The following is a 288,358-nucleotide window of genomic DNA, read 5'->3' as shown; positions in this document are numbered from 1 at the left end:
TTGTCATACATAGAGCTCACCCCAACAGCCAGGATTCCTTGCTGGGGCCAGAGGATGGGATCTCTTCACGTGCACAGTGCCATCCTAAATCCTTTAGCATACACCATATCAGACGCAGACAAAGTCCAGCAGCCTTCCTCTGCTGGGCCTATTGTCATCTGGCTTTTCAAGGCTTAAGACCATTGATCTCTAAGCAAGGTATGGAGCCTAGACAGCTGGGACAGCTGCACTTTCCATGCCCAAGGGGACCTGGCCATTGTCCAGCACCCTGAATTGTTCCATTCTCTGGAGCCTCCTTGACTGATAGGGGAGCTGCATGTCTTTCCTGCTCCAGGGGGTGGGCTGACGCTGTGGGTCCTGGTTATGTCGTCAGGGATCTTCAAAACAATGCAGAGATGGTCTCTGGGTCTACTTGCAGCTGCTCACGCATATGAAACACAGACACCATGAGGCTAACATCAAGTCTTGCCCAAGACAGATGGGGTCTGGGCCCAGCCAATATGTCAGGCTTCGGTTCAGAAGTGCATGGAGACTTCCCTCCCTTTCTAGTTCAAAATGGAAGACCGAAGAGGAGCCAAGAGGAGGTCGTAGGTTTTCTCCAGGAGGGTTAGAGCTGTGCATAAGAACTAAGCTAAGATTGGTTGAATGGGTGCTCCACATATGGAAACGATCCAAAGTAGAGAGGCTCGGCTTGTAGTCGTGACCAAGTGCTGGGCCTCTCCAACTGGTGGGCTATCTGAGAGCCTCTAAAGACAGTAAGCTAAGCATGCAACACAGTCTGGTAATCAGCATGCAATACCACACAGGGTGGTATTCAATAGTAATCCCCAGGCAGACACTGTAGTTAAGGACCCCTCATTTTACAGAGTAGAAGGAAAAGCAGAGAGGGAGGGCGTTTGTTCCTGTGATACCTTCTCCCCTGAGACGCCAGGGCTGCTTGTCCTCGATTTGCTCCCACCAGCTACACTTGATTGTATGTGTTTCTATGGACCCTGAAGACCACGAGGTGGTTCTGAGTCTCAGCCACACCTACAATTGAAAGAGCTGCTAAGTCTTCAGTGTGATTAGTGACTCCCCAGGGAAATACAAGAAAAGGATCAAGATCATGATCTGCGGAGAGAGGTTGATGCCCAAGCCCAGTCTGCAAGATTGCCCTGCATTCGGTTGGATACATTCCAGAGATCCTGAGGGACCCAGAAGGGAGTCAGAGGGGACTGTCTGGATGATCACCCAAGTGTGTGACCTGAAGGACATCAATTCCCACCATGTTCTGTGTGAACAAGAGAGGGAACACAGCAGTGCAGAGAGGAGAGCCCTCCCCGGTGGCAGACATTTGGCCTTCTGCAAACATCAGTGTGTATACCATACCAACTAGTCGTAAGCTGAGGTGCCAGGTCATATAACCTATGACCCTACTCTAGTGTATTGGGTTCCCGTATAGGGAAAATTGAGCCTGTGTAAAGGTGATTTGACTGAGAGTTCTTCAGAATTGGTATATTCCCTTCTTTATTCTCAAAGTGCAGTTTTCAGAGCAGGACGTTGAGCTGAGACACCAGGAGGCATAGAGGGCTGGAGGTAACTACCATGTCCCCTGCTCTCTTGCTTCCCCTGCTGCTTGGAGTCACCATTTCACCTTCCAGTTGTCAGGTGAGAGGAATTATTTTTGGTTTACAGTTGTCCTGCCTGCCTGCCTGCCCAGCTTGGTTACAGCGTATTGATTTTGGTTTTTTTTTTTTTTTAAAATCTACTGAAGGCGGTTTGGTGGCTTCGTGTCCCAGTTCAGTCTATGGAATATTTTAGCCCTGTTCTTTCCCATAGCGGTTGGCCTGGGGGACAGTCGGAGACCTTGACACTTGAGATCAGCTTGGAATATGAATTCCAAGCCCACGCGATCATTTTCTATAAGGCCCTCAGAGTCTTGGCTGCACCCCCGGGGGCTTGTGCAGAACCTGTGGGTCTCTTTCTCAATTTGGGACAGACAGGTGGGGACCCAGCCCAGGGGCCTTGGGGAAAACAGGGGAGTACATAAAAATTAGCCCTTGTACTGGAGCCCCAAGTGTGGCCCAGTCCCTCTGGGAATCGAATCTAGCAAGGGAGAGCTGGAAAGCCCACGGAGGTGATCAAGAACTAGGGGACTTCCTAGGAGACATGCATCCTCATGGAATGGGAGTAGGTGAGTGATAGGTGACAAATGGAGGATGAACAGGTGACAGGAAGAGCAGTACAGGGCTAGGAGCTGAAAAAGTTGTGGTCCTCAGGCCCCACAGCCTACTGCCTCTAACCCACTTCAGAATGTATTGTAGTAGAGGCAGGGCAGCCTCTGGCCTCAGCTCCGCCCACCGAGAGCCTTCTGGGAATGGCAACACAACAAACACTCTGTTGCCCTGCAGTGGTTCCGCTGCTGTGTTAGGCTCTGATGTGCCTACCCTGATCAGCTCCAAGGTTTCCCAGAATCCAGAGCCACAGCACATACCCCTGAGATAGTGGCCTGCCCGTCTGCCGCATGGGGCGAGACGCAGGCCTAGTTGGCACAGGCTGGAGCAAAATACAGGTCGATTGATCAGAGTGACTCTCATGTAAGTTCTGGATTGGACAAAGGCCCCGACTTGACCAGGAAGTGTCAAAGGTGCTAACAGGCAAACATAAAGGCTTGATATTCATTTGTTTTTGAGAAATGCAATTTGCAATTTTATGTTATCAATACTCACTCCCCAAAAAAGTAACAATAACTCGGCCTCGAGTGCTGGTTTTGGTTTTGGTGCCTGGAATAGGTCCCAGGTGGATCTCTTGTTAATTCTAAGTGCTTGGTAAGCAGTGGGCACCTTCAATCAATTCACAGCCCAGGAGAGAAAGCCAGGGCAGCTCTGTAATGAACGCTTCTTCCCAAGCATAGCTGGCGGTAAGCTATAAGCAATGTGTAAAAAGTCCTCAAACTTCTTGACTTTTAGGCTGAAAAGTAATATTTTGTCTTTTGCGTATTGTCAACAAACAGATTTGCAACCACTAGCCACACTATGCACACATTTTCGCAAATGATGCAAATGATCATAATCAGAAGTTAATGTGTCAAACTAGATGTTTTCCACTTTTGTTTCCTTAGTTTTAAAGCTCAGGCGCTCACGGGTTTATTAATCACTTTAGAACTGCTTCTCAGCATCTTTGAACTTCTGGCCTTCTTATGGGCCCTCCAGGTGTGTACAAGAAAATGCCCAAGAGCTCTAGAAATTCTAGATGGCAGGAAGGCCACTCATGCCAGGCTGAAGGAGGAGGTAGTCAGCGGTTATCAAATCACTACAGGTGTCACTGTTCACACAGTCTTCCAGCGCCTTGCCCTGGGGGATGGCACTGGCTTTCTAAAACCACAGCATGGCTGGCCGAAGAGGAACAGGCTATGAGAGCTGCCTATATCCTGGCCCCAGTCCACAGACGAGACACAACCTCACATAGCTGTCATGACAGCTTCTGCTGTGGCTGGTGTCCATGGCCACTGCTTCACTGCTCTCAGTCACCAGAGTGTAGGAACCATCATTGCTGGAGCCTTCTAGCAAACCTGAGGGTGTGTGTAACTTCATTCTCAAGGGCTGACCACCCCTGTCACCCAGCCAAGCTCTCACCTGAGCAATGAGTAGTGGGTTATGAGGGCACCTTGCTTTATATGTGACATTGCAAGGGCTCTTCTCTCACTCCATTATCCATTATCTTAGGTGGCACATCAGCCTAATGGCCAGGTAATTCCAGCTCCAGTGTTCAGCTCGAGTTCTCATTTGTGCGTTGTAATGCTGCTCAGCTTTGTCTGAATCATGTGGGCTCCTGGCTGCGGGCTGTCAGGTTAGGCAGGTATAGACGAAAACCTTTGAAGGGCCACTGGACATCATGAACACACTGTTGCCATGGATCTGGCCTTCTTGTGGGATACAAGAACAGCATCTAGAAAGTAAGCCCCGCCTGAGGCTTTACCCAGGAGCATCTAAACCAGGAATAAGACGGTTCTCATTCTTTTAGCCCTCCTCTGGGACAGAAGGCTGGGAATGCGACGGGGAACAACAGGTTCAGTCTGACCATATCAACTGAGAGCAATCCCAGCAACTCACCTTACAAGATGCCCAAGGAAGCGCCAAGATTGGAAATCTGGTGGCCAATTACAGAGTTATGATGCTCTGTTCTGTGCCAGGCCCTGGGATCTGCTCAGTTCAACCACCCATCCTCTGCCTAAACACTCATCACCCAACCACCCGGCTCTACCATCCTGCCATGCAAGCCGACGCCCATCAGCATAAGAGAGCGAGACAAAAATAAGCCACTCAGTCCAGTCCTTCCCTCCTGGGAGTTCTCATCTTTGGGTTTAGATGACAAAACGTAACCCTGCCCATCCTGGGTCCAACCTCCAGTTCCTTACCCAGTCAGTCTCTTGTCTGCCCGCTCAGTACGTCATACATGTTACATACATGTTACCGTAGAGCAGACACTATTCCAAGTCCTGGGGACCAGCCGTGTTACTGCAACAGCACCTCACTTACAAAGTAGACATGCCATAGAGGGCAGCCTGTGCGTAGACAGCCCAGGAGCTGAGGAGTGAACTAAGCTGAGGAGTAGAGCTGGCAGGGAGTCAGATCTCAGTATGAACTCTAGACACCAGAGCAAGATCCTAGGCAGGCTAGGTCGTGAGCATGGAGAGGTGTGTCTGGAGCCTGAGAGCAAGGTATTGACTCCCTGGGCGAGTGGGGAAAGCGGCATCAACAAGGGACTATGGTCTGAAGATGGACTGAATCCGGGGGTAACTGGATCTGTTCTCTGCGCATCCTAATAGGAGGTCCAAAAGGGGCAGCTGAAGGGTGTCTAGTCAAGGGTTTCCAAGGCTTAAGTGGTTGGAAGAGGAGCTTCCAGGGACCATGATTAAAGGGTAGGTTTGGAAGATAAAAGTGTTTCTACAGTAGCCTTGTGTACAGTTTTAGTGGTGACTTCTGAAGTTACATCTTAAAGGGTTGTTATTTTTTTTTTCCTGAATGAGGTCATAGGGTGGGTTCTAGGGTACACTAAGGAGGATTGCATAAGGTAAAACCATGGATCACAAAGATTGTGCAAGGGTTAACATATGGCTTTTTGTTGCGTTTCTTTGAGCCAGGGTCTCATGCATCCCAAACTGGACCTAAATTTGTTACACAGCCAAAGCTTGCTTTGAATTCCTCCTCACCTCCCATATTGCAGCCATGCAGCACCACACTGGCCACGATAATATTTTTATTTTCCTGTAAACAGTTTATAATCTAATTTGTGAGATTCTCAGGCTTTTATCTAGGAAAGGGATTAGAGTCACGTGTGCTTAGGCATTAAAGGTGGTTCACTGTCATTTAAAAAGTTTTTAAAAAATATTTCGCTATAAAAAAATACTGAATATATGCAAATTTTTAATTGTGATGGAATTCTTGACTCTCACTTGGCGGGAGGTTTGATAATACTCTGGAATGAGAAAGAACCCTCTTCCCATCCTATGTCCCCTTAATTTTCTGTCTTTCTTTACTGCCCCAATTTACTTAGATGCCATGGTGTTCTACCCGCGGATTCCAGGTTCTCAATGGAGAGGGGCCTTGCTGAGTGTATATAACGGGGTGGGGGTCGGGGGCTGTGCAGTGTACCCTGTAACTAGCGAAACCAACCGGCTGCTGAAGTGGCCAAGGCGGGAGAAGCAGGTCCCACTTAACGGGTAGAGTCGACAGCCGCATGCCTGGCCGCCGGGAAGAAAACAACTGCCAGTGGGCTAGGTGCCACTCGACCTTGGGGAGGAGCGACCCAGAGGACCTCGAATCCACAGGTCTTAGCTGGTGGCTGAGGAGCCCGCAGCATCCAGAGAGCCAGGACTTCTAGGCTGGGGCCCAACCAAGTAGGTGGGCGTGAGCAGCACAGGCGCGAGACCTTCTAACGCAGCAGACTGTTTGCATTCACGTGCGCAGCGGGGGCGGGAAGGCCCCGCCCTGGCGCGGGAGGGGGCAGCGGGATTAAAGGCCACCCGGGCAGGCCTGGGGACCTGACTGCTGCCAGCTCCGGGATAGCGCAGAGGGCTGTGACGAAGAGCGCAGCAGGTACCACGGTATGCGTGTCGGCTCCTGGAGCTGAGCAGCAGCGATGTGGCACCCGGCTCTGGGACCAGGGTGGAAGCCGCTGCTGGCGCTGGCGCTGGCGCTGACCAGCCTGCGAGGCGTGAGGGGCATTGAGGAGGAACCGAACAGTGGTGGGAGCTTCCAGATAGTCACCTTCAAATGGCACCACGTCCAGGATCCATACATCATCGCACTCTGGATCCTCGTGGCCAGCTTGGCCAAAATCGGTAAGCGGCACGGGATTTGTGGATCATGGCATCCTATGACTGAGTCTTAGCCATGCCCTTAGAGTCTACACCACCTGCCTTTGCCCTTGCATTTTCTATCCCCTTCTGGGAAAAAGGCACATTCAGCGAGAGTGCGGTGCACTGCTGGTTGGAGAGGTGCACCAGCTAATCCAGCGCTCCCAAATCCTTGTCTAGATACCACCCTACTTGTTACCATGGGACTTGGTATTGCACTGAGAGAACTGACTTGAACGTGGCGCTGGAGTGAACTCTGGGTCCAGAGCAGTTTAAATAAATAAATAAATAAGTAAATAAATAAATAGTAGTTATGATTAATTCAGGGAAACTCATGACCCCTTGTCTGGAGGGGAGGATGATTCCCCTCTCTCAGCTGGCTCAGTGAAATTGGGAAGTGGGATTGAAGGTGCTCCTGACAAGGTGAGAGGAAGGTCAGACCTCTTAAAAAAATCCTCAAAGCTTTGGTGATCTTCGTGGAAGTGGTGAGGATGTGGTCCCTGTGGAATCCGTTAGACCCTTATTTGAGGAGAGCAAGAACAGATACAGAGATTCCTAGCCTGCCAGTTTCTTTTAAGGTTATGGAATAGAAGAGGCCTTCCGAGACCCCGGACGGGGAGGAGAGCTTCAGAGAGAACATTTACAGAGCTCAGAGTGACTGGTTAATGAAGACTTAAAAAAAAAACAAATTATTTCTTGCTGCCTCCTCTTCCCATTCATTTAGCCTGTGGATCTGGCACTGGGCTCTCCTTGCACATGCTGTCTGACTGGGTTTTTCAGTAAGGTTTGTGCTGTGTGTTGCTGTGACTGGACAGTACTGACTTCTTCACACAGAGTGTTCAGAAAGGGCCAGGGAGGTTCCCAGGCCACCCTTTCACCAATCTCATCTGCTTCTCCACGGACTGCAGCATTCTAGTACATGAAGTGAGTGTGAGCCTCCTGTGTTATCTGCGAGCTTCTCTCTGTACCTTTGGACTACATATTTGGAGTTTAGTATCACAGCTTAGCAAGAGCCAGGTCTATCTGCAAGGCTCAGTGCTGGGCCAGCACACTGACTAAGGGGCGGCAGCCTGATCCCGGAGGGTTACATTTCTGCAGGCCTCCAGGGGCCATGAACTTGCCCAAGAACGGCTGGCCACCAGTGTCAGCAGCAACTCTCTGGACAGGCGGCTCTGCAGAAGAACCTCTCTGTCTTAAATGTTTTAGTGGGCCCAGGTGTTCCCTATCATTCAATTCAACTCCACTTCCAACTTCGAGAAATTATGGAGATGATCCTCCCCAGGTGCTTTCTCCACCAACATCCTTCCCTGCTTAAACCTATAGGGGTTGGGCCTTGGTGGTCCACTCCATGCACCGTATTCATGTTACCAGCATGTTCAGCTAAGAGCCTGGCACTGGGGTCCTTTACCCAGGAGGTTCCTCAAGTATGTCTGCTCCAGGCATCACAGCAGACACCTCCCTGCCTTTCAGACTCCATCTGTCCACAAGACCCTCTCCTCTAAGGACCAATGTTGCTGCCCCTCAATTCCATTCCTTTCAGCTGCAACAAAGCTTCACTGGTATTCGCTCCCTAGGCATATTTACTCTAATCAGACCTCACCGGGAACCTGCTATCTTCCCTGAAGACTTAATATAGAAATAGAAAGGGGGAGAAGCAATCTGCAGGTTCAGCTCTACCCTGCCTGGCTGTAAGAACCACCCTTGGTGGCAGGCTCTGGTACCCAGCCCTTACCTTACAGCTCTTCCCTCAGCTGTGAACTCTGGATTTGTTCAGATCCCTGATGACCTTGATCTGTTCTTTAGAAGCCTCTCAGACTCCCTCCCTGCACAATCAGCCTTATATGGCCCAACACAGACTCTCATGAATAGCTCTGTGGTCACGTAGGTGCTACCTGTGCGAACTTGGGGAGTGTAGCTGACACCTCCACAGCTCCCACTCTCACTTGTTAAGCCCCACATACTTTAAAAATGTTCAGGACTGTCCACGATACTTCATCCTCAAGTTGTGCAGGAACTGCCTTCCGGGAGAGGATGGGGAGGCCTTAGGCTGATGGGATTCATGTTTTCTTTTGATTACTTTTAACTCCCAGCCCAGCCTTATGGTTAGGAAATCATACTTCTGTTAGCCAGTTTTGACCCAGCTGAGAAATAAGACATCGACCCTGGAACACAGATAGTGTGATTATTGGAGTTGGGGACTGAGGAAGGCTAAGGGCAAGGATGTCAAGGCCAGGGTGCCTGTCTACAGGATAAAGGTGGTAGGCTGGAAAGGTCTGATGTGGTGGAAGGGCAGGGTCCACTCTAGGTAGATGGGGTGCTCTCTTCTCTGACCACACACTCACAATTGGGAGTCCCTAGCCTGCAGCCACAGTGTTGGGATGCAAGGCTTGAGTAGGTACTAGGCTACGAGGGCCTATATCGGCGCCCAGGCAGCACTAAGGATCCACCTACGTCCACCTAAGGTGAATCCGGACAGCTTCAGGAACATACAGCAGGAAGTTGCAGGGGATAGGGGAAAGCAGGGGCATGGGATGCCAGGGGAGTTGGTGGAGTCGTTGAAGGGAGACTAGAAGAGGCCAGGGGGAGGGGGAGGAGAGGCAAGAGGAGCTTATGGAAAGTCCAAAGAGAGAATGAAAAGAGACGGGGAGAGCCAAGGCGATGCTAGGGGAAGACTAAACCAATTTACCTGCAGGCTGTAGAGGACTTTGGTCCTTGCTGAAGTTGCGTAGACGGTGGGCCTCAGTCACGACTGACCTCTCAGAGCACTACTTTGGTTGCAAGACAGAGTGTAAGACCAGAGAGGCTGTGGGGAGAACGATCAGAGCCTCTGGGCTTCGGGGAGGTGAGGAGGTTGCCCAGACTTACCAGGAGGAAGAGTCCATGCACAACAAGGTTAACAGCAACAGCTTTTGCGTCCTTGTATTGTGCTGGGAGCCTCTAGCACGGATCCCATTTCACAGTTACTGAGCCTCAGAGGCACAGGACCCAAACCTTCCGTCTAAAGTCAGAGAGGGAACCAGGGGTAGATGAAGGAGACTGGGAGGGTAGGGGAGGAAAATATCATTATAGGGGACAAAAATGACATCCTCCAGGCCCTCCAGAGGTGCGCAGTGAAGGGGAGTCTGAAGGATCCGCTAGGAGGCCCTGGAGCTGTAAAGTCTTATTTTTGGGAGCTGCCCCTGGACGGTTGCTCTAACTGTAAATCCAGGCAGCGTTTGAAGCATCCTGAGGGAAGAGAGCAAAGGCTAGGTAGTGCTGTGGCGGTGCAGGGATGAGCCCTGCCTCCCTGCCTCCCTGCCTCCCTGCCTCCCTGCCTCCCTGCCTCCCTGCCTCCCTGCCTCCCTGCCTCCCTGCCTCCCTGCCTCCCTGCCTCCCTGCCTCCCTGCCTCCCTGCCTCCCTGCCTCCCTGCCTCCCTGCCTCCCTGCCTCCCTGCCTCCCTGCCGGTTTGCACAGGTGACTCGCCCACCCCTTTCCTCCTGCTGCTTCCCAGAGAGAGCTGTTAGGCCTTCTAGGACTGTTGTCCTGGACAGCTTCACTGTGAAGCACGAGCCCTCTAAAAACTGCTCACCATAACAAGCCAGGCTTGTTACAGTGCACCTCCAAGTCCTGATATCCTAACCATTCAGGTGACTTCATGCCACGCCATGGCTGTGGGACTCTGACCTCTCCTTAGAAGCCGCCAGGTGCTGGGACTCCCTTTTGGTTTCTTTGGGAACACATGTCTGAGTTTGGGGGGGAGTTAAAGTTAGGGTTCCCATGGACCTGTGTGTCCTGAGTCTCCCCCTTGGGTCCTCTGTGTGTTTGAATGACCCTGGCAAGGTTAGTGTCAGCTCAGCTGTTCTTTCTCCACTCAGCCCCACGGTTTGGAGCTTCCCTTAGAGAAAAGCGCTTTACCTTCTCTGTTGTAGGGCATTGCTGTCCCTGGGGCCACTGTGCCATAGCTGAGCTCAGGGCACCATGTTTTTGGGAACTGCATGTCAGTGCTGAGGCCGAACAACATCCCACATGCCCTTCCAAAGCTGAGGTGGGTGTGGCTTCTTTGGTCAATGTGGGCAGCCGGGAGTCCCTGTCCACTCTCCCAGGTACCTCCCTACTGTGGAGGGCTAAGCTGGCCCAACCGCCAGCCTGAGCTACCCCCTACCATGCTGTCCCTTATGCCCCCTAACCTCCCCGCTTCTCAGCTCCTTTCTCTTTCTGCTCTTCTCAAGGCTTTACATTCCTTGGGCCTGTAGTCAGGAGTATGGATGGGCAAATGCTGGTGAGTTTAGTTCTCTAGCTCTTCCTACCTTGGCCCTGCCTTGAGGAGTCATGGACTTGGGGTCAGTGGCCAGTACAGTGGAGTGTCATTAGTGAGGGACAAGAAGGACTAAGGGGAGGGCTGTCAGTGAGTGTGTCATGGCTCTGAGCTGGGTGACAGCTGAGTTCCAGCTAAATCCTTTTCCAATTCCAGCTGGAGCTTGGGCTCCTCCTTCCTTATCCCCAGCCTTCTTCTTTCACACCCAGCGTCCTCCTACCTCACCTTTTCCCAGCTTAGAAATTGCGAGGCTACCCCAGCCCTTCCCTAACTCCAAGCTCTTTTGACTCAAGCAAGTGTGCAGTTCTGTTCTTACTGAGTCTCTGGTGGCTGGCCGGTCTGTACCTACCAAGGCTTCTGTAGGGAGTGAATGCATGTGAGGTTGGGTGTGAATAGCTGGTTGGATACACAGATATGTACACGAATGGACGATTAAATGTCATTCTGTAAACCCAGTGGCTTCCTACCTTAAGCTCCAAGCACTGCTTTGATCAAGGAAGAGATTCCTAAGTCCTTAGTCAAATTCTTCCCCAAACTGCCACCCAGTTTCCTGTGCATGGCATCTGTGGTGACAACACATTTTCAGGTGTGGCAGGCAAAAGGTGCTCCCATAAGCTTAGAGCGCTGTGGGTGTGACATCTGAGTGTCAGCCTGGCATCTGGACAGGTGAAGTCTTGTCAGGCTTGTGAACACTGGCCTTTGCTTCAAGCTGGCTGCTCTTATTGTCACTGAATGCCATTTCTCTAAGAAGGATCTTTTATCTGAAGGAGAGCTCTCAGAGTGCTGGCTACAGGGGACAGAGTTCAGACTGAGGGGCTGGAGGGTTGCTTGGAATGCTGACAGTGTTACTCATCTTGGACCCGGTAAGGAGAGCCTTAGTTAGAGTAAAGGGATTGGACACTGGCTTAGGCCCTAGAGACCCTAGAAGTGGGGACAGATGGGGGTAAATTCTGGCAATATCTGAACCAAGATCACTGGGGCTGCATCATTGGTTAGAGAGGACAAGTTCAGGAACGGATGGAGGCTCATTGTTGGGTAAATGGTGCGGACTTTGTCTGGGGCCTCGTGAAGAACACTCAGCCCCTGGGAAGGAGATAGGTAGGAGCCCCTGCTAGGCTCTCGTCCCTAAACATTCTATATCTTGAAGGCCTTGTGGGGTGCCATCAGTTCAGCTCCAGGAGCTATCCCTAGATAAAGATGAAACCAGCATCATTTTTCATGTCAGATTGTCAAGCTCTCCCTGAAGAGGGAAGTTTCCAGTGAGGTGGAGCAGTCCGTTCCTCTCTCCCCTCCAGGGCAAGTCAGGAAACCCGCTGGATTTACCACCTGCTGAGTCGATGTGCCAAAGTCCAGTTAGATTTGAGTTCCCTGCCCGGAGTTTCCCAAGCAAAATGGGAAACTTAAAAGGCCGGTTTTTATGGACTTTTCGAAGAAATGGAGTTGCTGAGGGCTTTGTTCTTAGATTCGAACCAGGTTCATTCAGGTGATATGGGCCCCTAGTGACTCTTCTACTGTTCTGAGGTTGCTTTGTGTCCCTTAGCCTTGAGCACACAGAACTTAGCATTAGCTAAGCCTTTCTTCTAAGTCACTTCTGGGCCTCCTAAGCCTCCAGCTTAGTTGAAGCTGTCCAAAAGACAGTTGCCTGAGGAGATACGGTGAAGTGAGCACAATTGCTCCTTTGAAAGTAAGGGACCTGGAGCCAGGGGAGCCCTAACTGCGGGGTGGACGCAATGTGTGTAGCCTTTTTCTCAAGGAAAGGTAGAAAAAGCTAGCAGTAGATGTGGAGGAGCCAATGAAATGTGAATCTAGGAGTCCAGAGCTCTCTTAGGAAGTGTGCCTGTGTGTGCAAATAGCACAGACTCATTAATGATTATGCTGGAGCATGTGGGTGCACACACACCTGTGCGTGCGGCACTCGTGTGAATGTAAACATGGTGATTTTGCATGTGCACACTCAGACTGCTCGTGCTCTTGTTCTCACACCTAGACTCTGCTGGAGAGGTGTGTAAGCGAGCTTTGCCCAGGTAGTGATATCTCTCTCGGCCCCATCTTTTCATCTCATCTAGGAGACCAGTAGTTTCCCCCATCGAGGTCGGTTCATGGAGATGACTCCAACCTCTAAAATTAGAAATCCTGAGAGAAATACTGGCCTGGGAGAAAGGTTCCAGGACTTCAGGGAGGGGCATATGAAGATGGACGGCATATTCTCCAAGGAGGGGCATTCCAGGGCTCCTAGAAACCCACACATCAATGAAGTGCCTCCCACAACTGGGCTTGGAGACTCCTGGTTCCTACCTGTATATGTCCCAGCATCCGAAAAGCACTCATGGCAGCCTGGAACAGGGACAAGCTCCTAATTCCTCAGTGTATCAAGCTCTTCACAGGATATGAGCCAGAATCTGCATCTCTCTATGGAGAGGTGTTAAGAAATGGGTGCAGCAGATGAGTTACTTACAAGGTATCTAGTGTCTGAGAGGGTTACAGTACATAATGGCAGACAACAGACAAAAAATTCGATGAAAGTCCACATAGATGGAAACACCATCCCAAGCTGGACATTATGTATGTAAGCATGTATGCATGCTAAGGAGTATTTATTGTAGGAAACAATTCTTTCTTCCACTATGTGGGTCCTGGGAAATGAACTTAAGCCATTAAGCTTGGCACCAAGCACTTTTACTTGCTCACCAGCCTGAGTTTTAAAAGGACTGATCACCTGAGTTTGTGTGGAGTGAGGAGGTTCCTACATGGTGGAAGAAAGAAATGATTCCTGAAAGTTTTCTTCAGACCTCTATGTGCACGCCCTAGTATGCACGCCGGCACGCACGCCGGCACGCACGCCGGCACGCACGCAGGCACGCACGCAGGCACGCACGCCGGCACGCACGCACGCACAGAGGGGGTATTTAAATTGAAGCAACTTTCTCATAATTGCTGTCAGGGTCCCATGCTATTGGACTGGGTTATAAACAGCCAAACATAGTTTTGTGGCTTTCACAGACCACCCTGCAGGCAAAAGGCCATTTGTTCTCCGAGCCTTCCTCTGGTAGAACACCAGGGGCTAGTCGTCTTCCCAGTGAGCACCCGAGACAGTGAATGACCCCAGTGCCCTCCGCACCAGCGCAATTTGGGATATACTGTGCTGTCAGGAATAGGCTAGGCTCAAGGCCCATCTGTTCTCTGTGAATACCCACATTTACCCTCAGTCCTCAAAGAACTTGCAGTCCAGCCCCGCGGCCTTTGCATTCCTGAGGGCTGTGCTCTACAGATGTAGCTTTTTTGTTCTTCTTTTTTGGTTGCAGGGGAAACCTGAGCACCAACACCTTTTCCACTGTTACTTTCCAGTGAAAAGTAAGATTTTTATTTGTTCTAATTTTATTAAAGTCTGAAACTATTAGTATGGTGGGGACCACTGTAAATAGCTGGGGTGGCATGGAGTCACAACCCTGTGTTCACACCTAGGTGAAGAGCAGGGCATTTAGCCCACATGCTCTCTGAAGTGCTCCGTCCTAATCTGACCTATTACAGCCCGTGTTATTTGGAGTCACCCGGCATGACTTCCGTGAGGGTAAAGTTTTAGATTTGGAGAATAAACGGTGTGCTGGTACAACTGATCCTACCCTCGTCCAAGCTGCCTCCTCCTCTGGTGGCTAGTTAATTTTAACTAAAAGTATTCTTTGTCAATCACAACAAGTCGATGTCTATTATTAACTTAAGGTGCTAACAGATGCACAACATGCATCCGCCATTGTCATATGTATTTTACCAACCTTCAATCCCATGTTGACCCCATCTACTCACACCCTCCCTCCCCAGCCCCCGACAACCATCCATCTTTTTTACTGTCTCTGTAGTTTTGTCTTTTCCAGGTAGTCTGTGATGTTTTTAGACTGGCACTCAATATCAATAAGGTTACTCCTCTCTAACAGTTTAATCATGCAATTATTCTATTATATGGATATACTCAATTTATTCATTTACCCATTGGAGAACATGTTCAAACTTTGGACAATTTTAAATAAAGGTAACATAAATGTATCTGTGTGCAAGTTTCTGTGTGGACATAGTTTTCAAGTTCTTTGGACATGGTTATAAAAGCAGATGCTATGAATATATCTTAGTGTTGGAAGAAACAGCCAACTACTTTTCCAAGTGGCTTCACCATTTTGTGCTATCGCCCCAACTCCGTGCTGACATTGAGTGGACAGTGAGCTGGACTGTTGCAATTCTGGTTGGTATGCAATGGACCCTTATGTTGAAACTTGCAGTTCTCCCCTGGTACCAAGCAATGTGAAAGATCTTTTATTTTTCCTTTCTGTACAGAATTTTTTTCTTATTTTTTTGACAATCTCATACACGTCTATAGTGTATCTTGATTGTATTCAACTTGAATCGTCCCTCCCATTCGCCCACACTGCTCTAAAACCTCCCTTTCCACCTTTATTTCCTTTTAAAAAATAAGATCCAGATAGTGCTGCCTGCAAGCTCGTGGTAGAACATCCATGAGATCCTGGCCAGTTGACTGGTGGCCAAACACTTGAAGAAACATGCCTTCTTTTCCCCCAGCGGCCACCAATTGCCAGTTGGTCCTCAGTTAGTAGATGGGTCCTCAGGAGCCCCTGTCCCCTTCAGTTGGAATGCTGATAGGTTTTCCTTGTGCAGGTCTTACACAGGCGATCACAGCTGTCCTCAGTTCCTGAGTGTGGTAGTCATGTCCGGAAGCCAGTGTTACACCGTACCCCTTCTCTCATCCCTCCAGACCGTCCATCTTTTTTTCTCCTCATTCCAGGAGAAATATCTCCTCATATGCTTTCATTGACATTTGTGCGTATCTGATAAAGTTTATGATTTGACAGCTGACTCGCTTTTAATTGAGTTCTTTGTTTTCGAATCAATTTTAAAGAGTTCTTTTTGTACTTCAGAGAGAAGCCGTTATCATATGTGTGTTTTACAGTTATTTTCTTCCAGTCTGCTAACTTTTTATAGCATCTTTCTCAGGACAAAAGTATTTCCTTTTAGCTGGAAGCTGTGCTACATGACTGTAATCCTAGCACTTGGGTGCCTGAAGCAAGAAGGTGATGAGGTTGAGGCCAGCCTGAGCTACAGGTCGTGAGACCCTGTCTCTTTAAAACAAGAGATTTTAATTCTCTGAGTTTCAGATAACTTACCCACTCCCAATTGCCCTCTCTCTTTTTTTTTTTTTTTTTCAGAGCTGGGGACCGAACCCAGGGCCTTGCGCCTGCTAGGCAGGCGCTCTACCACTGAGCTAAATCCCCAACCCCATTGCCCTCTCTTTTATTCCCCACCCACCCCCAAGCTTCTGCTAATCTTCCCCTTCTTACTGACCTTCCTTCCGCATCATAAAAATGTTCTAGAATCTGTATGTGTTGCTTCTCACATTGTTGTTACAAAATACCTCAAAACAAAACCAAAAACAACTTGAAGAAGGGTTTGTTCTGGTTCACAGTTTGAAGGTGCACTCGACCACAGTAGGCAAGGCATGGCAATGGCTGTGTGAGGCAGCGGGCCCCACTGCGTCCTCAGTTGGGAAGCTCAGCCCACTTTCTTCAACCCTTGGAGGTGGTGCTGCACACATCTGGGGTGGGTCTTTCTACCATGGCTAAACCTCTCTAGAAAGACCCTCCCAGACATACAGAGTGGGAGAGGGAGAGGGAGAGGGAGACACACACAGAGAGACAGAGAGAGAGAGACAGAGAGAGAGACAGAGACAGAGAGAGACAGAGACAGAGAGAGACAGAGAGAGACAGAGAGAGAGACAGAGAGAGAGACAGAGAGAGAGACAGAGAGAGAGAGACAGAGAGAGAGAGACAGAGAGAGACAGAGAGAGAGAAACAGAGAGAGACAGAAACAGAGACAGAGAGAGAGAGAGACAGAGAGAGAGAGACAGAGAGAGAGAGACAGAGAGAGAGAGACAGAGAGAGAGACAGAGAGAGAGACAGAGAGAGAGACAGAGAGAGAGACAGAGACAGAGAGACAGAGACAGAGAGAGACAGAGAGAGAGAGACAGAGAGAGAGAGACAGAGACAGACAGAGAGACAGAGACAGAGAGAGACAGAAACAGAGACAGAGAGAGAGAGACAGAGAGACAGAGAAAGAGAGAGAGAGAGAGAGAGAGAGAGAGAGAGAGAGAGAGAGAGAGAGGTTTGCCTCCTCAGTAATTCTAAACTCCATTAAGGTGGCCATCAAGATTGAGCATCACAGCACATGTTAGAGAAGCACATGCTGTGCTCATCTCCCTCTGTCTGGCTTATTTTGTTTGACCCGAGGATTTCTGCTTCTATCTCTGTTTTTTCCAAGTGATGTAATTTTGTGCTTAATGAACGAAACTTCATTTGCTTATACACCACAGTTTTTGTAACTGCCTAGTTTACATTCCCACTGGTATATAAGATATACTGGTGTATAAGGGTTTCTCCTTCCCCCATGTTCTGCAGTGTTCGTTGCTTCTTTTCTTGATTACCATACCGACAGGAATGTCAGTGTGGTTCAGTTGTGCTTATGTGATGAGTGAGGAGGCTGAACATTATTCAGGTGTCAATATTTATTGCCCATGTGTACCACTTTCCTTCTGGCGTTTAATTTTTATATATTCTAGATAATAATTTTTTTGTCAGATGAACAGCTACAGACTGTCTCCAAAGATTTTAATTAATAAATTTGGGGGCGGTGCTGAGGGATTGCACTCAAGGTTTTATGCATGCTAAGCAAGTGTTTCTTCAATGACTGACATCCTTAGCTTTCCAAAGTTTTAAATTTAATAAAGTCCAACTTACCCATTTTTTTATTTTATGTTTCATACTTCAGGTATTCTATCTAAAGATTCATTATTAAACCTGAAATAATCTAGACTTTTCCCCGTGTTATATTCTTTTTAGAAGTTGTTTTTACTTTTATGTCTTTAGTCCATTTAGCTAGTTGTTTTGTGGGATTTTTTTTAAAGGTTGTAGGATCTGTGTCTAGATTCATACTTTAGCATCTATATGTCCAATTATTTTAGTACTATTTGTTGGAAAATAATCTGTCTCTGTTGGACCTCTATGCTTCTCTGCTCATGCTGTATTTTCAGGCCTCTCTCTCTCACTCATTGGCAGTGATCTGTGTGCTGTCCGAGCGCTGGGCAGTTCCAAAAGCCCAACTGCACCACAGAGCATCTATTCCTCGGCTTCTGCCTCTCCAAATGAAGTGTAGACCAGGATGCTTGCATCCACAGTCAAGTGGGGAGAACCAACATTTTGACAAGACTCAGACTTATCATCCATAAACATGGAGAATCCTAATTTATTGTTATGTGATTCCTTCCTTTAAAGTTTATGGCCTTTATAATGCATATCTTGTCACTTTGGGGGAGGGTGATTTGTGCAACAGTTTTGTGCTAAGGTTTATAGAAGATGTTTTCAATTTCAAGTGCTACAGCTCTTTTGCTGGCGTGTAGTGAGCTTTGCGTGTGAGTGTTGCGGTCTGTAACCTTGCCGCAGTCACTCATCAGTGCCAGACATCTTGTGGGTCTTTTTCCTTTTTTGGACCTTCTACATTGACAATCATGTCATCCGTGACTGACTCTCTTGATATCAACAAACAAGGCTGTGAGACTTGGCTGTGGCCTGTGACTCTGCTGTGTGTTAGGTGATTTCATTTATTGTGGCCAAAGCACCACACGTGAATAAGTGAATGAATGAAATTCCTTTCTGGGAAGAAATTTTGATGTGAGTCCATGAGATTAGAAGTTCCAGAGTTATGAGAAGAGAATCTGGCCGAGAAATACATCAGATCTGGGGTGACAGGTGACAGTCACAGATGTACAACACAGATACAGGATGGTGGGAACCGTAGGTGGTAGTTACCAGAGGAGGGGCATGCTCTACATATGGAACCTCTTGTATACCTCTTCCCCGTGGGGCCTTCTGTACTCTGCTCTACATGTTTGCTCTGCTTGCCTTGTGTCTTTCTGGGTCCCATCAGAAAGCTGATCCTTCAACTCATAGCTGCTTGGGTCTTCATTGTGCTGCATGTGTCCTCAGTGTAGGAGAGGGCCCAGAGTCACTGAGTAAACACACTGCATTCTGCAAACTTTCTTCAGCTAGCACAGGGCGGCCAGCCCAGCAGTTATATTATCTTTCTCTCTTTTGGTTGTCAGCACTGAGACTCCAGCAGTTCTAGGACTGTTTGGAAAGAGGCAGTCTCGGCCACTATTTCCTTGTCCCTACTGACCAAGATGACTAAGTAAGCTCAGAGGACAGAGTGTCATGTTCAACTGTCCTCCTATCTAGGTTGATTTTGGAATATTGTCCTGCTGCCCAACTCATACTGTGCTCTTGGGTCTGCTGTCTGCCATGACATTCCAGGGTTGTAATTACTGTAACTGCAAAATTCTCCACAGCACCATGTGACATAAACAATTGCTTCTCCACTGCCCATGTAGTTTTCTGTTTTGCCTGAAGTTATTAGAGCACTTTTTTGTTATTGATACAATTTTATTTGTGTGTGTGTGTGTGTGTGTGTGTGTGTGTGTGTGTGTATTGTAGAAATTTTTAACACCAACCCACGGTTTCTACCCTACCTTGACCATTCAATTCCTGCGTAAAAGACACACAACCTTTATTATTTACAATAAGCCTTAATCAGCAGCAGAGTTGGGCACATATCTACCCTCTATGCTATCTACCTTCCTATCGATAACCCTGAGTTATTACTTACTGTATTTCATTGGGGTTACTCAACTCCAATTGGCCAGTACTCAGGGCCACATTTTCATGACTCACCGAACCCATGGTAGCTTCTCCCTTGTCCTTCAACTCTTCACTCTTTGTCATTCTCCTCCAATCCAAAGCCTAGGAATCCTTAACCCTGCCTATGTCTTCTCTCCCTAGCTGTCGGCATCTTTATTGACCAATCAAAAATAACTTGGGAGCAAGGTCACACAGTGTCATTTGGGACTATGCAGACTCTCTCATGTCTGGGACAACCGGATCTTGGGTTCCCAATATTAGCGTTAGAATACAAGCAGCATCAAGCCAACCCACTACACGTGTGCAAGCTCATGTGCTCAGGCCATAGTATGTGTATGGTGACCAGAGGACCACGTTCAGGAGTTCGTATTCTTCTGCCATGTGGGTCCCAAGTATCAAATCAGGTCACTTGGCTTTGTGGCACGTGCTCTTGCCTGCTGATCATCTTGCCAGTGCTTTTTGGCATCCTTTTCTGGTGCTCATCAAGGAACTTTTGCTTAAGCCGTATGCTGCTGTGTTGTTTGAGGTCTGAGGTTCTCTTGTTTTCTTCTTGAGGGATTCAGAGTCTCCTTGTCCAGCTTCGCCCGATCCCCTGACGCAGTCTCTGTTGGTTTGGGCTATCTTTGCATCCTCTGCTTCTGTCCTGTGGTTCCTCTCATTAAAGCATTTTCTTCAGAAGCTTTCCCTTAGCCTTCTGAGGGTCGGGACCACAGTGCCAGGGTTAGGGAGGAACCCGGTGGTCATTGATGTGTTATGACTTGGTCACTCTGGGGACAGGGGTAGGATGTAAGTTTTTTTGTGTCTAGAGTTTGAGATATTGGCTTCTTTCATGGTTAATTTCTGATCTTGGAAGCCATTTTCAGCCATCTTTGTACAGGGATTCCTCCCCATAATATAGGACCAATTCTGTTTAAAACCATATCTTCACAACAGGTCTATTTCCCCATGACTCATCTGTTTCCTGCCATTCAGTCTAGAAGCATGGCTCGTCAACATACGTATTTTATTTCTTCTATTTTCTGACAGAATTTCATCTTTCAGCTCTTCTGCTAATTTTTGAAATTACTGTTCTTGTGCTGTTAACTTTTTTTTTAAAAAGACTTATTTATTTTGTATACATGAGTATACTGTAGCTGGTCTTCAGACACACCAGAAGAGGGCATCAGACCCCATTACAGATGGATGTGAGCCACCATGTGGATGCTGGGAATTGAACTCAGGACCTCTGGAAGAGCAGTCAGTGCTCTTTACCGCTGAGCCATCTTCCTTTCCAGCCGGCTGTTAACATCTAAGAGGTCTCTTTCCCCTTTTCCTATTTATCTTCCTTCTCTTTCTTTTTCTTTGATGATCCTTCTGCCTGCTTTCCCACCACATGCTGGGATTACAGACCTGTACCCCCACACCCACCCCAAGAAGTGCTGAGTCCCTGCGTAAACCTCCTTTTTGAGGGCACACTTCTTTCCTCAGAGTACTAGTGTCTGACGTTTCCTACAAGCCTAGCCTCTTACTGGCTGAGTATGCATCTCTTGCTGTTCTCTGAGATCCTCAGCTAGTTCTTGAACTGAGCCATGTTCTGGGGATACAAAACCTCGTTGGAACCTGGGACAGGAGTACTGTGGTATCTGTGGAGAGATAGGAATCCTAGGGTCTCTAGTTCCCTGCTTCTTTTTGGCTCACACTTTGGAGATAAAGACAATACAGAAGCCCTCTGCCCGTTTGTTTCTTTGGGATCGAGAATAAAGCAATGCGTCTGCTCCCTGGGGATCCGGTTTTCATCTTCACAACATCCAGAAGGGATGAGATTGTCATCACACACCAGGAAATGAAGACTAAAGATAAAACTGCCTGGTTAGAAAGTGAACCAACGAGTCCTGGGAACAGAGAGCCCTCGGGTGTGCAGGAACCATGCCCTCCTGGCTCCACAGATAGAGGCTGTTTGTACCTTGCGGGGGCACCTTGCCCCAGGGAGGTAGGTGTTGGTGGGGGCCCTCGGGGCCCTTCTGGGCTCTGAACCATCTGCCTCAGAGGAGCAAGTAGCTGAAGGATGGGCTGTTGGCACGAGGCCTGGCACGAACCCATCGCATTTTCACATACCAATGCCCTGTGTCTCCAAACCCTGCCTTCACTGAGGGCCCGTGCTTCTGGGACACTTTTTATGGCTTTTTTTTTTAATCTTTGGAGTTCCAACTTATCATCTGCCTGTGATATATGGACGACAAAGCTCACTAGTCCTGATGAACTCCTGCTTTGTGTCCAGGAAGTAAATGGTGACAAAGTCCTGGCTTTGGAGAAAAGTTGGGAGCTCTCAGGTGGTAGTAACCATGTGAGTGGGCACAGGCCCAATGAACAGGAGCCTTGGGACACTGCCATACAGTTTATCTGCACAAAAGAAGTCCTCGGAGAAAATGCCTTGTTGGAATTTTTCACACGAAGGTATGAAGGTGGGCAAGATTAAGCAGAATTACACTCGTAAACTCTTTGGAGTTCTTGGAGCATCCACCTGTTCCATGCCCTGTCCTATGTGAGAACCTTTGCTTTAGTGAATTTTACATCAATTTGACCTTTTGACCTTTAGGCCACTGCTCCTCTTAGCAGTAGTTTCCTGTGATGCTGTTCTTCAAGTTCAAAGCCATGAAAAGGAGGTAGCCCTGGCTTGTCTGGCCTCTGGCATTTTTCATGCTTTGGGGAAGCCCTGGGTGGTGACAGACCACCTGTTGTTGGCTCTGATGTGAACTTTGCTCCCCCAATCCTCATGTATAATGGCTGCAGCCATCATATCTGGGCCCAGTTACCTCGTCTCTGTGCCACTGTCCACAGCTACCCCCTGGTACTGCCGAATATTGACGTGTTCTGCCCATTGCTTACCCATAATTTACAGCCTGCAATGGGATTCCCTTTTAAACTTGAAGGCCCTGGACTGAGTGTCACGCTATAAAAGGACCTTGAATTACATTCTCTATCCAAGATCCCTACCAGGCACCCTGTCAGTCAGTTCTGCCCTTAGGGAGCTGATGGTCAGATAACCCAGAGTTTGTCTGGTTCTGGGACAGGTGGGACAGGTTTGGAGATCAGGGTGAAAAGAAGGTTAGGGACCTCTCTGAGGGGCCTGCTCTAGGCTTAAGAGACATGGGAAAAAGTCATTCTGGCCATGTCTTGTTTCATGGCTAGGAGATGACTGATTCTTCCCCTTGCCTTCCTGTCTCTACATTTAAAATCTGTAACCTGGTCAGCACTAAGGATTGGAGTCCAGGTGCCTGCGGCCCCCGAAAAACCTGCTTCAGAAAGCCAGGCTTGCTCAGAGTTCCTACTTGGGAGCCTGGAATTCCTTCAGTGCCCTCTCAGCCCATCATGATAAATACCAGGGATCTCCTGGGGGACTATGGCCTCAGGGAGGGCCTGTTACAGTGTGAATGAGGACAGAGACTGCAGTTGTGGAGGCCACAGGGAGCCTCTGCAAGTGCCTACTCTGTGGGTGCATAGCACAGTGAAGCTACATTAAGAGGCTACAGCCCCACTTTTCTACAATAGACTCCCTAGTGGTCCACAGGCTAGTCCACCCTAGTCCAGCTCCTTAGGTCCTCCCTGATAACCATTTGCTCAAGTGTTGGAAGAGAAACCAAGACAGTAGAAAGATATTTCCTGGGTGTTGCCTCTGCCCTCAGATGACACCTGTGTGCCTATCACTATCCCTGCCAGCCCTAAGCCTTCCTGAAATACCCACTGTTCAGGGTATAAAAAAATATTTCTGCAGTATCATGGAGATATGGGTGCACCTTGTGTGAAGGCTGATCGTGTCAGAGGTCTGGCCACTGCAGGATGTGCTGGCAATGACCTTCCCTTCAAGTAGCAAGGGGACTTTGTCCTGCTCATCTGCAGCCTTGACACAGCTCTACGTGGTTGTTGATAAACCAAAGGGAAAACAGAATTGCTGAGCATTTGAGATCAGGTAGGATACCAATCATGCATCTGCTGCAAAAGCATGATTTTAACAGTGTGGTCCTGAGGACATATGAAACATTTAACAGAGTCAGGCTCTAGGCCCCTGTCAGAACACCAGCCCCTGAGGACAGATGGTCTGTGAGACAAGAGAGGCCAAGCATTGACAGACTTACAACAAACCCTTTCCTGTCCTTTGATAGGGAAAAACAGTTATTCATATTGAAGACTTTTCTCAGTTTTGTTTTTTAACTATTTGAATTTAATGATGCTATAGGGTGTAATTTTTAAAAACTTACTGCTGGAAGTTGGCAGAATTTCTGAACTCTGTAAGTGTGTCTCCCACCTAGTGGAGTCATTTTCTGCTCCTATATTCTTCAAAACTCTCTGGTTGATTACTTTCCCCCTCATTTTAGAGCCCCGACTACACACATACATTGAAGTTTTGTTTTTTTTTTTTTTTAGCATCTTCCTCACTTTAAAAAGTTGGATTTTCTCTTTGTGCCTCGGATTGTGCATTTCTCCTGGTGCTAACTCTTGTGCGTGTCTCTGCTGTGAAGTCAGTCTAAATTTTTACTTCAGATGTTGCGTTCCTCAACTCCAGAATTTCCATTTGAATTTTTTGTTTGTTTGTTTTGTAAGGCAGGGTTTTTCTGTGTAACCTTGGCTGTCCTAGAACTTGATCTGTCAACCAGACTTGATTGCCTCCACCTCCCGAATGCTGGGATTAAAGGTGTATGCCACCACTGCCTGTTTTTGATAACATATTTTATGGGTCAAGGAACTGTGGCCCATGGACCAGACACCTGTTTATTTATATAAAGTTTTATTAGGACAAATCTTCGCAGCCTTTGACGTTTTGTTTCTGTATTCTGTATTCAGTGTTTTGCAGAGCTAATCAACTGTATATCCCATAAATCTTGTGGTATTACTATACTTTCAGAGAAAAACTGCTAACCTATGTCTTAGTCCAATTCCTAGACTGGTCATCTTTTTCAATTAACAATTATATTTTCTTGTAGTTTTAGCAGCTATGTTAAAGTATTTATTTGATAGTTCCAGCATTTTGATCTGTATCATTTTGTGGTCCTCATCAGTTGTTCTGTGATTGGTCCTACTTTCCTACTTCTTCATTTCTAGTGATTTTGAACTGCGTTGAAGACATTGTGATTTATATCCTGCAGAAACTGTGTGCTACTATGTTCCTCTAGAGATAACTGATTTCTGAGGTGATGGTCTTACTAGGCAATTGACCTTTGTGTGGACTGAAACTCCAAGTACTCTCTGTTCCTATCATGACAGGCATTTATTCTGTTCTTTTAGCTCTAGTTGACAGCACGGGACCCACCGTACTCCTGTGTGATTCACAGGAAATTACAGGAACTGGCTGAAGGTTAACATTTCTCACAGAGAATATGGGGATCCCATCTCTGGCTCTTTCCTAACTGAGATTTGCTGCTTTCTGTTTAGTAGCTGCTTGGATCTCTGTTTCCTGCTTTCTAGCCAGTGGCCCAAAGGTCTTTGGTGGGTTTGTTTGACTGCTCATAGCTAGGACCTGTGCTTAGGATTGAGGATGGTGGAGAAGTCTCCAGGCTGTTCCCTTCTTAAGTTTGAATAACCCCCCAGTTTTAGTCAGTTTTTTGCATATTCCACTCAGAGTTTGTAACTGTTACTTGTGGGTGAATTGAAAACTGTTTCAATACCCAATCATTAGATCTGATTATTCAAATCCTTCTCTCAAGTTTCAAGTTACAGTCAATTGTGAAATCATAAAAAAAGACCTGGAAGCTTATACTTTGTTAGTGATGAACTTCAGGGGTAGCATGACGTCGAAGCAGGCACACATTTGTGCCTAATACCACCAGAAACAACTGCCACATGGTAGGTGCCTGCCATGTTGGGGCAATGGAGTGAGCACGGAAAGCAGGTCATCAAGGAGCTGCACTCCAGCCTATCTGAGCAACTGTCCACAAAAATATTAGTATGAGTAGATGTGAAACAGAGCTGTATGGTAATGAGGGTATCAAATAAGCCAAAAGAGTAACTTACGTAGTTGGTAGCCAATGAGAAACCACAAACACATGAAAGGCTCTGAAGCCATCCCTCGGTCTAAGGAGACCTGGGTGTTTATAAATGAACAATGTTTCCTTGGCATTTGTAAGCAGCAGAGTTAGTCTCAAGAATGTTGTTTCCCAAGTTATTCAGTCCCCAAGAAGCCCTGGCTCATAGAGGGGCTCCCTGCTTACAACAGGAGAAACCAGGTCCACCTTGACCAGTGTGAATTTCCAAGTGCTTGCCTAGTGGGATGTAGGGAGGAGAAAGAATTGGTTAGACTCTAGGTAGACTATAAATATCTTTACCTCTTGCCCTGGATCTATACCTGACATACTTACTCAAATTTCTGCAAAGTGCCCAGTGGGCACAGCTAAGAACAGAAGTAATATTGAGGTCACAACAATAGAGTCTTCCGTGTGTAAGCGAGGTTGCTGGGCTGGACACTGGCTCTACAGGCTTGAGGATCTTTTTGTGCCCACAAGTGTCTGATATGTGAGTGTGCTTATGCCATCTATATGTTTGTCTCTGCGTGTCCATATGACCACAAGAAACTGCACATGCATGTGTGAGCTCATGTCTGGCCCTGACCTGCTCTGCTGCACACAGAGGGGGACTGTGTATCAGGCGTTTCCTTTCTTTCCTCTGGGCAGGTTTTCGCTGCTCGGTCCAGTTGCTCTGTTAGGCAGAGTTTAATTCTCCAAGGCTTGTACCTGTTAAAGTAAAACCAAGGGATTTACTGTGCTGCTGCATTTGCAAGGACTCAGCTAAATCTGCCTGTCACCTTGAAAGATCCTTGGCAGTGGGGCTGACTGTGGGCCTGGCCAAGGCCTGTCCCCAGATGCATTCCCATGGTATGAAGGGGTCAGGGTCAGCTGGTGTCTGCCTGGGAAGTGTCCGCCCTTTCTGGTGCCTAGTCCCAAAGTGTCTGCTTATGGACGCTTGGACCTTTTACTTCAGTCGGAGAGTTTGTAATTATAACTAAAGCATTTGCTGTCTGTTGTCACCATCAGATGGTTGTACCATTTTGTGCTTAATTAGCCTTGACTGTGAGCCTCGGCAATAAGTTACCTGTGGGCTTGGCTGTCCTATCACACATGCCCTCTAGAGTATCCTCAACTGACACAGAGGATCAGGGCCCTCCTCTGTCCACACTGGTTTCCTAGTTCCTAGAATATTTGATTTGTTCTCTAAAGAGACCCTCTCCCTGTTTTCTGCTGTTATTGGCTCTCGTTTCCATGAAGTTTGCCTTGGTTTTGGCTTTGGAAGTTACAGGACTAAGCCAAACCCCAGCAGAACACGTTTTAATAGATTCTGGAGCATTGTCTGCCCCGGGACAGTATGTGCAGCAAGGAGTTTGTTCTCTCAGACACTCTGCTGCTGTTCTGGTCAGCTTCCCATCATTATAACAAATGCCTGAGATGATCAACTTACAAGGATAAAAAAAAAAAAACTTATTTACGTTTGTGGCTTTGGAGGTTCCAGATCATGGCAACACATTATGACAGGATCATGTGGTCAAGCAAAACCCCTAACCTCATGGCTAGGGGCATGAAGAAACAAAGGAGGGGCTAGAGAAATGGCTTAGGGGTGAGCAGTACTTCTGCTCTTTTAGAGGACTCAAATTCCATTTCCAGCTCCCACATCAGGTGGCTTGCCAAGTCCTGTAACGTCAGTTCCAGGGCATCTGGTACCTTCTAGCCTCTATGGGTTAAAACACATGCAGGTGTACACATGCACCTAAAATATTACATCTTTAAAAAGAAAGAAAAACGCTAAGGAGAGAAGGATGGCATAAACTCCCCCAAGGCCAGATAATCTAACCATCTAGGACTCTCCCTACCTCTACCTTCTACAGCAGCACCACCCTGGGAGCCAGGCTTTCATGTTACAGCCTTTGGGGATGTTTAGGAGGTAAATCCCAGTGCAGCTTTTGTCGCCTATCAGCCACACTTTCCCTAACAGACTAGTGGGTCTGAGAATTTCAGTGTGGAAGGCCACAATACAGGTCTGCTCATGTCACAGCCACCCAGCTCCTGTCCTCTGCAGGTGTGTGGGCTGGGAGTCATCAGTCCACCGTGGGGAAGAAATTCTCCTTCTGTGCTCCACCAACATCTCCATGTCCCCAAGGCTGGGCTTCAGGCAACTTAAGAACCAGTCACACATAGATGAAGACCATTGTGGGGAGCCACTGACACCTCCTCCTTAGACTCTACCAGGTCCTCCTGCCTGGCTGCCTCAAGCCACGATGTGGGGGCAGCATCAGATGGGAGGGGTGTACCCGATGGTGGATGGACAGAAGGTACAGGAAGGAAGAAAGGCCTGGTGCACAGTGTACATTTCACCACAGTAACCACAAGCTATATTGCCATCCCTAAAGCAGAAAAAGCACAGCAGAAGTCACTTAGCACCTTGGAAGAAGCTGGCCCAGACTCACCATAACTCATGCCTGGGCCATTCCTGTGCGTGAGTGTCTCCTGACACATATCAGACCTGTGTGGCCAACTTCAGGTCTTCACCCTTCCAGCAGCAGGAAGCAGGGACTACTTGCTGTAGGACCGCTCTACAGCAGCTGGCGCACTGCTTTATGGAATGCCCATTATGCTCTAATTGTTGAGCTACTAACAAATTGCTACTTAAAGCCAATTGAACCTCTAGCTTAAGTAGCTAATTACAATGCAGATTGCTGCTCAGGGGTTAGTCATAGGGACACACAAGAGCCAGCGTAGACTAACTAGGCTGCTCTAGGCTGTGCCAAGTGGGCCCTGTGAACCCCAATCCAACAGGTGCTCCCTCATTGAGTGAGAATGATCCAAGCCTATAAGAAATGGTCGATTGCCAACCCAGAGACACTGAGGCTCAGGACCAGGTCTCTCTGTGGTTTCTCCCTATGGTCATAGCAAAACTCCCAGCTACCAAAGACTGGGGAGTAGGGGAGGCATCCAGCCCAGAAGAACACTCAGGCCCTAAAAGAGGTAACTGAGGTCACTGGGAAAGCTGTTCAAGTCAGGCAGTAACACAGTGCACAGAGATTGCTCAAGGGCAACTAGTGACACCATGAACCAGAAAAGGGTCCAGACCCAGGAGAGATGAACAAAGCTCCAGATTCACAAGAGGTACAGGGGCAGAGTGCAGATTACAAAGTCTAGGGTTCATTGAGATGTGGTAACCTGGACAGGATTTTCAGAGCTTTGAAAATGGTGCATGAGCTCTCCAACATCAGCACTGAGAAATAAATAAGAACAGCAAGAAGCTGTGAGAGCTTCCTACAAGAGGGAAGGCTTGAGACTTAACAATGAGAGTAAGATGATCAGAGGGAGAAGCGTACAGAGGAAACCTAGGATAGGCCAAGTATGGTGCCTGCTGCTCCATTTCAGACCATTTGCAGAAACACTGCGAGTATCTCCACTATACCAGGCCATGGGGAACTTTAGCATGCAGAATCAGCCACCTGCGTGGGAGTTTAGGAAGCCCCCCCCCCCGGAAATAGAAGGAACAAAAAGCACAGGAATTCACGGGACATTCGTGTTAGTATCTGTCCTCAGGTCATTTTAAGGATGAAATGTGCCTTTTACAGCAAACTTGTGGTATTAAAAATAAAATAATCACAGCAGGCTTGCCTGAGCCCTTCCTGAAGCACAAGGGGCAATGTCCGCTCAATATTCTGGGAATAGATTACCCAGAACATATCAAGACAAGCCTTGGTAGGACCAGGACTCATAAGGCCTACATTGGCATGCTGTGGCCAATCAAGGATGGCTGTGGGCAGTCAAAGAATGAATCAGAACTTTATAGCTCAGTTTATGACAAGGATTAACACCCCAGTGGTGAAGCTATCGAATTCTGTAAATGGCATCTCACAGACAAGATCAGAAGTACTGTAAGAATGAAAAGATGGCCAGCACCCACAAACAGTAAGAAGAAAGTGGGGATCAGTCCTCTGTGAGATATTAGACTATGAGGTGTGCAGGGGGCAGCGACACTTTTCCAGGGGACACTTCAGACCTAAGAATATGTAGTCCTTCACTCTTCTGGCTTCTTCATGTGTGGAGTGTATGTTCAAGGTTGGTCCTATTACAAAGATGACAAAGGACAGAGGCAGTCTTCATCCTGTCCACACCACACAGAGAGAATATTCTGAGAAAATGAAGAGGTCATTTTCCTGGGGTTTTCAGGGTCTGCTTCTGAGGAAGAGCAGCTGATTGGAAGCTAGCCTGTTTACCATGAATGTAGAGTCCAGTTGTTGAGATCTTATAGTCACCAACAACCACACAGAAGGGATTAGCTGATAGTGTCTAAAGGGCAGACTTGCCTTGTTGTTCCAGAGATAAGAATGGTTCTTGTACCTTCCCTAGTCTTGACTGTCAAAGGGAACTCCACGGAGATGAGGTATTTTGGTCTCTGCTATAGAGAAAGGGTGTAGGAAAAGACCAAAGTCCTGAGCAAAAAGCAACCTCACAGCTTGGGTGTGGTCAAAGCTCAGAGGTTTTTCTGGTCCTTTTTCATGGCTCTTCAAAGCAACCCACACTCCAGAGACCCAAAGGGCACAGGGCACCAGCTTTCAGACTGAGACTCTGCACAGGGCATGGCATAAATGAACCCCCCCCCAAATGGAGTCATCTCAGGGTGTGGAGAAAGGCCAGATATGCACATGGACTCTGTGGCTGCCACATAGCTTCTGGGAACCTGGCACATGGGTCTTGTGGGACTGGAGGATAGAGACAAGGTAAGGCATGGCTCCTATCCTTTAGAAAGAAGCTGAATCACAAACAGAACACATATAGGTGCTACAGTCATGGAACAATTGCTGTAAATCTTTGGGGACTCAAGGGCTTCAGACGTTTCTGAACACAGTGTTTGTAGTCGAACTCAATTGTTTATAGTCATTGGGAAGAGTGGGAAGTGGGAATCTTCTCTTGACTCAGGGAAGTGGGATGCCAAGGCTTGGATTCCTAGACTTCCTGTGGCATAACAGCCCTCCCAGGGTCCACAAGAACTCAGCACAAGTCCCTTGGGTCTAAAAATGCAGAGCCCTAGGATTGTTTAGAATCTGTTGAGTCTGGGGTCTTAAGTTGGGTGCCAACTTGACATTCTGTGATTCTTGGACTGCCCGTGCCCGTGGCCATAAGGTTCAGGGCAAGGATGCAAGTTTTCTGGGTGCAGCCGGTAATGCCATACATAATTGTCCTCAGCTCCCTTTGGGTAACCAATATTTAGTATCTTCTCATCCACATCATGGTCTCTCCTGGAGTAGAGACAGCATCTATGAGAAAAATGTATTGTAAACCCCATCAACACCAAACCTTCCAGATATTTTCTGGTGGCCCTGGTACAAATAACCCTGTGCAGGGCCTTGAGGAGTCAAGAAAGTATCCTTGGCAACCCTCTTTCAGCCGCTTCCCTCATTCTGAATTGGTACCTTCTCTTACAAACTTATCCCAGCCACCCAGGATGGCCTGGAAATTATGTCACGTTTGTGGTCTTGCTAGGCCTTCAGTATTACAGGGTGAGCCTCACAGCTAACTGTACCTTCGGTCAGTGGAAACCCTCAGAGGAAAGAAGAGAAACTCGATTCAAGTTGGTATGGTGTGCTGGGATGGGGAAGTCATCTGTGGGGCACAGGCAGGCAGTCCCTCCAATCCTCAGAGCATAACCCATCTCTCTGTGCCAACTAAACCCTTCCTGGAGCTCAGAGTCAACAGGGACTATGGGCAGTGACAAATGACGTGACAAAGTCTCTCTTATGCTGATGATTTCTGGTGAAATCCTGGAAGGTTGACAACTGTGAGATGCCAATCTGATCTGACACTTGCTTCTCTCCAGGCTTGCAAAGGGCCTAGGCACCATTTGTATGCAGCCCAGGACCATCATGGTTAAAAGGACAGTGGCAATCTCCACCCCTTGGGTGGAGGAGCCCACCTAATCCCTAAACCCCTGCAATTACCTGTGGAGAAACCAGCCAGGGAGCCCTGTCAAGGCGATCCAGTTCAGAAGGGTGGGTCCAAAAGCATCCTGCAGGCTCCAGTATCATTAGCCCCACCAGGAAATGCTGTTTCTGAGATCATACTTCTGTGGATTACCACCACCCTGGCCTGAGAGGGATCTTGGATGTTTGTTGGTGGGGGTATGCAGGGTGGGGAGAACGCACACCTCATTTTTTAAATTTCAGAGATGTCATCAATGTTGAATGAATTTGATTGTACAAAACATCGCTTAAGCCAAAGAAGGTAGCCCAGTCTGTCAGCATTCCAATCGTGTTAAAATCAGGCTCAGCATAGGAATTCTGATCACCTTTCTTTTGAGCCCAACTCAGACACAATATCCATGGCTGTTCTCTGTAGGGCAGAGCTGAGCACCTGTCAAGGTCCTAGCAGAGTTGGTGGTGGCTGAGGAGACTGAGGAACCTGAGGGGCTTCAGGAGGTGGTCAAAGGTTTCCTGCAAGCTTGACTATCAGGAAGCCAACTAGTTTCTGCCTGGGTTTCTAGAGACTTTGCTGGAATAGCAGCTTCTCCTAGATGGCTGGGACCCCAAAGGGGTCATGGGGAAATACAAGGAGCATGGGTGTCCTAAAGCTAACTGCAGTGGAACAGACCAGGAACTGCCAGGACAAATTGGAGGGCATCCACCTGTGGGGGGGGTATGTCCCAACTTAGGCCACTTCCTCTCAATTGCTATGTAACCTCCACTTGTGGAGTCATCATAGGGTGAGAGATTCTGTCATCCAGTGCCTATACTTTATCACCCTGTGTGAACACAGAGATTCCATAAGGTAGCGACACTGGCTTGGTGTGGCTGAGTTCTATCCAGCTTTTGGCCCTGGCTCTGTCTCTGTGTCCCAGCTTTGGGTGGGAACCACTCATTTCTAGAGGGACCTGGTCACTATCAACATTGCTCTCGTCTACCATTCACTGTGGGTGGCTGGGGAAACAGAAAGATCATTACCCCAGGTATCTAGGTAGAGGTCTGTCTAGTGCAATGGATCTCAACCTTCCTAATGCTGAGGCCCTTTAATACTGTTCCTCATGTTGTGGTGGCCCCCAACCACCACAAAAAAAGTATTTTTGTTATTACTTCATAACTCTAATTCTGCTTCTATGAACATATGTTTTTGATAGTCTTTTGGGGATTGCAACCCACAGATTGACAATTGCTGATAGCAACGTCTACAATGGGGGTCTTCAGAACCCCAGATGGAAACTAGTTGGCTTCCTGATATTCAAGTTTGCAGGAAACCAGTGACCACCTGGATCTCATGGGGGGGGGTGGGTTCTTGTTGGGGGTGGTCCTGACCCCCTGATTCTCCCTATTCCTCTGGTGGACCTTGTCTCTAGATTTTTTTTTTTTTGACATTGTGTTCCCTTATGGGCCCTGATCTCCCTGATCCTCTTTCCTTCCCACAGTCTTCCATCTGTCCCACAAGGTCACCAGTGTTGTCCCGGAGAGTGCTCTGCTCATCGTTCTGGGCCTGGTGCTGGGCGGCATCGTCTGGGCAGCTGACCACATCGCCTCCTTCACACTCACACCCACACTCTTCTTCTTCTACCTGCTGCCCCCTATTGTGTTGGATGCTGGGTACTTCATGCCCAATCGACTCTTCTTTGGCAACCTGGGCACCATCCTGCTATATGCTGTCATTGGCACTATATGGAACGCAGCTACCACAGGATTGTCCCTCTATGGTGTCTTCCTCAGTGGCCTGATGGGTAAGTCAAAGCATTGTCCTCTGGGTGAGTTCAAGTCACATTGTTTAGCCAAAGTAATGGGCTAAACAAGGCCATGGGCAATGTCTCTGTGGACTACTTAAGAGCCTGCTATGTGTAAAAAGTTTCAGTCTTTAATTAGCTTCCTTGGGACATCTGTAAGCTAAGGCTTTTGTGTCATGTTCAGAACAGATTTGTGGCCACAGAGACCAGAAGGGCACTTGTTCTAACACTTATCATAGTTGCCAGAGTGGTGTTCAACCCCCATGGAAGAAGGAGACAAAAGCTGAATGCTCTTAGCCTCGTGAGTGAATTACAGACTTGAGCACCTCAAAGTCTTGAGTAGTTTGGTGCTGTTTCTGCTCAGATACAATAGCAATTACTTCAGTTAACCTTGGTTCCCTCCCAGGAACACCTAAGCCTTTGGTCTTAGTTAGGGTTTCAATTGCTGTGAAGAGACACCATGACCAAGGCAACTCCTAGTGAGAAACACTTAATTGAGGCTCGTTTACAGTTTCAGAAGTTCAGCTCTTTATCATCTTGGTGGGAAACATGGCAGCATCTAGGCAGACACAGTACTGGAAGAGCTTCGAGTTCTACATCTCGATCAGATGGTAGCCAGGAGGAGGCTGTCTTCCACACTAGGCAAAGCTTGAGCACCAGGAGCGCTCAGAGTCCACCTACACAATGACACACTTTCTCCAACAAGACCACACCTCCTAATAGTGCTACTCTTAACCAGGGCTTATATGGTGCGGCAGTGTAGTGTGTGGTCCATTTCTAAATGGAGACTTCAGAGAGCTCTGGTACTGGCTGGAGGCAGCAGAGTTTAGTAATCACATGGGGTTCAAGACCACCCTGTCCAGTGCCCTCTACTGCCTGGGGCACTTTGGTTTCCTGAGGCTCTTACTTTCTAAAGCTCATTCCTTGGCTTTAAGCACTACCGCAGCTTAAAAAAAAAAAAAAGCACCACATGGAGGAACTGTAATCTTACATATTCTGGGGCATCTAGCTGTGAACTTCAGCCTCTGAGATGCTCTTTGTCACTGGGTAGCCCCGGGAAGAGTTGTGCCTAGCATTTATTCCTGATGCCTCTGATCTTCCAATGACCTGGGAGATGTGGGATTTGGAGGGAAGGAGCCAGGTGGCTACCCCATGTCCCACAGTCTACATCTCCTGCAGGCGAACTGAAGATCGGCCTCCTGGATTTCCTGCTATTTGGCAGCCTCATTGCAGCTGTGGACCCGGTGGCTGTGCTGGCTGTGTTTGAGGAAGTCCATGTCAATGAAGTCCTGTTCATCATTGTTTTTGGGGAGTCACTGCTTAATGACGCGGTGACTGTGGTGAGTGATGCTGGGGTCCCTGGAGTAGCTGCAGAACATTTCACTTGCATGGAGGCTCTAGGATACCTTGCCAAATGGTCATTACCAATGTGCCTCAGACACATAAGCTAGAAAGAGGGCCATTATCTGTACATGGCTCCCTTTTAAGCCATGTTTGTAAGCTAAGATGTCCAACTCCTGCAGGGTATGTCTACCACCTGTTCCTTTTTATTGGTGCAGCAGCCTTGGGGAATGACTTGGGGGTTGGGAGATACAGGCTTTGACCTTCTTCTGCCTCCCTAACTCAGCTTCATCCAATTTCTCTCATTTACAATCTTAGGCCCATTCTTTACCCGCTTTGGCAGTAATGCTGCTCTGCTGAAATCTCATATCCACATCCCTCAGAGCTAGGGTTTATAATTTTGAACCCACCCTTGATATTACCCACTATTTCCTAAGAAACACACAGACGAAGAAGCAAACAATGAAGTCTTACAGCAATTGCATTAATCTGCTGGGCCCACTAGAACAAATACTACAGAAGCCTGTGGCTTTTTTTTTTTATTAACTTGAGTATTTCTTATATACATTTCGAGTGTTATTCCCTTTCCCGGTTTCCGGGCAAACATCCCCCTCCCCCCTCCCCTTCCTCATGGGTGTTCCCCTCCTCACCCTCCCCCCCTTGCCGCCCTCCCCCCAACAGTCTAGTTCACTGGGGGTTCAGTCTTAGCAGGACCCAGGGCTTCCCCTTCCACTGGTGCTCTTACTAGGATATTCATTGCTACCTATGAGGTCAGAGTCCAGGGTCAGTCCATGTATAGTCTTTGGGTAGTGGCTTAGTCCCTGGAAGCTCTGGTTGCTTGACATTGTTGTTCATAAGGGGTCTCGAGCCCCTTCAAGCTCTTCCAGTCCTTTCTCTGATTCCTTCAATGGGGGTTCTGTTCTCAGTTCAGTGGTTTGCTGCTGGCATTCGCCTCTGTATTTGCTGTATTCTGGCTGTGTCTCTCAGGAGAGATCTACATCCGGCTCCTGTCGGCCTGCACTTCTTTGCTTCATCCATCTTGTCTAATTGGGTGGCTGTATATGTATGGGCCACATGTGGGGCAGGCTCTGAATGGGTGTTCCTTCAGTCTCTGTTTTAATCAGAAGCCTGTGGCTTAAACGATGAGAGTTTACTGTCTCAATGCTGAAGGCTGGAGGCTAAGAGCTAAGCATGGTGGCTGGCTCTGGAGGCCCTTCTCCTCAACCCACAGATGCTATCTTCCCCCTGGGTGCTCACATGGTCATCTGTGTGCCTATGACCTGCCCTTTTCTTATACATTGTTATGCACATCCTATTGATCACATTTAACTTTAGCTACTCTTTGAAGACGTCCTACCAAACAGCTTTGTTCTGGGGTCTTTTGGTCGGGACTCACCATGTCAGTGAAGGGAACACACTCAGCGTCTCCCTGATGGCTTCTCTGACCCACACAGTGGAGTAGGCGTAAGGTCTCCACAAAGATGAGGTTGCCTTCGTCCTGGCAGAGAGAAGCAGGTACAGGAAACATGAGCACTACTGACGCTTTAGTGCAGCCCTGTGGAAATTTCGAAACCTGTCCCCACATGGACTACACGTCGGTGGGAGGAGATGAGGATTAGCTGGTAAGAATGGGCCCCGAGCACTCAGCTGACACCCGAGGAAGTGTGTTTGGTTTCTTCTGCCCTCTGAAACTGCCTGTGGTTCTGAAGAAATTCCCCAAGTCTTATGCTCCCTTGAAGTGTAGTAGAACCACAGGGTGCCTTGTATCAGATTTCTGTGTGTACGAGACCCTTTGGGCCCATTTGAGACCTAGTCTGAAACTCAGAAAGTAGCCCTCAGCCTTCCTGAGCCACTGTAGACCTGACGACTTCCCTGTGTGTAGTTTGGTGAGCTTCCTGTGGACCAAGGGTTCCCTCATGCCCTCATGGTTTATGCCTTTCCCACTTCCTTCCTCATAATGAAGTACGACCCTCCAGGGGCCTTGACGAGGGCTCAGTGCTTAGTGACAGTCCTAACCCGTCTGCACAGCTGCCTCAATGTTTCTTGAACATGTCTACAAGAACACAGAACAAGACTCAGAGATTGTACGTGTTTCCCTGGTTCTGGGACACTCACTTGTCTGCTATTTCTACGGATCCTTTCCTGTTGACGATTGCTAACTTGTGCTCACTTTTTAAGTGTTTTTAACTGCTTCAGGTGTCAACTCTGGGGCCCGAACCTAGAAAAGAGGGGATCTGGACAGAGAGTGGTCAGTGTGGATACAGAGCTGACCAGATATGTTCCTGTCTTCTGTACCCTTAGGTCTTGTACAATGTGTTTGAGTCTTTCGTGACGCTGGGTGGTGATGCAGTGACTGGCGTGGACTGTGTGAAAGGCATAGGTATGTACAGGGGGTGTTCCTGCCTGGCCTGTCTTAGATCTAGTAGTCAAAGAGCACAGACACTTGTCTCATCTCTGGAATGGAGTCCCTAGGGTCCCTCCTATACTGGGGTCTCCAGCCTATGCTCAGGTTACTTACCATGCTGAGTTCTTTTCCCAGAACAGCACAGGAATACTGTGATCAGGCCCTGGGTGATCCTGTGTATTCTCCTGGGAAGGGATATGGACAAACAACCCAAGTCTCCCTAGGCAAGGCCAGATGGACAGTGTATAAGGACATAGGGTTCAGACCTTGCTACTGACCCAGCCCTGCAGGGACGTCAAGTCAGTGCCTCCTACCATGGGGACCTGTCTCCTGCATACCATGCTTCTGTCCTCTACCTCCTGCACTACACTTGGAGACCAGACACTCTATCCATAGAGAACCAAGTTGCCTCACTTCCTAAACTTTCAGCATTGCTATGAGCAGTTGCAGGAGCCTTCTGTGAGGAATGAGTAGCCAACCTGGTCAGCCTCACTCACATCACCAGCCACAAAGGACCGTTCATTCCTTTCTCTCACAGTGTCCTTCTTCGTGGTGAGCCTGGGGGGCACTCTGGTGGGTGTCATCTTCGCCTTCCTGCTGTCCTTGGTGACTCGTTTCACCAAGCATGTGCGTATCATCGAGCCTGGCTTCGTCTTTGTCATTTCCTACCTGTCCTATCTGACCTCCGAGATGCTGTCCTTGTCAGCCATCCTGGCGTAAGTCCCCCTCAAGAGACAACCCTCTGCTCTTGGCTGGGCTGGGTAGGTGGCTTTCTAAATGGTGATGTGTCAGACGTCCCCTGCATTCAAAGCCTGGCAGAAGGTGCCACTGTGTGCAAAGGGTATCTTGGGCTCTTTGCCATCATTCCTGGTGAAGGGGCTGTCAGGATGAGCCTGGTCAATGCCTGCTGTCTCCTCCTTGGAGCACAAATTTCAAGCCATTTTGTAGCTGCCACCTCCATGGCTTTCATAGTTGTTTAGAAATTCATTGACAGAGGCAAAGAAGTCAATCTATTTTTTTTTTAATTTTAAGAAGTTAATAAGTCTTCAGAATTACTCTAGGCTAGATAGGTGCCTACTGAGAAGACATAGTAAGTGTGCGATATGGCTTATGTTTGAAGAATGATCTGTCCAGAAACCCTATCCCAGCCTCTGCTGGCATGCTACCTCCCACTCAGGCTGGAGCCTCCTGACACCAAAGTTGGCCCCAAGCTTCTTCAATGGCTATTATCATTACCTGGTCACCAACTAGCTACCAACAGGCCCTCATGGCTGCGTGTGAAGGCCGTTCCCTTCTCAAAACTCCATATCTAGTCTTGGAGTATGGAAGGAGCTGGGTAGGTCCAGCTCAGGGTATTAATCCTTTGGAAGAACGGGGTCCATACAACATAGGACTGGCCATTGTAGATTACAGCTGCTGGGATGTAGAGGCCTGCAATGCCACCAGAGAGACTGGAGATGGCGGGAGCTGGGTCTGGAAAGATCTGGTCTGTAGGATCAGCCTGCTTGAATTGAGGCAGGGAAACCTCACACTGCTCTTCCCCCAGCATCACCTTTTGTGGCATCTGCTGTCAGAAGTACGTGAAGGCCAACATCTCAGAGCAGTCGGCCACCACCGTGCGCTACACTATGAAGATGCTGGCAAGTGGAGCAGAGACCATTATCTTCATGTTCCTGGGCATCTCGGCTGTGGACCCCGTCATCTGGACATGGAACACAGCTTTTGTGTTGCTGACACTGGTCTTCATTTCTGTATACCGAGCCATTGGTAAGGGCTAGGAGCGCTCATGGTAGTGTCTAGACTCCCTTAGTTTAGATCACAGATTTGCCCCCCGCCCAGGGTGGCTCAGTAATAAATCCAACCACTGATCTCCATAAAGGCTAAGATGTTTCCAGGAGAAGCATGGGGATCACGGCGGCACCAAGAGGCCAAGGAATGGGAACTGGGAGCTGGGGTGAGAGCAACATTATTGCCTCATCCTACAGAGGGCCTGACTAATAGTATCCTTGGGATAAAGCCACTGTCCATCCTTCGCAGTCAGCGAGGGACAGAGGGGCAAAAGGTTTTAGGGAATCCTGAGGGGTGGCCTTGAGGGGAAGCAGCCACGGAGCTGAGTGACCCCTTGCTACAGGTGTTGTTCTGCAGACCTGGATCCTGAATCGCTACCGCATGGTGCAGCTAGAGACCATTGACCAGGTGGTCATGTCCTACGGTGGCCTGCGTGGGGCAGTGGCCTATGCCTTGGTGGTACTTCTGGATGAGAAAAAAGTCAAGGAGAAAAACCTGTTTGTCAGCACCACTCTCATTGTGGTCTTCTTCACAGTCATCTTTCAGGTGTGGCTCCGCTTGCCCGGGGCCCTGCCTTGGGGTGTCCAAACTTTGATCCCACCTAAGAGCAGCTGGTGCCACAGGGCTCAACCTTGTAGGCTGATTGTTTCCAGATTCCACGCTTTAATTGGTTTTTGTAATTTTAGTAATTAGGAGCATTTTGTAGGTTTTCATGTGGCCCCACAGGGGACATAGCACAATTTGTCAAGTACCACTTCCTGGCTAGGACTGATGAGAGCAGACCTAGTTATGTCTGCAATGCTGATTGATTGGGCCCTTTGCATCTGGCTGGACAAAGTGACCACTGGAAGTTCTTATGTCCATTAGACATCCACAGCACAGGGACTTTGGGGCAGTGCCAATGGATTCCTGGGTCCTTGGACTGTGTACAGTGGGAGAAGAGATCTAGTGTCTGTCTGGTTTCGGGCACAGAGGACCCTGGGGGATGCAGGGGTTGGTGATCCTGCCTGGCACCAGAATTAGTGAGGCTGTCTTTCAGGGCCTGACCATTAAGCCCCTGGTGCAGTGGCTGAAGGTGAAGAGGAGCGAGCAGCGTGAGCCGAAGCTCAACGAGAAGCTGCATGGCCGGGTAGGGAGAGGTCTGAGGGCTCAGTCTGGGAAGACATGGTCTGGGAAGACAAGGTCTGGGGTAGGCTGCAGGGGAGGAATGATGGCCTGTTAAGTTTTTTTCCTCTGAAAGGCTTTCGACCACATCCTCTCAGCCATTGAGGACATCTCAGGACAAATTGGACACAATTACCTCAGAGATAAGTAAGTAGCCTAAGTCATAACATCCCCCCTTCTACCCATGACCCCTCAAATATAGAACAATGGGTTCCATAGGTGCAGAGAGGGCCACTAAGAACATTGGAAGCCATAGCAATATGATACTACAGTTCAAGAACCACAAAACACAATTTCTGGAGGACCTCTCCATTTAAAAGATCCAGAGACAAATTGTCTGGGTTCGACACTGCCCCTGAAGTTCTACTGGGGAGAAGGATGAACATATGAACAACATATGGACACTTTGTCATGTTGCATGAACCCCCATTCCCAGGCTTAAATGTACACTACACTTCCAGGTGCAGGCAGTCGAAAAACAAAGTTAATGCTAACAAAGAGGATAGAGCATCCATCAAAACGGGGACCGGAATCTTATTCCCGATGATCTTCCCAGGCATATAGAGAGATGTCCTTTTACTGACCAATTAATGCTAAACTTAAATCACGTAGGAATTAAAAACGAGGAAAATAAATCACTCCCCTGTTTTATTAACAGGTGAAAGGTATGTTAGTATTTAAAATTATCTTGTTTATGAGACAGGAATCACTCATTTGTATTTTACTGTAACATAAAGTGATACTTGCAGTTATATGATGGAAACACTTGTCTCACCCTTGTTAGTATTTGTTTTGAGATAATTACTTGGAGTCCATGTGAAAGCACAGAGTTAACTTGAGCAACACACCCTAGGCAGCATTGTCTTCGAAAGTTGGAAAAATGGCTGCTGCTGTCTCAGTCTTGGCCCTGACCTCTCAGCACTTGGAAAGTCAGATGGCCACTTGGAAACCTGGCCATTTGGTTACTTAAAAAAAAAAAAGGCATATAGTTCCACTGCCAGCCACTGCTAAAAAAAAACAGGAGAAAGCAAAGGATGAGACCTGAGGTGGCATGACAGCCTCTCACTTTAAAACTCACTTTCAGATTGTTACAATAGATAAAATCCAGGAGGGAGAAAAGGATGGTCCATGTTGACTAGCTCTGAAAGGCATTTGCCTGTTCTGACCTCATTCTAATCTATGTGGGGCAGACAGCCCCAGACTCCCAGTGCTGATGTGATCTTTTGTCCCCCAGGTGGTCCAATTTTGATAGGAAGTTCCTCAGCAAAGTCCTCATGAGAAGATCTGCTCAAAAATCTCGAGATCGGATCCTGAATGTTTTCCATGAGCTGAATTTGAAGGATGCCATTAGCTATGTGGCCGAGGTACTAGAATATCCCGTATATCACTCTGCTGAAGTTGAGGGTTGAAGTAAGACAACAGATGCAGTCTAGGGCATAGGGTGAGGGCAGGGATGGGTGACCCTTGTGAGCTATGCTCGAATGGCTCACCACAATGCTCTTGTGAATTGTGGAGTTGTACTCTAGGAACAGCGTATGTCGGAGTTTCCTGCCACTCAAGAATCAGAGGTGTAGGTACAGCAACTAAAACCAAATGCTCCTGATCATGGAGACTGAGCTCTAGAGGAGCATGAATGCCTGCATTTTCCCTAAAAAGAATGACAGGTGTTGGGAAATGGGGGATGGGCCCAGGTCCTCCACCTATTCACACGTGTACAGTGTACTCAGAAATAAGTTGGCAGACGTTTTCTACTGACTCACTTGTACATTCAAAAGACATAGCTGATACATGCACACCCAAATGTATAGTAATGCTCACATTTACATATATGAACACACATATATCCATCTACATGTAAACTAATACATACATATATACATACGTGTGTAGTCATGAACACATGTATGCATAGATACAACATAGACATACATGTTTTACACATTCATATTAAATCCTTCTATAACACACATGTGACTGTCTTGTGGCCAATGCACTCATGACCCATCCACTCCTGTTTGGGCTCCATGGCATCCTTTATTAATAGACATATGTCCCAATTATGCACCACATGACCCAAGGCCATTGCCACTCAGAGACTCTGATAGGGACGAAAACCACCTCCTAACCTTCAAGCTGGGGTGGTATACCCTAGATATTTTTGTGTCCTTTAAGAGATTCTGTTTCTACCTACTGTTTTTTGTTTTTTTCCTGCTCAACTTTTAGCTCTGCTCCTCTCAAGTGAGGCTTTGATAACCTCTACACGGACCTATCCCAGCTCTTACTTTGTCTGTTGGCCCTTGCTGAGCTTCAAAGTGTCTAGGGAGCACTGGACAGGGTCCCAGGAAGACTGATCTTCCTTGGGCTCTACCGCTGCCTGCCAGAGCCCACAGGCCCTTGAGCTTGGTCACAGGATCTTCTGACTTCTACATGGCAGGTGCCACCTAAAGGTCATCCTTGAATGCTAACGAGTCTATGTCCTCCTCATAGGGAGAGCGCCGTGGGTCCCTGGCCTTCATTCGCTCCCCAAGTACGGACAATATGGTCAATGTGGACTTCAGCACACCCCGCCCATCTACAGTGGAGGCATCCGTCTCCTATTTCTTGTATGTGACCAGTTTATAAACTTCCCCGGGAAAGTGTACTCCTTAAAAACCCTTATGACCCCCTAAGCCTCCTATAGGGCCCAAGGCAATTGGGTCAGGAAAGTATAAGTAGACCAGGGTAGGAGAAGGGAACAGAAAGGTGCCAGCATCCCCGTCTGTGAAAGCACTCCTTTATTCAGCAGTCAGCAGGACTGTGTTTGTGAAGCACGGAGATTAGAGAGAAAGAAGAGGGCAGGAAAGGAGAGTGGCAGATGCCTGACCTGGTCCAGCATTTCACACCCTTCAGCCCTGGGCAGCTAATGGTCAGTTTTTATGATGGTGGCTATTCTAGTGCTTAGGAGAGGCTGTGGACCTCAAGACTCACAGTTGGGCTGTAGAGGGTTCAACCTTACACAGAAGTCTAGAAGGTACTCTGGGAGACCATCCAAGCAGTCCTGAGGCCAGAAGGGACTATGAAGTACCTAGGCAGGACTTCCGTGTAGCTATTCCCCTGGGCTCAGTGTTGATCCATGCAGGAGGGAAAATGTCAGTGCTGTATGCCTGGACATGCAGTCCTTGGAACAGAGGCGGAGGAGCATCCGTGACACCGAGGACATGGTCACCCACCACACGTTGCAGCAGTACCTCTACAAGCCTCGGCAGGAGGTGAGTACCATGGGATGAGCCATCCAGAGCCCTCCTATCCCACAGAGTAAGCCTTTGTCATCCCCTCATGAGAGGTGGCTAGTGGAACCCGGCCCCCACACCTACAGCGATGTCTGCCTTCTTCTCAGACAAGGGGCCTGCAGGGATGGGCTACAGATGTTGTGACCTACCTGGGCCATACAGGCCCAGCTGACTGCCAGTTGTTCCCATAGTACAAGCATCTCTACAGTCGGCACGAGCTCACACCCAATGAGGATGAGAAGCAGGACAAGGAGATCTTCCACAGGACCATGCGGAAGCGCCTGGAGTCCTTTAAGTCGGCTAAGCTGGGCATCAACCAGAACAAGAAGGCAGCCAAGCTATATAAGAGGGAGCGCGCACAGAAGCGGGTGAGGGAGGGCGGGGCCAGTGGTGGTAGGGTGGGCTGCTGAGTAGCAGGAAGGGGTCCTGCTGGCCAGGCAAGCTGCCAGGTGAACTGCCCTTCACCAGGGCAGAGGCCAAGTCCCTGCAAGTTAGGGGCCTGGGTCTGGGCGCATCTGTAAGAGCTCATACTTGTCCACAGAGGAATAGCAGCATTCCTAATGGGAAGCTGCCTATGGAGAATCTGGCACACAATTTCACCATCAAGGAGAAAGGTAAGAACTGTTCCTCTGCATGTGCTTGATTCAGGAGGGACTCCTGCCTGTACCTGTGGGCTGTACCCAGGGATTCTGATCTTGGGCCTCCATGCATCCCTTGGCCGGTGGGGGTAGGATACCTCTAGATCAGGCACTCAGTGCCCTTCTCCCACACTCCTGCTGCAGAAGCATGGATGAGCACTCCCACTATGGGGTGGAAAGACATCTCAGCATCTAAGAGTGGTTGCTGCTCTTCCAGAGGACCCAAGTTCAGTTCCCAGCACCCACAAAAGGCAACTTAAGCTACCTGTGACTCCAGTTCGAGGGAATCTAATGCCTTCTTCTGGCCCTCATAGGCACTAAACACGATCATGTGCATGCACCACTCGTGAAAGCACACACACACACACACACACACACCTTTCAAGATAAGTGGTCTTTCTCCATCCATTCCTTTCATTGTAGGCCTTGGGGTCCCAGCCATTCCTATCCAATAGACCTTCCTGAAGACCACATGTGGTTGGGTCACGAAAGGAAGCACTGTAGGAGTGGTTCCGGCCTTCGCATAACTGGCTACAGCCCCTTGGACCCTGGGTTACCCAAGTGCTGAGAAAAACCACCCATGGTGGGGAGGAGTGAGTGGGGGAGAGTGTACTAGCAGCCATCAAGAACTTGAGGCATTCTTACTCAAAAGTATTCTCTTTCCTCTGCTACCTAGATTTGGAACTTTCAGAGCCTGAGGAGGCCACCAACTATGAAGAGATCAGTGGAGGCATTGAATTTCTGGCCAGCGTCACCAAAGATGTAGCCTCTGACTCTGGGGCAGGTGAGATGGGAGAGGCCAGTGGGGGAGATGTCCCTGCTGCATTAAGTGAGTTTGGTCATTGAAGGCTTGGGGAGGCTTAGAATCGGTTTTAGAGGTGTAACCTCCTCCACCTAGATGTCTTCCCAGGGCAGATGGCAAGTATATCTGGAAGAACAGGCCAGTCCTGATGGAAGGGAGGTGTTGAAATTGTCTAGGTTTTTTGGGGTCTCGAATGTGGAGGGAAGATGTGGGATAAGGGTCAGATGTATAAGTCTGACCGTCAAGGTTACCTGAAGGTGGTAGCCGCAAGAGGAATTGACAGTCCCCCAGTACAGAGCCTATTTACCCAGCCTCCTACTGCCCCCAAGAGTGCTTCTTTGAGGTTGACCAGCTGCCCTTTCTCTTAGGAATTGATAATCCTGTGTTCTCCCCTGACGAGGATCTGGACCCAAGCATCCTATCCAGGGTGCCACCCTGGCTGTCCCCTGGGGAGACTGTGGTGCCCTCCCAGAGGGCCCGTGTCCAGATTCCCAACTCTCCCAGCAACTTCCGCCGCCTGACTCCATTCCGCCTCAGCAACAAATCAGTGGATTCCTTCCTGCAGGCTGATGGCCCCGAGGAACAGCTCCAACCCGCTTCCCCTGAGTCCACACACATGTAACTGGTTCCTTCCTCCAATGCCTTCTTTCTTCCCAGCTGTTGCCTTCAGGCCTCTCTACAGTACCTGCACCTTTTCAGACTTTGCAGCAGCTGTCTTCATTCTGTAAACCCTGCCTTGGCCATCTGTCCAGCTGTATATTTCTTGGGAGGACTTCCATTTGAGTCTGCTTCTCTAGCTAATGTGTAGTATCCAGATGGATTTAAGGGCCTGGCATGACGGTGTATGCCTATAACCGCAGTATTTACAGAAGATAGGAAGACTAAGGGTTTGAGGCTAGCCTGAGCAACGTAGAAGTATACCGTGGTCAGGTCTCAGGCCCATTTCAGATGAAAATGAAAGTGGTTTTCTATTTAGTGGACATTTACAGAGTCCTTTAATCAGTCCAGTGTGAAATGAAATGAAGCACGCTCCTTTATAATTGGAGATTCTCGCTAGCCCTGGTCATGCACGCACGCACGCACGCACGCAACACACACACGCAACGCACGCACGCACGCACGCACGCACGCACGCGCCACTGATTCTCTCCTAGGAGTCCAGTTCTGAAATGCTGTAGTAATAACAGGAAACCTGTTTGTCCCAGCGCTCTTCCACCTGCTCTTTGCTTCTGCCTCTGGGCTCGCCTCCACTTCCTCTCTTTCGACAGGGTCTCGCTGTGCAGCCCTGGCTGTTCTGGAACTAGCTCTGAAAACTAGGCTGTCTTGGAACTCAGAAAAATGCCTACCTTTGCCTCCTGAGTACTGGGATTAAAGGCCTGGCCCTTTGAAAGAGCCTTGTGTACCTTGAGGCTTGTGATAGGTTGCAAGGGTAGCGCAGTAGTACCCAGGAGTGGGTGTGCACCCCTTGTAGAGGGAACTGCTATCAATGATAGGGTTTGAAAGTGTCAGAATAGCGGGAGTGATCCAGATCTGCTGGCTGCTCAGTGCACAGCTGCCAAGGAAGGTTCAGAGACACTGGCTGGAACGCCTTGTAACTGCAGTGGTGCATAGCGGAAAATGCCCCATTGTGTATGAAAGGCTAGGGGTCCTTCTGAGGTACCCTTTCTATGGTCAGGCACCTAGTTTGGGGCAAGCCACAGAGGAACAGCAAACTCAGGGGGAAGGGAATCTTGGGCCGAGTACAAGTTTCTGTATGTCAGTGTTGATCTGGACTGGGAGTCATTCACACTCTTTCTTCCCACAGGTGATACAGGCTCTGGCACACCACTTACTGGACGCTTGTCTCGTCAGTCATCTGCTGCTGCCCAGCAGCCATTGCTCCCTGCAGGGCTTGCCCACCCACGTGCCCCAAGCCCCGCCCCACCTGAGCGCACTTCGACTGTCACTTTTGCCTCTGGTGTTCCTGGGACAGAGCCAGAGCACCGGGCCCCACCCAGTGCCCACGCTCGGTCGGCGGCTGCGCGCCGGGTACACAGTAGGCGCTCATTCCAAAAGCCTCGCCCACGCCGACGCCCAGCTCTGCTAAAACTCGCTTCTCTTCCGGGCTCTACAGAACTGCCACTGCACGCTCTGGAGCAAGAAGAGACGCCGCTGTGATCGCTGCCTGGCCGATGGCCCAGCTCCGAGGGTCTCCCTCAGTGGCCCCTCCCCAACCAGCTAGTGTTCTTAGGGTCCAACACACCCTAGGAGTTTTAATGCATAGCCTAGCCCTAGGAAGAATCTTTTAATCCATATGGTGTCCTCAGGATACCACATTGCCACCTGCCGTCTTCTTGCCCTGGTTCAGTTCCTAGGGCTCTGTGGTGCTGCCTCCCCACCCCTACCCAGAGGCGAGCCCTTGTTAGTGTTTGCCACCCTTATTCTGAGAGGAGGAAGATCCCTGAGAGGCCTGTAGCGGACTTAATCACTGCTGGTACAAACAAAGGTCTCAAAAATTGAGATTTGTAGAAGTGGCACCACCCAAATCAACCTCATTCTAAATAGGCAGCAGTTTCTTGTGCGTCCCCAGAATATACACCCCTGTGGCCCTATCTGACCCCTTCCAAGTTAGTTCTCCAGACTGCCCTATCACCTTATGATCAACTGCAGAAATATTTGGCTCTTCTAGCTCAGACTTTCCTGTCCAGCCCCTTCCAGCCTGGGCCTTGCCGTCAAAAACAAGGTGTCTGGCCTGAACTATCCCTAAGTTGGGAACACTGCAGATGGCCAGGCAAGCTGGGTTAGGGGCTAGAAGTGGCCCACTGGAAGCCTTCCTTGGTCAAAATTATAGCCAGCTCTGGCATCTATCAAAGGAGGGCTCTACATCACCCAGGAGTAGAGGAATGCAGGAATCCAGTCTCTGAACATTTTGTCCTGTCCCTAGGTCTTCAGGGCCTCCGCCTTAGAACATTGGCCCTCTGGAGGGGTAAGAGGCTGGGCCCTCAGCCCTTATCAACTTCCTCAGAAGTCCAGTGTTCAAGAGTCACCTGAGCTTTGCTTCCAACTCACTAGAAACTTTGCCTGCACCACAGGGAGATCGAGATGGGGCTAAAGGTGGACTTAATGACTTCCTGGAGACTTCTGAAACAAAGCACTCAGGTCTCTGCTCAGGAAACTAAATACTGTGTCTCAGGAACAAGGTTGACAGTTACCTTCAGAGGAGTCACAGGAAAGTCTGTCAATCTGTATTAATGCTGCAGTTGATTTGTAGACAGGAAGAGAGCTGGGAGGAGTGAAAGCAAAGCAAGTTCGCCCAACATACTGCATTCTGCTTCAGAGTGTCCCCCCCCCCCAACTGAGCCTGCCAGTATGCTGTTGACTGTCTAGTTCACACTCAGCCATCAGATGCTCAGCATCTGGTTTCCACAGCCCTTGAAGCATTTGTCCCTTTCCGAATTGAAGTCCAGCCACTGGACAATGCCAGGGTCAGTAATTTCACCAGACTATTTGGAGCTGCCATTTGGGGTACTTCCAAGGCAGGCTGTGCTTGGCTACTGTACCCGGGGTGTTCTGAGAGGCACCTATCAGCCTCTGCTCTGCAGACAAGTTTCTCAGACCTTTCTGTGCCAGGACACTGCCTTAACACCTCATCCAATCTGCTGGACATGGGGTCCAATTCCCACTGCAGAATTAGAAGCCAAGTGTGACGAGACAGTGCCTCAGCAACTGTCACCTTGCACCAGATACCCAGAGATACCAAAGCTAGCAGCCGGGGGTGATCAATCTGTGGAACCCTTTGACACTCTGTCCATGTTTTAGCTGTGCACAGGCCATGTCCTTTGAGTGTGTGAACTACACCACTGGGCATAGCCATATGGAATCAGTCTTGACAAGAAAGCCTCATTCACAAAACCCCACTTCCTGTACCTAAATGATACATACAGTGGCTACATTTCATAGTTGAGGACCCTCTTGTTCTTGTCATTGTTGTACAATAGAATGTAAAATCCTATGAATGTATTTCCTTAGGAAAACTATTGTAAAAGTTTTTTTTTTATTAGGAGAGAATTTCTATTTATTTAATACTGAACTTTGACCTACTTTGTGGTACTACAAAGTATACAAATTTAGGAAATTTGTATTTCCGCTTCTGTATTTTCTTGAAAATAATTTTATTACAGTGTTCAATATACTATGTATTACTAATCTTTTTATGAAAGGAAATTTAAAGAACTTCATCAAAACCAGAAATATATTTTGAGTGGTTAAAATTGTGTATTAATGTTGTGAACATAATCATAGTTGAACTTTAATTCTGATCTCAGAATAATGTGCCTTAAAATGCCCCCATGTGTTGGGCAGCATCTGTACAAGGAGTCCATTAGCAAAGCTGCAGTGACTACTTGTTTATGCCTATTAAAGACACTTCAAGGCATTTTGGGTGCAAACTTTATTTATGAATGAAAAATCCTATCCAAGATGATTTGAGGAGCAGTTTATCGTGCATTAAAACTAAGGTAAGTAGAGAGTTGTTCCTGAGGCCACCCTATTAGGGATGGGAAGCTGTTGGGACACATCTGTGGAAAGCCCCAGTTTAGCACCTCTTGGATATAAGACAGATCAGATACCTCCCACCATGGCTGTGAGGGTGACTGAGGTGCTACAGATAGCAAAGGCCGAGAGGACGAAGGAACGGCAAGAAAGGGCATGGAGGAGTCTCTGAAGGCTGAGGTCAGGACAGTGCAAGGCAGGGGTGTATGGCACAGCCTGTTAAACATGAGTTCTAGAGGTCCTGCAACACATTTTTTAATTTTCATTTTTAAATTACTTAAAACTGCAAATCAAAGCAGAATCCCCAGACAATGGTTGTTTACATGAGGAATCTCAACCGTTGAGGGTACAGTCATCTCAAAGTAGATATAACGGGTAGAGTAGAACCCAGCATGACTCACAAAGTCTGCTTCATGCCTTATGGGAAGAGGTAAAGTCCAGGAGTCAGGAGAGGAGTCCTTCCAGGCTCTTCTTGGTTTTAAGGGCTGCTGGCATCTCCAAGCATTCCCACGGGACTTCATGTGTGAGTTCCATCACACTTGCAATGATTCTACTTGAAACCAAAGTCTGATTCAGGGTTCTAAGGTTAAGACCTCAATCTTTCCTTTTAGAAGTCACAATTCATTCCACTGCAATAAGAAAGGAAGTGAGCCCGTGTGACTCTGCTTGTTCAGCTTTCCCCGAACTCTGCATTAAAAGACTTTGTTGGTGGCCTGGTTCTGGCAACCTGTACTCAAGTAAGTGTCCAGGCGTCCGTGCTTTCCTTCTTTAGAGGGAGCTCACCTGCCGACCTGAACTGTGCATTAACAGACTAACAGACACGAGGAAGGGATGAAACGGCATCCCGTAGCTGCTTTCCCATCTCACCGGTGATCCAGCATGACCTGAGACATCTACATCCTGGACCCACTAAATAAAGTCACTATGGTGGTTTCAGTAAGAACTGCCCCTCTCGGCTCATACACTTGAATGGTCGTTAGGAGTGGAACTATTGGAAAGGGTTATGGTGCATGGCCTTATTGGAGAACTGAGTCATGAGGTGGGGGTGAGCGCTGAAGTTTCAAAAGCCCATGTCAAGCCCAGAGTCTGTCTGTCTCTCTCTGTGCCTACAGAACAGCTCTTAGCGACTGCTCCAGCATCTGACTGCATGCTGCTATGCTCCCCTCCATTGTGATAATGGACTAAATCTTTAAACTGTAAGCAAGCCCCCAGTTAAATACTTTCTTTTATAGTAGTTGCCTTGGTCATGGTGTCTCATCACAGCAAAAGAATCTGTGACTAAGACAGTCAACAATCAAGGGACTTTGCTGATGTGGAAGACACCTTTTCATGGCTAACAGATCATTTCATGGAATCAATACCTGGTTAATGTTCTCTCTCAAAACGCTTGCCTGTCTGACAAATGGCAGCCATATATCCCTGTGCAGGAAGCAGACACTATAAACTCTGGTCTACGCAGCCACAACCCACATACTGGAATAGCCTAGCCAATCTTATACAATAGTGTCCTCTAAAGAGGTTCTTGGCCACGGTTTCCTTGTATCTCATTGGACACTGTCTACCCACTAAAACATAGCCTAGTACAACCCCTTGACTTCTAACAATTCCTATCCTGTCTCCATGATTCTAATACCCACTGGTCACAGATATGATTTCCTCTGTCTTCTGTTGACCTCTAAGGCCTGAGAGCCAAATGGGCTTAACCACATGGGCATCCAGTGGTCATTTTAATGTCCATCCTACATGCCCAGCAGCAGCAGCCTACAGTGAGAAACCTCAGTGGAGACACAAGCATCTTTTGTCACTACAAGGGTCATTGCTATCTGTCAATACTTCTCAGTGCACATCTAAAGAGCACTGCCTGGATCAAAACAATAGCAGCCAGGTATGTCCTCTAGGAAATTCATGTTTCTTCTGAGTCCCAGAGGAATTTTTACTTAGTTCCATTTAGAAAAGGGGTTATTTGTATTTTTTTAAAATACTTTTAAAGAATGAAATAAAAGCAGAATGTTAACACTGCCATCAAGGGTAGAGAGAAAATATTCTACAGTCTACACATTCGAGGGTGGCCATGTGGTACACAGCCTAGGCAATAGGGTAGCCCCTACCAGGCCCTCCAACCCTGTTTGGTTTAAGGTAGTCCCTGGAGCTTTGGAATAAGAGGACAACCATCTGTGTACAAGGAGAGCTGTGGACATCTAGAATGGCAAAGGTCAGGGCAGATCCTGGCCCCACACAGGTCAGCTGAGACCTGAGGACTGTGGACATGGCTGTATCAACCCGTCAGAACGACCTCGGCTAGGATGAAAAGCTTCCTGACTTTCCTTCCCTAATTAAGTGGCAGAGGTTCAAAGTGTTAATTAAGTGGAGCAAGACTTTAATAGGGAGGAAAAAGTGACGCTCACTAAACACCTTTTTTTCTCACAGTAGAGATGCCACACAAGTCAGGAACGTGTAACTGCCATCACACGGAGCACAAGAGACGGACTTTTGTTTTAATACAGTGACAATAGGAAAGCCACAAAGTAAAGACACACAGGACAGCAGGGAGGACAGGGCTACTTAAGGAGCTTTGCCACGTTCAGACTGGGCACCACAATCTCCTGGAAGATGGGCACATAGTTGGGGCTCGCTTGCATGGGGCCCTGCTCCAGTGTCTCCATGATGGTCTGCTTCATGTCCCGGCTGGCGTCTCCTCGCAGTGCCAGCAGCGCACCAATATGGTCATCTCTGTGGGAGAAAAGCCAGCATGAGCCTCCATCTCCTCAGCTCCCTCAGTCTGCACGGGTGACACTCAGAGGGTGGGACACTGACAGCCACAAAAGACATCTCTTCTTTTACAGAAGAGAGATACCCAATATTTCATCTTATTTTTTCCCTGAAAATTGTAGAAGAACTTCTACAATTCTGTTCGAACTCCTGGTATCAGGAATGCCTAAGCACAGAAGGGTGGCTCTGGAGGGTTTAGGCCTCTTGCTCTTCTAACAGTGGCAGTGAGACAACCGAGTCACTGTCATCTGTAGAGGATGTGGCAGGTTCCCGGAATCGAGGTCACAAAGGCAGGGCCTGGGGTCTGGAGCCAGCACAGCAGGTAGAGGGACATGGACTAGATATCCCTTTCCTCAGTGTGATACTGAGTACACATGTATGTGAGGAAGTCAGCTTCCTACCTTAGATTGTGGGGTTTAGATCGCTCCAGTGGTCACCAATCCTCCCCAACACCACTCGCCTTGTACAGTTAGAGTGGCCGCCTGACCACCACACATTCAGCCAAACACCACTCGCCTGGTACAGTCAGGCCTGCCGCCTGACCACTACACGTTCCGGCAAGCAAGCTTGGCTACAAGGCAGATACACAAACCTCAGCCAGACTCTGCTAACATCAGAGGTAGGGCTGGTGGATGGCTACGCCCGCACCACCATAGCCCTGCCTACTTTTCTCTTCATATCTAGTTGGCATGCACGCTCTGCCTGACTCCTGATACTCACAGCTCATCTGCCTACGGGGATAGGAATGGCCTGTTGTGCTACCTGCTGACAGAGAGATGCTCAGCCTTTACCTGATGTCTGGATATTTGCTGACCAGAGTTGAGACTTCTAGGTAGAGCAGAGACGGGTCCGTGAGCTTAATGACCTCTGCCACTGCAACGATTGTGTCACAGTGTCCATCTGCATCCTCACCAAATCCCTGGAAAACAGCAGCAGGGTGAGGAACAGCCCTCAAATCTATTCCTTGCAGTAGTGACAGTTTTATCTTGACATCTCCAAATCAGCTTTCAGGCTGGGTACTTTGTTCATCTATGTAAACACTCCAAGATTCATTCATCTGGACCTAGATCAGGGGCCAATCTCATGAGGTGATTTGCTTAGTCACTATTTGGTCTCTAGCCAGAGAAACGGCCTGGTGTGAGGAGTGTCTAGCTATAGACACTTAAGTTAAGGATAGGGTATTGGGAGCCAACCAGAATCACTGAGAGCAAACAGATGAGAAGAGAGGAGCAGGAAGAGATAGATTACTCCATGAAGTTACACATGGCTGCTACCAGAAAAGTCTTGAGAGTTGCCTTATCAAAGTGTCAGCCTCTGTAGAAATGCACTTATCAATTGCGAAGCTCGGCAGACTCTGGACGCAGACCCTCTTCTTGATAGAGAGAACTAGCTGGCCACTAGTTCCTGATGTTCCTGGACCCTATCATCTATCTGGTCTAAGCAGTTCAAGCATAGAAACCAACAGCAAGCTACTAGAGAACTCGGTAACCTGATACCCACCATCCCTGTGCTTAGCTCCCTTCAATACTCACAGATGCCAGCTTCCGGAACAGGAAGCGGAGCTGTTCCGCCTCTCTGACCATCTTCTCAGCACCCTCCTTGCGCTCTTCAGCACTCCGAAAGGAAATACGCTTCTGCATGACAGCCCGCAGGTATTCCACCACCACACGCCTGTGTGCCTCAGCTGTCATCCTCTGTGGAAAAAAAATGTCAGTTGCAGATTCCACCTGCTAGCATACTTAGATGTTCTCATCAAACCTGAGAAGGCCTGCAAACTGGCTGGTGTGCGCCCTTCTTACTGCCAACGACGCAGATGGATTTTTTTTCCTGTTGAGACATAGTTGAACTATATAGTTCAAGCTAACCTCAAACTCACAATAATCCTCCTGTCTCCGCCTCTAGAATACTACACCTGGCCATATATTTGGTAGGATTTTAAAGAAGTACATTAATTTAAAGTTTTGGGCTCTCCTGGCTTCACATGGTGACAGGAGTCGTGACAGGCCAGCTGACAGCACAGCATGCACACAGGGGCAAGAAGGGACCCGCACAACCCGGGTAGCCTTGATGCTTATACTCCATCTGAAAATCAGACAGATTTAAGTCTCCTGGAGAGCCTGCTTCTAGCGTCATTTTTCTAGGGCATCAAATTATCTACAGATGAGCTTCAGTCACCCTAGAGAACAAACCCCAGGCCAGCACTTGCTTGATGTGAACCCTAGGCTCAGGGCCAAGTCCTTTAGAGGCTCCAACTCTGCCTGATCCTGAGACTCTCAACCCAATACGAAGTGGAGCTGCAACAAGGACCTGCCTGAGCCTAACGAGTTTTGGTCTCTTGACTGACAGGATGGGTTAGCAGGAGAAGCTTATCTTAGATGGAGCCCAACAGCAGTACCTCATTCATAAGCTGATTAGAGGAAAACCAAACCACTGTTACCACCACCACCACCACCACCACCACCACCACCACCACCACCACCACCACCACCCTGCACCCTCAGCTAACAAAAACCCCAAACCACAGGCTAAATATCTTGGGATCCTCAGGAAAGACTCAACTGAGAAAATACACCTCTGTAGCATTACAACGCAAAGGAAAAGTCTACAACTAACATGGTACAAGTAGTGGAAAGCTGACTTGTTGAAGCGATTAGATTCCCTCTATGGAGGTAAGGGAGTCTTACTGGAGTGATAGTTAATCAGATCCTTTAATTGTACAGCCACTGATGTGATGGCTGGTGCTTCTAGCCTTTGCTTTGGAGTCAGCTCCCTGTGGGTGGGGTGGGCAACCGTCCCTGGTCCAAATGGAAACTCACGCATAACCACAGACCTTGCAGGCACACTATCACAATGGACTCCCACAAGACTCCAAGGAAGGCAAACAGAAACAAAGAAACAAAACAAAACAAAACAAAACAAAACAAAAGTCACTAACTAAATCAAGCTATAAGCAGGCTTAGACTGGAGCTAAGATATGCCTAAAAGTATATATAATTTCTTCCTTCCTTAAGACCCATCATCTACATATGGAATAAAAATCAGAGATCAAAACACAACAGGAGATAAGCTATTAAGACAGCTGACAAGGACAAGCTCTAGCATGGGTAGAAATGAATGGACCCAAACACTATACCATGGCTGTCAGACCCTGCTAAAAACCAATACACAAATCCTTGAAGGAAACAAAGTAAAAATATAAAAAAACTGATAATTTTGAAAAATAAACAACTACAAAATTTAAAAACAACACGTAACTGCTGGAATGTAAACATACAGGCTTAAGACTACTTAAAAAACCTTTTTGTTGATTCCCTGTGAGTTTACATCATGCCCCCCAGTCCCACTCATCTCCCTGCTCCCTGTATCTGCCCTCTGCCCTTGTAACCCACACCCCATAAAATAAAAAACAAAGAATAAGCAAAACAAAACAAGCATAGAAAACATCGCGTCATGGAAGCTCAGTATGTCACAGTGTATCCCACAGTACACCCCCGTCACACCATCAGTACAGGATTCTTACTAGAACTCCTCTCAGTTATTCTGTTGTTGCCCTGTGTCATGGAGATCCTCTTTGGAACAGGACTGGCCCTTTCACAAGCTTTAGCAGTTCAGAGATGAGGTAGATTTCAGGGTGGATATGGATCTGGGTCTGGATGGTAGCTGCATTAGTCAGAGCTTAGCTCTCTCTCCCCCACACCCACATCACCAGGGTGAGTTCTGCAGCTCTCCCAAGTGCCACAGTCACCCCCATATCCAGACCACCTCACCACTTCAAGGCAGACAAGTGGTGGGGCCAGCTCTCCCTTGTTCTCACCCTCACGGTGGCTTACCTGTGCCCTCAACCCCTGTCCACCCAAGGCCAGCTCTGTTGTGCTTCCCAAGCGATATTCAGGACCTGTTCTGCCCTCCTGGGTGCTGCAAGTGTCATGGGGTAGGAGTAAGGGGCATATAGAGGAATTTCAACCCAGCAATATGGCTGCTCTGATCACATCCAAAGACCTTCTAGGTGGAATGCAGATGCGCCCTTAATACATACTTTTAATCCCAAATGATGAAGGGAAAGTTAGTTTGTAGAAGGATGAACCCATGTTTGAAATTGATGGTTTGTGGTTTTTTTTGTTTTTTTTTTGGGGGGGGTGGGGGGAGACAGACAAAGTGACTAATCAGAGAAAGATTTGACAGACTAGGATATGCCCAACTCTAACAAGAACAGAAGAAAAACTTAGGCTTAGCAAGGGTAGTGCAGAGAGGAGGGGGGCAGTTTTACCAAGAGAGTTATACAGAGACAGTTGGCAGAGACAGAACAACAAAGACAGACAGGTCAAGACAGAACAAGACAGAATGAGAAGGAGCCAGAAGATTAGAACAGATTGCCAAAGTCAGTATGAGGCTAAGTAGAGCAATTAAGTCAGAAGCTAAGAAAAGCCAGTTTGAATCAATCAGCTTGGAGATGAGTTTAAGCCAGGACAGCTGAGTTAAACCAGCCAGCCAGAGTTCAGAAAGAACTAGAAAGGGAGCGCATATTCAGCACTAAGTCTCTGAGGCAGGAAAAATCATTAGCATTCTAGGCCTAGATTAGACTATATAGTGGCTAGAAGGTTTCAGGACTAGGCCTAGGTTAGCAGACAGGCAGTAAATCCCTGAGACAACAATTACATCAGGCAAATACAAGATCTTATTACAAGGGGCATCACCTCTGTGACTGTGCCACCTCACGACAGACAAGTGGTGGGGTCAGATGTCCCACACTCTATCACCACCCCCACACCGCAACCTCCACCATGAGGCCCAGCTCCACTGTGATGCCCAGGCAAGGTGCAGGCCTGCTCTCCCAAATGCTTCAGCCAGTAAGAGGTGGGGCCAGCTCTCTAGAGTGTCACACCAGTGAGGGTTGGGGGTAGTTCCGCACAGGCCTTGGATATCTACATGGTTCCAAGTGGCTGCCCAGACCAGGTACCTCTCCATGGTCTCCAGAGGTAATATGAACTACAGACACCAATACTGAGTACCCCTGCTGCTGGCCGCCCAGACAGCCCTCAACAGCAGCACGGGCTGGGACGTCACCATGGCCTTAGGTAGTGGGGCCGGCTGCTCACATTAGGCTATCTCTTTCCACCCTCACACCTCCAGTTCCATCTGTCTTCGTAACACTCTTCACTTCTCTTTTTCTATCTGTCTACCACATACCTGCACACTGTGGTGGCTCCCACTGCTGACTGGCTGGTGGGCCTCTGGATGTCTTTCCCTCCCAAGCCTTATGGCTTGGTCGCAGACCAGGCTCTGAGACACCCCCACCCCGCACCCTGTAGCACGGTTGTGGGTGGAACTCTTAGACTACTTTTGTAGCTGACTTTCAAAATGATTTTCACGATCTTGGATAAGAAATATTCTGTATGATCCCCCTCCAAAAACAGAATTAACTATAAAAAAGGAGTGAAGTTTGACTACATTAAAAAACAATGCTCCTCCAAAGAACGTTCCATCCCAGCCCATCACCTCATCCTCCTTAGATCGCATCAAGGCTGGCGGGACATCATACGCAGAGAACTACTCTGGCACTGAATTGTAGTCCAGTGACTAAACTCCATTTGCTTACCTTTTTGTATGGCTTTTTAATTTTGGCGAAGTCATTGAAGTAGTCTTCTACGGTGACACAGATGATGTCCACAGCATTTGATCCTAACATCCACTTCTTTGTCATTAGCTCATTCAGATGTTGCTGAAAAACACGAGGTGATTATGCAAACCTTTACCTGGTGCCACATCTGGGATCACCCCTACCTCAGGGTGGTCACTCCCTGGTTGTCCTAGTCAGGGGCTCTACTCCTGCACAAACATCATGACCGAGAAGCAAGTTGGTTAATTCAGCTCACACTTCCACATTGCTGTTCAGCACCAAAGGAAGTCAGGACTGGAACTCACACAGGGCAGGAACCTGGAGGCAGGAGCTGATGCAGAGGCCATGGAGGGATGCTGCTTACTGGCTTGCTTCCCCATGGCTTACTCAGCCTGCTTTCTTATAGAACTCAGGACCACCAACCCAAGGATGGCGCCACCCACAATGGGCCCTCCACACTTGATCACTAATTGAGAAAATGCCTTACAGCTGGATCTCATGGAGGCATTTCCTCAGGGAGGCTCCTTTCTCTGTGATAACTCCAGCTTGTGTCAAGTTGACACAATCAGGACAGTGGGGGTCACACAGATTTTCTGATTGTGGCAGTGATATACTCAGGTTAAAAAAAATAAGCTACTTTTGCATAATCTGCAAGTCTGTTCTTTAAATTTAGGAGCTTTATATTACACATACAAGTTTTCTAAAAACCATTACTAACAACAGGTTATCTATATAATATTGGTTTTTACTTTAATAGTAATCTATTATATGAGCATGTCATAATTTACCCACTCAATTCTCTGATAAACATTTATCTATTTTTCACACTTTGTAATTGCAAATAGTGCTATAGTAAATTTGTATTTTGCAAGTGAAATCCCTTTAGGTTGAATTCCTGAGTCAAAAAGCAAGCAAATTAAAACTCTGATAAATATATCTAAGCTTCATTAGAAAAGCTGCAGAATCAGTTCTACCAGAGCAGAGCCAAGCACTGTGCTCTCCCACCAGGGAATATGTGTTTTCAATCCCTGGCACCAGGCTACGCAACAGCTCACACTAAGTATGGATCCATGTTTCTCTACTGGTAATTCTTCTTCTGTGCAGAGGTCATTTGTACTTTTTGTCTATTTTTGTGTAATGTCTTTTTTTTTTTTTAAATAATCACAAAGACAAGTCTCCTCTTTTCTCAAGTGGCGTGTATGTGCCCTACAAAGAGGCCAGAGGATGCAGGAGTCTTGTTCCATCACTTTCCACCTCATTCTCTCTCAATGACATGTCTCTCAGTGAACCTAGAGTTCACCATTTTGGCTACTCTGGCTGTCTAGCAAGCTCCAGTGGTCTTTTCTTTGTTCTCCATAGCTCTGGGGTTACAGGGATTCATGGCTGTACTCACGGGTACTGAGGATCTAAACTTAGTGAAGCATGATTTGAAAAAAAAGAAAGAAGATCCCTTTACAGCAAGACCCACAGACGGTCAGCTTTTTTTTTAACATATGCCAATTCCTGTCAAGGCATTTAACTTTGCTAGTATCTGTGTTCCAACCTGGCCCTATTGTTGATGGTGCACTATGCTTTTGGTATGAATGAAAATTGTTTTGTTAATGATTTTGGGTGTGTTGTATGTTGGAATTTTGCTCTAAGGGAGGCTGATTTATGTGTCCTGTGAGCTCTCAGCTGAGTTTTGCTCTCGGTTTCCACATACTTGACTTATCATGTAACCTGTTACTGTTTGATACCTGATTACTTCCTAAATTTGCCTAGGAAGGCAGTCAGTGGTCCTGATTGTAGCTTAGTGCAGATGTAAGGGAACATCTCAGCTCACATGTATCAGCTACATGAGGCAGGTGACAGTGTAGTCAGAAGAACATGAAACTCCCCAACCCCCTGCCACACCATGGGAGCCCTAGGGGTGGAGCCAAGCTCACCTCTAGATCCAGGAAGACCTCCTCTAGCAGACTGCTGCAGCCTTCCTTAGCAATGGCATCTAGAATCCCATCCATGCTGGGCTGACTCTGACACAGGCTTTCCTCTGTTTCGGGTTTTAGGTATTTTCTTTTCAGACTGATGATGGATTCTCTGCAGGGAAGCAGCAGTAGCTCAGGGGAAGAGCTCTAGGCCTGCCTGCTCTCTGCCCACCCTGCCCCGCACAGCGCTTACTTGAAGCTATGCCTGCCTGCTCTCTGCCCACCCTGCCCCGCACAGCGCTTACTTGAAGGTCTGGCAGTTATTGATGATGGCGACCATGTACTGCACGTAACAGTGTGGGTGCTGCCGGTTTCTCAGGTGCTCCTCTTTGTAAAGCTGGGCTTCCTCTTTGTATCTGAAATTACATTGGGGATCCCAGAGCTGTCTACAGTGCCGGGTAGACATCATGGCTGTCAGGGGCCTCATGGCACCACTTTGGGACCAGAGGAATCTTTAAGCATAAACATTCTTTTGGATAATCATATCAATGGTAGAGGAGAGAGTCAATCATGTTAAATGAATTTTAAAAATAATTTCTGTAGCAGGCTTTGAAATATGGTTTGGTATCCTGACACGAAGATACTGTGAAACGCATGACCGTTACTAGAAAAGTATTTCATGAACCAGGTACCCACAACTCCTATAACAGGACTAGAGAGGTGACTCGGTAGGTGAGGTACTTGCCCAAAGCCTGTCTACCTGAGGTAGATCCCTGAAACTCACATAAAGGTGGAAGGAGAGAACCAACCGCACAAAGTTGTCCTCTGATTTTCTCACATATACCACGGCACAAAACCTTCCACAAAACCCTCATCAGTGTGAGAAACATTACCAGACAACACCTGATAAGATGAAGAAATGAATCAAAAAATAACCAGAGTCTTGAGATATCTGGAAAACAAACACCTAGGGTGCCACTGTGGCATTCTGTATATTTTTTTGACTCATTAACCTCAAACTGTTAACTAGTGGGGAAGATCTACACACTTATTCTGATTTTGCCCATCTGTGGTTCAAGATCAACCAAGGGGGGAAAAAATCCACTTCATAGAAGGCCCCACCTCAAAAATGAAGTGACTGACTTGGAAGTGACGCTGAGAAATGACAGCTTTGGGAGAGCTCAGCAATGACTCCATAAATGGACTGAGGAGCTCAGCTACAATTCTATGGGTGGAATGTGGAGATCAGTTATGGCCCTGGGACTGAGAGGAATCAAATCAGGATCCCTCGGTGGGTAGCAGATGGAACTCTAAGGAAGGGAGGAGCCTGGCTGGCAACTGGGCTGTCAGAGACATGACATCTGACCACGCACACTGAAGACGTGTTGGTGAGTAAAAAGAGACCACGCCGGCTTCTTGAGAGCTTCCTAGTGAAGAGGGAGAGGAGCAGCCTCATGCTCCAGAAGCCTACATACTTAGACCACAGTGACACACAGGCCTGCCAACCTAGTAGTTGAGACGACGAACTTTAATATAAGATGTCAGATACCTACTACATGACTGATATTGTTGTGGTTCTAACAGAGAATCTGGGACTCAGACAGCAACATCTGGGCATCAGAGTGATAGAAGGGAGGCACAGAAGAGAACAGGCATGTGAGGATGGCCTAGAAGACTTGGGCACTATGATGGGAGGACAGAGCTCATGGGATTCTTCTGTCCAGACTTGAACATCGTTATGTGAACAATTCACAGGGAAAGGCCCACTGGAAAACAGTATGTCACATGCCCCATCTGATTAGGATATTTTCATTTTTGCATCTTCTTCTTTTTTAAATATTTTTGCATCTCTGAACAACAAAAGGGGCTAACCTTTGAAAAATGGCATCCTAGAATCAACAGGTTTTATTCTTAATTTTAAAACACATAATTTGTAATTCAGATTACTGGCAAAAATACATACCTACTTAGGAAAGAATTCATTTGCTGAAGACACAAAACTAATACCTTTGTTTTCAAATCTTCACTTATTTGAGCAGCAACTTGAAGATTCTGTTCAAACATCTAAAAATTGAAAAAAGGAGACACAAAAGGAGAACAACAGCATAAAAGAACAGGGCATTAAGAATTGTGAAACAGTATTATAAAAGCATAGAATAATGTTCCCATTAATAAAATTCTACCTGGGACATCCTTCTCCAAGGTCTGCCTGGTTAGTCTGCCTGACTCTTTTTTCTCTCACATTCTCTTCAACCTGCTAGATTTAGTCTGGAGTCCTCATCTAGTGCCCTGGCCTAGTCTGGTCACCCCTGTTGCACCTCAAACAACCTCTAGGCATCTCCCATGATCTACTCTCCCTGCTCTTAACTCACAGGCCCCTACCATACAATATTCAACCTCTCACTGAGCTAGATCTCCTCTCACACCCCAAGCCTGGACCAGAACACACATTCTTTACAGCGGTCCCGTCTCCTTCGTCCACATGCTTTCATTCCTACCAAGCCATTTCCAACCTCCAGATCCAGCCTGCCTATGTATCCTGTTCGCTCTTCTACCCCAACCTGCCCTGTCTCAGCAGACACAGAACTAACAAAAGAAGTCTATATGCCCAGAACTCATCACAAAAATACAAACAATATCTCTTCTCCAAAACCTATCACACCTTATAAAAATGCTTGTCAATAAGAATTGCCTATATGAAAATCAGGAAATAGAATTCAAAAGAACACATAAACTTCATCAAATAACTCAAGGAACTTAAAGAAGACACAAAGAAGCATCTCAATGAAATTACATACAAAAAACTTGTACCTGAATAATGCCCAAGAAAATACAAACATAAGGCTGATGGAAATGCTGGAGACAGCCCAGACTGGAAAAACAGAATTCAGTAAAAATAAAGAAAAAGAAAGAGAAGATCCAACTTACAGAATAAAAAATGAACAGGGAGATAATAGATACTAAAAAAAGTCAGATTATTAAAAGGGAATACTTTAAAAATCTGTACTTCATTAAGATGAAATTAATTTCTAGATTTAGCAAAACCATCAAAATTAAACCAAGATGTCAATAACTCATACCAAATGAGAAAATTGAAATAATAAAGAAATTCTAGGATCAGATGGATTCACAGATGAAGTACACCAGACCAGACTTTCAGTGAATGAAGTTCTACAGTCAATCATTCTTTAAAAATCTGAGGGGGCGGTGAGGAGAGATGGAAGGGGGGAAGGGGGAGGGGGGAGGGGAGGAGAACTTCTATCAAGCTAGTGTCACTCTAAGACTAAGACAGGTAACGACAGCAACAACAACAGCAACAGCAACAACAACAACAACAGCAACAACAGAAACTAAAGCCCAATACGTCTGATGAACACAGATTCAAATAAAATAATTGCAGAGAATACAGATAGAGCAAAAAGATGACCAAGCTAGATTTACCCCTGAAATGCAGGGATATTCAACATACACAGTTCAATAAATTTAAGAAACCACATAAATGGATTTAAAGACAAAAATCACATGCTCATCTCAACAGATCTAGGTGAAGCCTTTGAAGGGTGTGGGTGCAGTGGTGGCATCTACACATTGGCGATAACCAGCACTCTGCTCTGTCTCTGTGTCTGTGTCTCTGCCTGCATCAGGAATGTAAGCCTGTGAGTCAGGACGTAAAGCGCTCAGCTACTGTGCCAGCACCATGATGCTGCCAAGTCCCCGCCACGCTGATGGACCAAACGCACCGAACCTCCGCACTGTAAGCAAGTCCCCAATTAAATGCTTTCTTTAGTAAGAGCTGCCTTTGTCATGGCGTCTTTTCCCAGCAAAAGAGAACAGTGACTAAGAAGTACAGGTAAGTGTAGGCCTCACCCTTCCTTAAGAAAATTTCTCTTTGCTAGAGATGGAGACCATTACAGAAAACTGTAAATAATCAAAACCCAGAGTTGTGGAGCCCAGTCCCAACTGATACATCTACCACAATCACCTGGATCAGGGATCGCTGTGTAGAGAGGGAGGTAAGACTGCAAGAGCCAAAGAGATAGAAGTTTGCTGTGAGACGGTGTCTCCTAGAAATGTCAGAAGTTATACCAGTGAAGTCTCACTAACATGGCTGCCAAAACATACCCTGAACAAGGACAGTACCAACAGACATGCTAACTCGGATGAGAGAAAGCTCACGAGGCCTCAACTCTAGACAAAGAACTAGGGGCAATTATGGAATGCTGAGAGTAGGAGAAAAAGTCTTCCTAGGGAGGAACTACTAGTTATCCAATATGGTGAGCTCTGAAAACATACATCCAAGTAACATTTTGCAGACTAAGCAGGTTGTATTTATGACATAAAACATATATGTATAGCCATACACATAAATGTATATAACACCAATTAATAAAAAAAGAGGCCATGAATTTGAAAGACAATAAGGAGGGTATATGGGACAGTCTGGAAGGAGAAAATGGAAGGAGGAAATGATGCAATTATATTATAATCTCAAAAAAGAAAGTATATAATTAATAAAAAAAATTATCTGGCAGTTGGAATAGTCCAAATTCAAAGACAAAAATAAAAGTATCTGAAAAACAATGGAGTTAAACAATTTTTCCAGTGGGGAAAAAAGCCTAGCACACATTTTACTAATTACCTTCAGTTGGAGTTCTAGCACAGGGAAATATTTACCCTTTCATTATAACCATGCGGTGATAAAGTGACCAGAGGGCTGACAAAGAGGTGGGGCCAGGAGGATGGTTATGTGCACTTATGTGCGAGATTAAACTTAATTATGTGGCACTCTGAAGACAAGTCTTGACCATTTCCCAGCATGGAACGTAAAAGAGCGCAGAACAGGAGCACCAGGTACAACCAATAGAATTAACCTCTAGTGCAGACCCAAAAAGATCTCAAGCGACTCTGGGTAACACTACTTGGTAAGTGTAAGTCTGAGCCTCAGTTTCTTTAGCTCTAGAAAGCAGAGACAGAGGTATCAGGGAAAGCATGTTCTTACATCTACTTTATGAAGTCTAAGATATTGGCTGTCTATGAAGCCAACGGATCCTATTAACCACATGGGCCCCCGGACCTTTAATAGGGCTTATACCTGGAATACAATGGCAGGAAGTGTCGTCTGATAATAGCCGTCCTGGTCTGCTTCCGGCTCCGTCTCTTTGCTCCAGTCTTTCTTGTCTGTCTCCAGTGCTTTCCGAAGCCAGGCAATGATGTTGGACTAGGAGTTTGATATTATGGGAAAGGAAAGAACAAGCTCTGAGTTATACCAACATCCTCTCGGTAGCTCTTGTAAGCTGCACAGACTAGATACAGCTTTGCACAGCAATCCTTGCTTCCAAGCACAGAGCCTGCTAGAGCAGGCTCTTCTCATGCAGTTCACTGGGGTGCAGCGCTCATGCTGGTCTTTTCATATGTGGACCACCAAAACACTAACTATAGATAAAGAGGGAAAGGATCAAGAGGGCTATTGGTGAACATTATGCTGGAGGACAAAACCAGATGTCCAGCATCTGATGGTTAGGCCTAGGACATTAGAGAACAGACTCGTTAGCCCAGTCATCTCAGGCCACAGCAGAACACAGCTCTGCAGACCTCAGGGACTCTCAGAGGGAGCTCAGATGCCATCTTGTTTACTATTCCCTCTTACTGAGGCTGTCTAATGGTTCTGAGTCTCATGTGAGACTGGCCCCTTGGTCCTCAAATTGTCACCCCACCCTGGAACACAGTATGAATTGGTTCATAGCCTTGCCAGGCAAATGGCTGGCAGAGGTTGGCTCCTCCAGCAGAAAAGCTTCGTGTATTTGTGAAATCCATTCATATAAGCTCCAGACCCAGGCCAGAGTCTTACAGAAAGTGGACATGCCCAGACCATTTGAGGGATGGCTAGTCTACTGAGGAGAGCTAGCTCAGGTGTCTCACCACATTACAGACAGACAACCGCCACAGCACGTTCTGGCCCTGCAACCCAATTCTACTCACCGTGAGTGTTGACATGTATGTGTCGAGCAGCTCAGAGACCACGTTTGGTGAGAGGAGCGGTTCCAGGGCATTAACGTCCACCTCTGGGGCCAGCTCCACATTCCCCATCATCTCTGCACTGCAGTGAAAAGCAGGTGTAAGCGGCAAACCACAGCGGACACTCAAACACTCTCAAGGGAGTCTACTGTTCAGCTAGACATGTGAACGCACACCCTAGAGATCTCAGTGCTGACACTTCCACAAAGTCAGGAAGAACAGCAGGGCTCATACATGGAAAACACAGAATGAAAAGTCAAGTCTTTGAGTCACTCCATGATGTCACCATGCAGGCTATACAGTCACTTAGGTAATCTCAATATGGCCTCTTCACATTGTGCCAGATGCACAGGGGGCTTGCACTCAAATGCAGGAAGTAGTCCACAAAGGTCTGTCTGTCTTAACTCGCTGTGCTCTAGAGCTGAGGTCAGGACCATACAAACAGAAATTATCCAATCATCACACTTCATTAAGAAGACAATGGACAAGTACTGTTATTTGGAACACTAAGCACTGTCATGAAAGTAATTCCTACAGGAGGGTGAGACTAAGGCAAGAGATAAATGTTATTGAAGGAGACGTTTGAAAGTAAAGAAAGATAACATTCATTTTACTGTGCAGAGGGCAGGGAAACATGCTAAGTTTCATAGAAAATATATTTGTGCATGCAACTGGGCTCACCAAAGTCTAGGACTCATCACTCAAAACACCTATAGCATTATACTACACACTCAAATATATATTGGAATAGCATTCCTTCTGAGTGAAAAAGAACTTCACAAAAACGGTTATCTGTAACCAAAACCTCAATGCTCTGTGTTTCCAGTGGAAAAATGGCTTACCTTCTCCAGGGCCCAGTGTAGTAAAGCACACATGATCAATGTGAAGAGAACTCTTAAGTGCAAAGACACTTTCAGCATGGCTCAAGAGAAACAAATCTAAGCCAGAGACCTGCCAAGTTCCATGAACACACATCGCAGTCCAGTATACTGATCTGGGTAAGAACCCAGGCTCCAGCTTTGAATCTTTCTCCCCCTGCTGCCAGCCATGAGAAGTAAAAATATCATCCCCTCTGTACCTCAGCCACCAAATGGAGGTGGTCACTGTGTACCACCTGTCTCGTGTACATGTGACTGGGTTCACAACAGTCTAGGACACATGGCATACGATGGTCTAGGCTATACAACATGAAAGGCGACAGAACGGAATAATGGTGGTTATTTGGACCTCATAAAGTGGCAAAGGCATAAATTCCAGCCATACGTATAAATGCTATAAAATAGCAGGGCTGGAGAGATGGCTCAGTGGCTAAGAACACTTGCTGTTCTTCTGATGATCTGAGTTCACTTCTCAGCACCCATGGCAGGCAGCGCACAACCATTTGTAATTCCAGTTTCAGAGAACCCAACAGCTCTGGCGCCTGAAGGCGCCTGCACTCACATACACATAACTGTACGTGGACACATCCATACCTCCATACGATTAAGAGTAATAAATAATAAAGTACACGGGTTTTAAAGATTACCTAGTAATGCTTATCATCCATGCCTACAACTTCATCCTGCTCACAGCTCTCTGTGCTGAGGTATGGAACCGCTCCACTGTAAACGGTCAAACCACACACATACAAAATAATCCTCGCTGTTAAAGTCACGCGCTCTCTCCACGGTGACAAGAAGGTCAAAATAAAGACAGTCAGTATATTATTCATCACTGTTTTCTATTCTTAAAAGTTAAAATTAATAACCACTTTAATTTCCAATAATAATTAGTAACCAATTTAATTTAATCTTAAAGCATCTCATGATAGCCTCCCACTGACATGTTTTTCAAAGTCCACCTTTAACTACTTCATGCAAAAGTGACTCAGTTCCTTCACATAAAACGATGGTCTAGGGGTTGGGGATTTAGCTCAGTGGTAGAGTGCTTGCCTAGGAAGCGCAAGGCCCTGGGTTCGGTCCCCAGCTCCGAAAAAAAAATAGAACCAAAAAAAAAAAAAAACAAAAAACAAAAACCGATGGTCTCACGCAGCAATGCAAACGGAGTAACTGACTTTTCTATACAGTTTACATACTTTCTATATATTCTTGTGGCTACTTCTTTAAGATAGGTCCTGCTATTCTTTTCAGGCTGTGCTCAGACCGTCTTCCTACTCAGGCTCTTGAGTTTGGGAACTACAGTTATGGGCTGCTAAGATGGCGTACAACTGTTTGTACGTGAATGACTAACCATTACAGTGTACTGGTGGGAAAGAAAGCCTGGTGATCTCTTCATCAGCCTGGTGACTCTGAAAAAGTCACTGAATTTCCTAGGGCTATGTGCTCCCAACCTATAAAATGTCCCAAAACTATACTTGTCCCAGGGAGTCACTGTGAAGAATACACGCTGTGAGCACAGAAAATAATCAACACCGGGTCCACAACAGAGAGCTCAAGGGAGACGGGGGAGACCATGGAGGAAAATCGTACCCACGTGACAGGCTAGCTCGGCCTCAAGGATAAGTCACCAACAGGCAGAACAGAAAGACCTTCACAAGCCAGAAAGAGGCTTAAAATGCATGAAACCATTTGTAAACTGTTGGTTAGTGTGCAAAAGCAGAACAAAAGAAGTTTCTAGATAAAAAGACACATAGGCATAAAATCAGTTCTACCTGGTGTAGGTATTTAGGACCCAGGTCAAGAGGCTCACAATCTCGTTGGCCTCAAGGTCCTCTGAGGCGAGGTCCTGCATCCGAATGCTCAAGGCCTGGTGGTACATGCTCAGGAGGTTCTTAAAGATGTCATAGTGAGGAGGGAAGCACTGCACCAGCAGGTTCTTGGCGATGACGAGGTCATCCAGGACGTACTTCCTAATGATCTCCAGGTGGCGCACGAGCCACATCTTGTCAGATTCTCTGGTGTCCGCCTGCGTGCCTTCGATTCTAGTCGTCACAGTTCTGTCCAAGACGGCAAACATTTTTTCCTTCCAGTTTTTGGGCCTTCCAGGAGGAACAAACCCAGTTTGCTTTTTTCGATCAAGTATCCGCCTGTCAATTTTTTCTTCCCTTTCAATGATCCTGACCACGGAGACCAGCAAGGTGGGATCCCGGCGGACAGTGACCAGCGATCTTTGCAGCACCATCCATAGCTGCTTGGCCAGCTCGTCAGAGAGCCCCTGTGTGCTACCGAAGTAGCCATGAATGAGGGTCATGTCCCGTTTGTTCCCACTGTCCATGCGGTACTGCTCACACATTAGCCCATCCCGGGAGCACTCCAGATCCATTAGCTTCCGGTGGGCCTGCAGGAGAGCCCCTTGCTCGATGAGATCTTGGGTCTCCCTCACAATCTCAGGCACTAGAAAAAGGTACAAGTTGACTCAGTGAAAACACAGAGATGACAGCAGGTAAAGCAGGAGGCACCTGGTGTCCATCTTCCTACCTGGACAGCAGCCCTGACAGATCCTAATGATGGTTTTGAACTCTTGAGTCTGTGGAAGACTGGCAATTTTCACAAACTTAGATATAAAAGGCCTGATGGAAATGGAGTAATTATGGTCCATTCAGCTACATATGCTCTGTTTGTCTAAGGCAGTGGACACCATCTTTCCAGAGCTAACGTAGGCTTCAGAAAAAAAACCATGCTTCATGTGTGTTCTGATTATTGACTGCTGCCTCTGTTTTATAGCCACCATTACTGAGGTAAATTCCAGGAAATAAGGAGAATGGCTACCTTCCTTTCTCTGATTTTCTTTCTATCCCTTTGGAAGTCTAACAGATAAGGACATTCAAAAGCACCCATGTGTGTGCATGTATCCCTACGTATGCTTAGGCAGGTTCCAGGACCCAGGCTTAGAATGTTAGAATCAAATGCCTAAAGCAAAACCACAAAGAACACTACGAGCATGCCACACTCAATAAATACTCAAAAATAAATCAGTACGCCTGCTTCAGAAAAGACCTGACGGCAGGTCTACTAGACACAAACGTTAAAACAACCATTTAACTGAAGTGGGCACAAGGGGAATTTGAGCAGGCAGGAGGTGGAACCGAAACTGTTAAGAGAGGCTCTGGCAATTACCAGGAACAGAAGGAAAAAGGCTAAAGAAAGTAGACAGAGCCCAGAAGAACCCATAGACCTGTAAGGCAGGCCAGCATGTATACTGTGGTGGCCTCCAGGGAAGAAGATGGTAGACAGAAGAAGATGTGAACATGTCATCAAGCAAGGCAGTGAACCTGCAAGTCAGGGGCCCACACTAGGTCATGGCGCTGTGACAGCAGTGAGAGAAGACACTTGTATCAGAACAGGTACCCTAAAGAGTGTCACTAGTAAATTTCTTATCAAAAATTTTGGATGCCAGATGTATCTGGCACTAAATACATTGTATTTAATATTAAAAAATATTTTTAGATACACTGAAAGTACTAAAAAAATACTATCAACTAGCAATGGCTTTTCTTCTTTTTTTCTTTCTTCTTTTTTATTATTCTCTGAGACAGGTTCTCAATCTGTAGCCCACACCGAACTCAGACATGCAATAATCTTCCTACCTCAGCCCTCACATGCTGAACTAACAATTGTGAGCCACCGAGCCCCACTGTCACTAAGAATCTTTTATCCAGCAATACTATCGTTCAAAAGTGAGTGAGAAATTAGGATTCCAAAATAAGAGAAAGCTGAAAAACCTTTATAGTTAGACCTGTGTGTAGGACACACTAGAGGGAATCCTGTGGGGAAAAAGAAAAGACATTAGACAGACAGTAACTTGTAAAATGACAATAACTGAGAGTTGCAAAGAAATTCCAGCCAGGAATGGTGACATGCACCCGTAGTTCCAAGCAGTTGTGGTGTAGAGGAAGGAGAATCAAGAACTCAAGTCATATTTAGCTTTATAGCAAGTTCATGACCAGCTGGGGAACATCTCAAAACACAAATAAAATAAAACTCAAATAAAACAAAGTAGGGGTTGGGGATTTAGCTCAGTGGTAGAGCGCTTGCCTAGCGAGTGCAAGGCCCTGGGTTCGGTCCCCAGCCCCGAAAAAAAAGAAAAAAAAAAAATAAAATAAAACAAAGTAGGAAAAACCTCAATAAAAGTAAATACAAGTGCACGTATTTAACCTAATACTTTGTTTTCTATCTGATCTGGAAAACTAATAGAGTATCAGTTTGTTTTTGGACATATAAAAGGTATAAAGGAGAAAGTGAGGTGGAGTGGGATGAAGTTATATAGAAATAAAGTTTTTACAGGTGGGTGAATTTGCGATAGTATAAATTCAATCTGGAGGCAATAACACTACAGTGACTACAAAGAAAATATCTAAATACACAAAACAAAAAGAAAAAATGTAATTTAAGTATTCCATTAGAAAACATAGAAAACTATAGTATGTGATATAAGGGACAAAAAAATCAGTAATTATTTTAACTATAAGCAGTTTAAACTCCCCAATCAAAATAGATGGCAGAAAAAGTATTTTAAAAATGATTTAATCATGGGCTAGAAAGATAACTCCGTGTTTAAGAGCACTTGCTGCTGTTCCAGAGAACCTGGATTCAGTTCCCAGCATCCATCTGTAACCCTCACAACCATCTACAACTCTAGTTCCAAGGGGTCCTGCGCTGTCTCCTGACCTCTCTGAGCACTAATCATGTATACAGTGCATATGTATACATGTAGGAGAACCACATGTATACAACCATACATGTGGTTCATACATGATTCAACCATACATGTCCACAGAAGACTGCCTGTGCAAATGGCAATGGAAAGGGTCAAGAGCACTGTTACACGAGACAAAACAGCTTGACTGAAGGAGGATGTAACAGAGGGGTCTGTTAACAAGATGGTACAGTTATACAGTTACGACAATTATTATCATCGCTGCATCTCAAACAGACTACAAGAACATATGAGGCAAAACCTGACAAAACTGAAGGGAGAGGCACAGCTCTGTACAGATCACGGGAGACGGTGCCTTCTCTCAATGAGGACAAAACAAGCGGAGCGTGTGTGAACAGAGGATCTATGCAATAAAGAAAAAAACAGGGACTCTCAGTCCATATGCAAGGAGACCTGCTGAATTGCCCAGAAGGACAAAAGGCCAGCAGGGGCCCTGGAAGAAACAAAGATTAACCAAGCCATCTGGAAAGACACTCTAACCCGTTGAGCTGCCTGAAGGCTGTGCAACGTGCTCTGAGATTCCAGCTTGTATGAGCAGTCATCCATGCTTTGGTGGACTTTTGTTGATGTAGCTCTCTGAGTCATTTCTGTTCGTGGAAGACCAGATGGGTAAGGGCCGGCATAAAAACACCATCAAAGCCTGGACACTATGGTACCACCAGGACCCAGCTATCCTACCACAGCAAAGATTCTAACACATCTGAATCACTGGGACCCAGCTTTCCTACCACAGCAAAGATTCTAACACATCTGAATCACCGGGACCCAGCTATCCTACCACAGCAAAGATTCTAGCACATCTGAATCACTGGGACCCAGCTATCCTACCACAGCAAAGATTCTAGCACATCTGAATCACTGGGACCCAGCTATCCTACCACAGCAAAGATTCTAGCACATCTGAATCACTGGGACCCAGCTATCCTACCACAGCAAAAATTCTAACACATCTGAATCACTGGGACCCAGCTATCCTACCACAGCAAAGATTCTAGCACATCTGAATCACTGGGACCCAGCTATCCTACCACAGCAAAGATTCTAGCACATCTGAATCACTGGGACCCAGCTATCCTACCACAGCAAAGATTCTAGCACATCTGAATCACTGGGACCCAGCTATCCTACCACAGCAAAAATTCTAACACATCTGAATCACTGGGACCCAGCTATCCTACCACAGCAAAGATTCTAACACATCTGAATCACTGGGACCCAGCTATCCTACCACAGCAAAGATTCTAGCACATCTGAATCACTGGGACCCAGCTATCCTACCACAGCAAAGATTCTAGCACATCTGAATCACTGGGACCCAGCTATCTTACCACAGCAAAGATTCTAACACATCTGAATCACCGGGACCCATCTATCCTACCACAGCAAAGATTCTAGCACATCTGAATCGCAAGAAAATAAACTCAAATCTAATCTTATAAAGGTAGAGGTGGGTGTACCCTCCAGAATGTACTACAGACCTGGGACACGAGTCTCAGGACTCAAAGGGAGGGACCTTAGATGAATGCCCTACAGTGGGGAGGAGGAACCTGAAGAGGCCACCTCCCGTAGACAGACATGGCGCCCAGGCGAGGGACGGGGCTACCCACTCATCTCAACATTTTTGACCCAGAATTGTTCTTGCCTAAAGGAAATGCAGGGACAAACGTAGAGCAGAGACTGAGGGGAAGGCAGTACAGTGACAGGCCCCACTCAGGATCCACCTCATGGGGGACAGCAATGCCTAACACTATTGCTGATGCTATACTGTGCTTACAGACAGGAGCTTAACAAGGCTGTCCCTGAGATACTTACAGTCAACCACTGGACTGAGCTCGAGGACCACTATGGAAGTTAGGAGAAGGACTGAAGGAGCTGAAGGGGATTACAGCCCCACAGGAAGAACCACAGTGTCAACTAACCGGACCCCTCAGAGCTCCACAGAGACCAACAAAAGAGCACACATGGGCTGCTCCTTGGCCCCTGCTACATACCCAGCACAGGACTGCCTTGTCTGGCCTCAGCCGGAGGGGATGCGCTTAGTCCTGTGAAGGACTAATGCCCCAGAGAAGGAGGATGCTAGAGGGGTGAGGTGGGAATGGATGGGTGGGTAAAGGGGAAGTGGAATAGGGTGGGGTGCTTGTGGAGGGGAAACCGGGAAGGGGGATAACATTTGAAATGTAAATAAATAATTAATAAAAAAATAAATTAAAAAAAAAGAAGAAAGTTCTTAAACTAACAACCCAACTTCACAACTTAAGAAGCTGAAAAAAAAGGAGATGGTTAAAGAGGTGGTTCGGTGGTTAACAGAGGGCTGTTCTTACAGAGAACCCAATTCAGTTCCCAGCACCCACGCAGAGGCTCACCACTACCTACAATTCCAGTTACAGGGACTCCAGTGCCCTTTTCTGACTTCTGCAGGCCCTAGGCATGAATATGGCACACATACATACATACATACATACATACATGTAGACAAACACACACATAAAATAAATGAATCTTTAAAAAAAGAGAATAACCAAACCCAAAGCTAAAAGAAAGGAAGTAATAGAGATCAGAATACAGATAAACAACAGAGTATATATAAACCAACAGAGAAACCAATAGAGTCCTTTGAAAAGATTAAGGAAACTGGCAAACCCTTAGCTCAAATGGTCTAAGAGAAGAGATTCTAATTAAAATACAAAAGTAGGAATATTATTACTAATTTTTAAGAAATTGAAAAAGAGACTGAAAAACTACCAGGAAATTTGGCAACCCAGATCAAACAAATTCCTGGAAATAAAACTTACCAGACTGAAAAGCAAAGCAGTGGAAAAGCTGAACAGATCTCTCTGTAAAGAAAAGCCCTAGCCTAGTCACATCACTAATGAATTGGCCAAACACTTAGAGAAGTAGCTCCCATGTTTCTGGAGACTTTTCTAGACACTGAAACGTTCGTGACTAGAGACAGCTGACATCAATGAGCTGTGGAACATTCTGCATTCCATAACGCAGTACCAAAGAGACGGCTCTGGCCAGTCAGCCAGCCCTCCGCCTCTTCTCCTCACAGCCCTACTGTCACACTGCGAGACTCCTGGCCCCTGGCCTGTGCACTTACTTGTCCCAGCTTAAGACCTGTTGTTCTCCAAGACCCTCTGTCTCAGGGCCTGCCCCCCATCCTGCCCATGGAGCTGCCCCTCTAAGGAGCAGGCCCTTCTACCTCCACTCTTGTTCAGTAGACTCCTCGTCACTCATCCACAGCTAACCACACTGGCTCTGCAGTGTCCGTGTGTGCCCTGCCCTGACACAGATCAGCATTCTCTCTGCCTGTCCTTATTTACACCTGCTCAACTGACCCTTCCATTCATGTTCAGAGACGTTACGTGAGCAGGCAGGATCAAGCTTGCTGTGCACTCAAGGAAAAGCCTGAAAAATACATCGCAACGAAATGCTGGTCTGTCTGCACTCATCTCACAGACCAGTGCTTGGAGGAAAGGCAAGCATGTATATGGGAAGGCACCATCATGAGTGTTCTAGAACCACCCAAACCCTCCCCCAGTTCCCCTCTCCTAGCTGCACTCACCAGAGAATATGTTCTTGAGGTTCTCCACAGCTGCAGCCAGCTGGCTGTGCTGCACCACTGCGTCTTTTACGTCCTTGAGACTCTCGATGGTGTTGATGCTCTGCCTCCAGTCCTTGCTCACATCAGCCAGTGACTGCTGGATATCCTTGACATCATTCAGTGCATTGTGCAGTTGGCTTAGGCCTGTGCGGACGCCATCTAGTTGAGACTGGATTGCGGCCTAAAGGAGATACCACGCAGGTAAGCAGAGCCAATGACAGCCATACATGATTTCCTGAGGAATAGTTTTCCAGGGAGGATCACGTTCAGAAAGAAACATTTAAGGGGGACAAACACACCAATTTTAGGGAGAAAAAAAGACAAGAGAATAATTTAATGGCTCGTACAGTAACTTTTTTGTTTTATAATACTGCCTGGGAAGAAAACAATGTTATATTTTAAAGGTAAAACAATATTTAAAAAGATTCATAAGCAGAAAGCAGAGAAAAAGGCAGTTTCGTTCAGGAGATTACAGAAAGGAATAAATTTCAAAAGGAATAGATTAACAAAGGGGAATAAAGATTCGATTATATCCAGCTCCGTGAACCTGCAAACCCTACTTGGATGGGGAGAAAGCAAAGACCAAACAGCCCAAGTGACAAGAAAAATAACCAACAAAATTACAGTAACCAGCAAACTGCTCTCAACACTCAATAAAAAACAATCTTCATTCTCCAAATAAAAGACACAAATTAACAGACTGGACGGGGACACACACACACACACACACACACACACACACACACACCCCAAGATCCAAGTGTCTATTATCTTCAAGAATCACACTTCCTGGGCAAGGATAGTCATAGACTGAGAATGAAGGACAGAAGCTGATTTACTTTAGAACAAAGAAAAGCTGAAAAGAAGGTCCTTAGCTTGACTTAAATAGAGTAAAGTAGACTTCAAACAAAAAATGAGGCCACTATTCTGAGATCTGATTAAGTAGTTTTAAAACCAAAACTAGTCATAAGACATAAGGACCAATCCGTATTATTAATTAAGGAACAATCCATCAAGAAGATATAACAATTGTGAATAAACGTACCAAATAACGGGTCTCATGATTTTATAAAATACTACTAGATACAAAGGGGTAGACAGGCCCTGATAACTTCAATAATCATTTAATTAAAAATCCCACTGTTATCGATAGGTCATCTAGACTAAAAATCAATAAGGAAACCTTATTGTTAAATTTCACCAAAGAGCAAACGGACTTAAAGCTCATCTACACACAGGCAGGCCGAATTCACTGGCACTGCAAATGAATCTGACCTACAAAGCTAGCACTCAGCTTCACAATGGCGCTTTTATAACTTGATGTTTTTATATGACCTTAGTATTTTATGTTGGGCTGCATTCACAGCGTCACGTAATAACAGGTCAGACACACCTGATTTTACAAAGTATTCAAGCCAACATCTGAATAATATACATTTTTCTCATCAAACTATGGAACTTTCTCCAACACAGATCCCTTTTTAGTCCATATAGTAAGTTTGTTTTAACAAATACAAAAAATTCAAATAATTTCTTATATCTTATTAGATCACAATGGAATAAAATAAGCAATCAACAGCAAGACAGATCACAGATAATATAAAAATAATTGGGAGACTAAGTAAAATAACCTCGAACAATCAGTAGGTCATAAAAAAATCAGAGGAGAAATTTAAAAATGCTTTGTAAATGAAAATAAAAGCAGTTTATCAGAACCTTTAGGATACAGCTAAAGCTATCTTAAGAAAAGTTCACAGCTTTAAATGTCTACATGAAAAAAATCAGATATCACAATCTTATTAACTAAGGATCTAATTCAGGATCTTAGAAAAACAAGAACAAGGTAAATTGAAACAGCAAAAAATAATAAAGATTATGATCAGGATGAAATTAATACAATGGAAATTAAAATGGCAATACATAGAGTCAACCAAAGAGTTAGTTCTTTGGAAAAACAAAGAAAGATTGACAAAATAACCCAGATGGGAACAAAGGCCCAAATTAATAAAAATTGGAGACGGCAAGGGGACGGACAATACATACCAAGGAAATCCAAAGGCTCATTAGGGAATAATTTAATGCTATGGTCCCAAACTGCAAGATCTAAGAAATGAATAAATTACTAAATACAGATGACCTACCCAAATTACATCAAGGAACATAAACAAACACGCCTGAAACAAATCACGAGATAGAAGTAGTAGAGAGTGGCCAAACAAGATCTAGACAGATCGATTCCTCATTCAACTCAAGAGCTAATACCAACACTCCTCAAACTATTTCAGAAAGCAGAAAAGAAACCCTACCAAAATCATCCTGTGAAGACACAGCAGTAGTCTAAGGATACAACAACAACAACAAAGAAAACTGCAATAGGGGCTGGGGATTTAGCTCAGTGGTAGAGCGCTTACCTAGGAAGCGCAAGGCCCTGGGTTCGGTCCCCAGCTCCGAAAAAAAGAACCAAAAAAAAAAAAAAAAAAAAAACTGCAATAGACCAACCTTCCTGGTAAACGTAGAGGAAATAAAATTACTAACAAAACACTCATTAAACCCATTGCTTGGATTTAAACGCAGCTCCACATGATAATTCTCGCCCCGGCATCACTGTTGAGCCGAGGGCCCATGGGTAAAGAGCTCACAGGCCTCAGAAGAGAACTTACTATTATTTTGCTAGAGGGACAGTGTTAAAATCGATTCCCACTGACTTTCTTCACACAGTAGATCCACGCATTCCTCCATCCTCACCTGAGCAGCTTTCACTTTCAGAGGATGACGTTTAACGCAGAAACGCACAACTAGCCAAGGTGCCGAGAATAAAAAAGTGTAGAATGCTCAGCCTAAAGGGAACATATCTACTGTATCTAACACCACCGCCTCAAAAAAAGTTCAGTCAGGGACCATTGCGGAAGAGGTGACAGACAGTGTGTAAGGGCCAGAGGCAGTGAATGGTCACACAGACACATCTAGATACAGTAGAGCAGCTGCACATATGAACTCGGTGGCTTTGACAGCATGCACGACACCTGTGCAAGCCCAAACCAGACTGAATTCCAGCATATGGAGGGAGCGGGGTACACAGTCCCATGACTAGCAGTAGAGAGGTTAGCAACTGTTACCTGCTGGGAAAGAAAGCTCAGTTTTCTCTAAGAACCTGACACTTGGTAAGCTGACTACACGCCAGTAGTCATACAGTAGCATACATCTAAGAATGTCTGAGCAGCAGAAACTGGTTTTGGAAGGTTGTTGTTTTTCTTTTTTTAGAAGGACACAACGTTGGTTGGATAGAGAAATGGAAATGGATCTGATAAGAGTCAGAGAGATCAAACTCCATACCACATTGCAGACAACTGAAAACTCTCAAAGAGCTAAGAGATATGTAAAAACAAAGCAGTAAGAAAAAGCAATCCTATAATTGTTATAGAAGCGCAAGACTTCAAAATATATTCAAATCAATTCTAAGCAGGAAAAAGAATATTTTAGGTGTTACATGTCTTGTTCTCAGATTATACTACTAAGCCAAAACACAAAACCAGCATGGTGCTGACACGAAAACTGACCCCCAGACCAATGGAACAGGTTAAAGATCCAGGAAAGAAAGAAAATGCATTACAACTACAACCATCTAGTTTTTGATAAAGGTATCAAAACCATAGTTGGAAAGATACCCTCTTTAAAACAGTGCTGGAGAAACTCAGTATCCACATGCAGAAGAATAAAACTAGATCCCTGTAACTCACTTGCACAAAAATCAATTAAAAAATGGACAAAGACCTTAACGTAAGACCTGAAACGCTACAGGAAAACAGAGAAACAGTGTAAGCTATAAGCATGGGCAAAGAAGACTTGAAAAGAAGTCAAATATGCTCATGAAATAATCGCTAAGAGTTGACAAACAGAACAGCAAGAAATAAAAGCTTCTAAACAGCCAACGATACAACCAAAACAATGGAGAGTCAGCCTGCAAAACAGATTTTTGCCTTCTCTGTATCTAACAGGGAATTAATACCTACCATCCATAAAGAACTCAAAATTTCAACACACACACACACACACACACACACACACACACACACACACACACACTCTCAAATCTCCATTAACAAGCAAACAAATTGAACACACAGCTCTCAAAAGAAGAAATAATGCAAATGGCCAAAAACAAAAAAATAAGACCCATGAAAAATGTTCCACATTATCCTTTAGGAAAATGCAAGTAAAGCTATACTGAGTGTAGGTGTGGTGACACACAACTGTAAAGTCAGCATTCAAGCCCTAAAGCAGAAGAACTACTGTGAATTTGAGGTCAGTTGGGCTACGCAGGAGTACAAAGCCAGCCAGGAAGTGCACAGTGATATCTTGTCTAAAAACATCACACACACACACACACACACACACACACACACACACACACACTCAATCAAACAAGCAGAAATTGATAGATAAAAGTGCATTAATATTCTACCTCACTCCAATCATAATGGCTATCATTAAAAAAGACAAAAACAAAACGTGGGAGCCAGGGGGATGGCTTGGTGATCCAGAGCACTTCCTGCCCTGTAGTTCTGGCTTCAGTCCCCAGCACCCACATGGTGGCTCACAACCATCCCCAACTCCAGTTTCTGGGGGCACCTAATGCCCTCTTCTGACCTCTGTAGACGCCAGATAGGCATATGGTACATGTGCGTACCTGCAGACACAACACTCATATACATAGAATGAAATAAGTGAATCTAAAAAGAAAATTTTTGTTGTTGTTTGTTAAGTAGAACAAATGTCAACAAATGGTAAGAATGATGTGGGGGAGGGGAACCTTCTTTACACACTGTTGGTTAGGCTGTAAACTGGGGTAGCCAATGAAATCAGTATGGAGGTATCTTCAAAACAGAAAACTACCAAACCAACCAGCTTCATCGCCCCCAGGTATATATCCAAGAGTAAGTCACAAGCCAAAGAGGTACTACAAGCACATCTGTGCTTATCGCTGTACTGGTCACAAGAGCCAAGACACAGAACTGCCTAGAAGTCCATCAACAGATGAATGGATAAAGTACACAATAGAATTTTATCCAACTGTGAAGAAAGAGGAAATTAAGTCCTTTGCAGAAAAATAGATGAGAAAAACTAGAGATCATTTTCATTAAATAAGTCAGACTCAGAAAAACAAATCCTGCATGCTTTCTTTCAGAACTGTAGAAACTAGATTTAAGTACACACAGAGAAAAGCACACCATAAAAGCTAAAGGGGGTTATGAGCTGTGAAGAAAAGCGTGAAAAGAGGCTAGAGCAGTGGTTCTCAACCTTATTAATGCTGCAGCCCTTTAATGCAGTTATTCACGGTGTGGTGACCCCAACCATAAAATTATTTTTGTTGCTACTTTGTTTTGTTTGGTAGGTTGGCTGGTTGGTAGGTTTTCGAGACAGAATCTCTTTGTACAGCCTTGGCTGTCCTGGAACTTGCTCTAAAGAACAGGATGGCCTTGAACTTACAGAGATTCACCTGCCTCTGCCTCCCAAGTGCTGGTATTAAAGATGTGCACCACCACCACCCAGCTCCTTGCTACTTCGTAACTGTACTATTGTTATTATTATGAATTGTAATGTAAATATGTGTTTTCTGGTGGTCTTAGGGGACTGACCTCTGTGAAGGGTCACTCGACCCCCAAAGGAATCAGTATCTACAGGTTGAGCACGTCTGATCCAAATGAAAGGAACTAGAGAAAACAGTAAGAGAGAAGACAAAAATACCAGGTTTCCTTTCATCACACACACACACACACACACTCTCTCTCTCTCTCTCTTTATATATATATATATATATATATATATATATATATATATACATATATATATATATATGTATATATATATATAGTCATCTGAGAGGAGAAAACCTCAGTTGAGAAAAATATTCATATAATAGGGCTGGAGGCAAGCAGGGTAGTGGGGAGCAGAAACGTAAGACAAACGACTCTGTACCATCATTTCTATCTTACCTTTAGCCTGGCCTCCACAGAGGCCTTCTTCCGAGCCTCCCTTCTGCGATACTGCTCCACTTTGTCCAGCTGGTCTGGGCGCTGAAGCATCCCAGCCACCCTTTGGACTGCTGTTGCAACAGCCTCCAGGTCTGTCTCCTTCATAGTCGAAAAGCAGGCAGAATCTTTGCACATGTCATACCACAGGTACACTACATACACAAAGGAGAGGGGATGTTAAAATGAAGTGATGACTCCACACGTATGCAAAGGTCATGTGATCACCGTGTAACTAATGGAGAATTTCTATATTTAAATTAGTAAACCAGAAATGAAAGCTGAACTTGGGTCATAAACTCCTTAACAAAACTGCAAATCTTTAGAATTCAATTGCGGGAAGAGTTTACCTTAACAGAGAGATGCATGGATATCTCACAGGTGCAAGACAGTCACACACAGAGAATATTTATATAGGGACTATGTCAAAGGCATCTCCAACACAATTCTTAGCCCTATGAAAGATCAGCTTTTCATTCCTAGAGCTTTCAGCCCATTGCTTCCCATGCCCATGGGGTCGTCACTGGAAGACAGCAACTATTACATACACCTCAGCAGTCCAGTGGGCAAACACGAGTTTTAGGACTCCCTTTCTACTGTTCTGGATACCCAAGATTCCACTTCTTACTTTTTAACACCTCTAAAAACAAAGGGAAGACAGCAAAAGGTACATATTGTCCTTACTTGAGTAGTTTGTTCCCCTTAAGCACAGATGTTCAGATACTAGGTCAATCAGCCTTTAGGCTGAGATCCCATACTATCCTAGTCATGGACCTACACAGGCTAATTGATGACTTATCCAGCAAATGAGGGAATTAATAACATTATTCCCTTTGATTTCAGCTACTCAACATCCACAGATGTGATAAAGGCCAACCTTCTGGAACTCCCTATTCCCATGCAGTTTCAGAAAACCACTAAAATCCACTGTGCGTTTTCAGTCATGTAACTTCTCCCTGTGTATCTCTCTCTTTGCATTTTTCATTCAAATGGAACAGCATTTCGAAAACTACCTCCATCATCTGACTATAAAATTACACATACCCAAAAAGAAAATCTGAGCAGGCCACAGAAACAGGATTCCACAACCACTTCTAACGGGGCTGATTCATTGCAGGCTTTGTTTTTTTGTTTGTTTGTTTTTCTCTTTAGTTATTCTCAGCATTCCCAACATTAAAACTTGTATAATTCTGTTTACAGGGCTAGGTATTAAACTCAATATCCAACCACTCCCGCTGGCAGGTGAAAGGCAATGGCAGTGTTACAAGCCAGATGCAAAAGGAGAGCGGACAAAAAAACAAAAACAAAAACAAAAAAAACAAAAACAAGCAAACAATGCGGGATCGCCACCAAATCTGTATCCAAAGGCAGCTAAAGGACTGTCAGATTTCCGGTCTCAGGGGCAAAAGGGAACTCTGAGGGTAGAAGCAGAAGGGACCAAGGCGGGGATAGGGGGTGGGGACGCACACGGAGGACAAACCCAAACCCGCCCAGGGACCCACAGCAGAGAATGTCGCTTCCCGCCAGAAACGTCGGCCGATGCTGTCCCTCGCCAAGGACAAACCCACTGAGGGGTACACTGTGCCAGAGTTGAGGGCCCAGCGCCCCGCCCACCGCACGGTGACCCAAAGCTGTCAAAGCAGAGCTTCCTCACCATCCGCGCAGCTGCTTCCACCTCCCGGAGCCGGACCGGAAGTGTGCAGCGTGGTCAGTTCCGTTTCCGGCGTCTGGGCGGAAGGACGGGACCTGGGTAACCTGGAAGGCGTTGTGAAGGACGTCTTTCGGTAGATTCTTTGCGAATTTGTCCTGTTCCTGGTGACACAGTCTCAGGATCAAGAATTACGGATTCAGGCCTGGCTCCGCCCTTTCACGTTTGGCCCTCTGTCGCCCCTCTTTTCTTAGTAGCATCTGCCGTACCCACCCTTTTCACCTGCTTAGGTTTGCCCTTGTTCAGCTCCTCCCTGTAGCTACCTTGGTCTCGCCACACTTCTCCGTCTCTTAACTGTGTCTTGTGTTCAAGGTTCCACTACTTATATTTCGTGTATTTATTTCTTCTTGCTGTCTTTGCCCTCATTCCCCAGAGGTTTCTGACTGCTATTAGATTTCGAGTGTTCAGGACAGTGGAGCCACCGAGAGTGGCTGCTGCTGGTAGCTGCTTACACAGCACATAGAAGCTACGAAGAAAACAAAAACAAGGGGCTGGGGATTTAGCTCAGTGGTAGAGCGCTTACCTAGGAAGCGCAAGGCCCTGGGTTCGGTCCCCAGCTCCGAAAAAAAGAACCAAAAAAAAAAAAAAAAAAAAAACCACAAGCCAAAAAAGCAACTGATGGAATTCCTCCAGCCGAAGGAAGCAGTGAAGCATCAGGTCGCCGCGGCACCTAAAACAGCCAGAAACGTGGTTCCCCTACCTCTGCAGACCCACAGACTTTCCTACCCTGGTATGAACTTTTAGTAAATTCTTGGCGGGTTTAGATTCTTCCACTCACCCATCAGGTATGACAACTCTGCCCTGACAGGTCTCCCCACCCCCCTTTTCTGCATACACTTTTGTTAAGTTGTGTGCCTACCCATAACATCACTACAAAGTCTGGATCTCCCAAGTCAGTGGATGATGGGGCAGGTCTTCAGCCAATGAAAGAACAATGTAGGTAACCTGTCATAACCACAATGCAAATTATACGATGAAGTCAGTCTTTTGAAGATGCAGACCTTAGTGTAGGAGTTGCAACTGGGAAAGTGCCCTGGCCACTTAGTTTGAGATAAAACAGGAAGAATTTCAGCATCATGAGTGTTTTAACTGCAAAGTCTGGAGGCACAGCTACCAAGACAAGGCTGCAGTTTTTCTTGGTTACCTTATATCTAACCCTAATCTACTACTCATTATGTAGGGGAGTGTTTAGCCATGGTGTTCCCTAACAGATTCAGTTAACTAGCCTAGTTACGGGTGAACTGCTTCAGGAAAGGGCTCAACTTGTTTCCTTTCAACTAAAAACATAATAATGAATAAATAAAATAAGAATCTTGGGCTTAGGGGTTGGGGATTTAGCTCAGTGGTAGAGCGGTTGCCTAGCAAGCACAAAGCCCTGGGTTCAGTCCTCAGCTCAGAAAAAAAAAATTGGGTTTAGTGTTTGGCAAGCCACAGAGTGACAGAGCTCAGGGAACACTTGGGGGTCATTGTTTGAATATGCTAAGCATACTTTTGAATGTACAGGAGAGTTCATAGGCAGGCATAGGAATAACCAGGACCAAGGTAGGGAAGGAAAAAAATGAAGCAGTGACTAACAGTTCTGCTGCCCTGGGAAGAGTGTCCCCAAAGCCATTTTTACACCCACCCAGAGAAAGGGAGAAGACATGTGTTCCAATGGTGAAGAACAGACAGAGACTCCCTCTAGAAACCCAGATGATCACCTCAGAGCTTCCTTGGTGAATGGGTGGCTTCAGAAACTCAAACAGCAGAAATGATCTATCCTGGAGATGGCTATGCTGGCCCTGGAGTAGAGAAGACTGCCACTTAGGAAGAGTCCTCAACCTGAAGAGTAGTACAAAGGCCTAGCCTTTGGCAAAGAAATTCTAGACGGGCTCCTTTTGGGCCCCCTCAATCTCCGTAGAAGTTGAGCCTTGATGTGGCCCAAACCTGTTCTCGTTCTCAGAGGCCAGACTTCTTGATGAGCTACACAGTAGATGTTATTAAATGTGCACCAAAGATAGAGAGGTGCAGCTTCCAAACAAGTAGAAGGGAGAAAAGGAAGAGAACATGGAGGATTTCAGACAGCAGAGAAAGTGGGGAAGGGGAGACTTGATACTGCAGAATTGAGAACAGAGTGGAAAGTAGAAATATGTGCAAGTAAGTGGATTAAACAAGTTGTAACTGTTGTAAGAAGAAATTTAAAGCATAAGGAAACAAAGGGGTTAGAAGTGGAGGAAGTTTTCTCACAATGGCCAATTAAGCCTGGAAAAAATTGTGGATATTGACATTAGCATCAAATTGCCTAGGATTTGTCAAAAGCTGCAGAGACCTTTGTGAAAATACAAAGCACATAGGGCATAAAGAAAAAGAGCCCAAAATGTGGTATTTATTGCAGGATAAAAATATCCTTGAATGGAAAGATCCCCCTGCCGTGCCTTCCTCACTCTTCACAGGCAGTGTGGGTCTGGGGCGTCCTGGGCACATGAGGGGGTCCTGACCCCCAGTGAGAGCAGAGGACCCAAGCCCAGCTCTTAATTTTAACCTTTCAACTTTTTACATTTATTATCCCCTTCTGCCATCCTAGAATGTGAATCTAAAACATTCTCTGAAGGAAAAGACACACAGTCTCACACGAAATGCATGGAAACATGAGGTTTATTTTACACAGGTTTTGCCAATGCAGTACAAACCACCGCATGAGAAATGCAGTTGTATTCTCTGTTCAAACAGAGCACCAGGAAGAGAGCACGGACAGCTGGGCTGCAGTGTATGCTTAAAGTTCACTGGGTCCAGATCTTGAGGACTTTCCCCAGCAGGAACTGAAACTATAGGGCACTATGTATTTATTCCTCCCCAGCCCATCTCTCATTGTATTTAATCTTGGATAATTTTTAGCCATATAGGTAAAAGCTAGCTATCACAAAAAGCATGAGCCTGGAGTCAGTGCATATGGTGAGATGCTAGAGTAGGGACGACCTCGGTTCCTTCCTGTGCAAGCTGACTGGAGGCTCGTGATGAATGAGCCAAAGTGCAGGTCTGGGAGGTTTGAGCGTCCTTAGACAGAACTGGCACCAGGTACCCAAGCTCGCCGTGTGATGTGGTGCCCCCTCAAATACAAGATCTGCTGAAATGACATCCAAGTGCAGAACTCAGGTCCACAAAGCCTGACCTGCAGGGAAACCCAGGTCCCAGTTGAGCTGCCACATATGGTCAGTCATCCCCGCAGGAGTGCAGATGAGGTCCATCTGAAACGTTCAGAGTACCTGAGCAGACAACATATGGGCTTCACTAGGGGCATAGCCCTTCTTTGATTACATACAAAGAGGATGGAGATCTGGCTAAAATTGATAAATGTGTAGTAATGCACTTTGTTTTATTTTGTTTGAGACAAGGTCTGATATAGGCTTGAATGGTTCATCGTCTGCTTCAGTCTCTTAAGTGCTGAAATGCATGCCACCATGTCTAATTATGTCTCTGAATTCCACCTTCAAGGACCCTTTCCCTAGCTTTCTTTCACTGGCTCCAGGACACTCTGTAAATGTTGTATACATTGCAATGTAACAGTCTGCTGTGTTCTCTGCTCCTTGTAGGGGAAGTGTATAGGACAATGAGTGTTGCTTAGCATGGGAACATAGCTAAGTACTTTCACAGAGAAATACAATGGCAGACACTTGAGTGGTTGAGCATGTCCTTAGAACAGGAAGTGTTGAGGAAAATGCGAATTCTACCTGTTGTTAGTCATTAATACCCATAGGGTATGCTATGCTTAGCAGAAATGTATAAGCTGGGACTGGGGCAGTTTGAGGAGAGGAGGGATACAGGTGGCTGGGCATAGGAGGAAGAGCTGGGACACCATGCTGGCTTCAGGCTTTAGGTAACGGGGAAGCTGGACTGGAGGTATGTGCATGCCTTACATCTGTGACAGCACAGCCCCTATCTTGCCCTTTGAAAGTCCTCTGTGGGCCAAGGGACAGAGAGAGCACAAGGCCCTGGGCTCTCACAGTGAGTATTCTCAGTTCTAGCAGATCTTTAGTTGTGTTTTTGTCCCATGGTGAGTCTTCTTGAAAGCCAGACAGCTCAAAAACTGGGCAGAAGACCTAGTCCGGCCCACCCAACCTGATTCCAATAAGGTGATAGGCATCTCCAGACATCTTCTTTCACTAAGCCAGTGGCCGAGCAATGGTATCCTGGAGTCATGGCTAAGGGAAAGAAAATCTATGCTGAAGAGACTACCTAGTAGAATTAGCCATAGGCCTTTCCAGCAAGCTCCTGCTATTCCTAAGACCTCAGAGGAAGTAGCATCAGAGATGGATGTCATAATTCCCTGAGGAAGACTTTGAACCAAACAGACAAGCAGAGCCTTTTCCTGTTCAGTTGATCCTGTGCTGATGGCACAGGATTTCTGGTCTAAGCCCTCCCTTGGAGCATTCTCTACTGCACCCCCAGCCACAGTCATTTTGCTGTGGTTCCTGATGACTCTTCCTTTCTGTTTATACATGATACCCACATTTCCTACAATCAGAGTGCATTGTCTTTACAATTCCAACAAACACTGGCTGCCTTTTCATCCCTAAGTCTCCCTGGGCTAGGAACGGTTGCCTGGGCAATGTCTCTTCATCAGTATGGCTTCACTCTTTTCTGTGTGCTGTGCTCCTCTGGTTCCTGGCCTAGATACTGTAACCTCTTTATATGATGTACTCAGGGACGCAGGTACATAAACCATGCTCAGTGACCCACAAAAATCTCCATGGTATAGGATATTTCCCTGACTATCATCGTACAAAGTATGGCCTCAGTTTCTGACTAATAGCCTCAGAATTCCTGCTGCACACAGGCAGGAGGTATAGCAAGCTTGGACACCAGAAACACATCACTTTGACCATCAGTCGAGCTCTGCCCAGCATAGAATACTGTTAGCTACTTCCTTAAACATTTTAGCTTCTCAAAGTGAAATGCTGTCCACTTGAGCAGATTGAGGTTTATGCACGAGAATTCTCTGAAGTCCTATGTGATTCAGAATGCTCTGTTGCTAGGCTACACACAGGAAATCTCAGCCTCACTCACTGAGTTCTGTAAAGAGTATCACTATAAGAATATCTGACCATGTTCCATTATCCAAGGACTGAATTTCCAGCAGAGCAGCAACTCTAGGGTAGGAAAATCCCATCAGATCCTTTGGATGGGATCACAGTTATAGAGGCATTCTTAGGGAACATCCTGGGCACAGTCACATGACCAGGAGCAGCCCATGATGGTGAGTCCAGAGGCTCACGCTTAACAATAGGAGCTCTGCAGTCTTGGTCCAAGGAGGGATGCTGACTTTCACTGTGGCTACACATGAAGAGGTGATGAGGAGGCTCTGGACTCAGGCAGGTGCAGTGTGCAGAGTAAAGAGGAGCATGCTCCCTACAGGACCCCACAGTGTCTCTGCTGTGGGGATTAGTCCCCAGCATACCATGCCCACGGTGTGGGGTACAGACCTGCTGCCTATAGTCAGGCTCTGTTTTCAGATGCATCCTGGCAGGGAAACCAACCAGATGTCTTCTGGTCATGTCGCCGGTTCCCAGCCACACACAGCTAGTTGTGCTGGCTTCAACTATATCCTGGGACCCAGATTCGTTCTCCATCTTGATTGGCACTTCCAGTGACAATACTGGATTGCACGGGGTGCCTATGTTCACTGGCAAGCTGGGCAATTTTGCATCCTCTGTAGAAAATCCCCTGGCGGTGAAGCACTGCATTCCAGACAGAGGGATCCTAGAGCCCAGACTTCCCTGGGGGATATGACAGGTGGAAGGATCCACCTGGCCCTGGTGGATATCTGGCAAGGGTCTGTTCATCTGACTGCAGTAGGTACCAGTGGGATGGTCTAGGGACTCCCTGAAAGAAGCCATGTTGCTGGCACTGAACATGCCTTGACTTCCAGGGTAGGGCACACAGGAACCATGGGGCACCAGGCATGTGGATGGCTCACTCTTACTGGGCTGCCGAGTTAGCTTGGTAGTGCCCTCCTGACTTCGCTGCTCTGTGCTCCAGTCCAGGTGCCTCAAGTGTACTGGTGTCTCCAAGCCATAGCTGTACTTGTGCATCTCCCTCTGCCCCCGGGCACCAGGGGATCTCCTTAGTATGTGCTTCTGATCGTCCTCTTCTCTGTCCCTTCAGAGAAAAGACAGCCATTGGACATAGCACAGAAGCCATACTCTTACCCCTTTAGGGGCCCAGCCTCTCTACGAGTGGATGACAACTTAGTATGATACCAGTTAAATCCCAAAGGCAGCTTCAGATCTTCCCAGACCATATTGACCTTTTTAGCCGCCTGTTGTTAGTCCAAGGGACCAGTGAAAAGCCTCGCGTGCTCTATCTTGCTTTCTTTGGCCCCTAGGTCCCCAGGCAGCTGCTCTCCTTGCTCCAGGAAGGCATCTCTGGGCACGGGTGAATGCCGTACACCAGTCATATGATCATGACTAAAATGATACTATATGATATTCTCCAACTAAAAGAACAATCCTATGGTTGACCACAGGATACTTTGTGGCTTCAGGACTAGCACTGGTGTGCTGAGAGATGAGGAGGGGCTACCTAATAGTTTTGTAAAGAAACCCACGGTCAGGATGTGAGAAGGAAGGCAAGTGTCAGGTGGAAGAAGGGCTGTGACCTGAAAGGATTGCTGAGACAAACATGCTCCTCCCTGACTGCTTGCTGCCTAGGCTGAGAGAATGTGTAAGCCATGCCTATCCCATTCTGATATCGACCGTGATTTAGCTGAGAACTGTGCAGTCTGTTACCACTTACCCTGAAGTCCCCTTGGGGTCCAGCAGGTCAGGACCACCCCTGAGGCACAGACATGAAGACCTGGCTAGAGCCCGGGTCCAATGGCTCCTATCTGTTTGTCCCCTGAACAGTGAAATGACATTTTCTCCATTGCTCCTTCCTGTTTGGGTTTAGAGAGGGGAAAGAAGTCACAGTGAGGACTACTGAGCAGGTGTGTTCTCAGCAGTGACCAGGACCAGAGCGACAGCAGCAGACAGTTAAGTCTGTAGCACTCCCTGCTAGTCATGGCATCTCTAGGGAATACACAGAGTCCTGCAGGCATGGGGGGCTCTCCCAGGAAAAAAAGCACTGTGCCATGGAGAAAGGCCGAGAAGATGAAGTTTTAGAAGTACCTGCTAAGTAATTGAGTTTGGGATGCAGTTCTGATTCACACAGACTTGTAACAGCTTTTGCCCTGTGAAGACCAGATAACAGCATTAATGTAGGTTGACAATAAGAGAACGGATGGAGTCAGCGAGACCCCAGACCCCACTGCCCAGACCTCCTGACTTACACTCACACCAATGAGTCTGTCAGGAGAAAGCTGAACAAATGAACTGCTCTTTATTCCTAGGTCACTCTCAAAGGTTAGACAACTGAAGATCACTTGCTCAAAAGAAGATAGAAATTAACTCTTACACCTTTTATCTTTATTTTGCAGAGTTTTTTTTCTTATAGAATTTTTGAGGTCCAATACAAAACTAATTAATTCCTTCAGGAGTTTTATGGCACATAGGTGGCTTTTAGAGATCGAATTTTCCTCCCCTCCAGAAGACCAGAATAAAAATAAAATTGACCCTCGTGATCCCAGGAAGTTATTATCTATACAATCATCACAACAATGAATTCGTGATCACCAAGCCACTACCCCCAGGGTAAGTATGGAGGTGTGGGGTGTGACGAGAGAACGGGCACTTGGAAGCTGCTTTTATTAGAAACTAAGCCCCTCACAAAGTAAGGCCAGGATGGAAGTCTGGTGTCCATACCTTACCTTTGCATCTGAACTTACCTATGTACATAGGTACATGAATCAGTCATGGATCTAGGAAGTGGGAATATCCGTCCTACTGTCTTTGGGTTATTATTGCTGTAATGAAACGCCATGACCAAAAGCAACTTTGGGGGCGGGGGAGGGGGTTATCTCACTGCAGTTCCATGCAACATCATCATCAAAAACAGGGCAGGAACTGAAGCAAGGTAGGAATTTGGAGGCAGGAGCTGATTCAGAGCCCTGGAAGAGTTCTGCTTACTGGCTAACTCATCATGGTTTGCTAAGCCTTTTTCATATACAACTGAAGGACCATCATCCAACGGATGGCAGCACCCACAATGGGCTGTGGCCCCCTCCCCCATCAATCACTAAGAAAAGGCCCAACAGTTGGACCTTATGGAGGCATTTTCTCAGTTGAGGCTTCCTCCTTTTCAGATAACACTACCTGGTGGTTGTCATAAAAATAGTCAGTATACTATCAAATTCCTCTTAAAGGCTTAAAACACAAAAATAAGAACAATGGCAGTGTCTTGCCAGCTCTTTACTGCAGTGTGTTCCGTGTTCTTTTTCTAAATAAAACGGTTTTTAAAGACAGGGTTTTTTTGTGTAGCCCGGGCTGTCCTGGACTCATTCTATAGACCAGGCTAGCCTTGAACTCATAGAAACCCACCTGCCTCTGCCTCCCAAGTGTTAGGATGCATGCACCGCTGCCGCCACCACCTATCTCTGTGTCTTGTTCTTAAAGGTGACTTGAAGTCTCTAGTCATTTCCCCAAACCTGCAGATACCTCAGATTCCAACAACAGGGGGTCCTCGTAAGACAGACTGTCCATGATGGTAGGGCCGAAGCTTGAAGAAATATTAACTCTATCTTGAGATCCAGTTTGTCTTCTCAAGCAATAAGGATTTCTTCAGACCACTTTGCCGAACCAGAACCGACTCAATAGTTAAGCAGATTACCATGCCTTGAGTAGAACTTCTTAATCACACATACCTGTTACCCCTACTCCAGTTCTGCCTCTCTTTAATCCAAAAGCTTATGTACTCGGTCCAAATATGGGCCCTTTCATATCTTCCTGTCTCCTATATACAAGAGCAGTGTCTTCTTCTCTACATTTATCATTATGAGTCTCTTAGATGGACATCTTCGGATGAGTGGTCACATCTGACCTGATAGGGCTACTGGAGTCATAAATTTTGCCATCACATAATATTTAGAATAATTTTAAGTCATCCTGATAAGTCCATTTTGCTTTTTGAAGGAGAAATTTAGGTGACTTGTCTGGTGATGTCCCTCTACTGGGTGCCAGTACTGGGCTTCAAGCTCTATCTGCTGGACTCACCCCAGAGTCCTCTGTGCAGTGTACTTGGGGTCTGTGAGGAGCTGTGAGACTGAGAGAGAGGGGAGCCTGATCTGCTGAGTCTCTGCTGGGAATGCATAATGTACTCTCTGAGAATCCGATTTTCTCCCTGTGTACCTCTGGGCCCTGACAGAACTGTAGCAAGTACTGATTTGGAGATTTGAAATAAATTTTAGCAGGCAGGTAAAAGAATATGGCAGGCCAAAGATACAACTAGGAACACCCAACACAGAATCCCTGTTAAGAAAGCTGTGAGAGGCATAGCTGCTCCTGCCTTGACGATACAACTGCCCCCAGAGTCAGTCCTCAGGGCCCGGCACTGCCATCTCTGCCCTGCAGACGTGCATTGTGCTGTGCTTACTGATGGCAGTTCTGATTTCAGCTCAAAGCACAGGACGTAGAATCCTGAACACCAGGTACTCCATAAGCGTTTCAATATTGTGCACAATACGACACATACGGATAGGGCTGCTGTCTTCAGAAATCCTATAAATCCATCTAGGTATTTCCTTGGAAAGGGAGCAGCCTGCATAACCAATGTGCCCATCATGCCCCCAAGACAGTGAAATGGTACCAGAAATCTCATTTTCCTTCTTGGGATTAAAGGTTGCCCTAGAAGTCTCTTTCCCAGTCCATTTCTGAGCACAGCATCAGTGCTTCCAGGTTCTACAGCTACAAAGGCTGTAACCCTCTGGGACCACCATTTCCTCGTCGGCCTTGTCGCTCCCCACAGTACAGCCTTCGTGCAGCCTAGTTAAAGGCCTTTAAAGGCCATTTCAGAAGGCAGTGCCCGTACTCCAGGCTCTCCTATTCTGACCTGAGGGTGTCCACATCCTGGGACAGTGTCACTAATGAGCCCTCCTGACCCATGGCTCTGTCCTTTCCATGTATCATTGGCTGAAAGGGAGTGGCTCCTGCTAGCTCTGCACCAGACCCTTTTTTAAAAAATCTTTTGTGGCCTCTCTGCTGTAGCCAAGACTGAGTGACCAATCTGTGGTTTAGTCCTAGACCATAGGCCCCCACCCCAGCACTCTTCCAGCAACCAAAGCCAGAGAAGACCACACAGTGCCTCTAAGAGAAGAGCACTGTGGCTCTGGCTAGAAATAGGGTCAGGGTTACAACTGAAACTGCTGGTTCAATTTTCAATAGATGGATAGCCCTTCTCCATTTTCACTGTTTATCCCAAGGCTTGCTGTGTTGACTAATGTAACGTCAGACTGAGACATTGGTATTCACTGGAGAGGGAAGGTGAGCAGCTTGGTTCTGTTTTAGTCACTAAAGGACAAACAAGTGACTGGGAATTAGGGTTTTCTGGCTTTGTTTTGACTACTACTATTATAGTGAACAGGAGAAAACATTGCCTACAATCTGTGTGGGGAATTGTTGCACAGCAGTTTCTTCCTAGATTAAAACCTTCCACCTCAGAGGGAAACTCCTTAAGACATAGGCTGTAAGAAGAATATTTAATGACAGGATTTTTACAGGGGAGGAAAACAAGATGTTCTAAGGGAAGGTAAAACACTTCATACTGTAGGGAAGATAACAAAGACAGGAAGTAAATAACTCAAAATACTTCCAGGAAGACCCTGAAACTGAATAGATTCACTAAGCAACTCCAAAAAGTATACAAGTCAAGCTGCCTAGAAGACCCTCATACAAACAGAGCTGCTTAGAAAAGGATCAGACCAACAGAGCCACTGGGAAAGGCAGCTCTCTAACCCATTGAGCTGCTGTAGAATGCTTCAGATTTCCAGCTTTTGTGAGTTGTCTCTCATGCTGGCGTGGGTTTTAGTGATGCAGCTGCCATTGAGTCATTCTGTTCCCATGAGTAACTCTCACTTATATTCCTGTTAGTAACCCTAAACAAACTCATTGGTCCTCCAAGTTGGACTTTGCGGTCTCCATGCTTTGGTCTGTCATCAGGTCACTGTCTTAGGTGAGTAGACATTTGCTCATGTCTCTCCAGAAATCAAATTCAGAACTGGGGCATTGCTGCCTTCCAATTCCTCCTGACTTCATACTCCCAGATCACCAAATCAGGTAGAACGTAACTTTATATCACGCCCAGAAATGGTCCAGAAAACTAGGTGTGTTTTTTACTTCTGAAAGCTGAGAAAATGTCACAAAGCTGGTGAGACTAGGCCCTAGAAAGTTGGCACAAGTTCCACTATCACCTTAAATGTGCCCTCTAGACATTTACTTGTGCCCAACACCAACAAACTGAGGAGGAGGGAGCCCCTATAGAGGTGACATGCTATTTTGGCCTCTCTCTGGGGGCTGAGCCTGGAGGTTAAGGGCAGCTTTAGAGGGATTGAAGTGTGTGGTGCTACAGTTTACATCAATTTTGAAAAGATATCTTTCCCTAATAGTTGCCAGGTACACTGTGAGGTGGTTTTAAAAATATCAAACTGTATATTTATTATTTACTGGGGGAAAGTGTATAGAAATTACAACACATGGGGCATCTTGCTGTTGTAATTCAATGTTATGATGTGACAATTCATACTCACCTTGAGTCCATCGTGACCACAATGTCTGCCCTGTGCTTTGCCTTCAAGAATGCACTTTTCATTTTCATCTCAGTCACAGAAGGCAGCACTGGCGCCACAATGCAAAACAAGGAGAGCCGAGGAGGCAAGGCTGTTCCTGATGGTGTCTTCTTCTTCTGTCCAAACAGGAATTTTAGTTTTCCTTGGAACTGCATAGTCTGGTGTTTTAAAGAGACAGAAAGACGACATGCTGTTCACAGAGCCGACTCAAGTGTGTGAAGGTAACTTTGTAACAATACCATTAAGCAGGTCTAATCCTAAAACTTTAGGAAACACCATCCCTCTACTATGTAGTGGAGCTCAACTTCCAGGGACCAGCTCTGTCCTAGGGCTACAGTTCCTTTCTTGGTAGTCTTATGACCTTTTACGAATAGCATAATCTCACCATGCACATGTTGACACGCCCATCCTCCCTGTGTCGGTATAGGAGGACAGGAGCTCACATCTACCCAAGTGTTTGCTGGCCTACCCAGCCATCGGCCATTTTCTGCAGGAGTTTCCTGGAACTTAGTCCTGAGAGCGATCAAGCTTTACCTTTACTCTGCAAATCAGCACTCCTCTCCTTTAATAAGAAGACAAGGACGGCTTGATTTTTATTACTCTAGAATATACAGTGTATGTTTAAACGCTGCATAGAGCTTGGGCATTTGTGATAAGATAATAAAATAAAACATATTTTTATATATGGAAGGCTGCTATACCACTGAATTAGTTCCTAAGTTCCTTCAGGATTCTCCTGCCTTCACAACACCTAGCACCATGGACCCATACTCTCTCTATCCTTTCATGCATCCATTTTATCTTCCTCCATCCATCCTCCCTCCTTCCCAGATTTCCAGCTCATCCACTCATCTGTGCCTGAGGATATCTGAAGGGCCCTAGCAGGCCCTGCACAGACGCTATGGTAGGTCTTGCCATTCCCCCTTTTGCCTTTCCCCTTACCCCTTCCCTCTCTCTCTTACAAACCATAGGTTACATCCCTAAAACTAGCCATGAAGGTCTATTATGTTCTTATCCCAGACTCATTCAGTGGGAGAGGGTGGGTCTAGTCCTGCAGTGACTTGAAGTGCCTGGGGTTGGAGTGGGGTGGAGGGGTTGATACACAGGAGGAGCTCCTTCTTGTCAGAGGAGAAGGGGAGGGGAAATGGGGAGAAGAACAATGTGATAGGGTACTGGGAGGAGAGGGGGCCTGATAATGGGGTGTAGAATGAATGAATGAACGAATGAATAAATAAATAAATAAATGAAAAATTACACCTGCAAGGTCATTTGCTGCTGTTTTTCTGCCTAAGTCAGAAAGCATCCACTTTTACTTTTCTTCCCCAATTAATAAAGAATTTCTCTGTAAAAATAGGTGTTTAGATGTTTGGGTGTGCTTTGTGCCTAATCCAGGATCCAGCAGCGAGCCCCTACTGTGCAGGGGTTTCTCCAACACCCATGGGTTGTGGACAAATGAACAGATAATTGCAAGGATACACAGAGTATTAATCGCATACATGGTGTGGGGAAGTTTAGGCAGTGGTGTCCTGGGATACACTTGATACCCTGCTCTAGGGAAAACAGTTCTAGATTGCAGTGTCCGTCAGTTTCTTTGTCAGGTCCTGGGCAGGCGCACCCCTCCCATCACTGCTGGACTTTGGGAAGAAGTGAAAAGAGCCTAGGAAGTGCTGAAATCAACCTAGGATCCATATGGGATAATAGATTTGAATGGTGGGATACAACACCCTTTCTTTTTTAGCTATGATATTTTAATATTACTTAAGAATTTGGGGCTGGAGAGCTGGCTCAGCAGATAAGAGCACTGACTGCTCTTCCAGAGGTCCTGAGTTCAAATCCCAGCAACCACATGGTGGCTCACAACCATCTGGAATGGGATCTGATGCCCTCTTCTGGTGTGTCTGAAGACAGCGACAGTGTACTCATAAATAAAATAAATATTTTTAAAAGAATGTAATACATATATAAAATATATTTTGATGATATCCACCCTGAATACCCTGCTAACTCCCCCACCACCCAATATGTCTTCTTTCCTTTCCTATCCTTTTCATCTTTTAAAAAAACCACTAAGTCCAATTAGTGCTCCCCACAGGCACGTGATATGTACGTAGGTGTGGGATCATCCACTCGAGCATGGGCAACCTACCAGGGACTACACTCCTCTATCAACAAGCCATCAATTTACCAATAGCTCCTCACCAAGGGGTGGGGGCCTCATGAGTCCCTTTCATTCATGTTGGGGTTTTGGCTGGCTTAATTCTCTTTAGGTCTTATTCAGGTAACTTAGGCTACTGAAGACACTTATTTCTGTAGATACTGTTACAACTTTAAAATCAAATTAATTCCTCTGTTTGGTGTTCGTTTCAGTTTTATTCTGTTTATTTCTGCTCTGTTGTACAGTGAAATTCTCTCTTAGGACTTGAACCCATAATAACGACTCCTTCAACACAACTGAACTTTAAAATGCAACATTGGAACAAGAGCCTCTATTACCTACTGATTGCCCAGACAGAAGACTAGTGGTCCAGTTTATAGGATAATAGATAGAGTCATGGGTGGCAATCTTTTGCATGGAGCCCTATGGGAAGGCCAACGTGCAGGGATGGGACATATAAGGCTAGGCCTGGGGCTGAAATCCAGGAAGGATGGTTCGCCACTGTCTCTCCTGTTCTCTTGGGTCTCATGATCTTAATCTGTACTTACTAAGGACCAAGTTTTCATTTTCGTGGCCAACATTAAAGATGTTTATTTATCAATGGCTGAAATGATCAACAGAATACATCAATCATCTACCCTTTCACTGATAAATGGACAAGGAGTAAATATTTCCATAAATTATGAAATGTTACTGCATTCAGTTACTATCATTGGACAAAGTCAACCTAAGGTGAGTGTTAGTCCCAAATCGTCAAAATGACAGTCTGGGCTCTCAGCTCAAGCTGGACTCTGACCAGGTAAACATAAAGATTGCTAGCGATAAACAAAAGTTTACTCTTATCATTTCTAGCTTTATGCTAACTTTGCACACGCTAGAATCATTGGAAAGGAGGGAGCCTCAGTTAGAAAACTCCTACATAAGATGGTCTGCAGGCAGCCTTGGGGCATTCTCTTCATTAATAATTGATGTGGGAGGACTTTGCCCACTGTGTGGGGGCCATCCCTGGGCTGATGGTTCTGGGTTCTATAAGAAAGCAGGATGAGGAAGTCACGTGGGCAAGCCAGTACGCAGCACCTCTCCATGGCCTCTACATCAGTTCCTGCCTCTAGGTCCCTGCCGGTTTCAGTAAGTATGTCCTGTCCTGACGTCCTTCAATGATGGACTAGGATGTGGGAATGTAAGCCAAATAAACCCTTTCATCTGCATCTGGCATGGTCATGGTGCTTCATTATAGCAATAGTAACCCTAGCCAAGGCAGGTTCCTATTAACACAGACCTGTAGTGCACATTGAAGCCCCCAGGCTCCTCTGTCCTACAAACCTCCTCCCCACTACTCTAAACTTCCGGGTTCCTTCCCACTGTGAAGTCATCAAGGTTTTCCCCACCTTTTGCTATTCTCTGACCCCCAAGATATAGCCTGGGCCGTTTGGACTTTTCTTTCCACTCGAGCAGTGATCTTGTTCAGTGGTTTCACTTACGTGAGGAGAGTGGGAACTCAGTTTTGAAAGGTTAAGCAGAAGGGACCAGCTAAAGAAAGCCTCGGTTATGGACGGTGGGCCTAGAATCTGCCATGGGCCACCATGGCAGCTTTCCTCTGGAAGCATGTGTGACAGGCATGTCCAGAGTGGGCCAGAGTGTAGCTGGGAAGGGACATTCTGGTTTTCCTCCTCTGCTCTTCTGAAGGCACTGAGTAGGCGTTATATATGATTAACATTTTTATTAAAAAAAAAACTTGTTTATGAAAAACCCAAACCAACCAACGAACAAGGAAAGGTTAATGAAAATAAGAGGCCCTAGTCTACCAGCTGCTGATTAGAATCCCTTTTCCAGTGAATTATGTGGAAAGAACTGAGAACACTGTGGGTGGAGGAAGGGCAAGTATCCTAAGTTAGTAACAAGGAGAGATCGTCTTTCCTGTATGTGGAATGATCCTTAAAAGTCAGCTTAGGGGTAGTTCACAGAGCCATGGATAAGAGCCAGGTGAAGCTGGTATGAATTAGAAAAACCTCCATGAAGTGTGGTAGGCCAAGAGGGTATACTGAGGTTCCAGGCACACCTCACACAGGCCTCCCAGGCCTCCTCCTCAAGTGTGCAGGAAGCCTGACAGGAATTTGTCATTCCGGTCTTTGGTAGATGGTCTGTAGGGATCTGCAGGTCCTGGGGGTTTTAGGAGCTCTATAGTTCAGGTGAGGGTGATAGCCCCTCCCCTGGAAACTCAGTCCAGTTGGAGGAGCATATGTTGCTCTTGTAGAGGACTTGGGTTCTTGTATGGACTGGATTCCCATTATCCATAGTGGTTCAAAACAGTCTGTAACTCCAATTCCAGGGGATTCAATGCCCTCTTCTGATCTCCATGGGCATGAAGCATGTACATGGTACAAACATATATGCAGGAAAACCACTCTCATATAAAGTAATAAAATATACAAATCTAATAATAAAAAAATAAGGAAAAATTTGTAAAAATGGTGGAAAGCCAAGTGTCTTGGGGGGGAAGGTGGTGCTGAAACCAAAACCTTGGACCCAGCTTTGCCATGGTACACATGTGAAGATCAGAAGACAACCTTCCCAAGTTGGCTCTCCCCTTCCACTACACGGATCCTAAAAGTCAAAGTCGGGTGGTCAGGTTTGATGGCAAGCATGTTTACCCACTGACCAATCTCATCAGCCTTAGCATGTATGTATGTATGTATGTATGTATGTATGTATGTATGTATGTATGTATGTATGTTTATTTAGAGACAGAGTTTCATGTACCCAAGGACGGCCTTGGATAATTGAACTTCTGATCCTCCCACCTCCACCTTCCAAGTGCTGGAATTTTAAGTGTAAGCCACTATATACAGTTTATGTGGTATTGGGGATCAAATCCAGGGTTTTGTACACACTAGGGAAGTACTCTACTAATTTACTATATCTCCAGTCCTAGAAAAGGCTTTTAAAATAAGTTTAAAATAAATGTACAACTGAACTTAAGTTGAAAATTGTGGTTTGCCCTGGAGTTATCTGTATTTTGATGCTAATTCCACTGCCCCAAGGACAGCTGCCTAGTCACTACTCAGGACGCAGATGACTTCACCAGAACCTTCTTCCCATTGAATTTGTAAAATACAGGTGAGGGGCAGGTACAGGACAGAAGGAGGCCTGTTATTGGAGGAGAAGGAAGGAGGGAAGAGGAGGAGACTGGAACGGAAAGGAGGAAGAGAGAGGAGGGAGAGGGAGAGAAGCCGTGGCAGGACAATATGGCGGGTGACGTTAAGATTCCGCTCTGTGTATTTACAGGTTGTTATTAATGTTCTTAAGGGATGGATGTGTACTGGGCTTTGTATGTTTAGGTGGGCAATTATATCTTATCAATTGGGTCAAAGATTATTGTGTTGTGTGTTTTTTTATATGACGGTTTGAGTGTAGAAAAGTGTGCGGCGGCAGGAGACACTGGGCCACCGTGGAGTTGGGGTGTGTTTCCGCCGAGATATCTAGCAGATATCTCGGGGCACTATGGTGCCGGACCTAGTGGGGATAAAAGACAACCATACTTTTTTATTTTTTATATTTTTACAACAACAGAAAATTGTTGTCAATTTCTAAATATTTCGTCTTCTTTTCTTATAACCCTCTAGGCCTTCTCTCATTTCCTCCCCATCTACCTTCCAGTGCTGTCAAGGTCTAGCTCTGCCAATTCACTGGCTTGGTGCCTCTACAGTGTTCTCTCTGTCCCACCCTTTCGTCACCACAGTAGAAAGTATCCCACATGTCCCTGGCATGCACCCACTCACCAGGAAGCCAGAGGTGCTGTCCAGCAGGCAGCGGACACGACAAATGAAGCAGCGTGTCAAGAAGGCCGAGTACTCTGAGGGCAAGCCCTTGCCCCCTTCTTGGGCCCTGAGCAACTTCCCTAGGACGGTATTGTCTGACAAGATAATGCAAATAACGCAAATTAAAACCTAAGAATTGGGTTAGGAAACAAGAGATGGGGGCTATGAAGATAGCAGATACACATATAGGAGAATACTGGCCGCCATGAGGCTTCTACCAAACATGCCACTCCTTCTAGAATGCACGTCTCTCCATGAGTCTCCAAGCCTTTGTCATCCCCATGTCTCCAAGAGACGGTGCTTTGGTGGGTTTTGTTTTCATTGGTGCTGACCAACACTGATTTTTACCACTGCTGCATGTATGACTAAGGGTCAGTTGCTTAGTGTTGTTTGAGCTGAATAAATGATATGATGTGTAGGCACCTTTGACCTAAGGCAAATTATGCTGTTAGATGTTGAAGTTAGGGGGAAATTTTTCTTTGAATTTTTAAAATTTTAGGAAACCATCATCTGAATGAACTCCTGGATGAAGTCCAGAACCCATATGCCCAATCCTCCAAGCCCACTGTAGCCTACTACTTCTGGGCACATTCTATGCATACCTCATCAATTAGCTCTTCATTAGGTATCATGTATCTGTTGGGGCGTGATCTACAGGATTATAGTGCACAAAGGGTAAGAACTAGGTAGAACATTCTGTTTTCCTTTTCCAGTTAACTGTAAATTGGTTCAGAGCTGCTGCCTGGCAGATAAGAGGCTTGAGGGAGTTTTTGAAAAGAGTCAAGATCTTAGGCTCTTAGGCAGTATTGAAAATATCAAATACAGTGGAGCCTGGAAGTCTGGATCTTGCGTATCCCAGAGCCCATGGACCCCAGCCTATGGTGGTGGAACCTATAAGAGGCAGTGAGAGCTGTTAGGGCTATGTCCTTGAGAGGCATTATGGGCTCCTCTTACAATTTAAAGTGATGAGTTCGGGTGTTTACATGACAGTGGGTAAAGTGGTGATTATTAATCCTGACCATCAAACCTCTGGGCAAGTTTGTGAATGAGTTTCTAGACTGGGTTAGCTGTGGTAGGAAGACCCACCTGAAATGTGGCAGCAGCATTCTATGACCTAGGCTAAATGAAAAGGGGCGGCAGCATCCATGTCTGTTTCCTAACCATGCATCTGATGTGACCAGCTGTGTTATGTCCCTGCTGCCATGCCTTCTCTGTAGGGCGGGTTCTGTCTTCCATCACTGTACAGAATAAACCCTCCCTCCCCTGAGCTGCTTTTGTCAAGTATTTTGCTGCAGCATCAGCTAAAGTAACTAATGTGGACCTGATCCTCTTTTTTTCCCTCTCTGAGTGGGATGTCAGATAAGGATCTTACCTCGCCTGACACTTCTACAGTAATGTGCTGCCTTCACTAAATGCCCAAAAGCAAACAATCCACACTTAATGAACTGAAACCTTCCTAAATAACCTTTTTTTTCTTTGCAAACTAAATATCTCAAGTGTCTGTCATAGAAGAGAGCAGAGCAGAGGGGAGCAAGCATGATGACGTAAAGGCCCTCAGAGGCCACACAGAGCTGAAGATGGACCAACTGCTGGCTGGGGGAGTATGGAGAGGCTGGGGAGTATGGAGAAGCTGGGGGAGTATGGAGAAGCTGGGGGAGTATGGAGAAGCTGGGGGAGTATGGAGAGGCTGGGGGAGTATGGAGAAGCTGGGGGAGTATGGAGAACCTGGGGGAGTGTGGAGAGGCTGGGGGAGTATGGAGAACCTGGGGGAGTGTGGAGAGGCTGGGGGAGTGTGGAGAAGCTGGAAGAGTGTGGAGAAGCTGGAGAAGTGTGGAGAAGCTGGGGGAGTGTGGAGAGACTTGGGGAATGTGGAGAAGCTGGAAGAGTGTGGAGAAGCTGGGGGAGTGTGGAGAGGCTGGAGGAGTGTAGAGAGGCTGAGGATGTGGAGAGGCTTGGGAAGTGTAGAGAGGCTGGGGGATGTGGAGAAGAGTGGTCAAGAGACAGCAGAATCCTGAAGGAAATTCCGTGTGGATACAGAGGAAAATGTGGATGCCAATGAAGTTGGCTTACCTGTGTCAGCATGTGGGGACTGCCCGAACACCACCTGAGGAGGGTCCATGGCCCAGTGTAGCTGTCTGCAGAAGTCCTGCCGGTCATCCACATGGATATAGTCATAAATATTTTGATGCATTACATCTGTCTGAAATACAGAAGCAATTGCTTTAGCTCCATCTTGAATTTACACGTTCTGGGGATAATGAACCACTGGATCCCCATATCAATGTGCAAAAGCAAGTGTTGTGTGTAAAGAGAGCGTTGAGAAAAAGACTGAGCTTTCAACAATGGAAGAATGAGCCTCCAAGGTCAGGTCACCCCTGGGCATATTCACTTTGTGGCCCTCATGATCTAGCCTTCATGGTGATATCATTATGTCCTCGGAGCCATGGGGGTGATGAGGCAGAGGAGTTCTCTTTCCTAAATCAACTGTGGTACTTCATGTTGACTGAGTCATATTCTTCAACCTGCCGAGGTCCATGATGCACTAAGACCTACCAGATCATGAGCCTCACTCTGCTACTCTTTCCTCTAACCTCCTTAAAGGACATCAGGTGAAAGGAAGCCAATTTTTCTCAGGCACTGGAGCCCTGTATAGCTATCTGGTGGACAGAGTGGAATCTTTGGCCTGCAAAGGCTGACATTAAGGTTTTTGACAAAGCCAGGAACAGATATCCTATGACCTTGGAGCGGTCTCTTGCCATCATCACTATTCTCACAAGCAAGAATCTGGCTTATTCTTTGCACTGGGAACCCAGCCTACTAAAGTCAAGGCTGGCAGCATCTCTGTAGGCCTGGGTTCTCATAATTGGTCTATTCCTACGTTTCATCCATTTTAGAAAGGATGAGTTTAGATGAATGATTATAATAACCATAATATTCTTTTCTCAGAGAAAGAAACATCCCTTAGAAATCAAACGAAAATGTTATATTTTGGCAATGTAAGTAGCAGTTTCACCCAGAGTTTATGAAATCCTTCATGGTTTCCCCAAATCCTTATCATTGTAACTCTGTGGATAAGCTCTGCGGTGCCCCAGATATTCACTAAGATTCTCCCTGGGAGGTGGCAGAGGGATGTGGCTGAAATGTGCACTGATTCAGTGGCAGGCACCACCAATCTAGAGGGAACGTTTTACAAAGGAAGTTTAGATACAGCCCAGAGAAAAGGCAGAGAATAGGTCAGAAATGGCTGCTGTCTGGTTAATGATTCCCAGGGTCAGGGCTTTAGAGGCAATTGTGTGGCTGAGGTACATGAATCTATCCGTGGCAGAGGTGAACACACCAGCTTATTTGCTTGCCTTTGTTTGTATTAAAGAGAGGTCCTCCATGTGCAGCCCAGGCTGATCTCTAATTCGAGATCCAGCCCCTCCAGTGCTAAGCTTACAGGTTTAGCCATCACTATGCCTGCAACCTGAATGAAGCATTAACACTGAAGCATAGCAGAAGTTGAGAAAGTCCCCATTCGAGGAAGCATGATGCCAGAGCCTCTTTAGTTGCCCCTAAATTACCATTCATGCTACACAAACAGGTTGAATCAGATACCAAAGGAATACTGGATTCTTTGGAAACTCTCTTTCGGCCCAGTTTGTGTGGTAGTATCATCTTTATCTGGTGGCATTTTAAAATGTAGCCTCTTTCCTCCTATCTTTGCCCTGCCATCTCTAGAGATATCTGCCATCCCCACTCCCCACCCTGATATTTACTTTAGGTATGTCACACAGCAGGAGCTACGATGGCTTTTTCTGGCTTGGTTGGCTGCAGGAGTGGATGCTTTCATAGTTCCTGGACACTGGTCTAGAGCGGTGCTGTTTGTGAGTTTGCCTGATTGCACTTTCACACTTGGCCTTCTAGGCCTAATCTCTGAGAAACCTGTTTCTTGTCACGTGGTAATCTCCCTCCTCTCCTGAGAATGTTACTATATTTATACCTGTGGGTCAATGGAGATTCTAGAACTAGAGTGCCAAGGCTCACTAGACGTGTCTCTGCTCCCACTATAGTCACATTAACTTGTAGTTTGATGTCGAGAAGGCTGACATCTTCATGTTTGTAATGAGTTTTCTTTCTGGGTAAGGCTTATCTCACTGTGTATTTAAACCAGTCTTAATTTAATTATATTATTATTATTATTTATTATTATTATTATTATTATTATTATTATTATTATTTTCTCTGTGGATGTTCTGTAAGTCATTGAGTACTTTCATCCTTAGAATGTGGTGGGTTTTGCTTTCTCCATGTGTGGTTTTAATTAGAAGAATCCCTGATCTGGGCACAGTGGATATCAAGGGCTCTCAGAGTGAGGGTGCAAGCAGGTGCTGTAGCATACACATTCTTTTCACATGTTTGTTTGTGTGTGTGTGTGTGTGTGTGTGTGTGTGTGTGGTGGCCCTGAGCTTTGTAGAACCATCAGAGAGTGTAGTATCCACTGTCCGCTGGCCTCCCAAGAGTCTCATCTATCATCTCTGCATACTTTAGTTAGTGAAGGGTGGGGGGTGTGGTGGATCCAGATTGATGTGAGCTGTGGGCCTGCAGTAAACCAGAGCAAAGGTCAGACCAAACAGTGGAAGAATCAGCAAAGCCAGAAGGAAGGCAGAGCAAAGCCATATATTTCTATGACAGCTACAAGACAGCACGGAATATTTTTAGATTGAAAAAATGAATTCCTGTTTCAATAACTAGTGCCATACGTTGTGATGGCCCCTCGTCCTTCAGGGTTTCCTAGCGTGTGCCACAAAGGAGAATCAAGAAGAGTTGGGAAGAAAGATAAGAAGGCATGAAGAGGACATAAAAACTAGAATGCAGTCACCAAGAGAAGCAGTCTTTATTTCAGCTTCAAGACAGCACCACACAGTGTGACACAAAGGCCAGCCTATCTTTTACAATCTGTTTCTGCCATTTTGCCTTCTTGGGAAAGGCATGTGTGCCTCTGCTAGCTGGCCATAGACAGTTGTCCTCACTCAGAGTGTCGTTTACTTGGGGACAGCTGCCACAGGTTACTGTGAGGGAATAGGCACTTTCCAGAATAAATACGCTTCACAGGCCTAAGTTTTATCGCTCTGCTGTTCTGAAGAAGCTGGTAGCATACTCAGGCAGCCTCAGGAAGGGACTGGCTCTTGACTTCTAGAAAGCGTTTAATCCAAGATGCTCCTGAGAGCATTGTAACCTTTTTGTGAAATACTTCGTATATGGTAAAATGTTGAGGTATATTTTTAAAAATAGCTGAACCTTTTAACCCACTCTAGTGCCAGCACCCAGAGGGCCGAATGGTCACTTGAATAATGACATCAACCTACAGTAAAGAATGGAAACGTGTTCTATAATGAAGGGAAAACTCATTTGTACTTTTAACAGTTGAAGGGAGATCACAAAGCTGGTAATTCTTTGCCAGTCTCTAGATGCACATACCGGATAGTCAATTTACAGGTGAGTAGAACGGGAAGAAGTTATGTCTGGAATGTACTAAATATATGGAGTTTAAGGTGTGGAGTTATCAAATGAGGTGGTACTCTAAGTATGAGCAGCTGAGGAGTCTAAATACAAGAAGTCTCAGCCTGTTCAGGGTCACAGTGCTCCACAAAAGTGGACATGCTGTCCTAGGCAAAGCTGTGTTGTGTGACATTAAAAAGCTTGAATGGAACCCAACATTTAATATATATTGAAAATTGGTATATACTTGAAATCGGTGTGTATTTAATATACCAAAGGGATATTTTTGCTTCGTTTACCTGGTGGAAGCCCAGGTAGTCCACAATTGTTGCCGACGCGTAGAAGATCATCCCTTCCGCACTCACCACCAGAGCAAAGCCATTGAGAGACTAAGAGACAAAAACAAGTAAAATCGGATTGGCTCACCCAAAACGAAAAGAACAAATTCTTCTGTATAAATTGCCTACATTCTTCCTGTTTTGTGTGACCTCTAGAAACATTCTCATCAACTTTGTCTCCTTTTTGTAATACGCCCCCATTAACAGGAGACAGAATAAGTTGCCCCTGGTTTGAGAGGCTGCAGACTCAGACCTCTCTCCAGGGGATCTAGAATACACATTTAATGAAATGTAAGCAGCATCAGGATGACGTAACGAGGCATCATTACAAGAGAAAGCAAATTGGGACCGTCCACTTCATTGTCCAGTCTGCTGTACACTATTCTGGTATTTTTTTCAACTTTTCTAAAAGTTTGTGTCCATATTCTCTCCTAATTTTGGTGTCTAGTGGAAAAAACCAATCTGGTCCAGTCCCCATCATCTTGACTTATTTATTTAGGACAAGAGCAAGGTATTCCTTTAAATTCTGGTTTGCTGTAGCAATCATCCAACTTGGGCACATTTGGGGAGATGCAAGGCACAAGAGGCTATGTTTTAACGCATCGATTCAATGGGTTTTACTGTACTCACGTTTTAAATTTTTCTTATATGTTTATGGATGCATAATTCTATCTTACCTTGTTTATCATAGATGAATCTCAGTGATATCCACAGTTGTGGGTTCTTCGGAGCACATGGCTATGTTGTGTTTAAGTTGGGCTGCTTTTGTTTGAAAAGCAAATCTTCTATGTTATGCCATAGTAGTTCTTGGAAATATTACTAACAAAAGTGTCCAATATACCCAGAGTCACATACTGTCACCATCATTGAGTATTCTGTGTGTGTGTCTCATCTATTCACCCTCCCATCTATAATCTATCTACCTATGGACCTATCATCTATTCAACATATCTATCATTTGTTATCTGTCTATTGTAGATCAGTAAGTCTGTTATCTGTATCTACCCATCTACCCATTTACCTCTTCCATTATAAAAAAAAAAAAAAAACCATCATGGAGGCTATCTCATGAGCACCAAGCACACTAAGTAGAATAGTTTATTCAATTTCACCTCCATCCTATCTGTTCCAAAGTGGGCAGTGCAGAATTTGAAGACTAGTTTTGGTCACATAGACATTGTCAATCATAAATGTTTCAGTGTGTGTCTTTGAAACACAGATAATTGGAGGTCATCTCAATGTAACACTTATTTCCTATTTCCTTTAATTCTTTTTTTTTTTTTTTTGGTTCTTTTTTTCGGAGCTGGGGACCGAACCCAGGGCCTTGCGCTTCCTAGGTAAGTGCTCTACCACTGAGCTAAGTCCCCAGCCCCTTTAATTCTTAATATTGTATGTATTCCCCACTTTTTTCAAGTCAAATTGTTAGGTGATAAATTAAATTTTGGTTTCATAGTTTTCATTTCTTTGATTCTTAGCAAGATAAAAAACATTCCATTTTAATTGATAGTTTGGATTGATAATTTGGGTTTCCTCCTTGGCAAATGGCCTATGCATGTCATGTACCAACTTCTCTATGAGTGTTTATACATGTTAATAGATGTGGTGAGCCTCACAGCATGCAATCCCAGGAATCTAAAATGTTTATTATGAAGGAAAGAAGCACACTTCAAAAACTGAAGAGAAGCCAACTGTTTTATGGAAGCAGAAGGAAGAACAAATAAAAGTAAGTGAAATCAGTGAAAACGGCTTATGTCCCTCCTTATTCCTGTATATCTTGTAGGCAGGAAAAACTGTGGATCGAAGGCTTTGTGGCTGGGTTAGTGTCCCCATTCCTTCATTGGAAGTCTTTCCTGCTTATGGGAGGTAGTCATTTCAGGGTCTATATCCCCTACTGCTAGGAGTCTTAACTAGGATCAACTTCATAGATCCCTGGGAGTTTCCATTGTCTAAGGTTTCTAGCTCCTCCCAGAGATGCCCTTCCTCACGATTGCAGTTTTTTCTTCCAGTTGTCTCTCCCTTCATCCTCCCCAAACTTGATACCTCCAGTACCCCTCCATACCCCCTCTCTCACCCAGTTCCCTCTCTCCTCCCATCCCCAGTGTCTATTTTATTTCCCTTTCTCAAGGGAAGGATTCAAACATCCTCCTTTTAGTCCTCCTTGTTCCTTAGCTTTTTAAGTCCGTGGGTGGCAGCATGGTTATCCTGTATTTTATGCATAACAGTCACTGATAAGTGAGCATATTCATATGTTTGTATTTATGAATCTGGGTTACCTCCCTCAGGATGATATCTTCTAGTTCCATCCATTTGCCTTCGAATTCCATGATGTCCTTGTTTCTAATAGCTGAGTGATACTCCATTGTGTAAATGCACCACATTTTCTTTATCCATTCTTCAGTTGAGGGACATCTATGTTATTTCCATTTTCTGGTTATTACAAATAAGGCTGCTATGAACATAGCTGGGTATGTTCCTTGTGGGAGCATGCGCACGAGGGTATATGCCCAGAACTGGTATAGCTGGGTCTTGAAGTAGAACTAGTCCCAGTTTTCTGAGAAACTGACAAATTGATTTCCAAAGTGGTTGTACAAGTTTGCACTCTCAACAACAACGGAGGAGTGGTCCCCTTGTTCCACATCCTTACTACCATGAGCTCTCAATTGAGTTTTTGATCTTACCCATTCTTATAAATGTGCGATAAAACCTCAGAGCTGTTCTCATTTGCATCTCTCTGATGACTGAGAATGTTGAGGATTTCTTGAAGTGTTTCTCGATCATTAGAGATTCCTCTGTTGAGAATTCTCTGTTTACCTCTGTACCCCAAGTTTTAATTGGGTTATTTAGTTTGTTGGTGTCTGACTTCCTGAGTTCTTTATATATTTTGGATATCAGCCGTCTGTCTGATGTGGGGTTGGTGAAGATCTTTTTCCATTCCGTAGGCTGCCATTTTGTCCTCTTTATGGTGTACTTTGCCTTACACAAGCTTTTCAGTTTCATATGGTCTCACTTATTGTTGATCTTACCAAAAAACTGAGGGAATGGCTAACAAAGGACTGGCCTAACTTGAAACCCATGCCATGAGAGAGAGTCTACCCCTTACACTATTAATGATATTCTGCTATACCTGCAGACAGGAGTTTAGCCTAACTGTCATATGAGAGGCTTCACCCAGCAACTAATGGAAACTGATGCAGAGACCCAGAGTCAAACATTAGTCAGAGCTCTGGGAATATTGTGGGGTGGTGGGGGAACGGAGAATGGAAGGAGCCAAAGAGGTGAAGGCCACAAGAAAACCTACAGAAACAATTAACCCATATGGACTTACAGAGACTGAACCACTAACCAGAGAGCATATACAAGACAGACCTAGTCCCCCTACACATATGTAACAGATGTGCAGCTTGGCCTTCATGTGGGACCCCTAACAGTAGAAGCAGGGACTATCTCTGACTCTGTTGCCTGACTTTGGATTCTTTTTCCCTAACTGGGCTGCCTTGTCTAGCTTCAATAGGAGAATATGTACCTACTTCTACTGCAAATTGATATGCAAAGGTGGGTTGATATCTACGAGAGGCCTCCCCTTCCTTGAGGAGAAATGATGGGGGAATGAGTGGAGGTGAGGTGAGAGAGAGAGAGGGAGTGGAAGGAGAGAAGGGAGGGGATTCTTCAGTGGGAATGTAAAGTAAATAAACTAATGTATGAATGAAAATAGATAAAAAGAAAATGGTTGAAAGACAAGAGAGGGAGAGAAGCCATGGCAGGTGACGCTAAGATTCTGCTCTGTGTATTTACAGGTTGTTATTAATGTTCTTAAGGGATGGATGGTACTGGACTTTGTATGTTTAGGTGGGCAATTATTTCTTATCAATTGGGTCAAAGGTTATTGTGTTGTATGTTCTTTCATGTGTAGATTTAAGTGTAATGGAGTGTGGGGCAGGTAGTCTGGGCCGCCATGGAATTGGGATGTGTGCTTCTGGCAAGATATCCAGCAAATATCTAGTGGGGATAAAAGACAAACCTACTTTTTTTTATTTTTTATATTTTTACAACAACAGATGGCAAACCAACCTGTGGGCTAGAATCCACTAGTAAGAATTGAGAGAAAGTTTTATTTTCTAAGAGGAGGCCTGTGCTATGTTAAGTCATGTGATCCCTCAAGCCTGGGGTGGGAGGGTGGGGGGAAGGGAATTTAAACAAAGAAACAGGGAAGTAGCCTGGGCTGGCAGGCTGTAGGTCCCCTGCTGTGTGATAGGTAATGGCAGATCAGAGAGTTACAGATTAAAAGCTGCTTTTTAAAGAAAGTTGTTTAGAAATTCTTTCAGGATACTCATATTCCTTCTAACGTGGGCTCCATGAGAATTTTGGGTTGAAATCCTAGTTAGACAAGCTACTTCTTAGTGACAGGTATTAAAAGGTGATTAAGTTTGTTTTTAGAAAGAAGAGAGTAAAGAGATTACCTGAATCAGGTGGGGATTTTCACTCACAGTTCAGAACTTAGATAAGGAAAAATTAGTCACTAACTCCAAGTAGAGAGTTGTGATATATGTCTGTAACACCAGGCATAGTGAATGCAGACGTATATTATAGAAGTTATTAAGGTTAAATAAAAATCTGTGGCTCCGGGTAGAGAAATTAACAGATGGATATATTTGGGGCTAAAGTCCTGGTTTGATATGTTGCTTATTGATATTGGAATTGATAGAAGGTATTTTGTTTGTTTTATGAATTACCCTGCTAAAGGCCATATGGCTCGTTGATGATGGCTAGGGAGGGTTTGTGGTTATTTTTGATACTTACACAACAGGAAGCTTGGATTCTCTTAACGTGGACTCCATGGGAATTTTGGGTTCATTTCCTGATATCATAGAGTACAAAAGCCTATCAGGCTCATTGTTTAGCTTACTTCCTTTTTAAAAAATGTTTAATCTTCATAATGGGTGTGACTTTGAGTTTTATGGTTATATTATTACTCTGGGAGAGAGTGCAAGATACAAGCTTTTCTGGTTACAGACTAAGGAACACAGTATTTTTGGAAAAAGATTTCGTCTTTGTGGTTTTTTTTTTGTTTTTTTGTTTTTTTTTTAACTTCTAAAAATTATTTTTGATTTTATTAGTTTTATTGTAATTATATGTATGTGTGTGAAGGTGGGTATGTATATGTGTAGTCTAGCGCAGGTACCAGTGGACACCAGAGACATCGGCTCTCCCTGAGGTTGAAGTTACAAGTAATTGTGGTTTAGGGCTGTATTCCGATCCTCTACAAGAGCAGTTACGAGGACATCGTAACTGCTGAGCCATCTCATTCCTTTTCTCAATGCTGGGGATTGGACTCGTGTTCTTCTTACATGGAGACAAATGCTCCACTAAAGGCTCTCCCAGCTTTCCCTTAACTTTAATTCAACCTCTCTAAGCATATAGAATGGAGGTAATCGTGTTCTTAAAACACATATATAAAATCTCCAAGTCCTAAGGATTGTGTATCTATACATACACCATTTGTATCATACACACCTCCATTTACGTGCCATTAAGCACATCTCACACATGTGCAGACACCATGGTCTTGTGCACTCATTACTGCACACACCCACACGTACAGTAGCATAAGTTTGCAAAACCAGAAGGAAATAGGTAGAAAGTGGGATTCTGCGGGCGCGTTTTCACCTACAGCTTTTCAAGGCCCGGGGAAGGCTACCAATGTTAGTTTCTCCTTGGACACCTAGTCACCGCCACCTCACCCTGTGTGCTCCACAGGGCTCCTTGATGATGACACAGACAGAGGGCATCCTTTGAGTCCTGGCCCCCATGACATCCAAAGACAAAGCTGTGGTATCCTTGCCAGTTTCTCCCTGGGATGCCATCCTTAAGGCTGCCAAAGACCAGCTGCCATCTCTGGATTCAGACTCCTCCCTGGTGAGCAAGAAGATATTAACTGTCCAGCCTGGGCAAGGACAGCTTCGGGCACTTCTCTCTACAGACCGCACCTTGGTCTATGGGCTTTGTTCTCACTCATCAGTGTCTGGGATTACTTCTGGGTATCCACTTCCTTCAGGCTTCTCTCTGGGTTTGCCAGAACGCTTGAGTGTGGATATTAGTGCTCTGTATCTCCAAGGCCACTCCTGCTGTGGTCCTGACCCCCAGCTGGGCTCAGTGCCAAAGTCCAGAGTCTTCCCACCCTGCTGTTCCGCTGCTCTCAACTCTGTTGGGTCAGGTCAGAGCCAGCTCCAACCTCTGAGAGTGATCATCATGCCAGAGCCACACAGTATGGCCCAGCAGGGATTCTGCTACTTGAGGTGATCCAGGGGTCACCGACCATTTTTTTTTACACAGGTGAGAGGGATACATGGTGATGCACTGGCCAGAGGCTTAGCACACAGGTTGACATAGGACATTTCAAGTGAAGAGCAAGAGTTCTAGAAGCAAGATGGCTGCTTTGTGCCATGCCTGAGCATTTGCCAAGACGAGCATGGTGTAGCTGAGACTCGGGCACCATCCAGTTCATAGTGAATGAGGCAGAAGAGGTAGACAGTGACAGCGCCACAGTGCTCTAATGCTGCCATTGCCTTGTGAAGTCCCTATGAGGAGGCAGGCCAGTACCCGCTCAGCCTCTCTCCACTAGAGACAGGTGACCAAAGCTCCTGTGTTAAGTGACTAGTCAATATGAAAGTGAGCTGGCCTCCATTCTCAGCTGCCTCTTCACCACCATTGTTCAGGGCTGGCATTAACACAGCATCCGTGGTTTGCAAGGCTTGCATATGGCCTGTGAAAAATGAAGCCCACATCTCACCAACAGGAGGTATGCTGCTTAGGCCTGTTTTCAAATTGGCTGCAGAAAGCAGCACAGGACTAGGCCCTTGGTAGAGAACTGACCTGCTTAGACCTGCTCCTGGGCAGGATGGGCAAAACATGACTGCCATTTCCTCTAAAGTACTCCGGTCTGTCCGCAGTCTGACTGTGAGGAAGAAGAACCCTTCATCTTTCAGCGGAACCAGCCTGTCCTGATTCCAGACCTAACGGAGGAGCTGGCTGAAGACCCTGTTGGTGTCGATGAGTCTGGGACCTGGGTTACTGCAGGGAGGAGTCCTTCACCTGAGGTCTGTGGGACACAGGCCTTGGGAGCCCTTAATAGATCCCACCCGAGGCTTTTATCCTTGGCAACCCCAGCCTGTTAGACCTGATAACACTTCTTGAAGTTGCTGTGGTTAAACATACTTCCCAAAGAAAAGACTCGTCTTTGTGTTTTTAAAAAGTGCAATTAGGCTCTGGAAACTTCACAGAGTCATACTGATCAGATTTGATAGAGGTAGACCACCTGAAAAAATTGATTCAGAAGAATCAAACAAAAAGATATCTCAATTCTAAACTTTTGTCTTGAGAGTTGTGTTTTGCAGTGTGCCTACTTGGATTCCTGATCTCAAGGACTTTCAGCTGGGTCCAGTCAGGACACATCGGCTACAGCATTTGCTTCATTTTTCCCATCCCCTATCCCCAAGGATATCTCAACACCCATGTACAGTTTGAAGAAGCTATGGAGGAGTTGTCACACCAATTCCCTAGACTTTTTGGGGGCTGAAAGTGGTTATTCTAAAGTTGTTTTATGAGGAATTTAAAATTGGTTGTAATTTAACAGGGAGGAATTAGCTAGTTTGAGTTGTACAATCATGATCTCATTTGGTAACTAAGCTAAAATCATATCTTTGCTTTGGTATAGAATTTATTTTTCAAAAAGGTTTAAAAGTACAAGGTTTAGAGTCAGTCCTTTTTTTTTTTATCTTTATTAACTTGAGCATTTCTTATTTACATTTCTATTGTTATTCTCCTTCCCGGTTTCCAGGCCAACATCGCCCTACCCCCCCCTCCCTTCTATATGGGTGTTCCCCTCCCCATCCTCCCCCCATTACCGCCCTCCCCTCAACAATCACGTTCACTGGGGGTTCAGTCTTGGCAGAATCAAGGGCTTCCCTTCCACTGGTGCCCTTACTAGGCTATTCATTGCTACCTATGAGGTTGGAGCCCAGGGTCAGTCCATGTATAGTCTTTGGGTAGTGGCTTAGTCCCTGGAAGCTCTGGTTGCTTGGCATTGTTGTTCATATGGGGTCCTGAGCTCCTTCAAGCTCTTCCAGTCCTTTCTCTGATTCCTTCAACGGGTGTCCCATTCTCAGTTCAGTGGATTGATGCTGGCATTCGCCTCTGTATTTGCTGTATTCTGGCTGTGTCTCTCAGGAGAGATCTACATCCGGTTCCTGTCAGCCTGCACTTCTTTGCTTCATCCATCTTATCTAATTGGGTGGCTGTATATGTATGGGTCACATGTGGGGCAGGCTCTGAATGGGTGTTCCTTCAGTCTCTGTTTTAATCTTTGCCTCTCTCTTCCCTGCCAAGGGTATTCTTGTTCTCCTTTTAAAGAAGGAGTGAAGCATTCACATTTTGATCATCCGTCTTGAGTTTCATGTGTTCTATGCATCTAGGGTAATTCAAGCATTTGGGCTAATAGCCACTTATCAATGAGTGCATACCATGTATGTCTTTCTGTGATTGGGTTACCTCACTCAGGATGATATTTTCCAGTTCCATCCATTTGCCTATGAATTTCATAAAGTCATTGTTTTTGATAGCTGAGTAATATTCCATTGTGTAGATGTACCACATTTTCTGTATCCATTCCTCTGTTGAAGGGCATCTGGGTTCTTTCCAGATTCTGGCTATTATAAATAAGGCTGCTATGAACATGGTGGAGCATGTGTCTTTGTTTTTTTTTTTTTTTTTTTTTTTTTGGTTCTTTTTTTTTTTTTCGGAGCTGGGGACCGAACCCAGGGCCTCGCGATTCCTAGGTAAGGGCTCTACCACTGAGCTAAATCCCCAGCCCCGTGTCTTTGTTATATGTTGGGGCATCTTTTGGGTATATGCCCAAGAGAGGTATAGCTGGATCCTCAGGCAGTTCAATGTCCAATTTTCTGAGGAACCTCCAGACTGATTTCCAGAATGGTTGTACCAGTCTGCAATCCCACCAACAATGGAGGAGTGTTTCTCTTTCTCCACTTCCTCACCAGCATCTGCTGTCACCTGAGTTTTTGATCTTAGCCATTCTCACTGGTGTGAGGTGAAATCTCAGGGTTGTTTTGATTTGCATTTCCCTTATGACTAAAGATGTTGAACATTTCTTTAGGTGTTTCTCAGCCATTCCGTATTCTTCAGCTGTGAATTCTTTGTTCGCTCTGAACCCCATTTTTTAATAGGGTTATTTGTCTCCCTGTGGTCTAACTTCTTGAGTTCTTTGTGTATTTTGGATATAAGCCCTCTATCTTGTAGGATTGGTAAAGATCTTTTCCCAATCTGTTGGTTGCCGTTTTGTCCTAACCACAGTGTCCTTTGCCTTACAGAAGCTTTGTAGTTATATGAGATCCCATTTGTCGATTCTTGATCTTAGAGCATAAGCCATTGGTGTTATGTTCAGGAAATTTTCTCCAGTTCGAGGTGCTTCCCCACTTTTTCTTCTATTAGTTTGAGTGTATCTGGTTTGATGTGGAGGTCCTTCATCCACTTGGACTTAAGCTTTGTACAGGGTGATAAGCATGGATCAATCTGCATTCTTCTACATGTTGACCTCCACTTGAACCAGCACCATTTGCTGAAAATGCTATCTTTTTTCCATTGGATGGTTTTGGCTCCTTTTTCAAAAATCAAGTGACCATAGGTGTGTGGGTTCATTTCTGGGTCTTCAATTCTATTCCACTCTTCTATCTGTCTGTCTCTGTACCAATACCATGCAGTTTTTATCACTATTGCTCTGTAATACTGCTTGAGTTCAGGGATAGTGATTCCCCCAGAAGTCCTTTTATTGTTGAGGGTAATTTTAGCTATCCTGGGTTTTTTGTTATTCTAGATGAATTTGCAAATTGTTCTATCTAAGTCTTTCAAGAATTGGATTGGTATTTTGATGAGGATTGCATTGAATCTGTAGATCGCTTTTGGTAAAATGGCCATTTTTACTATATTAATCCTGCCAATTCATGAGCATGGGAGATCTTTCCATCTTCTGAGATCTTCCATTTCTTTCTTCAGAGCCTTGAAGTTCTTATTGTACAGATCTTTTACTTGCTTGGTTAAGTCACGCCGAGCTATTTTATATTATTTGGGACTATTGTGAAGGGTGTAGTTTCCCTATTTTCTTTCTCGGCTTGTTTCTCTTTTGTGTAGAGGAAGGCTACTGATTTATTTGAGTTAATTTTATACCCAGCCACTTTGCTGAAGTTGTTTATCAGCTTTAGTAGTTCTCTGGTGGAACTTTTGTGATCACTTAAATATACTATCATATCATCTACAAATAGTGATATTTTGACTTCTTCTTTTCCAATCTGTATCCCCTTGATCTCCTTTTGTTGTCTGATTGCTCTGGCTAGAACCTCAAGAACTATATTGACTAAGTAGGGAGAGAGTGGGCAGCCTTGTCTAGTCTCTGATTTTAGTGGGATTGCTTCAAGTTTCTCTCCATTTAGTTTCATGTTAGTGACTGGTTTGATGTATATGGCTTTTACTATGTTTAGGAATAGGCATTGAATTCCTATTCTTTCCAGAACTTTTATCATGAAGGGGTGTTGAATTTTGTCAAATGCTTTCTCAGCATCTAATGAAATGATCATGTGGTTTTGTTCTTTCAGTTTGTTTATATAATGGATCACGTTGATGGTTTTCCGTATATTAAACCACCTCTGCATATCTGGGATGAAGCCTACTTGATCATGGTGGATGATTGTTTTGATCTTTTTTTTTACATTTTTTGAAGACTTTTTTATTTATTATATACAAGTACACTGTAGCTGTCTTCAGACACACCAGAAAAGGGCATCTGATCTCATGACATAAAGTTATAAGCTACCATGTGGTTGCTGGGATTTGAACTCAGGACCTCTGAAAGAGCAGCCAGTGCTCTTAACCGCTGAGCCATCTCTCTAGCCCAGAGCCAGTCCTTTTATTGATGACATTACAAACTTCTGAGTTGCTTACACATGGGAGTTAAGGGCCAAATAGCACATTCATGGCTGACTTTGTGAGAGTACTTTCAAGTTAATATTAAGATATAAAGACAACAGTCCAGATTATCTTATATAGATAGATGGTTTTCACAAATGTCAGAAATCCACAAAATTTGAAATTTAAAGTTATTTATCTTTTGTTGAGACATATCTGCTCCTAACAGTTCCCCTTTGGCAGATTTAATGAAGAATTTAAACATCCCTACCTCCAGGCGAGACAATACTTTGTGGCTAGGCAGCCACTGGACAAAACTGCCTGTTTCATCTGCAGACTATGCTGTCCAGAAAAGGACAAATTATGCAGAATAGTTGACTGATAAGCTCTGCCAAGACAGGGTGATCAGCCCTTCAAAAATCTGCATTTCAAGAGTCTATCAGTTGATTTTGGGCCAGAAGGCTGAAGACTTGTGCTCACAGGTTGCTAATAGAGGACTGTGCTAGTGGAGATTTGTCTCTACAACCTCTCAGTTCTAGAAGTCATGTTAGACTTTCTATGTGTATAGATATTTGGTCATTCAAAGATTTCTGATGTGTTTGAAGACTAGTAGTTTGGTAAACAACCCAAGCTGTTTAGCATTGAGAAGGATAATAAATTTGAAAGGGTGGTTTTTCAGATGGCATACGATGTCAAACCAAGATATAAGTCAGGCATAGAATTATAGTTTTTTAGGATAGATGACAAGGTGCTTTAGGTAATGGACAAAATTGGTGGACTGGGTGTTGAGTGTACCCTATGTTTTATAAATTGTATAATGGCAATAATTGTACTCAATTTATATATAAGTGAAAAGGCCTTTTAACTGGACAAAAAGGGGGAAATGTTGTGGTTTGCCCTGGAGTTATCTGTATTTTGATGCTAATTCCACTGCCCCAAGGACAGCTGCATGGTCAGTACTCAGGACTCAGGTGACTTCACCAGAACCTTCTCCCCACTGAATTTGTAAAATACAGGTGAGGGGCAAGTACAAGATAGAAGAAGGCCTGTCATTGGAGGAGAAGGAAGGATGGGTGGGTGGGAGAGAAGTTTGAAGGAAGAGGAGGAGACTGGAACGGAAAGGAGGAATCGACAGGAGGGAGAGGGAGAGAAGCTGTGGCAGGACAATATGGCAGGTGACGTTTAAGATTCCGCTCTGTGTATTTACAGGTTGCTATTAATGTTCTTAAGGGATGGATGGTACTGGGCTTTGTGTGTTTAGGTGGGCAATTATATCTTATCAATTGAAAAAAAAGAAAATGGTTTATGTCAAATAACAGAGATCACCCACAATATCAAAATTGCATTTTTTTTTTTTACAATTTTTATGTAGAGTGAAAATCCCCAACAAGAATCTTCCAGGAAAATTCAAGTTTTCAACATCAGGGATTTACAAATCTTAGTTTTTAAAGAGATTATAGGTAGATTAAATTATTAAGTGTGACATTAGAAATTTAAAATTGTAAATAAAACAGGTGATATTTTGAAACATATAATTTAACAAAAGTGATTTAAAAAAAACTAACTACCACAATTTGTTTGTCTAATTGTGGTTGATAGGAATGGAACCCAGATCCTTATACATGCCAGGAGTTATCACTACTTAGTTCAATTTCCACTTCTGTTAATAGCGATTAAACAAATTAACTCTGTTTAAGCCCCAGAACCAATCTGAGAGAGCCTGTGTGGTATTTTTTGATAATGAATGATGAAATTCTCTGTTTTGGTTCTGGTTTTATGGTATTATAGTTCTCACTGCATGCCTATTTTCTGTAGCATGAACTTTCTAGCACTGTATAAGTAATCAGTACGGTGGCATGTTTGAAAGTTCACCTGGGAAATGGGTATCTTTTGGAAGCTGAACCTTCCTTAGAGCCTTGGATAGATACTGTGGTGGTTTGAATGTGCTTGGCTCATGGAAAGTGTCATTACTAGGGTGTTTGGCATTATTGGAGGAGGTGTGGTTTTGTTAAAGAAAGTGTGTCACTATGGGGGTGGGTTTTGAGGTCTCTATGATCAAGCTCCACCCAGTACAGGAAGGGAGTCTCTGCCTGGCTGCCTGCATAAGAGAGTCTCCTTCTGGCTGCCTTCCAAGCCGATTAAGATATAGAACTCTCAGCTCCTCCAGCACCAAGTCTGCCTGCACAATGCCATGATGATAATGGACTGAGCTGTAACTGTTAATGCAATGAAACTGTAAGCCAGCCCAATTAAATGTCATTTATAAGAATTCCCTTGGTCATAAAAGATATTGATATATCAACCAAAGAAAATATTAAATTAAAAAATTTCCTGACATGAAACATTCAGGAAATTTGGCACACTATGAAAAGTCCAAACCTAAAAATAATAGGAATAGAAGAAAAATATTCCCAGCTTAAAGGCCCAGAAAATATCTTCAACAAAATCATAGAAGAAAATTTCCCCAACCTAAAGAAAGAGATGGGTTATAAACATACAAGAAGCTTAAAGAACATCAAATAGATTGGACCAGAAAAGAAAATCTACCTGCTACATAATAATCAAAACACTAAATGTGCAGAACAAAGGAAGAATATTAAAAGTTGCAAGGGAAAAAAAGGCCAACTAATGTATAAAGGCAGACCTATCAAAATTATACCTGACTTCTCAACAGACATTTTAAAAGCCAGAAGGACCCAGGCAGATGTCTTGTAGATCCTAAGAGACCACAGATGTCATCCTAGACTACTATGCTCACCAAAACTTTCAATCACCATAGATGGATTCCAATCCAACTTTCAATCACCAAGATATTCCATGACAAAACAAAATTTAAACAATATCTTTCCACTAGTCCACTCCTACAAAGAATAATAGGGGGATAATAGAATAATAGAATAATAATAGAATAATAATTCTCCAATACAAGAAGATTAACTACACAAAAGAAAACACAAATAATTACTAATTTCATACTGGCAAAACCAAAAGAGGAGAACCCCACCTCTCTCTCTCTCTCTCTCTCTCTCTCTCTCTCTCTCTCTCTCTCACACACACACACACACACACACACACACACACACACACAAACATCACCAACATCAAAATGACAGGAACTAACAGTCATTGGCCATTAATATCTCTCAACATCAATGAATTCAATTCACCAATAAAAAGACAAGGCTAACAGAGTAGATACATAAACAGGATCCATCATTCTGCTGCATACAAGAAACACACCTCAGCAGTAAAGATAAACACTACCTCAGAATAAATGTCTGGGGAAAGGTTTTCCAAGCAAGTAGACCCAAGAAACAAGCTGGAATAGCCATTTTAATATCTAATAAAATAGACTTATAACCAAAAGTAATTAAAAGAAATGGAGGACATTTTATACTCATAAAAGGAAAAAATCCACCAAGTTGATGTCTCAATTCTGAACATTTATGCCCCAAATGCAAGAACACCAACATTTCATAAAAGAAACTTTACTAAAGCTTAAATCATGCTTCAAACCCTATACATTAATAGTAGGAGACTTCAACACTCCATTCTCACCAATGGACAGCTCATCAAAACAAAATAAATGGAGAAATAAACTAACAGATGTTGTGTATCAAATGGATCTAACAGATATCTACAGAACATTTCACCCAAACACAAAAGAAAATACTTTCCTCTCAGCACCTCATGGAAACTTCTCTCAAACTAACCATATACACTGTCACAAAGCAAGCTTCAACAGAAACAAGAAGATTGAAATAACATCCTGCATGGTATCATATCACCATGGATTAAAGCTGGACTTTAACAACAGAAATAACAGAAAGCCTACGAACATGGAAATTGAAAAACTGTCTGCTCAATGACCACTGGGTCAAAGAAGAAATAAAGAAAGAAGTCAAAGACGTTCTAGAATTCAATGACAATTAAGGCACAACATATCCAAACTTATGGGACACAATGAAAACAGTGTGAAGAGAAAACTTCATAGTACTGAGTGCTTTCATAAAGAAATTGGAGCGATATCATACTAGCAACTCAACAGCACATCTGAAAGCTCTAAAACAAAAAGAAGCAAACACAAACAAGAGGAGTAGATGGCAGGAAATAATCAAATTTATGGGTGAAATCAAGCAATTAGAAACAAAGAGAACAATACAAAGAATCAATAAAACCAAGAGCTAGTTCTTAGAGAAAATCAACAAGACAGACAAAACAAGTCTAACCAAATGACAGAGCAACAGTACCCAAATTAACAAAATCAGAAATGGAAAAGGAGACATAACCATGGACACTGAGGAAAGTCAAAGAATCATTATGTCTTACTTCAAAAACCTATACTCGAGGAGAATTGGAAAATCTAAACAAAATGTAAAGTGAATAAAAAATAAACCATAAATAAAAATTAAAAATAACTTACTATGTTAAAAACCCATTTAATGACTTTTTGTGAAACTTAAACGAGCAACTTGAGCAGCAATTTTAAAAGTCAAGCATTGTGATACAATGCAATCCACAATATTGATTTGCTACTTACATGCTGAGAAATGACTGACAGTCAGAAAATATTAAAAGATTTTGTCTACTGTAAATAAACATCGCATTTCTGTAAGAACAGAAAATCCTGTATGTATAATGCGAGCACTGCACACCATAACATATAATAGTCTTAAATGGTAGCATAGACACCAAAAGGTGTAAATGCGTATTCAGAACCAAGGCTGCTGTGGAGTTGTGAGATTCGGAAGAGGGTGCTATCAAAACACAGCTCAAATTCCTTTCATGTCTGGTTTTGAATTCGTTTTTGGTCACTGAGCAAGCCTTTTATTCAGACACTTTTATTGTAAATTTTTTGGAACTTCCACATTTGATTTCATGATTCCAATGTGGGATAGCAAAACATAGTAAAATTCTGGATATTTCCATTTGGGTGTCCTTATTTTGTATGTACCTCATGGTGCTTATGTGAAAGTCTGAGGACAAATGTCAAGAGTCAATTCTCTCCTTCCACCCTGTGGTCCTGGGCACTGGGGATTGAACCTGGGTCATCAGGCTTGGTGGCAAGTGCTTTTACCCACTGAGCCATCTCGTTGGCCTCAGAAACTAGGTACTTTTTTAAATGACAGGTTTTTTATTTTTATAACTTTATGTGTGCACTGGTGTGTGTGTGTGTTTGTGTGTGTGTGTGTGTGTGTGTGTGTGTTTTGCTGGTAAATTACTCAGAGTCTCTATGTACTAGGTGAGTAGTCCATTACTAAGCTATATTTCCAGAGCTATACTTTTAAGTTTCAAAAAATCTTTTAATGTCATGACCAAATGTCAAAACCCACTATTTTAACCATTTCTAAGAGCACAGCACAGCACAGCACAGCACAAAGGCATTCAGCACAATTCCCAATGTGGGTGAGCACCATCATTTATCTCAAGTATTCTGTCCCCTAAAGCTCTGTCACTACTGAATGCCAGCTCTCTCTGCCTCCAGCCTTGGCACCCCATCTAGCCTCTGTCTACACTCTGGCCCTTCCTGGGACACATAAGTGAATCCACAGAGCATTTATCCATCTGTGACTGGACTATTTACATTGCATAACAATCTCACAGTCCGCTTACCTTGCAGCAAATGTCATTTTCCTTTCTTGCTCCCTAGCAACCGTCATTCCAGTCTCCCCTTCCGTGAATTTCACTTTTTCAGATTCCACCAGAAGGCGAGGCCATGCAATGATTTTCTTTTTCTATCAGGCTTATTTTACTGAGTGGTCTTTCAGTTTCACTCAAGTTACTGCAAATGACAAGACTGCCTTCTTTTTACAGCTGAATTAATATTCTATCGCATATACGTGCCACACTTTACCATCTGACCATCTGCCGATGGACACTGGGTTGTTTCCATTTTGTGGCTATTGTGACTAGTGCTGCAGCAAACACAGGAGTATAAATATTTCTTCAACACAGTGGTTTCATTTCCTTCAGATGCACACCCTTTAGGAGGATCATTGAGCCATATGGTAGCTCCATTTTTAGGTTTTGGAGGAACATCCATACACTTTTGTGCAATGGCTGAATGCACGTCTTCATCACTTAGGTGAAGTGATATCTCACTAAGTGGGTTTCATCAGTACCTCCCTGATGATTAGTGACTAAGCACTCTTATATTTATTAACATTCTCATATCTTCTTCTAAGAAATGTCTATCTAGGATTTTTGCTTATCTGTTTGTTTGGTTGGTTGGCTGGCTTTTTGAGACAGGGTTTCTCTGTGTAGTCCTGGCTATGTAGACCATGCTGACAAGATCTGCCTGCCCCTGCCTCCAGAATTCTGGGATTAAAGGTGAGCACCACTACTACCCCACTTCCTTTGCGTATTTTAACCATGGTTCTTGTTGTTGTTATTGTTATGCTGTTTGATAGTCAAGTCTCATTTGTTTTAAACATTAACCCCTCATGTATGTTATGTTTTTTCAGATGCTGTCTTTCTTTTTTTTTTTTTTTTCTTTTTTCCGGAGCTGGGGACCGAACCCAGGGCCTTGCGCTCGCTAGGCAAGCGCTCTACCGCTGAGCTAAATCCCCAACCCCTGATGCTGTCTTTCATTCTGTGGTCACTTTATTGACTGTTTCCTTCACCGTGCAGAGGATCTTAGATTGATGTGATCCTGTTCCTCTGTTTTTCTATTCATTTATTGATAGACACTTGGGTGGCTGCTCCTCCTGACTTGGTAAGGAGGGTTTCTGAGAATGTAGGGGTGAGCAGTGCAGGCCAATTGGAGAAGGAAGGTGCAGAGGGCGGTGAGGGTCTGTTTGACACTTAGCTCTTCCTTCAGTCCAGTGGGATGAAAGGTCTAGAAGCTTGCAGTGAGGCTTGACTGTCAGTCTGCTGCCTTCACAAAGGGCCGTCTAGTACTTTCCCCCACATCCAAAGTGTGCTGACCTCAAGTGCCTTGCCTGGGAGGTATCAGAGTTTTTGTTCTACTTACATTTGACCTTGGTGGGGAGTAAGTCCAAGTTTGACAGCCTCTGTAGCACTCCCCCTACTGTCCAGCAACATCTGAGCACAGCTAGGGTGGGTGAGACCAGAGCTAAGGCTATGGAAGGGCAGAAAGCCGATGCCAGCATGGTTAGGGTGACTTGGTAAGCTCACCCTAGGCTAGTGCTCAGTTCCTGCTATTCCTCATTTCCATCCAATCCATGAGTTAGGGAAACTCCGTTCTGTCTAGAATTGGGAGACCTAAATCACTACAACTTGTATTGTTGGCTATTATTCATTACCCAATCCACAGGCCATTGCAGTCCCCTATCCAGACAGACATGGGAGCAATGCTGAGGTGCACCGAGAGGTAGTTAGTGACTAAGGCAGCATTGCTGTGTGAGAACTTGGGCTATTGTGTGAGAACAAAACCAACAGAGCAGTGAGTAGGTGAAGTATGGAGGGGAATGCCCTCACCTCTGATATAATGGATATTCTAGGCAGCTATCATGGTGTTGGATATCCCCCTCTCTCTCAGGTGAGTGGCAGATGTGTAGCAGGCTAAGCCAGAGCTGATGTCCTTAGTATTGAACCCACAGGACAAAGACGTAGCTCAGTTGTGCCTTCCAGATCCTGCAACAACTTTTCCCAGTGCTTGCCACGTACTCATGCTGCCTTACTAATAATAGTTCAAAGACCAAAGAAAATTTCAAGACTTGAGTATATAAAATGTCTTCCTAAAAAAGATTTTATGAGATTAGTCACAAGCAAAAACAATCTTAATTTTAACTCACAAGGCAGAATTTTTTTTTAAGACTATAAAATGCTGTTTGTGGGATCATATGGATTCAATATCAGATGGTCTTCCTGGTCCAGAATTGTCATGCCAAATTCTTTTACACATGTGGAACCATCTTTCAAATATGCATCATGGATTTTTTTCTTTTTTTTTCTCTTTTTATTCCTTCAAGTTTTTTTTTAAGCAAAACAAAACAAAAAACCTACGGTACATGGAAAATGAGATCACTTTTCCAAGTGGAAAAAAGGATTTAGCCCTAAGGTTAAAGACTGCATTTTTTTAAGGAAAAAAAAAGTCATCTATGTTTAATTACTAAAAGTCACAACACGAAGCACCTGCCACTAGGTACAGGCACGGGCCAGTGGCCTGATGTCCCCTCAGCTCCACCCGGCACTCCTCTGTACACAGGGAGACCAGCGCTGTAAGAAGTTGTACTTCCTTTGGCGAACCCTGGCTATCTTGATTTCTTCCAGTCCCATGGCAGGAAAATAGCCAGCAAGTACTTCAAAGATTATTTTTGTCAAGGTCACAGCAGAGGGAAAAAGAAAAACAAAAAAAAACCAAAAGAAAAAAAAAAAGGAGGGAAAAGGGAACAATTCTCAACAGCTTCTCTCATTTCTCCCCCTTGGCATTAGGGGAAGTTGGAGCAAGTCGTTCCCCCTGGGAGTTGCTGCCATGGTTACAGCACAGCAACAGGCCCTAGTCACGCGAGCAGGCGAGCAGCACTGGGCAGGCATTGGGGCAGCTGGCTGAGCTTCCTGGAGCCAGATCACTCACAGGGGCTGTGGCATGGAACTTGCGTGCGTGCGAGCACTGTTCTAGCCGGGGGAGTGGAATAAATGGCTGTTTATAGATCCCACAAATAGTAAACTCAGCCTTGAATTTCTTCCATGAAGCAGCTAGAGCACTTGAAAGCAGTTCCTGAGAGGCCATGCTAACTGTGGCTGCGTAGACAGCAGGTGTGGACGGCCCTGAGAGCACCACAGTCATTTCAGTATCAGCAATCCTTTGCGTTCTGTCCTTCCTGCTGGTGGGAAGGTCTACAGCTAACCCAGAGCAGGTTAGAAACTGAGGGAGCGGTGAGCAGTGTGGCCATCTCAGACTGCGTGTGGTTAGATGTGGCTGGACCGAGAAGGTGAATGAGATAGAATCCCAGGCTTCCAAGAGCGGCAGAGAGGTGAAGCCTAGCCCTAGGTATCTGAATTGCCCTCTGGGTTAGGGTCAAAAGCTCTGAACCCTAATCAACAGGGATGCTGCTGGGTAACAGAATGTTCTGCCTCACTTGCATGTGGGACAGGATAAGACAGGACCCCAGCTAAAGGGAGATGCATCCCTGAGATTATCTGTTTCCCTGGGGTGGCCTTCCCATCCATTTCCACACACAAGCTAGCCTGGGGGCCGTAGGTTGTTCCTCCTTGGTGAAAACACTACCGTCATATACATAGTGTAATATATGTGCTGAATTGCTGAAAGGAAAAGTACTTCAAAGACATTTGAGAACAATAGACCCAGCAATTACAACTCAGTAGTAAACTGTGGGCTTCTCTGTCAGAAAGGCAGGAAGCTCTGGACTAGGAGATGAAGTTAACATATTCTGCAACTTGTCTGTTAATGATCCCAAGAAACAAGGATAGGCATCAGGGGATCCAGGACCCCCAAAATGCAGAACCCAGTCACAATCAAAGACCTGCCCTAGATTCCTAATCTGTGCACTTCATTCTCCACCATTTTAAAAGCCAGAGACATAAAAGGATAGATTGTCTCCATCCAGTGGTTCCCAAAAGTTGTAAGCGGCACAAGCCATCACCTTCATGGGCCCAGCCATTGGAGGACAGACTCTAATCCTGGCCCTCAGCTTCAAGCATGGCTCTCCCAGACCCTAGCAGGTCTGCCTCCACTTTCCTGGTCCATTTCTCACCATGTTTTCTTTTTCTGTATCCCGGAGTTTGTTGATGTTGGTTGGGAGTCTCTGAAAATTTATACTTTCTCTTTCTAGCCATGTACCAAGAAGCGAAGTAGGTAGAAGAAAGGGGATTCCTATCCTTCTGGCCTGATCCTCAGTCTTCTAAGTACATGGTCACTCACAGGGAACATGAGTCAAACGTCAATTCAGCCTATGGGGTCCCAGGAAAACATCCTAACTGGAAGGTGGGTTTTTGAAGTCTTTCTTCAGAAGACCAATTCCCAAATTGTTTTCTCAAAAGTACTACACTTGGAGAACTGGAGGTACTGAGAGTCTATGAGCCGTTTTTCAGAAGTCTGAGGGGTCTGTGGTAGCTTTTCTAAAAGTTACGGAACACAGTGGTGCAGCTCAGAGAACTTCTGCCTGGCACATGGCTGTGGCTCCTGACATATATGGTTATCCCACAGCTGTTTCTGTATAACACTGTGAGGCAGAGTGGACAAAGGGCAACCAAAAACTGGCAGGCAGCCCTGGGCTCTGCTCAGGGAGCTTGTGAGATTCCCTTAATCTGAGCATTATTTCAGTAAATCTTTCTTTTTACAAGTCACTTAAGCAGAGGACTTTTGCTACCTCAGTACAAGGACCATGGGAGCCCTGGTCTCAACATACAAAGTCACCTGCCCAGAAAGTCTCCCAGACTTCCATTTGTTATCTTCATTCATGCCTACCTCCTTTGAAGATTTATTTATTTATTTTATATGAGTACACCGTAACTGTCTTCAGACACACCAGAGGAGGGCATCGGATCTCTTTACAGATGGTTGTGAGCCACCATGTGGTCGCTGGGATTTGAACTCAGGACCTCTGGAAGAGCAGTCAGTGCTCTTAACCACTGAGCCATCTCTCCAGCCCGCCTACCTCCTTTGAACACAAAAACACAACATGCACCTTCGCTTCAGTCCGATGGGAGGAAGCTGGATCCCATAAAGGCCAAGGGAGCCCAGGCACCTGAGGCTGACTGGAAGGTGAGGAAGCAATCGTGCAAGTTGGGATTTTGACAATAAACAACCTAGAAATGGTTATGCTCCTGCCCCTCGCCAGAGGGTTTAAGACCATCCCTGACTGGTGGGACCTGCCCGCCAGGACAAGATTCAGATGGGAAGGCTACCTCCGTGGTACATACTGCGCACACAGGCCACAGAGGGACCCTGCAGAGGAGGACTCCTTTGCAAGCCCCTTTTTATAGGTAATAAACTCACTAGGGTGCTGGCTGCCCTGACCATACTTGCTTCAACCTCTCCAGCAGACCAGGACTAGCCAATGTCCCCAGGCCTAGGTCCCTTGTCTGGTATCCCAGGATCAAAAGCAAAGAAACCCATGTGACATATATGGATCAAGCTAAGGAGGTGATGTAGGAGTGACTATAAAGAGATAAGGGGGACTTTAGCAAAAGAAAACAATAACAAGAAATGATATGTTAGGTATGAATAAAAATGAAAAGATTAGGTATGAAACGTGGTGATATACACACAGCAAACCTGAATAGGGAAGGGTGACTGTACAAAAAAAATGGAATTTTAGGTGTTCTCCTGGGATAGTGATGATCCTTGAACAACGCAACTCCTAAAAATAAACAAAGGACGAGGGATTAAGGCAAAAACTTTCAGAATTGAAGATGATAGAGGGCACAACTAGGGTAAATAAGAAAAAGATACATCATAGGGTGCCAAAGGCAAAGGAAAACATTACAAAATTTTCAAGGAGCAAGAGCACCATCATGGAGGATTGAGGCCACTGGGCACTACAAACAGAAGGGCATACTATAAAAATCGAGGGGAAAGATTTTGCATCTTAAATCCTGTATCTACTTGAAGGGCTACCCAAATGTAACTCAGAACAACAGTTTCTGGTTTGCTTCGAGACTGCCCTGGAAGGTTTCATATCAAGACCCAGTGTAACACCCTAAAGAAGCCTCCTAGAGAAAGGCAGATCTGGGCAATAGGGAGAGACAAGAAAATGGCCAAAGGTTCTAGTTGGTTTCACAGTGATCCTGTCAACATAGAAAGAGAAGACAGTAACAAAGACAAGAACCTGTGGTCTACATAAAATCAACCTGAGGCTCAGGACAGGGTCAGTAAGTCTAGGAGCTCTCAGAGGGTACCTAAGAGAATTCCTAGAAAACATGGTAAGAACAACAGTACACAGGCTACACATGAAGCCTCAGCAGTCAAATGGAGTCAGCTGGAGTATCAGAAGAGACACTAAAGAAAGTGTAAAGAGAAGAAAATGCAGAAACTATGACAGAAATAGCTCGACTATAAGAAATCACTATAGTTACCCCTAAAAGTAAAGCTCGTTTAAGAAAGAGGGTCTTTTGGTGCAATGTCTGCAAGAAGCTAAAACACACACACACACACACACACACACACACACACACACACACACACACATGCGTGCACACACACACACACGTATATGACTGAAAGATACCCTGTGAAGTGAGGAGTCAAAATAAACCTGAGTAATAATTTTATCGTCTGACAGACTGAACCAAATGCTAAATGTCTAAGATCTTAAAAGAAGTGTGGAGCCCAAAGTCTCCAACGAAGGTGAGTAATCACCATTGAGCATCACTGAGATGCCAGGTTTGCCCAATACCAGCCACACTTCCTCCATAGCCTCCCAAAGATCTTCAGAACACTCGTAGAACAGCATAGATTTCCCAGAAGAGCCACAGACATAGAACCTTTCAGTGCTTTGGGCAACCTCTCTGCCTGGAGTTAGCAAAAGCCTGTCTTTCATTTTCTAATAACTTATCCTCTCGTGGATTATGCTAAGTTTAGGTGTATCCACCAAGCATCAAGTTAGATTTAATTCCACGATGTGTTGAGGTGAGACCAGGTGAAGCTAATAAGAGGTGGTGATGGACCACGAAGCTTTTTATCTCAGTGGTGGATCAATTGCCCACCTTCCATATAATAATACCTCGAACCTCCCTAGATATCTGCACAGTTCCCGCCAGCAAGAAGGCTCTTGTCTTGGCCAGATGCGATTTCTTAACCTTGCACCTCTCAGCCTACAGAATCATGAACTATAAAAATATTATTCACAAACTACTTGATCTATGAGGTTCAGTTACAACAAGAGATAATAAAGACATCCCCATAAATTTCGAGTTGAATCAACCTTTTCAGATCTGACAAGCTCTGGGTCCAAATTTAGTGAAACAAATTTGTTCCTTGCAAGAAGCTATAACTTTACCTAACCTAAGGTCCTTTCATCTAGAGATGCAGGTATGGCTAATGAGCCAGCAGTGACCAGTTGCAGCGCTGACCCAGAGCTTGTCAGATCTGAGAAGACTGACCCAACTCAGCAGGTAAGAGTGGGTCCTGATTCTGCTTGGACTCTATTGAGTACATCTGGAGTAGGGCATGACATATGTGGCTGCTCAAATTAATGCTCAAAGAGAAAGTAGGGTCGTTCATAAAGAGTTACTATGAATTAGAGAGAGCTAAATATAGCAGTGTCTCCTGTCTATGCTGGTGTTCCCAACACTACTCTGTTCTGTTGAGACAGGGTCTCAGGTAACTCAACCTCAGACTCACAGTGTGGCTGAGACTGCACTTGAACTCCATGTCCTCCTACCTAAGCCTCCTAAATTCTAGGATTAAAATCATGAGCCACCATACCATTTTTTCTTTTTAATAAAAAATAAAACTTGTGAACTATATCAGAGGAGAAGGGGAGGGGAAGGGTGCTGTGATCCAGAAGCAACCAGAAGCAAGTGAATAAATAAATTAATTAATGAGCAAAGTGCAAATAAAAAAACAACATTAAAATTAACCAATTCAAAGTCCATACATCTCAGTAAACTTTTGTACAGTTAGAATGCCCATTTTTAAGAAAAATTAATATCAAGTGATAAAATATTTTTATGTTGTATTAAGATTTTCTATCTTCCCTTTCTGTTTGTTTCTTGCTTCTTTCTTTCTTTCTTTCTTTCTTTCTTTCTTTCTTTTTCTTTCTTTCTTCATTTCTTTCTTTCTTTCCTTCCTTCCTTCCTTCTTTCCTTGCTTGCTTCTTGCTTGCTTCTTTCTTTCTTTCCTTAGATGCAGAATCCCAACACTGCTTGTTACATGCTTGTACTGGATGACAGTGGACTGCCAAAGATCTTGGCCAACCTTGGTTCACTTAGCCCACCAATCCACAACCTCCAGTCTCTCACACACAATATTCTAAGATTTGCCCATCCTTCACCAGGATTTGCCCAGAAAGTCTGTCTGATCCTCCCCTTCATGAATCTGATCTGACCACAATGCAACAAAAACCTAAAATAACAAACAAATCGCCAATAAATACACAAACTGTTAGAAATCAAACAACTCATTCCTAAATGATGAATGGGTCAAAGAAGAAATCAAGAAAGAAATTTAAAATGTTCTGGAACTGAGTGAAAATGAAATGCAGCAAACCCTTTGGGAAATACTGAAAGCCGTCCTTCAAGGGAGATTTACAACTCTACTGCCTACAGTAAAAAAATAAAAATTAAAAACGACACAAATGGTTTAATGATGTAACCAAAAATTTGCAAAACCAAAAACAAACCAGATCCAAACTCACTAGATGGAATAAATAATACAAATCAGAGTTGAAATTAATGAAGCAGAAAGAAAGAAAACAATACAAAGAGTCAACAGTTCTGAGAGCTAGTTTTTTGAGAGGATAAACAGGATTGACGGACCTTTGGCTCAACTAACCAAAAGAAAGAAAGAGAGGACCCAAATTAACAGAATTAGAAATGAATAGGAAAACATTACAAAATATTCACAAAGATACTCAAATATTATAAGGTAATGTTGTAAAAACCTATACTCAAGTTAAAAAATCAAAGAAATGGATGAACTTCTAGATTCAGCCAAATCACCAAAATTAAACCAAGATACCAAGACCTAAACGGAGCCACAATAAATAAGGCACTTGAAATAGTAATAAAAACCCTTCCAACTAAACAAAGTCCAGAGCCAGATGGATTCACAGAATTCTGCAAACTGTAAAGACCTACAACCAACACTTCTTAACTAGTCAAAAGACAGAGACATAAGGAACAGACACAAGTTTCAAGAAGCCAGTATCATTTTAATGTCAAAATCAGCTAAACACACAACAAAAAAAATGGACCAATATCCTTGCTGAACATAGATTTAATTTTTTTGAATAAAATACTTGCAAACTGAACATACATCAAAAAAACATTACCCAGCATGACCAAGTTGGATTTATTTTGGACATACAGAGATGGTTCAACATATGCAAATCAATAAATATAGTAAATCAGACAAATGTACTTTCAATTAAAAATTACATGATCATCTCAATAGATGCAGAAAAAAACGTTTGATAAAAGCCAATATGTATTTGTGATAAAAGAGTAAAACTGGTATAGGAAAGAACTTTCTGAATAGGAGTCCATTTGACCAGAAATTAAGACCATCAATTGATAAGTAAGACTTTACAAAACCAAAAGCTTCTGCACAGCTGAAGAAACACTGAGTGAATAGGAGAGCCACAGAATAAGAGACATCTTTGCTAACATATACCTGACAGGGGAGTAATATCCAGAATATATAAAGAACTAAAATAAAGCAAAAGGGGAAATCCATTCAAAAAAACGAGCTTGGAATCTGAATAGGGAATTCTCAAAGGGAAAAATGGCTAAGAAATAGCTTTAAATAAATCATCCATAGAAGTAAGGAAGTGCAAAGCAAAGCAAACTTTGATAGTTCATCTCACACCAGAGCGTCAAAGAGCAGCAAAACCTCTGACAATCAATGCTGGGTGTGGGGAAAGGGGATTGTCACTCACTGCTGGTGGCGTAGCAAACTTGTGCAACTACTTTGGAAAGCAGCATGGAGAACCCTCAAAAAAAAAAACCCCTAAAAATCTATCTACTAAATGACCCAGCTGTATCACTCTTTGGTATATGCCCAAAGAGCTAGACATCTTACTCCACGGGCTGCTCTATTCACAAGAGCTAGGCTGTGGAACCAACTTGAGTGGCATTTGATTGATGAATGGGTAATGAAAATATGACACATGCACACCAAAGAATTGTACTCAGATTAAAGAGAAACGAACTCATGAAATTTGCAAGTAATGGGCATGACTAGAGAAGACCATACTGAGTGACGGACGTAATCCTGACCCAGAGAGACGCATGGTTAAATGTTCTGTCCCATCTGTGGCCCTTGGCTCCAGTTCTTCACAGACGGATGCACAGCCGGAAGTAACTGAAAACTATGAAATCAAATAAGGACCATGGTGCTGGGGAATGACAGAGAGAAGAATAGCAGAGTACACGTGATTTGAAAGGAGAATTAAAAAAAAAGGGAGGGGACTTGTGAGTAGAGCAGCAAGAGGGAGATAAATACAGAAGAATGATGAAGGAGCTAAAATAACAGTAAGAATACCTGAAAATTCATAAGAAACCATATTATCTGCCTAAACCTGTTATATATATAATATATATTAAATTATGTATATATACATAATTTAAATGAAAATGTCTCCTCTAGGCTGGCAATGCTGCCCCCCAAAAGCCATAGACTGAAAACACTAACACTGGGTATCTTAGTGTTATTATTGCTGGGATGAAACAATGGTGACAAGTGTAACTTGGGGAGGAAATGGGTTATTTAACTCAAGTTCCCTATAACAGTTCATCACCAAAGGCACTGAGGGCAGAAACTCAAGCGGGCAGGAGCTGATGTAGAAGCACCGACGGAGGGGTGCTGTTCACTGGCTTGCTCATCATAGTTTGCTCAGCCGGCTTTCTTGTAGAACCCAGGACCCAGTGAATGGCTAGCCACAATGGGTTGGGCCCCTCTCTATCAATCACTGATTAAGAAAAAGCCTTACGGGTCTCCCTACAATCTGATTTTATGGAGGCATCTCTTAAATGAGGTTACTTCCTTTCAGATGACTTTAGCTTGTGTCAAGTTGACATAAAACTATTCAGCGCACAAGTGGTAGTTGTATGTTCTCCTCTAAGACCCAGGACTTTACTAACCCCAGGGAGCTGCCAATACCAAGCAAGATTTCCCTCTTGTTGAACAAGCATTTAGCGAACTGTTGGTTACCACCAAAGTATCCATGCCACTAGTATAGTCTTAGGGATACTCTTAGGGGTACTGTGCCCTGGTTTTGGTTCAAAGGCGACACAGCCACATAGGACTCTCGATTGCTTTCTTCTCTTGGAAGCTTGTATGACACCTTCTGGAACCCTGAAAGCTAGTTTGTATGGAAGAAGTTTTCGGGTCAGAACTAGATCTGAGCTTTCAGGCTCTATGTCCAAAGTACATGGTGTATTCAGCACTAGGGACTTACCTTTAACCTCTTAGAGGCAACTAAGAAAAACAACAAGAGTCTATAATGTTTTGGGAGTCTTTTGGACAACTCTGACTATCAACTCAAAAGAGCACTTAACATGACTTGTCTGCTAGATAGTTTTATGTCAACTTGACATGCGTTAAAGTCATCTGAGAGGAAGTAACAGATTAAGAAATGCCTCCATAAACTCTTAACCGCATTAAAAACATTTGTCCTTATACCCATAGGTAAGTGTAGTTCTCACCCCTCATCAGGAAACCGCTCTTTGCAACAGATGGAGATGATTACAGAGAGACACAACCAATCAAGATGAAGAGAAAAGTGATCAATTGCTGCCCAGCCCCAACTGGCGCATCTACAACACAACTCCTGCACCTAAAACTCAGTGAATGTGGAAGAGGGGGCAGCAAGACTAAGAGCTGGGGACCGGGGAGTTTACTGTGGAGTTGCTCCTCCTAGAATGTCAGGGAAGTTGCAGTCATGAAATCTCATCAACATGGCTGCCTAAACAGGACCTGTGCAAGGACACCAATAGGCATGCTAACATGATAGTGGGGTCCCAATCCTAGGCAAAGAACTGTAGGCGACTAATGAATGCTGAGAACGGGAGGGGTAGTCTTTCCCAGGCAAGAGACCCCAAACTGATGAACCTTTTTCAATACAGATTATCTCTGACCTCATACAATGTAACCGAAGTAAAGCAGAATCCCATGGAGTCCATGAAAAAGCTCCCAGGAGTACTTAACGAATGTATTAGTCGTGTGACACAATATAAACCTAGAAACCAGACTGCATTTCTATATTTCACCATGCCCAACAACAAAAAATTAAATTTAAAAAAAAGCCCATATATAGAAACAACAACAACAACAACCACGGAATAGCTAATTATAAGTCTAACATACGATCCATGAGATGAGAAATGTTAAAACTCTCTTGAAAGTCATTAAAGACCTAAGTAAACAGAGACACACATCCTGTTCAGGAGTCCACCCAAATTGACTTCAGTTTTAATAATTACAATCCAAATCCTAGCAGAATTTCTTAAAGACGTTTTAATTTTATGTATATCAGTGTTCTGCTGCTGCTGTGTGTGTGTGTAAAGTGCAGAAAGTACCCATGGAGGCCCAGAACCTGGCATCGAACTCCTGGAACTTCAGTCACTGATGGTTTTGAGCTGCCTTATGCATGCTGGGAACTGAAGCCATATCATCAGCAATAGCAGCAAAGGCTCCATAACCACTGAGCCATCTTCCCAGCGCCCAGTGGGGATTTTTATGCACCTCAGTAAGATCATTCTAAAATGTATGTGTAAAGATAAAGTAACTAAGACAGGCAAGACAACCTTCTAAAAGATTTATCTATGCATTTTATGTATACGGGTGCTTTGTCTGCATGTCCATCTGCACACCAGACGGAGCACTGGATCCCACAGAACTACAGACTATAGATGTTGTGAGCTGCCATGTGGATGCTGGGAATTGAACTCAGGATCTCTGGAAGAATGCTCAGTGCTCTTAACCGCTGACTCTTCTTTCCAATTCTGGCAATACAATTTTGAAAGAAAGCACAACTGGAAAACTCAAGTCATCTGGTGTCCAGAACAATTTTACTCACTTTGACTGACATTGGGAAGCATGGCAGTACGGATGTGCCAGACAAAAGTCAGAGAGTGCAAAACATAAAACTTAACAAAACTTTGAAGATGGCCTAGCGGGTAAAGGTGATTGCCACCAGGCTGGGCCACCTGAGTATGATACCCAGGACTCCTGTGGTAAAAGAAAATAATGGTCTCCCTGCCCTCTCACCTCCCCAAGCATGCCCTGACAATGCACACACACACAGACACACACACACAGACACACACACATACACACACACAGAGTAAATAAATAAATAAATGTAAAAATAACTTAAAACTTTGGAAAAACATAAAAGACAAAAGACAAATCTTGTGACACCGAAATCATGACCAACAAAAAGAAAAGTTAGTCAATAACGTTATTTACCATTAACCACTTCTACTCAGCACATCACCTGGTCAAGGGAAGGAAAACAAGCCACATACTAGGAAAGGAGTTTCACGAACTTCACAAAGGACAAGTGTCCAGAATGAGCCCTCTGGACTAAATAGTAAGAAGGCAAAGAGTATGGTCTTACATGTGCAAAGGATTCAAACGGTTCAGTAAATACGATTCATGGGCCCAGAGAAGGGACACTTGGTACCCTGACCCTCGAGGAAATAATAGTTCAACCATGAGATCCCAGCACACACACCAAAATGACATTGAGTGAGAGAGGTAACACCATCACAACTCGAGGACATGGAGAAGTGGGAATTCTCTGAAAGCATCGTTAGCCTTGTAGCTCACATTCCCTGTCCTGGAAATGTAAGAAAGATCCACCAAGTATGGCTGGAGACATTGAGGGAGGAGTAGAGGGAGGTGCTGAGGTGTCAGGGTGGGGGTGGGGGTGTGGAGCCTGAAAGGGTGATATAGAGGGATATGAGGAGGGAGGCAGGACAGGAGGTGGTAGAGACACATGTACCTGGGCTAGGACTTGGGTCAGACAACTTAAGTGTCCTGGTGCTGTGTGTATTCTCTGTGTTTTACAATTCAGTACAAAAGTTTAAGGATGGTTTTTATGAGTCTTAACTTTTTAATCAATCTTAATTTTAAAAGGACATTCAAGGGGGTTGCCAATTATCTTTTTTTTAAAAAAAAATAAAATTCAAACCAGAATACACTTTAGAGCTCTGATTTTACTAGCAGTGGCAGAAAGATCAATACCAGAGGAAAAAATAGTGCTTTAAAATGTGCTTTTTTAAAAGCACATAATGGTAAGTGATAAACTGAAGGACACTGCTCCCCAAAGATATGTGAGTCCCGCTGGGGTGCATCCACATTGAGCCACAAAGAACTGAAATAGTTCGCAGGCTATTCTGAGCAAATACAACATGCTATGTGTGGGCCCCTTTGAGCATGTGACTCCTGTGCATTTTAATTTTTTTGATTCACTTTTACTTTATTTTTATGTGTATTGGTGGTTTGCTTACATATATGTCTATATGGGGATGTCAGACTCCCTGGAGCTGGCGTTACAGACAGTCGTAAGCTGCCATGTGGGAACTTGGAATTGAACCAGAGTCCTCTAGAAGAACAGCCAGTGCTCTTAACCTCTGAGCCACCTATTCAGCCTATCCTGTGTGTCTTTTTAAAGTGTAGGGCTTATAAATTCATCAAACACAGACTCTTCGTTAGAGGAAATAGAACTTATAGATGCTTTCTCACCCAAGCCCCAGACCCTGACTACCTTAGGCATCCTGGGTGTTCCCAGAACCCACAGGATGTTGTGGAAAATGCCAATGCACACAATGTCTCTAAGTTGCTTGTGGCCAAGGAAGACCCAGAGCACTGTTCTTCAACCACAGTTCCCAAGGATTGGCTAAAAAGGGCAGAGTCAGGAGAGCACAAGAGGCAAGAAGAGCCAATACAAATTATATCCAAGATGTTAGACATGGTGCAGAAAGCTCTACGGAAGGTACGGAAAGCATCCAAGCCAACCTTCTAAGGATGGAGTCTTGGACCTGCCTACCCATTATCCTCTTCTCCCTGTATGTGTGCATGAGATTTTTAAATTTGATAAATATTAAGATGTCACCCTGAAAGGTGCTATCTCCTCTGTGGGATCTCAATATTCCCACTCCCTCTTCTAAAGCAGGCACAGACAGAGAGGGTGCCTCAAAGCTGACAGGTGATGAACAGAAAGCTGGCCTTCCCATACCACTGAACAGAGAAAAGCCAAGAGCTACCAGCTCCCACCATCTGCACTGCCAACAGAGGCTTACCCAGGACCTGCCCAGTGAGGATGGGGACAATGGAGTACAACTCTATATCATGTTCCTACCAGTTCCTGAGCTTACGCCAGATTTCAGGCGTACGAAATCTGTTCTGCTATGATCGTCTCCTGAGACGTCAGACAGCAGCTCAGAGAAATCTCAGCACCAAAGAACCTTGAGGCTCTCACCTCAGATGAGGAAAAGCTCCATCCACCTAATGGAAGTTCTCATCAGGCCTGAATGCCACTTGGAGATGCAAGAACCTTCAGGCCCTATTTGTGCAGGACTCCAGATGAACCACAATAGAAACTCAACGCTGGTGCTTTTTAGTCTCTGATTTGGAAAATAAATGGCTTAATATTTAGGTTCTTCCACCAGTGGGTGAAACTGGAGATTATGGGATGACAAATGAGTCTCATATTTAGCACGGGGATGATGAAATCCTCAACTTCATCGTGAAGTTGATCTCTACCCACAGATTCCAGCTTAAGCGTCTTAGACCAGTCTGGCAAATAGCTCATGTCGGTATTTTGGTGCCTTTCAGCTTCTTCTCTGGAAACACACACACACACACACACACACACACACACACACACACACACACTCACATACACACACACTCACACACACACTCACATACACACACATACACACACACTCACATACACACACTCACATACACATACACACACACTCACATACACACACTCACATACACATACACACACACTCACATACACACACACTCACATACACACACATACACACACTCTCACACACACTCACACACACACTCACACACACACTCACATACACACACATACACACACACTCACATACACACACACTCACACACACATTCACATACACACACACACTCACATACACACACACACACATACACACACACACCACAAAGCATGCGTGTGTGGTCTTGCAGTGAAGTGTGCACTCACCTCCAGCAGCAGCCGCCCTTCCTGCACAGGGAAGCCTCTGGATGAGTGATCTTCAGGTGACAGAGCTGGAGCTGACCATACACATGTCTCCTGCAAGGCTGTCAGGGAAGAATAAACAAGTGAGCTCTCTGCAGAGCCCAGGGCCTGCTGGCGCTTCTTAAGCCACGTTTGTCTTGTTTCCCTGACTTTTACCCCATTGTTCTTGCTATGAGTCCAATGTGGACTGTGCTCTTGCTCTGAGCAGGATATGCAGGATCACCATGAAGTCCCAGGAAGTTGTATAATCGGAAAGAAGAGTCAGATGAAGCTCCAGGCCAGCATGGGGGTGGGAGTGGGGGTGGGTGGCCTAATGTGTAAGTGTACCCAAACTCATGTATTATCCCGCCTTGGAAGCCGCTCTTGGCTTCCCATCTACCCAGTCTTGATCCTGCCCGATTCCCTCTATGAACAAGGATCCCACGGTCCCTGCAAGTACCTCCTGAGACCCAATACCATTGATCCCAACACCACTGAAGTTTGACAGCCTGTCTGTCATCTGCTCCCATTTGGCCAAGGCCCCCTGAGTCCAGCCACCTCCATACCCTCATCTCCCCTGGAAGGGAGCAGCCCAAATGCCCTCACCTGGAGGTAAAGGATACTCGCCCCCTCCAAAAACTGCTCCCAGACCTATGAAGATGCCCACCTTCCTGGTACCCCTATCCAAGTCTGGTTTGATGGCTTTGAAATAGACATTTCAAGGTTCTCTTACTACGCTGAATTCTAGTCTATGGCAAGCTGACTCCCCCTCTACCATCCGGGAGGCCCAATCCCAGACAGAAAGTTCCATTGTTGAGGGGTACAGAATTCTTAGAAGTAATCTCATTGCCTGTTCACAGCCCACCTCATACTGAAAAGAATGGTTTTTCCAGACTGTGCCTATTATTCAGAAATAAAAGTAGCATTTGAATCAAAGTTCTATCATTTTTGTGGCACGTGGCTTGGCCTTGGCAATCCTTGATGCCCAGGGGTGGTGGTACTGTTTGGCAATTCTTATCTAGAATCTGACCCTCGCTGTGACTCCATGCCTCCCTTTCTGAGTGGTTCCTAGTCTACCATCAACTGGTCCCATAAAACTGAACTTCCCCATTCTGGAGTTCTCAACATCTCCAGAGGTTTGAGGCACCTCATTTGAGGAACTTGGTAGTTATCCAGGCTCCCAAGCAACACTACAATGCTGGGATCCAGATACTGTTGAACACTCTGCCTTACGCCACAACAGACGTCAGGTGGTCCTCAGAGTTAGCATTTCTAGCTTCGCCCAAAACTATTGTTTCTGCAGCTGGAAGCCTCCACTGTCCCAGGAAGTCCATGGAAACCTCTGACAGTCTTGTCCACATACAAGGGTTTTGGCAGGGACAAAAGGCCCTATATAACAAGCGACCTGAACCTGGGGAGCCCAGGAGACTGTGACCCCAGCGGCAATGACATGACCCTTTGGGACCTGGTTTCTTCCTCTTCCATTTTCAAAAGGCACCATTTCTCACCCTTGTCTCCCTCAACTAGTGAGACTGGGTTTTCTGTTCGCTACACTAAGAAAAGAAGGTACCAGAACTCAGATTCCTTCTGGGAAACTTGAACCCCTGAAGCCTCTCAGGGAGCAGTTCTCAACCTTCCTAATTGGTGTGACCCTTTTAATACAGTTCCTCATGTTGTGGTGATTCTCCAACAACAAAATTCTTTTTGTTGCAACTTCGTAACTGTAATTTTGCTTCGTTTGCCAAAGGGGTCGTGAACCACAGGTTGAGACATGCTGCTCAAGGGAAGAGGGCTGGAGGAACCAGACTCCTTGAAGCCTCCCCACCAATCCCCCTCCACCACTTTATCTCCCCAGTCTGGCCTCCTACACCAGAGGCATTAATACATTGAGTTTTAAAATGTGTCTTCAGGAGGCCTCGGAGGGGTCCACTTTATCTATGGTTTCCCCCTCTGGAATCTGTTCTGCTTCCCCTCTGGCAACAGGGAACTTCGAGACTAAGGCGGAGACACTTGAACCCTTGGGGGACATCTCTGTTCCCCTGGGAAAATGTGCCATGGAAACTGCGAGAGTGAAATGAGCTGCTCACGTGCTTGGGGTTGAGGGATGGGTGAGGAGAGCAGTTCAGGAAGATTCGATCTGTGTGGGTCCCATACAAACCAAGGCACCAAGCAGGGCAGGCTGATTTCCAGAGGAGAGTTTCCTCATTGTCTGTCTCCCTACGGAGGAGCAATGTTCCCAGCACCTCAGAGATTGCACGAGGCGTCTAAGAGTAGTTAAGCTAGGATGGCTACGGCCGCCGGTATGCGTGTTGTGCCAGACCGCTGAACCGCTTGAGCACAACCCAGAATTCCACCAAATCTTCAGCGTCCCCCAACTGCCCGGACTCCCCCACTCCAACTCCCAGAGCCAGCTCCGCCTCTAAGAGCGGCTAAGTCCAGCCTAGGCTGAGCTTCTGGGACTCTGCCACCCCCATCGCGTGCCTGGCGCCTCTGGCTTCCTCCTGCGGCCGCAGGCGTCACGCGATGGCTGCGATTGCGTGCGAGTGAATGGGGCCCCGCCCGGTAGGCGCGGGGGTAGATTGGTTAGGGGCCTAGACCAGAGGGAAAGGGACAAAGGTGTGGCGGGGAGTGGGGTGGGGGTGGCTGGGTGGAATGGGAAGATTTTAGATTGTTGCACCTCTAGGTCGGGTCCAGTAAACTCATGCTTTGCTCCCGGTAGCCAATCAGCAGGAGCAGGGTGTCTTTTCTAAGTTAAGGGTTGTGGAGGTCACTGGGACTCCACACAGCGGAGCTAGCGAGTAAGGGTGTAAGAGCCAACAGAGGGGTGAGTTGATCCGGCGCCTCGGATAGTCTGTTCACTATTTCCCTCTGCTTTCCTCATGGCCCGCTGCCCCCTATAGGCCTTCTCCTCCTCAGCAGGCTTCTGGGCCAGGGAGCAGAAAAGTCTTCAAGGCATCAGCCACAAGTTTCTACCAGCTCTGCTGTGGCCACTGACAAAAAGAGGGACCTACTGGAGCCACTTGGCTGGAAATGAGCTGGGTTCCTGTGTGCTGTGCCTAGCTCGACCTAAACCCACGGTTTCCTGTTAACCCTAGTTCTTCCCCCTCCAACAGCAGGAGGACCTATATGTCCCTACCCCAGGAAACTTAGTATCTTTTGAGATTCTCAGGGACACTTGAAGGAGTCCCCAGTTGGTCACCATCAACTGAAACCAACAAATCTTTCACTTCTCTTATTTCCTGAAACCTTGAAGTAGTTTATTTGGAACAGCAAGAATTTGAAGAGTTACCATGGAGGCAGTTGAAATTGCTACACGCAGCAATGTAGGGAATGCGGGCTACTCTAGACAACCAACTTCCCAGTATCGCGTTTCCCTTTCCCTACAACTCGGCAGACAAGTGGGACCCCATCGGTGGATGCTGCACATATACAAACCTGATGACTTCTGGATGTCAGTTTAGCAAAATGTTCTCTGTGGAGGAGAAGCAAGGCGACTGAACCATCTCTGCTCCGGGGTGGTGCGTAATGCCCAAAATGCCTTTCTCTCAGTTTAGTGATGTCAATTCCTACACTGGAATGGTGTGTCTGACCAGGCCAGCCATTCCTATAGTTACTTTCCCCCTGGGCTTGCTATGGTCAGAGACAAAGCCCGAACAAGACAAGGCCGGGCAAAGCCAACTAGAGCAGAGATGTTACAGAATTTTGGCTAAAGTTTCCTGAGTGTTTTCTAAAGCTAACGTTTATTTCAGATTGTCAGTGAATAGAGATGTGGGTCCTGGGCAGAGCAGGAAGGAAGGGCACAAAACGGATAGGAAAGAGAAACAAACAGGGAGATGGAAAGAAGAGGAAGGACCTGGGGAGACACTACTACCCAACACTCACACGGACACTCATGGACACTCACACAGACACTCATGGACACTCACACAGACACCCCTGAACACTCACACAGACACTCATGGACACTCACACAGACACTCATGGACACTCACACAGACACCCCTGAACACTCACACAGACACTCATGGACACTCACACAGACACTCATGGACACTCACACAGACACCCCTGAACACTCACACAGACACTCATGGACACTCATACAGACACCCATGGACACTCACACAGACACTCATGGACACACACAGACACCCCTGAACACTCACACAGACACTCATGGACACTCACACAGACACTCATGGACACTCACACAGACACTCATGGACACTCACACAGACACTCATGGACACTCACACAGACACCCCTGAACACTCACACAGACACTCATGGACACTCACACAGACACCCCTGAACACTCACACAGACACCCCTGGCATTTGACTGGACTGTCTTCTTGGACAGTCGCAATCTCTGATTCAGCCCCTCCTGGGCAAGGAAGAGGCTTGGCTGGAATTTCAGTAAGCCAGTCGGCTTTAGTGTCCCAGCACTACAGCTGGGAAGGACAGGCCTCCATCAAGACTCAGTCTACAGCACCGGTCTGCTGTGAACCAAAGACTGAAGGAAGCAGCGGGGCAGAATCAGGGTAGACAGACTTAAGATGACACATTGCCCTGGTCTTGTACTAAGATCATGTAGTGCTTCAAGGTTCTACCAGCCAAACCTGTCTCACACCCTACTTCACGAGAGAAGGTGTAAGGACCCACGGACTTACAGGAACATTGCTGCAGTCCAAGGTATATGGCTGTCAGGCTTGCCGGCAAGACACTCGGAAGATCCCAGAAGGCCGGCACAAATAACCATGAGGAAAACTCCTGGATTCCTGGCTACCCCATCTTAAGAAAGCTCCAGAGGTGAAGTTTCCTAACGATGGGCAGATTCCCTGAGAATGTCTTAGTACTGAAGGGGCTGCCATGATGATATCAGGAGTTGGTAGCACAATCCTGTAATACTCAAGGAGCCCTTTTGTGCATCAAGGATGCACAAATATGAGGAGCATGGTATTCATCTGTGAATAAGACAGCCTGATGATTCCCTGAGGTACCTGCCGGGCACCAGGACAGAGGATTCCTGCCCCATGCATGGGATCTAATTGATTTGGAGAAAGATCCAAGAGTCCTTAGAAAGGATAAGTCTGACCTTCCTTGTTGACTGGCTTTAGGTGTTGGAGGGAACAAGTCCACACCCAAGGACAGTGTCCAGGGCCATGGCTAAGGTTGCTTTGATATGTGTGAGCTTCCCAGTCACACTGCTTCCAATGTCTGGGGGTATTGCATGTAGGGTAGCATCCGAATTAGGGTCCACGTAAAGTGATTCTAGTGCGGATGGTGTCACACAATTGCTGAGGCCTGAAGAGAGGGGAAGTTGGTGAGGGAGAAATTTCTCTTTCCTCCTGCCTCTGGGTGAGCTGAAGCATAGCCTCTACATCTGCTCCTGGTTCTCAGTTTGGACTTAGGCTGGATCATGACATCTACTTCCCCGGAATTTCCCATGGATTCCGCTTCCATGACCACACGAACCAATCTCTCACAATTCCTGCCCACGATGATCTGTTCCTCTAGGGAATCCTGATAAATACACGTCTGTCTTAGTAAATACACGTCTGTCTTAGGGCTTCGTGCTATGAAGAGACACTGTGATCAAGACAACTTTTATGAAGGACAACATTTAATTGGGGCTGGCTTACAGGTTCTGAGGTGCGTTCTATTATCATTGATCGTGGCAGTGCCAGGCAGGCATGGCACAGGAGGAGCTGAGAGGTCTACATCTTGTTCTGAAGGCAGACAGAAAAAGACTGGCATCCACAGTGACGCACTCCTCCAACAAGGCCACACCTCTTACTGGTGCCACTCCATGGGCCAAGCATATTCACACCACCACAACGTCCAAGGCTGGGTTGGGGTAAAATGCCAATATTGCAGTATCAGATGGGAATCCAGACTCCATACTGTGTCTGATCTCAAGGTTCCAAGCTGTACCTGATGTCAGTATACTATATGCCGTTTTCTCTGCTATGCAATCTAAAGAGATTAGATGATTGTAGTGGTGCGACTATGTCCCTGTCACCCCAACCTAGCGGCTAGCTGTGCCTTACATGGAACTTTACCAACTACTAGCCTTTGGAATCTCTGCCATGACAACTTATCATTTAAAAATATCTTTGCACTGCTCAATCCCTTAGCCAAGAAAAGACATCAGGAATATGAATAAATACTTACCCAAATGTGGCATTAAAAATTTGGAGCACAGTCCAAGTTGTGTATTACAGCAAGTTGCTGCCTTTGATATATAATTTCCAGATTTTTCAAAATACATTTATTAATGATTTCACACTTCCAAACAGCTCACAAAGAACCACAAAACATGCATTTCCTGTGAGCCAGCGAGAGCTGGTCAAAAGGCAGCCATGTCCTCATCTCTTCCTAACCACTTGCTGAAGGCATCCACTTCTTATCACAGAGCTTGTGGTATCTCCAGGCACATATGTTTCCTTCAAAGGAGAAACACCACCCATGCCTTCAAATACCTGTCATTTTGGAAGATGAAACCCGAACTAGCTCGTTGTAAGAGGGAGGACCATGATTTGGGCACAGTGCAGATCTTTATTCTTTTTACGTAGCTAAAACTGGATATTCCTAAGTAGTTTTATCCAGAAATGTTTCAGCAAATATTCAGCAAGCAAGCAAGGGAAAGTTCTCCAGTGTCAGCGAGGGTTCAAAGGGTGTTTTTAAAAACAAAACCAAAATGTATGTTTAAAAAAATTTTAAAGTCAGAGATGTACTAAGTTAATAAATTCATGATACTCAGGTTTGAATATCGATATGAGTAAGACACCCTATGAGACCCACTAAATTCCCACAGCCCACAACTAAATACTGTCCTAGCAACTTAGACTGGTGCCCTCTCAGAGGTCAGAAAGAATATATAATCCACTTATAAACAATGATCTGAGAGTGGGGGATGAAAGCTCAGAAGATCAATTTTTAGCAACACACACACACACACACTCACACACACAAACACACATACACACACACTCACAGACACACAGACACACACACCACACACACACACTCACAGACACACACACTCACAGACACACAGACACACACATACCACACACACACACTCACAGACACACACACTCACAGACACACACACACCACACACACTCACAGACACACAGACACACACACACCACACACACACTCACACACACAAACACACATACACACATACTCACAGACACACACACACACTCACAGACACACACACACTCACAAACACACACACACACACACTCACACACACACACCACAAACACCCATAAACAAATCTGTAGGCTTAGACTTTTAAAAACCTACTTTCATAAGGCTTCTTAAACACTTCAGTCTTCCTTATGGCCTACTGACCAAAGGTAGGGAAGAAGAAGAGTTAATAAGAAATGGGGTCGGGGGTGGGAGGAATGTAGACCTGTTTAGAAACAGTTCTTTGGAGCGATTCCAAACACGAATCAGTAACAGCAGCTTGATCTAGAAAAAACCCTGAGGTTCCATCAAATCAACAAGAGTCCATGGAGGCTGGAAGAAGCTTCTGTCATTACCAGTCTCTGAATTTACACAGCAGAGACTGAGATGCCGTATGCCAGCCAAACACAAGGAGAAACACTGACCAGGCAGCCACAGAAGTTCTCCTGGGACTTGTGGATGAGGGGTGATGTCAAATGTGTGAGGTCAGGCAAATCATCTGAGGCGATGGCCTTTGGGTAAAGATCTCAATGAAGCAATCCTAAGACAGCTAAAAAGGGGCCTAAGTGTTCACTTTAACCCTAAGGAAGAACCAGAGAAAGACTGGGCGATGACAGTCTTTCGGGACAGGAAGCTAGTAGGTGGCAGTGAGAATGAATGAGACACATGGCCATGGCCCTGCTCCCTGGGAAGGAGAGGGTGAACAGGGTCCCTGGTGACTGAAGAAACCTAAATGCCAGTTACCCTAGCTATAGAGAGCCTACAATTGTCATATATGCTAAAACATACATATGGCATAACCTGATTTCATGGACTAACCCTGTCTTTCCGACCTTGGAATCTGTGCTTTAGTGACATACCATCTGGAGAATAAAGACTCTTTCAGTCATTCCTGCTCCAGACACAGAGCCCCTGGACGTCACCATTTCAAGAATCCACAGATATATAGCACACTAGCACAGAAAGCTGAAGCTTCATCAGCCTAACTAGGCCAACTGTGCAATGCATTGTGGGGAGAAGGGCAGCATCTTGGTCGAAGCAGTGCCCTAATATCTTAGTTAGGGTTTTACTGCTGTGAACAGACACCATGACCAAGGCAACTCTTATAAAGACAATGTTTAGTTGGGCCTGGCTTACAGGTTCAGAGGTTCAGTCCAGTATCATCAAGGCAAGAGCATGGCAATATCCAGACAGGCATGGTTCAGGAGGAGCTGAGAGCTCTATATCTTCATCTGAAAGCCACTAGGAGAAGACTGACTTCCGGGCAACTAGGATGAGGGTCTTAAAGCCCATGCCCACAACGACACACTTCCTTCAACAAGGCCACACCCACTCCAACCAGGTCTCACCTCCTAATAGTGCCACTCTCTGGGCCAAGTATATTCAAACCACTACACCTGAATAAGGGACAGGAACTCAAACACAACCAGGGAATTCCCTCAAGATGGAAGAATTATGGTATTTGCCCTAGGCTAGGGCACCTCCCTATACCCTTTGGGAATGCTCCTCCTGTAGGCTATAGGAATATGGCCTCCACAGCCTATGCCCACTAAGCATGTCTTCCAGGACAGAAGTTGGCATGATCAGAAGCTGGCACTTGCCTCTTGGGTCTTGAGTTTATATACTTTGGCATCCTGTGTCTATTGCCAAGGCAACTCCTCCTACACCTGGGGTCTAAACCAGGAAACACTTAGACACCGCTGAATGACACCACTGAAGAGTTCACAGAGACTGTACCTGAATCCACTAGGAATTACCTATATTCATGAAACTGAGACTTGACTCCTACCCTTCATCACCTACAAACGTCAACTAAGACCTAATCTAAAACCACAAGTTAAGTTTCCAAATCATGAGACTAGAGAAAGAAATCGGGGGAAATATTTCAAGATATTAGTGAATAGGACATGTCATGATGGCTCAGTGGGTAGCCATGTTTGCTGCCAAACCTAACAATCTGAGTTGTTTGCTACCGGACCTAAATGGTGCACATGGTAGAAGAATGTGTGTGCATGCGTGCACACATGTGCGTGCACGCGCACGCACGTGCACACACACACACACATACACACATACACACACACATACACACACACACACACCATGGATGGGGAGAAAAAAGGAGAATAATGTAATAAAAATATAACTTTAAGTTATAAATTAAAAATCTAATATAAGAAATATAATTCTACACCTCTCATTTATTTGTTGAGGCTAAAAAAAATGTTGATAACCCAGAAGTAGAGAGAACAAAGGTCATTCAGAGGACGGAAAAAATAGTGTGAAGGGGAACAGTGGGATTGGATAATTGCTATAAAAATGGAGTTGGAGGCAGGAAGGAGCTCTGAAGACTGGAGTGAGAGCTCAGTGGCTGCGCTTCCTAAAGACCTGGGTTTAGTTTCCAGCACACATGTAGTTCACAGCTAGCTGTAACCCAAATTCCAGAGGATCCAGTGATCTCTTCTGGCCCGGGCAGGCACTGTATGCATGTGGTTCACAGACATGCATAGAGGCAAAACCAGTCATACACATAAAATAAATCTCAAAAAGAGAGAAAACAACTAAGTAGGATCCACTTCAGAAGTGTGATGATGGTTCAAAACTACTGAAGTACACAATGCATCAGTTTTAATGACAAAATGGAAAATGCTAATTACTCTGGCTTGATCGTTCTACATTTTCAGTGTAAGTATGATACATATTTTGCTCCATCAAGAAGCACAAGTATTATATTTCAATTAAAAGGTCAAATTTGAAAGTAAAAAATAACCAAAGGAAATAAAGGTATGCAGATAATAATTTCCAGGTTTGCAGGCTGCAGAAATAATATTTTTACAAGCCAGGAAATCTCCACTTATACCTGCTCCCTGCCCATATGTTGTTCAAGCACTGCTTAGGGCTGCCTGGTCCTAACTTCCACAGCCACTGCTCTGCCCTGAATACCTGTAATTGCCCAGGCTTCTGTTAGTGATGAAGACGGTCATGACAGTGGTGGTAAGAAAAATGCTCCTCACAGATATATGTGCACGTCCACTCTTGAGAGCACAGCCTCTCACAGGCTCTGCCATCCCTTGTCCCTTTCCTTTCCTGCTGTTCCCCAGGACTTACACTTTCCCCGTGCAGTGAGGTCCTGGGGGTGCACTGCAGACTTCAGTCTCACAGACCACTTCCTACGTGGTGTTTTCTTAATGCTTTTGATTGGCTTATTTTGAGAAATCACACTTATAGAAACTTTTAAGAACAGCACAACATGCCTAAATTATTTTCCCATAGACTCCCCTGAAGTTGAGCAATGGGTGTAGAAAGACCCTTGCTAACTCATCGGCTGGAAAACTGTGGTTCTCCCCACAGCCCAGTTTTCTTCCGTTGGGTCTTTATGAAGACCACAGTGCAGCCAGTGGAAGGCTGATGATTTCTTGTGATTAGAAAAGAGCATGCGTCTTCAACAGGAAGACCATCACGTCATGCTGGGCTCAACCCAAGATGTTCTGGGTGTGATACATGGTGTCTACTTAGGTACTCTCAGCAGGTCAAATACAACCACTGAGGGCAATGGGTGTGATTTCTCTCCCTTACGTCTTTCTCCCCTAGACAGAAAGGGATTATTTTGTTTGAGACTATAAAAGTGCCATTTCTCCACCACACTTTCACCATTAATCTTTGTATTTATTGAATTATTTGCTCGAAGCAACTATGGTTCAATAGCCACTGAATGCTGACTTTTAGCTCACCTGGTTTGTGTTTGTCTCTCCTAGCTTTATCATCTAGTAGTATATAATAAAGACAAATCTTCCCACTGTTTAGTTTGTTCATCTATGCTAGAGGACAGATAGAATCCTGTTTTATTCATGCAGTTGTCAGCCATTACTACCACAAGTCATTTTAGTGCTGAAATCATCCCTGGGCTGTCAGTAGAACAACCTTATGATCATCCTATGTTGCATGACATGCCTCCATTGCTTACCTCCTGGCACCCACAGAATCATCTTGTATCTCTCCTGCTCCCAAGTCCCTGGCTCCTTGCAGTAGTCAATTTAATTCAGAGCCAGTATCTGAATGCAAAGTGTGTGTGCTGTTCTAGGGCAGCAGAACTTTCTTTTTTTTTTTTTCTTTTTCTTTTTTTTCGGAGCTGGGGACCGAACCCAGGGCCTTGCACTTGCTAGGCAAGCACTCTACCACTGAGCTAAATCCCCAACCCCAGCAGCAGAACTTTCTGTGTGTGAATTATGCCAGATATATATATATCTCACCATGCCTTGGCCTATCTGTTCATATTGAAAGTCACCAGTTCCCACCAACATCTCCATATCCAGTTCAGTACCACAGATCCAGTATAGAGCAGAATCTTTTTTTTCTATTTACAGTTTGTAAAAATTGCTTTTAAGCTAGCCAGGCTTAGATTTCCTCTGTGGGGAGATTTTAAACTATTGATTTGATTTCTTTTTTTGAGATTTATTTTTAATTTAGTGTGTGTGTGTGTGTGTGTGTGTGTGTGTGTGTGTGTGTGTGTGTGTGTACAGGTGCTCCCAGAAGCCAGAGGCATTGGCTTTTCTGGAGATGGAGTTACAGGCTGACATCTGACATGGGTGCTGAGAATCAGATTTGAGTCCTCTGAAAGAACAGCATATGCTCTTAAGTACTGAGTCACCCTGATTCCATTTCTTCACTATCATATGACTGTATGAGCTTTTCACTTCTTCTGAGTCCATCATTTAATAAGATTTGTTTCAAGGAATTGACTACTTTCAAATCTCAAGAATATAAGCACTAAATAGTTCATAATACCTTTAGATGATCTTTTAAATCTCAACAGCACCTATAATTGTCTTCTTTTTATATCTTAACTCACTTCACACTTTTTTCTTGATCACTCACCAGACTTTGTAAATTATTTAAAAGAACTCTACTAAAGTATTTTCCTATTTTATCAATATCTTCTCTTTTGTTATTCCCCCCTTTGATTCTCTGTTTTATTGCTCTTTATCAAAGCCATCTAACTCACTACTTAACTCATTAATATTCAGTTATATGTAATATTCAATTTATGTGTAAGCAAGACTAGCTATTTCTGAATATTGATTTGACTACACCTTACATATATTTACATTTGTAAATATTTCTAAATTCCATCATATTTTCTTCATTGGCCTACAAGTTATTACAGATAAAAAGGGTTTCAGATTATCTTTTACTAATGATTTCTAGCTAATTTCAATTGGGGCTTATTATAACTTTTTATGGTTTTTATCTTTTGTCATGATTTGATTTATTGGCCATATGATTTCAACATTTAATATGTACATGCAGGCTTGAAAATACTGGAACTCTGGATTCCAGGAACCCAGCACTTTGTGTTTGTCCATTAGATTGATCTTATGTTTGCCTTCTTTACTTTTTTTATAACTTTTACTCCTTCAATGTTTTACTCCACAAAGTCTTTTAATATCTTTCTAATGATGAATTTGTGTATTTTCTTACAATTCTGTCAATGTTTTTATAGATTTTGAAGTTATTAGAAACATAAATTTTAAATTATAGTATTCATTTGATGAAATGAGTCATTAAATAATTATGTAGTGACTCATCCCCTTCATCTCACCAGTGATTTTTAACTTCAAAGAAAGTTTTGGACATTGATTCAGAGACATAAGTCTTCTCTCTGTTAGGGTTTCTTCAGTGTGTCTTTCTGTCTTTTTTGCTTTTTCTTTCTAAACGATTAGACTTTAAATGTGCACTTTGTAAATAGCATATTAAACTTCACATGTCTTTTAATTAGTGTCTCAGTCAGGGTTTTATCGCTGTGACGAAACATCATGACCAAAAAGCAAGCTAAGGAGGAACTTAAGGGTTTACTCAGCTTACACTTCCACATTGCTGTTCATCACCAAAGGAAGTCAGGACTGGAGCTCAAGCAGGTCAGGAAGCAGGGGCTGATGCAGAGACCATGGAGGGTGCTGCTTTCTGGCTTGCTCCCCCTGGCTTGCTCAGCCTGCTCTCTTATAGAGCCCAGAACAACCAGCTCATAGATGTTACCACCCACAATGGGTTGGGCCCTCTCCACATATCACTAACTGATAAACATGCCTTACAGCTGAATCTCCTGGAGGAATTTTCTCAACTGAGGCTTCTTCCTCTCTAATAACTCTAGCCTGTGTCAAGTTGACACACAAAACCAGCCAGTACAACCAGCATGGCTATTCCATTTATATTTCTTATAAATAATGGTATGTTTGGACTTTCAGGATTTCTAATTTCTTGTGCTCGTTTGAACCTACTTGTCATTTTCTTTGGTTATATTTTCTCATTCTGTTTTCTCTTTTGAAAATTAAAATCACATTTCTGTCTTAAAACAAGATAACCAGCTAGGTGGTGATGGTGCATTCCTTTAATCCTGGTGCTAAGGAGGCAGAGGCTAGTGGATCTCTGTGAATTCAAGAACAGCCTGGTCTACAGAGTGAGTTCCAAGACAGCCAAAGCTACATAGAGAAACCCTGTCTTGAAAACAAACAAACAAAAATAATAATATAACCTTCAAATACAAGAAACTTAGAACTAGCTTAAAACCACCCTCTTTAATTCTGTGCCTAAAATAAAAAAAAATTTTATGCGCTCATTTCTCTTTTTTATTTTTACTGTATACTGTCATTTAAATCAAGGATTGATTTTTTCCCTATAGTCACTACTTTCTAACTTCTTATTCCTCTTCATCTGAAATTTCCTTTCTTCTGTAAGAAATATATTTGTTCAAAGGTTCATTTAATTCTGTCCTCTCTGGATTCTTGGCTTTTCTTGATTTTTGGTCTCTGAATGTTAACTTCCTGCTGGCTCACCAATTTACTTTTATAATACTAAGTCTTGTGAGGTGTGGTAGTGCACAACTTTAATTCGAGCACCCGGGAGGCAGAGTCAGGTGGATCCCTGTGAGTTCAAGGGCAGCCTAGGTTACACAGTGAATTCTAGCCAAAGGAGATTACACGATACGACCCTTTCTCAAAAGTAAATACTTAAAATGCTTTGCCGTGTACTTGTGGCTATCAGCATCAGAAGAGAAGACTGGCTACTTACTGAAAATAAAAGAGATTATTTTAAAGTAGATTTGCTGCAGTATACACTAAGTGTCAAAAAAGCGTGCCCATGGCCCCTTTTCCCACCCACATTATAAAGAATGCTAAAATGAATTCCTCCCATATAAACTTTAGCTGAGACCTGACAACAGCTATCCCTAGACTCCACTGTGAGATTCAGAGCAATAGTAGGGGGAGGGTACTGGGTAAAGGCTCAGGATGGGTGCATGCTCTAAGTCTATTTCCATCCATCCGTCCAAAAAAAAAAAAAGTAGGATTTCTTCTCCTCTTGTGTCCAGTCAGAGATGCTTCAGAAGGACTCTGTGACACTATTGTGCCTTCAGGGGTCAGTATGGCACTAAGGCTGCTGTTTTCCTTTACTTAGAAATCTAAGAAGGAAAGGCTTTGGGTGCTCCTGTCAGGCAACAAGGCTCAAGTGGAAAGAATGGCTTAGCCAGTAAGCCAAAGGTGTGCAATCCCAATAGACCACGTAAACCATGCTATGTATGTAGCCTATGGTGGTGGGCTATTGCCCAAAAGGAGAGATGGAAAGCAGACCACATTACCTAGGAGTCCTCTTGGGTGTCATGCCTGTCTGATGTACCAGCTATGTCAACCACATGGGACATTTCTTGGCCTTCTTTCTTCTCCCCTTGCTACTCCTACTGAGGGGGTCAGCAACCCTAGCATCATTGTAAAGGAGTGGGGTTGGGGTACAGCCTCCCTCCTGCCTGAGCTTTGCTTACTGAAGAGGCATGCTGTATTTTAAGTGTGTAGTTAGACCTGTACAAATGGCCCAGCCAGTCTGCTTGGACAACAGGATGAAATTACTAATATACCGTCCCTAGAAGTGACCAGTAATGCCCTAGGTTGCCCCAGATACTCCCAGAGACAGAGGAGGACCATAAACAGAGGTCTGCTGGGGAAGCAAGAAGGGAAAGCAAACCTTAGATACGTATGTCCTGAAATGGAATCCAGAGACAGGAGAGAGTAAAAGAGAGAGGAACTGACTGATGCTGTCTCTAATTGGTCAGGTCGATCTTTTGAGATCAATGGAAAGAGGTAGAAAAAATAGAATCATTTATAAAACAATGAGGGTGATCTTTTTATACACTAACATTATGATTTGGAAGGCCCATTTGATCTCAAGTATTAAGGCCCATTAATATCTACTCTGAAGTCTAAAATAAAGTCTCATCTCAGCATCATCTACTCACTTGAAGAGACAACTAGATACGCTAGATTCCACCTCCCCCAACCCCAACAGATTCCCCCAGTTATGAACCTATGGCTCAAACCAGGTGTGTATGTCTGAGACACAGTGGCAGAGAGCCTAGAAGAAGAAGGATTCTAGTCTCAAAAGGGAGACATCAAGAAAAGAAAGAAAGGTGTTGCCATGAAAGGCTAAAACCTAGTAAGGCAAATCCAATTAGACCTTGGAGTTGAAAAATATCTTGGGTTCAAAGTTCTGGATGAGCATCCTTGGCTTACAGCAACTTTGAACTATCTCTTCAGACACTCTCCAGGGTCACACTGCCCCTTTATTGATGGTGAATGCATGTTGTTAGGGGAACGACTCTGTTACTGTCTTGTCTCCTTTTGCTGAGACAGAAGTGTATAACCCTTCTCTCTTCCTCCTTCTGTGGTGGCTGATTACGTCCATTGTTCATATCACAGTTTCTTTAATAAGTGGCTGTTCAGCTGCATCCTCTCTCATTTGTTGCAATATGAGTAGGCTAAGGACTGTTCAACTCTAAGTTCTGGTTCCTTTTAATTTCTTCAATTTATCCCTATGCATATTTTATTATAAGCAGTAAAGAAAAGTATCAAGGAGCACACTCAGTAGTCCACTGAGGAATGCCTTCCATTGAAAAGCCCCAGATCTTTTTGCAGGCTATATTCTTCACAAGACTAGGGTACAGTTAGACTGCATTTTGCCATCTTATGAATAAAGACCCTATTTCTGCTGGTTTGCAAAACCAGCTTTTTGTTCTTGCTGAGTCCTCAACGGAATAATTCATTAAGCTCAAATTTCTACTAAATTCTGTTTACTACAACACATATTATCTGAGACATCAAGAGCCTGCTCTTCAACACTCTTTTAGAATAGCCTTTAAAAGTCATATTACAGCAAATACATTCCATGGCCAGTTGGTTCATTGCAGCATACACCTTAGAGTTTCTGCTTCATTCATCATCCAATTCCAAAGCTTCCCTCACACATCTCAGTGTTTATTTCAGCGGTATCCCACTTCTCAGTATTTAGTCAGATAAGATAGCAAAATATTATTGGCTGGACAGGTTGGACCACAGTGACTCATCTTCTCACAGTTCTAGAAGCTGAAGGTCATGGTCAAGATGATGGCCAATTTGAGTTCCTTGGGGGGCCTTTCTGGCTTTGCTGTGTCCTCAAATGGGTAGCTATTCTGGGTATGTGTTCAGAGAGGGGGTTGTGTTCCTCTTATAACAGATACTGAAAGATCACAGCCACACATTGGGATCTTCTTTAACTTTGATTACTTAGAGGTTCATCTTCAAAAACTATTACCCAGCAGATTTGGGCTTCAAGACAAGAATTTTGGGAGTGATGTCATGGTGTGTCTATATTTGTTTATCTGGGGTTAACATGAATCAGAGGAGCCTGTTCAGCTCAAGTGAGCAAAGGGGCCAGGAATGACCTTGGGTGAGAATTCTAGGATAGCCAGAAGAATGTGGGTAGGTGTGGCAGGCTGAGAATAACAAAAAAGCAAAAGAGGTCAGACACCATGAAAGGTGAGTGACTTCAGGCCATAGGGAGGAAGCAGCAGCAGTATAACCATGAAAAATCGTGAGGTTTTTGTGAGAGACAAAGCTAGGTCTCTCTGCCTCTTTTGCTCTAATGTTTTAGTTTTTCAGCCCATCTCCTCTCCCTGGAGTGGTTATCCACAAGAGTGCACATTTGCTTGCCTAATGGATATTCCCATCTTATGACTCACTGGACAGATGCTGTGCATGGGCCAGACTTGAGCATGGTCGTTAATATCAATGCCTGAGACACTCTATTAATGGTAGGTCTTCCTGGGCCTTGTCCTGGTGAGAGTAAGGAGTCCCTAGGGAGGCACGGGACAAGCCAACATATGATGCTTCTGGACAATAATAATGGGGCCAGTTTCTTAGATTTGGAATTCAACCTAGTGTAAGCATGGGAGGACTAAACTCTGCTCCCTGCCCTGTAACAGGGCATGGCCATCTGTTTCTTCTTTCTTTCCCACCTTTCTCTTCACCAAAATTTCCCCCTTCCGTGGAAATCAAAACTTGTAAGAGTGGAAAATCCCAGCCCTGACTATTGCCCACAGAAGATAGTGGAAGTAAAGAGCTGTAAAAAAGCAAGGCCTTGCCACACACAGAACAGATAAATGAAATTAAAATAACCCACTGCCTTTTAACAAGCCATTAAAGGCAACCTTAAATATCCCAAGAAGATCAGGGTCCCCTGCGCACAGGGACCCAGAAGTAGGGACAGGCCCTTCTGGTGGCTGCCCTCACAGAGAGCTGAAACCCAGCCCTGAGGAACGACTTCAGTCCCGAGACCAGAGGCAAGACCAACTTTTCTACTCCAAGTGACCTGCCTGGTGGACTCAGGACACACACCCACAAGAACAGCTGAAAGCCAGTGGATAGGAATGACTACACGCCTGAAAGCAGAACACTCTGTTCCCATAATTGACTGAAAGAAAACAGGAAAACAGGTCTACAGAACTCCTGACACACAGGCCTATAGGACAGTCTAGCCACTGTCAGAAATAGCAGAACAAGGTAACATGAGAGACAACCTGATGGTGAGAGGCAAGCACAGGAAATCAAGCAACAGAAACCAAGACTACACGGCATCATCGGAGCCCAATTCTCCCACCAAAGCAAACACTGAATATCCAAACAAACCAGAAAAGCAAGATCTAGATTTAAAAATCACATCTGATCATGATGATGCAGGACTTAAAGAAAGATTTAGAGAAATGCAGGAAAACACAAGTAAACAAGTAAAAGCCCTTAGAGAGGAAACACAAAAATTCCTGAAAGAATTACAGAAAAACACAATTAAACAGGTGAAGGAATTGAAAATGGAAATAGAAACAATAAAGAAAGCACAAAGGGAGACAACCCTGGATATAGAAAACCAAAGAAAGAGACAAGGAGCCGTAGATAAAAGAATCACCAACAGAATACAAGAGATAGAAGTGAGAATCTCAGGAGCAGAAGATTCCATAGAAATGATCCACGCAACTGTCCCCAAGATAATGTAAAATGGAAAAAACTACAGGCCCAAAACATACAGGATCCAGGACAAAATGAGAAGATCAAACATAAGGATAATAGGTATAGAAAAGAGTAAAGACTCCGAAATCAAAGGGCTAGTAAATATCTTCAACAAAATCATAGAAGAAAACTTCCCTAACCTAAAGAAAGAGATGCCCATAAACATACAAGAAGCATAAAGAACTCCAAATAGATTAGACCAGAAAAGAAACTCCTCCCATCACATAATAGTCAAAACACCAAATGCACCAAACAAAGAAAGAATATTAAAAGCAGTAAGGGAAAAAGGTCAAGTAACATATAAAGGCAGACCTATCAGAATTACACCAGACTTCTCACCAGAGACTATGAAAGCCAGAAGATCCTGGACAGATGTCATACAGACCCTAAGAGACACAAATGCCAGCCCAGGTTACTGTATCCAGCAAAACTCTCAATTAACATAGATGGAGAAACCAAGATATTCCATGACAAAACCAAATTTACACAACATCTTTCTACAAATCCAGCACTACAAAGGATAATAAATGGTAAAGCCCAACACAAGGAGGCAAGCTACACCCTAGAAAAAGCAAGAAACTAATCGTTTTGCAACAAAACAAAGAGAAGACAAGCACACAAACATAATCTCACCTCCAAATACGAAGATAACAGGAAGCAACAATCACTATTCCTTAATATCTCTCAACATCAATGGACTCAATTCCCCAATAAAAAGACATAGATTAACAAACTGGATACATAATGAGGACCCTGCATTCTGCTACCTACAGGAAACACACCTCAGAGACAAAGACAGACACTACCTCAGAGTAAAAGGCTGGAAAACAACTTTCCAAGAAACTGGTCTGAAGAAGCAAGCTGGAGTAGCCATTCTACTACCAAATAAAATTGATTTTCAACCAAAAGTCATCAAAAAAGATAAGGAAGGACACTTCATATTCATCAAAGGAAAAATCCACCAAGATTAACTCTCAATCCTAAATATCTATGCTCCAAATACAAGGGCACCTACATACATAAAAGAAACCTTACTAAAGCTCAAAGCACACATTGCACCTCACACAATAATATTAGGAGATTTCAGTACACCACTCTCTTCAATGGACAGATCATGGAAACAGAAATTAAACAGAGACATAGACAGACTAACAGAAGCTATGAACCAAACGTTCTTTTTTTTTTTTCTTTTTTTTCGGAGCTGGGGACCGAACCCAGGGCCTTGCGGTTGCTAGGCAAGCGCTCTACCACTGAGCTAAATCCCCAACCCCGAACCAAATGTTCTTAACAGATATTTATAGAACATTCTATCCTAAAACAAAAGGATATAACTTCCTTTCACCACCTCCTGGTACTTTCTCCAAAATTGACCATATAATTGGTCAAAAAACGGGCCTCAACAGGTACAGAAAGATAGAAATAATCCCATGCGTGCTATCAGACCACCACGGCCTAAAACTGGTCTTCAATAAAAATAAGGGAAGAATGCCCACATATATGTGGAAATTGAACAATGCTCTACTCAATGATAACCTGGTCAAGGAAGAAATAAAGAAAGAAATTAAAAAGTTTTTAGAATTTAATGAAAATGAAGGTACAACATACCCAAACTTATGGGACACAATGAAAGCTGTGCTAAGAGGAAAACTCATAGCGCTGAGTGCCTGCAGAAAGAAACAGGAAAGAGCATATGTCAGCAGCTTGACAGCACACCTAAAATCTCTAGAACAAAAAGAAGCAAACACACCCAGGAGGAGTAGAAGGCAGGAAATAATCAAACTCAGAGCTGAAATCAACCAAGTAGAAACAAAAAGGACCATAGAAAGAATCAACAGAACCAAAAGCTGGTTCTTTGAAAAAATCAAAAGATAGATAAACCCTTAGCCAGGCTAACCAGAGGACACAGAGAGTGTGTCCAAATTAACAAAATCAGAAATGAAAAGGGAGACATAACAACAGAATCAGAGGAAATTCAAAAAAATCATCAGATCCTACTACAAAAGCCTATATTCAACAAAACTTGAAAATCTGGAGAAAATGGACAATTTCCTAGACAGATACCAGGTACCGAAGATAAATCAGGAACAGATAAACCATTTAAACGACCACATAACTCCTAAGAAATAGAAGCAGTCATTAAAAGTCTCCCAACCAAAAAGAGCCCAGGTCCAGACAGGTTTAGTGCAGAATTCTATCAGACCTTCATAGAAGACCTCCTACCAATATTATCCAAACTATTCCACAAAATTGAAACAGATGGATCACTACCGAATTCCTTCTATGAAGCCACAATTACTCTTATACATAAACCACACAAAGACCCAACAAAGAAAGAGAACTTCAGACCAATTTCCCTTATGAATATCGATGCAAAAATACTCAATAAAATTCTTGCAAACCGAATCCAAGAACACATCAAAACAATAATCCATTATGATCAAGTAGGCTTCATTCCAGGTATGCAGGGATGGTTTAATATACAGAAAACCATCAATGCAATCCACTATATAAACAAACTGAAAGATAAAAACCACATGATCACTTCATTAGATTCTGAGAAAGCATTTGACAAAATTCAACACCCCTTCATGATAAAAGTCCTGGAAAGAACAGGAATTCAAGGCCCATACCTAAACATAGCAAAAGCCATATACAGCAAACCAGTCACTAACATTAAACTAAATGGAGAGAAACATGAAGCAATCCCACTAAAATCAGGGACTAGACAAGGCTGCCCACTCTCTCCCTACTTATTCAATATAGTTCTCAAAGTCCCAGCCAGAGCAATCAGACAACAAAAGGAGGTCAAACGGATACAGATTGGGAAGGAAGAAGTCAAAATATCACTATGTGCAGATGATATGATAGTATATTTAAGTGATCCCAAAAGTTCCACCAGAGAACTAATAATCTGATAAACACCTTCAGCAAATGGCTGGGTATAAAACTGACTCAAATAAATCATTAGCCTTCCTTTACACAAAAGAGAAATAAGCTGAGAAAGAAATTAGGGAAATGATACCCTTCATAATAGTCCCAAATAATATAAATACCTCAGTGTGACTTTAACCAAGCAAGTCAAAGATCTGTGTGATAAGAACATCAAGCCTCTGAAGAAAGAAATTGAAGATCTCAGAAGATGGAAAGATCTCCCATGCTCATGGATTGGCAGGATTAGTATAGTAAAAATGGCCATTTTGCCAAAAGTGATCTATAGATTCAATGCAATCCCCACCAAAATTCCAATCCAATTATTCAGAGAGTTAAACAGAACAATTTGCAAATTCATCTAGAATAACAAAAAACCCAGGATAGCTAAAACTATCCTCAACAATAAAAGGACTTCTGGGGGAATCACTATCCCTGAACTCAAGCAGTATTACAGAGCAATAGTCATAAAAACTGCATGGTATTGGTACAGAGACAGACAGATAGACCAGGGGAATAGAATTGAAGACCCAGAAATGAACCCACACACCTATGGTCACCTGATTTTTGACAAAGGAGCCAAAACCATCCAATGGAAAAAAGATAGCATTTTCAGCAAATGGTGCTGGTTCAACTGGAGGTCAACATGTAGAAGAATGCAGATTGATCCATGCTTATCACCCTGTACAAAGTGGATGAAGGACCTCCACATCAAACCAGATACACTCAAACTAATAGAAGATAAAGTGGGGAAGCACCTCGAACTGGAGAAAATTTCCTGAACATAACACCAATGGCTTATGCTCTAAGATCAAGAATCGACAAATGGGATCTCATAAAACTGCAAAGCTTCTGTAAGGCAAAGGACACTGTGGTTAGGACAAAACGGCAACCAACAGATTGGGAAAAGATCTTTACCAATCCTACAATGGATAGAGGGCTTATATCCAAAATATACAAAGAACTCACGAAGTTAAGACTGCAGGGAGACAAATAACCCTGTTAAAAATGGGGTTCAGGGGTTGGGGATTTAGCTCAGTGGTAGAGCACTTGCCTAGCAAGCGCAAGGCCCTGGGTTCGGTCCCCAGCTCCGGGAAAAAATGGGGTTCAGAGCTAAACAAAGAATTCACAGCTGAGGAATGCCGAATGGCGGAGAAACACCTAAAGAAATGTTCAACATCTTTAGTCATAAGGGTAATGCAAATCAAAACAACTCTGAGATTCCACCTCACACCAGTCAGAAGGGCTAAGATCAAAAACTCCGGTGACAGCAGATGCTGGCAAGGATGTGGAGAAAGAGGAAGACTCCTCCATTGTTGGTGGGATTGCAGACTGGTACAACCATTCTGGAAATCAGTCTGGAGGTTCCTTAGAAAATTGGACATTGCACTACCTGAGGACCCAACTATACCTCTCTTAGGCATATACACAAAAGATGCTCCAACATATAACAAAGACACTTGCTCCACTATGTTCATAGCAGCCTTATTTATAATAGCCAGAAGCTGGAAAGAACCCAGATGCCCTTCAACAGAGGAATGGATACAGAAAATGTGGAACATCTACACAATGGAATATTACTCAGATATCAAAAACAATGACTTTATGAAATTCATAGGCAAATGGATGGAACTGGAAAATATCATCCTGAGTGAGGTAACACAATCACAGAAAAACACACATGGTATGCATTCATTGATAAGTGGCTATTAGCCCAAATGCTTGAATTACCCTAGATGCACAGAACACATGAAACTCAAGAAGGATGACCAAAATTCGAATACTTCACTCCTTCTTTAAAAGGGGAACAAGAATACCCTTGGGAGGGAATAGGGAGGCAAAGTTTAGAACAGAGGCAGAAGGAACACCCATTCAGAGCCTGCCCCACATGTGGCCATACATATACAGCCACCAAACTAGATAAGATGGATGAAGCAAAGAAGTACAGACTGACTGGAACCGGATGTAGATCTCTTCTGAGAGACACAGCCAGAATGTGGCAAATACATAGGCAAATGCCAGCAGCAAACCACTGAACTGAGAATAGGACCCCCGTTGAAGGAATCAGAGAAAGAACTGGAAGAGCTCGAAGGGGCTCGAGACCCCTTATGAACAACAAGGCCAAGCAACTAGAGCTTCCAGGGACTAAGCCACTACCTAAAGACTATACATGGACTGACCCTGGACTCTGACCTCATAGGTAGCAATGAATATCCTAGTAAGAGCACCAGTGGAAGGGGAAGCCCTTGGTTCTGCCGACCCCCAGTGAACGGGATTCTTGGGGGATGGGCGGTAATGGGGGGAGGATGGGGAAGGGAACACCCATATGGAAGGTGAGGGGGCGGGGTTTGGGGGATGTCGGCCTGGAAACCAGGAAAGGGAATAACATTTGAAATGTAAATAAGAAATACCCAAGTTAATAAAGATGGAAAAAATATTCCAAGCAGATTCTCAGGCCACTGTCACCCTCTGAGGTTGGACTTTACAGTTCATGTCCTTTTTAGAGGTAATGTTTTATGGAAGTTTTAATGAAATTAGATCATCCAATTTGGGTCAACAAGCACAAACTAAAATCCAATTCTTCGCAGCTCCACTTTTTTTTTTCCTAATCACACAGTTGGAAATGAGTTCAGGAAAACTTTTAGAATTTCTTCTCTAATGTTCGTCTTAAAGGGACTCACAAAATCCAGAACTCTTGGTTGAAAATGTACAGTAGAAAAAAACGTAAAAGTTGTTACCTTACCCTCAGAAGCCACAGCACTCTCACGAAGTCTGTGGACCCTGAGGATTCACTTCATTTCAACACAGTGGGATCCTCAGGCTGCAGTGATGTGAGCAGACCAGCCACAAGTAGTGCTGTGTTCATATCACAGAACTCTGAAAATGGCGGTAAGATGGGTAAACCACTTCACGTGTAAGTTAACAACTGGGTATTAGCACAGACTCTTGGACTGCCTTTGGAATTGGCCAGAAACATGAGGAGTGGATCTCTTCTGGGCCAACAAGCTGTGGCCTGGTTGGGTACATCAAGGACTGTCAAGGGAAGAACTGACCTGGTCTTGCCCTAGTTACCTGTCAACTTGACACAGCCTGGAATCATCTAAGAGGAAAGCCTCATTTTTTCAGATTGGCCAGTGGACATATCTGAAAAATTGTCGTAACTGTTAACTCTATAGAAAAGACAGCCTGTTGTAGATGGTGCCACGACCAGGCTGCTGATCCTCCTGTGTATAAGAAAGCTAGCTGAGTATTAGCCAGTCTTCAAGCCAGCCAGCAAGGAGCATCCTCCATGATTTCTACCAGACTTCTGTGGCTGTAGAATGAGATGAAGTTAATGTTGTGTGGAAGTTAATAAGGAGACTTGCCCTCAAATTCCTGCCTTGAGTTGCTGCCTGAGTTTTCCCCAATGATGATGGACTGTGATCTGGAATTATACGTTGAGTAAACCCTTTCCTGTGCTAGGTTACTTTTGTCAGAGTATTTTATCATGGCAACAGAAGGACACTAGACCAGTCCTTCTCTCTGTCTCAGGGTCAAGTATTTGTATATGTGTGGCCATGTCAGTATAAGGACAGAAGACAAAGCTGGATAGAGCTTCTCTACCCAGGGCAGCCCCAGTCAGACCTGAGTGGTCTACACGTGGATGCTACCCTTGAAGTTTGATGACAGTGCTCGTGGGAGCTGGAGGCTGGCTTAGTTGCACTTCTCACTTTTAGGCACTTTGCAGAACACAAACACAGAGGCCTTGATTCTCTCCTAGCTTCCGGCACCCACACAAGATCACGATGACACAGCATGTTTGGAAAGATTATCTCAATTTCTTCCCACTCTTAATGCCTTGGAAAAACACTGAAATCTCGGAAGCAAACTGACTGAAATGTTTTTCGAACAAAAAGTTTCCCCACAGGTAGTTCCAGTCTGGATTCCCGGGGTAGACAGAGGTTCTATGGGAGAGATTCCTAAGGTAGAGGACAATTCATTCATAAAAGCAATATTTTTTTTTGCGTAAAACTAGACAACCTAAAGAGTGAAGTGAAAATGTGTTGTCACAGCTCCACTGGGACAGTATTCCATGTTCACTTCCAGGAGGCTGGGACGAAGCAGGACTCAGAGGTGGCTGTAGAAGACCTCAGGCAGGGTGTCAAGACAGATACTGGGCACTCTGCAGAACTTCCAGTTGGCATCCTCCTGATACTGGAATGTAAACCTTCATTATGGCTCTGGGGGACTGCTGAAGCTGGCCAACCCCCATGCTGAGAACACCTCACCTGCCCAGAAAGGCCCTTCCTGCTACAGGATACTGAAAGGGGCTGTCAACGCTCAGGAGTACTGCCTACTCCATCGGGACATGAAACCGTGCTGTGTCCAGAAACTAACCTGAGCAGCCAACGACTGGAGAGTACACCCTCCGGACTTCCGACCTCTTTAAGCTTTCAGCTGCCACACAATGCAGAAGATGCCCAGTCCTATCTATGTTTTCAAGCCCTGTGTGTTTTTCAGCCTTTCGGGTACCCAAGGTCCCAAGGAAACCAAAATCTGGACATCTACAGAAACAAAATGATGTGGCAGGACGTGGGTATCATTCTCAATACAGACCAGTGTGAGAAGCCGTAGAACACAGAGAAAGTGTCTGTCTCTGACCACCTACCCCAATCCTTCACAGGCACCTTCTACAATGCTCTCACATAACAAAAGCCACACTGTTCATGGAAAGCCCAGAGCCCTGCTACCACTGAGGGTTCAGTACAGCAAGTAGAAAGATACAAATTGTCCCTGAACCATGACGGATGCAGTCCCAGAAGACAGGGCTTGACAGGTTGTAGAGGGCAGAAAAACTTGCCAGAGAATGGTGATAGGAGATCAGTCCGAGTGCTACAGCACACAAAGCTGCTCCAGAGGCCCTCTGTGGTACCCAATATAGCAATATACAGAGAACAAGGCTAACCATAGACGCTAGGTCTCCTGCCTGTGGCAGTCCTACTCTCAGACTAGATTTCTTTATTTCCTAAACCCCCAACCTACACCAGACAAACTGGCTCTGGGCATGACCCCCTTATTTCCAGGAGTTTCTTATTCCCCAGAGCTGTCCTGGCTCTGAGCACTTGGAGGACCCAGGACCATCTTGAAGTGGGTAGTAACACCCGGAAGCTAGAATGTTACTGTTACCCTGGAGCCAGAAGAAACCCAAAGATGGGTCAGCCAACCACCATCTAGATGAATTTAGCGAAAACAAGGAGTCGAATGGTGGGATAACACATTATGCACATGTCTTATCACAGCTGGATTCAGGGGGACCCAGGTAAGACCCAGCAGAGTACAGGAGAAACCCAGCTAAACCAGGAGAGCCCAGATCAATTCACGTGAACACAGGCGATACAAGTTAGACTTAGGTTCAAACGAACACAATGCACAGGTGAGAGTCGTACCTTGGAAGAAGCTCTTCACCCTGAGGTAACTCACGCTGAGGCGAAGGACTGAAAGTTTGTCCAGCTTGGAGATGATGTCGGGTGAAAATGGCAGCAGGCTGGCCAGGTGGTCCAGCTCTGTATTGAGGCGGTCCCGGTGCCGTTTGGAAGGATTTGATTTCTCAGTTCCCATGGTAAGCCTCCTGTGGGAAGAAGGCCTTAGTCATATAGGTTCCCATCAGAAGCCATTGGCCCCAGAGTCAAGAAACCATTCTCTGTGATGACCTTATGAGCTGCTCCCCAAACAGAAAGTGCTTATAAAATTAGAGATAACTCCTTGAAGAAGATGACACACTAGTAACCTACAACCTGATATTTGGAGGAATGTGAGAAAAGTTTCGTACAAGGATGAAGGGCGTGGCTATCGGCTGTGTGGCTCCGGTACATTTCTCAATTTCTCTATGCCAGATTTCTGGAGAAGAGAGAATGCCTGGAAAGGGCTACCTGGGCAAGAGTGTGCATGGGAAATGGGCTTTTATCCGACTTCCTTCAAAGTCTCACAATACATAACCCAAACCTCATACACTGTAGGAGAAACACAAGTTCCCATGTAGAATGGTGACAGGTTCCTGACTCCCATGGGCAGTCCGAATAGTTTTTGGTCTTTTTCATTCCCAGGACAATGAATTTCAGTTTGACTTGTAACTGAGAGGCCTGAGAAGCCTGAGAGTTCAAATGTCTAGAAGAGGACTTCAGGACTTGGCAGACAGCACACACAAGGTCTCAAAGCCAAAGTCTCTAAAACCACAGCATCTGGAGGGTCAAGAAAGATCTTTGCCCACCATTCCACACAGCTCCAGAAACCTGCTCATCCAGGTTTCGTCTGGCCTCAGTTACACGCTTGTAGAGAGAGACTTCAACATCACTTCATCTAACTCCTTAGGACTCCCTCTTCTAACCCTCTTAATTGTGGCACAAAATGACCCTTCCTGACTTCACTCCCAGCACCACCCATACTAAGCCTCTAGAAGAGACAGTGGCAGCCAGGTTGGATCCAGTGTTGGAAAGGATGGGGGAGCAAAGAGGCCCATTACTGGCAGAACTGGAAACAGCATCCACGTGATTCAGCAGGCCAACCTTTCTGGAGTCTTAGGAAATCTCAGTATTAGAGGAGTGACCCAAATTCACAGTTATCTAATAGTCCCTGGCAGTAACAAACCCAGGGGTCGCTCCTTTTTAAAGTAAGATGTATCTTACCCAATATAATCAGTCCTTAGACGTGACTAGCCTCCTTCATTACCAGTTATGGCACTGCACATCTCTTTCTGGTATAAAGATTTTAATTGTCCAAAGGGAAGCTCTTCCCTCATGTGCATTTTCCCCTCAAGTCCTTCCTCTGGTGTTAGAAACTGCTGGCCTGTTTCTGCCCGTGTGGGCTGATCTGTTATGATTATGTCATCTGAATGTAGAGGAACGCAAATAGCGGTGCACCCAAACACCTTCACAAAACAGGACGCTTCTACAGTTCATTCGCATGTATATGGGTGTCTTCATTCTTTTTATGGCTGCACAATATTCGAGTATATAGACAGACCACATTTTATTGATCTTTCACCAATTAACAACACTGGTGGCTTTCCATTTATAATCATTGTAAATACAGCTGCTCTGAGCACCCACCAGGAAGAGTTTTCTTGGACATGTACTTTAAATGTAGACACCCAGGCCAGAATTTCTGGATCTGTATAACTCTGAGCTTAATATTTTGAGAAATTTCAAAGTCAGGCTGCATTATACATATTTGCACAATTTTACAGACTTGCCAGGAATATACAGGGCTACAATTTCTCCACATGCTTGTCTATGCCTGTATAATTCCATTTTTATTATAGCCAGTGGATATGAGGTAGTGTTTTCTTGTAGCTCTGGTTTATACTTCCCTGATTACTTATCATACTAGGAATACTCTCTTATGCGTGTTCATTTATACATCTTCTCTGAGGAATGGCACTCCAGTCCTTTGATATTTCTTGATTGGTCAGCCTTATGGTTTTGAGTTGTACGAGTTCTTTGTGTGTATATTAGGCCTCCATCTGACACATGATTTGTAGATGCTTTCTTTTCTCTATTGGTTGTCCTTATCTGTCTAGTTCTAGTGTTGTTCTATACTACCAGCCAAAACTGAAATAGACTGGCAAAAAAGGCCTAACACAACCTCACAACCTGGCAAGGCCCACTCTGTGAATGGCAGATACCTGAGGACTCCACACAAAACAAAGGGGACATCTGATGGTCAGATAGGGGGAGGGTTACAGAGTGGAAGAGAACCATGGAGGTCTGAATAGTGAGAGGGAGACAGCAGAATCAGGGTGAGCTGGGACACATAATGGCACTTGGTCCATATAGTGTCCAAAGCAATGTCTCTACCTGATAATGGGTCCATATGGGGCCCAGTGCTCAGAGGTCAGGTCTGTATTCTTTACCACAGTCCTGGGTCCGTTCAAGGACATATTCAAACTGAGGTATGGGCCTTCCCATTCATGCTTTCCAACTCCAGTTTCTTCAGAGTCTTGGGAAGTCCTCAGCTGAGCAGGGCTCCCTACGTCGTAAGCCCAACTTCCCTCTATCTAGTTCTAAGGTGGTTGTGTCCTTGCCTCTTTATGAAGGGTGGTGCCGACACCACCTCCAGCCCTGGCTATCAGATCTTTCTATACAGAGTGCATGAAGGGTGCCGCCTATAATAAGCTGGGCCCTTGTACTCCGAGCCCTTCTGTCAAGTTCAAGGTGGGGCACTGCCCAGTGGAATAGTTGTGCCAGGTCCACAGCACATTTGCTTTCCTGCTCCGGCTCCCAGGACACATAGACTCCCATGACTGCTAACTATTCTCCGCACTCTACTTCCAAATATAAGCTCCCTGAAGCAGGTGGGTGAGAAAGCATAGATCATGGAAGGGGGCAGTCTGTCTAGAAAGCAAACAGTCCTCTGGGCTTGCTGTAGGTTCACATCCAGGGCAAATTTGGAGGCAGGGTAGAATCCCCACTGACTCCTGGGAGAGCAACAGCTACAAGTGAGGAGTAGTGGCTCACCCAAGATGATCAGCAGCACAAACCAACAAGAGGTAAGAAGCAGTTAGTCAGCTCCACTGGACAGAGTCACAAAAGAGCCCCTAACACCAACAGCACAGGACACTTCGGATTAATTTAATGAGAGATACCCAGGACACTTGGACAAAATAATAGAGCATTGCTGATAAAAAGGCAATGCACACAAGTAAATGGAAAGGTATATTGTGTTTTTAGCTTAGAACATACAATGTTAAGATGTAACTCTTCCCCAAACTGACCTACAGATTCAATGCTAACAGGGAGTAGGAAGTTAATTCTCAAGTTTACACAAAAAGCAAAGGACGCAGAAGAGCCAATTGTTAAGACTACGCCAGGAGGACTTAGCTCCTGATTTTAACCCTTCCATAAATTTCCAATATTTAAGATGGATTAGTATTAGAGAAATCGGAAACATGAATCAGTGGAAGAGAATAGCAAATCTACAAATAGAGCCATCTATTCATCAAGTCAATTAACTATATCAAGATACTAAGGCAGCTCAAGGGCTGCTCTGTCTACTGAATCCCAGAAACAGTAAATGCCAGCACTTATGTGACAGGGTGCCTCAGCATGAATTCTAAATTAACCACAAACCCACATGTAAAACCAAATATCAAACTTTACAAGAATCCTTCAGATGTTCAGGTAATCATAGGCCTCTTACCACACACACACACACACACACACACACACACACACACACACACACAGAGAGAGAGAGAGAGAGAGAGAGAGAGAGAGAGAGAGAGAGAGAGACATCACACACGCACACACACACACATGCACACACACACACACACACAGAGTTTTGAAGGAAAAAAAAGAAAGAATCAGGGACTTTTGTATTACAGCTTGCACACTGTCATGAGATGAAGACACTGCCCCTAAAGACTCAGGGGTCATCCAGGAAAAGATGGGGAGCACCAAGCATGTTGTTGGTGACACCAGACATCCACTCCTGGGAGAAAATTGTGGATTCAGAGACACCCATAACTACCGGGTGACACCTAGGGTCACTAAGAAGAGAATTTTGATAGCTGAATGAACGTTCACAGATTACTTGCCGCTGACAGCATGGCAGGTGGCACAGACATCAGACTGCTGTGTCATTTACCTATACATCCCCCAGAGACAGGCGGAAAGCCCTTAACTGACGTGTGCTGCAGCTCTACATTGCAGCTGGGGAACACAGGGCTTCATGGACAGCAAAGGACTGAGCTAACACCCTTGGGAGAGCACACTTCAGATGCTCACTGTGTAGCAGAGAAAGTGCAGGCTCTGGCACAGCCTCTGGGGTGTGCAAGTGCGTATCCAACATGAACACAGACAGAAGGAGAAGATCCACACACTGCATGCACATCTCAGGACGAGGTCACAGTGTTAAAACCAGATGTTTCTTGAAAGGGGACGGAGTGTGGAGACATTCCCCTGAGTTGTGAGCCAGGAAAGCATTCTGTCTTTTCAGAGCATCCAGAAGTCAAATATTAGCAGACATGACGGCATTTGCCTTTAATCTTAGCAGTTGAGAGGCAGAAGCGGGCAGATCTCTCTGAGTTTGAGACCGGTTTGGTATATATAGTGAATTCTAGGTCCTTCGGGGCTACATAGTGAGACCTTGTCTCTAAAACAAGTGAAATAAAATAAAATGCAAGAATTCAATGTCTCAAACATGGCTCCACTTTTGGATTGGAGTAAAAAATATGATGAAGGCATAAAGAATTCAGCTCCACTTCCTTCTGTGCTGTTCATCAGACACCACTGTCTCAGGTGAGTGACAACATTATCTTCTGTTCTTATTTATATGACAGATGCAAACAAAGCTAAATCTCTGTCAGGGAGGAGCACATTTCTGCGTGTGCGCTCGTGGGCTTTATGTCTTCTCAATGCACTCAGCCTCCCGCCAGCAGCGCCCGTCCCTTATCAAAACCTATATCCCAGCCTACCTCAAAGCCCCACTGTGTGTGGTTCCAATCTCCAAATAACCACCTTCCAAGTCCAGCCTGACACCTGGGGCAACCTCCACAGGATCATAAGTCTACACAGAATCTTGTACCCCTGAAGGCCAACAGGGGTAGCTCTGTCACATACAAAGAGAGCACACCTAGAAAGAGCTGCTGGTGGATGCCCCATTCACATTCTGCTGCACTCCCGGTCTCACACACAGCTGTATCACACACCCAGAACACTCATCCCAAGCCAACCTTTCCCTCCCCCTCCCCTGCCCTCCCCCTTTCTAACACACACACACACACACACACACACACACACACACACACACACACACACACAGTTCGCAGTCCCCAGATGGTGATGCTCACACCAAGTTCTATACCAGGAACCAGAGGCAGCCTGTGGGCCCTTTGTGGAACTTTAACTCAGCTGATTTCCTGGAAAGTGTTCTAAACCCTGGTATTGCTGGAATCTCCACACACATCCCATTTTGACCGCTCTGAGGGTTTCAAGTTAAGCCTAGGACAAATGAAAAGACTACAGACAATTGCATCCCTGAGGGAAATGGGTCTGAGCCCTGGGTTCCCCCATCTCTATACCTTCAGATACCCTTAGGTGAGGATAACGATTCCCAAAGAGCCTCTGTCATTTGGAGTGTAAGGACTAAATTCTGGGGCACTTTCCACAGACAGAATGACTCATTGCTGAAGGGAACAAAGGTTCCAAACATATTGGTGGCATATCCCTCACCCAAATTAGATCTCCAGTAATTCTAGTCAGGTTTTGTGTTCTGACCAGAGAAGCCTCATAAAGTAAGCTTTCCTACTAAAGAAAGCCAGTGACGAGTCACGCTTGCACGAGACCCAAAGGCCATCATGACCATGCCTTCCAGGAAGGTTCCCCAAAGCCTGCCTTCAGCTGTTTGCCTGTGAATTCCCTCTCCTCAGGAGGGTGCAGCCTGTCCCTTTATTCCCCAGGGATACTCTACCGCTTCTGAATGGGTTTCCTCCTCTTCCTACCGGCATACGTGCACTCTCCTGACGGAATCATCATCTTTGCTCCTAAAAGAGAAAGGGTGCATTGTGTCAATCACATGAAGAGACCCAACATGACATCCTCACATGTGCCTACTATAGTGACCCCAAAGCAGGAAGGTCAGGCAAGATCCATTGGCCCTCGAGGAGGTCAGCTCTGCAGGTTGGAGTGCTTACTACTATGGATAGTGTAGATAGAACTATAGATCGTCCTACACTATGGAACAAGGTGACAGTCTGTAAGAAGCCCTCGTAGTTTTACTCCAAACAGAATTGTTACACAGGTGGTGAAGCAGAGTGCATGCTACTGAGCCTCAAGAGCTGCTGCTTTCAGAGCCGGACCTCCTGTCCCTCCTGCACCCCCACGCCCCACTCTTCTATGTATTATTTCCTCTTAGTCCTATGTGCTGGGCTTCCACTATTGTCATTCATGCTCAACCATCTACAGCCCAGCTAACGATGATCCTGTGGTGCTAGGCACATGCACGTGCCTCCCACAGAAGTCACTGAAGCAGCCCAGGACCAGCATTTCAAAGTTGGTGACTTCACATACCCTCATAAAATGTAAGCACCTTCTTTCCTATCATAGAATCTTGATATTTCTAGTAGTGAGGGTATGCGAACCTTCACAGACTCCCTTACACCCCTGTTGCATCCCCCAGTAGCATGAGAATGAAAATGGGTATCCCCGACTTGACCTCACTTATGTATTGTCTGGAAGAGACGCCATTTCTGCCCTCTGGCAGTGTCTGTGGGCATGTCAGAACTATGCGATTGACCTCCTTCGAGGATAAAGAGGGGCAGGCAGAGAAAAAGAGAACTCAGAATAGATGGTCCATGCAAACACTAAGCACACATCCTGGAGTAGCATGCAAAGCATAAGACAAAAGAATGTCACAGGGACAAAGAAAAAGTCACAAAATTGCCAGTCTTCTAAGAAAACATGGTAATCCTGAATGTATGCACACCCAACAACTAAGGCAGTTAAGAAAGTGGTTCATCTCTGAAAACCCACTCTGCGATCAATCAGTACAGTCCCAGCGTGCGTAAACAGCAGCCGACGGTAACTGAGGGGAGCTACAAAACGCAACCTTCAACACCACCAGAGCACACGATAGTCCTGTGCACACGGAACGTTCATCAAGATAGGCTTTACTCTAGGACTCACACAATCCCTAGCAAATAGAAAATGACAGAAGTTGTACAAAGTATGTTCTCTGATAGGATGGACGTGAACCAGAAAGACATCTGGAAAACCCCCAAATGTCTGGAAAGTAAGGAACTCATAATTTTTTTTTTTTTGGTTCTTTTTTCCGGAGCTGGGGACCGAACCCAGGGCCTTGCGCTTCCTAGGTAAGCGCTCTACCACTGAGCTAAATCCCCAGCCCCAGGAACTCATAATTTAAAAAAATTATAAATAAGTGAAAATGAAAATACAAATACATCAAACTTTAGGAAGCAGAGTAGTAAGCTCTTGTTAGGAAAAATATCAAATAAGTAACCTCAGCTTCTAACTGAAGTAACTAGAACAGAAAATAAAGCTAAATGAAGCAGGATAAAAGCAAGGAAGAGAAGGCATGAAACTTAAAACATAAAAATGAAGAAAAATCAGTAAAACTAACAATTGATTCTTAAAAGATCTACAAAATTGATAAACTTTTATCCAGAACGATCAGAAATATAAAAGATATTGGCTGGCAGAATTAGAATGAGAGAGGACTTACCACAGATCCCACAGACATTAAGAAGGCTATGAGAGGATTCTACCACGGACTGAACTGTGTCTCCCAAAATTCGTTAAAGCTGCAACTCTCTGCATGGACATGGGGTACGAATGGAGGTGAGGAAGGAGGTGAGGTCACTGGGTAAATACTGTGGTTCCACAGAGTTCTGGTCCTAGGAAGGAGCCAAAGGTACTGGGTTCTTTCTCTCACCACTTAATGAGGATAAAGGAAAAGCGAGACTATCTACCAGCTAAGAAGATAATCTCACCAGAAATGGAATTGAATAGCCTCTTGGCCTTCAATGTCCATCTTCCAGAACTGTGGGTAAGGAGCTGCTCTTAATCTACCCAGTGTGTGACATTTCACCATGGTTACCCAAGCACACTAGGACAAATAATTTCCCCATAAATTCAACAACTTCGATGAAATGGAGCAGTTCCTTCAAGGACACAAACTGTTAAAATACTCTAAAAAAATAAATAACATAGATAGTTCTATCTCCTAACAGAGAAAATGCAAGCCCAAATAGTTTCCTTGATATAGTCCACTAATTTAAAATATAAGTAGGAGTAATCCATTGCTTATGTAAGGAAAACTAAACAATACTCATGTGTGAGTTCAGTCTTGTGCTGCTACCAAGCAAAGACAGAATAGGGAGATCTTAAGTCAGTACCATTCATGAACATAGACACAGAAATTCTCAATTACCACACAGACACCAGCAACACGAAATGCACCAGACCTCAATGGAATTTCTCCAAAGAATTCCGTTTTTTTTTTAATTCTCAAGAATCAAGCATTGCAATTCATTAAATTACTATTAATAAAGTAAAGAAAAAATGTGATCATTTTTATACCCACAAAAATCGTCTGGTAAACCCAAATGCATTTACAGTCATTAAAAACCTCACTTAAAAGTATGGAGAGAAGGGATGTCATGACCTTGAGGAAGAGCGTCTCCAAAAAGCTGAGTCCTAATGCTGAAAGACGAGTCTTCCCCAGAATCAGGAACAAACACACATGTGCTTCTTTACTTCTATCCCACAACACATTGTGGGTCAGCCAGAGAAACAAGGTAAGAAAAAGAAACAGACTTAGAAAGAAAGAACTCAAACTTCTTCTCTCCACAGGAATGCAATGTCTCCGTATAGAAATCCACTGGGGGCAGGAGCAGAGGGGGGGGGGTGACACTTTTGAAGAACCTCCTATAATCTGGGTATGGTGACACATGCCTTTAACCCTAGCACTGAGGAAGCTGAGGCAGGCAGATCTCTGTGAGTTTAAAGCCACCCTGGTTTGCATAGCAAGTTCTAGGCAAACCAAAGTTATACAGTGAGACCCTGTTTCAAAAAACAAACAACCTTCACATAATTAACCATTAGGTTAAACAATGTCAGAGTAAAAAGACGATATGCGAAAGTTAATCATACAACTATACCCTGGCAACGAACCAATGGAATTTAGTTTTTAAGCTATATCATTTAAAATAACCCCCCAAGTAAAAATAAAATAGATGTTTCTAAAGTCCTGACATGTGTAAGTCCTCTAAAGAACAGGAAATGTTAAATGGATACTAGAAAAAAGTTAATGCAACGAAAACCATGAACTACGGATCCAAGAGACTCAGTGACATCTAAGCACAAAAAATAAAAAAAAATGAGGAAGATTCCACTGAAGTACTTCCTATCCAAGTTACTCGTAATCAGGGACACATAGAATTATTTTAAATTGCAAATGCTACAGTGTTTGCTGAAGTAAAATACAATAACGAACAGCAACAGATTCCTCGTCAGAGAACATACAAGCAACACAATAGGGAAGCAACACAATTAAAGCACTTAAAAATGACACGACCTGGGCTGGAGAGATGGCTCAGTGGTTAAGAGCACCGACTGCTCTTACAGAGGTCCTGAATTCAAATCCCAGCAACCACATGGTGGCTCACAACCATCTGTAATGAGATCTGATGCCCTCTTCTGGTGTGTCTGAAGACAGCTACAATGTAGTAAAAGTATAATAAAAAAAATAAGTACATCTTAAAAATTAATTTAAAAAAAAAGACACGACCTAAAATTCTACATTTTGTAATAATGCCTTTCAAAAATCATTTTTTATGCTAGAAATGAGGAGCTGGATAGATGGTTCAATGGTTAAAGAAGCTCACTGATCTTTCAGTGAGCTAGAGTTCAGTTCCCAGTGCTCATATCAGGATGCTCATAACCACCTCTAATTCCAGTTCCAGGGGATCCAATGTCTTCTTCTGGCTTCTGTTGACGTACACACAGACAGACAGACAGACACACACACACACACACAACACACACACACACTCACACTCACACACACATACACACGCACACACACATACACACACTTACACATACACACATACACACACATACACACACATACACATACACACACACACACACACACACACGCACCCTTTTAAAACTAACTAAATAAAACAGTAGTTGACAATAATAATGGTAGTATATTGTGAGATTTATGAGATGTGTACACCAAAAACCAAAAGAGGAGACACCGTCCATGAGACACCATCCATGGTATAGAAACGCTGGACAGCAGTACTGGCTATCCACCTCCTGGTTTTAAGTTCCAAGCCATCTTTCTTTGCCTGTTCTGCATGAAGGTATGGGCTCTTGGAGGACTTCTTTTTTGAGCAAGCATGATGTTACACCTGCCAGGAGAGGGCACCAAAGGGACCCTGGAAGAGGAAACGATCCCTTTCTGGCTTTGCAACTAATTTTTCTCTTACCTCTTAGCACTACAGCAACCTCCTCTGCTCTCTGGGGAGTTGAATCAGATCTCCCAAAAGGCTTAAAGCCCATCTCTGTGGAGGAAACCTCCTTAGGTGCTCTTCCTCTAGGCTAGGATAGTCTTCTGAGTTCCCTTATTACCTTTATAGTTACTCCAGGGTGACAGTTAATACTTAATATTAAACTTAATCAAACTGAAGTTGAAGATTAAGTCAAACTAGGAAATGATTATACGTGCACAGACACACACACACACACACACACACACACACACACACACACACACACACAGCACAGCATGCAAAGGATTCACTTCTCTATAACTGTCCAGGAGGACAAAGTCTAGATGGCTTGGTTGAAAGAATAAGGCTTAAAGGAAGCCATGTCTGTCGATATTAATAATTAGTCATCTGTGCTGGCTCATGAGCAAAGTGGGCTCATTGTACAATTCCTCTCACCTTTGTAGACGGCTTAAAATGTCCCCAATAGAAGGAGTAGAAGGGGGCCACAGGAACGGCACAGTGGTTAGGAGTGCATACTGCTCTTGTGGAGGACCCAAGTTTGAACCCCAGAAACCACATCAGGTAAGTCACAAGCACCTGGAACTTCAGCTCCAGGGAATCTTATTTTTTAAAGGTACAGGAGCTGGCCTTGCTGTGCACATATGTAACCCCAGGACTTGAGAGACTTAGGTAGGAGGATCCTGAGATCAAGGCCAGTCTCAGGTATATAACAAAAACCCACCCATTCATAAATAAAAAGTTGAACTTTTAAATTTTAAGAAGAGAGGACATGTGGAACAAGAACAGTTGTCCTGTGGTCAGCTGACCTTCAACTATAGTTCCAAGTTTACCCAATAAGGAAGGCAGTCTCTTCAACAACCAGTGCTGTGGCAAATGGATATCCACATGCTACAGAGTGAGACTGGGTCCCTACCTCACGCCACTTGAAAAAAAAATACTCAGCATTCATTAAAGCCTCACCGTAAGAGCTAAACACTCACAGGCCAACACTCAGAAACAAATGGATTACAAGGAACAAAAATAATACAGGCCTTTGTGTCCTTAAATGGGACAATATCCTTAGTTTGGGCATCCAAAGCACAAATAACAACATTTTTAAAAATTAGCTAAATTGGATTTCATGAAAATAAAACTTTTGTCTCACAGTACACTAACTAGCAAGAAAATAAAAGGAGGCACAAGAGAGAGGTCTCAATGGTTCTTGCAGAGGACCTGGGTTTCCTTTCCAGTACTCACATCGTAGCTTACAACCATTGCTGGGCACCAGGCATACATGTGGTGCACATAAATAACTACACACTCATCCACACAAAATGTAAAATGAAACACTTTTAACTTAAGATTTATTTATCTTTTTTTTTTCCGGAGCTGGGGACCGAACCCAGGGCCTTGTGCTTCCTAGGCAAGCGCTCTACCACTGAGCTAAATCCCCAACCCCCACTTTTAACTTAAAAAGAGAGTAAAAGGACGGCACACAGAATTGCAGAAAACACTGGCAAGTCATATCACATATGGGCCTGGAAATCACTCAACCACAGAAAGGACAGGGAGGGCAGGCAGCTCAGGAGTGATGAGGTCAGGCTGAACACCTAAAGAAGTGGGGATGGGGAAGCAGAAGGGTTTGGATGGGTAGAGAGATGGGTGGTGAGCAGCACGGCTATGAGCTGGAACAGAACCCCTGGGAAGGGATAAGGGTGTGAAATGATATTCAGAAGCCCCACCTTCCCACGATGGCTCCTGAGGTGCTGGCCTCAGTGTATGTCCAGCCACAGGTTCAGTCAGTAAAATTCTCCAAGAAACCTGGTTGGGTAAGCAGTGGCTGGAGGCCAGAACACAAGCCATCCCCCTGGATCTGCAAAGGACTTTCAACTCAGACAGGAAACTTCCAAGCCACACCCAGGCCTGGCCCCGAGAACGGACTAGGGATGCTTCCTGATACCCTCAGAGGGCCACATACATACAACACCCACTGGGCGAACCATCAGGTAAATAAAGTGAAGGAAAGGGGTTACCCCTACATCCTAGAAGAGCCCAGGCCCCAGCACCACCAGTCTGACCAATCTCGAGGACAAATGAGTCTCAGGGCAGCAACAGAACTAAAAGTTAGGATAGGGATCAATCAAGGTTGCGTAGGAGTGAGAGCCCACAACAGGAGGCTGGTGTGAACCATTTTACTCTCCTACCTCACACAGCAGGAACTGCAACAAGGGCTGTGATCTGGGCGAGGCATAAGCCTGTCCAGCCTCGTGAACAGCCGCTCGTCAATCACGGTAGTCTAGGTTATGTATCTCCGTGTCTGTCTCCATCGAAATGTGAGGACCAATCCTACAATGCAGGTTCTTGCATAAAGCACCAAGAGTTGATAAACACTGCTCTAAGCCTCTACACCCCTGTGTCGAGGAGAGCAAGAAGCAAGTTGCTGGGACCCACAGCCAGTCTCCTCAAGTCTTCAAACAACTGCTTTGAGTTTTGTCCTGCACCCTGCTCTCTGCCCATATCGCCAGCACAGTGTCAACATCACTTCAGCTAGATGTTCTGTCTTACCAAATGCTGTGTGTCCTTCTCTACGGGATCAGACCAACTCACACATACGTCCCTTGGGGCCAACTACATCTCCTTTCTATACCCTGGAAGCAGATAGGGGACGTCTCTTCAGTGAAGACTGGTTAGGGAGACCCTCCACAATGGACCCTTAGTGGCCCAGAACAGAGTCTCTGGTAGCCAGAGCTGAGCCATGGGGCCATGGGTAACAGACACATGCGTGATCTTCATAGGAAAACCCTATGCTGACAGCAGGGCCTGACCTCTGTGGCCTGTGAACCTTCTGTTCACCGAACCATGAGCTGACCAAACTTCTCAGGTGAAAGTAACAGCCGTTTGTTGTTTATAATAGATAAATAGAAAATAGAAACAGAAAGCAGTCCCTCGTGTGCTTGGTAGCAATGTTTGAGTTTTCCTTCTAGTCTTGCACTCACGATAACCCTGAGGCCATGTTGGGTTACTGGGAAGGCAGAGTGGAAAGAACATACTAGTTCTGAACACAAATACTGCCCGTCCTGCACAGGCACAGTCAAATGGTCTACTACATTACCATCAGATGGCTGGCAATGGACACCTCACAGGGCTGCCGCATTAGCCAGTAGGTATCCTAGTGTGGAATAATTAGCACTCAGCCATGAAAAAAGACGGCCACTATACACTGCATCAGGGTCTCATACCAAAGCAGGCCACTCCCCATGATGGGCAAAAGTGAACCAGGCTCTGAGACCTAGAATGTCTCCTATGAGTTCCCGGACCAGACTAGGAGAAGTCAAATTATGCTGTCCCATATCCCCAAGCTCTTGGGTGTAACCCCAAGGCACACACAAGCTTCTCCTGGAGCTGAGTCTTTAGGTTTAGCTTGTTACAGTCCTAAGGAGCCAAGCTACACCTCCCCCCCCCGGACAGGGGACGGCAAAGAGAGAAAGATCCCATGAACCCAAATCGTGTAGATAGCTCAAAAAAAAAAAAAATAGAGCTTTGGGGGATGAGGGACCCTTGTGCCAGAACCGTGCAAAGTCTGAACCTCCTTCCTAGGAGAGGAACGAGCGTTGTCTCCAATAGGGAGAGATCTCTCCAACTGGGATTGGGGAAGCAACACAGGGCCTAGGACTCCAAGGTTTGTACCACCAAGATTTCCAGGGGTCCTGTCTCTTTCTGAAAGAAGACAAACACCGTAATTTTCTGCTTCTCAAGATTGAAGAGGGCAAATATTTCTGGTGCCGCTAATTGGACAATTCCCGGAATGGTGGAAGTCCCTCCAAAGCGCGAATCCCTTGTTACTGCCCTTCTGATCTCCATGAAGGAGTTTGCTGCTGTGACACTTTCACTGGCTGTGCCTGTGGTGTCTCAGTCCTGGGGATAGCTAAGGCGACCTGTGGGAAGTCCCTTGCCATCATCTGCAAAAAAACTTCTAAAAGACATTAGGTCCAAGGCAAAGGACTCCCCAGTGCGGGACAGGTATGTGCTCATTTTCGAGAGTGAAGGGGTTTGGGGACAGGATATCCAAGTCGGAGAAAACTGAGGTCCTCAAACCGTGGGACCTGTATGGCTTCCCTCAAAGGTCTAGTGCCAAGAGAGAAACTCCTGGAGTGCCCATCACTTTCAGCAATTCTGGGCCCTCCAGATGCAAAAAGAAAATGTGTGGCAAAGGGCTCCAGACCAAGCTGGACAATCTCAGAGTGGCTACAGCAGAGGCAAAGACCAGAGAGTCCCGTGAAGTCCAGGAGTACTTACCTGGGGCAGGCGGGGCGCAGAAGATCGGGCGCGCCCGCTGAGAGAGCCGCGGAGGCCAGAAGCTGTCAGCTCTCTCATCTCTGGGACCTGGCCTCAGACTAGAGAAGGGAAGCCCCACCCCAGCACGCGAGCGGCCCTGCCCCGCCCGTAGCGGCAGACGCAAGGCAAAAGCGGCAGGGGGCGCACGCACATCCTGGTCCCTGCCTGCCACGCGCCCTTTGAATATTTTGGGTCCCGGTCTCAGTGCCTGGGATAGGATGTCACTGCTCACTTTTTAGGTGTGGTTTTACCTGGGCCTTTGGAGGTCCCAGAGCAAGCCTGCAGTTTGCCCACCAAATCCCACCTGGGCCTAAGGAAGTCCAGGGAGTCTCCTTCCTTTTGCAGAGCTCTGGGTTGGGGTCCCTTGGCCCCTGAGGCTAAAGAATGAGATCAGAGGGGGTTGGGGATTTGGCTCAGTGGTAGAGCACTTGCCTAGCAAGCGCAAGGCCCTGGGTTCGGTGCCCCAGCTCCGAAAAAAAAAAAAAAAAAAGAATGAGATCAGAATGGTAACCAAGACTTGGCATGTTCCTCCTCTCCAGCTCTACAGAATTGTTTGGAGAATGAAAAAGATTAAAGATGCCATATTTTTATACTTTGCAAACATAAAATATTAGTTTGCTACTTTCTGACACAGAATTTACCAAGAATGAGAAATACTAGGCACATTGGTGTCTTTGGGGGGACATTCTCATCTGAAGCTTTTCAGGACACCACACGGTGGATAGGCTTAAGCCCTAACCTATTCTACTGTCCCGCCTGGCATAGGCATCATGACTCCTGCTATCAAGTACAAGGTCTTGAAGGTCTCTGAAGTTTCTCCATGTGTGCAGTCTGCATTCCACGTCCCACTCCTCACCCAGTCCCTCCCACCTTCCACCTAAGCAACCAGTCCTGACTTTGACCCTTGGTCACGTTTCAAGTTCCTGGGAGGCACCCTAATGTCACTGTCCATTGGCTAGGGTTCCTCCAAATTTCCCTTGCCTGCTTCCTGTTCCTTAGGTTTTCATTGGCTGGTCAGAAGGCATTCTCTTCCCTAGAAGAGAACAAGGGGCTAGTCCTGGGATCTCAGAAGTAAAAGGTACCTTCCCTCTTCTGTCACAGCTCTGAAACCGAACAACTAGTTTGTGAGATTTGCCAGCGAGTCTGGAAACATAAGGGTTGGCTCTATTCTGTTCTCTATTCCTTAAATGACTCTGCCTGACAGACAACAGAGGCCCAGGAACAGGGGCTGGACAAATGTATTTATACTGGGTTTCTGCATCAGACAATGTGCACTTATGCTGCCATGATTTTTGTTTGTTTTTTATTTCGTTTGCTTGTTTCTTTGGAGATAGTCTCTCGGTGTAACCCTGGCTGTCCTAGAACTCAGAGATCCGCCTCCCTGTCTCCCGGGTGCTGGGATTAAAGGACACCCCCACCTGGCTCATGACCATGGTTTTTAAAAACCACTAATTAAATTTTGATCTGTTTTTTAATGTAAACTATGCATAGAAAAACTTGGTCTGTTAGAACTGAGGTTATTGTAAACTTGGTTTTAATTTTCACGTTTTGCGATTCTTGCATATCTTGATGAACGGGCATGCAGTGCTCTTGGTGATCTAGAGAAAACACAACTGCAGGTATAATGAGGCGGTGATGGGATCTGAGAGGAGAGAGGTTCTGCTGTGCTGGTGATGTGTCCTGGTGATGGGGGAACTGGCATCTATAGGTACCCTAAGATTTTGGACTTTGCTGTCCCTTTCAGGACCTTTAGATCTTTCTAGAAAGATCTCTCACTCCGTCCTCCATGGGAAGACAACTCTACCACTCGAGACAAAAGCCCCACTACGCTTACCTTGTCCCCTCAGAAACAACAGGCAGGGAAGGAACATTTTCACTACTGATTCCTGGACTGCAGAGCATTGGCAGACTGCTCTACCCAGGCACAGCAAGAAACTTGGTCCTTGATACCTTCAGAGGTATAGGTCATCACTTTCAGCTGTTTCTCGTCTTTTACTTCAGTCTCGTGTCTCTGTAGAGATGACCCTTTCAGAGGAAATACCACCTTTAAAGACTGAGGACCCCATGCTAGGAAACCCAATCTTAGGGTATTTCACACTAAGACGGCTCCGGCCTCCCCGGCAGTGTTTCCTGGACTAGCAACTTCCATTCACATGGCTGTCCAGGGTCCCTGCATCCTTACAGATAATCACCTGACCCCTTCCTACAATGGTCAAAATTCAAATGACACCCCCACCCCATAACAGCATCCTCTTTCTGTGTTTCAGAAAAGACACTCTTGAGAGCCTTCTGCTGCAGGACTCGGCTGCAATCTCCCCTGTCAGGACCACCAGCTGAGATCAGACGCCATGCCACTGAGCTATCCCCACTAGAAATTTTACTTATTGACTTCTGGCCCCTTTCATTTGGACTAATTGCTGTCGCCTGACTCTACATGTGAGGAATTGAGTACTGCTGAGGGCTTGGGAAATATGAAGAACTCCAGGTACCACAGCCAGCCCGCCCTAGGAACTCTGCTCTGGAAGAGGCAGCTCCAGAGAGTTGCTGCCACACCGGCCAGATTATGGCCACTGGAAGGTACCTAAGGCCAGATCCAGCTCCTAGACCTGACAGAGGCAGCTGGAAGTGGAGAAGGATAAAACTGCCTTCCTCGTAGCCGAGCTTCTTTGGATGTGACTTCAACTGCTCCTGGCCTTTTCCATTCACGCCCTTCTGAACTGGTCAGAGAGGAGTGTGCTATACCCTTTGTAAAGGTTTGAATGAAACAGCCCCCCCATGGACTCATGTATTTGAACTCTTGGTCCACAGTTGGCAGAACAGTTTGGGAAGTACTAAGCGGTATGGCCTTGTCAGAGAATGTGTGTCACTTGGGTGGGCTTTGAGGTTTCAAAACCCACACCATTACTAATTAGCTTTCTCTTTCTGCCTTTACCTTCTGCAAGGTGTAAGCTCTCATCTACTGCTCCAGTGTTGTGCCTCACCTGCCTGTTGCCATGCTTTCTGCCATGATGACCATGGACTCACCTTCTGAAAACTGTAGCCAGCCCCCAATGAAATGTTTTCACTTATAAGGCATCTTGGTCATGGCATCTCTTCACAACATTAGAAAAGTAATGATGGCGTTAAAACCAGGTCAGAACCCTGCATAGATGTGGGATGCTCTCCTCACAACAGGCTCCTGATGCCAGCTTCTCCATCGTAATTGTCCTCTCCAACCTTTTTTTTTTTTCTGAAGGCCAGCAAAAAGTCTGGATATTGCATAGAAAGCCTCTGGGAAGCTCATGCTACCCAGTTCTTGTCTCTTCTAACCAGCGTGCCTGCATCACGAAGTGCCTCCAGCTAGATTCGCACTATGGAGGGCTATGTGACTTCTCACACCCTGGACATGCTTCCAGTCATTGCAGTTCTCTGGGATACTGGGGCTGGATTCAGGGAGGTATAGACTAGAGGCTTCCGAGAGAAGGCTACAGAAAGTATTTGAGAGACAAAGTGGTACAAGATGTTCCACTGGCTAGGACACTGAGTAAATAAAATGTAGCTAAACTCTTAAGATTTTGGCTGTCTAATATGGCAGTGTATATAACCTAAACTCCATCCATTACCCTAGTCCTTTCATTATGTTCTCTCTCTCTCTCTCTCTCTCTCTCTCTCTCTCTCTCTCTCTCTCTCTCTCCCTCTCTCCCTCTCTCCCTCTCCCTCTCCCTCTCCCTCTCCCTCTCCCTCTCTCTCTCTCTCTCTCTCTCTCTCTCTCTCTCTCTCTCTCTCTCTCTCTGTCACACACACACACACACACACACACACACACACACACACACACCTCATGACAAGCACAGGAAACAGACTTTTTTCAATTTTCTATGCCCAAGTCCAACAGGAACAGAGCTTAAGGTCTGAGATGCTCATGGGGAATCAGAAGAGCCTTTCACTCCATCTGATTAAAGGGGTCAGGTGAGTCAGCAACACATCCTGTCCCAATAACCCTGCTCTGAGAACCCCCAAACCTCTACAGAGCTCAACTAGATCTGGGGGACTAGCTACGTGGCTACCTCTGGCAACCCTATCCATAGCCTTGGCATTGTCCTAATCTAAAGATCCATCCCTGTGAGCTGAAACCAGGCTGTGGGCTGCAGCCCTGTCCCTATATACTAGTGTTATAACCCAGGTGAGGAAGGAGGGCTCCATACCTGATTGATAGATACCGGGTTTGCTCATCCACATAACAGATACCAGATGAGAGGCAGGTCCTATTCAGGAATAGCTTTCTGGTATAGCGAAGTTGTCAAGCACGGCTCTACTTCAGATGGCCTGACGCCCCATTCCAACACGACTTCTGATAACCTACTCCACCATGCTTTTGACATGGCTTCCACCCTGGCCACTGGCATTATCTGGCTCATGGAGCCTCTACCTTCCTCTCGTCTTCTCAGAATGCTGTTTCCAAGGCTGAATGCCACCCCTCTTCACAAACTTTTTCTGTCTTTTTTGCTTTCAGTGTAAAAGCCCCCCTAGCACAAGCCTTATGGGACTTCTGCTTTGCCCCAGGGCAGAACCTTGTGCACTTCAGCCCAAAGCTGAGGACTGTATATTGTAGGCACAACAGAAAACCAGAGGTTGAAGGGGCAAGTTGGAAGTGCAGACAAGAATGCTGATTTCCTCTGATTTGTTTACTTTTGCAGGCACTGCAGACTAAGCGGTAACTCTTTGCTTATTTTTCTGAGTCAGTCTTTATACTCTTGCATCTCAGAGCTCTTCAAGTGCTTCTCAGTGCATCTCCATGGTCCACCATGGGGCCTTGTCTTAGCCTCTCCCCATTGGAGCAAGCATTTCCCTTCAATGCTCACCCTGACTCTTAGCTCTCTAACCTCTCCAGCTGCTCTGTTATCTGAGTCATACAGTTTTCTTTTTCTGGTTTTCTCATTTAATTTTTCTGGTGCATACCCTCCAGAAGTTAGCTAGGTAAAGAAGTAACAGAACAGTTTTCAGGAAAGTCTATGGTTCATCCAACCATATGCTAGCAAAGACAGGGCCCCGGGTAGAAAATTTCCCTGCATACACCTTAGAGTAGCTCTGGTGTCAATGCTGGGAATATTCAGCTGTTCCAAGTCTTGGTCTTCCATGACCTCTTGGAAGCCTTGGGAGTGTTTCCTACCTTGGGGATCAAAGTGCCCTAGTACGATCATTTTCTGTAAGCTGTACTGGGCACTCTGTTGACCCATCTAAACCAGTCTCTCATTGAATTCTGGGGGGGGGGATCCCTCTTTTTTAGCCCATTCCCCTCAGATGTTTTCTTTCTTTTCTTTTTTTCTTTATTAACTTGAGTATTTCTTGTTTACATTTTGATTGTTATTCCCTTTCCTGGTTTCCAGGCCAACATCCCCCTAACCCCTTCCCCTCCCCTTCTATATGGGTGTTCCCCTCCCCATCCTGCCCCCATTACCGCCCTCCTCCCAACAATCACGTTCACTGGGGGTTCAGTCTTAGCAGGATCAAGGACTTCCTCTTCCACTGGTGCTCTTACTAGGCTATTCATTGCTACCTATGAGGTTGGAGCCCAGGGTCAGTCCATGTATAGTCTTTGGGTAGTGGCTTAGTCCCTGGAAGCTCTGGTTGGATGGCATTGTTTTTCATATGGGGTCTTGAGCCCCTTCAAGCTCTTCCAGTCCTTTCTCTGATTCCTTCAATGGGGGTCCAGTTCTCAGTTCAGTGGTTTGCTGCTGGCATTCACCTCTGTATTTGCTATATTCTGGCTGTGTCTCTCAGGAGAGATCTACATCCGGCTCCTGTCAGCCTGCACTTCTTTGCTTCATCCATCTTGTCTAGTTTGGTGGCTGTATATGTATGGGCCACATGTGGGGCAGGCTCTGAATGGGTGTTCCTTCTGCCTCTGTTTTAATCTTTGCCTCCCTCCCTCAGATGTTTTCTACGTCTACAGTTATGTCCTATTATGTGACTCTAGAGATCATTCTGTTTCAAGGATGACTGTGACCATCTCTCTGAGATAACAATTATAGATTAAATGGGCTTTAAGGTGTCTTTCTGGTCCAAATGATCTCTTCTACAAGTATACATTAAAATTTGCCAACTTGGAGAGGTAGTGGGTGTCATCAAGGCTTGCACTATAGTTAAAGGAGTTGAGACTAGGCAATATGAAGCAGTATATAATTCCCCACAAGGGGGTCCTAAGAATCCAGAAATATCTCTGGAACCAGAGAAATATCATCCTGAGTAAGGTAACCTGACCTCCCCCAAATACATGGTGTGTACTCACTTATAAGTAGATATTAGCCATAAAGTACAGGATGCCCACAATATCCAGTGACTCAAAAGAAGCTAAACAAGAAGGAAGGCCCAATCAAGGATGCTTGAATCTCACTTAGAAGGAGAAATACAATAGTCATAGGAGGCAGATGGAGGGAGGCATCTGGGTGAGAGAGGGGATGGGGATGGCACTGGAGGGGTCAGGATCAGGTGTGGGAGAGACAGAAGAGAGGGCCAGAGGGAAAGGAGAATGAATGAAAAGCTACAACTGGTGGGGGTGGGGGGCATAAGAGACATCTTTAGGACATGCCAAAGACCTGGGATGGGGGAGGTTCCCAGGAGTCAATGCAAGTGACCTTAGCTGAGATGCATAGCAGTGAGGATATGGAACCTGAAGAGGCCACCTCCTGTAGCCAGGTAGGACCCCCATTGGAGGGATAAGGACACCAACCTACCCACAAAACTTTTGACTCAAAATTTGTCCTGTCTACAAGAAATGCAAGGACAAAATGCAGAGCAGAGACTGAGAGAATGGCCCTCAGCCTTGTTGTGTTATTGTTATGTTAACCAATAACAGGCCCAACTTGAGGCTCATCTCATGGACAAGCACCAGTCTCTATTAATGTACTCTGTTATACTTGCCGACAGGAGCCTAACATAACTGTCCTCTGAGAGGCTGCATCAAACAGTGGATGGAGACAGGTGCAGAGACCCACAGCCAAACATTGGATGGAGCTCAGAGACTTATGGAAGAGTTAGAGGAAGGACTGAGAGCCATGAAGAATAGAAATTCCACAAGAAGACCAACAGAGGCAACTTACCTTGACCCTGGGGAGCTCTCAAAGACTGAGCCACCAACCAAAGAACAGAGGCCACCAGCACATGTGTAGCAGATGTGCAGCTCAGTCTTCCTGTGGGTCTCCCAACAACTGGAGCAGGGGCTGTCCCTAAAGCTGTTGCCTCTCTGTAGACTCCATTCCCCTAACTGGGTTGCCTTGTCTAGCTTCAGTTGGAGAGGATGTGCCTAGCTCTGCAGAGACTTGAAACACCAGGGACTAGGGATATGAAGGAGGACTTCCACCCTCTCACAGGAGCAGGGGTTAGAAGAGGGAGGAGGGATTGTGTGAGAGGGGACCTTGACAGAGGCAGTGATCTGGATATAAAACAAACAATAAATAAATAAATGGAGAAAAAGAATTTGTGGTGGTTTGAATATACTTGGCCCAGGGAGTGGCACTATTAGGAGGTGTGGCCTTGTTGGAGTAGGTGTGTCACTGTGGGTGTGGGCTTTAGGACCCTCATCCTAGCTGCCTGGAAGTCAGCGTTCTACTAGCAGTTTTCAGATGTGGATGTAGAACTCTCAGCTCCTCCTGCACCGTGCCTGCCTAGATGCTACCATGTTCCCACCTTGATAATGGACTGAACCTCTGAACCTGTAAGCCAGCCCCAATTAAATGTCCTTATAAGAGTTGCCTTGGTCATGTGTCTGTTCACAGCAGTAAAACCCTAACTATGACAGAATCTATCCTAGGAAGGTGAAGTGTAGTTTGTAGTGGAGTAATAGAATACCGGAGATGGCAGAAATGTGGAACACTCACTAAGGAAAGCTGTAGGTGAGTGTGTGCTACAGGCAACAGATCTAGAAGCACAGGGCTACCCAAAGCTCCTACAGCCCAAATAGTGCCTAAAAGAGCTCCAGAGGCTGAATACAGACCTGCAATACTTGGGTTTGCACTGCTGTGTTTTTGTTTTTGGTTTTTTTGTTTTGTTTTGTTTTTTATGGATGCTCCAACTGTTAGAGACATGGTGGCAGCCTCCTGAAGCTTCTGATGGAGAATTAGACACCATCCAATTTTATTGCATTTTCCCCAGTACACTCAGGCATAAGCTGCGTTCAAATCGGGAACAAGAAGCCTAGCAACATGGCACTGGGTCCTCCACCAGCGCACTGTCAGGTTATGGGAAGACGAGACGATTGTAACAGGAAGCCCCACTCCTACCTCCTTCTAGGGTGGCAGGGAAGCCTATGCTGCTTGGGTTGTCTGAAGATGTGGAATCACAAAAGAGAACTATGACAGAGACAGCCCAGGTACTGAGCCCACAGCAGGGAGAGCAAATCCCATACTCATCAATCTGGAGGCCCCCTCCTCCTTGGGGAGATATCCCCACATTCCCCTATCCTGACCCCACTTGTTTCCCACAGCACCTGCTCGTGAGTGGTGAAGGTGAGTCCCCACCTGGCTGAAAGACTAGGGGTGCTTTTGTTTGTGTGGTCCTTATGGATGCGCACGTAAGTGTGTGTGCCTATGTGTGCACATGTGGAGGCCAGAAGCTGATATAAAGGTTTTTCCTCTATCACTCTTCATTTTCTATCGTCTCTCAATGCAGCTCAGTCTCATCGGATGGCTTGACTCGATGCTCAGTGAGCCTCTTTGGCATTAGGAGTCCTGCATCACCACACACGGGTTTTTATGTGGATGTTGGGGATCCGAATCCAGGTCCTCGTGCTTGTATGGCAAGCACTTTACTCACGGAGCCATCTCCCTAACCTTGAGATAAAGCTCCATCAGAATCTTCTCAAGAAAATGGAGACAGTGTTCCTAGGGGGAGCTGTCCCTGACAGAAGGAGGGGAAGATCTTTTAGTAAACCGCTGGGAGGAAAAAGGGTCAAGTAACTTCCCAAAGGTCACGGGTATAGCATTTAAAAGACATTTCATCTTGTAGGACATGGAGCAGGAGCCGGTTTGTACTTGGAGACATGATGGTGTACCTCATCCACAAAACAGAGTAGAAGGGAGGGAAAGACACACTTCCTACTGTTAGTAAAAATGGTTATGGTTTCAGGCCCGAGATCTACTTCTTGTCCACCAGAGTGGTCTCTGTCATCCGGAGGGATAGATGACCTTAGACATTTTTTCATGTAGGATCCTCTGAAATTTGAATCTAGGTGACAGCTTCAGGGTTTCTTACCGCACAAAGTTGTGACGTGTTTAATCATGTGGGTACTGTTTATACGGTGAGTCAGCATGGGGGAGGGTGAATATCCTGGTCTCTCCTTCCTACGGCTGCCTCCTCCTTAGCAGGGCATTGTTCAGACCACGACCAGCTCCTCAATCATACTTTCCTAGTCAGCTAGCAAGTCACTACTTCCTAACAACCAGTTCTGAATGGATGATGAAAGAAAATGGCAAAGGTCACCAACTACAAGGAACTCTCTCCAGACCCTACCTACCCTTCCCCTTAGCCAGCCCCTGGGCCTTCTGTTGCTTCTGCAAATGCCCTGGAAACAGGGCAGGGCCTGTTTCTGATGTGACTGCACTGCCCTCATGTGGCCAGGCTGAGCACAGACAGTAAACATCCGTGTGCCCAATGGTTTTCCCAAAGTAGGCTTCCTAGCTCTCTCTACTAACGGTCAGGGGTATGTTCTGGGCAGTTTGGTGTACTGGAGGCACAGTACCACTTCTCTTAAGGTGGGCAACAGCCTTGCCAGTCAGTGACCCTTCTACACCCCGTGAGCCACCTCGTTCCTTGGTCTTTAAAAGAACAAGGAAGTCCCCACTCCACAAACAGCCCTCCGCCCCCCCTATATCACTCTGCCTCTCTCAGTTGGAACTCTGACTCCAGATCATTTTCAATTTCTGAAGCAGCCCAACCAAACCACACCCAGCTCAGGTCAAGAATCCAAGCCTCGGTCTTCCTAATGACAGCACTGGGTCTTGGCATGCACTCCACTCGGGGTTATGGCACAGCCACACCCAGATATGTGGCTCTGGTGCTACATTCTTGGGTGTGGTACACTCCCAGGAGTGTGGTACAAGCTCACACATGTACAGTCAAGGTACTTCATTCTCATGTGACGTGCAAACGCTCAAGCATGTGGGGCAGGTACCCAGGTGGGCGGTGCTGGTTCTCAGGGAGGTAGTGAATATATTCAGATGTGTTTGGGACAGATTATGAGGTGTGCAGATACTCAAGTATGTTGTGTGACGTACGGAAGTACTCAGATGTGTACAGTAGGTCCTCAGGTGTTGGTGGTGGGTCCTCATACATCCAGTGAAGGTTCTCAATCAGTTGTGTAGTGTGGGGGCACTCAGGACTATGGAGCAGGTTCTAAGGTGTATTGCTGGTGCAGGTATTCTTTCTTAAAGGTTTATTTGTTTTATGTATATGAGTACACTGTAGCTGTCTTCAGACACACCAGAAGAGGGCATCAGATTCCATTACAAATGGTTGTGAGCTACCATGTGGTTGTTGGGAATTGAACTCAGGACCTCTGGAAGAGCAGTCAGTGCTCTTAACCGCTGAGCCACCTCTCCAGCCCCGTGCAGGTACTCTTAAGTGTGACACAGTATTCAAGAATTCAGCACAGGCGTTACGGTATGCCATTAAAAGGCTCAAGTTGCGGTGATACTCACATTTGGCACATGTGTGTATGAACAAGTGAGCACAGGAAGGACAAGCATTGCGGTCCTGCAGACTGAGGCTGGAGGAGTATGGCTGAAGATGGGGCTGGAAGGGAGCAGAGGTGAACGGTGGCTGTAAATGGATGAGTCCAGGTAGCGGCCTTTACACAAATGAAGGCATCACTTACCACTGAATTATAAACTTCACTGTGTATTGGTTGACCTCATTGGAACAGGGAATCTGCTAGTGTGGGTCAATGTCTGGTAGATGACTGACATGGATCTCAGAGCACATCCAGAGACACCCATAATGGGGTCACAAGGTCAACGCAACGCACAAGAGGCAACTCTGCCACCACAGAATGTAGCCCTTTCCCTCCGATCCCATAAACCAGAAAGCAAAGGAAACAAACCCTCAGTGGCATCCCTGGCCAGAAGAGGACCTTGATGGATCTGTTTCTCACCTCTGACACCTACCCAGTTGTCTTCATACCATGCCCCTCCTGAAGCATAACCTACTTCTTTCAATTGGAGTTGACAAGCAGGGGGCATGAAAGGGTTCCTATCCCCAGAGCTGTAACACGGTTATCCATTTAGTTGTCCTTCTATCCTGCATGCCTGTTGGACAGAATTTTAGATATTAAGAGTACACGAGACAGTTTTAGGAACGAGGGTATCCGAACAGAGTCTGAAAGTGGAGTCGGGTAAGAATTCTGAGCGCCTGTCAGAAAACAAGGCTCCCCCATGCTCACACAGCAACTAGAGCGGTAACAGAGGGTACATTTCTCCCACCTGTTTGGGTAAAAATAACAAAACAAAACCAGCCAAAAGTAGACAGCCAGTCTGTATCAACACTTTATTGTTTATGCTACACGACCTGTTCTTCATACATAGACTTGGTCCTGGATGTGGTGTTGTGCTTTTCCCAGCTATGGCAGACAGGAGTTTACTGCAGCAGCTGTCATTCATGTGCCTTCACAGAAAAAACATGCTTTTGCCATGTCTTTGTGATTGAACATCTCGCATGTGATTCTTCTTCACACTCAAGAGTATACATTTTCTGATGCTCTAAATAAAATTGGCTATTGTGTGAGACTTCAGTCTGCGTTATTTTTAGGTCCCACTCTCCCATGTTCACACAACTAGAGTGGTAACAAAGGGTACATTTCTTCCACCTGTTTAGTTAAAGCAAAACAAAACAAAACAAAAACCAGCCAAAACTAGACAGTCTGTATCATTACTTTATTGCTTATGTTACATATTCCAATGGATAAAATTTCGTTTTAAAAAGTAAGGCACATGAAAAGCCTTCTGTGCAAGTTCCATATTATATTAACATTCTATTGGCTAAGGAGAGCATCTCGACTACAGAATTAGAGGCATCTAGAAAAGAACATGATAGTTTGGGAGCAGAATCCTGAACCATTATTAGGTCTCACCTCATGGCACAATCAGTCAGCAACCCCAACGTCTGTGTTCTAACAGTGGAGCTAGATTGCCACTACAGAGTCACTGACCAGAGTATTCACATATGTACAGCCAGGTCCCCAAGAATTAGCTATACAGTCAACGGGAAGGGCAGCGTCTCACTGCAGCCATGCCCTGTTCTAGCACAGGTAAGGAATTTGGCATCTTCAGTTTTTTGCATGCCGTGCTGGATGTTCACAAGGCCTGGTTATACAATGCTGAAAACCATGGAGAGATACTGCTCGTAAGACACCTGAATCCAGCCATCCTGATCCGTGTCATAGCGTCTGAATATGTCTGTCAACCTCTGGGAGAAACATAAGATATGAGATAACATAAGATATTGCAGAACAGTGCACTTCGGTGAAAGACATCTTAAGACCCAATCTCAGAAGCACATGCATTTCCCGCATCTCCTAGGGGACACTGAGAATGGTATCCCACAGGAAAGCACAGGGTGAGTACTCCTGACCACCTTTAGTCAGCACCTTTATGAGCACAAACGCCTCTATGGGCAACAGAGCATACAGCAGGTCTAGCCGACCTTATACCACATAGCCCTTCTTCACACTTCACAACCACCTCATGGACCTGGTCTGGAGGCTTAGGACAGAGACACTACAGTTTTATATCTTGACCGTAGTCCAGAAGGGCCCAGTGGAGGAAGTGTGTGAGCATCATGCAGGGGTCAGCCTCTACAGTCCACCTCCCCTCCAGCAGACTCTGGATCCAGACAAGGTCAGAAGTCAAAGAGCAAGACAATTCATTCCATTTATTTTGTTGTTTGTTTTGCATTTTTGAGACAGGGTCTCACTGTGTAACCCTGGCCCGGGACTAGGTCTGCAGACCAGGCTGGCCTTGAATTCAGAGATCCACCTGCCTCTGCCTCTCTGTGCCTCTCTGCCTCTGCCTCTACAATTTTGGTGATTAAAGGCATGGTGCTGCCACGCCAGATTCCACTCATATTTTCTAAGCCTAGGTTACATGCACGCCAGTTTTGGATAAACTTATGAAGCCCATAACATGCTCTCAGTAATTATTAAAAAAAAAAGACACAAGGGAATTCGTGTGTCGATAGAAAACAACAGCCCCAGCACATTCAGCAAGCCTCAACAGTGTGTGGTCTACTTCCTACCTCAGACATGAGTGGATTTTATGAAAAAGTGTTAGCGTGGAGGCTGGACGAGGTGGCACTCACGTGACCCTCAGCACTTAGGAAGCTGAGGCAAGACCGTCCGAGGCTACATAGCAAGAGCTGGTCTAACTGCTCCCCACCCACCACAAGACACGATTAGCATAAAACAAACTATTGTCATGTGGCCACAAACCTATGTGATGGTCAGTGGTGGACACACGACACTACAGTCTGAACCTTAAATATCTGCTAAAAAGGCAGATATCACGGTGCCCGTGTGTTGGGCACCGTAAGACAAAACGCAAAGAATAGTGAGTTGCTGAGTGCTGGTTCAAGCCTGTAATCCCAGAACTTGAGAGGTAGAGGCAGAAAGACCAGGAGTTCAAGGCCACCCTCAGCTACATAGGGGGGGTGGGCGTGGGGGAAATCAAAGCTAGGCAGGGCTTTTTAGGAAAACAAAACAAAAAAAACCAAAACCACATTGCAAAGGAACCTTTACCTATAGCCTACTGCTTTCTCTTTCCTTTGAGATCCTCCACCTTTCTAGGGCTTTCATTCTCCAGAGGTAAAAGTGATGCAAAAAACTGGCTGTCGGTCCCACCCCACAGGACACAGCAGCAACAGAGTACAGGTAAGAGAATGGAGAGCTTCTTCTGAACTCGATCAGGTTGTTTGGGAGTCGGATCAAACTCCCAAATGTTTGCGTATTCAGAAATGTTAGGATTAGAACGTTACTTAAAACGAGAACTCTTAACCTGGTAATAATTCAGGCAGTCTATAAGATTTTGTATCCATCTCTTTCTGAAGTGTTCAGAGAACACTGTGAGCATTCCCTGACCTCATGGGAACTCTTGAGTAGTGGCAGAGTAGTCCCTTTCAGAGACTTGAAGCTTGAATACTAATAAGCCGATTCTCACAGCGTAAGAAACATGGCAACATGCCGAGGTTTCTGTGTCTAAAGCAGAGTACTGTTAAGTACCCAGGCTTGCCCAGAACTCACGAACCTTGCGGCTTCTGGCTCCTGGGAGCTAGGATGGTAGTCCCATACCACACCAGGCTCTGAATACTTTGTTGTTGTAGTCTTTGAAGATTCACTTTTATTTTATGTGTAAGAGTGTTGTGCCAGAATTCCTGCACACCACGTGCAGTCACTGCCAGTGAAGGCAAGGAGGGCATCGGATCCTCCCGACCTGGAGTGGCTAGCTGCCATGTGGGTGCTGGGAATCAGCCTGGGATTCTCTAGAATAGCAGCCAGTGCTTTTCACTGCTAACTCATCTCTCCAGCTGCTCAGATTCATTTGTAAAGGAGTCACGGAGTACTGGAATAACAGTCAAACCACGGATGTACTTTTATTGACTTTCTTTGAATTAGAACAACACTCTAAGAATATTTTCCAAAATTCTACAGTGTATCTCCAGATTTAATGCTGTCCAAATCTCTGTATGGTTCTGCAACCAACAAAAGTAACCTTAGCCTAGAATCAATACCTAAGAACTTCTCTCTCAGAGAAGGGTTGCACTGAAGTATTAATGGAGAAAACGTTAGCTTTCTATGTACTGAATCTACTTCAGGAAAAGGGCTGGAGTGTGAGAGTCTCATACAGGCCACTGTGAGCTAACAACTGCTGAGTCTGGTCATTATGCTGTTATCCTAATTGCTGCTTTTGTTTGAAAATCCCAGAGCAAAAACTTTAAGCTACATAGGGCTTATCAGCTTACCACATTTCCAAAGCTTAACCTACAGAACCTGGACCTCTATCTAAGAGCAACAGCAGGGCCTGCTTCTCTCCACAGCAACACACACTGGGCAATAATGGCGGTCTGTAAACCCTTTCACGTTTAGAGAGCACAGGCCAGCAGATACTTGGTATGGCTGCTTGGCACAATCCAGGATCACATCGAGAATGACATGTAGGCGCTGACACTGGTGTGACAAGGCATGCTTTTTCTAGTACACTGGTTTTGTTTAATATTGGATGACATATTTACTGTCATGATAAAGAGCAAAGCATATAGTACACAGCTATAATTCCACTACTTTACAGGGTGAGTTCAAAGCCAGCATAGGTTACAGAGTGGATTTAAGGCCAGCCAGAGGTACAGAGACCTTGTTTCCCAAAATAAAAAGTAGAGTACTTCAGTTATTATTATCAAGGACTTTGTACTATACATATTGCTAGACTTACGTAAGATGGCGTCAAGGTTCACCAGCCCAGCTTTACCATAAAAACACAATGTCTTATGCTAAAAAGGTCCTGACAGCCGTGACATCAATAGGGGACAGGGATTTTCCAGGTCACTATAATCTTAGGGAACAAATACTGAGAGATCACTATTAGGCACATGATCCTAGTTCCAGGGGTTTAAAAGAAAAAGGTTGCCTGCAGCAAACCTTAGACAAAGGGAGGTTAAGTTCGCACTCTATGATGGCTCATAGTTACCATCTGTGGCCCCACCCCCAACTCACATGAAGCCGCTTGGTTACCTGCAAGACGATGCAGCCCTGGATGAAGTCATCGAACGCGATCTGCCCTCGTCCTTGCCTGTCAAATTTTCGGATGAGGATGTCATGGAACTGATCAGAGAGCCGGTAGCCTTGGAGAAGAGAAATTAAGAGTCAGACCAGAGGCAGAGTAGGAGAGGAAGTTTAAAGTGTGATCACTGCCTAGACCTTCCTATCTAAGACTCCAGGGTCTTAGATCAACAGTGGTTAGGTGGGAACAACAAGAGGAAAAATGTAAAACGTTATTGAAAGGCACTCTGGAAACTAAGTATGCTACCTAACTGCAATATTCTGAAAGAAAAAATGTCCTCAGAACTATGAAGAGAACGTAACACCAGTAACAACTTGCAAGTCCTCTTGCTGTCTTGCTTCTTATGCTGGTTTATGTTATTTAACTGTACTCATTCTGCTTGTGTCCTAGGAAACACCCACAAGGCAGTGAGGCTTGGCAATCCTGAACCTAGTAGACGCCTCGCTATGTCAACTTATTCAAATATGAGTGTTCTCAGTGACTTGCTGCCCTTGGTTATTGTTACACGATGCTCTGAAAGCGAAAATGCCACTAAAGATTCTAGGCACATGAGGCTCAACGTAAAGAAGGTACCAAATTATCTGGTTTGCTGTTAAGATTCTGAAAACACAGCTAGCCAGTGTCATAAAGATTGGAGTCACTAATGTGTCACGGGCATTGTGACTCTAAGTTACTGAGCATGCAGCTCATCAGTGTCACGGAGTTCAGGGTCAGTGACAGAGCGCGAGGCATTCTGAGTCCATTTCTAATTTACTGAGTGTGTTTGAAAGGGGATGACGGGATGAAAATGTGTGAACACACCAGACACACAGACATCACCAGAGGCCACGTTTAAGGAGGGCATCCCTCGTTTGCTTCCTTTCCTTACCACCTGTGTGACCTTATTAACTCAGGAGACAAAATCCAGGTGACAAAATGGTTTCCTGGTTTTCAGTCTTAGTGGAATCTTTGTAGGTATATGTATCCCTATTGTCTGAATCCACAGATAGTTACTGTATGAAACCTAATCATTATACTGATATGTTCAAACACAAAAACATATTCACAGCACCTTCCAGAGCAATTGCAAGGAGAGAAGATGGGAATTTATACTCAAGAACCCTACACAAATGTGTGACATCAAAACTGCTACAAGAGCCCCCTTCCTTACAAATCAAAGAGAAGTCAGGACCCTTAGCTGAAGTCTAGAAGGGACAGCATGTAGGAGCCAGTTGCCGTGCCTCACTTACATCTAACATGTGAGGGAGTGGCCTTAGCTAAGCTCTGAATCTCCAAGAATAGAGCTTCAGACCCAGGGGTAGACAGAGCGAGACAGACACTGCTGGTCTCCTGCCAGGATAAGAAAGGACAGAGGAAATGAGAACAAATATATAAGATTTCCTGTCTCTGCATGGAAACAATCCCATTGCTGCTAGAATCACTTTGCAATTTCTCTGAAGACTGGCACCCGTGTAGGTAACGCCGAGCAAAAGACAGACAGACTGGCAAAGAAAACTATAAAGAAGTAAACCACAAAAGAATGTTCCCTAGACAGGCCAAAAATTGGCAGCAAACTGACCATCACAGAGCTCCTTCAATACAAGGGCACAGAAGAACAGCAGTGCCTTAGAGCCAAAGTGCTTTGTGCTCAGCCCGGTGCCTGATTAGGACCGACTAGTGAGATACATATTAGTCTGGCCTGCTAACTGCAAGATTATCTCCAACTTGTATCCATCTAACAGGATAAGGCCACCTGGAGGCCTCTACTCTTGCACAAGTAGCAAGATCAGATCATGGTTTTCAACCAGGGAAATGTCTTGGAGTCAGTCTTGACCATCTCAGGAGAGGGACCAGGTGGAATGCCCTCATGAAGGGCTGAAGGGTCTGGGTAAGGTAGTATGAAGACATGTTTACTCTCCAACTCTGCCCAGGATATTCTTCTATAGCCCTAGAGAATCTCACTGGAAACGGAAATACCCTGTGTCTACTTCCAATAGTCATCGGCCTTTGGTGATAGACAAAGTCTTTTTCCACCAAGAAACTAATAGGAGGTATTATACTACCAGAAAAATGATTCCACTGACACCCCTGGTCCAGGCCACTGATCCAGGCAGCGAATACCTAGACAACTAGAAGTTCCACTACCAGAACCAACATTCCCCTGGGCTTCCAGGGGAATCCCACTGTAGTCACAATCTGATGAAAATTAATGACCTCCAGTGGATATAGAAATGATTTGCATGTTATTAATCTGTGTTCCCCCAACCAGTAAATGGTGTGAGAAAGGCTATGTGAGGGTCTTGCCTGATCCTAAGTCAGGCAAAGCATCATTATTACTAAAAACCATTAACCTTGTGAAATGAGTCAATGGGAAGCAACCACATTTTTACTTGCACGTTATGGTAGAGGCTTCAGATCTGCCTAAGCCTCCGCCATGAAGGAGATGGCTAAAAATATAGGAAATATTATAAGTGGAAATCTGCTATACTTTCATACGTTTTTATGGTTAATGAAAAAGAAAAAACAAACCCAAACTACACAATTGCCAAGGCTAGATGGAAAGGGGGCTGCTCAAAGAAATGTAGGGTTTAGGGGAAAGGGATTGTTCATTCCAACTGTGCTGCCTAATAGAACAGTTGGCTTTACCGCAGGTAAAGTAACCAACAAGTAACCAAAGCCACACCTGCAGGAAGGTGTAAGGGTCCATCCAGATCTCTGTACTTGGCCACAGAACTTAGCAGCATAGCTTTGAGTGAGCAGAAGGATCGTTAGCCTCTCCAGGGTCCTATCCAAGTCCTAGGTACCACTGGGCTAGCCTGAAACACCACTGTCCTAGGTACCACTGGGCTAGCCTGAAACACCACTGATGCTCTTATTCTCTACTAAGCTCCTGTTTACCCCAAAACAACAACCCTTTCGGAAGTTAGAATAGGAACTTTTACTTCTAAAGCCGACATCTTGATAGATGCCGCCAAAAATACTCCTAATTAGTATGCAAACAGTAAAGTATTTCTTTTTCCTGCACAGTAAAAGAGTAATCAGGGCAAACAGGAAAATCATGGCAGGCCTTCACCTGGAGAATACACAGGGAATTGTGCTGAGAAATGTTTAGAAAGTGAGGGAGATGCTGGTACTGTCCAAGATCTGGTACCGTCCAAGATGGCCTACTAGCCCACACCAGACACGCTTTCCACTGTTTTCCTTAGGAGATCCTGAAATGTCACTGGTCAAATCAGAACGCAGAGGGCGGGCACTTATGCTTTTTACTAGGCCTAACGACAAACCAAGGAGGGAGAGGACAGAAGAAAAGGAGTGTTCACTGTCATGCTGGAAGGAGAAATAGAATTATAGAAGTCTTATTAGTAGGAAATAACAGACTTTAGGAAAGTAAAACTCAAGATATTCACAATACATTAGATTATAATTCACTTTTTAATAAAACCTTTCTGGAAGACCTTAGCAACCTTTTAAGAAATAAAACACAGAAGGATTTGTAAGGGCAAAAGGACAGGGTACTACATGAGAGTTCCAAATTTGAATCTCGGTGTAACCCTGACAAGTTACAGATGTGTTGCAAACATTTCAGTGATTCTTTTGTAGTTAAAATAAAATCCCTCTTTTCTTTCAGACACAAGGCTAGTTCTGGGAGCCTCTAATTATGCTCTGGACAGGTACTATGAATACTTGTGAGAAACACAGCACACTTTGCATGGCTAAGCCCACATCAAACACACACGTACTACATGCATTTGAGAATGGGCACACATACTTCCTAATTTCCTACTGAAGCAAAATTTGGACAGACTGATATACTTTATTATTTATAGAATTATGTCTTACTGTTCTTTTATCACTGTGTTCATGTAATCTGACAAACCACTACATACATATATGCTGCCATCTACTTCACACCATTATGTATTCATTTTTCTACTTTAAATTGTTCCAGAGGCCACATTCTCAATTTTGCTCAGGATACCATGTCATTTCACAAAAAGTAGGTGATCTGCATAGCCCTTATCTCATTTTGGATGAAACACTGTGTGAAAGACTCCATGTCACATATAAATCTTCACGACAAAAAGAGAATCAAAATATGAACCTGTATAACATAAACAGAAATCGCATGGACTGGGTCAATAGAATCAATAAATGAAACATAATAAAACAAAGCGTGAGGGACTCCTATATTCCAAAATGAAATATGCTATACAATCAAGACAAGTGAATTACCAAAACCTGAGAGTGCTTGTTTGAGCTCATTCTTGTCAATCATCCCAGAGTTGTCCCTGTCGTAGGTCCGGAAGACATTCTGCCAGTCTGTGATATACTTCCACACACCTGTGAATTCACTGAAGTTCACACCAGCCTTGTTTTCTCGGTCAAACATAGCTGAGATGAGGAGAAACAGCAGGGACGCATTAAGTCTGCATGCTCCACAGCAAAAGACAAGCAACCGCAGCACACTACTGACGTTTCATGCCACCCCGCAGACCTTCAGGTGCTAGCCTGGGGCCAGCTCCCAAGGAAAGGTTAGTCTGTTGAACAAGTTACCAGATTCCTAAAAGCCTACTCATCCCTGCCTAGGGTGGAGGGAGTGTGGAGGACAGTCACCTAATACTTGATCACCAGAACACACATTCACAACTGTGTAGAAGGCAGACAGTTAGGATAAAATATGTTCTGGAAAACAGAAACAGCAAGAGTGCTCTCAGTTTATAAAGAGGAAAATGGAGTGCAAAGGTAGAGGCCCCATTTCCTGGCTCCAAGTCCTGACCCAGAGTAAACCTTTTTACTGCCCAGGTATCACACCTCCAGACAGAGGCTTGAAAGAGTTCTCCTAGGTCAAGAAATACCTGTTTTAATTAGAAGATGTCCTAGTTTATTATGCTATTAACTTTAGATTTTATTTTTAAAACCTCAATCACTGAGAAGCCACCAATGGGGTGGCTAGAACGCAGTTAACCTACACCAACACAGCCTGCAGTATGCTGTCGAGGTGACGAAATACAGTGTGCTTCAAAAGGGCACAGGCGAGGCAGAGTGGAGAAGGCTGGACATACGCCTTGTCTCCTGTGGTAGAAGGGACTTGGTGCTAAGATTCCATATTAAAGAACCAGAAAAGGAAAATGAAAAATCTACCTCCCAGGAAGGAAACCTAGAACTCAAAAGAACAGGAAATGTCTCCTAAGAATGTACTTGAAGGCACCACCATCTCCTTCATCTCAATCCTTGCTTACACGTGCGACCGAGCTGTGGTGGTTTAAATGAGAATGACCCACAGGTTCATGTATTTGACTACGTGGTTCTGGACAGATGTGCTGGTCAGAGGAGACTCAAGAGGTGTGGCTTTGCAGCATGACGTAGGTCACTGAGGGCAGGCTTTGAAGTTCCATGGCGCTCTTTCGTTCCCAGTGCTCTTGCTCTCTCTCTCCGATTCTGGCTTGTGGTTCAAGATGTGAGCTCCGAGTTTCCTGTTCATGGCCCAGGCCTGCTGCCTACTGCCAGGCTTTCCACTGCTGTGGACTTATCTAAGCTGTGCCCCTGATACTGTGAACCCAAATAAAACCTATCTTCTTTAAATCGTCTTAGTTACAGCGCTTTATCATAGCAATGGAAAACTGACCGACACACAGAGAACCAAAACTGACATCCCACATGTTGGTGAGAAGGAAACGATGGAAATCCTTCCTGAAAGGCCCACCTCTGGCTCCAGCTCAGACCCTAGTACACACATTAAATCCAACCAAATACTAGCTCGGGAGACAAATAAAAATGACTAAAACACGAAGGTGATCAGTTAAATGCATGAAATCCAGCAGGAAGAATTATTAGATGCAGGCTCCCTTCGTACAGACTTTGAAATCATCCGTAACACAAGATAAAGCAGATGTAAGTTAACATAGGTGATTCTTAAGTAAAGACTTTTTTAAAGTTTAAAAGACTTATATATAATATTTAAATAAAAGAATCACAAACATCAATTTAAAAAGATACTACCAAAATAACAAAGTAAGGCTTAAAGAAAACTGTAATGTGGGGATTTTCTGGGTCTAAAACCTTAGAACTAGAAATGGACAGGATGAGCTAAGACATAAGCTTAAACTAACGGTTAAGTGACGACGTCTACACGTACAGAGGCAGAGAGGATAAAACGTAAGAGCCCACGCAATATCTGAATGGGGTTATTATTGCTGCTCCCAGAGAAACACCTGGTCTGTCTGCACGAATACTTACAAATGATTGACCTCACAGTCACTGGATTAAACGGAGTCCATGTACCTGAAAACAAGTGACATAATACCAAAATCAAGATTAAGTTACAAGAAGCTCTAAGTGCCTGGCCTATTGCTAGTCCACGAGACTCAGTGGCCTGCTCTGGAACAGCATTTGCAAGCAGGCGCCTGCTTCCTAGGACACCGGGAGATCTGGTTGCCTTAACCTGTATGAGCTCTGAACAATTCTGGTCGGTACCCAGTCTGGACTGCCGAGTTTAACCTATTTGTAATTATCAGAGGCTGCTTCTTTGTAGAGCTTCACTTGTGCAACTTTCTAGGGAGACTGTGCTGGGGTTCCAAAGACCACCTTCAGGCTTGACACTGCTCTGGGACTGTTAGTGACTGAATAACAATTTTACAGGTAACCATCTTGCGTAGATAGAGGTACCGTTTCCTTCAGCTCCTTTTTTATCCTAAACTACAATTCTGTCTGATAGAATGTCTTCAAAAGATTTTTAAAAAAAGAGAAAATAAGACTGTTTTCAAAGTACAACTAAAACCATGCATCTCAAATCACTAATATGTTCAGTCAAATCTACTTCAAAAGCACTAAGAAGTGAGCACAGTGACACATGCCTCTAATCCCAGCACAAAATCAGGAGTTCAAAACCATCCTCAGCTGAGCAGTCAGTTTAAATAAAAGTGAGCCTGGGCTACGCTTTACAAAAGACTAGCCAACTAACAAACCAACCAAAAAGGAGCTTGAGAGAAATTAACTTTTAATCAATAACTCAAGAAGTTACACAAGAATGATACACTATTTCATAATGGTAAGAGAAATCCTATGAGAGCTGTCTCACTGTTGCCTAGACTGGAGTTAGAAACAATCACCTAGGAGATCAGTAAGATGTCTCTATATTTATGAGGGCATTTCCAGATAGAATTAACTTGACGGAAGGACCCACCCTGAATGTATGTGGCGCTACTCCAATGGAGTGGGGCCCAGACAGAATGAAAGGGAAGAAGAAAGCAAGAGGGCCAGAGAACACCAGCTTCCCTGTCCTAGGCTCCCTAGCTGCTGGGAAATGAACGGTTCTATTCCACCAAACCCTCTTCTTCTGGATGGACTGAATTCAAACTGTGACCCAAAACAAATTTTTCTTTCCATGGGTTGCTTCTTGAAGGTCCTGTGGTCAGAGATGAGAAAACAAATCCTGTTCTGTGCTCTACCTGCCTCCTGAGCACACTCTTCTACGTAAATAAGTCTCACAGAGGCCCAGTGTACTCATAAACACTCCCAGCATGGTGTCAGCTACACAGCAGGCAGAGGTTGTTTTTAACTTCACTCTTCCCTTCCAATAGCATATTAATTAAATTTCCTAAAATAGTTTAATCTGATCCCAAAATCAAAGCAGAAAGCTAACCCTAGAAGACTGATTAGAAGTCAAAATAGTTTAAGTCATGGAAACAGCGATTCTGAGAAAGGGAGTAAGAACTCACAGGCAACTCCTCAATGCTAACCGTCCCTGCACGCACAGTACAGTGGGAACCTTCTTCATGAAGCTGATAACCGAAAAGGCAGAGAGAGCTAACGTTTCAAAGTTATTCCCTCTAAAGCTCAAAGTAGCACTGAACTGCCCTGGTTAACAGTATTAAAAGGCAGGTCCTTTGTGGAGTGGTTAGGTTGTAAGAACTGCAGCTTAGGAGCAGGAGAAGAGAGAGAGAGAGTGTTAATTTTAACAGTTGCCTGAAGGACACTAAGCCCTAGTTCCTGTCAGAATCACTTTGAAATTGGTGCCCAAGCTAAACGGGGGCATAAGAACTGGCCCCATGTATGCAGACAGACAGACCTACACGTTTAATCGTCTGTGTGTCCCAAGAGGCTTTGTAACTCTTTGTTTTTGTTTGTATTTTGGAAGAACCAAGATTATATTAACTGGATACATTTTTCTCTTCACATTAGCTATTAAAAAGTTTAAGGTCAGATTTATGATTTACTGGAGACCTTCCTTTCCTCTTTACCACCTTATTCTCTACCTCTCAGCTAACATGAGTAAGTTTTGTTTTCTATATTCTGACTATTTGGAATAGAGATGATTACTGGTGAGCGCAAATGCTAAGTTCTTTCACAGAGCAGGTGACAAATGACACCAGTACTTCTGCCCTGATAGCCTAGGTGCTGTCACTTCCTTTCACCCTGAAGCCTTTGTGCTGTTTCACCTTGTCCCCCAGCTGTAGGTCACCAACCATGTGAGCCAAACCACTCTGACACCCATAGTTGTGCTTCCGTGCCTCTTCAGTGGAAGCCGTACCTCTTATCCCGTGAGTACGGCTGCTCCTGCCTTCGAGGCAGAGTTTTCTTTTTCCCTGATAACTCCTGTCAAAGCCTACCTACCTAATATTGTAATAACACAGTAGCTAATGTATATATTACCATTATACCATTAGGTGACAGAAAACCACCAAGATTTAGAGCGGTCTCTTGACAACAGCATCTTGTAGTCCCCACAGGTTAAATAATAAAAACCCTGTCAATTCCAGCCACTTTTGCCTAAGGCAAAGGTCACTCTGAAAACACAAAGGAACCAAGAATGTCTAGCCTAAGTGGATGGCAGAAGTGGCAAAAGCTTTCCTTTAACTTTGATGCCCAGGCTATGAGGCACTACCTCGCATCTCACCTGCTTCCTCCCTTTATCCAATCACATTGCAAGAAAATGCTCCCCATTAGAACAAAAATGAGCCTTTTAAAATTCCCATCACGTCTTCCAAGTAATCCCTTTCCAAGTTTATACAGCACACCTGAGGGAAAATAACCCCCAGATATAGTAATTAGAAAAGCAAGCTACGCCTAAAGAATTACAGATGACATCTAATAAGAAAAACGTGTCGAGGGCTGTGGATGAACTCAGTGGGCAGGGCATTTGTCCACTGTGCACGGAGTTCTGGGTTCTACCCTCAGTTCAGAATAAACGAGCACCAACTCAGGAGTTAGGGGCAGGAGGATCAGCAGTTTAAGGGTCATCCTTGGCTACATAGAAGTTCAAGACCAGTCTAGGACTCTGAGTTGGTCAAAAACAAAGAAAGGAGGGGGCGGAATGGGAGGCTGGAGAGACCCCAGCACACGTGTGGCTGCTGCACAGGACCCAGGTCTGATTCTCAGCAACTACATGGTGGCTCGCAACCATTTATAACTCCAGTTCCAGGGGATCAGATGCCCACTTCTACCCTCCACAGGCAGCAGGCATACTCTTGGTGTGCTCACACACACACACAGGCTAGTCAAACATTCATACAAATAAAATACATAAATCTCAAAATTAAAGAAAAATGTTTAAAGAAAAAAACTGTCTCCGATGGTACCATGAAAGATTAATGATGCTGACACCAGCAAGGACATGACTCCATGGAGAGCTCCAAACGAAGGCCACAATCCTCTCATTTCTGCTGGGACAGTGTTCCTCACGTTATACAAATACCTCCCCATGCTCCTGCTGCCAGCACTTCCCCTATCTCTAGTTCCCAAAATGGCCCCAGAGTTGTAATGTTTGTTTATATATATAAGACTATATATTATAGTCATTCTTAATTTATAAAAAATATATAATAAAATATATAATCTTTATAATAAAAATAATCTTATTATGTTCATTGGTGTGAGGGTGTCACATCCTCTAGAACTAAGTTACACACAGTTGTGAGCATCCATGTGGTTGCTGGAGATTGAACCCAGGTCCTCTGGAAGAACAGCCAGTGCTCTTGACCTCTGAGCCATCTCTCCAGCCTCCCCTCCCCCCACGGTACCCTCCTCCTCCTTTTTAAGTCTAAGCAGTCTTACAGCAAATGTGTTTCCACAAGAGTACCTAAGGACCATCTTGAAGCCTTTCAAAACACTAAACAATTACTTCTAAATTGTCACCTGACTATTTGTCAGTGTCCCTGATGATCCTCTTCAGAGCAGTTGCTAAGACTGATAGGTCAAAGGCCTTCTAGATAAGCAAGGGACCTCTGTTGCACAGAGCTAACCTTAACTCTCCCGCAAGGCCTACACTGTAGCTCCCATTTCTCAGAAAGCAGTTTCTGAGGCTCATATACATTTGTTCTGGAGCTTGGCGAGGCAACAATAATGGTACTCAAGAAAATACGGTCACAGTAGCTTCAAACACCTTTACTTATGGTGGTAACGGCAGTTTAGTCTTAAGGACTTCCTTGGAAATAACTCTAGGAAGGAAATGGCTTACTGAGAATGGATCAGGCTTCAACTCACCATTGGATAATGCTTGCTGAAGTTCATTGTCTGAAATCACTCCGCTCCTGTCTTTATCAACCCTACCAAAAAAAAAAAAAAAAAAAAAAAAACAAGACCAGGTGAGTTGGTGATTAAAAGTAAAGGAAAAGTAAAACAGCCGAAAACGTTTCTCTTAGCTCAGCTGGAATGTAACACACCCTCCTCAGGTGTGCCAAGCATTAAGGAACAACGAGAAGCAGTATGAGGGGTTGAATCATCTTTTCTCTATTCCCTCTCAAGCCTTTAGTTCTTCAAATCTGCTTAATTTACACCACCACCAGTTCATGTTTTTCATAATAGGTAAAGATTCTCTAGGACGAATAAGTCATTCTTTGGCACGAGTCAGCGGAATAACAATCCAGTCATTCAGAAGGACAACCAGGGACAGAAGTCATGCAGTAGCAGTCACCTCTTTTCACTGATGCCGTTTTCCTGACTCAAGATTTGTCCTCTTTCTAACGCAAGCACCCCTGATCCTGTAGGGCGGCTGGTCCGCCCTTCGGCCCTGAGCAAAGTAACTGCCAACACGACCTTGTGCTACTACAGAAGAGAGGAAGCCGGGGATGGAGAGTAAGAAGGACTGGGAGGGAGGTCTTGGGGGTGGGGGGTGGGAAGGACGGGAGGGTAGGTCCTGGAAACGGAAGACCGAACCAAGAGCGCCGGCCTCACCGCTGGAAGACGTTCCACAGGAAGCTCTGGTCTGGCAGTGCAGCTCCAGCAGCAGGGCCAGGGCCAGCACCTGGGCCTGGGCGGTAGGAGTAGGCAGCCATGGGCTGATGCACAGCGGTCCCGCGGCCCAGCTCCAAAAGCTGTGCTTCCGCCTCAAGTCAGGGGCAGAACCAGGAGCCCACAACTTCCTGGGAACAACGGAAGCGCGTGCCTTTGAGTCACTTGGCAGGCGTGGTCAGTTGCCACGCAACGTCTACAGGACCTTGGGGTTAGTCTGAGCTCCGCCTCCTACTCAGCCGGAGGCGCCTTGGGTGTCTCTTGCCTTTTAGCCCTACCCTGCTCCGCCCTCCTACGTGTCGCACCCTGGAGCTTCCGCAAGTGAGCTCAGAAGAGAGCACACCGCGAGGGCCTCGCCCGAGCTTACAAAACGTCTCCACCTGTAATGGAAAGTGGTGAACGCTTTCACTTGGATCGACGGCTTCCCTTTCTGCATTAGTATTTAGTGCGAATGTGATGTGCACCAACCGCATGAAGTTCTCAGCGGAAACTCAAGAGTGACATTTTGTGCACTCTGGAGTTTGTCCATCTGTTTATAGATCACCTTCCCGCCTTCCCACTTGCATATATGCCCAGTCTCCCTAGGTTTGCAGTGACTTCATTTGTAAATGGCCCCAGTGAGATTTGGTCCTGAGGTGAGACCTTTGTGTTCTCTCCACCCCTTAATTGGACTTCTGTATTTTTGGTGGTAACTCCTTTTAATTACAAGCATTCCTTTCTTCATTCGATACTAATTCTTATGGTGCTTTTATGGTTTGGAATGCCCCTGAATGGGAGAATGCACAGCATTGGGGCAAATTCCAACCGGTCACATTCTTGTGCTGCCAGGCCATCCTTCCACCTGGATCTGTATGCTGTGAATAGTTCAAGATACAGGTTACTCCGGTTCTGCCACAGGATCATTCCAGCCTTCATATTCCTCATCCAGGGACGGATTTATCATAAGAACTGCTATGCTCTTTTACGGGGTTTTAGTTTGCTTGCTGAGGGTGAAGAGACCAAGGGCCAAGAATATGGCCTTGTACATCTGAGACTTCCATGAGGACAACCATCCATTATTTAGCACAGATAGGGATCTCTTCAACTCACAACTGTATCGTTTTCTGCTCCATTTTTCTTGTTCTTGCCCATGAGGTATCTACTTGAAAGATTTTCAAATTCTTCAAAGAAATATCTTATAGCTTTGACATTTGCCTCAAAATCTACAAAATTCTTTAAGAAAGGTAGATTTTCTTCCATGGTTTGGTAAATTCATTTTTTAAAATTTTCTCATAAACTGTTCATCTCACTTGTTGAATATAATCTTCTAGGCTTTTCCAGTTCTTTTATTTAGAACCTGAAATCCATTTTTATTCTGTCCCATCTCTGGCTCCTTTTCTCTTTTCCAGAACTACAAAAATATTAATAACTTTCCTACTCGAACGGGAAGTTCTCTAGTACAGAGAAACTTACTTCACAGACCCGAGGCTGCTGCGTTCGGTACTCACTCCATTAACTGCATGCTGACCTTGGAATGCTATAAAGGCACAGTCCCAGGGAGACCACTTTCTGCAACAGCTTACCAGTAGCTGTCTTTCAGGCACCACCATCTATCTCCTTACCCTAGCTCAGGTTTAGTTTCCTCCTAACCAGGTCTGTTCTAGGCTTTCCAGGAGTAGAGAAATAAATGAGATAACACTGTTCTCCTCCTATGTTAATCATATCATGTGTCTGCATATTGGGCCATCCTTCCTTTAGCCTAGTTCTCTGAGCTACTTCTTTGAGCTACTATATATAAATAAAATGTCTGTTTTCCTTTAGGATTTTTCTAAACATTGGCTCTTTCTGGGAGCTGTGGTGCATGAAATGGGTAGGTCTTTTGCATAAAGATATTTTGTGTATGCACAGGTACATGCATGTTTTTATACATGTACCTCTAAGCCACATTGGTTCCTTTGCTTGCTTTCCTGGGTGGATTGCAGCACTGAATATTTGCACATGGAAGACAAGTTTTTTTACAGCAACCTTTCCTGAAACAGCCTCTGGGGAAGAGCCAAACATGCTCAGCACACCCATCTTTCTCAAATTAACGTTGAAACTTCGTCACTTGGCTCCAATTTTATTCTGGTTTGAATTTAGTAACAAAGAGAACCTATTACTTTTTATGTAACTCAGGATCTGTAGTCAGTATTGTGGAGTGTGTCAAATGTGTGAGGAAGCAGCACACGTCCATATACCACCACTGGCCAAAGATGAATTGTTCTGATATGCTTGGTCTGACATAGCCACTTGCCACATGAGGTTACAGGGCACTGAGATGGACCAGTGTAACTGAAGTAGGTTTACATTTCACATTAATTAAAATGTAACTATGTAACATGTGGTTATGATAAGGCATTGCTCAGCACAAGTCTGAATGTTTTTGTTTCCTTCAAGGTGCCATCATACCTGGCACCCAACTTTCTTTACTTACCTGGTTTGCTGCTCCTTTTACAATGTTTGAGTTTTGAAATTCTGAGACCTGCATTTTGAAAGATTCTGATTCCTGGCTCATTAGTGAAGGATAGAAATTTAATTTGTGATTACTAGGGAATCATCACCATATTATGCTGCAGGGGACTCGTTCCAAGTACTAACCTTCAATATTGCTCTGACACGCTAGCACTCCCATAAAGCTCTGCATGCTCATCAAACCTTCTGACGAGAGACATGTTACTCAGCAGTCACAACTTTCTACTTGCTATCCTGGCCCTGTGGACCATATCATTCTAGAGTTGGTACTCCTTGATCATTCTAGAAATGCAAATTTTAGGGTGCAACCAGAACCTTAGGAATTAAAATTTCTGATTGCAATAAAGCAGGTCAATCTTCTGTTTCTCTTCTTGTTAGTGTTTTTTGTTGGTTTGTTTTCCAAAGCAAGCAAGCAAGCAAGCAAGCATCTATTTATATTGTATGAAATATTCATTTATGTGTTTGGGTGAGACTTCCTATATAGCACAAGCTATGTTTACACTTTTTTGCATTTCCATTGTTTTTAACTATGTATGTATCTGTATGGGTGTGGGCCTAAGTGCAGGTACCCAAGGAGAACAGAGGGATCAGACACCCCTGGGAATAGTTAGAGGTAGTTATGAGTTACCCCATGTGCCAGGGATTCAGGCTCTCTGAAAGAACAGTATAAACTCCTAACCTCTAAACTATCTCTCCAGTCAGATCTCAACTTTTTTATCCTCACACATCAGCCTCCAGAGTACTGGGCAAACAGGCATAGACCACCTAAGATCTTCCTCATTCCTTCTCTCGGCTATACAGTACCTCCACCATAGACGGACACACTTATCCCCCAGCAGGGAACTGTTTTTAATATTAAAAAGACAATGAATGGCTTGAAACTTTGCAGTCATTTAAGGCAAGTGTACCTGTGGGCTTTCCCTCCCAGCCACTTTGTTCCAAAAATAACGACTCTGAGACCAATTATTTATTAATAAATGATTAGGCCACAAGCTTTGGCTCATTCCCTGACTAGCTACTTATGTATATGATTCATTTAAGTTATTCTATGTCTTCCACATAATTAGTTACCTCTCCTCATGTTTAAGTGACCATGTCTTCTGGAGGTCAAGGCCAATCTCTCGTGTGGTTCACTCTTTTCCAGACCTCTCTCTCCCTGCTGGAAGCGCCACCTTCTAATCCTACTTTAGTTCATTGGCCATAGGTTCTATTGACAGGTGATGTTTCCACACAGCATATAACGATTCTCTACACAGACAAGGCATTAAACTAAGAGTCTCCTGCCTCAGCTTGAGTTCTGAGATTATAGGCACGTGCCACCATGCCCTGCTTAAGTTTCATCCTGCCCTCTAATTGGATTATGAAAATTATGAGCTCCACTTCTATTTTCCTAAAGGCTCATTTTATTTCTTCAGTAGAGTCCTAGAATTGTTGGGACAAAGAGCAAATGCTTAGGTAGTTTTTTTAGAGGTTGCCAAATTCTCGTCTGCCAAAGCTGCAGTGCTCTGCATTCCCACAGGCCATTGCAGGAGTCCTGCCTGCCGTCACTCTGTGTGCTCAGTGTTTACCAGCTTATAGGTGAGGGATTTTCTTTTCTTTATTGTTTCTGGAAACCAAGTCTTGCTAGATAGACCTGGCTGGCCTCCAACATGAGGCAAACTCTCTGCCTCACCCTCTCAAGTGCTGGGAGTATAGGCAAGCAGCACCCTGTCTGGCTGTGGTGGTTTGAATATGCTTGGCCCCAGGAATGGCACTTAGAGAAGGTGTGGCCTTGTGGAGGAAGTGTGTCACTGTGGGGTAAGCTCTGAGACCCTCGTCCTAGCCATTTGGGAAGTCTTCTCTTAGTGGGCTTCGGATCAAGATGTAGAACTCTCAGCTCCTTCTGTGCCATGTCTGCATGAATGCTGCCATGCTCCTGCCCTCAATAATAACAGACTGAACCTCTGAACCAGTAGGGCAGCCTCAATTAGATGTTGTCCTTTATAAGAGTTGCCTTGGTCATGGTGTCTGTTTAGAGCAATGGAAACTTGACTAATACACTGGCTTTTGTGTACCTTTTTTCTTTTCTTTTCTTTCTCTCTCTCTCCTTTCTTTCTTTCTTCCTTTCTTTTTCTTCTTCCAAGTTTTAAGGTATAACTAGCAGAAAATAACAGGCACAGTTATCACACAAAACTTCCCTCCTAATCTTTTGGACTTCCTCCTCCTCCAAGTCTGCAGAGAGCTACTGATCTCCTGTTGTTACATGTCAGTTTGCAGTTTCTAGACTTCAGTGTGTACCTTCTTGACTTCTTACCCTTGTCAATAACATTGAGATTCATCCATGCTGCTGTGCATACCAATAGTCTATCCTTTTCTAGTAGTGATGAGCACTGTGTGTATAAAATACAATCTTTTTTTCCTGCATACAAAAAGCAACTTTTCTGTGGCTACTTTCTATAGCAGACATAAAACTTCTGGGTCACTTTTAGTGGCTAGATTCTATCACCTTTCTTCTTTTATTTCTGGCCTGACAACCCTAATGTCAAGCTCTTGTCTCTGCATAAGCCTGTACTATGCTAGTTTTATTTCTTTTGTTGTGATAGAACATCTCAACCAAAAGCAAGTTTCAGAAAGGGTTTATTTGACTTACAATTACTGGTTAAAGTCCTTCATTTCAAGGAAGTCAGGGCAGGAACTTGAAGCAACTAGTTATACTCATGAATAAATGCATGCATGGAGAGTGCTCAGCTTGTTCTTATACATTCCAGATTCCTTTGTGTAGAGAATGGTGGTGCCCACAGTGGGCGGTCTTCCCTTCACAATTAACATAATCAAGCCAATCCCTCTAAGACATGCCCAGGGACCAAGCTAACTGACACAATCCTGCACTGAGACCCTCTTCCTAGGTGATGCTAGATTGTGTCAAGTTGACAAAGCTAGCCAGCACATACTCCATCAAATATACGTAGACATATGCAAATACCTCTCCCCTAAACAAGGCACTGGCTTGATACTTACCATATCCAAACTTTGCTTCAAATTATTAAGGACCTGCCCTACTTCTCTATTTTCCATTTACATTTTAACATTCCTTAAAGTCTAGTTTAGTATATGGCACAGAGAATAAACAAAACAATACTTGAAAACCACAACTGCTTCAGCTAGACAGGGGAAGAAAATTGTATTTGATATTTCAGACCAATAGATAGGACTAAACTCAAATACTATGTGGTTTTATTTAGAAATAAAAGATTGTTCGTTTGTACATCATTTAAGAATTATACCAGTTTATCACTGCACAAGAATGAGAGACAATGGTGCAACTCGAGTCCCTCACATCAAGTACTGCCAAGCTGTTGATCATAATCTGTGAAGTGACTCCTTGTTCATGAGAGCAGATTTTTAACAAGACGAGTATGAGAGGAAACCTAGGTAAGCTATGATGTATAATCACATAAGCTGGTCCTGTAGCTGTCAGGTTTTTCAGTAGGAACGGATAGCAGGAGGTACAGTAGCACAGTCAGCCTCATTCAAGGTCTTGTCAATAACAGGTCTGTAATCCAAAGTAACCTTGGAGAAAAGAGTCAGGGTGAATCAAGGCATGAACATTTACAAACAGCCATTTCTTCTGTGCTTCTGTAAAATTAAACCATCAAGTACATTTACAGGCATGAGAACTTTAAGACAAGTTGGCTATGTAAATTATGGTAATTCCTCCTACCCCATTTCCCTCTACAACTTAGGCTGGCCTCCAACTCAAGCTTCTCCAGCCTTAGCCTCCTGCTACTAGGTGAACAGCTGTCTGTCAGACATTCTGCTTAACTGAGTGAGTCCATGCAAGAATGGGCTTAACTTTCTGAAACTGAAGGACAAAATAAATCCTTAATTCTTCATATCAAGTTATTCATATCAAGTATTTCATCACAGTGATATAAAGAAACTAATAATAGTCACCACTAACTCCCTTCCACAAGCATCAGACATCTGATCATTGCCCAGTGCTCTTTATCTGGTACAGAGGATGAGAGGCAGTCCTATACTTGTGAACCACCCAGACCCTTGATTCTGTCTCTATCAAGAAGCACACCCTCATTCTTCTTCAGTGATATCTTGGTTCTGTTCACAACTGGTTTAACTAGGTTGCTTTCTAAACTTGTGAACCATCAAAGGCCCAACAGAGTGTCTCGGCACATCCCTGGGCTGATGCATGCCCACATACCTTCCCAGTCTTGGTGTCCACATAGGAGAGGGTGTGCTTCCTCCAGTGTTCCGCAAATGGCTTCTTCTGCTGGCCCTCGATGGGCTTGGAGTAATCATACTCATCAATCCGCACCTGAGGTAAAAACAGACCTCCATCTCACGAGAGAACATCAAAACCACAGAAAAGGGGCTGGGGATTTAGCTCAGTGGTAGAGCGCGTACCTAGGAAGCGCAAGGCCCTGGGTTCGGTCCCCAGCTCCGAAAAAAAGAACCAAAAAAAAAAAAAAAAAAAACCACAGAAAACATTAAAGATGGACAGACCAGCCCAGGAGGTGGACACTATGGCAAGGGCTTTTGAAGCCAGGAATGCAAATACACAACACCCACTTCTGCATTTTCTCTTACAATTCTGTAAGTAGATATTAGAATTAAATATCATTTATGTAATTTTTCCTTTGGCTGCACGAATTGAGATTTCTTCCACTTTTCGGCATTTTTAATTTAAATGAGCTTTTGTTTTGTTTTGAGACAGGGTCTCTCTGCATTGCCCTGGCTGTCCTGAAACTCACTATAAACCAGGCTGGCCTCAAACTCAGAGATCTGCTTGCCTCTGCCTCCCAAGTGCTAGGATTAAAGGAACATGCCACTAACTCCTACTCAACTTTTTTGAGTTTAACATTTATACTGAAGCGATTTTAAGTGTCAGTACACTGACTGCTAAGAAGAAAACTTTGCATATGGGAATAGGTCAGATGAGCAAGAGGCTCTTTAAATAAAAATGAAGATCAGATACCTTGCTGTTTCTTCTGAGGAGAGGCAAGAGGAGGTTCCTTACCTAAGCCCAAGAGCTAAAGCGCAGCCCTAGATGTACATCCTACGTATGGGATAAGCCTGCCCAGTGAGCAGAATCTACCTCACACCTTCAGTGCCTTATTCATCTGTTCCTAGCCATGAACCCTGAAGCAGCTCCTTGTGCGTCCTGGATATGCTTGCCCATGTCTCTGCTCAGTTACCTGGTCCCTGCAGGTGAAAACAATGCGTGTTCATAGCGAATGAAAACTTGTGGTTAGCTCACTTTTCTTTCACTTTCCATCCTCCACTGCCCAGAACCTGTGGGCCAATCATGGAAAGTCAAACTCCACTTGATGCATTTATCCTGAACTTGGAGCTACACCCAAGCTTCTCATGTTTTCTAACATCACATGTAAAGTCCAACACGTGTGTTCTATACAGACGATAATAGTCTGCATAAAAACCATGGCCAGGGCAGATCTCTAATTCCTTTTCCAAGCCTCAGGACTGACTCTGATGGGGACTCCGTAAGTCAGCATTTCTGGCGTAGTCACTGGCTGCACTTTACTATTAACCCTGCTAAGAACCAGGCCTGTTCTGCTGACAGATGCTGCATGGGCTGACTCAAAGCAAGGGAAAGATCTGAGAGTAGGAATATGAAGAAAAGATATTGAAGGAAAAAGTATTCTCCTTGATTTTGTTTGGGAAAATAAATGAAACACAGAAAGCAAGCATGGGTGAGAAGAAGTGGGTGGGCAATGTCAGGCCAATGTGATGCATCTCGAATACATACCTTGTAATCTTCCCTGGCATGAGCTCCCCGTGACTCCTTCCGTGCTTCCGCACCATATATGGTCTGCAGTGCGCACAGCATCAGATTCTGCAGCTCCAGCGTCTCCACCAGGTCTGTGTTCCAGACCATTCCTGGGGATACACCAAACCCATGAGAGACAAACAGGACCCAGTCATGGAGGTACTCTGGACTTACTGGCAACACGCAGCTATGGGGAAGACAGCTGAACAGCAAGCATGGAATTAGGTGGTGGGAGATGGGACAGATACGGGTCTATCCCAAAGAAGGCAGTGTCCTCTCCAGAGAACTGCTGACTCACCCCTGTCAAACGTCTTCAGATGCTGTAGGTCTCCATAGAGCTGGCTGACTTTTTCACAGCCTTCTTGCAGCACACTTCCCACACGGAACACGGCGGCATGGCTCTGCATCGACTACCATAGAAACCATTACAAACCTTTAGTGCAGGAGGACGGGCAGACACTCTTACAACTTTAGACTTTGTACATCAGACAGATGTATACAACTTAAACTAGGAAATTCAGGCTGCGAGTTAAATTTAAACTTAAGGTCCTTTTTTTCCTGGGGAAAGGGTCTTACTGTATAAAGTATGCCACTTTACCTCAGTAGAAATGAAATTCTGATTTAAACTTAATATATTTCTCTGTCTATTATGTATATCTCACAACCAATTCGGATGTCACTTAAAATTAATTCATTTCTCTGGCAGCATCTCTGAAGCACGACCATCCCAGAGTCCAAGTGGGCTAGCAGTGGTGTAGGAGACAGGAGGACTCGTAAAAGGATGCCAGAGAAAGTCAAGTCCCTGGTGCTAAAGCTGCAGCTTATTTCGGCCCTAAATTAGGAACTGCAATGTTCCACGGAGAAGGAAACACTTCTGCACGAGAGGCTCCCCATCACTTCCATACTCTGCTTGGCAAGATGAGGAACAGGTCCTCCTGCTGTCAAGTGCAGGCATCCACGCAGGGTGGCTGTCACTGCGTCTGCTCCTACCTTCTGCATGCTGAGGCGCAGCTCTGATGTTCTTACACTTCCATCAGCAAATCTCAACTTGTCAAGATTCATAACCGACTCTTCTCCAGCATTTGCCTTAATCGGAGGAACTTTATCTCCTTAAAAGAGAACCAGGGGAGAAAAAGAGAAAGATTTTGAATGGCACTCAAATTATATCACAGCCATTCCAGGAGTTTGGAAAGCACAGCACTGCCTTGGCACCAATCTAAGGAGTGAGATACTGACTCAGTCAGTTCTTAAGAACATATACAGAAAAAAGATTGTGCCACTAAGTAGGTAACCATTTTTGAAACTAAAAGACCTATTATATGTGATCAGACTTACTGTTTCTCTAATAAGGAAACTGGTTACCCTTAAGATAGTGGTCTCAATTTGAGGTGTTAGCCTCACACTTTTTCTCATGAAGGGACAACCAGGTAGCTGTCCTATGTGCCTTGAAAAGCTACCTGCTGGTCTTGACTCTCGGGTTCTCTTAACAAAACCTCAAGGGGTATAACTTAGATGTAATGGTAAGCATTGGTGAGGCCCCAGGTTTGATTCCCTGTACCACCTACCCCTATCCCCCCAAAATGAAGAATCTTTAACTTAAAAAAAGTTCTGAGTGAAGCATCTAAAAAGTTATTTTAGATGGCGTATGCACTTTCTAATGAGAAATGCAGGCAACCAGTGCTCCCAGCCACCTCCTCTCAGGGACTCTAGGTACCTGGAGGACTCTTAGGTGTCTCCCAGGCATGCGACTAGTTCATTTTCCTTCCCCTCTCCCTTCTCTGTCTGAGACAGCCATGAACTCAGCATATTCTTCCGATCAGCCCTGAACCAACCATCTTTTACCCCAGCCTTCTGAATATGCAAATTATAGGTATATGTGCCTGGCTCCTTTTTAGTGCTTAAAAAAATAATCATCAATAAAACTGACTTTTTTGATGATGTACATTTTTAAAATTTCAACACTACTGTAAACAGACTTGTACTTTAAAACTGTTAGACCATTACTCTTTGGGAGAAAATATTACAAACCTTTTCGTCTTTAAAATAAAAGAATTAAATACAGTGAAATTGTTGTCTTTTTGTTTACATTTTGTTAGAAGAACTTTTCAGGTTTTGGCAAAAAGAGTCGTGTTTAAGTAAAACCCCACTAGAACAGCCTAGAAAACGTGATCTATTTCTTCCTTGTAGTTTGCTATTTCCAGGTTAAATCATATGTGCAGCCTTTTGAGTCTTACACTTAGTCCTTTCATTCTGAATTTAAAAATTCTTGGGCTGGAGAGATGGCTCAGCCTCTGCTCTCCCTGACTTCAATTCCCAGAAACCACATGGTAGCTCACAACCATTTATAATGGGATCTGATGTCCTCTTCCGGTGTATCTGAAGACAGCTATAGTGTATTCACATACATAAAATAAATAGATAAAAAATTCTTAATGTATTGTAGAGCCTTTGCATATAAAAGTATAATATATTCTTATAAAACAATTTTTCTCATTCTCAAAGCAGGGAACCTGAGTCTCTGCTTTGTCCTAGAAGTGATTTTGATCCTCTCAAATGCTACTTTCGGTGTCAGAGAAGATCCTTTGAACCCTGCTTATGCATCCTTTACCAGTGAGGCAAGAATGTGCTGGTCTCTATGCCATCACTACTGTTCATCCATAAAAACCACAACCGACATCCACCAGTAACGAGAGGAAAGAATAATGGATGGAACAGGGAGAGGGCCTCTGTCCCTCCTCATGAGGTGTTTGTAAGTGTGTGAATGCTGCTATTCTGAGCAAATAAACAAAACAGCTACCATGAAGGCTCCTTAGAGGTTGGAGCTCTGGTAACCTCCTGGCTCTGGTGTGTACAAGCAAAACTACACTCCAACACAAGGTATGTTTTTCTTTTACACAGTTTTAAGCTATCATAAGGAAATATCAACTGAAATTCATTCAATCCCTGAGGGCAGGGCCTACGTCATCCTTTTATAAATTATAAAATTATATAAATATTATATCTTGTTTTTAAAACAATAAAATTTTTCTATAATTACCAAGAAGTTACAGATTCATTTTTTATTGGACCGCAAACGTAATTTTTTCTTTTTTTTCTTTTTTTTTTTTTCGGAACTGGGGACCGAACCCAGGGCCTTGCGCTTGCTAGGTAAGCGCTCTACCACTGAGCTAAATCCCCAACCCCCGTAATTTTTTTTTAAAGATTTATTCATTTATTTTATATAAGTACACTGTAGCTATCTTCAGATACACCAGGAGAGGGCATCAGATCTCTTTACAAATGGTTGTGAGCCACCATGTGGTTGCTGGGAATTGAACTCATGACCTCTGGAAGAGCAGTCGGTGCTCTTAACCGCTGAGCCATCCCTCCAGCCCTGCAAACGTAATTTATAACAGGCAAGCAATATGCAATCAACTTCCCCTCAAAATACCAATTTCTTTCTTTTGGTATCTTTATTTTTTAGTTTTTCAAGACAGAGTTTCTCTGTACAGCCCTGACTATCTGGGAATTCTGTAGCCTATGCTGGCCTTGAACTCATAAAGAACCACCTTTCTCTGCCTCCCTACTGCTGGGACTAAAGGCATTTGCCACCACTGTCCAGCAAATGCCAATTTCTTAACAGTGTCTTAAGGACATAATGACAGTAGATTCAAAAAGAAAAAAAAAAAAAGAAAAGAAAGCAACCAAGCAAGAAAGCAGAGGGAGGTTGATCTCTAAGAATTCAAAACCAGCCTGGCTGATTTACCAAGTTCTGGGCCAACCAGAGCTATATAATGAACTGTGTCTTAAAAAAACATGACTCGAATCCCTTAGTTTTTTGAATATTAATATTTCCAAGAGTCTAGTCTCAACATCAACGTTTCTATGGGAAAAAGCAGATTTCCTCTATGATCACTAAGCAACAAATAAAGACGATGCAGGCTCCTACAATAGCTTGAGGGCTGGAAGAGAACACATACCAGGCCTGCAAGATTCTGCAATGCTCAGGGCACAGGCTCGGCCAAAGACGACAAGGTCCAAAAGAGAGTTTGCTCCAAGCCGGTTGGCACCATGCACTGAGGCGCAGGCAGCCTCCCCACAGGCGTACAGACCAGGCACAATCTGATCCTGGCCGTTCACGTGCTTCAGCACCTGCAGGCATAGTTCAGATGAGGCAACGAAATCCCTGCGTCCGCATGCTGCCGCCCCAGCAGACTTCCCATGACTGAAGTAGCAAGAGTAAAGGCTGCATCTTCTCTAGTTCACTCTTTAGTACATCCCCAGTTCTCCTTTTGCTCCAGAACTCTTGCTGTTTGTTACCAAACGGTCAGAGGATGGTTTAGATTCCCCAGAGCGTCAGTCACCACCTGATTTAACTAAGGAATGTGGCAGGTGATGGAACACTAAAGGGATGAGGAAAACAGGATCACCTGTCATCATCAGGTGTCCAAACTAGAAGGACCAGCTGATAAGCACTGTGAACTGCGTATAACCCAAGCGCCAACTGTATATATAGATCACTAATTTGTAAGTTCACTGTAAAAGTACTAAATAATATAGACAGGCACCTGTAAAATGAAAAGAGTGCACACGATTACAGGTAAAATGGAAAGAGTGCACAGGATTACAGGTAAAATGGAAAGAGTGCACAGGATTACAGGTAAAATGGAAAGAGTGCACGGGATTACAGGTAAAATGGAAAGAGTGCACAGGATTACAGGTAAAATGGAAAGAGTGCACGGGATTACAGGTAAAATGGAAAGAGTGCACGGGATTACAGGTAAAATGGAAAGAGTGCACGGGATTACAGGTAAAATGGAAAGAGTGCACAGGATTACAGGTAAAATGGAAACAGTGCACAGGATTACAGGTAAAATGGAAACAGTGCACAGGATTACAGGTAAAATGGAAACAGTGCACAGGATTACAGGTAAAATGGAAACAGTGCACAGGATTACAGGTAGAGGGGAAATAACATTCTACCTGTTATTCCCAAGCAGATGCACATTCAAGAACATAACCTAGCCTCTCACTGCCTGGCAGGTATGACATTTTATAATTAATATTAAACTATCAAATACACTGCGTTGTTGTTTCTATGCATCTAAGCTCTAAAGGGATTTTTGTGAAGTAGCCTCGTCACTATCACCTGTCCCTTGTAGTTAGTGGGAATCCCGCCCATGTTGTAATGCACAGTGGGAAGGACTGGAATGGGCTCCTTGGTGACATCCACGCCGGCGAAGATCATGGCCGTCTCTGAGATCCCAGGCAGACGCGTGGCCAGCTGCTCAGGGGGCAGATGGTGCAACTGCAGGTAGACGTGATCCTTCTCAGGGCCACAGCCTCTGCAAAGCAACACTGAGCGTGAAGCAGTGACAGGAAGGAAGCTGGACAGCCACTAGGTGAGCCTGACAATCTTGATCTTGAGGGAAACTTCACCTTCATCTATGGTCAGTGTCCCATTGATACCTTTTTTCCTTCAAGTATTTTTTAATCATAGTGTGTCAGGGATACTTCTGTACAAGGACAAGCCAAAAATTAGAAGCCTATACTCACCAATCTTACATCCTTGCCTTGGGTATCATGATTTCCTGTTTTCCTTGGTAAATGTACTAGAAAGTTTCAGACTTCGAAGTTTTAAATTAAAGTGTCAAACCCATATTAAGTCCCTAGAGTAAAGCCAGGCACTAGGAACCTGAGGCAATTTTACTGAAAGAGAAGTGACACACAAGCCCTGAAGAGCACCTGCCGAGACGCCTGTGGTGACTCCTAAGGCTGTGAGTCTCACCCTCACACCAAGAATACACGAGGATATGTTTACAAGCTGATGTGAAGAAGACAGGATATACCATAAACTAACATGCTTGTCAAAATAATGGAGTAGCTTTATTCTCTAATCTTAACCCTGAGGGTAGGGTACCTGTCTGCAAAAGTTAAAGTACTAAAATATATAGCTGTGACCTAATGGCTTCCAAAGAGAAAGAGGACACGTTTATCCACCTGCCTACAACTCCCGCATCCCTGGAGGGGAATTACAAACCTTCCTTCACGGATCTCGAGAGTCATGGATCGAGACACAACATCTCTTGATGCTAGGTCCTTGGCAACAGGGGCATATCTCTCCATGAACCTTTCGCCTTGGCTGTTGATGAGAATGCCTCCCTCTCCACGGCACCCTTCTGTGATGAGGCAGCCAGCACCATAGATACCTGTAAGAACCCAGGTGACTAAATGTTTATGAATGAATGAGGACTAGGCAACCACTCCAAACGGTTAATCCTTTTTTAGAAGTGACTTTTTGGGAGAAAAGGAAAGGAAACACAAAGAATGTTAAATTCAAAATAAGAAGAAAAGTCAAGTAGGAGGAGGAATGTGTGTTCGAAGCAGCAGAGACAAACTAGAAAGCACAAGAGATCCACCAACAGCAGCTCACTCACAGGATCTACCCCATACTGATTAAACATCATCTATGCTTAGTAGACTTAGTTTCTTTAAATATATCTTTATACCAAGAAATGTGGCAACAAATTTAAGCAGGAATAAGACAGCCTAGGGAATTTCTATTTTAAGTACCCAAAGAGCGAAAATTATTTTAGTGGTTAATATTTATGTTTGTATCAAGTCTAAAAATTCACTCATTTCAGGTCTATGATGGCCCCAGGTACTAAGAAGTCTCTCCTCAGAGGCAAAAAAAAAAAAAAAAAAAAAAGTAACTCATTTAAGTCACAGAGCTATTAAAGGGCAAAGCCCACATTCAAACCAGAGGAGCACGATGAAGGTTCTTAATATAATTTTGTGTCCTTCAGTGTGAGGAAAAACAAGGAATGCCACACACTGAGTTTTAAGGGAAGACGCTAATTAAGGGTTATTTAACGCTAACTTTCCTTTTATATGCCCAAAAGGTTACATGCTCTAAAAGTGCTTTTCACTTTTCACAGCTTCAGTAACATCTGTTAGGTTGTTTATTTCTTATAAGTTGAAAAGAAAGCATAAAAAATGGAGTGCTAATCACAGCACATGAGGGGCAATCCAGAGGCTTGGGGACACCAGACAGAAATTGAAGACAGACAACTAACTCACTTTTTATTCTATCTTTGCTCATCTCTTTCCTCTGACAGGAAGAGCTAATTTCTCCCACAACTAGCTCTTTCTCTTCCAAATCCAAACCCTAACTTTGGCATCAGCTGCAGTCTGCTCTGTTCAAACTTCACATCCCGCTTACCACAAGTACCTAAACCCTGAACCCAGAATCTATCATGAACTGCCTCTATGGACCCAGGAGAAAACCCTCCATGAGGACTCAAGGAGGGAGACGTGAACCCCAAAGCAATTAATAGGTGTTGTATGCTTACAATACACAGAAGAGCCCAGAGCCACACAGGCTCTGTCCTACCTGTGGGGTGGAACTGAACAAATTCTAAGTCCTGGCAAGGTAAACCAGCCCGAGTGACCATGGCTGTGCCGTCCCCTGTGCTGGTGTGGGCAGAAGTACAGCTGAAGTAGGTTCGCCCATAGCCCCTGAAAACAGAGAACAGTGAGTGTAAGCGTCAGTCCACCAAACCTCTTCTTATGTAGTGCAGCCTCTGGAGCCCCAACCTCTAACGACCCCTTGCTTGTAATGTACTTGGATACATGGCACGCAGTACTGGGAGGCCACATTTGTGACGCTGCTATGGGCTGGACGCTGGGAGACAGAGCAGGGAAATGCTGTGTTTTTGTATTTTGGTACTCTGTGCTTTATCTTCAAAGAATTTTCCTGATATGGATATATAACTTTTATAATGAGTCTTAGGGTTTCTACTGCTGTGAAGAGACAACATGACCACGGCAACTCTTCTAAAGGAAACATTGGAGCTGGCTTCCGAGTTCCAGTCCATTGTCATCATGGTGGGAAGCATGGCAGCGCTCAGGCAGACACGGTGCTGGAGAAGGAGCCGAGATCTACATCATCATATACAGGCAGCAAAAGGACACTGCCACACTAGGTCTAGCTGGCGTACAAGAAACCTCTAAGCCTGCCCACATAGTGACATCGGCCACACCTCCTAATAGTGCCACTCCCTGTGGGCCGAGCATTCAAACACAGGAGTCTATAGGGGCCATTCCCGTTCAGATCACCACATAATGAAAAGTGTTGTTTGTTGATTTGTTATTTTCCTTTACTATTTCTCGCCCAGCTTTACTATGCATTTGTAAGAAGTCCATATGATCTGATAATGTACACTGGTAACCGATTTCATTAACACATAACTTGGAAGAAGTCCATATGATCAGATAATGTACACTGGTAACCAATTTCATTAACACATAACTGCATAATTATCCTTGCTTCGTGGGGTGGGCACTTAAGACTCTTGGCAACTGTATTATTACTACAGCTAACATGTTATTAGATTTCAGAAACGGCTCGTCTCAGACTAAGATTGTTTTTATTTGAATATAAATGTCCCCAACGTACGAAAGTACGTTGAAAAGGCTTGGTCTATGGCTACTGCATTATTGGGAGATTGTGAAGCCTTTAAGACATGGGGCTTTGTTGGAGAAAGCAGATCTCTCAAGGCATGTCCTTAGGAACATATACAGTCTTTTTGCCATGAAGCTGTCTCCCATCATATACTTGTCCTGCTCAAACACATCAATCCATGTTCCGTGGACTGAACCCACTGAAAACATTAGCCAAAATAACCCTTTCCCTGCATGTTGTTTTGGTTACAGTAACACAGTCTGGTCATGGTGAGTACTACCTCAAACATTTGCATAGGTGGTCTATTCATGACGTGATTATGCTGACTTCATCCCCTTCCCATAGACAGCTATGGTGGGACTGCCACGCCATGTTAAGTTTCACTCTTCTGGCTTCAGGTATGAGAGTTTGTGTGTGGGCCTGATGATGACAATGGGTGTCTTTCTTGATTGCACTACATTTTATTGACTCCAAGAGCTTGTCAACTAGCTGGCTAGTGTCTCTAGGCAGCATAGGCTGGAGAGTCCCTACTCTGCCTCCCACGTCATGGAACGCACACAGGACTACACTTGCTCAGTTTTACGTGGGATCTGGGCATCCAAGGATTCTCATATGGAGGCGGCAAGTACCTTGTCTGCTCAGACCTCTCCTCAGTCTTCCTTAGTTTTGTGAGGCGCTTCCACAGTAACCATCAATTTACCTTTAGACTTTTAGGGCACTTTTCGCTATACCTTAATTTTTTTTTTTTAAGATTTTATGTTTGTGTGTCTGTGTGAGTTATGCAACATGTGTGTCAATGCCCAAAATGGCTACCTCAAAGCTGGAGTTCCAGGGTGTTGTGAGCCTTCTGAACTGAATGCTGGGACCAGAACTTAGGTCCTCTGCCAGAGTAGCAGCTCTTAATACTGAGCCATTTCCCCGCCCATTGTTTTAAGAAAAAACAAAACAAAACAGGCACTGCCATGGCATGAATATGGGAGTCAGAGGAAAACGTTAAGGACTTTATCTGTTCTTCTACTCAGGAAACTGCCAGACTTGTATGGCAACTGCTTTTACCCAGTATGCTGGTTTGATTAAAAGCGGCCCCCATAAGCTCATACATTTAAATACTTAGTCCCCGCCTAGTGGAACTGTTTGAGAAGGTGCCACTTTGATGTCTCAGAAGACTCCAGATCCTCTCTGCCTCGTGGTACTAGATCAAGACTGAGCTCTTAGCTCTTTCACTCCATCGTCACAGATTCTTGTCCTCTGAAACTGGAGGTTAGATTTAACATTTTCTTTTATAGGTTGCCTTGGCCATGGCTTTTATCAAATAACTTAGAAGTACAGTAACTACGAGAGCTGGTCCCTCTTCTCTACATCTTCATCAACATTTACCATCATCTGTTTCTTTACATTAACCCATCTCACAACGTGCATGTTACTTCAGCCCTCCAGATGTCTAATGGTGCTGAGCACCTTTCCTAGGTCTGCTGACCACGTGCATCCCTCAGTCCTCGGGGAAATTACTCAGGTTCTAGCCTACTGAACAATGTCTGTCTACTTAACCTTTCCTTCCTTTCCTTTTTTTGGGGGGAGGGGGTGGTAAAGGAGGATGAGTCCGATGCCATGTGGATTCTAGACAACAAATACTCTACAACTGAGACATATCCTCAGCTCAGAACTTTAAAAATGTAAAAATGAAATCATATAAACTGAAATGTACTTATTTTCATCATGCAGGAAGAGAGTACATTATAGTACGTCTTGATCCTAAGAATCAGTGTATGTAGTAAACAAGAAAGCAGGAACGTTTATGTGAAAGTACCATGTGACGCTCCAGGCTTATTATTTATATAAGGACAGGTAAAGTAAGTTTTGGTTCTTTTTTTTTTTTTTTTTTTTTTCGGAGCTGGGGACCGAACCCAGGGCCTTGCGCTTCCTAGGTAAGCGCTCTACCACTGAGCTAAATCCCCAGCCCTAAAGTAAGTTTTATAATCCCAAATTTAGCCCTATTATGGTCAGAGAACATCTATATTGTGACAAAGGTACCAAGGCTGGGAAAGGTTACCTTCCACATGAGGTGACATGAAGCCTACGTCTGATCCATTGCTCTGAACCATTTTATTTTATTTAACAACAACAACAAAAAAACAAAACAAAAACAAAAAACAAAAACCCCAAACACTCTGCCCCCATGCCGACACTCAACTTTTATATAAAAAATTAAATACAGTAAACTCCTACCCAGTAGCAATAATAGTGTTCTTTGCTCTTATTCGGTGTATGGACCCATCTTCTATGCACAGTGCAATGACACCACGGCACTCCCCATTTTCCATCAGAAGATCCAGTGCGAAATACTCCACAAAATAACTGGTGTCATACCGCAGAGACTGTAAGAAAAGGATCCTACATTCCAAACTGCATGTAAGATTAATATTAAAGCAATACTCCAGTATGCCCAGACTTGGGGGTGCAGTAGGCAGTGCTGATGAGCATTCCCGTGCACATAGGGGAGTCAGCTCTGACAATGCTACCAGGGGTGGATCTGATAGTCCTGTGGTTCATGCAAGGAGTTGTAAAGAGCACAGGCAAACTCTCAAAATGACCCAGAACAAGCACATACTGTCGTATTGTTTCGTGTCCTCAGCCTAAAGGAAGCTACTGGAGCTCTAATATTTGCATGTTAACCAGGTGGCACTGCCTTCCCAAGACAGAGCTCAGATTATTGATTATCTGGACATGACTGATTCTCTACCTTTTGCTGCAACCCTGTAATACAGTTCCCTCATACTGTAATAACTCCCAACCATAAAACTATTTTTGTTGCTACTTCATAACTATAATTTTGCTACTGTTATGAGTGGTAATATAAGTATGTGTTTTCCAGTGGTCTTTTGTGGGTTGCAACCCACAGGCTGATCTAGTGGCCACATCCACTCAAGACTTCGTCCAGTTCAGTGGTGAAGTAGTAACACCACTGTACCCATCAGTTAAGAAGCTGAGAGCTGCTAAAAGTGCGTTAACAGACTTGGCGCTTTAAGGGCTGGCCACTGAAGTGTGCTCACACTGGCCCCGGTGAGTAAGTATACGGGCAAAACAAACTGGACTTGTTCTTCTTTTTGGTAGGGGGAATCCAGGAGGTTACACAGGATGGGGGCAGACCTGGGTAAAGTCTGAGAAGTGAGTGTGGTTGGGGTACATGATGTGAACCCCCCAAAATCAATAATAATATTATGCTAGAGAGAAAGAATACTTCCTCTGCTCTTGGCATGTTATGAAGCACAAACTGAAAATGGTAAGCAGTGATTAGCAATTCAACTTCCCAAAACAGACACAAGAATAACATAGTCGTAGAGACAGCTTTCACAAGTACCTGCTCGGTACTCTCATATTAATATTATTTCAGGTACCTTACTATTTGTGTTAGGTTTTTTTCTTTTTGTCAATCTGACAGACTACTCATCGAAGAGAGAGCCTCAACTGAAAACTGCTACCATAAAACTGGACTGGAGGCAAGCCTTCGGCAGCATTTCCTTTACTGATGATACGAGGAGGCCCAGCCACTAGGTGTGGTGCCACCCCAGGGGAGGTCCAGGGCTGTATAAAAACGAAGGCTGAGGAAGCCACAGGGAGCAAATCACAAACACTGTTCCTCCACGGATTCCACAGCAATCCCTTCCTCAGGGTCCTGCCCTGACTTCCCTTTATGATAGACTAAAACTATAAAGTGAAACAAACCCTTTCTCCCTAAGTTGCTTTTGGTTATAGTCTTTGTCACAGCTATCAAGGTAAAACACTACTGTTTGTTTTTTTTAAACAAGCCATGGGGTGATTGCCTCCTGTCCTATGACATTCCACTGTTTCCGCACGTCAGCCTTACTCGTCCATACAAGGTGTGTAAGAGTGAGTGGCCCGTCCGATCAGCGACACAGCAACACCGATGGGCCTGCCCGCCTTTCCCGAACTTGAGGCTCTGTCCACCAAATGCACGCTGATAAATCCTCCCATCTTCAGTCCTGCTAAACGGCATACCGTAATTTTCTAGCTGTGAAACACAAAACAAGCAAAAATATATTATCTTAAACAAGTAAAAATACTCATTTTTGTAACAAATTTGCACCAAACCCAAAATCTAAAGCTTCAATACTATGAAAACACTGATAATTCAGGGAGGGAAAAAAATCTTAAGTGAGCTGCATAGTTACAGGAAAAACTTTCCTCATTGGTTCATTACCAGGGACGGGACCCGAGGCTCGACTGCAGTGGGCATGCATCCCCTCAGCCCTACCCCCAGCCCTCTCGCTACCTTTTTACCAGATTCTTTTGTAGTATAAGCGGAGCACATAAGCAGTGACCCGAGTTCCCTTCACTTACCTCAACCACGGAGGCAGGAGCTTGCTCTGTCATGTAATGGATGGCATCCTGATCCCCCAGCCAGTCAGAGCCTTTCACGGTGTCATAGAAATGCCATCTCCAGTTGTCCTCTTCCATGTTCCCCAGGGCAGCATTGATACCTCCCTGGAAACACCATACAACTGCTTATCTGTCTTAATGGCCTCTGCAGCCCACCTCCTCCCTTAGACCTGATTCAGAGAAAGCAAACTCCTTATGCGGTGACTCTTCATGAGGGTTAAGGAGCAGTAAGGCAGGACAGATTTCGAGTCATGAGACTTCCCCAGAGTAGACAGGTGGCTTAATCTTTATTTGTGATGGGAATGTTGTCTGATCTTCAGGCCTGAAGACTAGAAAAGACCCTTGTAACTCACCCATTGCTCATCTACCTGACAACTAAAGGTTCAACAAACCCATCTAGAAATGCTATACAGTCTCACTGTATAGCCCAGCTTAGAGATGTTATACAGAGTCTCACCATATAGCCCAGCTTAGAAATGTTATACAGAGTCTCACTGTATAGCCTAGCTTAGAGATGTTATACAGAGTCTCACTGTATAGCCCAGCTTAGAACGTACTTTGTAGATGAGACTGGCTTTGAACTCATAGAGATCCTCCTACTTCTGTTTCTACCTCCTCCCAAAAGTGCTAGAATTAAAGGTTTGGATCACCATGCCTGGTGTCCAACTTATATTTCAATTCATTCTTTTTATATAATCTTTTTACAAAAGAAGGTACACTAGTATGATTTGATTGTTTCTCAATGGTTCGTGTATTGGAAGGAGATACAATACACAGCACAATGGTGGACCCTTTGGCCTTTGGGGATATGTACTCGAGAGGAATTTTACTAGACCCTAGATAGTTCCTGTAAGTGTTCCTGTAAAAGAGCAAGACTAGTCCAGTCACTGAGCCACCGCTGTGGACTCAGCTGCCTCCCCCTTGAGCCTCCTAGCTTCCCCATAATCCCTGCTGTGTTGTCCCCACCCCGCCTTGCCCCCACCTCTCCTGAAGCTGCCTGCTGCAGGGTTTCTACCAAGGAAAAGAATCCTACCCTATGTCTGCTATCCAGAACCTCCACTCTTTTGACCTCTTTGCTGATGTAAGTAAGGGTGATGAGCTCTTTTCTGCAGGCACTGAGGATTATATCCATATAAGAATTCAACAGAGAAGTGGCAGGAAGACACTACTGTCCAAGGGATTGCTAATGATTACCATAAGAAGGAACTGGTGAAGGCATTCAAGAAGAAATTTGCCTGCAATTATACTGTAATTGAGCATCCAGAATATGGAGAAGTAATTCAGCTCCAGATGACCAGCTTGAGAACACATGCGGTTTCCTGATAGAGACTGGACTGGCTAAGGTCAGTCAGTTGAAGGTTCATGGGTTTTAACTGCTGTGACTCTCTGAAGCTTACGTGAGAATTTTCTTGCAATGAGTAGAATTTCCTTCTGTCCCTTGTCACAAGTTTAAAAACCTCAAAACCTGTATAATGTAATCTAGAGTCCACTTTCACCTGGACTAGTGTAATGTCTTCATGCAATAGGCTGAAAGGAGCCAAGTCCCTCATTTAAACACGTCAAGCAGGAAGCTCTGGCAGCTTCCGTCTTGAAACAGTGATAACAAGGCTTCAGCTGAGCCCCAAGAGAATGTTACCACTTGAATGGCCCAGGAGAAAGAGAAGCTGGATAGCATCACACCAGCTATACCACTAGAGGGAGCTCTTGACAGTAAAAAGAACCCCGGGTGTCTGACTAGGTAGGCAGAATTCAGAAGGGGCCACCTTTTCAGAGGTCATAAACATCTTACCACCAGGGTTATCTTTTGAACCAGACATATCCTAGCTAAGGGACACTGAAAGAACTGAAGGGTGAAGCCAGCCTGGTATTAGTTAAACTTATATGACAGGAAAATACCAAACTAATGCCATAAGTCATGTGGCTAGCTACGGAGATTTCAAATCACCACCAGCAGCTGCCCAATGTCATTTGAAGTAACAAACTTTTGTTCTTTTAGTTAGAGTTTTTACTGTTTTCTTTTCCCTTCCAGTTTTAAAGTTATGTAAGGTATTTAAATTTTTATTAAATAAAACTTGTTTTCAGGGGAAAAAGAAACAAAACAAAACATGCATTTTCTGGTCTCCTGTCTGGTAAACGACTTCTTCCTCTCATAAGATCACATCGTGGTGGAATCTGCCATACCACATTGCTGGCAAGGGACCCCTCACCAAAGGCCAAATGCATAGAGCTAACCAATTTTTGGACTTTACAATCTCTTTCTTTATATGTTACCAAACATTGAATATTGTTTTATAACAATGAGAATAAATATACATATCTTATTTCCTTCTCTTCCCAATTGTTGTTCAGTAAGCTTTGTAAAAGCTGACCTAAGCTGAATTTCTTCCCTTTTCATGACTACCATGCCTTAGTATTCCCAGTTATGGTATCTTTCAGTTTGGATGAGTCACAAGGAAGAACTAAGAACCTTATGGGAACTGAATAAATGCTGTTACTTTCTTTTCTTCTTTATTCAACCCCTCCAATGTAAAACTACTTGGAAATAGAATGTGTAACTGACAGTACCTATCACGTTACTGTTACCTGAAAACCAGGCCACAGATGCTGGTCTTCTGCGAGTTCTCAAGTCTCCAGAACTAGTCTCACTCTGCCTACAGCTAATTCTCCTTAATAACTAGTTGCCAAACTATTCACCCCACTGTTACAACTGTACTGCCCATCACATTAAAATTTTACAACAGTAGTGCGAATGATCTATTCGCGTTTCCCTTTTCCTCCAGGCCATGATTTCTTGCAGTGTGTTTTAATCCTTTAGCTTACAAACCACTCTTCCAGCTAAGTGCTCAGAGCATGCATCAGCAAAACAGAGACGAAGGAAGCCGTTCCCGCTCTGGGAAACCATTGAACCTCGCTACTGGCTAAGGAAAAACTACTCCAGATACCAGGAAAGAAAGTCAAACAGGATTCTGCTAATCATATAAAAATTAGTATTACTAATAATGATACCAGTGATCCAATACAAATCATTGTAATTTTTCTCAACTTGAGAGTATCAGAGGCCAGTGTTCTTCTATTTTTCTGCATGGTGCTACCGGCAGATGGCAGAACCTTTAGGAGAGGGGACCTGATGAGAAGGACTTAAGCACTGGCGTATGCCTGTGAGGGGATACAGCACCCTATCTTCTCTGTTGTGTTTAGTTCCTGGCTGCCTTGAGATGAGGAAAGTAGCATCCGGTACCATATGCTCCCCCAGTGACATAGTGCGCTGCCACAGGCTCAAAGAGCCCAGCCATGTCGTCTTGGCTGGAACCTATGAAACCACAACTCGAACTAAGTCTGTCTTCTTTCTAAGTTTATTACCTCAGGTATTTGTCTCAGTGATAAAACACTGTCTAAACTTAAGATCTGGCCCATGCAAACATTTTTTTTAAACCAGGGAATAAATGTAAAGGAAACTGAACCATGAGAGGGGGACACACGGGAGGCAAGACGGCTTGAAAAGACCCATGTATGAAAATAACAATGAAATGTCAACCCTGCAATGGTCCTGAGGAAGAGATTCCAAGCAGGGACTTGTAAAGTGAGAATGAATGATGGACCGGATGCCAACAACTATGGCTGAAGCTTAATAAGAAGGCAAGAATTTGTATTACAAGAGGGGTGGTGCTCTACAAGATGGGTAGGCATCAAAAGAGGCCCTTTTTCTTACCTGTGCTGCAACAGTATGTGAGCGGGTAGGAAAGAGCTTTGTAAGGCATGCCGTGTTAAAGCCTGCCTCAGAAAGGCCGAATGCAGCTCGCAAGCCTGCCCCGCCTGCACCTACAACCACAGCATCAAACTCATGGTCCACCACGGGGTACTGGGTAGAAATCTGAAAAGGAAACTCAGCCATTCATTACATATTTAACTTCAGAAAGCATCAAGACGATAATTACAAAACAATCATGGGAAAGAAAAGCTGCTGTGCACAGAAAGGCTTCCAGTCCTGTTCTGGCTTGAGCGTGCACTCTTGGTGTTGAAGTGTGGTACAGACAATGAACCAGCAGTCAGATTTCATGGACAATAGAAGGACTGCTACACATACACACACACACACACACACACACACACACACACACACACACACACACACACACACATTATTTTTATTTTTGGTTTTGAGACATCATCTTGCTCAGGCTACCTCAAAACTCATCATCTTCCTGCTTCTGCTTCCCAAGTGCTGGGGCTAAAAGTACATGCTATTGCACCTAGCTTTTAAAAAAAGATTTCTGAGAGCACTTCAAATTTTTAACATTCCAATCTTTCTACTCTGCCACCAAAGCAGGGAAGTGTAAAAGCAGAAGAAAACATCACCACGATGAACTCTAACTGTGTCTTTTTCTCAATGGTTTTACTCCCATGTCCATAACCATATCCGTTTGTCTACAGGAACTTAATGCACACACAGATAATGCTTCTTCACCTGCAATGTACCAGTCTCTCTTGAAAACAATGTTGCTATTAAGTTAGCATGTTTCAGTTTGCCTAGGTACAGCACAACTATATTTCAGGCCTACATTTAGGGGGAGGGTCTGTGTGGGAAGATTTATTACTGAGAAATTATCAAGCAATATTCCATAACCCTGCTAGTTCATGTGATTAAAAACTTGTAATGTTCATATTTTTTAAACAGAAAGCAAAACAGGCTAAATACAGAGGAGCCTCAACTCCAGTAGCCAGTCTTATTTGGTGCAGGAATCCCACTGTTCATCACAGCATATACAGCTTATTAATATCTTCCTATTTTGTTACTTTACCTAAATTTAGAGTTTAGTTTAGATAAAGATTTACAACAAAAATGTCAGTATTTATCTATATAAGTGTTTCTATAATTATTACACTACACACATTTGAGCATACAATACCCCCAAAAACATTTTCTTTAAATATGTACAATATTCAAATATGTTAAAGTAGTTATAGATTATAATCCTTCAAAGCAAGAAAAGCTGTTTGCAAGTTGGGCATAACGGTATACACCTTTAATCCTAACAGAGTTAGATGGTTTTCTATGAATTTGAGATTAGCCTGGTCTACATAACAAACTCCAGGACAGCCAGAGCTACATAGGGAGACCTTGACTTGAATAAAACAAAAACAAGAATTGTTTATAATTGAGCAGTAAACTTACCGCGTCTGAAACTTTAGCGGATGCCTTCTTGCTCTCACCAACAGAGAAGTGAAAGCCACGAGTCTGTGTTTGGAGAGATATGAACAGTGTTAGGTTTTGAAGGAACAGAAGCAGAAGGGAATGAATTAATACTTTCCTTCTAAATTGTTAACCTTCATATTTATCAAGTTGTCCTCATTCTTCTAGAAAGTTTACCTGGGATCCTGACTAAGAGGCAAAGACTCGGGTCTCGTCCTCTCTACTGACTGGGCATTCTAGGAAAAGCCTTTTCCAAAACAGCCTGTTTCCCAGCAGGGAACTGCTGACCCTTGCTTTGCAGTGTACTACTTTGATAACTCAATAAAGAATGGCAAAGAATCCCACATGGATGTATTTCCTAAATATGAAGCATTTTTACTGGCTCCATCTTAACCTTTCCATACTGGCTCTCTGCAAGTCCTTCAAGAATTTTGAAGAAAATGAACGAGATGGCATTCTGGGAGACTTGTACTCTGGAAGGTTGCTACGTACGTATCGAAACAAGGTAAACTTTAAGCTGAGGAATAAAAGCATTTATCCCTTTACCATACACGACCAAGACTTTAGCCATACCCCCTCTCAGGGATCAGGCCTGTTCTCCCTGACTGGTTGTCCTTAGCCTTCCTCGGGAAACTTTAACTCTGCACATCCAAGATTAAGATAAACATATACTCAAGGAACCTAGTGTCAGTAAAATCAGTTCACCGTGAATCCAGTCAGCCATTAGAGGGATTAAAAATTTCATTTTACTAGCTCTATTTAAAAAGACCAAAATATGATGAAGAGACTTGGACATATCCTCAAAAAGGTTCTAGGTAGTTACGTACACTCAGTAATCAGAAAAGGGGAAAACACGAATGATCTTAAGAATCGAATGTTTTTACTGGAGCAGAGGCTGTACCTAAAGCTGTTACCTGTCTGGGAATCTGTTCCCCGACTGGGCTGTTTGTCTGGTCTCAGTGGGAAAGGATGTGCCTAACCCTGCAGAATTGATGCTCCAAGGTAGGGGAATACTCAGGGGGCCCCTTACCCCTCAGAGAAGGGGAAGAAGGATGGGGGTGTGAGAGGGAGACTAGGAGGAGGAACAGCAATCAGGATATAAAATGAATAAATAAGAAGGGGAAAATTATTAGAAAATACCTGTGACAATTAAAAACTATCCCTATGTTTTTGAAGAGACATTATTATATGACATGAGAAAATCTGTAAGACAATGTGGAGGATCGGAGAAGAGATCTGGCGACACAGAACGAGTAACGTCCTTGTAAGCTGGAAGGCCTCGCGTCATGGCAGGGCCTAACACAGACACTTAGTTACTTAGTTACTGACACAGCGTCTTACTGTGTCCATCTGGCTGGCTGGCCTTGAACTCAGAGATCCACCTACCTCTGCCCACAGAGTGCTGATATTAAAGGTATGCAACACTAGGAAAACATATTTTTCAACCGTCTCTAAATATTTCATAGTTGGGGGAGGGGGGATGCGTGCCACAATAAACAAAAGTGGAAGTCAGAGGACAATCTGTGTTGATTCTGTGGGTCCCAGAGCCACAACTCAAGTTGTTAGGCTTGGTGACAAACGCCTTTACCTGCAAGCCATGTCTCTAGCCCCATTTATATTTACTTTAATAATTCTAATTACGACACAGTTTCTTGGATTTCTAAGTAAATCTGAATTAGTAATGTGACAGACTTCAACTTTACAATATCCAGCCCATTAACTTGTTTTCATTGACGAGGCAAGCTTTTAAAAAAAATTTTTATGGTAAATTTTTAGAAACATGAACATGAATGAGGAAATAAACTACACTGTAACAAAAAGGCCCGTATACCTTGTCCAGTTGACCAAGGGCTCTAATTTAAGAAGTTGGCGAGAGGATGAGAAGAGCAGAGGCTACTAATTAATCCAACAGGCAAAGGGCCTCAGTATGCTAAGCATCTCATCTGTTGCAGTTCAAATCATCTTCTACACAATTCTTGCAATTATAAAATCACCCAATGAAGATCTAAAAAGTGCTGGCACAGGGAGAGGAAGTAGTGTAAGATAACTAAATTCTTTTATCGTTCAGAAAATGATGTCTAAAAACCTATCTATTTGCTACAGAAATGGAGGTAAATAGTGCACAATAGCGCTATTTTAGAAATTGCTTCCATTACTGAACAGAATAGTTTATGTCTCATTTATAGAGCTTTCTTCATCATAATGATTAAAAAACAGAACATGTGCAGTTATTTTCATTACGAGGTCTAGCTTTTAGGGACGGCCAGATGACTCAGTGGGGCAAAGATGCTTCTTGCTAAGCCTAAGAACATGAGCTTGATCCCCAGGATTCACTCTGAGGGAGAGAAGCTATGCTGTCTGCTGACCTCTATACAGTATGTGCGAACGAACACACGCAAACACATGTAATACAGTTTTTAATTTCATTATTTTAAAGTAGAGATGCTTAACATACAGTTCACAGGGATATCTATCCCTGGCTTGGATGACTATAGCTTAAACTTTCAGAGGCTACCTCATAAGTCTCATAATCCACACAGAAAAAACTGAAGGTCAGTGAGAACTATGGACCCAAATTGTGTACTTTTCCCACTATCTGAAGATCTTTGGGGCGAATCCCCAAGAAACTCCGAATTTGGATTAAAACCCTGGTTATGAATAAATACTAAGCCAGAAGTCTTCAAATGAACCAAGAAAAACATCACACGATAAAGAATTGAATGTCACTGGTTTTATGATGATCCCCAGAAGCCAAACAAAACGGTTTGCCTGTAGAGGCCTAACTAAATCATAATTCTAGATATACAGTGAAGCATTAAAAGCAACTCATCCAAAGAAAAGGATTTATTCTACTATGATGCTTCCTGTGTTTTCCCTAAGAATTCTGTGAACTTTCTAGAAATCAGATGTCCTTGTTCTTAGTTTTTCTATGAATTGAACAAGTGTAAATGTTTGTGAGTCACTGATGCACTGGGACTATGCGAAGCAAAACAAAGACAAAATAAATCTGACGAAAGTAAGTATCTAGGTCTTAGTCTCCAGAGCAATCACGGAGCACTAGCCTAGGATGATGGCATACTGATGTAGAGGAAATGAAGTGGAAGAATTGATTTTATAAAGGATTTATTAATAGGCTTGCTTAGGAGACATTAAATCACACAAAATAGTCTTTAGCTAAGGAAGTGTTGCCTCCGAAAATACCCCAAAGATATGAGTATAGTAACCAGGCCTGTTAGACATAAGTAAAACGAAGAATTCTAGGATGTAAATGTTCCTTCAGCAGGACTGAGCAGTTATTAGGCTCCATTCCCTTAAAAAGGATCTGGGATCTGAAAGGACTTTAAGGATGTCAACATATGCTATGCATAAACCTAAGGTGTATACAAGTTAGTAAAAATATTCTATTCTTGACTGTTCCTTTTTGAGCATTACTCAGAGGTGGGCTCAGACTGTCATTTTTATTTTCCTGAGTGTGTGGAGTGAACCCTGGGCATGGGGTGGGCTCACCTATTTCTGCTAAACTACAATTCTGCTACAATTACAAGTTGCTGATCTATTATTTCCTGTAAAATGCTTCAATGATCGGTACTTAAAACCCTCCTTGCAGAGGCCAAGGGTTAGTAGGAGTCTGTGGCAGCAAACACAAACCAGCAAAGTTATCAATGTTTGAAAATGCCTTCTGGTCTTGTAAGAATAGCTGCCAAGTAACCCTTGCACATTTAATTGAACATAAAATTTAATATCTACCTCGGAAAGTAGACAATTGTAGCCAATTATATGCACAATGCAAGAGATACAGTTCAATGTCTTGGGGGCATTTAGTCATTAAATTGTTAAGTAGGTAGGTAGGCCCGTTCACTTTAAAAAACTCAACCTGTCAAATTTAGTTTGCATTAATATAACCTTAGGAATCTAACGAATAATATGTCACCAGCAAAGAGTACACTGAGATAAGATCTGACAATCTGGGGAGGCCAACTCGGATCCTTGCAGCCCTGAGACACTCTGTGACTCTCTTCCAATGCAAAACAGAAGCCGCAAAATTGGATGAACACAGTGCAGAAGTCTCACCTGATATTTTCAAATCTCTCTCTGATATTTAAAAACAGTAGCTAAGACTACTACACAAAACCTTAGTGTCCACACCCAGGCTACCAACGGATTCGCGGATCTGCCCACATCCAGAGTGCCACAGGCTGGTCCCTCCCGTTAACCTTGGAGAACTTTGCTAAGACCAAGACAGGGAAGGCCAGACTCCATGCCCGCGACCTCGGGGTCATGACCTTCGCCGGAACGGTGTCCGCTTCCGCCCGCTGCACCTTCCCAGATCCAATTCAACTCGGGTGGGATCGCAGGATTAGACGCATTCCTGGTGCCCGCCATACCGTGGCACTAACTCACCGCCCCAGCTAGAGCCAAGCGCCGCCCGCGAAGAAGTCTCGAAACTGCGCCAACCCCGGCCATGTTTGCCTTCCCGCAAGCCTCAGCGATAGACTGCGCTTGCGCACCGAGCCGCGCTGGTGTGGCGCTTGGAAGGCTCTGCGCCTGCGCAACACGCTCCTCCTGGCTCGCCTGAGTGGTGGTGCGCCTGCGCTCTGCAAACGCGGCGGTGGCATTACCTGTGAGATAGGCTGTCAGCTTAGCTGATGGGTTTTGCTCCAGGGGTAAGTGAGGTACCAATGTCCTTAAAGTGCTTCTTGGGTGGTTTTTCTTGTTTGCCAAGACACTCCGGGCCCGAGGATCCGGACAGATGAAAGTAGGGTCCTAGTGGAAGCGAACGCAAGCTCCATAAGAACCCATTTTGTTGGGCGCTAGAATCTCAAGAAATGGGCGGGCTACCGCCCTGAACTTCTGTTGTGGGTAGGAATGATCCCTTGGTGGCTGGACAAGGAGCAGCTGCACTGAGCTACGCAGAATCCAGAATACTGAACTAGAAAGTATATCCATCGCTTTCATCTTCGTTAACAGCTGCTGGAAAGCTCGGGGACCGGCCTGTTGTCATCCTGAAAGCTATCGCAAACGCACTCAGATTTAATCACTTTCAGAGAGTTTTTTCTAGCGAATATAGCTGAAATTTTCGGTGGAATTAAATGGCATAAAAAGTAAACCAATAATTGTAATTTATATGGGAGCCTTGACTGCCTTCAAGGCTTTTGCTGTCAGCTGGGGCTCCCCATCAGATATCTGAGAGATGGCTGGCTGTACATAGTAGGAGGTTTTTCAAAGTTACCTGTTTTAAAATATATATATATATATATATATATATATATATATATATATATATATATATATATATATATAAAATCTACCAAACTTAATTCTATGGTTCCTATAAGCCATCAAGTTTTGAGCCATGTATTTTGGCTATATATTTATTGCTCATAATTGCTCATCTTTACATGTTAAAAAAGGTTTGTTAAAAACACTAAAACTTTCAAAATTTGGGTTGAATTACATATTTCTGACATGCATCTTGGTTAACTATTTTGTGTTTATTGTATTTTTTACATATAGGCAAGCTGGATGTTTTTATAACTTTACATTATGAAAATACCCATCTAATATGGGTACTTTTTTATTTTATTTCTATTTATTTAAGACAGAGACTCTATATAGTTCTGACTACCCTCAAATTCACTATGTAGACTAGGCTGTCTTCAAACTCAAAGAGATCAGCCTGCCTCTGCTACCTTGACTTCTGAGATGAAAGGCATGCACCACCTTGCCTGGCTAGTTTGTAAACTAGTAAATTCATATTAATACTGGTCTCCAGCCTTGTTTGTGAGTTATACCCTAATATGAAGCAAGGGATTTCTGTAGTCCTCTGATCATGACCCACATGTAAGAAACTTCTCTTGGATTTCTGTCTGTGGAAAACTGCTCATTCTTCAAACCACAGCTCATATAAAGCAAATGCCTATTGTAGATTCACTTTTATTGTTTTATTGTTATCTATGTACAACTGTATTAAAGTCTTACAGAGACAACCAATATGAAACATGTACAGTCATGCATCACTAACTTAACAATGGAGACAGACTCTGAGAAGTGTACTAATAGGGGATTCCAGTTTTATGTAAATCCAAGAGAGAGCTGAGTCTGCTCTGACATTAAGCAATATTAATGTAGAACTAATATATGTGTAGCTCATTGCCAATCCATAATTTTTTAGGATTTGGGATGGTCTGTGACCTATTATAAGTAATCAGTATAGGCACTCAAATGCTTACGAATCATACAGAAGCATCTCTCAGGTACTTTTAGAATGTCTAGCCAATCAACTGTGCATGTCGAGACGCCTTCTTTTGGTTATGTTACACACGAGGTATTAATCATTTACAACAACCGTACATCTGAACCTGAAGGGAGAAATCACCACATTCTCCTTGTACTTCACCTGAGACACAGTGTATTCCTCCCACACTACATTGCAACTTCTTGATGCCATGGATGCCGGGCAACACATAAAGTGAAAAACAGTTTCTTAACTAAAAAAAATAAATAAATAAGTGATATGATCATAATAGCTATACTCTTTCTCTTATATAGTTAGTATCTTTTTCATTTTCTTCAAGGTCTAGCTCCATGAATAACTTAAACGACCCCCCAAATTGGAATATCCAGCCCAATCCCAGGGCTGATGGGGGTGACGGAAGCAAGTGGAATTATGCTCTGTTGGTGCCAATGCTCGGATTGGCAGCGTTTCGTAAGTTATGGTTTTCTTGACTATTTTGTTTTCTGGTCCAAAATTATGCCAGGAATGGGTTGTTACGTGGGCCGGACAGCAGAAAATCAGCTTAAGGACTTGACCAATACAGTGCAGTTTTATCCTATACAATGACTCTGTGACAGAGTTAGTCTTTTTGATCCTGTTTACCTGTTCCTAGAAGGTAGCATATCTTGTGAGGATTAAATGAAGCAAAAGCATTTGGTGTGGGTTAGGTTTAATAGGCTTTAACTTTCTTCCATTGCTTCACTATTCTAAGGGGACCTCTTTTCCTTAATTACCTTCCTCGGGACCTACAGAGAAACTGACCTGAAAGAAAACCAGTTAGGATGTATGCTTAGTATCTTTAAAGTCAGTATTTGGGTGAGTTTGCCCATGAAAAAAGAACTACTCTACAGGCTAGAAATCCTCACATTTAAATTAACTAAACACCACTGAGACTCTTACCAGTCATAGGCGCTCCCTCTCAATCTCTCTCTCTCTCTCTCTCTCTCTCTCTCTCTCTCTCTCTCTCTCTCTCTCTCTCTCTCTCTGTGTGTGTGTGTGTGTGTGTGTGTGTGTGTGTGTGTGTGTATGTGTGTAAAATCTGTGGGCGTAGTGTAGGAAAGAAAATTGGAGAAAACCGTAGTCCCTGTCTTTACCTGTGATGGGAACACATCACTGATGTAGAACTGGCTTATGTTTATTCATGTCTTGTGGTCCTGGTTGTCATCTAAGAAAAAGAACTGAAGATTAAGTAAATCAAAAGCAAATACCGTCCCATATGAGTAGTGATCATTTCTGTACGGTAGTTTCTATGTGCCTGAATTTCTCAGTTCAGAAGTTTACCATGGAGGGAGTGAGGGAATCTAAGCATTTCCTGCAGCCAGTCCAGGACTAAACTAGAGGATGCCATCTAAAGGCTCCTGCCAGTCATCCTCTCTCAGCGCACTAAGCATTAAAAGGTATCTATTGCTGTGGATCTTTGAGTAGCTGGGAAGCCTTAAAATCACGTAACGATTATAAGTGGATTCTCCTCCTCACTGGTATTAGTCACTTTGAGTGAGTGAGTTAGCTTTGAGACTAGGAGAGGCCCTTTCATTTGCCTTGAATTTTTCAGATTTATGTGTAGCTTTAATACCAACTCATAACCTCCAAATTGATGCTTTTCCTTTATGTTTGTTCAAGTTGCTAAGTTTTGTACTGAGAAGGGTTGAAGAATGTTTTATGTCTCTGTATTGATTATCCTGGTTTCACAATGTATTAAGGGATAACTGTTGGGTTTTTGTTACTTGAAATCAGGGTCTCACTATACTGGCCTCAAATTCGCAATCTTTATGCCTCAGCTTCTCAGTCCTCAACATTATAGGTGTGGGCTAGGACAGCCTAAACCAGGGGTACATTTTTACCCTTATATTCTCATAAGGGTTTTCTACAAGTAAGTTACCATAGGTTTGAGAAGGTATATTGCAACATGCAATATCAACTAGCCTTCATTATGATCTTGAATAACAGCAGATGAATACCTTACTTGACTAACAACCATTGATGGATGAGAATCTACTTGTATTCTGATCATTTAAATTTCACAAACAATCCCCCAGCCCTGCTTCTTCCTTTCACCATCCCTACCTCCCTCCCTCCCTTCCTCCCTCCCTCCCTCCCTTCCTCCCCTCCTTCCCTCTTCCTTCTTTCCTTCCTTTTGTGGTTCTGATGATCAAGCCAGGGACTTTGTATACGCTAGACAAGAACTTTATCACTGAGCTACATCCATAGCCCCAAGTTTTATAACTCTTAATACAATTCAGAAACTTGTATGGTTGTGCTTACTTTGAAAACTCTGTGGTATTTTGGCAGGCTTATATCTCCTTGTCTCTGCTGTGCCTTCTTATTCCCTGTCTCTCTGTCCATGTACCCCTTCCTCTCTCATCCCTCTCCCTCTCCTACTTTCTCTTCTCTTGTGTAGTAAAGAAACTATCTTATATCTAAAAGTGTAGTGTCTGGTATAACAAGCTTAATCACTTAGTACAGCTCAGGTCAGTCAAAAGAGACAGTTTTAAAAAAAAAAACAGTATTTATTTATTATGTATACATCATACAGCTTTCTGCCTGCATGTACGCCTACAGGCCAGAAGAGGGCATCAGACCTCATTACAGATGGTTGTGAGCCACCATGTGGTTGCTGGGAATTGAACATTGAACTCAGGACCTCTGGAAGAGCAGTCAGTGCTCTTAACGGCTGAGCCATCTCTCCAGCCCCCAAAAGAGACAGTTTTGAGGTCATTGTAGACCACATACAATTGTGAAAAGGGACACAGAGAGATAATATTGTTTACTCAGTTTTGCTAGTGGTTGCTTCATGCAGACTCAGCGTGGGTCTCAGGGTCTTGTTTTTGTCAAGATAACATCACATTTTGAAAGGACAACTATTACTTCATAGCCACACTTTCCTCTGAAACCTAATAACCACTTATCTAGGAACCTATTGGTTCAGAATGTTATGTAACTAGAGATTTGAAGTTATGTGGCTGTCTTAAAGTCTTCCTCAGATAACACTAAAATCTGATCTTTCTGGGCTTGGTACAACTTTTCCTTCTTTCTTTCTTTCTTTCTTTCTTTCTTTCTTTCTTTTTTCTTTCTTTCTTTTTTTTTTTTTTTTTTTCTGTTTTTGCTTTGACACCTGCACAGTTTGCATGTTCAGGCTGGTTTTGGGCTTGGAATCCTCCTCTCGCTCAGCCTCCCAAGTACTGGGTTTACAAGGACTTGCTACCAAGTCCAACCTAAGGTTGAACTTCTTCACCTAACAGCAAACCCACCAGACTTAAGCTATAAAGAGATGATAACTGGGCTTCCAATATTTGAAACCCATCCATAATTTTTTTTTAAATATTGGCAATGTCATGGAATAGTGAGGGAGAGCATATAACTGAAAGTAAGGAAAACAGTGATAAATTTTTCCAGCCACAAATGTTAGACACTAGAACAGAGATGTCATATGTGCTGCCTTAAGTGCCCAGCACTGGTCTGATTTAGGACTTTGCCTATTTTGTAATCTACATTGATTTAATGTCTTAGTCCCTTTGAACTCTTAGGCTTTTACTGAAATACTATCATTACTGTGTTATGTATTTTCTTTAAGTAATCATAGGGTTTTGGTTATGTCTCTTCACATGTCTTCGTCATCTTTTTTATTTATGTCAGGTTGGATTTGGTCTAGGGAATCCCAAAAAGAAATAGAAAAAGCAAGAAGAGCATATCATCAGCAAACAGCTGCTTTCCAGCAGGATCTTGACGCTAAATACCACGCTGTGATCTCGGAACACCGGCGCGCTGTTGCTCAGCTCTCTTTGGAACTGGAAAAAGAGCAAAACAGAACAACCAGCTTTCGAGAAGCCCTTATCTCTCAGGGGCGTAAGTTGGCAGAAGAAAAGAAGCTTCTTGAACAGGAACGGGCTCAGATCATACAAGAAAAAAGCCAGCGTCAGCCTCTGAGACGTGCCTATTTGAGCTGCCTGGAAGAAGAGGATGAGTGGCAGAGGAGAGCCCAGCTTGTGCTGAAGGAGGTGGGAGAAGCTCTCGAGGAACGCCAAAATATCTACTGTAGCCTGATTCTTCCCCGTAGTGCACGGCAACAGCTAGAGAAGAGCTTACTGGTGCGCACATCTGCTGATCCAGTGGCTGCCGACCTAGAAATGGCAACTGGCTTATCTGACATATTTAAGCATGATAAGCATTGTGGAGATGTCTGGAACACCAACAAACGCCAAAATGGGAAGCTCATGTGGATGTATCTTAAATATTGGGAACTACTTGTTGAACTTAAAAAATTTAAAAAAATAGAGAAGGTCATATTAGGAAAATCAGAATGAAATGAAACTCAAGGCCAGAATGGGTCATTCACCATGGCAGTCTGCATTCTGGGGTCTCTGATATTTACTCTGTTCCTTTGCTACCAAAAGTGGCCCAGAACAGCTACCCTTTGTGAGAACTCAAGTCTTTCCACCTTTTGAGCAGTGCAGTAGGGCCTTAGCAGATAATGTTTTTTTATAATGCTATGCAGCTATTAGAGATACTTTTTTTTTAAACATTTTGAGCTGCTAATAGTTAGCAAAACAAGCACAACTATGCATTTTAGTTCTAGGGGAAAGAAAAATACAATATTACTCTAAGAAATGTTCTGCAGTTTTATCTCTCTAATAATTGTTCTCCCTTTTCTGATTCCATAATATAGTAGTTATATTACCAAGATTTATCTTTTTGGAACACCCACATACACACATACCAAAACAAAACAAAACAAAACAAAAAACACCACCAAATATTTCTTATGCCCAGACAGTGCCCCAGTGAATATTTAGAATTGAGCTGGTCAATAAGCATGTTATTTATTAGCAATGATATGCAGTCAATATTATTTGTCATTTAAGAGTAATAGTGTTGCTTTTTGTGTGACTCTTTACTATTCTTTTGAGACAGTCTTACTGCATAGCCCAGGTGGGCCTCATATGTGTAGTCTTCCTGCCTCAGGCTCCCAAGTGCTGTGATTACAAGGGTGGATTACACTATTGGGTTGATAATTTTGCATGTATTGATAAGTACTTATAATGCATTTACATACAGCTTATATGAGTTGACCCTTTGTACATAACTCATATAATCCTTACTCTGGTTTTATGGGCTAAGTACTATTATCTTGTAAATGGTAACTTTTCAAGAGACCCAGATTCTATGACTTGCCATGGTTTCTAAGACTCCACCTATAGTTGCCCTCAGGACTAGGATTTATGATAGCAAGAAAGATAAAATCAGCAGAGAATAGGCATGCAGAAGAGTCTAGAGGGAGCCTGATGGAGCCACCCAGGGTTACACTGTAGAATCACAGGAAGCACTGTTCAGTTTAGGAGTATTACTAGAAACATGACAAGTTCCCAGGAGAGCTCACTGGGGACTATCAGGATTTTAGTAGAGGGAGGGCTATTCATGTGACCCTTCATACAGTTCCATTCCTACAGGAAGGCAAGTGCTAGAGATCACTTGTAGTCTGTAAGCAGTCTACGTGTGGTGAGCCACTCTTGCTAGTTACTAGTCCTGGAAACTCCCAGCATCTAGACTCCTGTGAACTAGCCGTGTGTGAGGATGCACTCCGAAGTCTGTTAAGTGAGCTTTTCCACAGAGCCTTATTTTACAGAGGGTGGGATCTGGAGCCTCGATATGGAGAAAGCAATTTGTCTAAGTCATAGGTAGAATTTTGTTGGAATGGATGTGAGCTGGGTGTCTGACTCACAGGTGTGGGACCCTGTGTGTGTGCGTTATTTGTCAGTGGCCATGAAGGAAGTGAATAAAGTGGTCAGCTTGTGTTTAGATCCTATATTTCACCCTGCGCATATCTTACTGTATGGAGAGATAGCAAACTTGAAAATGCTTACCCAGAAAACAGTTCCTTTATAGAGTGGTTGAGAAGCACTTAACTCATGCGTCTTTGTTTGTTTGTTTGTTTGCTTGTTTGTTTTCTTTTTATTGGATTTTTTAAATTTACATTTCAAGTGTTATCCCCTTTCCTGGTTTCCTGTCCATAAACCCCCCATCCCATCCCACCTCCCCCTGCTTCTATGAGGGTGTTCCCCCCACTCACCCTGCCCCCGTCAGCGGGGACCCAGTTATTTGTGGGGGTCAAGGGGGACCCATACCTGCGGGAGAAAGGGCGAGAAAGAGGAGTGAGACCAAGCAGTGTCCTTGTCAAGGTCTGTTTTTTGAGGGGAATGTACAGCATTTAAAGCGCTTGAAGCAGGAACTGAAGCTTAGGGCGGGGGAGTACTGGGAAGTGCCCAAGGACATAAGGTGAATCTCTAAACTGCAAGATATCCTCCTTAGACAAAGAGGCAACAGTCTTCCGGGGACATATCTTTCTTTGAAAAGGTCAAGCCCGGGGTTGGGGATTTAGCTCAGTGGTAGAGCGCTTGCCTATCACGGGTAAGGGCCTGGGTTCGGTCCCCAGCCCCGAAAAATAGAAAAGAAAAAAAAAAAAGAAAAGGTCAAGCCCCTCCCAGGAATCTGCTCACAGCAGGGTACCTAGTCTGGCAGTCCGGTATAGAGAGATAGCAAACTTGAAAATGCTTACCCAGAAAACAGTTCCTTTATACAGTGGTTGAGAAGCACTTAACTCATGCGTCTTTGTTTGTTTGCTTGCTTGCTTGTTTTCTTTTTATTGGATTTTTTTAATTTACATTTCAAGTGTTATCCCATTTCCTGGTTTCCTGTTCATAAACCCCCTATCCCATCCCACTTCTCCCTGCTTATTCCCTCTCCCTGAGCATATTTCCCCCACTCACCCCTTACCACCTACCCACCCTGACATTCCCCTACATGGGGGCATTGAGCCTTGGCAGGCAGGATGAAGGAATTCTCCCATTGATGCCCAACAAGGCCATCCTCTGCTACATATGCAGCTGGAGCCAGGGGTCTGTCCATGTGTAGTCTTTGGATGGTGGTTTAGTCCCTGGGGGTTCTGGTGGTTGGTATTGTTGCTCTTATGGGGTTGCAAGCCCTTTCAGCTCCTTCAGTCCTTTCTCTAATTCCTCCACTGGGGACGCTGTTCTACTTCAGTGGTTGGCTGCGAGCATTCGCCTCTCTATTTGTCGTGTTCTGGTAGAGCCTCTTAGGAGACAGCTACATCTGATAGAGGGCTTATATCCAAAATATACAAATAACTCAAGAAGTTAGACTCCAGAGAGCCAAATAACCCTATTAAGAAAATGGGCTACAGAGCTGAACAAAGAATTCTCAACTGAGGAATATCGAATGACTGAGAAGCACCTAAAGAAATGCTCAACATCCTTAGTCATCAGGGAAATGCCAATCAAAACAACCCTGCCATTCCACCTTATTCCAGTCAGAATGGCTAAGATAAAAAACTCAAGTGACAGCAGATACTGGTGAGGATGTGGAGAAAGAGGAACACTCCATTGTTGGTGGGATTGCAGACTGGTACAACTACTCTGGAAATCAGTCTGGAGGTTCCTCAGAAATTGGATATAGTACTACCTGAGGACCCAATTCTGCCTCTCCTGGGCATATACCCAAAAGATGCTCCAACATATAACAAGGACACATGCTCCACTATGTTCATAGCAGCTTTATTTATAATAGCTAGAAGCTGGAAAGAACCCAGATGTCCCTCAACAGAGGAATGGATACAGAAAATGTACATTTACACAATGGAGTACTACTCAGCGATCAAAACCAATGACTTCATGAAATTCATAGGCAAATGGATGGAACTAGAAAATATCATCCTGAGTGAGGTAACCCAATCACAAAAAACCCACACATGGTATGCACTCATTGATAAGTGGGTATAACCACAAAGCTCTGATTACCTGATACAATCCACAAACTACATGAAGCTCAAGAAGAAGGACGACCAAAGTGCAGATGCCTCAGTCCTTAGAAGGGGGAACAAAAAATATTTATTGGAGGAGATACGGAAACAAAGTTTGGAGCAGAGACTGAAGGAAAGGCCGTCCAGTGACTGCCCCACCTGGGGATCCATCCCATATACATACACCAAACCCAGACAAGCCAGGAAGTGCATGCTGACAGGAGCCTGGCTTGTGCTTCATATTCCACATTAAGTTCTTAGAACCATCGTGACGGAGTTGACAGCAGATTCTGTGAGCCAGGTGACCCCAGCTTCAGATAAAGCTCTTGTCAGTGGGTGTTTACCATACCTTTCTGCTGCATTACCAGTATTTTGAGAAGTTGGTTTTTTAGTATATCTAAGAGACAGTTTTTTAGATTGTGTTTCCTAATTCATTAGATCCTGGAGGAAGCAGCATAGGCTCTAGTTTCTGTTACTCCACTGATCTGCCCATATGATCTTACACAGACCACTTCATAGCGTTCTCTGAGGTGTATCTTTTAAAATGACACATTTTCCGTGGGAATCACATCAACTGTTTGTGTCTCTGGCATGGCCACCTTCCATTCTAAGTCTGCTTTCTGTCCTTTTAAATTGAAAATGTCAGTGGCATATTTTTATTGATGTTCAGGGTCAAGTGGGAGCACCTGGTATGGGGACAGACCATGAGGGCAGAGATAGCATGGGAAGGTGTGGGATGGTTTTCCTGTGGGAGGAGGTGTCACGGAGGTCCTGAAATGGGGAGGTACCTGAGCAGGTGGGTCACATGCAGAACTACGAATGGAGTCAAGTGCCTAGGTTGGCACACGGGTGGTTATGGAGCTAAGGTTTTTACTTCTGTTACGAAAGAACTATTTTCATACTCTAAGTTTTAAAATTTAGATTATTAAACTGTGCGTAAGTTAAGCCACACTCCTATTTTATTAGCATTTAATTAAAGTAGTACTTTGGTAAAGCAAATACTGGAAATGAAGTCTCACCAAGTCTTTTTGTGCAGTACTTTATTTCTCAAAGGAGTTGCAAAGGGCCAGGCCTCAGCTATTCTGAGAAGCACTGATTTGGGTGCTTTATAGATCTGTTATCGTCTACAGAGTTCATGCTTCAAAACTGTATAATTGAGTCACAACAGATTTCAAAAGCTTATCTCAATGTCTTCAGTAAGTTTACAGCTTTGCAATGGGCCACATTCATAGCTGTCCTCTGTCACATGTGGCTGCATATACTGTGCAGGTTGGAAATGCCTGTCTTAGGGTTTGAACTCTGAGCAGAAGACGGGACCAGAATATGCCAAGAAGCATTGGGCATATTGCAGTGACTAGTGTCCTCAGTAGCCAAAAAAATGGTGCAAGTCTGTTTCGGTTGGAAACGAAGCCAAATGTGTAGGCAGATGTCATTTGATAAAATGTACAGCACATAGAGCATAGCTAAACTTTCTCATTTCTCCCTCTCATAGCATGAGAGCTGGGTGGTTGACCCTGCTCCCACTACACCCTGCCTGGTGCTCACATTCTCCTCCACCTTATCTTAGCTTGAGGTGGCTTCCCCTCTCTTTGAGGATCTTGTGCTACTAACACACAGGAGCACCTCAGGTCTCATTCATATAGCTGGGCTTCCTCTTACAGCATGTAATGAGCATGCCTGCAGTTTTCTCTAAGGAAATCTTGTGGCAGTGTTGCTGCTGGTGACAAATGGTTGAGCCTGATCTTCTCGTCCAGGACTGACCTCGGTACTAGAAATGCATAGCCTCGTGTACCATGATTCCAGGACCTACTCCATTTGTTCTAGCGCTCTGGAAAAGTTTTCCAAAGCAGTTTTGAAAGCTTGCAGCAAGAAAGTACCAAGTTCATTGCTGGTTTCATGAATGTCTGGATCAAAACTTCCAAAAAGTGGGGTGGAGGCCTGAATATCCTCCCGGTTAGCTCGAAGCAGTACTGCTTGCAGATCCTCTGCAATCATGTCATATTTTTGTTGGTCGAATTTGGACACTGACAGCTCATCCTGGGGGTAGATAGCACCCTCAGGGTAGCAGTCCTTTGGCACTGGGAACTCAATGTGGCGCAGCCTAGGGAGTTCGCAGAGTGCAGCAAAAAGGCGCCGGAGAGCACTGCCTGACAGTGGGTTCCCAAGGAACTTGAACTGCTGGAGCTGGCTGCAAGGGCTGAGGCCCAGAATCATCATGTTAACATGGCTGTCCGTGATGTTGCACTCCTCTAAGGTGAGAACTTTCAGCGTTTGGGCAGCCTGGCTCAGCAGCCTGAAGAAGGTAGAAGGGTACAAGTGTACCAGGTTGTGTCCACTAAGGTCCAGCACCTCCAAGTGGGCAGTGTGGTTACAGTTTGCTAAGAAGGATATGTCTTCATGATTAAGGGCACAGTTGGCTAGGTCCAGCACTCTTAGTGGGGTCTTCAGGGGGCTGTGAGGTAGGCAAAAACATCACAAACGTCATGAGGGTCTCAGTTGAGCTAAAGTTTTGGTGAAGGTGAACAATCTAACCATTTTTCTATCTTAGAGATCACTGACTGCAACCTGCCAGGAACTCCAGCTGACATTTCATTTCACATTGGCATATAAATTAAGAATGATATTTTAGGGCTGGAGAGATGGCTCAGCGGTTAAGAGCATTGACTGCTCTTCCGGGGGACCTGAGTTCAAATTCCAGCAACCACATGGTGGCTCACAACCATCTGTAATGAGATCCGATGCCCTCTTCTGGTGTGTCTGAAGACAGCTAAAGTGTACTCATATATAATAAATAAATCCTTAAAAAAAGATTTATAAAAAAAGAATGATATTTTAAAGCAATGTCTAAAAAAAAAAATCAAAATAGTTTGTGAAACATGGAAGTCACATTCCTCCTAGAAATCTATGGCTGCTGGGCCTGCTTAGCAGTCAATAATTGAACCGAAAATGGACCAACACCACCTTTCAAGTTGGGTAGGGAAATTATGCACATGTTCTCAGGACCGTCAGAATATTGGCTGTGGGAACAGCAAAAGATAGAATTAGTTTGAGAGAGAGTGCTGCCACTCTGATGACAATAGAGCCAATTCAGTTCCCAGGGCTGAGATGTCCAGCAGCCTGAACATGGCCTCCATAATCCCCAACTAGGCATCTTGTGTTACCTGGGGGGAGGTGTGTCTGCATTAACTTCCCCGGACCCAGGGTTTATGAGAAGATACACATTTTCTGGCACCCTGGATGTTTCTGGGAACATCCCCTTCACTGCCCGTGTTAAACAAGGCAGTATGTGGTGGGGGTCTTGTTCTGTCCCTACTATCCTGTTCTTGCTGCCTCTCCACTGCTTGCCCATGAGTGATAACCTACTACTGGAATAGTACTCTCCACATGAAATCACCCTGACCGCAGAGCTACCCGGCAGCTACCCTCCTGCCCTTCTTCATAGTACAGCTGCTGAGGAGGAGAGAGCAGTACCAGGTTTTCAGGTAAGACCACAATCCAGCTGACAACTGACAACGTTCTCACTATGCTGAGCTACCCTCCCATTCCTATCCTGAGAAAACGTTGATTTAAGACACTAAATATTGGGTAACTCATTCTACAATACTAGTCAGTAGAAGGTCTGGTGACTTCTGTACTTTCTAGCTAGCTCCCTCCTTCCTCTTTCTCTTATGGCTTCTTCCTCCTCTCTCCCTCTCTGAGAACTAAAACTAGGGTCCTGCTATTGTTTTAGTACACAACTAGCTTATACTCTCAGCCCTTGTTCTGTTTGTTGAAATAGGGCCTCTCTTTGTAGCTGATCTCAAACTTAAAATGCTACTGGCTATGCCTTCTGAGCACTGGGATTATGGGCAAGCCCTATGTCTGGGTTTTGTTAATTGAAAAGCATCTTCCAATTTGGTTCAGTGTTCTGACTCTCTCCTGATGGCTTTTAATTCTTGCTGGTCTGGCCAACACATGCCCAGAGAACATTGTGTAAACAGATCCTATCCCTATTCCTCAGTGACTCCAGCGTGCTGTACCAGACCCTGTACCCAACTATCTGAGACTTACCTAAGCAATGTTTGGATCTTCCCAGTCAGTGTAGAGAAAGCTACACTTAGCTCAGTGAGCTGGTTCATCTGGCTGAGCTCCCAGGCAATAGAGGTAAGGAGGAGATCCTCACCCTCTGGATCTGGAGCACAGGTTGGAGGAGCATCGAACGCCTTGGTGGGCAAGGTGAGTGAGGTCAGCTGAGGGAAGCCCACCTGGGCCAGCAGCTGCTGCACATGGCCAGCATGCAACCGTACATTGTGTACTACCTCCAATTTTCTAAGCTTGCCTGGCCCAGCCAGGCCAAGCACTTGTAGGAGCTGCCCAGGGCTCAGGCTGTCTGCCCGGAGTGAAGGGCAACAGACCTGCAGAGGTGCTGGGCCTGACGGCTTCAGGGCCTGCACCACCATGTCAAAGTTGCCTTCTGTGACAAAGAGGTCAGCAAAGACTTCAATGGGGTGCCCAGCTGTGCAGGGCTGTCCTTGGAGCTGGCAGCAGATCCTGGCCAGCACCTTGGTACGGCCCCACCTTCCTAGTGCCCTCCCACAAGGACATTGCTGCACCTGTACATCCTGGATGCCGGTGAAATCCGCTACCCGAAGGCGGTTGCTCCCACTTCTCAGCACATGGTCAGCTATGCCCTGCATACAGGCCTCCAGGCAGGCCTTGCAGGCACGATCACGCAGGTCTTCCGGGTGGTCAATGTTTGGCCCTAGTAGCACAGCCAGCCGGAACTCCTCTAGCGGCCAGTGACTCAGCAGAGCACGGGTTATGTCCGCCTGTTCTAGCAGGTAACTGGTCTTGAACAGAAGTGGGTAGAGGTTGTAGGCTATGCTATCCAGGTTCTCCTGGACCAGCTGGGGGTGGGACGCTAAAGCTTTAGCCGAAATGAAACGAAGCGACCTCATCGTGTCAGAATGGTGCTGTCCGTGCGGTTCCTCCCAAAGCCTGTGGAGTTTGTGGCTATTTTTAGCTGCTGCTGCTTCTGGGCTCAGGACAGAAAGTGGTAAACTGGCCCTGGTGGTCATCTGACTGCTATTTTGGTTCTTGGGTATCAGTTTGGCTGTAACCGTGGAGGCATTTGTCTGTCTTAGGGCACCCTCCTGGTGAAAGCAGAGCTGCTTGTTTTGTTGCACAGTGTGGGACCACTAAGAGGCAAACCTCTAGGTTCTTGGACAAGTAGCCTCAGGCTTACAATACAAATGGATATTCTGCCCCACTGAGGCCCATCCCAGTCAAAAGATCTGAGTGAAGCAAAATCCTGAGCTGCTTGTGGGTGGGTGGTGATCTTTGGGTAAAACCCTTCTTTTCCTAATACCTAGGAGTCAGGAATGCAAGGGCCAGGATCGTGGGTAGGTATCTCAGACAACACTTTTCATGTTTTAAGAATACCGGCCATGAGGCTGCACCCTCTCTTTTCTCCCAGATCCTTCTTTCCAGAAAAGGGAGAAACAGTTTCATTGAAAAAGAGATATGGACTGGGGCTGGAGAGATGGCTTGGCGGTTACGAGCACTGAGTGCTCTTCCAGAGGTCCTGAGTTCAATTCCTGGCAATCACATAGTGGCTCACAACCATCTGTAATGGGATCCAGTGTTCTCTTCTGGTGTGTCTGAAGAGAGTGACAGTGTAGTTATATACATGAAAGTAAATAAATTTAAAAATAAATGTAATTTGTATATCCAGTGACTTTCAGTTAGAGAAGAGTAATTTTAAAAAAGAGTGGAGAGATGGACTAGTGAAGAATGCTACAATTAAATGTAGGTACCCATAGGCTGTGGATTCTCAGCCCTAGCATAGGTATTGAATGGTTAGATCCTATAGGAAAGTCATAATAGAGAAAGAGAGGGAGAGGCAGGAGGCAGACAGTGGCCATTCCAGGTGAGTGCCCTGCCCTCAAGTATACCCCAGTTTTCCTGTGTGGCCTTCTGTGACTCCCTCCTGACAGAGCTTTATCTCTCCCGGAAACCCTGCCATGGACAGAGGTGGGAATATGATGCCATGGTGTAGCCCCAAGCATTGCTTAAGTGAGTAGGATTTATCTGGAAGGCAATCCACGACAGGACCTTGCCCTAATGTCACCCCTTGCCCTCTCCCCAGTCTTGGCCTCTGAAGTATTACCATGTCTTCTAAATGAGAACCAAGACTAGTGATACCAAATGTCTCTCCTTTAAGGTATAAACTCTGAAGTACATGTGACTAGGTTATTATTGATTTATGTCTAAGTTCACTACTATATGAGTCACTTTGAAATGTGTGTGGAAATACTAGTATACATAGTGAATTATATAAATTTTACATGTTCCATGAGTACCTTGAATTTCCTGTCATGCTTATGGAATTTCACAGGTGAAATGGATACTTAAAATAGTGTACTTATTTGTGTGAGTGTGTGTGCATGTGTGTGTGTGTGTGTGTGTGTGTGTGTGTGTGTGTGTGTACAAGCACAGGCATGTGTGTGCCACAGTATGCATGTGGAGGTCAGAGGACAGCCTGCATGAGGTAATTCTTTTCTTTTAAATGTGAGTTCTGGGGATCTAACTCTGGTTGTCAGGCAGCAAGTGCAGGTGCCTACAAAACCACCCGTTGGCCCTGAAATGGATAATTTGACATCATATATCTGCTTGTGCAATAAAGATTGTTTTTGTATTGATTCTCATTGCAATTGCTTCTCAAATAAAGTTGTATTGCAAAGCTTATGTTCCTCTTTGGTCTGTAACTTCTCATGACTTCGTATTTCTAATTGCAAGTGAAACCAGGTCTCCAACATTCACTTGAAATCTACAGATTTCAACTTGAAGAGAAATATCACTCTTTTTCTCTCTCTCTATTTTGATACAGAATTTCATGTAGCCTAGGGTAGTCTAGAACTTGCCATATAAATTTGAACCCCTGATCCTCCTGACTCTGCCTCCCAAGTACTGGTATTATAGGAATGCACCACCATACCAATCTAAGGAACCTCCTTTGAGTTCATTTCTAAGCCACCTCGCCCTTTCTCTTTACAATAAAAAAACAGTTAGCACTTCTTCCCAATCCTAGAAAGTTTTGACTTGCAAAGCTCTCTCTCTGGTTGCTGCTTCATCAATATTAGAAATGTTTCCCTGTTAAAATATGAATTCAATCATCCACTTTCCCATACACAAAATCACTGAATGTTTCTATTTTTATCTTATTTGGCAGGAAATAAAGTTGAGCCTAGAGAATTATTTGTGATAATTTTGTGATTATTTTTCTTTAAAAAATTATGAGATTCATGTACACTCATATGTGTTTTGATCCAGTCCACACCTCATTCTCGCTGCCCCAATTCCTCTCCTACTCCCACCCTATGTCAACTATTTCCTCCCAATGTAACGTGTTCCAGCATTGCCAATATGTGAATAGGTGTAAGACTATTTACTGAAGTATGAGTAGCTGAAGGGGAAGTTTCGATTTGGGTCATGTGATGCAGACTTACGTGATGTTTTGCTGAGATAGACTCATGTGTGTTTCTGTGAGAGGATTGATGTCAGGACAGAGTATAAACAGAACTCAGCTGACAGTGACAGGGCGCTTACATAGCTAGCCTTGCAACGCTTCATTGATCTCGTGTCTTTGCTGATCTTCATTTTGTTGAGAGAAGCATAGCAAACAACTTCTCGTTGTATCCCTCTGGTTTTGGTTGCTCCTGCTGACTCCTGCCAATGGGGAGGAGGCCTGGTTGTTTCTATGGATTGTACCGCTGCTGCTGATTCATGTTTGGTAACCTGACATTACTGAACTGGGCAGCTGGTATCCTCACAGCAGAGATTGGAATCACCCCTGAAGAACTACTTCTAAACAGGTCCACATCCCCTTGTCCTAGTTACCAGCTTTTCTCCCCTACCTGTGAACAGTGGTCTAGAAGGGGGGTTGAGGCATTTGAGAACCCTTATTAAAAGTAGCCTCTCCCCTTTTGCGGCCATCGCTGGATTGCAGCCGCCAAAATGAAGTTCAATCCCTTCGTGACTTCTGACCGAAGCAAGAACCGCAAACGGCATTTCAATGCACCATCTCACATTCGGAGGAAGATCATGTCTTCTCCGCTTTCCAAAGAACTGAGACAGAAGTATAATGTTCGGTCTATGCCCATTCGAAAGGACGACGAAGTTCAGGTTGTTCGAGGACACTACAAAGGCCAGCAGATTGGCAAAGTGGTCCAAGTGTACAGGAAGAAATACGTCATCTACATTGAGCGAGTCCAGCGAGAGAAGGCTAACGGCACAACTGTCCATGTGGGCATCCACCCCAGCAAGGTGGTTATCACCAGGCTAAAGCTGGACAAGGACCGCAAGAAGATCCTGGAGAGGAAAGCCAAGTCCCGGCAAGTAGGAAAGGAGAAGGGCAAATACAAGGAAGAAACTATCGAGAAGATGCAGGAGTAGAAATGTCATGCCCAGTTTTCATTAAAGACTGCTTAAGTAGTAAAAAAAAAAAAAAAAGTAGCCTCTCAGGGGTCACATCCTTAAAGAAAACTGAGTAGAGGCAATTGCTTGCCAATATCTTCTCAGTTACAGGTGAGATTTCATACCTACATTGCATTTCCATGATGGTACTTTGTCTTGATTTTTGTACTGTTTTTTTCCTACATGCTGTCACAACCCATATCAATTCATGTGTCCAACTTGTGTCTTGAAAATACTGTTTTGTTGTAGTCATTTAGCCTCGCTGTGTCTTACAACCTTTCCATCCCATCTTCTGTGGTAATCCCTGAGCCCAGGAGGAGAGGAGATATGATATAGATGTCCCAATTATTGCTAAACACTCCACAGTAACTTATTCTCTGCACGCTGAATAGTTGTGTATCTATGTATTAATCTCCATCTTCTGCTAAAGGATGCTTCTTTGATTAGGATTGAGAGATGCACTAATCTATGGTTATGATAATAGAAAAATCACTAGGAGTCAATTTAATATTATGTCCATTTAGCAGAATATTAATTGTAGGTTCTCCCCTAGGGTCTCCGATCTTCTAACCATGGGTTATTGGCCTCTATAATAATACCAGACATGCATCCTTTCTTGTGTAGTGGACCATAAATCCAATCAGAAAATGATTGATTACTCCCAGAGTGCATACCACTTTCATACAGTGGTCATATTCTGTTAGTCTGGTCATTGTTGTAACTTTAAGAGTCTACAGATTACTTTTTTTCCCCATTAGCATGCATTGCACCCTCCAGCACTAGGAAAAGTAGCTAGAACTGACACTGATTTCTCCATGTTCCATGACTCCAGTATATGGTATCTTCAGCAATGTGTCTCACCAGGAAGTTCTGGAGAGTAACCAAAAACAATGGTGATAGGCATGAAAGACTGTAATGTTTGTGGGTTTATGGAACTCTACTGACCAAAACTTTAAAAAAAAAGGTAACCCATTCCTAGCTCAGGGTTTTTTATTTGATAGCATATAGTGTCCAGGAGAGGGAATTTTAACCCCATTAAAGGGTAACTCTATTTAAACTCTTTATATATTTTATGAAGTGTCTACAGCAGTAGACTTTCACATGACTCAAGGATCTTTAGTTTTAGTTCTCCCTCTTCCGACTCTTACCTAACTTGCTATCACATCCCCCACCCCACCCCCATTTTCCTGCTCAGTTCTTCACCATTCCTCCTTCGTATCATCCATGATCTATCTTCCCTGCCTTGAAATCTCATGCCCCTCCCCCCATAGTCCTCCAACAACTTTCTGACCTTTTTGAGTACTGAAATTTATATCGAAAGATTCAAAGTAAAAAAAAAAAGAAAGAAAGATTCTAAGTTAGCATCTAGGTATAAGAAAGAACACGTAGTGTTTGTTTTTCTGGGTCTGGGTTACTTCGCTCAGAATGATTGCTTCCGTTCCATCTAAATCCTATACATTTCATTTTTATTATTAAAAATTTCTAAAACTTTATGAGTATGGGTGTTTTGCATGCCTATATATTTGTGGACTTTGTGTAGGCCTAGTTCCTGTAGAGTTCAAAAGAAGAGGGTATTGAATCCCCTGACACCTGAGTTACAGATAGTTGTGAGACATCATGTGAGTACTGGGAACTGAGCATGGGAATTATTCCTATCTTCTGGTATCTTCAATCTCTTTCTTCAGTGTCATAATGTTTTCCTTATACAAGCCTTTCATTTAGTTCATTAATTTTATTCCAAGATATTTTTGAGACTATTGGGAGCTTCAAAGAGCCTCTTTGTATGTTTGTTGTTGGTATATAAGAAAGTTACTAATTTTGTATCATAATTTTGTATCCTGTTACTTTGCTGAATTTTATCCACTCTAAGAGTTTCTAGTGGAATCTTTTATGCACAGAATTATACCATTTGCAAATAAGGATATTCTGATTTCACTTTCTATTGCTATTCCTTTTCTCTCCTTCCCTTATCATGTTGATTTAGGATAATCTGTATGAGTTCCGGGCCAGCCTGGTCTCATAGTAAGTCCTAGACCAGCCAAGGCCACATCGTGAGAACTTGTCTCAAAAACAAAAACAAACAAACAAAAAACCACATCACTGAGTAATAACTGGTTCAAAAAAGAAGTAAAAATGAAATTTTAGAATTTTTAGACTTCAATAAAAATAAACATACCAAAATCCAATGGACACAATGAAAGCAATCCTAAGGGGAAAGCTTATAGCACCGAGTATCAGTATAAATAATGATATTCAGAATGATGCGTGCTGGCTAGTTTGGAGTTGTTTGATAAGGGCTAATTTCAACTTAGAAAATGCCCCCATCAGGTTATCCTGTAGGCAAGCTTGTGGGGTATTTTCTTGATTAATGGTTGATAGGGAAGGGCACAGCCTATTGTGGGCCATGCTTGGAAGGCAGCTCTGAGAGGTATAAGAAAGCAAGCTGAGCAAGCCAGCAAGTGGCATTACTCCTTGGCCTCTGCATCAGCATCTGCCTCTAGATTCCTGCCTTGAGTTCCTGTCCCTACTTCTCTAGATTATGGACTATAAGCTGTAAGAGAAATCCTTTCTCATACAAGTTACATTACCATGGTGTTTTATCACAGCAGTTGAAACTCTAAGACAGAAATTGGTACCAAGAATGGGGTATTACTATGACAGGCCTGACCATATTTTGGAAAGAGTTGTGGTCATATTTGGGTTAGAAAAGCCATTGAGTGTTCAGAGCTCAAATGAGCTGGACAGGAGCTTAGAAGTGTGTGGGACTGTGAAAGGCAGCTTGGTTCCTGATTGAGATAAGGCTAGAGACCCTGGTGACCCTGAATGGACGGTAGGCATTTTGCCTGACTCCTGGGCACCAGGCCCCTGTCACTAGCCACAGCCCTCCATAGATCTGTGGCCATCAATCATGTAAGGGCAACACCCCAAGGCCCTCCACAGGTAGAGGACATGACCACAGACAACATAGGCTCAAGACAGATCTCCATTATAATGAGGTACCTAAAGGCCTGGAGGCTTACCCTTTCCTTCCCAGACTCTCCTCCCTGCAAAAGGAGGTCCACTCTGAGAAGTGGGGTATGGTTTTACTCATCTACTTTTTGCCCCCACAATAAATGCCTTAAAGCCGTGGACTGCCTCTTTTCACCGGGATTCACCACGGGGAGCCACGGAGAAGATCTTCACCCACAGAGCTGTGGTCTAAGCTCTGCTAGAAGGCCTCTCTGTGCTCCCAGCCAACCACTACCAAGCCAAGCTCAAGCCCACCACCATCAAGCTAAAGACTCTCCCCACAGGACCGGCTGGAGCTTCCCCCTTCCCCCCTTCAGCCCCGGGTTAGATCCAGCCTGCACGACCCACTCCATTCTCAGCTCTTCCGTCGCTTCCAGTGGTGCCAGAATGCCAGAAAGCCTGAGAACTAGAGGACCCCGGCCTCTCCACCGGTTTGGGACCCTCAAGTCTCAGACTGTGCTTCCCTACCCCTTGGAACAGTGTCCTGGGACTTCCCTTCAGCCAGACATCCGCTCTGCGATGGGGTAAGCGGGTCAACTTCCCACGTCCTGCCTCCCTGAGTGGAGGTGCCCTGTGGCAGAGCAGACGCGGGACCCCCAAAACCCACAGAAGATAATCCAAGAACAGTGCAGATGATGGAGGTGTGGCTTGTGAAATTTCAGAGGGAAGTTTGAAAGTCCTTCAAAGGCTCTACCAAGGCAATTTATGAGATACTTTGGATTAAGAACCATTAAATTTAGGTTAAGAACCATGAGAACTTTGCTTCACTGGGACAATCATCAATCGTTATCGATCATCTGGGTCTGAAGAATCAGCTGTGATTAAGAAGACCAGCATCATGGAGGTGAAATCTCCTCACCTGTTTCCTCAGGGCCAGCATACAGAAACTCTGGTCCAGAGAGGTCCAGTGCTGAATCTTATGTTGGCAACTGTACTTTGAAACCTACAAGAGTTACATCATCAAGGTGGGAGGAACATAACAGTGCCTAGGCAGGTACAGCACTGCAGGGACTGAGAGTTCTATGTCTTCGTCCAAAGTCAAGCAGAAGAAGACTATTGTCTTTCAGGTAGCTAGAAGAGGGCCTCAAAGCCTACCCTCACAGTGACACACTTCCTCCAACAAAGCAACACCTCCTAATAGTGCCATTCCCTGGGCCAAGGATATTCAAACCACCACAGAGGTAGATAGAGGGAAGAAACTAGGTGGGAAACGGAATGGGGAGGGAAATGAAGCGGGCAGGGAATCAGGTGTAGGGCAAGCTGGGGAGAAAGGGCTGGGAGAGTGAACAGAAATGGCAGGGAATCTCTAGGACATATCAGAGACCTGGGATGGGGGAGGCTCCAGGGAGTCTTTGAGGGTGACTCTAGCTGAGACTAACAGCAGTATGTATGTATATGGAGCAGTACGTATATGGCCATCTTCTGTGGGCAGGGCTCCCAGTGGAGGAATAAGGACACCCTCCCACCCACAAAACCTTCAACCCAGAATTTGTCCTGCCTATAAGAGGTACAAGGACAAAGATGGACCAGAGACTGGGGAGTGGCTAACCAATGGACGGCCCAATTTGAGATCCACCCCATGGGCAAGAACCAATTCCGGACACTATTAGTGATATTCTGTTATGCTTGCCGACAGGAAACTAGCATAACTGTCCTCTGAGAGGCTCCACCCAGCAGCTGACCAAACAGATGTAGTGACCCACAGCCTAACATTAGATGGAGCTCAAGAAGTCTTGTGGAAGAGCTGGGAGAAGGATTGAGGAACCCAGAGGGGACAGAGACACTACAAGAAGACAAACAGAGTCAACTGACCCAGACACTTGGGGGTCTCTAGAGTCTCAACCATCAACCAAAGAGCAGGCATGGGCTGGACCTAGCACCGCCCCCCCCCACATATGTAGCAGATGTGCAGCTTCATCTTCATGTGTGTCCCCAACAACTGGAGTAGGGGCTTATGTTGGCTCTGTTACCTGCCTGTGTATCCTGTTCCCTTAAAGGAGCTGTGTTATCTGGCCTCAATGGGAAAGGAGGTGCATAGTCCTACAGTGACTCAAGGTGTCTGGGTGGATGGGTACCCAGGGGGACCTTCCCCTTCTCAGAGATGAAAGGGAGGGGAAGTAAAGGGAGGGGCCATGTGAAGGGGAGACTGGGAGGAAGAAGGTTACAATCAGGACGTTAAGTGAATAAATAAATAAATGAGAAAAAGATATTGTGTAAATTTGGTTTTGTCATGGAATATCTTGGTTTCTCCATCTATGTTAATTGAGAGTTTTGCAGGATACAGTAACCTGGCCTGGCATTTGTGTTCTCTTAGGGTCTGTGTGACATCTGTCCAGGATCTTCTGGCTTTCATAGTCTCTGGCGAGAAGTCTGGTGTGATTCTGATAGGTCTGCCTTTATATGTTACTTGACCTTTTTCCCTTACTGCTTTTAATATTCTTTCTTTATTTTGTGCGTTTGGTGTTTTGACAATTATGTGACAGGAGGTGTTTCTTTTCTGGTCCAACCTATTTGGAGTTCTGTAGGCTTCTTGTATGCCTATGGGTATCTCTTTTTTTAGGTTAGGGAAGTTTTCTTCTATGATTTTGTTGAAGATATTTACTGGTCCTTTGAGCTGGGAGTCTTCACTCTCTTCTATACCTATTATCCTTAGGTTTGATCTTCTCATTGAGTCCTGGATTTCCTGTATGTTTTGGACCAGTAGCTTTTTCTGCTTTACATTATCTTTGACAGTTGAGTCAATGATTTCTATGGAATCTTCTGCTCCCGAGATTCTCTCTTCCATCTCTTGTATTCTGTTGGTGAAGCTTGTATCTACAGCTCCTTGTCTTTTCTTTTGATTTTCTATGTCCAGGGTTGTTTCCATGTGTTCTTTCTTGATTGCTTCTATTTCCATTTTTAATCCCTTCAACTGTTTGATTGTGTTTTCCTGGAATTCTTTCAGGGATTTTTGCGATTCCTCTCTGTAGGCTTCTACTTGCTCTCTAAGGGAGTTCTTTATGTCTTTCTTGAAGTCCTCCAGCATCATGATCAAATATGATTTTGAAACTAGATCTTGCTTTTCTGGTGTGTTTGGATATTCCGTGTTTGCTTTGGTGGGAGAATTGGGCTCCAATGATGCCATGTAGTCTTGGTTTCTGTTGCTTGGGTTCCTGCGCTTGCCTCTCGCCATCAGATTATCTCTAGTGTTACTTTGTTCTGCTATTTCTGACCGTGGCTAGACTGTCCTATAAGCCTGTGTGTCAGGAGTGCTGTAGACCTGTTTTCCTGTTTTCTTTCAGCCAGTTATGGGGACAGAGTGTCCTGCTTTCGGGCGTGTAGTTTTTCCTCTCTACAGGTCTTCAGCTGTTCCTGTGGGCCTGTGTCTTGAGTTCACCAGGCGGGTTTCTTGCAGGGGAAAAGTTGGTCCTACCTGTGGTTCCAAGGCTCAAGTTTGCTCGTGGGGTACTGCCTAAGTCCTCTCCGCGGCGGCAGCAACCGGGAAGATCTGCGCCGTTCTTTCCGGGAGCTTCAGTGCACCAGGGTTCCAGATGGCGTTTGGTGTTTTCCTCTGGCGTCTGGATGTGCACAGAGTGCAGTCTCTTCTGGTTTCCCAGGTGTGTCTGCCTCTCTGAAGGTTCAGCTCTCCCTCCCACGGGATTTGGGTGCAGAGAACTGTTTATCCGGTCTGTTTCCTTCAGGTTCCGGCGGTGTCTCAGGCGCAGGGGTCCTGCCGCTCCTGGGCCCTCCCCTACGGGAACCCAGAGGCCTTATACAGTTGCCTCTTGGGCCAGGGATGTGGGCAGGGGTGGGCAGTGTTGGTGGTCTCCTCCGCTCTGCAGCCTCAGGAGTCTATTTTTTTTTTTTTTTTGGTTCTTTTTTTTCGGAGCTGGGGACCGAACCTAGGGTCTTGCGCTTCCTAGGTAAGCGCTCTACCACTGAGCTAAATCCCCAGCCACTTGTTTATATTTTTTATTTATGTGTTTTGTAGTATAAATACTTTGCTTTTCTGAGGTACAAATATGAGAGTACATTCCTCCCAGTCATTACATGTGTAAAGTTTCTGTTTAATATGAATTCACTGATAGTTAATGAAGATCAAGCTTCAGTTAAAGGCCATGCAATATTATTTCTATTTGCAAGGTTTCTTACCAATACAAAATCCCTGGTCATTGATTATGGCATGAATAAAAGATATGACACATATTTTAATTTGTAGGGTTTCTCATGCATAAAATTTTGATGTTGCAGAAGTGTAAAAGAACTGTTAAATACTTTGCCTCCATCTCTGCATTATAGGGATATTCTTCAGTATGTATGGATTCTATGGTATCGAGGAAGGGTGTCATGATTATTAAAGGCTTTGCCAGAATCTTCACTGTTGTAGAGTCTTTCTCTCATATGAATTCTTTGGTGCTGTTTAAGGTTTGAAGAACAGTTAAAGCCCTGTCCACATTTCTCACACTTGTAGGGTTTCTCTCCAGTATGAATTCTTTGGTGTTGAATAAGGGCTGAAAAATTATTAAAGGCTTTGCTACATTCCTCACATCTATAGGGTTTCTCTCCAGTATGAATTCTGTGATGATAATTAAGGTGTGAAGAAGAGTTAAAGGCCTTGCCACATTCTTTGCACTTGTAAGGTTTTTCTCCAGTGTGAATTCTTTGGTGATGAGTAAGGCTTGAACTATTATTAAAGGCTTTGCCACAGTCTCTGCATTTGTAGGGTTTCTCTCCAGTATGAATTCTTTGGTGTTGAATTAGGGCTGAACAATTACTAAACGCTTTGTCACATTCTTTACATTTATAGGGTTTTTCACCAGTATGAATTCTCTGGTGGCGAGTAAGGTAGGAGACCATGGTAAAGGCTTTGCCACAGTCTCTACATTTGTAGGGTTTCTCTCCGGTATGGAGTATCTGATGATAATTAAGGTATGAAGAACAGTTAAAGGCCTTGCCACACTCTTTGCATTTGTAAAGTTTTTCACCCGTGTGAATTCTCTGGTGCCTATACAGGTGAGACGAGCAGTTAAAGGACAAGCCACATTCTTCACATTTGTAGGGCTTCTCTCCAGTGTGAATTCTTTGATGCTGGGTAAGGCTTGAAGACCAGTTAAAAGCTTTGCCACAGTCTGTGCATTTATAGGGTTTCTCGCCAGTGTGGATTCTCTGATGCTTATACAGGTGAGAAGAACAGTTAAAGGCCTGACCACATTGTTCACACTTGTAGGGTTTCTCTCCAGTGTGAATTCTCTGATGTGGAGTAAGGCTTGAAGAACAGCTAAAAGCTTTGCCACACTGCTCACATTTGTAGGGTTTCTCTCCTGTATGAACTCTCTGGTGTTGAATAAGGAGTGAATTCCGAACAAAGGCCTTGTTACATTCTTTACATTTAAAGGGCTTTGTTCCTGTTGAATAAATAAGGAGGTACTAATAAAAATGATAATCATTATATTTTTAATATTTATCATTAACATAGATATTTGTATTCAGTTGCATTTTTATATAAAATTTATTCTCACATCAACCAGAAAATATAAACATATTTCTACAGCCCAAATCACTGTAGCACTACTCAGAAAATACCACAGGCAGAAATAACCTAGACTTCCATTGTACTGAAATGTTGAAGACAATGTGGAATATACAAAAATGGACCACTATTCAACCTGTAAATGGTAATCATATACTATCTGCCATGAGGACAATTCTCAAAAGAAAAATGAAATCAAGCACAAATACATATATGACCTGAATTACCTGAAGATTCTATACTAACAAAACTTAGAAAACTTACAGTAGAATGGTAAACAGAATAGTTTACCTGGAGACAAAAGTACACAATTTTTTTCATAAATATAGTTAGTTTCAAAAGCAAAATTATTTTCAAAAAATATATTGCATAAGAACTTGAATATACTTAACTACTGGGTAGTATACTCAAAGTACTTAATAGTCTTTTATATTGTTTTTATACAACTAAAATAAATTTAAATTTGTCAAATTTATTGTTAATAAATTTAAATTTGTCAAATTTATTGTTAATAAATTTAAATTTATCTGTAGATCACAGATAAAGGCAATGTATCTATTCATAAATAGAAGATAAAATTAGCATAATTTCTACAAATACTCATTTAGTAGGATAAAACAACTATTAAGTGTGGTATGAAAACATGGGAACAGGTAAATAAGAACTAAATTATACTGGAACTATAAATATTGTTAATAGATATTCTATTGTCTTATATTTTCTTTTCTCCCTCCAGTAGAATAAATTTATTATTATTATTATTATTATTATTATTATTATTATTATTATTATTATTATTATTATTAACTTTACAGCCCATTCACTGCACCCTCACGGTCTGTCACCTCCTCCCACCATCCCTCCCTTCCCCCTTCCCTTCTCTGAGGGGTGGAGCCTTCCCTGGGTACCCGACCCTGGTCCATCCAGTCTCTGTGAGAGTAGGCACATCCTCTCCCACTGAGGCCAGACGAGGCAGCCCAGCTAGAAGAGCACGCCCACAAGCACCAATCCCTGACACTAGTAAGATCATAATCTGTTATGTCTGCGGAGGAAGCCTGGGGATCCTCTGAGAGTCCGCACTCACCATCTGACTCGGACAGACGCATACCCGCGGCCAAACAGTGGGTGGAGCTTAGCAGCTCTCACGGAAAGACCAGGAGGACAGACTACAGCCCCTGAGGGACTAAGAACCCCACGGGAGGACCAACAAAGCCAACCAGCCCGGACCCCGGAGGCTCTCAGACTGAATGACCAACCAAAGAGCACAGGCTGGGCCTGGGCCTCCCGGTACGTGTGTAGCAGATGTGCAGCTTGACTTCATGTGGGTCCTGATTAACTGAAGCAGCGGCCGTCCCAAAACTGTTGCCTATCTGGGGGATGTGGTCTTATATTTTTGTTAACTGCCATCTGATCAGATTATATCTAAAAACTTCTTTGTGAGAAACTGGACTGGAAAAACAAATCCACAGACAATGGATTCCAAGTAAAACAAGAAGTTTCTTGAAATTCTGAAAGAATACTAATGAATTACCAGAAATTTTCTTCCAGATATGTATCCTTTTGGTTGGGACTATAAAAACACATGTATTTTAAATCATTACCATTCGGAGTTTGAAAAGTCGTAAAAAAGTACATTCACAGAGAGCTCTGAGGAGACAATTTTAAACAATGAGCATATAGATAAAAATGAAGAAATTCACTTGTGGCTACTATTTATAATGGTTTGACATAAGATTCCTTTAGAAGTGTGTATGAAAGTCTGAGGTCTATACAGTAATGAAACACCTATCATGATGTAGGTCTTCATAGGCAAAAGGAATTACCTTGGTTGGTAGTCATGAATGAGCACAGAGATCCCTGGAGGGGAAAACAAGACTCAGAGGACTTAAAAGTATGACATCCACACGAGATGCCTTTGTTCAGTAGTAAGAGAAATAAATGGAGATCCCTAAAAATTATTTCCATGAAACAGCTTATCCACCCTCATTTTAGAAGCCTAGCACTCTGGTGTAGTTTTGGTCATCTATGTCCACTCACTCATTCACACTGTCCACTCACTCACACTGCCCTAGCCCTGTCCACTCATTTATACCTCCCTCTTCGTGTCCTTTCATTCATACCGTCCTATGCACCTGAGTCTGTAGCCACGGTTGCTTGTTGTTTCCCATCCCAAGACTGTTGTTTGTTCCAGAAATGTGACCAGATAAGGCTTAGAGAGAGCAAGACCTGTTTGTAGAAACGGAGTGTGATGCTCTGTGTTGTTCTCGGGGAAATCAGCGTTTTGATCTTAGTATTGTGCTTATAAGGAAAGGAGACTAATGAAAGCTTGTAGGAAACACATTTCTCCAAAGGTTTCCTGATAAACATATTATAACACATAGGAAGATTTTACAATTTGTAAATTGTGAGCTTTACTTACAAATACAGAAAATTTTAAATTAAAGGGTGTATTGTTTCACTTTAAGATGTGTGAGGTACGTCTCATTCAACGGGATTTCTAAAATTACTACTAAAGAATTTATAATTTAAAACAAAAGAGGTTAAAAACAGAAGAAACATAATAAAACTTATCTGAATAATTACCAAACATCACTTTTTTTCTTTAAGAGCATAAATATAAAATTCATTGATACAAAACATAAACTCCTATGACCTCCTATATAAATGCTGACAGTGAATTTCAAATCCAGTAGGGAAGTGATCCTCACCCAGAGAGACAAGGTTGCTGTAATTCTCTAACATCACATCACTGTACAAATCTCACTGAGCAGGCTCCAGGCATTCACACTCCTCTGCAGAGAAATCAATGGCCACATCTCTGAATGACAACCGCTCCTTAAATAGAACAAATTGATTGCAAAAGTAAATAGTTACCAATCAATAAAGTTATGTATTTGCTGATAGTGTAAAGTGTCCTTCATAAGTACTCAGCATAATTTAAATTGGTATTGGTTAAAAACAATCACTAACTTTAACACAAAAAGATTTATTACACTTATGGATGGAAGCTCAGTTTGAGTATATAACAGCACAGACTTTGATAAATATAAACAGCCAACTATCTACTTCTGTCAACCTATAACATAAGTGTTGAACTATGGTTAAAGTTTACATGGAGCCTTAAAGCTAAAAGGTAATTTTAATTTCACTCTCAACATACTACTATTATGGACCTAGGAGTAAATTTCTAGGATCAGTCCCAGAAGAAATTCCATCCTTCAGCATTATGCTGAGGAATAATTTACAACACTCACTAAGAGGGACAAAAGGTTTTGTCAGACACAGTAGCTTTTGCACTTAGATGTTTTGATATGGGTGGAGCGTCCCAGTTCCATTACGGTCCCTAATGTGTCACACGCAAATCGTTTTGAAGACCGTGAGCAGCAAGACCTGGATGTGGAACAAGGTATATGAAAGGACACTTCCACATCAAGCGTGTGAAATCCAAGATCCAGAATAATGTGAGCATCCCCGCATGACTAGCAGAGGTTCACACCAACAAGCAAGCAGTTGAAAGGTCGCCACGCTTTTTTGATTACAACATCCAGAAAGAATCAACCTTGTATCTAGACCTCTGTCTGATGGGTGACTAATCTCCAGTCTGCATTTCTGGTGGACAGTAAAGGCATTACTCTATACAATAGTTGTTTACCCAGTTTAAGTTTAGAAATAACAAGTTTCAGTAATAGCCAAAGAACCTCTGTTGAAAATGGTAATAAAGGTTTTGTTGTATGGGTAAAATGCTAATTAATATTTAATGTTTGTGCTAGTGGTTTGAGGGCAGGAAACTGACAAGAGCAATGGCCTTGACAGAAGGCTCCTGGGCATGTGGAAGTCCGTGCACACATATTAGTAATTCTTAGTGGTTAAGAATGCAAACAAGGGGTTGGGGATTTAGCTCAGCGGAAGAGCGCTTGCCTAGCGAGCGCAAGGCCCTGGGTTCGGTCCCCAGCTCCGAAAAAAAGAAAAAAGAAAAAAAAATGCAAACAAATGTCGGGTGTTGTGGCAGATACCTTTAATTACAGCACTTTGGAGGTAAGCAGATCTCTGTGAGTTGGAGGCTGGCCTGATCTACATTGCAAAACAGTGTTATAGGCCATCAAGGGCTGCACAGTGAGACCTCTTCAAAAATGCAAATGAGTATTATGAAATTGAATCACGGTTAGAAAAAGAGTAAAATTTCTTTTTTCAACATAAAATAACATAACACACAAACTGGTATCCTATCAATGACAAGAAAATATGTTAGTTCATATCAAATCCAAGAACAGTGGACAACAAATACTAAATTTTTTGTTATTGCTCTTGACATACAGAACTCATTACAGTGGCTAAATCTCTTCACTGGTTTCCTGCATGTCTGAAGTTGTATGTCTTACGTCACTGCCAGCATTGAAATCTTAGGGCTGCTTTGTTTTCTTCTTTAGTCTTTATCACCATTCATTATGATAGGTAGATTCCTTCATGGTCTTTTGTAGATCCGAAGCCATGTTTCTGAAAACTGTAATAGTGCAAGTTCATTTTTCCTTGGCATTGAAGAGACTATTTCAAACTCTTCTGAGTTAGTTTGGGAAATGAACAGCGTTCTCTTCAATGTGCTTTGATTGACTCATGTGCATCAAGCTGATGGAACAACAATGTATTATAAATATAACATCGGCACTCCCTCAGGAATATGTAAAGGCCCATATATTCCCAGTGGGACTGTAGTCTATCAGTGACTACCAATATATAATTGTCTCAGTGAACATACTTTCTTTCTTTTTAAAGATTTATTTATTTATTTATTTATTTATTTAATATATGTGTGTGTTCTGTCTGCACATGCCAGAAGAAGGCATCAGATCCCATTACAGATGGTTGTGAGCCACCCACCATGTGGTTGCTGGTCTTTGAACTCAGGACCTCTGGAGGAGCAGTCAGTGCTCTTAACCTCTGATCCATCTCAGCAGCCCCAGTGAAAATACTTTCAATACAACAGTTTACTAATTCAAGGTAAAAATTATTAATGGCTTGGAAGACAAGGGTGAGAGAATGGGAAAAGACTCTGTATATAAGAAAGATATATTTTACAGAGATAACCTTGGCTATAAGAAGGGGGGGAAAGCATTTAAAATATTTACAAAGTGTATAAAAGCATGTTTTAAATACAATATACTTTGGGAGGCAAATTAAGACCAAGCCCTTGTCTTGGGCTGCATTTACCTTAGAACCAGCCATTTCTTCTCCCTTCTCTGGTTTTCTTTCCATATTTGACTCAATCATGTAGATCAGGTTGACTTTCCCAGACTTCTTTTCATAGGCTCAAGGTTGGTGTTAGATTTCACTTAGTCTTTGAGGTAGCTCTGCTTCTTTATTTTACTAATAGTTTTAAGTGAGATGGTATTCAGCTTAATTCCAGAAAAAATGCTCAAGGTCATATTTTCTACATAAGAAGGGAAAAATTATGAGGCTTGATATTTCATACCTAAAAAGGAAAAGAAGGTTTATAATTTTCAGAAAATGAATTAATTTACTTGTTTCTTCTTGATAAACTATTAATTCAACAATAAATCATACACGGACTGTTCTAGGATTGCCAATTCCTTCCCATATAGTTTACTATTAAACTTCAGTGGCCAGGTAACAAGATAGAGAATCATCCGTCAGAAGAAGCCTTCAAAAAAGGACTATTCATTGTATTTTTGAATCACTAAAATAGATTTTCAATTATGAGTTATCTACTTTATTTTTTTGAGGAATTTTCCTCCCATATCTGGCAGTCACAATGAAATAGAGATTTTTCCCTATTGATTTTGTCATTACCAGTAAAGTCATGTAATTCTATTCAAGGCTATCTGCCAAGAAGAATAATCAGAGAAAGCCATTCAGTAATTACTAATAGAATGTAAAGTCAATGTTCTAGTTTGCTTTCTGCTGTTGGGATAAACACCATGATACAGACCAACTTCGGGGAAGAAAAGGTGTATATGCTTTATAGTTTATATTCCCCCACTGAGGGAACTTGTGGCAAGGACCTGGGGGCTACAATTGAAACAGATCACGAAGGAATGCTGCTTACTGCCCACATCTTGCTCAGCTTGGTTTATCTCTCTCTCTCTCTCCTTTCTCTCTCTCTCTCTCTCTCTCTCTCTCTCTCTCTCTCTCTCCCTCCCACCCTACCTCTTCCCTCCCTCCCTCCCTCTCTCCCTTCTTCCCTCCCTCCCTTTTCTTTTTTATTATAAATTTCAGGATCTAAGAAGTCATGTTACATGACTAAGATAATTCTGGGATGACTTCTTATCAAGCATGTGTGTATTTGGGGTGGTACCGTGTCCCTCAGGTATGAGAGGGACCTGTCTCCTTGAAGGATGGGGTCAGCCAGGTGATAGAAGATTTGGCTGCGTTCCACTAGCTATGGTGAGCACATGGCATCCTCTGGGTCTGTTGCCCTGGTGCTGGGCTGAGTTCGGGCCAAGAAGACTCTTTACTAAAGACCAAACCAGGGGGTTGTGGATTTAGCTCAGTGGTAGAGCGCTTGCCTAGGAAGCGCAAGGCCCTGGGTTCGGTCCCCAGCTCCGGGGAAAAAAAAGAACAAAAAAAAAAAAAAAAAAAAAAAAAAAGTAAAGACCAAACCAGAACTTCAGCAGCAGTCTTGGTCTGAAATTTAAGTTTCTGTCCCACTTTTCATTTAAGTGATTTCCAATGATAAAACTTTATCATTTCAATGATTTACATTGAGTAAGAGTTTTGAGCCAACTGGTTCTGTAAGCCAAAGGATGGCACTGCTTCCTATATGCAGAGACCCACAGAACAGCTTGATAGTCCACTGCCTGAGGATAGGTACTGGGAAACACAGTAACCTAGGGTTCTAGGTGGCAGGCATGCCATCAGAGGTGTCACTGCTCAATCATAGGCACATGGGGTGGCTGGCTGGCTGTACTGTAAGAGCTCAAATTGACCTGGATGGGCCATGCCAACCACTTTCCTGCCTCGAAGACCAATGACTGCAGCCTGTTCCCTGCACTGGCAGTCAGAGTTGGGATTCCAAAGTCCCCTATACAGCTTGAGTGCATTTATCCCTTTTCTTGGGACAGGTGTCACCATGAAGTCCTGGCTGGTCTCAAACTCCTCATGTATACCACGCTAGTTTTGAACTCTTTGCCTTCACTTCCTAAATGCTGGGCTTACAGGCAGGTGCCATCACACCTGGACTGTGTATTCGTCATCTAAAACGTCCCTAAATGCCTCATATTCGAAAGATAGAGCCGTGGGAAGCTTCAGGAGCTTGTTGGGTATGAAAGAGGTACAGAATGAGACACTGCGCTGCTGCCGTACCTGAGACGTGCTTTGATGTGGGAGAGCACCTCATGCTATAGAATGGGAACCAACAAAACAAAAACAAAAACAGCTGCAGAGCACAGCCAGCTCACCTGTTCTGAGGAACTGCAACAGAATGAACAGCTGGCCATCCCAACTGCAGGTTCCTCTCCCAGATTCTCCTAATTGAATCCTATCCCTTAAAGCAGTAGCCCTCTAAAGGGAGATGACTTTGTCCACAGGGGACATTTGTCAATGTAGGAGATATTTTTGGCTAATGTCACCGGGAATGGGGTGCCAGTGGCATCTAGTGGGTAGAAGGCAGGGATGTTGCTGATCATTACACAATGCACAAAGAAGTCTCCCATGGAGAATTACTGAAAGGCCAATGGTGCCCAAGTTGACAAATCTGTTGTAGATGGGAACTTCTCTCTTGCCCTCTGAATCCAGCAAGAGCCAAGGCCCTTAAAATGATAGCCAGGCCAGTGTGAACACACTACCTCAAGCCATTGCCATGCTGGGCAGACAGCCCAGCTCTCCCAGTGTCCTGTAAATGTCTAGTCAGCTGCTGGTAGTCTAAGTTTCAGTGAATATAACTAAAGCCATGGGTCTTTTTGTCTTGTCTCTCATTTGAAATGGCTGTTACTTCTTTCTTAAAGCCAGTGCAACTCCAACTGCCACTGACAAGATGGCGACTGCAGCAGCACCCCCGGTGAGCAGGGCACCCTTTGCACCCCTGGCAGCAGTGTCTTCTCCAGTGTTGCTCTTTTTCTTGCTTCCAGCCCCCTCCTCGCTCAGCTGAGAAAGCAATTCTTCAACCTCCTTCCACCCTCTCCACAGCAGCAGGTCTCACTGTTACTGCTTCCAGCTCTTCCTCACCAAGCTCCACAAACAGAGTTGGAGTGGGGCTGGCTTTCTCAACTCTCATCATTTCTGGGGCTTCCTTGGTAGTGACCTGTGGGAGTGAGGGAGCAGCCGCTCCCAGGAATGCTTCCTCTGGTACATCCTCCTCCTCCTCCAAACGCACGATGTCAGAGTTAGATGAGTTGTTCTCACTGTCCTATCCAGCCTCACTGCTGTCTAAGCTCTCACTTCTTCAGGATCCATCACAATCTGTTGCCATGACTCAGGCCCAAGGGACACTGGGAGGCTTTCTGTGTGCCAACTCTGGCTAGCAGATAGTAAGACAGGCAGGCTCTCAGACTGCCAAGATGATGTCACTGTTGGAGACTGGGTGTTGGGGGGGGGCACCTAAATTGTCCAGAGTTGTCATGGGCAGTATAAAAATGTCAATGCTATCTTCCACAATGATCTAGGATATTCCTCCTCTTCAGACTCAAGACTAAAGACATGTCCCAGCCACCTTGCTGAATGACGAACTCTGCTACACAGTCCTCTAGATAAATTACTGCCAAACTGTAGCAGCATACTCAAAAGCTCTTGACCACGCATGTCAACTCCACAAACATTTGTTGTAGCAAAACCAGATGCACCAAAATCTTTTTTTTTATTAACTTGAGTATTTCTTATATACATTTCGAGTGTTATTCCCTTTCCCGGTTTCCGGGCAAACATCCCCCTCCCCCCTCCCCTCCCTTATGGGTGTTCCCCCCCATTGCCGCCCTCCCCCCAACAGTCTAGTTCACTGGGGGTTCAATCTTAGCAGGACCCAGGGCTTCCCCTTCCACTGGTGCTCTTACTAGGATATTCATTGCTACCTATGAGGTCAGAGTCCAGGGTCAGTCCATGTATAGTCTTTAGGTAGTGGCTTAGTCCCTGGAAGCTCTGGTTGCTTGGCATTGTTGTACATATGGGGTCTTGAGCCCCTTCAAGCTCTTCCAGTTCTTTCTCTGATTCCTTCAACGGGGGTCCTATTCTCAGTTCAGTGGTTTGCTGCTGGCATTCGCCTCTGTATTTGCTGTATTCTGGCTGTGTCTCTCAGGAGCGATCTACATCCGGCTCCTGTCGGTCTGCACTTCTTTGCTTCATCCATCTTGTCTAATTGGGTGGCTGTATATGTATGGGCCACATGTGGGGCAGGCTCTGAATGGGTGTTCCTTCAGTCTCTGTTTTAATCTTTGCCTCTCTATTCCCTGCCAAGGGTATTCTTGTTCCCCTTTTAAAGAAGGAGTGAAGCATTCACATTTTGATCATCCGTCTTGAGTTTCATTTGTTCTAGGCATCTAGGGTAATTCAAGCATTTGGGCTAATAGCCACTTATCAATGAGTGCATACCATGTGTGTCTTTCTGTGATTGGGTTAGCTCACTCAGGATGATATTTTCCAGTTCCAACCATTTGCCTACAAATTTCATAAAGGCATTGTTTTTGATAGCTGAGTAATATTCCATTGTGTAGATGTACCACATTTTCTGTATCCATTCCTCTGTTGAAGGGCATCTGGGTTCTTTCCAGCTTCTGGCTATTATAAATAAGGCTGCGATGAACATAGTGGAGCACGTGTCTTTTTTATATGTTGGGGCATCTTTTGGGTATATGCCCAAGAGAGGTATAGCTGGATCCTCAGGCAGTTCAATGTCCAATTTTCTGAGGAACCTCCAGACTGATTTCCAGAATGGTTGTACCAGTCTGCAACCCCACCAACAATGGAGGAGTGTTCCTCTTTCTCCGCATCCTCGCCAGCATTTGCTGTCACCTGAGTTTTTGATCTTAGCCATTCTCACTGGTGTGAGGTGGAATCTCAGGGTTGTTTTGATTTGCAGATGCACCAAAATCTTATTCCATCTGCTGGTATGGACTGCATGCTCTCCACTGTACATTCATGATATGCCTCATATGTCACTGGCTGGCTGAGGATCATCTACAAGGTTTATGAAGGTTTAGATCTTGTGATACCCTTTCTTCAAGATGGGCCAAGCAGTCTTCTAAGGAGCTTTCAGGGGTAGCAAGGCTAAACACCAATGAGGTGTGACAGTCAAAGCCTGTGCTGGTGAAGGCTTCAGAGACTTCTTTGTCCAAAGATTTCAGTTCCTCCTCAATCTCAGATTTAACTTTTAATAAAACTTCTGGATTCAGAGACCGTAGTGCGCAATCTAGATGAACTCCTTGGGGTGAGGGACCTTTTTGTTTCTTCTGCGAGAGAGGTCCCAAGTAGCTGAGAACAGCATACTTTGTTTCATGGTGAATCCTAGAGATATAATCCTCAACCATGGAATTGGCTGAAAAAGTTCCAAGGAGGTCTAGTAGATGGTAGAAGTCTGGCTCTGGCCCTGCCCCAGAAGGGATGAAGGAGATGGTGGAGGCAGTAGGTGCTTCTCACAGGGTGAAGGGGTAGGCCTCAACTTGCTCTCTTATAACCCATGATCACCTGACAAGGGATGGCACTGCATACAATGGGTTAGGTCTTTCCACATCAATCATTAATCAAGAAAATGCCCCACAAATATGCCCATAGGGCAATCTGATGGAGGCAATTCTTCAACTTAGGTTCCCTCTTTCTTGGGGGACTTTAGTTTGCATCAACTTGACATAAACTAACCAGAACAATCCCAGAGAAAGAACCAGGGGGTTTTACTGTTAGCCTCCCTCCCATCCTCCCTGAGAAGGATCTAAAGCGTCTACAAGGATAACTGTACAACAGGAAAAAGGAAACGGATTTCCGGGGGACCACCGGAGACTGGTTCTGAACTCACGCTGATTCCAGGATGTGAGTGCCATTAAGGAGATGCTTGCTTTACAATGGAACAAAAGGAAGGATGACCTCAGGATAAGCCACCTAAGCCTCCATCACCGGGAAGGGAAACTGCTTGTTTGCTTGTTTTTAGCTTCTAGAAAGCTGCTGCTTATGTGATTTAAGGCAGGGGTCCATTCAAAGCTGGCAGCAGAATTTGGCAGTATTGTCCATGTGGTACTAGCTTTAGGGGCATGAAGTGGTCTTTAATTTTTTTTTTTTTTTTGGCCAAGGTTTCAAGAGTGCTGTACACATGCAGTTCTCTACGTGAAGGCCCTGAGAGGGCAAACGGCTGTGAGATGTCTCTCTGAAAGAGAAGCCTGGGGTACAGTGGAGACCCAAAGATGTCGGAGATGCCAGAGACGGGAGGACATCTGCTAAGGAAAGCTGCACACAGGAAGTGGAACTGAGCTTAGAATGCATGTTGCAGAGCTGTCTAAGTCCTCTTACAGCAGGCATGCAGCTAGGAATTTGGAGTTTGCCCTGCTGTGTTCCAGTCTTGCTATAACAGTCCATTATTTTTTCCCCTCTGTCCTTATTCCTTCCTTTTGAAGTGGTAATATATATTCCATGCTATTGAATGTTGGAAGTATATAATTGCCTTTTGATTTTACAGAACGTTGCAGTTAAGAAATTACTGTGAGTCTCAAGAGACTCTGGACTTTTAAACAGCATTGACACTGCAAGAGAGTACAGGGAGTTGTATACCAGGGATTGAAGGTAGTAGTTTGAACGACAGTTATTCCCCACAGGTATGAGTATCTGAACACTTGGTTCCCAGCTGGTGATGCGGTTTGGGAAGGTGGTGGCCCGGGAGCCAGCCCACCATGGAATGGCTTGAAGTGGGACAAAGAGACACAGTTTAAAGACTGAAGGTCTCAGAGGTAGCTTTCTAACTATATTGAATGCTTGCTGATGGCCTCTGTAGACTTAACAGTCTCTTGCTTATTCTATGGCTTAGAACTGCTGGAGTCTTTTCTCTTTAACTCTCTGTGGCTTCTTTTTTCTTTATAAACCTCTGTGCTTTATTAAATGCTGTATCATTATTTTAATAACTGTTACTGTTCTGTGCTTCATTAAGCACTAGGGAAACCTAACTCTTTAATAGCTCTTTATTACTAGTACTTTAATAAGAGCTAATATCTAGCAATTAACACTTGCTGTTTAGCAGCAGGGAATTAAGTAAAAGGATTTATTGCTGGTACTCCTTTTTCTGGTGAGTAAGCCAGAAGTCTCTCTGGCTATGCTGGTTAACTCTTTGTGAACCAGAGAGGAAAAAAAAAAGAATCAAGATGCTTTATACAGGCAAATATGCACAGATACATATACATTCATACACCCACACTCTGGGCCTGGCCATCTGTCACAATCAAGTCCACAAGTATTCATGCATGGTTACATATATACAAATACCAACACACATACTGTAAGAATCTGCTGGAAGACCCCCACTCAATAAGGTCACAGAGACCGGAATCGCTGCAATCCGCAAGAGGTTTATTGTTCCAACGTACATTGGGGTATATGGCTTTTACTATGTTTAGGTATGGGCCTTGAATTCCTATTCTTTCCAGGACTTTTATCATGAAGGGGTGTTGAATTTTGTCAAATGATTTCTCAGCATCTAATGAAATGATCATGTGGTTCTGTTCTTTCAGTTTGTTTATATAATGGATCACGTTGATGGTTTTCCGTATATTAAACCATCCCTGCATGCCTGGGATGAAGCCTACTTGATCATGGTGGATGCTTGTTTTGATGTGCTCTTGAATTCGGTTTGCCAGAATTTTATTGAGTATTTTTGCGTCGATATTCATAAGGGAAATTGGTCTGAAGTTCTCTTTCTTTGTTGTGTCTTTGTGTGGTTTAGGTATAAGAGTAATTGTGGCTTCGTAGAAGGAATTCGGTAGGGCTCCATCTGTTTCAATTTTGTGGAATAGTTTGCATAATATTGGTATGAGGTCTTCTATGAAGGTTTGATAGAATTCTGCACTAAACCTGTCTGGACCTGGGCTCTTTTTGCTTGGGAGACCTTTAATGACTGCTTATATTTCCTTAGGAGTTATGGGGTTGTTTAACTGGTTTATCTGTTCCTGATTTAACTTCGGTACCTGGTATCTGTCTAGGAAATTGTCCATTTCCTGAAGATTTTCAAGTTTTGTTGAATATAGGCTTTTATAGTAAGATCTGATGATTTTTTGAATTTCCTCTGAATCTGTAGTTCTGTCTCCCTTTTCATTTCTGATTTTGTTAATTTGGACGCACTCTCTGTGTCCTCTCATTAGTCTGGCTAAGAGTTTATCTATCTTGTTGATTTTCTCAAAGAACCAACTTTTGGTTCTGTTGATTCTTTCTATGGTCCTTTTTGTTTCTACTTGGTTGATTTCAGCTCTGAGTTTGATTATTTCCTGCCTTCTACTCCTCCTGGGTGTATTTGCTTCTTTTTGTTCTAGAGCTTTTAGGTGTGCTGTCAAGCTGCTGACATATGCTCTTTCCTGTTTCTTTCTGCAGGCACTCAGCGCTATGAGTTTTCCTCTTAGCACAGCTTTCATTGTGTCCCATAAGTTTGGGTATGTTGTACCTTCATTTTCATTAAATTCTAAAAAGTTTTAAATTTCTTTCTTTATTTATTCCTTGACCAGGTTATCATTGAGTAAAGCATTGTTCAATTTCCACGTATATGTGGGCATTCTTCCCTTATTGTTATTGAAGACCAGTTTTAGGCCGTGGTGGTCTGATAGCACGCATGGGATTATTTCTATCTTTCTGTACCTGTTGAGGCCCGTTTTTTGACCAATTATTTGGTCAATTTTGGAGAAAGTACCATGAGGAGCTGAGAAGAAGGTATATCCTTTTGCTTTAGGATAGAATGTTCTATAAATATCCGTTAAGTCCATTTGGCTCATGACTTCTGTTAGTCTGTCTACGTCTCTGTTTAATTTCTGTTTTCATGATCTGTCCATTGATGAGAGTCGGGTGTTGAAATCTCCTACTATTATTGTGTGAGGTGCAATGTGGGTTTTGAGCTTTAGTAAGGTTTCTTTTACGTATGTAGGTGTCCTTGTATTTGGGGCATAGATATTTAGGATTGAGAGTTCATCTTGGTGGATTTTTCCTTTGATGAATATGAAGTGTCCTTCCTTATCTTTATTGATGACTTTTAGTTGAAAATTGATTTTATCTGATATTAGAATGGCTACTCCAGCTTGCTTCTTCTGACCACTTGCTTGGAAAGTTGTTTTCCAGCCTTTCACTCTGAGGTAGTGTCTGTCTTTGTCTCTGAGGTGTGTTTCCTGTAGGCAGCAGAATGCAGGGTCCTCGTTGCGTATCCAGTTCGTTAATCTATGTCTTTTTATTGGGGAGTTGAGGCCATTGATGTTGAGAGATATTAAGGAATTGTTATTATTGCTTCCCGTTATATTCATATTTGGATGTGAGGTTATGTTTGTGTGCTTTTCTTCTCCTTGTTTTGTTGCCAAGACGATTAGTTTCTTGCTTCTTCTAGGGTATAGCTTGCCTCCTTATGTTGGGCTTTACCATTTATTATCCTTTGTAGTGCTGGATTTGTAGAAAGATATTGTGTAAATTTGGTTTTGTCATGGAATATCTTGGTTTCTCCATCTATGGTAATTGAGAGTTTTGCAGGATACAGTAACCTGGGCTGGCATTTGTGTTCTCTTAGGGTCTGTATGACATCTGTCCAGGATCTTCTGGCCTTCATAGTTTCTGGCGAAAAGTCTGGTGTGATTCTGATAGGTCTGCCTTTATATGTTACTTGACCTTTTTCCCTTACTGCTTTTAATATTCTTTCTTTATTTTGTGCATTTGGTGTTTTGACTATTATGTGACGGGAGGTGTTTCTTTTCTGGTCCAATCTATTTGGAGTTCTGTAGGCTTCTTGTATGCCTATGGGTATCTCTTTTTTTAGGTTAGGGAAGTTTTCTTCTATGATTTTGTTGAAGATATTTACTGGTCCTTTGAGCTGGGAGTCTTCACTCTCTTCTATACCTATTATCCTTAGGTTTGATCTTCTCATTGAGTCCTGGACTTCCTGTATGTTTTGGACCAGTAGCTTTTTCTGCTTTACATTATCTTTGACAGTTGAGTCAATGATTTCTATGGAATCTTCTGCTCCTGACATTCTCTCTTCCATCTCTTGTATTCTGTTGGTGAAGCTCGTATCTACAGCTCCTTGTCTCTTCTTTTGGTTTTCTATATCCAGGGTTGTTTCCATGTGTTCTTTCTTGATTGCTTCTATTTCCATTTTTAATTCCTTCAACTGTTTGATTGTGTTTTCCTGGAATTCTTTCAGGGATTTTTGCGATTCCTCTCTGTAGGCTTTTACTTGTTTATTAATGTTTTCCTGTGTTTCTCTAAGGGAGTTCTTCACGTCTTTCTTGAAGTCCTCCAGCATCATGATCAAATATGATTTTGAAAGTAGATCTTGCTTTTCTGGTGTGTTTGGATATTCCATGTTTGTTTTGGTGGGAGAATTGGGCTCCGATGATGCCATGTAGTCTTGGTTTCTGTTGCTTGTGTTCCTGCGCTTGCCTCTCGCCATCAGATTATCTCTAGTGTTACTTTGTTCTGCTATTTCTGACAGTGGCTAGACTGCCCTATAAGCCTGTGTGTCAGGAGTGCTGTAGACCTGTTTTCCTGTTTTCTTTCAGCCAGTTATGGGGACAGAGTGTCCTGCTTTCGGGCGTGTAGTTTTTCCTCTCTACAGGTCTTCAGCTGTTCCTGTGGGCCTGTGTCTTGAGGTCACCAGGCAGGTCAGTTGCAGCAGAAAAGTTGGTCTTACCTGTGGTCCCAAGGCTCAAGTTCGCTCGCGGGGTGCTGCCCACAAGCTCTCTGCGACGGCAACAACCAGGAAGATATGTGCTGCCGTTTCCGGGAGCTTCAGTGCACCAGGGTTCCAGATGACGTTTGGTGTTTTCCTCTGGCGTCTGGATGTGCACAGAGTGCAGTCTCTTCTGGTTTCCCAGGTGTGTCTGCCTCTCTGAAGGTTCAGCTCTCCCTCCCACGGGATTTGGGTGCAGAGAACTGTTTATCCGGTCTGTTTCCTTCAGGTTCCGGCGGTGTCTCAGGCGCAGCGGTCCTCCTGCTCCTGGGCCCTCCTCCACGGGAACCCAGAGGCCTTATACAGTTTCCTCTTGGGCCAGGGATGTGGGCAGGGGTGGGCAGTGTTGGTGGTCTCTTCCGCTCTGCAGCCTCAGGAGTGCCCACCTGACCAGGCGGTGAGGTCTCTCTCCCACGGGGTCTGGGAGCCAGGCACATTCTATTCTTGATTCTAACTTTGTTACATCTTTCTAGCAAAGCCACTAAGACCATCTCTTAAAACGTTCTTCCTAAAATTATTTGAATGAAGAATTCTATAGAATCATTCATTTATCTAAACATCATTAATTCATGAAAGTTCATCTTTATGCTGATATGCAGAAAATTTGGTCAACAGGGTGAGCTAATGCCACGAATTATTATACTAATTTAATAATGACAGGAGAGACATACTTGCTGCAAGAAGCAATCCTGAGGTTTCTTTGGAACCGTGCCATTGGGCTCACCCATCGCAGATTATGTAAAACACTGCGGGGCCACCTCCAGGAAGGCCACCTGTTAGCTCCTGACAGGTGGTACAACCTTAGTTCACGGGAGCAGGCTTGAGTCTGTATAGCTTTGCCCTCTATCCAGTTAAACTTTCTCTGCTTCATGCTTGTGGTAAAGATGTAATCTCTCAGCTTCTGACTCCTACTGCCATGCTTCCCTCCACAATGCACTGTAATTTAAAATATATTTCTTCTGTAGGTTGCTGTTGGTCGTGATGTTTTATTACAGCAACAGAAAAGTACTAATTCAATTTTTTGAAGTGCACCTTAACTTTGAAAATTTTTCCTCATCCTTTACTATCTACCGAATGAGAAAAACGTATTTACAAGTAGTGGAAAATAGAAGCAGAAATTAGTAAAAATGTATTTTCAAGGATAAGAGTCCTGGTGGCCACAAACTTATGGTAATCTTCGCTTTCCCAGTGCTCAAATTGCAGGTAGGAAAGAGTAGAGAATGTGTAAGTTTGTGTCAGTTTTTAACAAACTATTAAAAAAAATCAAAGTTAATAAATTTTATGGAACAAGTATATGAAACAGAAAACAGCAATGAAATGACTCCTACTTATATTGTCTGGTTCAACATCATCAGAGAAGCTGCTTCTTGTAGTAGATAAGGGGGGCAGAAAGACTGTAACAGTTAGAGGGGACAAATGACTCCAATTGACATCTGCTTACAAAGGAAAAGTTAGCTTTCTCTCATGGAGTCTCACTGGATATAGTACTCATACTAGGGGCAGACCTTATGCTCACCAGTAGATGACCAATGTTGCAGGACATTTGATCACATTTTGAACCCCAAGATTGTGAGCTGGAAAAACCTTGTTGTTGTGTGGCTTAGCCGGAGCACACACCTTTAACCCAAGAGCTAAATAAAGTCAACCCCAGGTCACCAGGCAGAGCAAGCAACCAGCAGGCAGGGAGTGAACATACGTAACTGGAAAGGAGGACCCTGAGTTGGAAGGTATTTAAGACAGTGAAGAGAAGAAGTTTTTCCTTCTGGGAGGTCAGTGGAGTAGGAAGGACAGCTGGCTGCTTTCTCTGCCTCTTTAAATTAGAGGGCTTTTACCAGGGCCTCTGGCTCCTGAGTCTCTATTTGGTAAAATCTAATGGTTACGATTTTTTAAAAAAACAAAACAAAACAAAAAACAAGCAAACAAAGCAAACTCAATAGTATTTTTGTATACCTTTTTCTCATATTGTCTTTTGGTCTTTTGCTTAAATGTTATGGTTTCTGATTTTGTGTCTTTGTGGGTCTTGTATGTGTGTGTCTGTGAGGTTTTTTTCCCTTTTTTGTTTGCCTTATTTTCTAAAGATAGAAATAAATGGCATGGTGTTGTATGGGTAGGAAGGATCTGGAATGGGTGAGGGAAAATCAAGATCAGAGTATATTGTCTGAAAATATTTTTTTTACTATTTATTTTTTATTTTAATACAAGTAAATTAATTAAAAAAGAAAGAAAAGAAAAAACTTAAAGTATACCCAAAGTATAGCGCCCCCCCCCCAATGTTTTTTTTGCATAATCCAGACAACCTGAGTTCTAACCCTGGAACCCAAGTAGAATGAGAATACCAACTTCCAAATGTTGTTCTCTGACTTCCAATATGCATGCAGTCACAAGTGTATGGCTGCACTCACATACAGTCATCTTACAAGCACGTATGCATTTACACACACACCACCACCAACAATAATAATAATAAAAATAAAACTTTAATCAAAGGCATCAAAGCTATAAAAAAAAGGGATAAGAATGCAAAATTAGAGAGCTGTTTCAGTCAGGGAGAACTGCAGAATAGAAACATGATTGATGTCTTAGATTAAAAAACTGGTAGGGTTACACACATGTGCAATGGGGAAGGATCTGAAACTCGTTTATCCTCAACTGCATAAGACCCTGTCTCAACAAACAACAACTAAGTGAGGTATCTGCATATCACAATTCTAGCAGTTGAGAAGCCTGAGGTAGGGGGGGAATCTGTGAAGTTGAGACCAGTCTGGTCTACACAAGTTCCAGATCAGCCAGGGCTACATATTAAGACCCTGTCTCAAAAACAAAAGAAACCCAAGAATACTGTAATAGAATTTCCTATCCAGGTATGGTGGCTGTCCTAGATAGGGTTTCTATTGCTGTGATAAAACACAATGACCAAAAGCAAGTTGGGAGGAAGGGTTTATTTGGCTTACACATACACATCATAGTCCATCACTGAAGAAAGTGGGTACAAGAACTCAAACAGGGCAGGAACCTGGAAGCGGGAGCTGATGCAAAGGCCATTGCGGGTCAGTGATTACTGACTTGCTCACTATGACTTGCTGAACCTGCTTTTTTATAGAATCTAGGACCCAGGAACAGCACCACTCACAACGTACTTGGTCTCCCTCTTCAATCATTAATCTCCATAATCCTATCCTATGAAGGCATTTTCTCAATCCAGGTTCCCTCCTTTCAGATAACTCTAGTTTGTATCAAGTTGTCATAAAACTAGCCATGGTAGTGTCTCATGGCAAAAGCTAATTAAAATGAGTACCCAGAAGAAAATGATAAACATTTCATTAACTATGGCAGAAAATTCAAGCAAAGGCTAGAAAGTAATCACTGGGTTTGAAATACTTTAGACTATTGATAAGCCCTTAAAGAATGAACTGAATTAAAGAGCAAAGGAGTGAGGAGAATATATGTGCATGCATGCAAACACACACATAATACTGTGCTTCATGTTCTGCATGGGGAGATAAACTGAGAAAAGTGTCTGGAAATGACTCACATACTTGATGCTGACTCAATTAGCCAGACGTTCTAACTTTTTTTTTTTTTTAGTAAACACAACTTTACTAGAGCTAAGTTCACAATTTTTCAACAACCTCAGAAGATGTAGTAGACAAGTTATGCTTTAGCAATAAGCCAGTATTTTCTCTGTAAAACATTAAACATGTTTAATTCTAAGTGGGTAATAAACATTCGACTATATCCTATGTATAAGAAAAAATGTTATTTTAGACAGCGAATCTTCATGTTCAATGAAAAGCTTTTAAGTAAATTTTCCTTTGGTTCATTTACATCATAAAAATTTGTGCCTACCAGGACACATAAAAGTGTAAGATAAATTTAAATTTAATTTAAACGACTAGTTCTTATAACCTGGTATTGTATAGAAAGCTGGAGTATTCTAAAAGGAGGTAAAATCTTCCATCCTGGAGGGAAACTCTTAAGATACAATCTGTTCTAAATATAAGTGGGACAATCTCTGCCCGGAAGCTCCTGTGGGTCTCAGGCCCTTTAGGGGTTGAATAACTCTCACAGTGATGGCCTGAGATCATGGGAAAACATAGATATTTACATTATGCTTCATAACAGTAGCAAAATTACCATCAGGAAGTAGCAATGAAAATAATTTTATGATTGGGAATCACCACAACAGGAGAAACTGTAGTAAAGGGTTGTAGCATTAAGAAGGTTGAGAATTTATTAATTAAATTATATATATGTATATTTTTTTAGACAGGGTATCAATATGCGTGCTTGGCAGGCCTAGCACTTACTATGTAAATCATGCTGTCCTCAGGCATCACAGAGAGTCACCTCTGCCTCTAGAATCTAGGGCATGCATTAGCACAGGCATCCTGGTCTTGAACTTTTGACCCAGCTCTGTTTTACTATTTCTCAAATTTAACTTTAAATCATAGATTCAAGTAAAAGCACATAAAATGTAGAAATAAGGTGAAGAATAACGACTCCTCTCATGTCAACCTTTGTTGCTCTTGAAGATTCCAAAAACACTAATGGAGTGACTAAAGACTTGTTTGGCCACAATCCCCTTCTCCTTCCCATACATTAACTGGAAAGCACCAGAAAGCACCAGAAATGTATGTATGAAAATATAGCTGAAGGAGGTACTCCAGTAATGGAGATTAGTCGTTTAATTGATTCGGAGTTAATACAAATATGTATTTCCTACCAATTGAATAGTATGTAATGCTACTTAAGATACTGTTTAATCACATAAACAGAATAAACATTGTTCTTACTGAACTTGACATTGTATGTAAGAGTAAATATTAAAATCCTGGCCAAAACACCAAAGTCCAACAACCAATCATTAGTTGGTCAATATGCCCAATCAGGATTTAACAAGTCACCTTAACAGAGACACCACAACCCTTCTCTCCTTAAAACCCCACTCCTGCAGAAGCACTCTTGTTCTCTCGCTTTTCTCACTTGTTTGTGCTGCTGCTGCTGTCTTTGCAGCATTCCCTGCTCCCTTCGCCTCCTCCCACACTGGATGTGCTCAGAATTTGTAAGTGACCTTGTCTCAAATAAAAGGTAGTTGATGCCCAAGGAAGGATATCTAAGGTTCTTTGGCTTCTGAGCATATGCATGCGTGGTGTGTGTGTGGTGTGGTGTGTGTGTGTTATATACTCTATAGTCCTCATGCTTGCAAGGCATGCCATCGTGGATGTAGTCCACTCCTCAGCACCCTCACTTTGAGCCTAGAGTCTCTTGTCGTCCAGGATGTCCTTGAATCTGCTCTATAGCCATAGATAGATTTTTAATCAGGAGTCTTCCATAGCTGCTTTGTTGTTTGTTTGTTTGCCTTTGCAGTGCTTGGGACTGAACCCAGGAATCTGCATATGCTGGGGTTATGGTCTAGGCAAGGGCTCCACTGGTGAGGTATATACCCCAACCTTGCCAAGGACCATCTTGAAGTTCTGATTTTCTTGCCATTACCTACCAAACACCTTGCTGTCAGGCATGTACCACAAATTTTACTTACGTAAAAAACAAAAATATGCATCAGGCAATATACTTTTCCTATTTTAAGTAATGTTTAATAGAATACTATTATTTTCCTGAGTATCAGAGACACTCTGATGGCTTGTTTTTCTTATAAAATGTATATAGTCCACAAAAATATTGGTACTTAAGATGGTTAAAAGCACACATTCGTCCTAAGCAGGCTGTAATGCTATAAAAAGCACTTATAACAAATGGTGTGACTTAATTAAAAGTGGCAAAATAGGGGTTGGGGATTTGGCTCAGTGGTAGAGCGCTTGCTTAGGAAGTGCAAGGCCCTGGGTTCAGTCCCCAGCTCCTGAAAAAAAAAAAAAAAAAGAACCAAACAAAAAAAAGTGGCAAAATAGTAAAAATCAGAACAAAACATTAGGAGTCTAGTATTCACAAATCTTGAGACCCTGAGCAAGTCAGATCTCTTTTCACTTATTTCTCACTGTTCAAAGTATAAATATATTGGCACATCTTTCCAGGAAGAACTGTCATGCTCATGGGGCATCAGTGTAGTAGATGACACATTAGATGACAGAGTTGATTGAGAGCTTAGACTCTGTAGATAATGTTGATAGATGGAAGAAATCTGAGTAGAGACTGTGTAGACAGAGTTTATCAGGTATGCCCAGGCACGCTCCTCTCCCCTCTTTAGTCTCCTCTAACGTTAGTAATAATCCCTAAGATTACGCACAACACAACTCTCCTGAAAACTGCTCCAAAGCTTCCAACATCACACGGCCCCTGATAGGTATTCGACTGTTTTCACTCTAGAAAATAGGATCAACGATTGATTGGACTAAGCATATCTAAGGTGGTCCTCTTTCCGGGACTTTTATCTCTATATGGAACTGTTGTTTCAAGGGTTCATGTCAGAGTGGTAATGTACCTGGGTTATTTAACCTCCAAGAGGTTCCTTTTAAAATATGTCATAACTTATTCCAAAGAAAATGGAATGATTTTCCAATACATCAACTTCCCCCACAGAACTGTTCCCAGAATTGTTTTTTATAAACTGTTAAAGGGTACTAGGCAGGCTAGAGACCATACTTGGTTAAATGTGTCAAAAATCTCACAAGTACAACAGACATGTAAATTTCATTAAGCGGGTAACACGATCTTTCCACGGCAAAGCTGGAAAATGAGCTCACATTATACAACTCCCAAGATCAGGTGGTCAGCTGATAGAGCCGGGTCGGGGGTCGAGGGAGGGGGTGGTGGCAATCTCGGACTCCACACGAGCCATCTTAAAAGCACAAGGTAGACAACTGGCAGCACGCTACATTCTAGTAGAGTGATCATTATCCATCCTTTCAACCATCCTTTCTCCAGCCATGACCTGTGCATCCTGACCCGGTAACCCAGCGTAGGTCACCGCTAAAACCTTCAGAACAAGTTCTATTTGCCTTAAATCCACCCACGTCTCCGCTCCCTGTCCAACCTGCAGAGTGCCTCCGGCTTGTAGGGCTCCTCTCTCCCGGCTGGCAGCTACCTTCAAGGTCAAATAATCCAAACCCAAATTTGTAGAACAGCGAACCGTACGTTAACAGGACAAAACTCTAGGGAATATCCTTGCGACCTAGGTGCACACTAGGAATGCTAAAGCAGCTTTTCCAGGGCCCTTGCTTGTTACGTCATACCATACGAGACTACATTTCCCACAAGTCTATGAGGGGGAATTTCAGAAACCCGTGAAAGGATTTGAGTATTTCCTAGTTTTTTAGCTCCGCTTCCTGACATTGAGGGTGTCATAAAGGCAACCAGTCTCCATACACTGAGTAACTACAGATAAATAACGTGTTTCTTTTTAATTTGTAGAATTACAAGATGAATTCATTGAGATGTTTGAATGTGATTAAACCTTTTGATAATTTTTCGTTTTACTTCTATTTCTGGTTATTGTAGCTTAAAACCATATACCTACCTGTAGATGCTTAATGTAGCATGGAAAATTAACGTAATCAACTCAATCTTTTTGAAGATACTTAAAAATATACAAACAATAAAAGTCCCACTCTGGCTTCCTGCCCACGTGATACTTTAGGTATAGTAGTATGGTCAATATACCCTATTTGCGGAACAATAAAGTAGAAGTGATACACTTCGTTGGTCTCAGGAGTTCATTCTATATGACAGTCTCTAGCCTGTTTGCCATGGCTGCTCTTTTTG

General features: G+C 44.3%; 8 protein-coding genes, 1 long non-coding RNA gene and 3 pseudogenes across 19 annotated transcripts; 5 read left to right on the top strand and 7 right to left on the bottom strand.

Annotated features, from left to right (window-relative positions):
* The first annotated feature begins 6,022 nt into the window (after nt 1-6,022).
* Nucleotides 6,023-48,891, top strand: Slc9a3 (solute carrier family 9 member A3). Of its 3 annotated transcripts, NM_012654.3 has the most exon segments (17): nt 6,023-6,322; nt 32,769-33,071; nt 34,251-34,411; nt 36,714-36,792; nt 37,355-37,532; nt 38,363-38,583; nt 38,948-39,150; nt 39,644-39,733; nt 39,845-39,915; nt 41,003-41,132; nt 42,256-42,371; nt 42,887-43,016; nt 43,229-43,405; nt 43,579-43,651; nt 44,352-44,459; nt 44,846-45,095; nt 46,282-48,890. In NM_012654.3, coding segments are annotated over 17 exon segments (2,496 nt in total). In that variant the 5' UTR covers nt 6,023-6,120; the 3' UTR covers nt 46,286-48,890.
* Nucleotides 48,892-51,481: 2,590 nt separating this feature from the next.
* Nucleotides 51,482-82,299, bottom strand: Exoc3 (exocyst complex component 3). Of its 3 annotated transcripts, none has more exons than XM_087630939.1 (13): nt 81,645-82,299; nt 80,565-80,755; nt 74,533-74,752; nt 67,963-68,644; nt 65,277-65,394; nt 64,390-64,515; nt 61,261-61,361; nt 59,603-59,713; nt 59,319-59,469; nt 57,373-57,495; nt 53,309-53,470; nt 52,568-52,695; nt 51,482-51,737 (listed from the first exon to the last, which is right to left on the bottom strand). In XM_087630939.1, the coding sequence occupies exons 2-13, from the start codon at nt 80,736-80,738 to the stop codon at nt 51,566-51,568; spliced, it is 2,268 nt and encodes a 755-aa protein (XP_087487065.1). In that variant the 5' UTR covers nt 80,739-80,755; nt 81,645-82,299; the 3' UTR covers nt 51,482-51,565.
* A 2,625-nt stretch (nt 82,300-84,924) lies between these two features.
* Nucleotides 84,925-180,526, bottom strand: Ahrr (aryl-hydrocarbon receptor repressor). Of its 2 annotated transcripts, none has more exons than XM_087580354.1 (11): nt 180,407-180,526; nt 171,559-171,631; nt 165,537-165,718; nt 138,603-138,700; nt 105,751-105,840; nt 102,041-102,170; nt 99,932-100,065; nt 93,959-94,155; nt 89,451-89,512; nt 89,080-89,218; nt 84,925-86,486 (listed from the first exon to the last, which is right to left on the bottom strand). In XM_087580354.1, exons 2-11 carry the CDS (start codon nt 171,621-171,623, stop codon nt 86,306-86,308), a joined length of 1,278 nt encoding a protein of 425 aa, XP_087436480.1. In that variant the 5' UTR covers nt 171,624-171,631; nt 180,407-180,526; the 3' UTR covers nt 84,925-86,305.
* LOC134485273 (dynein axonemal assembly factor 8-like) lies at nt 103,974-113,006 on the top strand. Its single transcript, XR_015649155.1, has 6 exons — nt 103,974-104,091; nt 105,268-105,448; nt 107,093-107,126; nt 107,387-107,512; nt 111,544-111,702; nt 112,737-113,006. It is a non-coding gene; the product is annotated as a dynein axonemal assembly factor 8-like (long non-coding RNA).
* Nucleotides 180,527-191,951: 11,425 nt separating the features above from the next.
* On the bottom strand, nt 191,952-207,616 carry Pdcd6 (programmed cell death 6). Of its 2 annotated transcripts, none has more exon segments than NM_001107452.1 (6): nt 191,952-192,880; nt 196,194-196,303; nt 200,455-200,613; nt 202,459-202,503; nt 206,704-206,765; nt 207,394-207,616. In NM_001107452.1, coding segments are annotated over 6 exon segments (576 nt in total). In that variant the 5' UTR covers nt 207,495-207,616; the 3' UTR covers nt 191,952-192,781.
* A 5,520-nt stretch (nt 207,617-213,136) lies between these two features.
* Sdha (succinate dehydrogenase complex flavoprotein subunit A) lies at nt 213,137-238,262 on the bottom strand. Of its 2 annotated transcripts, NM_130428.1 has the most exon segments (15): nt 213,138-213,489; nt 214,139-214,252; nt 215,705-215,835; nt 216,024-216,135; nt 216,716-216,834; nt 219,685-219,856; nt 220,854-221,049; nt 221,745-221,913; nt 223,098-223,222; nt 226,395-226,543; nt 228,034-228,198; nt 228,528-228,671; nt 232,276-232,437; nt 233,740-233,802; nt 238,159-238,262. In NM_130428.1, coding segments are annotated over 15 exon segments (1,971 nt in total). In that variant the 5' UTR covers nt 238,222-238,262; the 3' UTR covers nt 213,138-213,402.
* Nucleotides 229,603-229,939, top strand: Eif1-ps5 (eukaryotic translation initiation factor 1, pseudogene 5; annotated as a pseudogene).
* Nucleotides 238,263-238,341: 79 nt separating the features above from the next.
* Nucleotides 238,342-245,831, top strand: Ccdc127 (coiled-coil domain containing 127). Its single transcript, NM_198766.2, is given in 3 exon segments — nt 238,342-238,421; nt 240,333-240,463; nt 243,665-245,831. Coding segments are annotated over 2 exon segments (789 nt in total). The 5' UTR covers nt 238,342-238,421; nt 240,333-240,342; the 3' UTR covers nt 244,333-245,831.
* Zfp502 (zinc finger protein 502) lies at nt 244,373-287,796 on the bottom strand (the record flags this gene model as incomplete). 3 transcript variants are annotated; one of them, NM_001432803.1, is given in 6 exon segments in its annotated part: nt 244,373-244,401; nt 263,243-264,688; nt 267,522-267,648; nt 269,193-269,314; nt 270,019-270,280; nt 287,631-287,796. In NM_001432803.1, coding segments are annotated over 2 exon segments (1,131 nt in total). In that variant the 5' UTR covers nt 267,556-267,648; nt 269,193-269,314; nt 270,019-270,280; nt 287,631-287,796.
* Nucleotides 247,576-252,831, bottom strand: Lrrc14b (leucine rich repeat containing 14B). 2 transcript variants are annotated; one of them, XM_087584451.1, is made up of 3 exons: nt 252,434-252,831; nt 251,892-252,043; nt 247,576-250,293 (listed from the first exon to the last, which is right to left on the bottom strand). In XM_087584451.1, exons 1-3 carry the CDS (start codon nt 252,776-252,778, stop codon nt 249,648-249,650), a joined length of 1,143 nt encoding a protein of 380 aa, XP_087440577.1. In that variant the 5' UTR covers nt 252,779-252,831; the 3' UTR covers nt 247,576-249,647.
* On the top strand, nt 255,832-256,315 carry Rpl26-ps2 (ribosomal protein L26, pseudogene 2; annotated as a pseudogene).
* Bcl2l13-ps1 (Bcl2-like 13, pseudogene 1) lies at nt 272,755-275,282 on the bottom strand (annotated as a pseudogene).
* Nucleotides 287,797-288,358: the final 562 nt, after the last annotated feature.

This window comes from Rattus norvegicus, chromosome 1, assembly GCF_021556685.1.
Source record: "Rattus norvegicus strain SHRSP/BbbUtx chromosome 1, alternate assembly SHRSP_T2T, whole genome shotgun sequence".
Lineage (NCBI taxonomy): Eukaryota > Metazoa > Chordata > Mammalia > Rodentia > Muridae > Rattus > Rattus norvegicus.
Note: the sequence above shows the minus strand (reverse complement) of the source record. Positions and strands in the feature narration are given on the sequence as shown.

Coding starts and splice junctions, on each gene's coding strand:
- Slc9a3 (XM_087620471.1), top strand. CDS start 6,121: ATGTGGCACCCGGCTCTGGGACCAGGGTGGAAGCCGCTGCTGGCGCTG. Junction 41,133..42,255: donor CCATTAGCTATGTGGCCGAG/GTACTAGAATAT, acceptor TCCTCCTCATAG/GGAGAGCGCCGTGGGTCCCT. Junction 43,017..43,228: donor TCTACAAGCCTCGGCAGGAG/GTGAGTACCATG, acceptor TTGTTCCCATAG/TACAAGCATCTCTACAGTCG.
- Exoc3 (XM_087630939.1), bottom strand. CDS start 80,738: ATGTGCAAAGATTCTGCCTGCTTTTCGACTATGAAGGAGACAGACCTG. Junction 68,645..74,532: donor CCTCAAGAACATATTCTCTG/GTGAGTGCAGCT, acceptor ACCTTTTTCTAG/TGCCTGAGATTGTGAGGGAG. Junction 59,470..59,602: donor AATAACTGCCAGACCTTCAA/GTAAGCGCTGTG, acceptor GCTTCCCTGCAG/AGAATCCATCATCAGTCTGA.
- Ahrr (XM_087580354.1), bottom strand. CDS start 171,623: ATGATGATTCCGTCAGGAGAGTGCACGTATGCCGGTAGGAAGAGGAGG. Junction 100,066..102,040: donor GTCCCCACATGCTGACACAG/GTAAGCCAACTT, acceptor TTATCTTGTCAG/ACAATACCGTCCTAGGGAAG. Junction 94,156..99,931: donor ACAGCACCTCTGGCTTCCTG/GTGAGTGGGTGC, acceptor TTAAAACACCAG/ACTATGCAGTTCCAAGGAAA.
- Pdcd6 (XM_087552526.1), bottom strand. CDS start 207,494: ATGGCTGCCTACTCCTACCGCCCAGGCCCAGGTGCTGGCCCTGGCCCT. Junction 200,614..202,458: donor GACTGTGAGGTCAATCATTT/GTAAGTATTCGT, acceptor TCCTCATCTCAG/CTATGTTTGACCGAGAAAAC. Junction 196,304..200,460: donor GCTCAAACAAGCACTCTCAG/GTTTTGGTAATT, acceptor CTCTTCTCCAAG/GCTACCGGCTCTCTGATCAG.
- Lrrc14b (XM_087584451.1), bottom strand. CDS start 252,778: ATGAGGTCGCTTCGTTTCATTTCGGCTAAAGCTTTAGCGTCCCACCCC. Junction 252,044..252,433: donor CCGGCATCCAGGATGTACAG/GTGCAGCAATGT, acceptor TTGCCCACCAAG/GCGTTCGATGCTCCTCCAAC. Junction 250,294..251,891: donor AAGATCCAAACATTGCTTAG/GTAAGTCTCAGA, acceptor CCTACCTCACAG/CCCCCTGAAGACCCCACTAA.